Source organism: Rhinolophus ferrumequinum, chromosome 18 (genome assembly GCF_004115265.2).
Source record: "Rhinolophus ferrumequinum isolate MPI-CBG mRhiFer1 chromosome 18, mRhiFer1_v1.p, whole genome shotgun sequence".
In the NCBI taxonomy this organism is placed as follows: Eukaryota; Metazoa; Chordata; class Mammalia; order Chiroptera; family Rhinolophidae; genus Rhinolophus; species Rhinolophus ferrumequinum.
Window position 1 is genome coordinate 55270513 of NC_046301.1, and position 288358 is coordinate 55558870.

The window sequence follows — 288358 nt, forward strand, 5'->3', positions numbered from 1 at the left end:
TTCTGTGTCTTTAGGGCAGGTGACAGGTACCTTCTTGGTTGGGGAAGAGTTCAACTTATCTGAGTGTGAATCAATGAGTAAATGGGATGTGTGTTATTTATCTCACACTTCCCAGCACACGTTATTAGACCTGGCATATAGTTGGTGCTTTCCTATTTTCTTACTTAGAAGGCCATTTGAAAATTAAAACATTCAACTCTTATGAAATATCACTGTGGTATAATAAGATAACTTTCTTTGATACCAAAACGCCTATTCTCATATTTCTTTTCCTTGAAGTTTTGCAATTTGACAGGACTCATGCTTTATCCATTGTTTGGAATTGCCTCTAATATTTTTAAAAGACTTTTTAATAAAACAGAACAGGACTTCAAATAATATTCCATTTCTGGTCATAAAATATAAAGAATACAAAAAATAGAATCCAATTTGAAAAGTTTTCAAGATAAACATTTTCTTGTAAACAGAGCCATTCCTTCAGGGATATTTCTATAACCAGGAGTGCATGAAACCCTGGGGATAATGAAACTATTTCATTTTCCATTTGTTTAGGAAAAGGCCAGAGGCTATTTATGTACTAATAGGTTTATTAATAAAACTGAAAAAAGCAATAACCTCACCTGTATAGTGAGCAGTGAAGCCAGTGATAATGGAAAACCAACTTTATATAAAAGGAAATTTTATACCTCTCGTGACTACCTTTGATTTTTTTTTAAAATAATGATTCTATTTAATAAACCTTGTTTTCTCTTTATATATATATATATCTCTTTATATTTTATTTTAAACTAAATGAAAAATATTTAGATAAATTATTTTTCATTGCTTGAAAATTATCAAATACAAAAAAGTCTCCTGTAAATTAATCAATCTCCTGCACACTAATGCTATGCATTATAATCCTCTTGTAAAGCTATTGGTGACTTTGCTAAGTTACGTCCTCATCAACATATGTTTTTAGACAAGTTTGCAATGACCATTATAATCAATCCTTTCAGAGTAAGTTATGCATTTTAATGAAAAGTCTACAAAAATGATGAACTGGCTGTTTCTAGTACCTGTAACTCTCTGACTGGGTTATAAAAGGAAAAGGGAATAGGGAAGAAGAAATTTTGAAAAATCAATTATGCATGTGTGCAAAAGTGAAATATAGAATCTACAATTATGTTTATATATATAACTGACCATTATGAAAAAAATTCGTTAAAACAACCTATTAATAATACTCAATGTATTTTCAGTAGAAAGATATTGTATACTAAAATCATCATTTGCCAGATGTTTAGTCCTGTTTGAGAGGCAATAGAAATAGTGTATTCTTGGCCTTTTAAAACTAAATATAGATAATTACCATAAAACCTAGATCTCAAATTCTATCCACGTTTAGGCCAAGCATGTCCAAATAAAGATCTACCTACATTGTGTGATCATTTAAATTTGATTGTTTTTAACTAGCAAGTATGATCGATCTGATGAAATATGCCACAGAATGCCTTTCAGTGATCAGGTCATTGTTAATTTGATGATTTTACATATATATAACCTGAGACAATATAATGGCAAAAAAAAGATAAAATATTGAATGTTTAGATTAAAAAAGATTAAAGAAGTAAATATTGAATAATTTGATTTTGATAAAATTTAGATATGTTACAATTAGCAAAAGAAGCAGCTTAGAGATATAATGAATCCAGTAGAGCTGTAAGGCAAAATTGAGCTGAATGATACAAAGGGGCAAATAGCCAGAGTTGGCTAAACAAGAGATGTATGAAGGATGAGACAAAATGGATCTTGTCAGAAAAAAGGTAGACATGAGATCAGTGAAGATAAAAATATCATGAGATACTTTGAATAGTTTTAGTGTTAGAATATGAAATGTGAATGTATATGACATGAAATTTGCACGAACTAGTAAAAGAAATATTTCAAATAAATATTTACAAAATTTATTATTTAAAATTATTTATTAAATTAAAAAATAAAGATGCTTCATCAGTTTTAAAGTTGTCAGTGAATGTATAGAAAATATATTTCTATAGATGGATGTGCTGGACAAAATATCTAACAAGTGCCAAACAATGGCAAAGTAGATAATTAAAAATAAGACAAACCTGCTATGAAGAATGGTAAAATATATAAATTGACTTTTGAAGACAATAGATGTTTGTTAGTAGAATAAGTGATTCTTTACCACAGATAATGTGAGAGAAATTTTTTTTCCATGGTTAAGTAAAAAATTCCATATGCTCTTCACTGGAAAGAAAAAATTCTGAGACTACAAGGAATACCGGATTGTTTTATAAAGAAACATATTAGAAACATTTAATTTCCAAAATGTAAAGAAAAATTATTATTCACTTTTGGGAATCTTTGACTGCAGATTTTCTTGATGTCTATTCCAGATCCATGGTTCCATGATTTTATGAACAAAGAACCTTTAAAAATGTAAGCATGTAAGTACAAAGTGATTTTAAATTCATAAATCAAAAGTGTTCTTTTCCCGTTTTAAAAGTGATTTATTTTTTTCAGTTCCCAGTGGTTTTCAACACTTTTTGAAGACTCATGGATGCCATTTCTGAATTTCATAGCAATATCCATCCTTATGCAGAAATTCCTCTTACGCATTTATTTCTCAGAATATTCTTCAAAATAAGTTCTCGGAAGTCAAGTTAAAAATCACTAATGTAAATTGTCTGTTACTAGGAACAAGATCATGAACAAATGCCATACTAGTTTTGCAAAAGCGTCAAAGCATCCATACAAACCTTCCTTACTACCACACTTGAACCCAAGAAGATCATTTTAGACTGGGTGCACACAGCAAAAAAAAAGAAAGACTCAAGAACTGACCAGTGATTTGGGGTTGTTTGCAGACTACCACTCTATATAATTCACCTCAAGGTATCTATTAGCCCCCTCCCAGTCTTTCCATTCATTTCCCCAAAATTATCTCAATTATTCAGACAAAAAAATAATCACAAATGTGTTTTCCAGAGTCTTAAGCATATTCCTCAGTACTCCAAACAACTGCAGCTAGGATAATTTTTAAATCCTTTATGTTGGAGAATAAAGTAAAATTGTTGTTGTGTTAGCAAGATATCAAAAGCTGAGAAGTGTGCAATCATATGTTACAAAACTAAAGAGAAAATTCAAGCATATTCCTAGATGAGGTTTCATCTGAATAATGTAGATATTTTTCAGCATAATTTTATGTCCCTCAGGTAATGCTTATGACTATATTGCATATAAAATAGCTACAATTCTGGTCAATTCGAAAATAACTAGTAAACACTATTTTAAAGCTGATAAATCTTTTAGTACCATGAAAATCATTTTATTTTTAAAACTTTATATTTTCTGTTTTGCTCTGTACAGTGCACATGTCTTCAACTCAAGCTACAATTAATTGATGACTTTGTTATTATTTCTATTTTATCCAATATGATTTTAAGTGTTAACAGTGTTAACACTTCAGTTTCCTAGTGGTCAAACACCTAAACACAGTTAATATGTAAAAATTTGAGGATTCTGTAAGTTCTACTCAAGGTTGAAAAGTATGTTCTCTTGAGTTTTTATAATGTATTTTTCTCTGTCTAAAAACACCTATTCAACCACATACTTTCAAATAAACCCTTTCAAATAATTAAAAGATGCTTGTACAAATTACATTTGAGTTAAATAGCTTCAGAGCAAGGGTAACATCATAGCATAACTACTTCATGTAGCATTCTTTTTCATTTTGCAATTTCTATGGCTTTTTAGAGCAAAATAAACTTTACTCTGTATGAGAAACTTGGCAGGATGAAAGATCATGTTTCCAAAAGAAAATCACTTTTCCAAAACAAAAAAAAAATCCTATGCAAAATGTATTATTCACACATGTGTGTATCAAAATTCATAAAGATAACTGCCACTGGTGAAATCTATTTCCCATGGGTAAACTGACATTAGTATGAAGCGTTCTTTTTGTTTTGGGTAACTTTTTTTTTTTTTAATTAATTTTTCTCAACTGGGTTTTATGCTAAGCTAAGAATGTTATAGATACTTCGACCAAATGTAACAACTTCTTTTCCTCTGTGAATTTCACCAGGTATTTTAGTTTCCTCTGGTATCCTTAGCATTTATTAATGTTACAAGTATATTCCTGGAACATTAATCTTAAATGTGTTCATTTAGAGATAGTTACTACACGAGTGAGCTCATTAATAAATCAATCATAATTTGCTGAGAAACAGAATTGAAAGTCCAGTGGTGAGCTATACATACAAGACTTACTGTTTTAGTGAGTCAGAAGTGTATATTAGCATCTTTTAGAACCATCCCAGAAACGCCAGATTTAGATCAGAGATAACAGACAGAAACAATTTGCTTTAGAGTATCTGTTTGTTCTCATTCATGAGACTGCAAGAGTCTGAGGACACATGTAGACTACATGTAGTGTTAACAAATAATTATCCAGCAGCACTAATTTAGCAAATACATATTACATGCCTGTTATATACCAGTGGTGGAATGTAGATTCTAGGGGAAGAAACATACAATAAACAAATGAATTAAAAATTAATAAATGAAAATCTGTGGCCAACATGGTGCCATTTCAGAGAATGACAGAGATAAACTTAGCTACTTTAGATAGGAGGGTAGAGAAAGGTCCATCTACAGAAGTAATTTTTAGGCAGATTCCTGATTTTAAGTGAGAAGGTCCTAGGCATATTCAAAGGTGGGGCAAATCATTTCTACACAAAAGCAGACATCCAAAAGAGCATGTAGTACTGACTAGATGGTGCTGTGCTGGACACTATACAAGGTTAATTCAGACTTGCTTTTCACCATTTACATATATATGTGTGTGTGTGTGTGTGTGTGTGTGTGTGTGTGTGTGTGTATGCGTGTGTATATATATACATATATACATATATATATATACACATATGTATATATATGTGGAACATTGGATATAAGTGATTCTGTCTTCACAGCTTTGTAGAGAATATTTTATCCTATCCAAGCCACAAATCCTCTCTTCTTAGCATCATAGACTATCAATTAACTCTAGGTCAGCAACTACAGAGGTTTAAAAAAGCCACATTAATATCCCTGACATTTCTGCTGATGTTAGTTGTACTTCTTTTTGCTCTGGTGCAGTGGTGAATGCATTTTGGAATCTCAGGTCATTAATGACTCTGTTCCGAAATTTATAAGACAGGTAAATGGCATCTGATATTAGAAATTAAATCGTATGCTCTGTAAAAACTATAATTCATACCAATATATATTTTGTTGCATTTATATTGCAGTCACTTTCTATATAAGTATATTCTTTACTTTAATAATCATATGGGAATATCATTAAGGATTAGTAAATCTATCATCTCTTCTACCAATTAATTAAGTCATTACTTCTTGGATTGTATAGTTATAAGAGAAGAGTAAGGTATAGTTATTATGAAATCAGCCAAAATAAGATCTGATACCAGTTCCTCTCTGAGTTCCCATACCATATACACAATACTTTAAACCTCGTTCAACTTACATATTTTTAAGCAAGAAATATAAATGTGTGCTCCCAAACGCAACGACTCTCAATTTTTGGTCATAAGTACTCTGACTTTGATCATTGTTTTTTTCATATCATACTTATGCAAATAACAATGCTGGCGACTTTGAGCTCTGCTGTTGGACAGATAGGAGTTTGAAGCCTGGCTTTGTCATTTGCCATCTGTAATCTCAGGTGAGCTAGTTAACATCCCTAAGTCTGTTTAACTCTGTAAAATGGAGGTACCTGGTTTATAATATTATCATGATTAAGTTGCATAATATATTTGAATAACTTAGTACAGTGTTGGCACATGGTAAAAATTAAAAATTGAAAGTTATTCATTTCCATTATTTCAGATTGAAAATAAAATTGTGTTTCTATAAAGTAGTGAAGTTTTCTTTTACTTTTCAGCACTTTTCGTTGTTTGGAATTATTCAAATCCTTTTGGATCCCTAAAATTGTAAACCTGAGTGATAACTAGGGCCATCTTGCTATATTTCAATTCAACGTGAAATGAGGAATTGGAATTAATTAAGAAGAGCTTAGTTAAGGGGTTCACCCAACCTAAGAATATATGAAAAATAAAAAAATTGGTTACTGCTTTAACATTTCTTTCAAGGAAATGTTAGAAAAAAAATGTTCTCAAAAGCTCAAAGTTGCTCATTTCAATAACATTTTAAATGTTGGACAGGCTTAATCTTCTTTCATAGAGAAAATTCTAATATAATAGAGAAAATTCTAATATAATAAATCATGGAATTTAGTCAAGAAAGCAAATGGGGGCCACATAGGAAATACTTCTGGAAGAAGTTCAACTCTAAGCTATTGTCCAAAAAAAAAAGTTTTTAAAAATATTCCTTTTCAAATAACATAAAATAATTTTAAAACATGCAATCTATTGTTAAACATAACTGCACAATTTGACTTACTTGTATTATCTAGTTGAAGCTGACTTTCATTACAGTGTCCTCCTTTCTGTCATTCCACTCAGGACTTTCACTTTTGCTTTCCTTGACGCTCACCATGGCTGTCCTCAGATCTGTCTCACCCTCCAGAGCTCAGCATGAATTTTGTCTTTTCAGAGATGCCTTCTCAGCCCACCTCATCAAAAGTTCCCACACCAAGAGATAGGCCCCAGCCCAGCAACCCATTTACTTCCTCCCATTTCTGCAAAGTTGTAAGATGGAAGTATTTCATTTGTTATAACTTATAATTTAGCAATCCAGTCTTCTTCATGCAGATAGAGACCATGATTATCTCTTCACTGATACGTTTCTAGTGCCTACAAGAGTGCTAGGCTTATAGTTAAGTACTCAATAAAAATGTTTTAATTAATAAATGGAGAAAGAAGTAGTTTCAGGTGGCTTTTATAATGTTTAGGGAGAGTGCAGGGTAGAAAATACGAGTTAAATTTGAAACAAGAAAAGTTTGAGGTATCTGTAAGACATCCAAGGAGAGACTACTACGTACTGAGCTGGGTGGGTAGGCCTTCAGCAGTGAAAGTGGTACAGCTTGGATATATAAATGTGGGAATCATTATTCGAAAGATAGGCCATGAGTGAGGACAGAATACTCATGTTTCAAGAATGTAAAGTGATAATAGAAAAATAGTGTAAAGAACACAACCTTCAAAGGGTAGTGGAGGAGATGCCTACTTAATAGACTAAAAAGGATCCAATGTGTTAGAAGGAGGGCAAGGAAGAGTGTCAGGGAATCTCAGAGAAAGAATATATCAGGACACAGCGAATGAGTAACTGAGTCAAATGGTGCTCACAGGTCAAAGAAGAAAAGAAACAGAAAATGTCGATTGGATGTGTCATCATGGAAGTTACTAATTACCTTAACAAGAGTAGTTTCAACAGAGAAGGCTGGAGTGAGTATTGGAGGCACTAAAGTAGAAATAGTGTGAAGGGAACTACCTCGGGAAGCTTGAGCAAACTGGAAAGGACAGATCCACAGTACCTCATGTGAAAATTTAGGGTCAGGTGTGTTTTGTAATTCTAATAATTTTTCACACTTAAGAAAGGTAAGGAAAAATCTATTATATATAAGTGACACCCAATGACTTTTTACCATCACCCCAAAATCAATTATATAAAAAGTTTCATTAATTTTTCTGGAGTAAAATACATGAAAGCTCATGCTAAGTTAGATAAGACTATAAACAACCTCTTGTCAGTTAAGTCTGATATAATTTTGATCATCTAAATAAAATTTTTTTAAAAAACTTTTGGTTTTCAAACTCTTTGGATATCTGGATTGTGGTTGAAGACTTATGTAGAAAAATAGGGAGAGGGATCTGTCTATAATAGTGTTGTGTTGTTTTGTTTTTATACTGAGTTACCAAAACATATTTTAAAAGTGATAATGGGGATCCTAATACAGATTGAGGAGAGGTAGGAGATTTCTAATAGAATTCAGGACCCTGAGAAGTCAGTTTGTAAGAAAATCCAGAGGATGTAAAGAGGGTCTGGCATTTCATAGAGAGAGGGCACACTTTAATTTAAACCTAGAGAAAAAGATAGAAAGGGTATACAGGCAGAGAATGTATTCATTTGTAGAGGGTAGATAATGGGATTCATTTTTAATAGCTTTTATTTTCTCTGTGAAATGTGATAAAAAGATATTGCCAGAGAATTTAAAGAGCAGATAAAGAGTTCACTGTTTGAGTGTGAAATATTGTATGAAACAGTCTTTGAGGAATATGGCAGAGCAAAATTACTAGGAAAAAATGCTGGAAGACATGTTATTTTCATCAAATAAGTAAATTTGATAATCTAAGATTAATTCAATCAATCTCTATATAATTATAAGGGTCTATGATGTTACAGATCTGTCCTAGGCATTAAAATAGAAGAGAAGGTAGGACAGAGTCACCCTCCTGTAATTAAATCCTAGTGGGAGAGAAATTTCAATGTATAGTAAAGATATTCAGAAATTAGACCCTCAAAAATAAACTAGTCATATTCCTTAATTCATTTAAGCTAATTGTGCAGTAGTATATGGGAATAATAAATTCTAGGGTCAGGTTCTAAAATATCAAATTATTACAGCCAAATTAGAACAAGATAAATTTATAAAATAATTCATATAAAAACATTTTTGATCTCACATAATCACATGAAGAAAATTTCTGCAGAATTATATATGTTATTTAATTGCAAGGTAAAATCAAAAATGAATGTACTGATATAATGAATAGTTTATTTTTCATAAAATGGTCATCATCTTAAAAGTTACCATAAACTTTTATTACTGTATGCTGATCTGAAAGACTGTTTGAATCATGTGTTATAGGAAACTAGTTTTATTTCACAAATTCATCTTGGGCTAGCCCCTGAATCATATTAGCAATTACAAATCATGCAAAATACATTTCGTCCACTAGCCATGACATGTTCTCTGTGAGAAACATCTTTCATCTCCTCCTGAGAGAACCATATAATAAAATTTTTTTTAAAAAAAAGTAAAAAAATAAAAATCTCACTGAAAGTGTGTATCAAGAATTGTTTCTTGATTACAGTGTCACGCATCATGGTGCAGTAGTTTAAAGTCTTTGTGCTTCCCTTCAAAACACTGGGTTTTGACCATTTCTATATCAGCAACTCCAAATGTAAAGTCCTGAAACCTGGCACTCAAATTGCAAGCTGAGATGAATACTTTTTTACAAGAATTAGTACAACTCAGTCAAGCCATTTCATTTTTTTTATGTAGTTTCTATGACTTTTCTAGCCAGCCACAGATAAAACATGTTCTCAGTACTTTTAAAGATTAATAGTTCAGCACTATGTTGTGCAACAGCAAGATAAAAATTAAATAAAGGCTGACACCAGGAAAACTTACTTTTTTATTCTGAGACATAAAGAACAAAAAAGACTGAATACTGGTCTCAAGTGGCTTTCAACTAGCAATGGGACAGCAACTATTCTCAACATACTACATACAAATCAAATTTATAATCTTTATTTCATATCCTCAAGTTATTTAGGTTTTATTATACTGAGTGCATTAATTTCTATATACACTCAAACATTGCAAAGCAGATCTGACTCAGAGTCAGGTCATCTGTGAGAGGGTGAGTAATGCCTGTGTGAGAGCAGTGCTTTAGGTTCCTCCGTGTTTCCCAGCTATTGATACAGAGGGGGGAAAAAAAGAAAAAAAAAAAAAAAAAAAAAAAATATATAAATATATAAATATAAATAAAAAAATAAAAAAAGAGAGAGAGAGAGAGAGAGAGAGAGAGAGAGAGAGAGAGAGAGAGAGAGAGACTTTGGACTATCATCGTATACTTCCAAACCCTGGATGTGATGTTTTCAAAAACCACAAGTCATCCCATTGGTTCTACTGGTTTGTATCATCTCCTAATGAGGCAATATGCTTCCAAATGAGACTATTTGAGATATCACTTTTTAAATGTATTGTATGGCATGTCAACTCAATTGGGACTTAAACCTGCATAAGGGAGTTGAGTGAATTAAGTGTTAAGTGAATTGTCTTCATTCAAGATTCCAAGTTTGATAAGAATGGATGATCTCAAAGAATCATTAAACAGATCAAATGCCTTTCAAATCTAGGTTACCGACTTTTATCTGTATTACTTAATTACGTTTCTAAATGTCCATCAGTGATTGTTTTTAATCATTATGTTGATGGTTTTAGTCCATTGCCTTCTACATTAGAAAAACACGACACATTGGCATTCTCAAAAAAAACAAATACGATTAGGTAAATAAGAATAAATTATGAAAAAATGTAATTTTTAACACCCTTCATGTGGTGGGGGGGGAAATGCTTTAAAGTGCAATGTTTCACTTATTGATGCAGTTGTGAAAAAAATTAAAATAAATATAAACATCAAATATATATACACATATACATCTATACATATATGAGTGTATATATATATGTATTCATATATATATAGACACACACACACACACACACACACACACACACACACATGAATGAAAAGCTGACTACCTTATTCTTGCTGTCCCTTTTCCATGAATGCAAGCAGTTTACTCTTTAATAATAAAAACATTCACAGTGTACTTACACTGGGCCAATAACTTACAAGCTGGGATTTGAACCCAGGCAGTGCGGCTCTAAAGTACATGAAAGAACCAATAAGTACTTTCACAAATGCTTTTTAAGAATTTCATTAAAATCTGCAACAACTTAACCCCCCATACACACACACCCCCAAAATGAGCAATGACTATAAAGCACTATGGTAGATGCTTTGGGGTCCAACATAAAATGGACTCCAGAAGCTCATGGCCCTTGCAAGGAAAAGGTGTGACGAAATGCAGCTGTAAGTAGTAGAAACTTGGGTATTATTTCTGGATGTTGTAAATAATTCCACCTGGGACTATCCAGAAAGACTTCCCCTGTTCAATTGCCTTGGTTTGTCTGGGCACAATTCTAGTTTTAGTGCTGGAAGATCCATGGTCTGGAAATCTCAGAGTCCCTAACAAACCAGGATGATTGGTCCATAGAGCATGGGTTGGCAAAAGTAGCACTCAACCCAAAAGGACTGAAAACAGGTACTCAAAAACATAATTGTACACCAATGTTCACAACAGTAGTATTCAAAATGACCAAAAATGGAAAGAACCCAAGTGTCTGTAAGTAGGTGACTGAATCAAGAAAACACAGTATATACATAAAATGGAATATTATTTAGCCATAAAAGGAATTAAATGTTAATGTATACTACAACATGGATTAACTTCAAAAATGAACTAAGTGAATGAAGCCAGACACGAAAGGTCACATAATGTCTGACTCTATTTACATGTAACATACAGAATAGATAAACTCATAGAGACAGGAAAAAAAATGTATTGGTGGTTCCCAGGGCCTAGGGAGAGGATGGATAGAGAGCAACTAACTATTTAATGAGCATGAGGTTTTCTTTTAGAATGACATAAAAGTTTCAGAACTCGACAGAAATGGCGGTGGCACAATAATGGGAATGTACCAAATGCCACTGAATGGTTCACTTGCAAATGACTAATTTTAAGTCACGTGAATTTAACATCAATAAAAATGCAGTACTCAAAATTCTAGAGAACAAAAAGAACAATTTTAGACACACACTAATGCATAGTACTCTACAAAAAATTAAAGAACTAGTCTTACAAGGTACATAATTACCATAATTATGTAACTAGAATAATCAATCAAAAGTAAAGGATTAAGTGATATTATTTTAGAATATGCCAGCTTTGTTTTGATATTCATATGTTTCTATAAGAAAGAAAAAAAATCTCAAGTCATATTTTGATAATAGATCCTTAAGATATTCATGAATAGAGGTGAATGAATTATTGGTCTTAATTTTTGACTACTTATTCTACAACTCTGTTACCTATGGACTGTCTACAGTGTTTTGAGAAATATAAGGAGTAATCATCACACTTGCTTAAAAGTATCACTAAAAAAGTACAGGAATAGCCTCTAAACAAAACTGACTGACTTGCTAAAAGTCACAGGGTAATAGCATGTTAGCAAATTCTCTTTAGGAAAATAATTTCACTCTTTTATTTTTAGGATTTAGTGAGAAAAAGAATGTGCAGCTACTATAATTTGCATCAACTGAAGCATTAAATTTTATGATTTACTTGTTCATGGAAGCATATGAAATCAGATGTAATATTCCTACCAAGAAACAATATTCTTATTACCATTTAAAGATTCTTATTCACTAAGCCAATGACAAAACCGAAAATTAACCTCCGTAATTAATCTGTTACTATAAATCTCACCTTCCAGGTTATGACCTTTTTTTTTTCAGTTGAAATGCAGTTTCCAACTGCATCATTGATTTTTCTTACAGCACATCAACTCATCTGTACATGAACTAATAGGCAAATGAAATTCTAGCTCTAAAATTAGATTTGGTGCTCTCGCCTAGGTTTCCAGTGTTCCACTACCATTCCTTCACTGACAATACACACCACTTCAATACTAGAGCACATAATGATTAGAAATCATTACACTAAAATATATTTGTCTTTATTTGGAGAGACTGTTGTGTTTATTACTAAGTACTTATTTTTTGACTGAGCATGTGTTTGTTTGTTTGTGTGTTTTTTCTGGCAACATTTCCTGTGTATCCTCAGTTTATACTAGTCTATCACACATCCTAAATTAAATATAATTATTTATCAGAGCACTTGCAATATTGGAGAGGACATTTTATTATCTACAACTCTGATTGGCTTCTTGGGATTTGCATGGTATACAGCTCTGATGTTCATCCTATCCTCAAGTAAGTAATCCATATAATGGCTTTTTTCAAAATATTTATTTAGCATTCTTGTATTTAATTCAACAATTTTTTGGTCACTTTATTTTCTTGTGACTTTTTTAGCTGGATAATCATTCAATAAGCACTAGATAAAAGTATATAAAATACCAGGGGTGTCAAAAAAAAAAACAAACATATACACATGACTTGTATGCATCTTTTGTTATTGCTATATTTTGAGTATTATAATTTTAATACAGTTTTTTCCTTTCTTAAAGCATCTATACATTTTTTGGCACCCTCTGTATGTATTAGAAATTGTTACTGATCACAGAAGCTTCAACTTATAAGAAATTAACAATTGAGTAGTAATTCACAAAGTAATATATTATGTTCAACATACTGAGAAACTGAGAAAACAGGAAGTGACTTCTAGTTGAGATGAGGAAGAAAACTTTCATGAGAAATTTGAGACGGTGTAAACAAAAGCTCAAATTAGGAAGCTCAGGGGCTGTGTTTGTGTGGCAACAGTAGGACCAGAAACATAGACCAGAGGGAAGAAGAAAAATAAATGTAATAAAAGACAAGACCAAAAAAATAAGTTTCAAGTTATTGCAAAATAGTTTTAAATGACAAAATTTAGAATTTCAAGTTAAATCTGTAGGCAATGATAAATCTTTGAAAGTTTTTCAGTCCCCCTCCCCTCCAAAAAAATAAATCTGATTAATAAAATGAATATGCCAGTGCAAGCATAATCCATTGGGAGTATGAAAAGACTAGAAGCTGCAAAGCCAGTTAGGAGGATATTACTGTATTGTATATTTGAGGTAATGGGGCCCTAAGCAGATGGAGGTAATGCCTTTGGGGATAGAAAAAGTTATTTGCCTTGAAAAAAAACAAGTAATTGGACCTAATAAATTAAATACCGTGGGTATTGGAGTATTGTGTTCCAAGTCACAAGTAGACTGGTGGTGGGGACAATGGTGAATTTTAGGGGGGATGACCATACTCCAGCTTTCCTTGGTTAGTCCAGTTTATATCTGTTGCCCAAATATAATTATCAATAAGGCTTGTTTAAACTATTTTCTTTCTCAAAAATGTCAAGGTTTGGATAATAAATTATATGGAAACCTAATTATACTTAATAGAGAACATCCAAAATAAACTGTAGAGTATGCAATAAGAAAGATAAGAAATTAAAATAAAAATTAAGGTTAGAAAGAAGGGTGTGAGATTCATTTATATAGAGAGGGGCGTTATTCATAGAAATAGACTAATCACTAAATGAGAAGATGAAAAGTAGAGGTTGAAATTGCTTTTAAAGCATGATAAAAGCAAAGGCATTTAAGGATTACAGAAGTTGCCGGTCATAGCAGGAGACAAACCAGAATGGGCAGTGTTGTGGATATCACAAAGGAGATCTGAAATGACATAGGTAGACCCCTGTCAAATTATGCACATATCGAGGAATTAAAGGCCAAAATGAGTTCTCTGATTTTATGACTAAAAAACTGTATATGAGTAAGCCTCTGAAATACGACGTTTATGATATAGTTAGCATCATATCCAACCTAGTATCTACCCCCATGCTTGATAAAAAAAAAAAAGAGCTGAAAAGCCAATTTATTTCCTACTATAAAATAGTAATTTCTCATTACCCAGTCCATCCCAAATGGTACAATAACATTATCTACTAATGGAAACTAGCAGCAACACACACATGCACCATTGCAAAAGTTTCCCATTCTAAAAGTAGTTTCTTGGGATAGGGTTTGTCTTTTATACAGGCAACCGGGTGATATTTGCTTAAAGGACAGTATCTTTTGATTAAGAATTCAGGTTTAAGCTGCTACTGAGTGAGTGGCTAGTCATGAATTGAAAACAGCAATTTTATGCTTTGATTTCACAGTTTGGATTTATCAAGGTTAAAAAGACTTATGCGTGCTTGAAAGAAACATATGTATGAGAGAATAAGTCAACAATAGAGAGAGGCAAACTGGCACTGCTGAATGCATGAGGAGACGGCAGAGAATGGATTCAAAGGCTAGGATGGAGAGTTAATGGAGGGAAGGAAAATGCACAACTCTTTCTCAAAAAGAGAAACAGCATCAATGCATAAAGATACAGGGAAGAAAAATGTGAGATGAGAATGAGAAAACTCATATTTAATGAAATTATGGCTTTTTAAACTAAACTGAAGAGACCTTTTGAAAAACGGAAGCTGTATGTTAAAAAAATCAAAATAAAACAGTATATACCATTTATGCTTGGTGATAACTTTGCATATCCCCAAACACACCAAACATACTTTACATGTAATACCGTTGAGTAGTTGTACTTGGCATTCTCTCTTCATGCCTCTTCATCTTTTCATATGTTGATTATTCCTTACATTTCCTCTCAAGTTTTATGCCCTTCCCTAAATCTATCTTGACTGCTGTAGCATACAGTGATATCTCACTGCCCGAAATACTCAGCATTTGCTCTGAGCCTCACACATTTGAATCTTCACCATCTGCAGCTCTGTATTGCTCTTTCAAATTATAAATCACTTGCTTATGTTTTCAGAATGATTGCAATTTCATATGGGTTAAAGACTATATATGATTTTTTCTTTGTTTACCACCATTAGAGATTCCTCTAATTCTTCTCATGTGAACTAAATAAAAATATAATACTCACATACACACAACCAAATGACTGGGAAATTATATAGAAAAACAAGATTTTTTAAGTGTCCAAATACTGTGAACTAACATAAAGTAAAACAGAAAATACATTTGTATTATTTCAAAGGCAATAATAAATAATTAATAAGACATCCGAAAAATCGCAACTGTTTCGTTTATACCCTGAGTTTTCTTAAAGCTCATGAACATGTTATTGTATTTTATGTAGGCATTACATAATCTTTTACAATGAACATTTAATCGCATGAGATAATATTTGATGCACTGCTTTTGAAAGAAGGTGAACAGATAGAAGAGGGGGGTGAGTTCAGTTTTGTACTTGTTGAGACTGCTGTGCCTGATAAGACATATAAGTGGAGTTGCTCAGAAAGCAGTTGAATAGTTTTAGAGCTTGAGAAAGTGTTGTAAGCTGGTTAAAAACAGTGACAACCTTTACACATGGAGAGAGCATGGAGTGAGAACAGTAAGCAGTTAAGACAAAATCTTGAGAAATACACACATTTAATGAATGGAGAAGAGCAGGAATTCGCACACACAATCACAAAAGAGCAATCTGAGAGGGAAAATCACAGCCAGGAAAAAAGTCTGTCAGAGAATTCAACAGTTTAAACAACTCACGATCTGTAGTGACACATCACCAGTGATGTCCTCATAAATGTTGAACAAGCCACTAGGGACTGGGAGGAGGACCGAGATGTGTAGCTTTTGCTGATTTTTATTATTGTAACTATTTCCAAGATGATTGATTTTCACACTACCAACATGATGTCAAGTGGCTCTCAAACTTCCAGAAATTTTAATAATTGGTGCTATTGAGTGGATAAAAGCTGGTTCCTGCATACCCCACTGCATCACGTTTAACTAACACGGGGTTAAGAATTCATTAGATGACAACCTTGGGTCATTGAGAAACTGTTCTATGTGTACAGGGGAGAGAGGGGAGAGGCAGAGCAAGGAGTGGTGCCTGACTACCATGTTCTTTTGCTTTGCCTAAAGCCTTTTATCCCATATTCTCAACCATGGCGAAAAACTGACCCTGATACAAGTATGTTGATGCCTTATCACACTAAGCAAATCTTCCTTGATCATCCAAATACTTGTAGTTGTATAGATTTCTTTCCTGTCCATTGACTAACCGATGGGCAAGCTTTTAATTCTGTAGATACATAAAAATACAAATATAGGAATGACACTTGTGTTAAAAATAAGAATACAAAAAAAAGTGTGTCTCATCTTAAAGTTCAGTAATAGTATACCATATGTAATGAGTACTTAAAAGAATGAAATAAAAAGTCCTGATGTTTTGCTTGATTTTTATCTGAATCTTTTGCATAATTTGGACCAAGTTACATATTTATATATTAAAAACAAAAACAAACAAAAAACTATAATCTAATAAGTATATATACTCAGATCATGCCTAACCTACAAACATTTTTTTTAGGACAGAAACCCTATCCTCAGTGTCTGAATACCACTAAACAAGTATATACTATAAAGAATTTCTAGTATCAATTAAATATGCATTCCCCATTTAATTCTATTTGATATGTAACAAATTTTTACAGTTTTCTATTAAAGCATTCAACACAATTGCTAAGTGGCTAACTAGAGGAAAAAGGAAACAATAATTTAACAGGACAGAATATTTGTCCAGGAAAATAAATATCCATACAGTTTTGCATATCTTCAAGAATATCGCATGTATATACACGTATGTGTGCCTGTGTGTCTGTGTGTGTATGTGATCATGTTCTATTAAAGCTGAATAACTCCATGTGTCCACGTGTCCATGTTTTCACTTCATTGACTGAATACAATTTAAACAAAACCCAATCTTAGGTTTTTGTTGCAGTCAGACCCACAATATTATGATAATTTATCATTTGGGAAAATGACTAGTTTGACACTATTACTTAATATATACATCACCTACCTGGCTCATTGACCTGGCAGTAGTTCAGAAGGACTCTTGTCATCCAGTTCCTCTTCACATACTTCATCTTTTACCACAGTACCTTATTTTTTTCTTCCTGGAAAGTGGTACAAAATACACTTCAGATAAGCTTGAGTTCTATATATATGATTGCCTTTCTCAAAGCACTAAAATCACTTTCTAGGTACTGTACTGCCTGTGAGTTTGATGAGGGCTTTCATTGTGAACCCAAAAGGCAAGGGGATTTCAATTATTCCTCTTCAGATATCAAAGCCTGTCCTTTAGCTACTATCGGAAAATATCCTTGTCTGTTATTACTGATATTGTCCTTTAGGATTTCCCATCCTTTTAAAAGCCTGCTAAAATTTCAAACACTGAAGTTCTTTTGTTTCGGGATAAGTATTCTTTATATTAATTAACTCATTGAAAATCTCTTTTTGTTATTATTATATGATTTTTCTGCTTTACTTAATGTTAGTTATTTACTTGTTGGTCTTACCTTTGTTGCTTGAGAGATTTCTAAATCTAAGTCAAATAAGAACCTGCTGACTGGTATGCATTCTAAACCATCCTGCATAGAGTTGTCCATGAAAGTGAAGTTTGATCATGAATATGTACAATTCAGAATAACTGACTTTGTGATTTTTCTTTTTGGTTTATGTTCAAAATGATTGTTTATTTTCCTCATTCTAGACTCTTATTCATGTAGCACGTCACTCATGACTGACAGTCACATACATGGTTATGATTACTTATTAGTGGATTTAGAGGTTAGCTGTATCTTTGCCTCCAAAGGTGAATTTCTTGTGCATTTCTTAAGCTCTACTTTTAGACGAGCATAGCTTTCCAAATTTATTGAGCATTTGTTTCCATGCAGATTAACAATCCAAAACTTATTTTCGCTAATTTAGATTAAGAAACCTTGATAACACATGCTTTTTAAAAACTTATTTGAACTAGCAGTAATTACTTTCATGGGTCTAATGCAAAAGAATATTCAAATATCAAGCTAATTTTGTGTTGCAATGTTTTATCTGTTAGCTAATAGTGAGATCGTTTTTAGTGATTGTTCTCTGCAAATAATTTCTATAGTCAGTAAACTCTCTTTGACATTGTCCATAATAATATTTTCATTTGGTTGCAAGTGAACTTTCAAGATTTTTTGATTTTGTCTTCCAAAGATATATCTACCACTATATCAATCTCTCCTATGTTCTGTCACCAAACCAAACTTTGTGAAATGTAAAACAAATATACTGAAAAATGTAACCCAAGAGGTAAACAGCTTTTTAAACTTGAAGTGCTCAAAAAAGAGTCAGTGAGAAAATGATTTAACAGAGCGTCTACTAAGCAAACAGGTAATATATTAATTTGGAGAATTTTCCTGAAAATTTTATCATGTACAAATAGAAAAGATAATTTCTAACATCAGTTAGCATAACCTTGCTCTAAATTGGAATCTTCATATGTAAGGTGCATTGTCATTTGAATACTAGTTCATTGATCAATTTTTTTTTCCAGTCTTCCACACTACTTGATGTTGTCATTGAAAAAAGAGATTACTTTTATCAACTTCTGTTTCCTTGAAATAGAATACTTGTACCACACTGACAAACAGACAATACCAGAGGAGTTATTCACACATTAGTTATCAGATGCTTTGGGAAAAAACAGTTTTCATTGTCAAAGTCAATTATTTATTAGTTTGTTGCCAAAGCTATCATGTACCGCAGTTGTGTGATTTCCTTTGCAGAATATGGTCTATTTCATGATTAAATGGCAAAGCAAACTTTATAGTAGAATAATACACGTGAGCAAATGTAACTCTTGGTAAGAAGTAAAGTTGATGATCAACCTTGTTTGTAATCCTTATTGGAATGTTTTGAAGTGCTTAGCTTTTTTTTTCTTTATTTTTTATAACTGATATAAATACATTTGCTTTTTGAGGTATTTTTATTTCCAGAACTTTATGCCTGGAAAGCCCGAGAACAGAAGTCCGATCACTAAAAACATGATAGGGCATCATAAACTGTGATTGTTAATTGTCCTAGTGTACAATTTTTTTTTTAGTACTCTTATAGTCACCAGAGTTAATATGTTCAAAGTAACAATGCTGGAAATTTTATGTTTACAAATACCTTTTAATCAGATAACTTCTTTCAATTGCAGACGCACTTATATTTTTCAGGAGAAGTTAACATGACTTAAAAAATCCATATACATGTATTTCACATTTTAAAATTCATAAACAGATCCACCATAAGTATACTAGGACTGGAACTGATTCATATATAAACCAAATATGCAAAGTGTTATCCATACTTGTTATTATTTTGTTAATTCTTTGCATAAGCAATGTAAAAGTGGTGGTACAGGAAGGTAAACCCTCTTGTTCAACTGTTTTATAAGGAAGGCGACATACCAAGCAATACATGTTTTACAAGATATGTTAGCATTTCACAGCCTTGTATTAGGAAAACTTTTGTGGATGACAGTCTTCATATTAGAATTACAAATGTGGGGTTTGTCTCAGAAATCAAATATTATTATGTAATATACCATAGACAGGTTTGGGAAGTATATATAGAAACTTAAGCAACACCCAAAATACTGCCTAAAAGAAATAAGTAGACATCAAAATAAATATAACATTGGACTCTTATGAAGACATTATCATTCTAGGAAATAAACCTGCAAATGATGACTAGGTAAACAAGGATGGGAAGGATTGAGATGAGATCATGGTACGAACAACGGAAAGGAAATTACTAATACCACAAAAGTGATAAAACAAGTGTTTACAGGAGAAAAGCACAAAGAGAGAGGAAGTATTGAACAATAATCTCACAATTCTTCTCTGCCTAGAATATAAAAGAACATGAAAGACTTTTACACCTGCTAAAAACAAGATATTACTAGATAAACCAAACTATCATATATTTTTACAGCCATCTAAAAATAGTGGATAAATAATTTTAAAGGAATAAAACTCCACATGAAATTTCCCTTTCCTTTCTTGAATGAGCACACAATGGAAAACGCTTTCATACCAGGGGATTACAACAGAAATTAGGGACAGGACATGCAAAAGAGCATGAATGTTTCTTAGACAAAACAAAACAAAACAAAACAACCTTACTGGAACTAATACACAAATATGGTAAGGTTGTAGATTACAAGAACAATATACAAACATCAACTGTATTTGAATACACGAGCAGTGAACACTCTGAAAATAAAATCAAGAAAATTTGATGTACAATAACATAAAAAAGTAGGAATAAATTGAATAAAAAGAAGGCAAACTTTATATTTTGAAAACTACGAACCACATTTAAAGAATTAAAAGAAGACTTAAATAAATGGCAAGATGTACAACATTCATGATTACAATAGTAAATAATATTGATATGGCAATACTCCCCAAGATGATATATAGATTAAATGCCATCCCTACCAAACCCTACCGGTCTTAATCACAGAAATTGCTAAACTAACCTTAAAATACACATGGAAATGCAATAGACCCAAAATAGCCAAAATAATCTTGATAAAATGAACAAAGTTAGAGCAGGCATGTTTCCCAGTTTCAAAACCTAATTCAAAGCTGCAATAATCAGTATATTGTGGTACTGGTCTAAGGATAGAAATATAGATTGGTGACATGGAATGTAAGTATCCTGAAATAAATTCACATGTTTATGGTACATTGATTTCTTTTCAACAGGGGTGCCAAGGCCATTCAATGGAAATAAAATAGTTTTCAACAAATTGAACTATGACAACTGGATATCCACATTCAAAAGTATGAATTTGAACGTCTGCCTCATAGCATGTAAAAATTAAATCAAAAAAGATCAAACACCGAAATGCAAAAGCCAAAATTATAGAAATGTTAGAAGAAAACATGTAAAATTCTTAAAAATGGATGTAAAATTTAATTACCTAAGATTAGGCAATAGTTTCCTAGATATAACACCAAAAGCACAAGCAATGAAAAAAGAATCAATAAATTGGAATATGTCAAAAGTAAACACTCACAAGTTGAATGTGTTTCAAAGGATACCATTAAGGAATGAAAAGACAGCTTATAGGATGGGAGAAAATCTTTGCAAATTTTAAATCTGAAATTTGACTACAGAATAAATACAGAACACTTACAACTCAATAATAGAAACACAAATAACCAATCAAAAACGTGCAAAGCATCTGAATGGACATTTGTCCAAAGAAGACACACAAATAGTCAATATGCCCATAAAAAGATCCTCAAAATTATTAGTCATCAGAGAGTCAGAAAACAAAACTACAGTGAGATACCATTTCACACTTATTAGGGTGACAATCATTAAAAAGACAATACGACAAACCTATGGAGTAATTCACTGCCAATGGTAATGTCGTATTAACCATGCCACTTATTTTCTATATCTTGATGCTTGGTATATTGGGCCTTGCTGACTTTGGAGGGACTACCCTGTCAAGGTTAGCTAATTTCTAGAGATAACAAATAATTTGCCCGGGAGTGTCACTTTCATATACAAAATCAACCAATTCTGAGCCCAGATGCCCAACTACCCGCTTTATCTGGCTCTCAAACTAGGTGGTGGACCACTCTCCACCTGCCCTACCCACCCTGGGACCAGGTACCAGAACCAAAGACAGCCTGTGTACCCCAGAGCCCACTGAAATGATACAACGAGTCAATCCTGAACCAGCTTATCCTACTTCACCTGTTCCTTCTCATGGAAACTACGAAAAGACTCTTACATACATTTTCCCCTCACTCCTTCCTCTCTGGTTCCTGACCAACCTGGTGCTTCCCCATGTGGCCCCCATGAAGCGGCATCCCCCACTTTGAGATCTGTGAATACAACAAACTATCTCCCGATCTGTTGGCCTTGCCGTGCCTAAATAATAATAAAACATGTTTGAAAACAAATGTAAGATCGTGTAGCTGAACTGCAAAATAGTTTGTCAGTTCCTCAAATGGTTGGACACAGGGTTATCATATGACACAATTCTAAACATACACCTTGCCGAAATGGAAATGTATGTCCACACAACAATTTGTACCTGAATGTTCATAGCAGCATTACTCATAATAGGCCACAAGTTGAAACAACTCAAATATCCATCACCTGATGAATGAAAGAGTGAATAAATGTGGTATATCCATGCAATGGGATAGCACTGTCAATAAAACTAAGTGGAGTTCCAATGCATTCTCCAAATGGATGAATCTTAAGAACATGTAAAGCCAATCAGAAGAGACCGTGTATCATGAAACTCTATTGGCATGAAATGTCCATAAAAGGCAAATCTACGGAGACAGAAAGGAGATTAGGGCTGATGTAGTTGGGACAAATGTCCAATGAGTGTTAATGAGTATGAGGTTTTTGTATGGCATTCTAAAATCGATTGTAATGATGACGGATATGCTAACACCCTTCAACTGTATACTTCAACTGGGTGAATTATAGGATACATAAACTATATCATAAATCTGTTATAAACATACAGGTTACTATAATTCACCACATTAAAAGAATAAAGGAGAAAGACAGTATAATAATCTCAATAGCCCAGGAATAGCATTAGACAAAAGTCAGCATGCATTTATGACTTAACAAACATAGAGAACTCATAGCAACCTAGAAAAAGAATGACAATTCCTCAATTTGAAATAGTATCCACCAAAACGATAGGTTAACACTATATCTAATGGAGCAAGAAAAAGACCTGTATAAGATAATATATAGCAGATTGATTGATGACAGCCAATAACCGTATAGAATACAAATGTCCATTAAAGAGAAAAGAAATGAAATCAATTGTAGTCTCTGCACAAAATGCAATGATACTCAGCAATAAAATGTACAAACTATGTGTACATGTAACAACAAGGATGAATCTTAAAATCTTGTCTAATGAAAGAAGCTGGAAGAAAATGAGTTATATGCTGTAAGATTCCCTTTATGTGAAGTTTCAAAACAGGCAAAACTAAGATACGGTGATATAAATTAGATTAATGGTTCCCTGGTGTGGCAATTGTGATTGCCATGGCATTTTGAGGAGGGCTAGAAATATATTTTGTTTTCAGTGGTCATTACATTGGAATATACATTAGATAAAACTCGTTAAACTGTAGACTTCAACAGTGTTCATCTTCTTGTATGTAAATATACGTAAAGCTGGCCGACAGTAATTACTTCACAATATCAAGGCTGGAGGACAGTGAGAAGGCACAACAATTTGCTAAAATAGGACATTTACGAAGTAAAATTAACTTTGGAGAGATTCCTCATGGTCCAAGTACATAATGGCTGAAAATACAGTCTGATGACATATACAGTTTCAAACTTTTTCCTCAGAATTCAGTCTACAATTCAGTGCCATTTATATTGCTATTCACTTGATAAACGCCAGCTTTAATTTAGTTATAAAAAATATTTTTCCAGTAAGTAAACGTGTATGTTTGGCATTCACTTTTCATAAAATAAAAAAAAAATTCATTATTTCTTTTACCTTATTTCCTAAAAACTGATACAAATATATGGACAACATACTTTAAAATATATTACCTGAGTGCTTCAAATACCTTCCACTTCAGCTTTTGTCATTGAATTTGTTGTTTTAATATAAAATGTGCTTTGATTCCTCTTAGGAAAAACAAAATATGCATCTTAATACTAGTAATAACATCAAAACAACACTCATCTCCACACGTTATTCAATTTTAGTGAAAAGGGATAGACCTGAATAATGTACAGTAAAATGACCAAGAAGCACTTCTCCAGTGTTTTCAAGTGCGAAGACTGTAAATAAGGAGTCAGAAGCATCTTTTGAGGAGGTTTATGCTTAAGCTCAGTTATAATTCTCTGGTGATTAATTATAGTGGCCACACTAGCCTGACAGAAAGAACTCAGGAGATAAAAACATGATTTGTTTGTTCGTTTGTTTTTTCTCTCCCATTCTTATTTTAGACAGAACGCAAGCATAAATAACCACCTATGAACACCCACCAGGCCCTGCTCATTGCGCAGCAGCGATGAGTCAAAGGCCAGCAATTCTATGTAGGAAAAATGGGAACGAGCCGCGGGTCGTCAGTTAGAATCATCAATACACATTTTGCAGATAGATAATGAGCATGCTGAGCAACATCAGCTTTAGGTAAAAAGTACAAAATATATAAAACATGGCACTGGGAACTCTTTTTTATCCTCTTTATTTAGACACCTAGAGCGAAGTCACTCGGAAAGAGAGAAAATTGCGGTTGGCGACTAGGACATTTTGCTTCTGTTTTGAGCTAATGTAAAAGTATTTGGAAAAGCTAAATGTGTTACATATATATAATATATTAATATTAGTGTTCAAATACTTTATTGGTTTTATTATTTGTAAGTACAGACAAGTGAGTAAAAGATTTCATCTCTGTTTAATCAATTAGTATTTGATTTCCCAATAAGGGACGTCTTCAGAGCTATAACGAGGGCTGGCTTGGTGAGTTTTGTAAAATCGGCTTCCTATCTCTGAAAGGAAGAGTTATAATGCTACCATAGCTTTAATATTTCTTCTAACTTCTATTTCTGCTGAGTAATCCACTAATAAGCCATCAATTCCGTGAGCCATACACTAAAAGCCTCGTCTCTTTTTTTTTCCCCATAAAGTATATATTCTGTATTATTTCTGTATTATAAGAGCCCCACATAACTTAAAGGCAGCAAGTCCTTAAAATGGTTTCTTTCTCTGGGAAGTAGGTTGATCAACAATGTGTCATCTATTGTTTAGTCTTCTACTAACTAGGTTGAAACTTGAAACAAGTATCACATCTCACTGATGAGCAATCTTCTTCAAATAATGAATTTTTCCTATCATATTCTATGTGAAAAGAGTGCAAAAAGAAAACATTTTCTCCCAAATTGCTCTGCAAAAGTAATATGAAGTACATACTAATCTTTGTTACTTGGTAGAAGTTAATTTAAGCTACTTAGCTCTTACGATAACAATGATTTGAATTTGACTTTAATGTAGAAAACAACTACAGTACATTTTCCATTTAGAATGAATGTTGTTTAAATGAGGTTTAATTTTGTACATAGTTACAAGGTACCTTCTGTTTAGAAATCCTGCTGTTTGCATGTGATTTTATTTCAGAAAATCGGCAGTTACAAATTCCATTTTCTTCAGAATGCTGCCGTGTGAATGAGACTTTTGAGCAGAGCACTTGCTGTTACCAGCTACCTTCCATTCACAGGACTGCCTTCTGAATGTACTTTCAATTAGGAAATCTCAGTAAGTTCATTTTAAAATCCAAAAGAACTCGATTCAACTCTGCCGCTTTGAATTATCAGGCCATTTTGAAACCCAGTCCCTACTGTTCTTGATATTGGGAGCCAGCCAAATAGGAACAAATGAAAATCGTGTACAAGGAAAGAATTTTTTAAATTATCCATTTTTTAAATGTTTGTGCCAAAAGGACAGATGGTACAGTCAACACACACAGGGTCCTGCATCTTTGGAAATCTAATCACAATATCCACCTCCTATCTTAAATAATTCCATCTGTAAGCATTTGTAACCAACCATGTTGAAAGAAATGAAGTAAGTATAAATCGATGTTTTAATCACTCAGAATACAGAGAAGCCTGAAAAGTTAGCAAATGAAAGAATAAAGAGCAATGAAGTGTCACAAGAATATCATCCGTCCGTTGTAACAATTGAAAAGCACAAGGATTTACAACATAAAAATCTATGCCACTTTCAATTTGTTGTGATTCCTTCTTCATCTAGTTCAAATAAGCCCTGTTTCAGAAAAATCTCTAGTAATCATCATATTGACACTTTATCTAGACTGAGTGCTAATGAGCCAAGATTTTTCTGCCATTATTTTTACCCAAGAGCTCACAGAGTCAGAGCTCATCAAAGAAACAGTGCCAGACACACACACTTTCAACCTAAAAACACTTACCTCTTTCACCAGCTTTGTTTTCAAGTGTGGTGGTTTATTTGTTCCTGAATATCATTTTCCCTACTCCATTTCAATTGTCTGCATGACTTACAATGAAACGAAGCAAGAATAAAAATTTCCCTTCACTATCAATTTGTGTCTTTCTTTATCTTTTCCAAAATCTGATGATTTCCATTTAGACCAAGTACTTTACAAGAAATTCTCCAACAGCAGCCGTGTATATTCCTGATCTTAAATTAAATTACGGAAACTTTCATGGGTAAGGGTGAGAAAAATATTGTGAGTAAAGAGAGACAAATAAAGAACTCGTTAAAAAAATATCCTCGAATGTCTAGAAGCTACTGAGCAAATCTATTTTATATTAATGGTACTTTCTTAGCTATATCTTCCTGATGTTTTTTTCCTTGACTTTATAAAAATAATCACTGCCATACAATTTTTCTGTTTTTGTCTCTTTAAAGCTCTGAAGTTAATTTATAATCCTAGGGGAAAGAGTCAAGTCTTACATTTAAGATGAAGTCTCCTGTTGTTCTTTAATAATGTATTTTCACTATTTACATGATAGAAATCCAAATAAAGAATCACTAAGTTATGTCATCACTACTTCCAGCCCTTCCAAAAAACAAAAACCGTAGTCATCGATCACCCATATCTTAATGAGTTAGTCCACTGCGGTAATGTCAAGCATTTCAATGTGTTGTCTTTTCTAAGTATTTCAGACACTGACTATAGGACCTGCGTCATAAGAGGATTGTGGTGCCTTTATGTACAACTTCTCAAAAGACTTGCTATATTTGCTGCTTATACTTCTCATCTGCCCATTTTCTCTTAAACTTACTCAACGAAACTATCCTTATTAATGTCACATTGCATATTTACTGATCAATTCTCTGAATTCACCTTATTCCACTTAGCAGTGACATTTGATACACTACATTACTTCAGCCTCAAATTACTTTCTTCACTTAGCCTCAGGAACCCACATTCTTTGTTCTCCTCAGTCCTCACTGACATCTCCATTCAGTCTCCTTTGCTGTTTTCATTTCATGCACTTAATCTGTAAACACTGAAATGACCCAGGGTTCAGGACTTGAATGTCTTCTCTTTTTAACGTACACTAACCCCTAGGAAACTAGATGCCTTTTGAAGGCTTTAAATGCCATCTATTCACTGAAGACTCCCCAATTCATTTCTTCATCCCAGATATCTCCCCTGAATTCCAGACCTATATACAGTCAATTGGATTTTTATATTTCCACTTGGATGTGTAACAAGAATTTCAGACTTAACATGAACACAGCAGAGCTGACTTGGTGATTGCCAGAGGTCTGTGCTATTACTTAGGTAGAGAGCTGATAAGAAAGAGGTACTCAGGGAAAGAATTTCCCTGTAGCTCTCTCGTAACCTCATTTCTAGGTTGACTTATGTCACTAAGTCTGGGTGGTAGAATGTAGGTGGAAGCACTGTGATTTCCTTAAAAGTTGACAGTAGGTACAGAATGTGATCTGTTCTGTCTGTTGTTACAGGACAAGAAGGTTATCTTGGAGCCATAAGACGGTAGAACCACGAGACAGAAGCAGCTCAAATCTTAGTCAGCCCTTAAGGGAAGAGTGTCCAAAAGAACTGTCCAACCTGGACGTCTATGGGGGTTTATAGGTGAGATTTACCTACAAGTCCTATTGGAGCGACCATGAAAATAAATCCAGACTCTAAGTGTCTTACCACATCATCACATCTTGTATCAACTACTGTAACATTTTTCTATTCATCTTTGTTGCTTCCATACTTTCCCACCTAAAATATTCTTTGTGTTTAGTGATGTTTCTCATAAGCAAGCCAGATATTTCAGGTCAGGGTCTCAGTGCAGCAGACTTGGCTACCAAGACATGTATGGAGATTTATTAGAAAGTGCCTTGGGCATTGTGACATGTGCAACAGAAAGGAAATAGGACTGGCCAGAGGAAGAAGGTGAGTTGCAATGCAGTCTCACTGAGGACCTCAGCTAATCCCACAGGAGCTCTGAAATTGCATAGTTGTTCCAAGTTTGGGCAGTAAGACTGAGGCTTTCTCACATCAACTAGTCATTGTTGCAGCCTGCCCCAGGAATGAGGCTAGCCTTAACTCTTAGCCCAGCAACTTTCTTCAGTTAAGGCAATTCTAGGAGAGCACTGATGCCTAAGGGTTTTCTGCAGCCAACATTTTCATCTCCTGAGGGAGTATGACCTTCAGTCCTGAAGGGGGATCTGGGAAGAACCTCACAGTGTCCACTACATCAATTCATATCACTTTTATCCTGAAAATCATTCAGTGGCTTCCCATATTACTCAGGATCGACTTCAAAGTCTGTTTCAGGGCTGTTAAGACCCGTTAGTGATCTTTTTATATTCTCTCTCCATACTGGCCTCATTCATTTTACTTCTGCTCCTTGGGACCATTGCTATACCTTGGATATGTCAGTCACCATCGTACTTCAGGACTTGTTCCTTGTTTTCCCCTCTCCCTAAAGTTTTTATCAGTATAGCACATGCCTTGGTCCCTTACTTTAGTTCAGGGATTGGCAATTATTTTTCTGTAAAGGGCTACGTAGTAAATATATTTAAGATTGTGGGCCATATGGTCTTTGCCTCAACTATTCAGTTTGCTTGTAACCTGTAACCCAAAAGCAGCAATAACACATGTATATGAAGTGGGTGTGGTTGTCTTTCTATAAAACTTTACTTACAAGAATAGTTGGCGGCATTTGGACTATTGGCAATAGTTTGCAGACCTCTACGCTAGCCAAACATGGGCTCAGATATGGCCTCCTTTGAAAACAGTTTAGCAAGCCGTTTAAGAAGTTTGGTTAAGAATCTACTTACTTGCTCAGTGTCTCTTCTCGATCAGACAATTATTATATGTGTAACCTTCAGTTTATCTATGCTTTAATTTCCAAAATGGGGACTCAATTATTCCTACATAAGGTTATGCTGTTGGTCAAAGGAGACCGTACATATAAAACAATTGTAACAGTATATACCATTTATTGTATATACAGTATATTTTTCTGACACAAAATAAATGCTTAATGAAAAACACCTACCTATCACTCAGTTTCTTTCTATTGCCTAGCACTTATTGCGTAAAATTTGTTTATTTAGTTATTAAGTTAGTTTTTATTCTGATATTACCTCTTCCCCTTCTCCCACTAGAAACAAGCTCTCCAATAGTGGGGACTGCCTTCTTGACTCACTGCTCAATTGCTTGATCCTCCCAAAGTACCTTACATATAACATATAGCAGACCCTCAATATATCTTTTTTTTTTCTTTAGTTAATAAAGCAATTAAGAGAGTTCTGTACTTTCACGGCTCTGAAATTCGATTTAAGAGACATAAATTCTAATTCCAAATAAATGAGTAGTTTTAGTTTTAGCCAAGTCATTTACCTGAGCCGCACTGCCTTTATTTGACAGTGGAGAAAGAAGACCAAATGCTGAGCAACTTAAAGGAAACATTAGTCCTGTGCCTCAAAACAATCTGCATTTCCTTTTACCCTCAGGTTACACTTAAATGTAAATACACATATTCAACAATGAGCTTCAGTGGGTAGCTATATTGTTGTATATTGTACATGTGATATTTCACTCTTAGGTCATCAACAACCCTGAACTAGAACAACCATGATGACTTTCTGATTCTCCCAGGATCAGACTTACCCGACCATAACCTAAGAAATTTGTTAAACTTAACACAGTCCTACTTTAACTTGTTTGTAAGTCATGAGCCCTATTGTAAGTAATTGAACTTAAAAAAAAAAAAAAAATTACTTGACAACCTCCACTTTATTATCGTTTCAAGGGAAAAAATTAGAATGATTCTTATTTATAACACTCCCTACTGCTCATATTCTAGAAAGCCCTCTCTCTTCTATCTGCATATCAAAATCCTACCCTGCTACTTTTCTACCTCCTTCTCTGCATTACTGCTGAAGTCCATAGTAAACTCCATCCTCTAAAGCAGGGGTGTCCAAACTTTTTTCAACGTTTTTCACCAAGGCCATATGCAGTAAAATACACAAACAGCCGGGCCACTCACTCGAGGTGAAGTACGTATTGCCTCACCTGGTTTATTTAAGTAAACTAAATATACTTTTGGAATTTGCTGCGGGCCAATAAAAAATGGATCGTGGGCCGCAATTGGCCCGCGGGCCGTAGTTTGGACACCCCTGCTCTAAAGGTACCTGGCTCTACCCTAACTACTATGTTTTAAATGCTCTCCCAGCACTCCCAATATTTTCTTTGTTCTTCTTTATTTTTTTTTTCATGAAGAGCTCATCATCTTTTAACATGCTATAATAATGTACTCCTTTCATACAGCTATTGTTCATTGTCTGCCTCTCTAGAATATAAGTTCTACAAGGCAATGATTGGATGTTTGAGTAACTGATGTGTCCTGAATACCTAGAACAGCACCTAGCACATAGGAGGCTCTCGATAAGTATTTGTTAAATATACTGTCATTAACACATTGCCATTTTGCTCATTTTTTGTTTCATTCATTGTTCCACACTAATTAAATATATATGTCATGATTTTATCTCCAAAATTAGATCACAAAATTGAGGAATGCTGAGACTTCGCTCAACAACCACCCCCCCACACACCAGAGGCCAAGAAAAATATGGCACCAATATTAGAAACTCAATAAACATCTGTTGAATGATTGATTGAATAAATGGCTAAATGAATGGTGGCTTGGAGAGGTTAGGTAATATCTCACAATAGTCACAGAGCTAAATCCACAAGTTTTCATTGCTAATCGTTTTTGTATTTAATGTAGTGTAGATGTGAGTTTTTATTAATATGTGTTATTTTATTTAAAGAAATAACAACTTCTAGGCAAGAACAAGTATTTAGCTCCAATGACCCTATGTAAATTATTAACACAAGTGTGTGTTTTCAGAAGCCCTGAGGCATCAGCATTGCTGGACCAAACTAAAGGGTTTGAAGAAAGAAATTATTACTCCAGAACCCTGTTTTCCAACCATTTCTGGAAATCATTCAACAACATAGAATTATATTTAGTCTATGAACTTTTCTAAGAGGTTGACTTTTATTTTCCTTCCCTTCAGGAGAAAACGAAAAGGTAAACTGTATCATTGTTACTGCAAAACTGAACAAAGAAAGTTTGAATAGCATTTGTCTATTAAGGGATTTTTCAGAGGAAAAATTCAACTCAAAATGCATCTAATACCATTTTAATTATAAAAGATGAGACAATTCCAAGATTTCTGAAAATATTGATTTGAAATTATGTATAAATGAATCAAGGTAGATAGTTGTTTATCCTATACACAAGGATTAAAAAAACAAATATTTTATACTTTTTTGTTTGTCTTCAAATTGTAAAGTACCTGGTATATTTTTATTTTACATAAATTTTCTTGCTTCACTGATATATTATTTAACTCTGAGATAGAGAGAGAGATCTAGTAGTCTACAGATAAAACAGCGCTATAACTTTGGTCTTACTAACGTTTCAAAATAATATGCAGCCAAGTCTAAAGGTAGTAACATAGACACAAATTGCAAATATATGAAGTTTCAAACGGTAATTCAAATAATTAATTCTATGACTGTTAACAGATCAATATAAATCTATTTATAGAATGTTAAAATTTTTTTGACACAACAGCTGAGAATGATTTAGGTCATCTATTTTTAAATACACTTTTAAATTATTTTTAAAATGTAGTCTGTATTTTTAAATGACAGAGGGTGCCAAAAAAATGTATGCACATTTTAAGAAAGGAAAAACACTATTAAAATTGTAATACTCAATCTATACTTATAACAAAAGATGAACACAAGTCACATTTGACTTCTGCAATTACAACAGGTGCTCAGAGTGGTTACCATAAACGCCCAGACAATTCTGATTACAGCGAACTACTGCTTGAGCAACGTTGACTAGAGTGTCCACTTGCATACAATTTTTGGGCACCCCTGGTATTACATTTCTAAAGTGGGAGATATGCTTTCTTTCTAAAAAAAATAAATTCCTTCATGAATACAATAAAAATTCAATCAAAAGCACAAATATATTCTAAATGTTTTATTTACGTAAAAACCCCAAAATTCAACACTTAAACCTGACGCTTCCAACATTATGTTCTATAATTCTATCTGTCCATAGTATAAATCTGAATGTTTCTCCAAGGTGACAAGAAGAAACATCCCTTAATGGGATCTTTATATCTTCACTTCAGTTCAAACTTGATATGAACTTCCAGGCAGACTTAATCATGCAAATATAGAATGTCCTCTAGTATTCCACGCAAATAAGCACAGACTATGGACTCCTGACATAACATGCAGAATCTAAGCAGATCTTAAATGTTATAAAACGCATTCATTCTTTCTGCTTAGCACCTCCTTCCTTCTTTACTCTTTGTCATTCTACCCCTCTGTCCCATTTTCCCTCCCTTCCTTTCTTCCTTCTTTCTTTTTTTCTTTTCTGATCTATCAGTTTTATTGTAACCACCTGTGACCCACTTATTCCTTTCAGGTGAAACATTTAAATCCAATATTTAAGCTCTTGAAGGGGTATTTAGTTTTTTGTTATTTATTATAGGTTTCAATGTCTATAAATAGATTCTCTCTAAGTATCATTGTGATATATTTGGAAACAAATGCAATTTTTAACACATTGTGCATCGTATAAATTTTAAAATAAATAATATGCTTAAAAAGTACATATTGAAGAAATACTAGGGTAATTTTCTTATAAATACAGCATATAGCTACTAAACATGCATACAATTCTTATAGAAAGACATTACCTATCTGATACCTGTGTTTGTTAATATTTATAAATCAACAGGCTCATATACTAACGAATGCATCAAATATCAAGTGAAAATTTCTCCTGAGGTTTTTTTATATAAATGTTTACTAAGGGTAAATGACAGAAAATGGCAAACTGATCTCTGGAAGAAATAACAGGCCTATAACTCTCCCTTGCAACACACACACACACACACACACACACACACACACACACGCATGCACGCATGAACACAGAGTAATTTGGATTATACAGGAAAATCCCATGGTAATTAATAAACAGTAAGTTCTTACTCTTGTTAGCCACTATATATAGGAAGATCTATTCATTTATTCTAGTGATAAATCTGAGCTGGTTAGTATGTTTGAATAATCAGTATGTCTGAATTTGAATCTGTCACTCTATCCAGGTAGTTAGTATTCAAGAGTGTTTCTTAAATATGGGCTGATCAATAGGTCTTGAGCGGCTAGTTTCTCTCAAATAGCCAGTTTATCTGAAGTCTTCTGTTTGAATCTTTGGTTTTCAATATACAAGCAATGATCTTTTATTATGAAAATTCAGTTTCATCCCAAACTCCATGATTGGGTACTATACCTTTGCTCTGTTTATATCTCACTTGTCCATTGCTATCCTCAACAATCAGGAAATAACCCACAAGAATAGAGGAGGGCAATCCTGTCAACCTGGTGGAGAAGGTACATGCTGTGCTTACCTCCTCTCACCATCACATTAAAATTACAACTAAACTGCAGAACCACCATCACTGACAATTGCCAGAAGCCCAGCAGAACCGAAGCCCACAGCTAAGGACATACAGAAAAACCACCACGAAACTGGTAGGAGGGGCAGACATGGAACGGGCTGGTTCCACACCCCCATGTACACATTAAAATTCAGGAGGGATATCTAACCTGTGGAGGTTGTCTCGCTGAGGAGTGAGCAGTCCTAGCCCCAGCCTAGGTTTCCCAGCCCAGGTTCCAGGGCTGGGGAGACCGGTCACCATAGCTTCTGGCCGTGAAAACAAGCAGAGATTGTGGCTGAGTGAGAAGGGCAGCTGCAGTCCCAGGTGCTCCTCTTAAAGGGCCTGCGCATCGACTTATTTGCTGACAGACTCACTCACTGCAAGCTCCAGCACTGGGGCAGCAGCTTGAAAGGCACCAGGGACATATGGGGAGGAACTGAATTTTCTTGCCTCAGGGCGAGGGCTAGAAAGGCAGCTATCTCCCAAAGAGAGGAGCTGGCAGAAGCCATGTTTCTTTGTTGAGTCCTCCCACCTCCTGAAATGCAGACGCAGGTGACCATAATATTTGAATCTCCATCAACCTGGTTAACACTGTTTGTTCACCCAGATTCCCTCAGGCCCTGCCCCACCCAACTTCTGGGCCCACCCAACCTGCCTCCAGTGGCTTTTCTGTATAAATGGCTTATCTTGGCTCATGCTGCAGTGTGGGGACAGAGCCCCAAAAAGCAGTTTCCAGGCTCTCGGCCTCACATAGAAAGGTGCTGGCTCAGGTAGTAAATGGCCATCGACTGTGATCAAATGGCCATCAGCTGTGGCTAGTTGGACGTCAGCTGTAACCAGTGAGCCATTAGCCATGAATATAACTGCCGTGGCTGGGCTAGCAGAAAAAGGGGGGTGCTAGCAAGAAGATGGTGGCTGAGTCTGCAAGCGGCACAGTGAGGGTTGAGAATTGTGTTGCTCCTGGTTCCTGTATCTCCAACCCAGCCGCCAATGAGAGTATAGTGGTATGACTCCCCTACCTATGGCTCCGTGGGTGTTCCTTTTTGGCCTAGCCATATCCTGCGTTTTTGTGTGGGGAGTGGGACCAGAGACCCCACCGGATGCCCCGCACGACATGCAGACTGTCCTAAAATCTCTCAAAGGTTCACAAAAGCCAAATAAGCAGAATTTGACTTTGGTATGTCCTGTATCTCTGGCTGCGTAGCCATAAGCCCAGCACTAATAACAGCCAGCATCAGTTCATGGTTTCTCCTCTCAAGGCACCTCCAAACACAGTGCTAGTGATGGCCATCTGCAGATTTCTTTGTGTCTCATGCCAGGTGGTCCCAAGCAGGGCACTGACTGCAGTTGAACTTGGCCTGTGGGGGGTGCCTTCCCAGGAGGCTTCTGGGATGGCATGCCAGGTGGCCAGCTTCAGACTTAGCCAGAGCATCACCCAGCAGCCTCTGAGGATGACACACCCAAAGGGCACACTGGGCAGGCACCAGAGCCCTGCTAAAGTGATTACTGTTCTGTAGGGTCAGCCTCTACACCACAGTTCCTCCACTGTAGTCACAGCCAATACTCACAACAAATCAGTGCAAGGATCAATATTTCCCACTGACATTCAAACTGCAACCAAGGCTCAACTACAACAGGAGGGCACACACAGCCCACACAATGGACACACCTGGAGTACCCAGTTCAGGTAACCAGGAAGACTGCCACTGAGATCCACAGCACACCTACTACATAAGACTACTCTCCTAAGACTAGGAGGCATAGCAGCCCTACCTAATACATAGAAACAGACACAGGGAGGCAGACAAAATCGGAGACAAATAAACATGTCCCAGATGAAAGAACAGAGCAAAGCTCCAGAAAGAGAACTAAACAAAATGGAGACAAAGAATCTAACAGGCACAGAGATTAAAACACTGGTTATGAGGGTGCTCAATGATCTCAGTGAGAATTTCAACAAAGAGATAGGAAACATAAAAAAGAACCAGTCAGATATAAAGAATACAATTACTGAAATGAAGAATACATTAGAGGGAATCAACAGATTAGAAGAAGCAAAGGATGGAATCAGCAATTTTTAAGATAAGGTAGCAGAAAACACCTAAATTCATATTATTGTTAGATGCTTAAATATTATTTAATATTTAAACTGGATTGATCAAGTACAAATCAAGCCAAGCAGAACTTGTGAAAATTAGGTGTAGCTAAATTTCTGGGCATGGTCTAAAAGCATCCAGTGGAACTTCAAAGAACTAAGCATTTTATAAGTGGACTGAAAAGAGTTAGATTCTTTGAGCTGTTCCTCTATTTCAAATTTATTTTACCTATTGCAACAATGTAACCTATCTCAAGATTTTCACTGAGGTAGTAGTAGGATTTCCCTAAATAGTGGTATGATTTTCCTGGTCACCAGTCTTTATCCATGCTCTCAGAACTAGGGCTTTCTTTCACTATACAATCTAGGTCCCATTATTGTCCCTTCCACTAATTCTCCTCAAATTCACTTAAGGAATTATGCAGTGAATCTTTTTCTCGTATGTAGAATCTATTGTAAATTTGTGAGAAGGTGTATTTCCTTCACACCACTTTTCCCTTCCTTCCTCCATTCCAAAATGAGAATTAGAGGAAAGGATATACTCACTGGGAATTTTTAGCAAACATAAGTAAAATAACTAAGCAACACTTCTTAGTTATGAGTAAGTTTTTAATAGTTCCATTACATGATCCCTGTTTAGATAAGAATGTGGTTTATAAAGCTTTGAGAACCAACCAATACAAATAGTTAAATATTCTATATTGATTCAATATTGTAATTAATTTGAATAAAATTCAAGACTTTATCTCACTTACTCATATAAAAAACATTTTGGAAAATTATATTTTATTTCCCACTGTTTTGAAAGAATAACGGTTTTAATATGGGCTTAAAAATTATGAGTTATAACTCAAAGAAGTAAAACATGCAGTGCGTAATTTCATATACTATTATGTAAAATTTATAGTCATAATAACATTGACCAAATTGAAAAATATATTTAATTGAATTTATCAGATTATTATTTAGATCTTATTTTGAATAGCTGATAAACATTTATGAGTCAAACAAATCTATTTTTTGGTATATAATTTATTTTTTAGTAAACAATTGCTGTTTATCTTGCATAAATTTTAAGCAAATTTAGTATTTAGTAAACAATACAATCGTTCATGTTTTTACAACTGTCAGTGAAAAAAATGAACCCAAATTATCTATGTGCTATATACAAATAAAAGTGAATGACAGCCTAACAAATAAATTAAAACAATGCAAAATGTGTTTTTCCAGATTTTGATTTAGCTAATTAGAAATACTGTGTATCAGAAGAGTTATCCAGCAATCAAGGAAAAGGCTTAGTTTTAGAAGCCAAATTATCTTGATATTTAGAAAAGCAGCAGAGCAGTAATTTCACTGCTGTCTCTATGAATGTCTTGCTTAAATTGGGTATTGATGGGTTCAGTCCCCATTGCTAAATGGAAAAAGAAGTCTTTGCTCAGAGCAATTAAAGGGACTGAAGGGATGATAAATAATGAGGTGTCTGTGAAAAAGGAAAGTGGTATCTAACAGGCCTGCCAACTGACTCTACTTCACAATAGCAGCCCTAACTGGAAGATTTGATTATGTCGTAGTGCAACAATGATTACCATTTAGGCATTTAATCACTTGATATTTTTGCTACACCATTTTCTGGAAACCTGTGTAGATCACCACAGCAGTTAAAGAGGTTCCTAAACCATTTGTTTTTATGTTGTCTTTTTATCTCCTCTGTTTACATTTTAATTGGTGAAATAAGTTTTACAGCACTTAGACAACTCTGGTTTTATATAGTGTTTCCAGTTTCCCTGCCAATGCAGTAGTAGGTCTAGTTACCAATTTCATAAAATAGATGCAATCTGGTTTCCCTATTGGACACATGGATGAATAATGTGATGACCAGGAGTAGGAGTTGCTCCTGCCTAAAGATTATGCCCTTGATGCTGCAATCCACCCAGCAAAGCAATCCATGATACACATCGCTCTCTATAATGTTTGTCCATGAGGACTGGCTTTCTATCACCCTCCTCTATCTCCTCTGGGAGAACATTACACCACTATCCAATCTGTCTTTTCAACTCCCTGAGAACAAATTACAGACCTGCAAATTGAGTCTACCCATATACAGTCGTAGCTCAATTCTAAGCTCTGCTAGTCACAGAAAAACTATTTTCCAGTTTTGCCATGTTATTGGTGTGGTTTTCCTAAAGCAGAGCAACACGGGTATATATATATTTTTGTATGCCCTTGAAGAACTTCATCTAGGTGTCCTGCACAAACCCATCTCTCTTAAGTTCACTGAAACTAGTTTGCTTATCTGGGTGTTATCCATTCTCTTGACAACCGCAGTAAAACGAAGCTGAGTTTTTAAGATAAAACTTTCCCTAAGAAGAACTGAGTGTATTATAGTTTATTGTTTTGGAGGATATTTGCCTTCATAACCCTTTCAGTATTAAACATGAGGTCTAAGTGGTGTGATGGACATTTTTTGAGTAAAGGAACACGACAACAGTCTTGTAATGTGAACTAGACTGTCTATAAGCCCATTGGAGGTACTGGCACTGGGTAACACAACCTGGTTCTAACTCCGCACTATACCTGGTGTGAAGGAGAGAAAAGCATTCTCTCAGATTCTCCATTGATCTCTCATTCGTCCAGACAACTGACAATTCAGAAAAAATAAATAAATAATCAGGAAGTGGACCCAGTTACACAACATGGAATATCTTAGAGAATAAAAAGAACTGACTCTGGGTGGTGAACACACAATGCAATATATAGATGATATAGAAATGTACACTTGAAACCTCTATAATTTTACTAACCACCAAATTTATATAAATTTGTCACTCCAACAAATTTAATATTTTTTAAAGAGTCTTTAACATCAAAGAAATCATTACACTACAAAGAAAATTTGGATTAATGAGAAAGTCTTCATATAGGCTAGTTAGTGCAGGCAACTCCTGCTCTTCATACTAGGTCACCAATTAGTATCACAACTAATATGTTACGCTGGTGTTTCTGAGGTAGTAAATCTTCGATAAATTTATTTTCTTGCTTATATTTAAATGCTTAGAACAGAGTCAGAAACATAAGGTGATTGATATATATTTGTGTTGATTCCTCCTAGGGAATGTACTACAGAACAAATTTCAGATAGCAAAAGGACCCAAAAGAAGGAGCAATATAATGACTTGAAAGCAATAAATAAATATTTACTTATGGAACTCAGTGTGAGTTGGAACATAGTATATAATGGCATATGCTCTTACAGTGTAGACACAGTACAACTAGAAAATGATATGCAAAAAAGTTTTAAAATATCTTTGGTTATTTTATTAATGATGGTAGTATTTGTGTTGTGAACTGAGACTATTGTGGATAATGTGCCAAAAGCAACTGAGTAATTATATCAGATTCTAATCGCATCCTCTGTGTCCTCGAGAATGAGGATTCTCAATGTGGAAAAAAGGGACATACAGATGTTAGATGAGGTTAAGTAAAAATATAATATTCCTCAATTTGAATAACAAGTGTCAGTAGGAATTCATGAGCTATTTTATCTAATCAATACAATTCTCTCTCTCTCTTTCTCTCTCTCTCTCTGTCTCTATCCCTCCCTCCCTCTCTCCCTACCCCCATCCATGTATATAATTGCCTTACTTCATTCACTGAAAATCTAGAAATAATGAATGAGAACTCTTAACTTATGTCCAGATTATGTTCTTGAAATACCATTTTCCTCTGCTAGAAACCAGGGCTTCTTGAAAAAATGGGTGATTCCAGGTCTGGGCAGAAAATGTTCAATATGAGCTGAGAATATCTTGTCATACCAGATAGCAAGCAAGCTCTAAAAGTCAAAAGGACTCAGGAGTCCATCTGAGAGCACCCCAATGGCCAAAAAATGGCACAATTTGACCATCAAAAGGATAATAACTACAATGTATTAGAACATATCAAATTGTTCAAATTAGCGGGTTAATAATGATTTTTAAAAATATCTAAATGATCACTTTTAGAGGAGAATAAGGAGACAATCAAATATTTTGAAAACTGGAAAGTAAAGGGAAAAACAAGAAGTTATCCTGCATTCCCTATACAAAATGTATGTACCTCTGTGTAACCAAATAGTAGATGACAAGAAGTTTCTCATTATATTCCAGCTAATGGCAGAATCAGAATATCACCATTTGACAACTACAATGAATGAATAAATTTAAGCTCTAGGTATTAATGGTTGCCAACATAAAAAAAAAAAAAAGATAAATGAACACCATGTGCCTCTTCATACAACAAACTATAAAGTGGTCTTGCCAGAAAAAAAAAAATCAAACCTCAATTTCAGAGTCAGCTACCAATTTACAGGAAATATTAAAGACAGGGACATCACAGGAACGCTACCAACTAAATCCAGACCATAGGAAAATCTTTATGACAAATATACACAGTTTATTCAATAAATAAGCTGCATGAGAAAAACTAAATGATTAGATATTTATGTTGAATAATACCAGCCATGAAGATACCATTCATTGCCCACAGACAGCTTGATACTAGGACCTGCAGGCGTAATTATCTATAAAGCACCTTGTGAAGATGTTTATAGGTTCATAGAAGAGAATCAAAGGAAAACACACACTAGTCCAATAATATATCAAAACTGCCATTATTTTTAAAAGCTGTGAAACTAATATTTATCAAGAGATTGCCATATGCCAGGCACCATTTTAAGCGTTTTACATGTATAAACTCAGTTACACTTCTAATCAACCTAGGAAATATGCAATATCATTATCATATTTGCAAAAAAGAAAACTGAGGCGTAAAGATGGTAAGTAACTTAACTTGCCTCTTTTCCCTCAGCTAGTGTGTGGTAGACAGGATTTGAACCCAGGTAGTCTGACACTATAAGCTCAACATACAGCATGCCCTCTGTTAGAGACTGGGCTATGGTGTGCGGAGTGTAACAACAAAAGAGGTGATGAATCTGGAGATGCGTTCAAGAAGGTGACATTTCAGGAGAACTCAAAAGATAGTCAAAAAATGTTCTAACTTCTCTCCTTACCGACCATTGTTGTAAAATATATAATTAAGCATGTAGTCTCTTACTTATCTCTCCCCCCCAGTTTCATCTTATTCTTATTTCTAAGGCTTCCAATCTGTTTCATCTGTTGACACTGGTTTATGCACACGATCACTTTTCTGGATTGAAAAGTCAGAAATTGACATAAAGAAGATCACTTCAGGAATATGAGACTCTAATATAGCCTCTTCTCTTACAAAGATTTGCTTCAAATTGAGTTTGCAGGTGTCCCTTGACGTCAGAGTAGGAAGATGATCTTTTCATACAAATATTCCATGTGGATCAGATTAAATGTGAATGTAAAATACAACCACACATGGCATTGTGGCATGATGATCCCCAACCTGGGGAAGAAAGAGATTAGGCTTTTCCTGCTCATAATTGAGTGTGCTCATAATTTCCTTTTTACTCTGATGCTAAAATAATCAAACTTCAAGCTTTTTCTAGCTTTGTAAATCCACATTATCTTCTGGTAACAACCTAATTAGCATCAAGAGTGTTTAACTAAAATGCTAATACATTCCTTGTCATATGAAATTTACTTGAGGAGTCAAAGTACTGTTTCTGTTAGACTTTTCAATTGTTATTTTGCACAGTATAACCTCAGACAAATTCTATAATATAGCTAAAGAATCAAAAATTCAGAATATGTGTCTGTTAAATAACTATAATTCAGGCAGTAATAGCAGTGTCTGGATTTTCTTATCTGTAAAATGGTGGGAATTATGTTTACACGAATTGTTATTCAGGGGAGGAAAAGTAAAAAAATAAACAGAGATTGCAGGATAGTGACAGAAAAGTGATAAAAAGCCATATGATGGTGCTTAAGGAGTCAAAATCATGTTTATCTTCTTTGTCCATAAAAGGAGAGTTAAAAAATATGCATTTCATTAGGTGGTATCATTATATAATTATAGATATTAATATATCTATGTAGTGCTATACTAAGACTTGTTTTTCAACTATTACAGTATACCTTAAATTTAAACAAAATAAGTAATTCAATTTTAACTACCTCCTGGTTATTAGATTTTCCCCGAAGACACAAAATGAAGAATTTTATTTCTCTATACACATTACTGTTGACTTTTTAGAATGTGTTTTCTAACAGAATTATCTTCCCAAACTAACATAACAAATTATCTTGCCACTCCACAGAATCAGGATGAATACCCCACACTCAAAATTGGTTCCATGGCAGTTGAAAGTGATGACACTGCATAGTTACCAAGAGTGTATGAAAGGTTTTTTACTCATATCATGAGGCTTTCTGTATAGAGTACAATGCCAGTACAAAATGGAAAGGAGAGAAAATGCAAAGAAGACTGGCTTGGGGATTTTGTGGTGGTTAGGGGTAGGCAGGAGGGAGGATTCCCACATCTGAGCAACAATTTGAACCTTTCACTGGCAGTACAGGAGATATTACATCTTGCTCAGGTGCAGGGTCCAACGGAAAGAGGAAGAGGTGAGGCTTAAAAAGTATCAGCATCCAAACATCAAAAAAAATGAAGTGAGACTCTTTATTATATAAATATAAATAACTCTTGAAGTGAGGCAGGGAGAGTGGTGGAATATGATGTCAGCAGGGGACAAATCATGGAGGCTCTCAGAGGCCATAGGAAGAGTTTGAAATTACCCGTAACTGGACTACTAAGATATAAAATATCACAGAAGAAAATACAAAAAAAAAAAAAACACCAAAGAAATGACATAACGTAATTTACATTTTGAAAACATGCCTTTGGTTGCTTGGTATAGAATGGGCTGTACAGAGGCCATGGCAGTGTCAGGGAGACCAGTTAGGATTGTAATAGTCCAAGTGAGAGGAGACGGTGGCTTGCACCCAAGTGGTAACACCAGAGAGAGGGAAAAAACTAGCAATCCATGTTTGTAGTTAGACCCTAGAGGACTAGTGCAGGAACGGAGGTGAGAGGTGAAGCAAAGAGTGGGCCAGGAAAGAAACTTCCATTTTTAACTATAGCAACCAGGTTTATGGTTGTACAATTTATAGAGATGAAGGTTTCAGAAGAGTAACTATTCTGTGAAAAAATGAAGGACTTGGCTCAAATAAACACTTGCTGAGATAAAAAGGAAAATTAAATATTTACACAGACAGAGATACTCCAAATGTCCCTACTGACACGTATGTTAAGGAACCAAATTTGTAAATTTGCAAATTACTTAGGGAGATTTTTAGGTATGTTAAACTCCTGATTTCTTCATAAGTTTGATAAAGTTCATTGCTTCATAGTTGTTCCCTTAATTTTCTCATCTCTAAAAAAGAAAGAATTGTGATTAATTGACTTTAAAAGCTGCTTTCTACTCGAACTGTATGTCATTCTGATTGTAGGTGTGCAAAGAATGGTTGAGATATGATATGGAAGAAAACAAAAACAAAACAAAAAAGTTAGAAGGGAAGCTTTGATGAATGAGTCCAAAATGCTTTCTTGAGTCCTGATTACTGAGGTGTTTGATATTTCTGCATTGTCAGCTAAGAAGAAAATTCTGTTTTTTACAAACAGTTCTCTAATGATAACAAATGGTCAATTTCAACTTGGCGAAACCCCTTTTTTTCAGAGTTTTCTTTCTGAAGATTGATGACACAGTAGCTTCCCTGTGCCCACCCATTCTACAAAGATATAGCAACATGTAAAATGATGACTTAAAATGAACAGGAAAGCCATGTCTTAAACAAATTTCTTTTCATTTAGCTTACTCACTTTCCAAAGGCCACGGCACTTTACATTACAGTTTAGCTCATTGGACTGCCCCTGTTTATAAGGAAATCAGAAAGAATATTACCTAAGGGACTTCAAAAGCCAAACATCATGGTGATGACCTCTGAACCAGTTTGTCTCCTGTTTGTCCCTGAAAGTGGCATGAATAATAAATAAAACTGTATCACCAGAGGTCTGTCTACACAGGTGCTGTGTAAGCCAAAGAATATAACAACACAGCAAAGCTTGAGTCGGAAAGCTAATAAATCAAGAACTAGTCTATGTAGTAAAACTGCAACAGTACATAGCATGGCTGGTTGATAGCCATGACAGCAACATTGAATTAAATCAGAAAAAAAAAAAAAAAAACACCCACAATTGTAATCCATATTGTTTTATTCCTTTTGAGTCTAATGTAGCAAGTACAAGTATTTGCCATTCTTTTTAAAAAATAGACTTTTCAAAAGATGAATGCATCCACCTATGTTATACATAAAACATATATCACGTTGGCAAGCACTAGATTTCTCTCATGGTTAGAAGTTATATGATTTAAAACTTATTCTTTAAATTCAGCGGTTAAGGTAGGTGACTCATTTCTCTGCCAAAACATGGAGAAATAGAAGTTGTTTTATTGATGCTTCATTCAGTAAACCCATGGTACCTCATTAACTAAAATAGCCATATAAACCAGCAACAATTTTCAGACTATTATGTTAGACTCATTAGGGATTAAGTAAAAGTACTGCAACCCAATTTACGAGGATCGCTAGAAGATAATAAGGTAAAGACCTGTTTTATAAGGCTAATAAGCAATGCATTGATGCACAAGTGGTATTTGCTCGAGTGCTTCTTCCCGTACCATGGTGCATCGAAAATCCGAAAGTTGTAACTGAATCATATTTTGAACTGAGGGGAAATTTTTATAACAAGTTAAAAAAATTGTGAATTAAAATATATAACTGTACAAATAGAAGTCAACAATATGTTATTTTCAGTTTGTATTTAAATAAATCACATTAAATACAGGTAACATAAATAAGTGTTCTTTTTAAAATCTATTATAATATTTTATTGTTATTACAAACAGTAAAGTATTAAGACACAAACTCTGTAGCCAGAATTCCAGTTATGACTGTCTGACTCTCAGCAAGTTATTGAAACTCTTTGTGACCCAGTTACCGCAACTATAAAATACAGTCTAATTAGTAATGGTAGTAACCTCCTAGGATTGTTGGAGGAATTTCATAAATGAAGACAAGTAAAATCCTTTGGTACAGTGCAAACAATGATAAAATATTAGTGCTTTTCATTATATCCACTACCTACCAGCTGTGTGAGCATCAGTAAGTTACTTTATTTCTCTACGCCTCAGTTCAGTGGCCTATAAAATAATAATCAATAATAGCAGGCACATTATGCAGGTTGTAATGAGGATTAAATAGGTAGATAGGTAGGTAGATGATAGATAGATAGATAGATAGATAGATAGATAGATAGATAGATGATAGAATAGTGCCTGCCTTTCCAAAAATGTACTTTTAAATGTTGGATATTACGATTATTAATTTATTCATAAGCTCAGGCACGGAGCAAATAAAGCTTACACAGCTTCAGTTCAGAATATACTAAAATTAATTGTGAAGAACACTGATTCCTCGAGATGACAGAAAGTGTTGGAAAAATGAAGTTTATTCTCACTCTCTCTTAGAGAGTGACAAAGCCCATCAGCTTATTAAAAGCACTGAGAAGTTAATATTTATTTTAACTGTTGTTTCCCCAAACTTAGTTGGTTATATAACCCAATTTTTACTTTTGTTTATAAGATTTGAATGAAAACTATTAATATCCTTGAAATAATATTTCTCCAGTGGATCCAAGGAAAAGGGGCAGAAGTAGCATTGAAGCAAAACTATACTGGGAATAATGTCCACGTGGTTTGTGTGGCAGCATCAGGGGGCAGCCTCATTCTGGAAATAGAAGAGGAGCTGCAGTAAAATCATTAGCCTCAGAAAGGCCCTCTTCTGTGGGGCGAGGGGGGCTGAGGGGGGAAATGGAGTAGAAGATATATTATGAACACTGAAAAGTACTACGTTTTTCCAGGATAAAATGGTTGGTAATAAGGAAGACATTAAGAGACCCATCTTTAAATCTCATTTGGTCAGAACGTACTGTTCTCAATCCATTCTTGTAGTTATCTACAGATTATCTAAGCCAATCTCATTTCTCAGTGATTTTAGTTTCAGAATTAATGAAATTCCCTCCTATATTAGTTATTATTATTATTATTTTGTTATTATTAACATCCACCCAATTAGCACATAATTCTCCTCTCTTTCAATAATATTCTACCCCAGTTTAACCTCTTTCTCTCATTCCCTCAACCATATGCCTGACCCAGTATTAGAAATGACTATACATTACACAATCTCATTTTCCACCATCTCACTCTGCAACTGCTGTCTTTCCTCTCTAAAACTCATGTTCTCTGGTATCCTTACACTAAAATGTTTCAATTACACCAAGATATTTTTCCATTGTTCTTCAACCGATCTTCATGTCCTCAGTTCCCTCCTTACCCAGTAGGGAGTGCATGGCGCACCACTAAAATCACTCCCTGAACAGACCCTCTATTCTCTTACCCTCTTTGTTGTGTCCCCACTTATTCCATTTGCAGGCCAAAATTCTAATCCTGGTGAAACGCAGTGCAATTCATATTTTGTACCTCATCCACTCAGAAGAATATGGATAGAAAAAGACACAACTATGCAAAAACGCCTGCTTTTGGAAAAATCAAAGCTAGCAACCTCAATCAGTTCCTCATTGCTGCCTGGTAATTATACTAATTTCCAAAGACCATTCCCCTCCTACTCTCCCAGTCTATTTCACTACGCTTTCTCTCTTTTCCAACCCATAAAATTTCCATCCCCTTTCTCACTTTCAGCAACTGTCTCTTTTTCTCAATTTTTATTAAAAGAAGTAGTAGTTGCAAGTGAACTTTCGCAAGCTCCGAGTATCTTATTCACCAACTCAGCTGCATCGCTGTTCGTAGCTCAATTGTCTTTGCTCATAGGTAAGCTAAACTTCCACTTGTACACTGAGTTTCCCCAAAGTTTCTGGTCTATATCTTGTCTCTCTTGCAATATCAAATACACTCAGTATGTGACTACCTCTTTTCACTCCCCACCCAACAACTCTAGTAACCCATTATCATTTCTCAATTGACTTCTTGCAATAACTTTCTATCTGAACAATCCCCCTGTGTCTGTCCTTGCCTCTCCTACAATATATTTCAACACAGCAGCCAGGATATGACATCCCTCTGCTCACATTTCTCTAATGCTTTCTGGATCATACAAAGCAAAATCTTTTAATTTCTACAAATAACTAGTGATCTGGCCTGTCTTCATCTCCTATAATATTTTTCTCCCTCTTACTCTAATTTCCTGATTTTCCTTGAACACACCACCTCAGGGTCTTTGCACATGCTTTCCCTCTACTTAAAAAGTTTTTCCCGATACACACATGAATTTCTTGCTCATTTATCAGGCCTTTCTTCAAAGTCACCTTATTATTAAGTCTTCTCTGATTACCCTATTATAAATTGCATCACGCCTGACTAAGGAATTTTTATCCTCCAGCCTTGCTGGATTTTTTTCCTATAACTTTGCCACTCTCTTATTTGTTTGGTTAATATTTGTTTAGTTATTCCTTTGCATAATTAAAAATCATGATAAAAATACCATGACTCTCTGAAGTGCTGCTCAACCTCCAAAACTCTAAAATCTAAGTAGAACTGCTGGAATAGAAAGAGGCACATATGAAAACAATAACCCAAATACAAGTAAACCTACCAGATTATTCTTACCACTACATCCCGTATCATTCCACAGTGGTGATTCTTTGCCCCAATGCTAACCCCATCTCAACTAGTTCCCTTTAGCCCCGTTTTTCACTTTTGTATATGTAAATTTAACAATTAAATGTGAGCTGTAACTGTTTCCTTTTATTCTAGTGTGCTACCATATATGGCTATACCCACTTTTGTACTATTAGGCAATTATCCCAAAATTAAGAACCATAAGCACATTCTCTAAATGCATTAAAACTTATAAAGAATAGTCACTTCAGACAGTTTTCTAAATGCATGCAATGAAGATGAAATGTAGTAATGTGTAAAAGTGTTTTACACAAGTGTTATAAGGATATTCTGAAGCCCATTTTAAAGCAAACATGTAATATAGAGGAATAAAAGTAAGCAATAGCCACTAAAATCTATAAACATTCAAAACATAAATTAGGTGTTGTCATTCCAAGATTTGATCTCTTGTTAAACGAGAATCAGAAAAGGGAGGTGACTCAAACTCCAAAGTCTGCTAGTCAGGCTGCTCTCATGACTCAAAGGAAACATGCATAAATCAACAGTGTGGCAGAGATTTCTACTCACACATTTATCATGGGACTTCCATTCTGACACATCTGACATAGTTCAGTCAAATGCTAAAGACAATACTCCCCTAAATCATGACTACAGCAGATTCATGATGACATTGTAGATAATGAAAAAAAATTTAGAAACACTATGGGAACAATTTATTCACCATAGTAATATGAGTAACAATAATAGCAATTACCAAGTATGGAGTATCTACTGCCTTGGCTTAGGGCCTTTGGTATGCCAGTTTTAATCCACAAAATAGATTTCTAAAGAGTCATTTTTACTTTATATTATAAAAGACAAAACTGAGATTCACAGGAGTTAAATATATGTTTTTGTTCAAAAACTAATAAGTAGTAGAGATAAAATTATGTTTCAGGTCTATCTTATTCCAAAGGCCTATTCCTTAAACTATGCCAAACTTTCTTAAATGGTTATACTTAGTAAAGCCCTTAATAATACTCAGTAAATAAATTTAAAATCTAAAGTAAAGAAACTCTTCATGACAATTATTAATCAAGCTGACATGTGTACCACTCAAAGAAACATTACAAAGGAGGATATCCATGTCACAAACTCTATGAGATTGATAAAACTACTTTTATTTGTATAAACAGGGTTAGAAAACTTCAGTGAACTAAACCTTATGTCTTTAGTTAGTCTTATTGTGGCCAAATACAACATTTAGAAGTATATATAAAGTTAGATAAATGTTTATGTGACTTTAATTCTAATTGTTTGTGTTCTATTACATTATAATAATATCCCAAAATTTGCTAAACTTAATCGTCATAGCATAAGAAAATAAAATCCAAAGGAAACCATATACATTTTTGCATGCAATATATAGAAAACATTTTTGTTCCTTAGCTTATATTGACATTTTTGCATTCCTATTCAGGATTAAAACAGAACACTGATTACAGCAAACCTTTTTAAATGTCAAGGGAGAATACAGCCATGCCCCAAAGCACAAAAAACAACTGAAATATATTGTAATAAGTTCTACAGTGAGGATGAGTTCAAAGAGATTTTGGAGCCCTAAGGAAGGAGTAATGGATTCTGTTCAAGATGTAGGAGTCAGAATGTGTAGCAGAAAGACCTCAGAGAGAAGATACAATTTGAGCTATGACTTGAGGATAAGTGCATTCTATGGGGCTCAAAGGAAGGAAATAATATTTCAGTCAGAGAGACAACATGAGCAAAGGCTCAGAGGAACAAGAGAGCATGATATACTCATTCAAGTGGTAGAATTCTTTGGGGTCTAGAATATAAGGTTCTTGGAAGTGGGGTGGAGAGGAAAGTTACCACAGGCAAGTCTGAAAGAGAGATTAGAACTTTGGATCATTTCTTTAAAAGGTTGGAGTTTGTTATTTAAATAAGGGGAAGCAGTGAGGATTTACATAAAACATAAATTTATCTATATTTCCACAAAATAAGTCTACCAGCATAACTGAGATTGAATTTGAAGATACAACTATTATAATAGTCTAGTTAAGGAAGAAGCAATGAGCGTTTGGATTAGGGATAAGAAGTCATGTCAAGAATATTTCTGAAGCAGAACTAAGAGGACCTAGACTATTTACCTGTGGAGAATAAGAAAGCTTAATAAAGATACTTGTGAGGTTTCTAGCTTGGACAACTATGTGACTGATGCGTACATTAAACCATCAAGAGACATAATGCAGTTGTAAGAGATGTTCACTTTTGAAGAGTACTTTGATTTGTCTGTAAAGCATTTCCAATGAATATTAATAATAAACAGAATATGGGTCAGGAGAAATCTGGGAATTGGAAAGCTATTATCTAATTAGAGAGTAACACAGAGTACTGATTACTAGCTCAGAATCTAGTCTGGCAACTTATATTTGTAACCTGATTCCAACACAGTTAACTTCAGATGATAAGCATAAAACTTACTTTCTTATTTTCCTTATTTGTGATATGGAAACAATAAGAGAAACTATACCATTGGATCTGATGAAAATAGATGAAAGAATGCAAATTTTCCCAGAACCTCTCAACATTTAATAAATGTTACATATTATTGTTCTTGTCAGGGAATAGCTAATAATTTAAGTAATGGAAGCAGGTCAGATAGGCCAGGGAAAAACATAGAGAAAAAAACAGAACCAGGCAGAAATTGACAAAAACAAACAAACAAAAACAAACAAACAAAAAGTTAAGAATACCCAAATCCAAGACTTTTCCAGAGAAATTTGAACAAAATAGCTAGGAAGTGGTATGGTCAAATCCAGAAGGCAGAGTACTAAAATCACAGGTTGTTTAAATTGTCAAACATTGCAGAGAAGTTCACTGTAGAGAAATGAGAAGCAGGCATTGAAATTGGCAATTAGAAGTATTATGTGGGATTTGAAAACTGTATTAAACCTATACCCATCTTTACAAAGCTTACAATCTATTCAGAAACCTGTACATTCTGAAATAGTTCATTTAATTTGATTGATGTCTATTGAAAACTCACTATGTGCTGGACAGTGTGAAAATATAAGGCCAAAATTAAGAATGCAGACAAAAATTGTTACAGTAGTGCAGAGCAATCCTAATGCATGCTGATGCAGCCAGAGAGAACACAGTAAAAAAGCAGTGCAAACTAGAATCAGGAAGAGAGGCATGCAGAAGACATTCCGTGACAGAGGACCATCAGAGACAAATGCCTAAAATGGGAACAATAAGTGAGTTTTCACCTGATTTTAAGGAAACAATTCCACCGCAATTCTTCCTTTTGATACAAATATGTAGAGACAAGAAAAATAGAGAAAAGCAGTTATTTAAAGACATACAATTCAGTAAGCTTTAGTCATATATTCAGAAACAATCCTCTTAGCTTATTCACGAGAATAATACCAAGGAATTGTTCACAGAACAGCATGGGAACTAATGTAGCTGGAAGAGAGGACAACCTACTTTTAATATTTCAGTTAAAAAAAAGTAAATTATAGTTTATTAGCAAAAATAGTTGAGTCATTATCAAATTCGTGCTACAAATAGAAGTGACTCTATTGGTACAAATAAAGTCCAAAAAACAACTTGCTCAGCAACACTGTGAATGTGAAGGTCACCTTTGTGGTGAATTATATGATTTTATTGCCTTGTTAATGTAACCTGTACAATCATGTTATAAATCAGAGTGACTGTAGCCTATAAATTATACAAATAATTCTCAAAATTATAAAATAAAAATGTCCTGTAATTACATAATTCACTTTCCATATGAAGCCATACAACACTTATCTTCAGATGCTAAATTCTAAATAAAATGTTTTCTTCTAAATATCCATTTAAGTTTTAGCTAGTTTGGCTGCCAAATTTCATATTTTATCTTTCTCATACAAGACTTTCAATATATATAACTGCAGAAATATTTGGTGCAAGATTGTTATGTGTTTTTATCCCCTAAGAACTATGTTGACAAGGTATCACAGAAACATGCATAATAGTTAATATTAAAAGTATATAACTGGAATGTTAACAAAGATATTAATGTTTAAAATAGATCAGGGATTAAGTAGCATCTGTAATGTGTTTTATATGACTGACGTTTAAGTGTCTAGACAATTTATATTTAACGGCACTTCATGAGAATTAAAATTTTTTAAAGTCGATAGTGATTAGAAATTTTAATTCATTATTGTATTACCTAAAACTGAAATAACTGGTTGCAATAAGTAGAAAATTTATCTTGGTATTAAGTAGAAAATTTCTTACATACTTAAAAAATACTTTAAAACGTTTTTGTGTTTTTATTCCTAGCCAGAAATTTAGTGAATGCTTTATAGATTGTAGAGATGACTATATGCAAAATGAAGGCAAATAACATAGATTACATATACTTACAGTTTATGGTTATTATAGTAAGCTATTTTGAAGTACAAATTTTGCTGCTTAAAAAAATCAAGCCAGACTTATGGTTTCTGGTTCAACATATAAAAAGCTTCTCAGTCACCACTCAATTCTAACTAACATCAAGTGAAAAGCTGAACTAAAAAGGTTACAACTCTTCTTAGATCCATAAGAGAAGTAAGGTCACTGGGCAAATTGCTTGTCTTAGAGTATTTAGGCTGCTATAACACAACACCACAGACTGGATGGCTTATAAACGAGAAAAATTTATCTCACAGTTTTGGAGTCTAAACGCCCAAGAACAGTGTGCCATTATGGTTGAGTTCCAGTAAAGCCCTGAGCTGCAGGCTGCTGCTGTCTCTCTGTGTCCTAAAGTTGTGGAAGGGGCCGGGGCTCTCTCTTGGGCCTCCTTTATAAGGACATTAATCTCATTCATGAAGGCCTTCATGACATAATCACACCTTCCAAAGGCCACATTGTTTAACAGCCTCACCCTGGGCATTAGATGTTCAATCTTTGAATTTTGGGGAGACACAGCATTTAGACCATAACACTGCAGTATGCAAAATTGGAGAGCCCAAAAGGAGACTCACAACTTACCTGAGTTGAAACTCCAAAGCTGAAACCTCCGTGGGACCAAATTCCAGGGCAGAAAAACCTAAACTATAACTAACAAATTGCTGGAGGCACAATGCGGACAAGACTGAGAGTCAAAAACTCCAGGGGTACCCAGTCACAGGAGGCCCCCACACTTTTGTAAGTTTTCTTCCAAGGGCTTGACCTGGTTCTCAGTGAATATCAGAAAAATCTTCTCATGCTTCCCATAGGAGGAAAAGGACAGGAGCCTTTTTGAAATACAGTAGACATCCTTTTATCCGAGGTTTCACTTCCTGTGGTTTCGTTTTCCATGGCTTCAGTTACCTGCAGTCAACCATGGTCCTAAAGTAATAAATAGATTATTCTAGAAATAAACAATTCATAAGTTGTTCTGAGTATCATGATGAAATCTTGAGAATCCTGCTCTGTCTTGCCTGTGACATGCGTGAACCGTCCCTTTATCCAGCGTCCCCACGCTGTTTGCATCTCCACACTGTTGTTGCTGCCCACCTGTTGGCCACTTAGTAATGGTCTTCGTTACCAAATTGATTGTGGTGGTATCACAGTGTTTCTGTTCAAGTCACCCTAATTTTACTTAATGGTCCCGACGTGCAAAAGGAGTGATGCTGGCAATTCGAGTATTGGCCAAAGAGAAGCCATACCATGCATCTTTAAGTGAAAAGGTGAAAGTTCTTGACTTCAGAAGGAAAGAAAACTTGTAAGCTGAGGTTGCTAAGCTCTACAACAAGAATGAATGATCTATGAGTGAAATTGTGAAGAAGGAAAAAGAAATCTTTACTAAACAAGAAGTTTTGTTGTTGCACCTCAAACTGCAGAAGTTATAGCCACAGGGCATGATAAAGGCTTAGTTAAAATGGAAAAGGCATTAAATTTGTGAGACACGACTTACCTTTTCGTGGTTTGATGATCCCCCTTCTGATAAGTCATCAGAAGGTCAATAGTAGCCTAATGCTCCGTCACAATGCCTATGTCACGTAGGCATTGTATCATCTCATATCAGCACAAGAAGTATAGTACAATAAGATTTTTGAGAGAGGGAGACCACGTTCACATAATTTTTATTATAGTATATTGTTATAATTGTTCTATTTTGTTTTATTATTGTTCTTAATCTCTTATTGTGCCTAATTTACAAATTAAACATTATCATAGATATGCATGTAAAGGAAAAAATAGCATATGTAGGGTTGGGTACTACATATCTGTGGTTTCAGGCATCCACTAGGAGTCTTAGAATGTATTCCCGTGAATAAGAAGAAATACTGTATGCTAGAGCATTTTGTTCTTAACAAGGTCTGACTTCAGAAGAAATTAACTGGAGCCTAACTTGCTGGGATTTTACCAGAGCCTAACCAACCTAGGGAAAGAAAATATCCAACTCTAGTCAGCTCTAGTCTTTCATTTGTGAAAAGTGAAATGCCCTAATCCAGCCCATTTTAGCCATCCTGTCCCACTTAAAAGTTCACAGTCTAGAGGCACAGGCTCACTAAAAGGCAGAGACTGAATCAGTGGACTATGGAATACTTCCCACGCTCCCATACTTTACCAACACACTGTTAAAGTCCTATTTACAGCAGTTTATTTTACCCAGTACATCATATCCAACTATCTAGGAAAAATTACAAGCATAATAAAAGGTAGAAACATATGCAAAAAAAATAAATCTAGACACAGATATGACCTACTTCACAAAAATTAACTCAAAATGAATCATAGGTCTAAATGTGAAACACAAAACTATAAAACTTCAGACTAATATAGGAGATGATAATTCAGATGAATTAGATTTGATAATGACTTTTTAGATACAACACCAAAAGTATAATCCTAAAAAAAAACAAAACAGAACTGCGAATCTGGACTTCAATAAGATTAAATTTTCTGTTCTGTGAAAGACTCAGAAATGGTAAGCTCTGCCTGATCCCACCACCCAGTGGCACAGCCAGTTCTGGAAGTAAAGTCTAGAGACTCCGAATCCAAGCATCTTCCTTGTCACCAGCTGACTGGAGGCCAAGAGGAACAGAAAAAGATGATTTTCAAGATGTGGAACAATTCAAAATTAATACAGATGAGTGTACTTCATAAATTGTAAAACACTAAAAATGCTCCTTATTATTATTATCTTTGCTAAAGAGTGTCTTAGGCATTTTGTTGCCATCAATTGCTACCTTACAGAGTAATTTTGCTTAAAACTCAGTGTGTAACTATTCATTAACTTGTTGAAGAAATGCAACTTTTCTTCTTTTTTTTTTCTTTCTTTCTGATAATGCACTATCCTTAGAAGTGAATGCTAGTGTATGTCACTGATTATATATTTCCAAGATGTTTGGCACAAAACTCATTTTTATAAGTTTGCTAAATACAAAGCACACATGTAGCTTTTATTCACAATGATTCCCCAGTGTTGACATAGATATAAATGAATTGCATAAGATTCAACCTATCAATATTTAAAACTGATTCTTTTGTGTGTAGAGACTAGTTGCTTTCTTAAACTAACTTGAAGTTGAGAAAAAGACAAGTAGTTGACAAAGAAAAGAGACAAATTACCTTTTGTGAAAATTCAAAAGCATATTTTATTTATGAGTTGTATTTGTATTTAGATCCAAAGCTACCAAATCAGAAGATTTCATTATAGGTTGTCTAAGGTCTCCCTCAGCTCTTATGTTTTATGGTTATATTAATACAAATTAAAATCCCACTAATATTAAAGAAACAGCTTTTAATTTTTCACTATCAAGTATGATGTTAGCTGGCTTTTATTACATTGGGTTAATTACCTTCTATTCTTAGCTTGTTTAGAGTATTATAAGAAATGTGTTTAATTCTGTCAAATATTTTTTCTACATCTACTGAGTTGATTGTGTATTATTTTCCTTCACTCTGTTAATGTAGTATATCACATTAATTAATTTTCACATGTTGAAACATACTTGCATTCCAGAGGTAAGTCCCACTTGGTCAAAGTATATGATCCTTTTAATGTGCTGTTAAATTCAGTTTACTACTTTGATGTTGAGGATTTTGCATCTATGTTTATTAGGGATTTCAGCCTGTAGTTTTCTTGTAGTGTCTTAATCCAGCTTTAGAAGCAGGGTAATGTTGTTCTCACAAAATAAATTTGGAAATGTTCCCAGGTTATTTGTGGTTTTTTTTGAAAAGATTAAGAAGGATTGTTGTTAATTCCTCTTTAACTGTTTGGTAGAATTCACCAGTGAAGCCATCTGCTTCTGGACTTTTGAGAATGCCCACTCTGGCAACTCAAAATAGTACTGAAATTCCTAGAAAGAATAATTTTCATATGTTTAAACATTCTTGCATTCCCGAGACCTTGAAAATGCTGTTTCTTTAAGATTAGTGGTATATTAATTTCTATTAGTATAACCACAAAACATAAGAGCTAATGGAGACCTTATACACAAAAAAAATGAAATGAAAAATAAATGAATAAGTAAATAAATAACAAGCATCCAACTCAGAAAAAAAGAAAAGTAAAATTATCTGTAGCTACAGATGACCTGATCTTATATGTAGAAAACCATAAGGACTCCACAAGAAAAAAACAGAACTAACAAACCAACTCAGTAAACTTACAGAACAAAAAATAACATAAAAATCGCTGCATTTCTATACACCAACAACAAACTATAATAAAGAAAATAACCCAACTGAAATAGCAGCAAAAAGAATAAAATTATTAGTAACACATTTAATGAAAGTGGCAAAACATGTACAATAAAAACTACAAAATATTGATGAAAAATATTAAAAGAAATTCATATTTATAAATTGAAAGAGTTACCATTGTTAAAATGTTCATATGAAGCCTTTCAATAAATGGTGCTGGAAGAATTGGAAAGCCACGTGCAAAAGAATGCAACTAGACTGCTATCTTCTGTCACCATGTACCAAAATTAACTCAAAATGGAACAAAGACCTATACATAAGACCTGAAACAGCTCTTTCCCTGTGTCCCACGGCTGATTTCTCCCGCCGGGAGGGCCCTAGCGCAGACAAAGAACATAGCCTCCATACCTGGGCCCCTCCCCCGCCCCGCTCTTCCAATCCTACTCCGCCCTTCCAGAGACTTAAACCGGCCCCTGAACCGAGGAGTGGTCTCTAACGCTCAGGCTTTGGGAAGCCTGACGGGCAGCCCTGACCCAGGCAGACTGGGAAGTGTGCGTGATTTTGGCTGCGCTAGGAGAGAAGAGACGCCTCCACCCCCAGCCACCACCTTTTCTGGCCTGCGAGAAGAGGGCGACACGTGGCTGGGCTGGGAGAGTGAAGACCCCTCCATCCCCAGCCCCCACCCTTCCTGGCTTGCCTAGGGTGGGGTGGGTGCAGCTGCAGAGACACGCCCGGAGATCAGCAGTGAGGCAGGCGCAGCTCTGGGCTTTCAGCAGATCAGAAATCTCCCGCCCGCACTCACACACACACACTGAAGAGGTGCCTTAAGACTCAAGAGTACTGGTCACGTATCTGGTGGTGCCACTCTCAGTGTGCATATGTGCAGGCAAGGGCAGAAACTGCACTGACATTGTAAAAACCATCATCCAGACCCCTCAGGCCCACGCATTTAAGTCTGCAGTCCCAAAGTCTCTCTGGGCACCAGGTGACCGGCTCTGCCTGCGCAATAAGCAGGGGGCTCTTTGGTATAGCAGAGAACAACCTGGACATTGCTTGGTGGGCTTAGGCCGAGACTGTCGCTGCTTTTTGTATTGCTTTGTTTTGTTTTGCTTTGCTTTGTCTTTATATCTTTGATATCTTTGCCTCTGTTGAGTGGGGGTTATCAGGTGGTTTTGCATGTGAACGTATTTGATATTTTTCTTTGTTGTTGTTGTTGCTGTTGTGCTTGGTGATTTGCTTTGTTCTGAAACTGCCCTGCCGGGGCCCAGCTTGTGAGGCACGGTCAGCAGATCAGAAATCTCCTGCCCGCACCCATACACACACACTGAAGAAGTGCCCTAGGACTCTGGAGTTCTGGACAAAGGGCTGGTGGTGCTACTCTCGGTGTGCATACGTGCAGACAAGGGCAGAAGCTGCACTGACTTTGTGGAGACTATCATCCAGACCCCTCAGGCCCACGCATTTAAGTCTGCAGTCCCAAAGTCTCTCTGGGCACCAGGTGACCGGCTCTGCCTGCGCAATAAGCAGGGGGCTCTTTGGTACAGCAGAGGACAACCTGGTCATTGCTTGGTGGGCTCAGGCCGAGACGGTTGCTGCTTTTTGTTTTGCTTTGTTTTGCTTTGCTTGGTTTTGTTTTGCTTTGTCTTGTGTCTTTGATATCTTTGCCTGTGTCGAGCGGGGGTTATCGGCTGTTTTTCTTTTGTTTGTTTGTGTTTTTTTTGCATGTGAATGTACTTGATTTTTTTTTTTCTTTGCTGTTGTTGTTGCTGCTGTGCTTGGTGATTTGCCTTGTTCTGGGACTTCCCTGCCGGGGCCCAGCTTGGGTGGCACGGGACTCGGCATATCCGGGGGCCAACTCCAGACCAAATCGGAGTGCAGCCGGGTTTGACCTGCAGGTCACACACCTAGAGGAGGTTCTCTGCAGGCTCTGGAGCCCACAGAGGCCAAATCACATTGGGGTGGTCAACCCTCACGCAGCAGAGTGCCCTGCGGGGGGCAGAGCCAAGTCTCACGGCAGGTCAGCCCAGGAGTTGACCCCACCTGCTCACTAGCGGGAAGCAATTAAAGATCTTCTTGAACGGGACAGTATACACAACACAAGACTCACCTTTGGAGCACACGCAGAGGAGGACGACGTGGTGCGAGTCAAATATAAAGGACACATACTACATAAGATAACCTAGCAAGAACTAAGAACTCTAGGGGATATACCTAATATATCAAAATAAACACAGTCAGCCAGAATGGGGAAACAAAGATACACGTCCCAAATAAAAGAACAGAAGAAGCCTCCACAACTGGAACCAAATGAAGCAGACGTAACCAACCTCTCAGAGACAGAGTTCAGAACACTGGTGATAAGAATGTTTAAGGAGCTTAGAGAAGACATAAAGAAGGATGTAGAAATCATAACAAACGAGCTTAGAGAAAACATAAAGAAGGATGTAGAAATCATAACGAAAAACCAGTTAGAACTAAAGAACACAATTACCGAAATTAAGAACTCACTTGAAGGAATTACCAGCAGGCTAGATGAAGCAGAGGATCGAATCAGCGACTTAGAAGACAAGGTAGCAGAGATCACCCAAACGGAACAACAGAAAGAAAAAAGAATAAAAAACAATGAGGATGGCCTAAGAGACCTCTGGGATAACATCAAGCGCAACAACATGCGCATCATAGGAATACCAGAAGGTGAAGAGAGCAAGCAAGGGATTGACAACATATTTGAAGTAATAATGTCTGAAAACTTCCCCAACCTGATGAAGGAAACCAACATACAAGTCCAGGAAGTGCAGAGAGTTCCAACCAGGATTAACCCAAACAGGTCCACACCAAGACACATTATAGTTAAAATGGCAAAGCTTAAAGACAAAGAGAGAATCCTAAAAGCAGCAAGAGAAAGACGGAGGGTTACATACAAGGGAACTCCCATAAAACTATCAAATGATTTTTCTACAGAAACATTAAAGGCCAGGAGAGAGTGGCAGGAGATACTCAAAGTGATGGAAAACAAAGGCCTACAACCTAGATTGCTTTATCCAGCAAGGCTATCATTTAAAGTTGATGGAGAGATAAAGAGCTTTCCAGAAAAAAATAAGCTAAAGGAATTTATCACCACCAAGCCAGCATTGCAAGAAATACTAAAAGGACTTCTGTAAATAGAAGAAAGATCAAAACAACCTAACTACAAATTTAAAAATGGCAATATCTATGTACCTATCAATAATCACTTTAAATGTAAATGGATTAAATGCTCCAATCAAGAGACATAGGGTGGCTGAGTGGATAAGAAAGCAAGACCCTTGTATATGCTGTATACAAGAGACTCACCTCAGAACAAAAGACACACACAGGCTGAAAGTGAAGGGTTGGAGTAAGATATTTCATGCAAATGGAAACGAGAAAGAAGCTGGAGTTGCAATACTTATATCTGACAAAATAGACTTTAAAATGAAGAACATACTAAAAGATAAAGATGGGCACTATATAATAATAAAGGGATCGATCCGACAAGAGGACATAACCCTAGTAAACATCTATGCACCCAACATAGGAGCACCTAAATATATAAAACAGGTACTGACTGACATAAAGGCAGAGATCAACAGTAACACTATTATAGTCGGGGACTTCAACACACCTCTGACCACAAGGGACAGGTCTTCCAGACAGAAAATCAATATGGAAACAACAGCCTTAAATGATACATTGGACCACTTGGATTTAATCGATATTTTCAGAACATTTCACCCCAATGCTGCAAAATACACCTTTTTCTCAAGCGCACATGGAACATTTTCCAAGATAGATCATATGTTAGGCAAAACAAGTCTTGATAAGTTTAAGAAAATTGAAATCATACCAATTGTCTTCTCTGATCACAATGCTATGAAATTAGAAATGAACTACAGGAAAAAAAACTGGAAGACACACCAATTCATGGAGGCTGAATAACTTATTACTAAATAATGAATGGGTCAAGCAGGAGATCAAGGAAGAAATCAAAAGATATCTCGAGATAAACGAAAATGAAAACACGACGACCCAAAATCTATGGGATGCCGCGAAAGCAGTCCTAAGAGGGAAATTCATAGCTTTGCAGGCCTACCTAAAGAAACAAGAAACATCACTAATCAACAGTTTATCTTCACATTTCAGGGATTTGGAAAAAGAACAGCAAAATAAGCCCAAAGGGAACACAAGGAAGGAGATAATAAAGATCAGAGCAGAAATAAATGAAATAGAAACCAGAAAAACAATACAAAAGATCAATGAATCCAAGAGTTGGTTCTTAGAGAAGATAAACAAAATTGACAAACCTTTAGCCAGACTCATTAAAAAAAAGAGAGAGAGGACCCAAATTAATAAAATCAGAAATGAAAGAGGAGAAGTGACAACGGACACTGCAGAAATACAAAGAGTTTTAAGAAGTTACTATGAGCAACTATATGCCAACAAATTTGACAATTTGGAAGAAATGGACAATTTTCTAGAGGCGTACAACCTTCCAAGGCTAACTCAAGAAGAAACAGAAAACCTGAATAGACTGATTACCACCACGGAAATTGAATCAGTAATCAACAGTCTCCCAACAAACAAAAGCCCTGGACCAGATGGCTTTACAGGTGAATTTTACAAAGCGTTCAAAAAAGAATTATCACCAAATCTCCTCAAGCTCTTCCAAAAAATCCAGAAGGAGGGAAGACTCCCAAACAATTTTTACGAAGCCACTATCACCCTGATCCCAAAATCAGACAAAGACACCACAAAAAAAGAAAACTACAGGCCGATATCTTTAATGAACATAGATGCAAAAATCCTCAACAAAATATTAGCAAACAGAATTCAGCAATACATTAAAAAGATCATTCACCATGATCAAGTGGGATTCATCCCTGGTATGCAGGGGTGGTTCAACATCCGCAAATCTATTAATGTGATACACCACATTAACAAAATGAAAAATAAAAATCACATGATCATATCAATAGATGCAGAAAAAGCATTTGATAAAATCCAACAGCCATTTATGATAAAAACCCTTAAGAAAGTGGGAATAGAGGGATCTTATCTCAACATAATAAAGGCCATATATGACAAACCAACAGCTAACATCATACTCAATGGGGAAAAGCTAAAACCATTCCCCCTAAGATCAGGAACAAGGCAAGGATGCCCACTATCTCCGCTTCTATTCAACATAGTTCTGGAAGTTCTTGCCACAGCAATCAGACAAGAAAAAGAAATAAAAGGCATCCAGATTGGTAAGGAGGAAGTAAAGTTATCATTGCATGCGGATGATATGATACTATATATAGAGAACCCTAAAGACTCCACCAAGAAGCTATTAGAGCTGATAGATGAATTTAGTAACGTAGCAGGATACAAAATTAATATTCAGAAATCAGTTGCATTTGTATATACCAATAATAAAACATCAGAAGGAGAAATTAAAAAAACAATCCCATTTACAATCGCTCCAAAGACTATAAAATACCTGGGAATAAATTTAACCAAAGAAGTAAAAGATCTATACTCAGAAAATTATAAGACACTGAAGAAGGAATGAAGGAAGATATAAATAGATGGAAACACATATCATGTTCATGGATAGGAAGAATTAATATAGTTAAAATGTCCATACTGCCTAAGGCAATATACATATTCAATGCAATTCCTATCAAACTGCCAACATCGTTTTCACATATAATCCTAAAATTTATATGGGACCATAAAAGACCCCGAATAGCAAAGGCAATCTTGAGAAATAAGAACAAAGTGGGAGGTATAACAATACCTGACTTCAAATTATACTACAAGGCTACAGTAATCAAAACAGCATGGTACTGGCATAAAAACAGACACATAGATCAATGGAACAGAATAGAGAGTCCAGAAATAAATCCACGCCTATATGGCCATTTAATCTACGACAATGGAAGCAAGAATGTACGATGGAGTAATGACAGTCTATTCAATAAATGGTGCTGGGAAACCTGGACAGACACATGCAAAAAAAAGAAGTTGGACCACCTCCTTACACCATATACAAAAATAAATTCAAAATGGCTTAAAGACTTAAATGTAAGATCTGAAACCATAAAATACCTAGAAGAAAATATAGGAAGAAACTTCTCAGACATTACCCGGAGTAAGATTTTTACTGATATATACCCTCGCTCGAGGGAACTAAGAGAAAAAATAAACATGTGGGATTATATCAAACTAAAAAGTTTTTTTCACAGCAAAGGAAACCATCAATAAAACAAGAAGGGATCCTACTGAATGGGAAAAGATATTTGCCAATGATATATCTGATAAGGGATTAATATCACAAATCTATGGAAAACTCACTCAACTCAACTCCAAAAAAACAAACGATCCAATTAAAAAATGGGCAGAGGACTTGAAGAGACATTTTTCTAAAAAGGACATACAGATGGCAAACAGACATATGAAGAAATGCTCAACCTCACTAACCATCAGAGAAATGCAAATAAAAACCACAATGAGATACCACCTCACCCCAGTCAAAATGGCTATCATCAATAAATCAATAAACAACAAGTGCTGGCGCGGATGTGGAGAAAAGGGAACGCTTGTGCACTGTTGGTGGGATTGCAGACTGGTGCAGCTGCTATGGAAAACAGTATGGAAGTATCTCAAAAATCTGAAAATGGAACTACCTTATGATCCAGTAATTCCACTCCTAGGTATCTATCCGGAGAAATCCAAAACTTCAATTCAAAAATCTTTATGCACTCCTATGTTTATTGCAGCACTATACACAATAGCTAAGACATGGAAACAACCAAAATGCCCATCGGTAGATGACTGGATTAAGAAACTGTGGTACATTTATACAATGGAGTATTATGCAGCCATAAAGAAGAAAGAAATCTTACCATTTGCAACAACATGGATGGATCTAGAGAACATTATGTTAAGTGAAATAAGTCAGACAGAGAAAGATAAGTACCATATGATCTCACTTATTTGCGGATTCTAAAGAAAAGAATAAGTGAATGAACTAATCAGAAACAGTTTGGGAGACAATGAGGAAAAACTGAGGGTTGCTAGATGGGCGGGAGGGGTGGGGGTGGGGGAGAGGGTGAGGGGATTGGAGGGCAATCGGTGACCATAGGATGGCCACGGGGTTTGAAAATTAATCTGGGGAACGTAATTTGGTGGTTACCAGAAGGTAAAGGGGTTGGGGGGTGGGGGATGAGGGTGAGGGGGATCAAATGTATGGTGATAGAAGGGGAGCTGACTCTGGGTGGTGAACACACAGTGTGATTTATGGATGATGTGATACAGAATTGCACACCTGAAATCTATGTAATTTTACTAACAATTGTCACCCCAATAAATTAAAAATAAATTAAAAAAAAAAAAAGACCTGAAACAATAAACTGCATAGAAGGAAATATAGGTACTGAATTTAGGAAGTTTGAGTTCAAAGAAGATTTTATGAATTTGACCTCAAAGTCAAGGAAAGTAATAGCAAAAATAAATGAATGGGACTATATCAACTTAAAAGCTTCTATACAACAAAAGAAACAATCAAAACAAAGAAGCAACCAACTGAATGGGAGAAGATATTTGCAAACAATAAGGAGCTAATATTTGCAAACAATCTCAATAAGGGGCTAATATCAAAAACATAAAAAGAATTAAAACAACTCAACAACAACCAAAAAAAAAAAAATCCAATTAAAAATGGGAAGAGGACCTGAACAGACACTTCTCCCAAGAAGACCTACAAACGGCCAACAGATATATGAAAAAATGCTCAGCTTCACTAGCTATTAGAGAAATGCACATCAAAACCACAATGAGATATCACCTCACACCTGTTAGAATGGCTATCATCAACAAGACAAATAGTAACAAGTGTTGAGAATCTGTGGAGCAAAAGGAACCCTCATACACTGCTGGTGGGAAGGTGGATAAGTACAGCTGCTATGGAAAACAGTATGGAGGTTTCTCAAAAAATTAAGAATAGAATTACCATATGACCCAGCAATCCCTCTCTGGGATATACACACAAAAAATCTGAAAAAAAATTATCCATAATGATATATGTATTCTGATAGTCATTGTAGCATTATTTATGGTGGCCACAACATGGAAACAACCAAAATGCCCTCTGATTGGATAAAGATGTGGTATACATACACAATGGAATATTATTCTGCCATAAGTTGAAACACTGCAGTTTGTGACAACGTGGATGGATCTTGAGTCTATCATGTTTGGTGAAATAAGTCAGACAGAAAAAGTTTAAAGCTATATGACTTCACTCATATGTGGAATATAAAACTGAAAGTAACAAAGGAACAACACAAACAAATGAAGAAACAAAAACTCATAGACACAGACAACAGTTTAGTGGTTACCAGAGGGTAAAGTGGGTCAAATATATGATGATGGAAAGATAACTGACCCTGGGTGGTGAACACATAATGCAATGTATAGATGATGTATTATGGAATTGTATACTTGAAACCTATATAATTTTACTAACCAATGTCACCCCAATAAATTTAATAAAAATTAAATATATATATATATATATATGTACAGTATAAAGCCATAGTTATTAAAACACTATGGTACGAGCAAAAAAATAGACATATAAATCAACAGAACCGAAAAGTGCCCCAAAATAAAGTCACACATATATAGTCAATTGATCTTCAACAAGGGTGCCAAAATATACAATGGTGAAAGGATAGTCTCTTCAATAAATGGTGCTGGGAAAACTGAATATCCACAGACAAAAGAATGATACTGGACCTCTATCTTATACCACTCACAAAAATTAACTCAAAATGGCTTAAAGACTTAAATGTAAGGCCTGAAACCATAAAAATCCTAGTAGATAATATAGGAGAAAAACTTCCTGACATTATTTTTGGCAACAAAATGATTAGATTCAATACCAAAAGCACAGGCAACAAGAGCAAAATAAACAAGTGGAATTATATCAAACTAAAAAGCTTCTACCCAGCAATGCAAATACTGAACAGACTGAAAAAAGCAACCTATGGAATGGCAGAAAATATTTATAAGCCATATGTCTGATAAAGTGTTAATATCCAAAATATATAAGGAACTCATTCAACTCAATTACTAAAAATGAACAAAAGAAAAAGAAATTAATAGTGGTTTCTCCAAAGTAGATACACAAACTAACAGATACATGAAAAGATGTTCAACATAAACAATCACGGGAGAAATGCAAATTAAAACTTTAGCAACCAGTGCCATATCAAATGGGAGGTAAGTACCTTGGGAGCCATCTCCCTCTGGGTGTAGTCAATAATGGGGTGTATTTTCTATAAAGAATTTTAAGCAACAGTAAAACTGACTAGAAACCCACCCTGCTTATTATTAAAATGTGCAGGAATTCTAAATAATGTCAAAGATAAAATAGTCCTTCCATTCAGAATGAAATTCTCCTACTGTCTTCCCATCCTCCCTATGCCACTGACAACAAATTAAATTACATCCCCATCAGTATTTGGGTTATGTTAGTTGCAACAATCATTTCAAATAGGTAAATGAGTAAACAGAATATTTTCACAATTGTCCATTTGTGCTCCAATGTCTATCTTCTAAAATAATTATTTTGCTTTTGTTTGAACTACTTTTAACAGAAATTGGCAAACAATTTTATTTCCTTTTTAGGGTACGCTTGGGAATATAATTGTAAAGACAGCATCATCCGTGCAGACAAAGATGCTTGTCTTTCTGTTTACTAGAATATGAGAGTTTTTATGCAATTTATCTAAAGTCTGTTTGAAAATAAAATACAAAGAAGGTGAAATAGAGGTTTCTATTATGTAAACAGAAATGTGACAAAAATTAAAACACATTTTATCAGAATGCCATTTCTATCAACTTGTTTCTTGAAATTGTATGATAAAGATTCTAAAAAAGACTTCAAATTCATGGACTTACACTTAAACTGTACATTGATTTATTTTTAGGTTTTTAAAGTACAGACACACTGATGAAAACCTGTAGAAGTATTAGAGGGCTCCGTGGTCCATTCATTCACCCATTCCTTTGTTTATTCAGTAAATATTTATTAAGTTCTAATAGTGAAGACAGTAACATGTCACACAATAGGCGTTCAGCAGTAAGCATGATGGGTGTGATATCTTCCCTCAAGAAGCAACAATTAGTGATGAGAAGAGAGAATAAAAAAGTAAACCAATAGATATAGAAGATATTTACAAACTTTGCTAAACACAAGAAAGAAAATAAGTAACACAGGAATGGGGTCAGAGAATTGTTCTCTACGTAAGATGTTAAAAGAAAATCTCATTAAGGAGTAATAATTTTATGTATGTCAAAAACCCAATAGAAAATTTTCCATACAGAGAGAAGAGGAAGATAAAGTTCCTAAATCAAGAAAGAGCTGTGCATATTCAAAAATGGGAAAGAAGATACTGTAACTCAGTGTATTGGAAAGGTGGTATTAGGAGTTGTAGTTACTCAGGTCTCTGATCACAAAAGGCATTGCAGAACATTGTAAGGAATTTAATTTTATCTTAAGCACAATAAGAAGATATAGAAGGGTTTTAATCAAGGGAATTTTGTGATATGACTTTTGCTTTTGAAATATATTCTCTCCAGCTATGGAGAATGGCTTACAGAAAGACAGAAATAGAAATTAGAAACCTATTGCAAAAAGTCCAGGTGAAAAAAAAATAATGAAATTAGCTTAAACTAAGATGGCAAACCATGGAGCTAAGTAAACAAATTTGAAATATATTTTAGAGTTAAAATCAACACATCTTCCTCATTGTGTCTGTGTGTGTGTGCGCGCGCACGCGCTCGTGTGTGTGCGTGTCAGTAGGAAGGATGAATGGAAGAAAAAAATCAAGTCTCATAGTATTTTGGGGGTGAGGGAAAGGGTTTTATTTTGTTTTGGCTTTGAGCAACTGGTTCTACCACTTAATGACATATAGAAGACAAAGAAACAAATTTTAAGAGAGGGAAAAGCAAGATTTGTATTAAGTCGAGATGCCTAATTGACATACAGATGGGGATGTAAAACATAGATTTGGCTATAAAGATCTGGAGTTCAGAGAAGGAGTCAAAAAATATTTAAATACAATTCTATTTGAAACCAGCAGTCATAATTTTTGTTCTTGAACCCCATGAGATGAGAGAGAGTAGGAAATGAAGAGAAGAGGGCCCAAGTCTGAGACTTTTGATGTAACATAGATGAGAAAGAGCCAGCAAAGAATGCTGAGAGAGTGAAACCAGACAATCGGAAGAAAACAAGGAAAGTCTGTTGTCATGCATGGCAAGACAAGGGCGTGTTTCATAAAGGAATGAGTGAGCATCTGGGTTAATTTTTACTGAGAGGGCAAATTAGAACATAGAGGTTGCTTTTGAATATGGCACTTTGGAAGTTTCTGTTGTTGACTTGGAGCACAAGACCCATTAGACTATGAGGAGGAATAAATGAGAGGTGAGGAAGTGAAGGTAACAACGCTAAAGGAATTTGGTTTTAAAGATTAGTCAGACAGGACAGTAGCTGGAGGCAGAAGGATGAAAGTAGAATGAAGGGAGTTGGTTTTTATTTTGAGATGTGAGATGCATACTCCATGCCTCCCCACCCTCAAGGTAGGAATAAGCCAATGGAAAGAGACATTTCTCATGCAATAATGAGAATATGCAGAAGTAAAGTCCTTAAGAAAAAAAAAGTGAGAACTGACAGGATCCAGAGTACATATTACCTGTCTAGTATTTGTAATGGCAGTGTTAGGGTATGAAAATATTTTTATACATTTTAGGCTGTTGTGTAGAAAAGAATTGGCCATTTTGTTTTATATGAAATGGTAAAAATATTTTACATTCACATTGTACAAGAGAAAGACTACTATAACTTATAAACAGGTTGCAATTTTGCCTATTTAACAGAAGGAGATTGGTACATTTGTCAGAGGTTCAACCATCTGATGGCTCCTACTTTCCTCTATGTCCTTTTCTTTTTCTTTTTTCCTTTTTTTTTTTTATAATTCTCCCTGACAGCACAGCCCCAATGGAGAACAAGGATTCCAGATCAGCAACAAAACTGACAGTGACCCCAGGCAAGACCTGGGGTCAGATAGAGTCATAAAGGAGCATTTTTATACCCTGAATCAGCTTCAGAATCTCCTGGAAACTTATAAAAACAAAATTGCGGACTCCAGTCCAGAACTATTGAACCTAGCATGCAGGAGACAGATGCTTGGGGAAATGGGTTTTGATAAGCACTCAAGAGTATATACATTGTTATTTTGGCCCTGGCCTGCAGATCAGTATTCAACAAATAGTGTTGAAAGAACATTAGTGTCGTAGTCTGTTCCCGCTGCTATAACAAAATGCCACAGGTGGGCTGGCTTAACAATGACAAACATGTATTTCTCACAGTTGTGAAGGCCAGAGGTTCAAGATCGAGATAGATGTTGGTAGACTTGATGTCTGATGAGAACCTACTTTCTGATTCATAGAGGGTGCCTTTGAGCAAGAACCTAACGTGACAGAAGGTGTGAGTGACATCTGGGGCCTCTTCCATAAGGAAATCAATCCCATTAATGATGGTTACATACTCATGACCTGATCAGGTACCAAAGATCCCACTTCCTAATACCATGAACTTGGGGGTTAAGGTTTCAACACATGAATTTTGAGGGAATACAAACATTCAGTCCATTTCACTTAGATAGCTATAAAGAGGAAGAATAAACTAGATCAACAAATTCCAGCAATAAACAATCATGTAGAAGACATGCTGGAAAGTCCTGAACACACAAAGTAAACACACAATGAAACCCATCAGTATCCAGTGGATAGACAGCCTAACTATCCCTGGAGCTTATTATCCCATCCAAAGAAAAATCACTCCATCAGGCTTAAATGAGAAATAGATGTTTTACTGAAGATTACAGAGAAGAAATGAACAATGAACAACACATTAAATCAATATCCTATGTTTCTTAATTTCTCTTCTCCACTATTATCTGCATTGTTTTATTCTGGCATATTGCCCCTAAACTCCCAGGTTCCCATATAAAGCTCCCTAAATATTTCATCGTGGCCTTCATTTTGTATCTCTTTTGTACGCAGAGAAATTGAACTCCATCTGAGTTACACAATTGTTGCCTTCTCATAAGTGTCCTTTATTATTTTGTTTAAGTTTTTGAAGGCTCAGCACAATGGACTTTATTACAAACATTCCATGTATGTTCATGAAGCGTGGCAGAGAACTATAAACATGCATTTTCTGTCATATTTTTTATACTGGGGGTGTAGTCATTGATATCTTAAATACACTGTGTAATAGGAAAAGTTGACTACAGTTTGTAAAATGAAAAATGTAGCCGAGAACAAGACAAAAGGCAAGTTAGTCATGGATGTTGGTGCAAAGTCAGAGCAGCTCAGATGGTGTTTGTACTCTGCCAGGCAGCCTTTTAACTTCAAGGCCAATTTCCAGGACAAACCTCTCCTTTTTTTTTATGTAATAGACAGATGTTGGGGCAATTCCTTAGTAAGGTACATGCAAACTCTGTAATTGGACTCCAAGGTCATATAGAGGAAAAATGAATAATATTGTTTCCTAGCACAGGATTGCCAACTAAGGAGTAAAAGGCAGGATTTTGGTGGGCCCAAAGTGAAACTCAGGCGATGATGAGATGAAGATGTCTCTAGAAATTGGTTTTAAGATACATTTATCAATTTAAATTAGGACCTGGAATGTGAGAAGACCATTCACTGGCATTTTGACTAATTGAAGGTAGACGCTCAATTAGAAAATGACAGAGCAATTTTAGAACTAATTTTTGAAGTAGGAAGAAGTTAAATCTTTCTCTGTTCACTATGTAAGATTGTTAGTACATGAATACTTCCGGCAATATTTCCACATAATTTATAATTATAATAACAAGTATTATAAAAAAAAACTAAGCATATACTTGAGCATACGGTACTATTTTTAAACATTTTTCTGAATCAACATCCCTTAAATTCGTATTTATAAATGTAGGATGGACCCTATATCTGGTATACAGTCTCTTAGAATGTGCAAGGACCTTTGGAATAATAATAATAATAATAATAATAATAATAATAATAATAAACTTTATAGTTCTTTTAGCCTTGCGTTCAAGAAAGTATTTCAACCAAACTGTGTTACCCTGGAAATACGCGAAAGAAAAATGAGCACTGTGTTCATAACTGAGTTTACTATGCTTTTTTCTAGGGTTGTGTTAAGTTACACAGCCCTGAGATCATTGATGAACTAAAAGGGCTCAAATAAGAATGTGACTAGCATCCAGCCTAGTCTATATGTAGGATTACTCCTGTCTGGAAGTTTGGACGGGAAAGTTCAAATTCTAGAAGGTCTAATAAGAAATCTCTGCAAAGATATTGGCTACATAGGCGGCCGGTTAGCACAGCTGGTCAGAGCACATCGCTACTAACACCAAGGTTGCCAGTTCAATCCCCGCATGGGCCACTTTAAGCTGTGACCTCCATAAAAAAAAAAAAAAAAAAAAAAAGAGAGAGAGAGAGAGAGAGTGACTACAATCTCAGATTGATAATTTTCTTAGCAAAAGTATCTGAAACATCCTACATTATTTTATCAGGTTTTCAGTTTGCCAATAAAAATAACACTAAAAACAAAAACAAGGAAACAATCATCAAAGAATACACTTTTAGAAAGCATAGTAAGTCTTGAAATTTTGGTTGCTTAATAGAGAAAATATATCCCACTGTAATTATTCTGTGAAATAGCCGAACTTTTTCCAGAATTAAAAAATAACAACACAATTTATAATATTTTCTCTATCTGGTCTATATCCCCATTTAATATGTCTATATTTACGGGTAAAAATGTTTTCCAATTTCACTGAGTCCATGGTAGATGTTAATAGATTTTCTTTTTTACAAATTTTATCAGACATAGTCTGAAATTGATCTTTTGGAAAAGCATTTTTATTTCAAAGTGTGCATAAGAGAAAGTCAACCTGTCAATGTTCTCTGTTTCAAAGAACAGTGAATTTAATGAACGTGTCCATAAAATATTTGCCATTTACTCAGTTTACTACACTATCTAAAACGCAAGTTTTTCATTGTGTCTTTAATTATGCAATAAAACGTATTGTGCACCCACACTCTGCCATCTTAATGAGGTGAGAGAGATATTGAATAATCACAAGAATAAAAATAAAATTTCAAAGCACGATAAAGGCCAGAAAGGAAATGGATAATGTAATTGTACTCCATCACAGGGATTATCCTGACCTTGGTGGACAGGGTAGACAGATAGGAGTTAACTAAAGTGTGAAAGCTGCTTCCAAGCAAAGGGAATTGCATATACAGGCCCTGAGGCCAATCAGAGTTCTCTGGAGTGTTTGGAGTCAGAAAGCCCATGGGAGAGAGTTGTGTGAAGAGAGAATAGACAAGCAAAGAGCAGATCATCCAAGGTCTTGTGGCTCATGATGAGAACTTTGAAATGTATCCCAGTAGTTGTGCAAAGTACTTGAAGATTTTAAGGATGTGGAAGGGAGGCAGGAAAATTCAGCGGAAAACTAAATACAGGGATTTTTATTTATATATGATAGTTCTGACGGCAGTGTTTAGTAGAATGCCAGAGTGAATACAAGGATATCAGTTAATAGGACTATTGTAGAGATCAAGTTGTGAAGGAGTGTGAAATCTTATCCTATTGTTGAGAACTACCTTCCAAATATATTTAAAAAATGGAAAAGGTAGGCTTTATGCCTCATACTTCCCACTTCCTATAATGTGCATTCATTATATACCTGTTTCTAATTTTTGTCGTGTTATTCTAAATTAGAGCTGTCATCAAGTTTCTATCTCAGAGTGACTAATCTAATGCATATCTATCATGTTCATGTTGTATCCATGTTTGCTTGATACTTCTGGTACTCAATATGTCTTGTCTTGTAAAATAAATTGAATTGAAATTCTGGATTCTAAATCAATATTGAAGTTCCAGATTTGAACAAAACTTAACCTTTAGACTTCATAGACATTTTTTCCCCAAAATATTAGCTACCCCTAATTATAATGTCATTACAATTTCTTTTCTCTAAACTCCCCTACTCTTAATTTTAAAGTCATTTAAATTATACAGTTGTTCAATTAAAATCATTATTTCCCTCAGGACAGTAAAATTAAAAAACAAACAAACAAACTAAAAGACGCTTCCAAGGCAAATCATTTTTCAAAATTGGCCTTAAACTTTATCAATACTAAGCAACACACATATAGTTAATTAATTGAAATCATCATGCCTTATATATTTAAATGAGAAGACAAAAATCTTTTAGCTCTATCGTTAATGTGGAATTCTTGAGTAACTAGAGTTTGAGATCTATACTATTTATTGAGAATTCTTGTAGTTGTTGATGTTTTTGTTTTTGTTTTTTATTTCCCCAGAGAGAAGGGATCATTGTAATGTGTATATGAAAATCTCAACCTGTTTTTTTTTACTCTTCCGCATTCTTAAGCATGAAAAAGTGTACCAAACACTGCCTCATACTTCACATATTAAAATATAAAGAAGAAACTGGATAGCCAAAGCTAAAAATGTATGTGATATTTCTTTTTGTTCTCTCCTTTGTGTCACAGTCTATCTCCTGCCAGTGACAATGCCTCCTCATCTGAAAAAAAAAAAGTATTAAGATTCCTCTACCCACCTGATGAACAGATTGCCTCAAAGATGGCATCGCAATTCAGTACTCACTGCAGGAATTTGTATGATAAGGTTTCACATAGGCTGGAGTAAAAACACAATATTTCTTGAGGTAAAAGTCTACTTAAAATGTAGCAGAATTCAATTTTGCAATTGTTTTGATATGGCAATGAATAGTGTGACTTCAGACATGAGGAAGGACTAGCTATTCAAGGAAATCCCAACTGAGAGAACATGACAACTCAAGAGTGTGGAGACAAGATTCTAATTAAAATTAATTAAGCAGTTCTTGTTTTTCCAAACTTTAGCCTTTCTCCAAATTTTGAGCACATGATTAAAATATTTAAAATAGGTTTTTAAAACTTAATCCTTTAGGATTCCCTGCCCCCCTCCAGACCAGTGAGACTTAAGCCCATGAAAGAACAATCTTACCTGCAAGGACATATTTTTCTAGGCTAATGCACAATACCATCATCTAGAAGCTTCCCATGCTATCACCCCAGATTACACACTACAAAACTACCACCTACGTAGAGGCCAGCTCACCTTTTTCCTTAAGTGCAAACCTCAGCAATTCTCAGGGATCCCTTACTGTTGCTAAAGCATTGTCACATGAGTAGGGGTGAAGGAAGTATGAGTAGAAACACTCAACTTGTGGCTAGTACCCCTGCAATCTAGCCCAGTATCTCTCCACTGCCTTCTTTTTGATTTCAGATGGATTGCCCTGAGTTCCTGTCAAGCTTTCCACTACTTCATCTCCCAGTAACCTTAGCTCCCCTTTGCTACCAGCAAGTCATATGGTTAAGAACCACACTGCATAATCAATTCCAAGAGTGACACCACCAGCACCTGGATTTTTATACTTTAAAATGGTATAAAATTTTCTTTCTAAGAATCAGTATTAAAAATATATGTGTATATGTAAAGTGCGAGAGACCTGGAGAAAAGAAAATCCTCAATAAGCAAGTATTGCCTTTCTCACTATTATATTAAAGAACAAATCTGAAAGCAGAATTGATGAGAAACTTACCTGGAAGTCAGCTTAACACCATCCTGTTTATAACCAAAGAGCTTTTGTTACAAAAATATTAAAATATACAATCACAACAAAACCATTTGCTGTCATACCTCCTTTAAAATATTTTTGTAATTATGATTCTATCCCATTTTTAAAATTCAACAGGCATGTATTTTGGTGGCTATCTTATATTGTACAGGTATATATACAAAATAGGTCTAAGAAAATATGCCTACTCTTAAAGATTTACTTTATTATTTCTAATAATAGTAACTATAAGTATGATAATGATATAATAACAAATATATGCAATTATATGTAGCTATATAAAATTAATTCTAATACAGAAAATATATGGAAACAGAAACTTTTGTTTTGTTTTTCTAGATCTTTTCATGGTTAGATTTAAGAGATTCCATAACGTACCCTTGTGGATTCTGAGCAAACCATGAAAACAATGGAGAAAAGAGAGGCTAACAGTTTGAATTTTGTGGGTAGTAATCATATAATATCAATAAAGATTTCAGGAAATTGTTTCTGAGAATTTTCTAAAGGAGAGAATTGATCTCATTCTATGATTCTTTCAAGGTCCAGACAGGCTGAAGTCTAATGGATGAATTTATAGTTTAAATGTTAAAGGATAAATTTCAAACAATGGGAGATTACTTATAATAGCATTTTTTAGTATTTATCTGAATATTGAAAGTTTATGAGATAATTTTCTTATGCTTCTATGTATTTACAAATAATGTGAAGTTTTGGTTTGTTTCTGATCACTACTTTTTATAGTGATTTTAGTTAACTGTTGCTTGCCAATAGGTTCTAAATTGTCAATTAGGCTGGAAAGATTTATTGTTCCCAAAAGAATTATTTATGGTATATAATTAAAATGGAAGTAAAATATAAATGTTATAATTAAGTCCTTTTTCAAAATACAGAAAGTAATGTAATGAAACAATTTCTTTGTTTTTGCTGTTATTTACAGCAATTTCAGCTGTAACTTAACTTACAGCACTTTCACATATAAATTGTGCATTATATATTATATATATATATTATATATATTGTGCATATATATATATACTGTTTCTGTAATGCACAATTTATATAGATATATATATATATATATATGTAATTTCACTTTAAGTCAATACAAAAATTATTACTATAAGTAAACATAAGCAACTTTTCCTACTTTGCCAGGAAAGATCATCTTTTATGGACTCCTGTTCTGCCTCTTAAACTGTTTTTCACTGCTTATGTCTCTGAAACTTCCTCTTCATTTTTACCTGTGAACTCATTTAACTTTCATTTTTTGACATGTTTCTTCAATTCTCTTTTCTCGCATGATAACTTAAGACACAGAAAGTAGAGAATAAATTTTCTTCACTTATTTCCCTGAAAAAATACTTAAAGACCTAAGGAAATAATATTGTCCGTGAGAAATGTCTTGCTCTTCCTCTTATTTTAATAGCACCAATAAGCCCAATATGGTGCCTCATCCTCTTCTCATGCTTCATGGATATTATGGACAGCCCAATAGATTTGAATATTATTGCATTCTTCAGTATGAAAAATGTTCTTCAGCCGCCGTGGGAAAGTGTTGTGAAAACCACGCTAATTCAAGAGTATCTTTGGAATTATGAAGTAGGAGATGAAGACAAGCAAGAAAATGTAAGGTCAGCACTACTGGGAAAACATATTTTATAATCCAAGAAGCGATTGCATTTGAGCTATATCCGATGAACTTTTGACAAGTTAATTTGTCATGTTTCTTACACAAACTCTTCAGCTGCTCCAGTCCTCCAGTACACAGAAGCATTATCCATCTGCAGAAGAAACTGGGTCACGATCTGCAACCTTCTAGACATTCAGAACAGTCACCTTTTTGTTTTTAAGATATAGGGGCTGGCCTGGTGGCTCAGGGGGTTAGAGCTCCATGCTCTAACTCCGAAGGCTGCCAGTTTGATTCCCACATGGGCCAGTGGGCTCTCAACCACAAGGTTGCCGGTTCAACTCCTCGAGTCCCGCACGGCACCTTGAGCTGAGCTGCCTCCCAGATGGCTCAGTTGGTTGGAGCCCGTCCTCTCAACCACAAGGTTGCCAGTTCGACTCCTGCAAGGGATGGCGGGCTGCGCCCCCTGCAACTAGAAAACGGCAACTGGACCTGGAGCTGAGCTGCGCCCTCCACAACTAAGACTGAAAGGACAACAACTTGAAGCTGAACGGCACCCTCCACAACTAAGATTGAAAGGACAACAACTTGACTTGGAAAAAAGGCCTGGAAGTACACACTGTTCCCCAATAAAGTCCTGTTCCCCTTCCCCAATAAAATCTTAAAAAAAAAAAAAAAATATATATATATATATATATATATATATATATATATATATATATATATATACAGCCTGAAATGAGGAGAAGCATTTTCCTGGAGCTTGATTGGTCATTGGTCATGATAATACATAGGGCCCTCAAGTACAGGACCCAGAGAGAGGAAGGACCCATTGAACTGGACCTAAGGATGTATGGACTGTCCTGAGCACCGCAGGCTTGAGAAAGCATGTGGTCCAGAAAGTATGTTGCATTAAGAGCTGTGGCAGAAAGCACATATCAGACTCTCAAAATCAGAAGGCCAGGAAGGACCCTTTGTACATCAGTGGAGACTGCAAAGATCAGGATCCAGTGCCAAATATAGAGATTCTCAATCTTGTTTCATAGTAAAATCCCCAGGGTGGCATGAACTTTTAAAAGTGCCTGTGTTCAAACTCAATTGCTCCTCTGCCCACAGAGTAGGATTCGATTCCTGTTGCTGGAATTGAGAAATTTCAATCTAACCAGACACCGTTCCTAATGACCAGGGGATCCTTAAGAACACTTGAGAGTTTAGGTAACTCCTGAGATTAAGGAAAAGAATGAGGAACAATCTGGAATTTACTGCTTTAAACTCACTTAAAATGGGAAAACCAGTTTTTCAGATTTTTTTTTTTTCACTGTAAAGTTATTCTCCTCCCTCTTTCCATTTCTGGAAACAAGTTATTTAGTGCCGCCCACACTCCACGGGCAGGGAAGTTCAAGTTCCTTCCCCTTAAGGGAGAAGTATCTACAAAAATGATTTGGAATTCTTTCCTATGGGATTTGCCTCACCTCCATTTAATTGCTTACTCGACAATTTATACCACAATGGACTCATAGATACATCTGCTAAAATGTGGGTTATAATTTAATACTACATTATTTATATTGTTCCAGTTTTTGCTATTTGGAGCTCTTTCAGGTAAACTACTGGGTCTCTTTGACATGACCCCATTTTTTTAAAGGTTCACCATATAGATTTAGTTCCACAACACTAAAATATCTCCTGTGCTTCCTCTCATCAAATTATTATCTTTCCCAATCTCTGGCAATCAGTAGTCTGTTTTCTGCATTTTCCGGAATGTCATATGAATGAGGTCATATAATATGTAGCATGTTAGTCTGGTTTCTTTCACTGAACAAAATGCATCCAAGACTCACCATGTTGTTACGTGAATGATTAATTCATTCCTTTTTTTGTCCAAATAGTATTCGATTATATGCATAAATCACACTCTGTTTATCCATTCAAGTATTGAAGGGCATCTTAGTTGCTTCCAGCTTTGGAAAATTATGAATAAAAATGCTATAAACTTTCAAGTGAAGGTTTTTATGTAAATATTAGTTTTTAAAGCAATTGGGTAATTGATGGATCATATGATAAGTCTATAGCCAATTCTATAAAAAGCTGCCAAACTAATTTATGCTCTACCATTTTGCATCTCCATCACCAATGAATGAGAATTCACATTACTCCACATCCTCCCCAGCATTCGGTATTATCAGGTCTTTCTGAAATTTAGCCATTCTAGTAATTACGTAGAGGTGAATCATCATTTTAATTTTCATTTCTCCTATGATAAATGATGTTGAGCACTTTGCATTATGATTTATTATTTTTGAGTTTTAAGAATGCTTTGTATATTTTAGAGGCAAATTTTTTATCAGGTATGTGATTTGCAGATATTTTCTTCTACATATGAAATGCAATTTTATTCTCTTAAACTGTCATTCCAGAGCAATATTTTTAATTTCGATGAATATAATTTATCTATTTTTAAAATTTTCATGCATTGAGCTTGTTGTGCTGTATATAAATATTCATTGGTAAACCCAAGGTCATGTAGATTTTTTTCTATAATTTTTCCAGAAACTTTATGGTTTTATATTTATATTTAGGTCAATGATTTTTTTTGAGTAATTTTTGTGAAAGATATAAGGTGCCTTCATCTTTTTGAGCTACTATAACAAAATAGCAGAGACTGGGTCATTTATAAACAACAACAGTTCTGGAGCCTTGAAAGTCCAAGATCAACGCAGCATCATGGTTGCTTTCTGACGAGGGCCTTCTTTCTGGTTCATAGCAGTCACCTTCTCTCTGGGTCCTCACATGATGGAAGGGTAGAGGGATCTCTCTACAGCCTCTAAGTGTGTTAATCCCATTCGTGAGGTCTTTGCTCTCATGACCTAATGACCTCTTAACATTATCTCATTGGACATTAGGATTGAAACATGAATTTTGGAGACACATTCAGTCTATAGCATAAGATTTTGTCTAGATTCAGTTTCTGCATGTGGATGTCCAATAGTTCCAACATCATTTCTTAAAAAGGCTATCCTTTCTCAATTGATTTGCCTTTGTGTTTTTGTTAAAGATTAGTTGATTATATTTGTATAAGTGTATTTCTGGGTTCTCTATTCTGTTCCACTGAATTATACCCACTATACTTTTCATCAAGACTATAATGTCTTGATTTGTGTGTATGTGTGTGTGTGTGTCTGTCTGTCTGTCTGTCTGTGTTTGTGTTAAGAATGCTTAGCATAAGATCTATACTCTTAGCAAGTTTTTAAGTACACAACACTGTGCTACTAACTGAAGGTGCTATTTTGCGTATGTTGGTTACTATTGATTTATAGTAAGTATTGAAGTCAGGTAGTACGAGTCTTCTGATTTTACTTTTTTATCTTCAGTATCATGCTGACTATTATGCCTTTCCACATGAACCTTAGAATCAGTTTGTCAATATCCACAAAATAACTTTCCGTGATTATAATTGGGATTTTGTTGAAACAAAGATTAAATTGGGAAGAATTAACATCTTAACAATATTGAATCTCCTAATCTATTAACATGAAATACCTCTCTATTTATTTATACCTTTTTTGATTTCTTACATCAGTGTTTTATGAATGTCCACATACAGATCTTGCATATACTTTGTTCAGTGCTATTAAATAGTATTTTCTGAATTTCAAATTCCACTTGTTCATTTGAGGTACATAGGAAAACTATTGATTTTGGTTAATTGCTTCATATGAGACGTGTTCAAGAATGTACATAGCAGCTTTTTAAAATAAGAGCTCCAAATTGGAAGCAGCCCATGTCACCATAACCAAGAGAATGGAAAAAAAAAAACAACTGTGGTATACTGCTAGTGATCAAAAGGAACAGGCGTGGATCAATCTCTGAACATATTATGCTGAATGAAAGAAACTTTACACAATGAAGATGATACTGCAAGATTTTACTTATATGGAGTCAACAAAAGGCAAAATTAATCCATTTTTAAATATTAGAACACTGGTTGCTTCTTACTACGGGCATGAGCTAATTTTCTAGAGAGATAGAAGTGTTCTAACTCTTGATAGGGTTTTGGGCGGTGCAGATGTTTGGATTGGTCAACACTCATCAAATAATGGAAGTATGATTTTCCACTTTTAAAAACAAAAGCAAACACAAAACAAACTCTAAATAATTATTTCTGTGGTTAGGTGTTAGGTATGAAGTGTGCTGATGCCTTAACATACATTGAAATGAAAAAAAAAAGTGACATGGATCGATGGGTAGATATAAGGATGTCCAGATTATGAATATATAAGGAAGACTAGATAGCAAAATATTTATTGTAAAAGTTAGGTCAAAAATATATGTATTTGTGCTATTATTGACTGAATTGTGTCCCCCCCCAAATTCACATATTGAATCCCTAATCCCCAAAGTGACTGTATTTGTAGATAGGGCCTTGATGAGGTAATTCAGGTTAAATGAGATTATAATGTGACCTCAGGATGTCTGCTGTCCTTATAAGAAGAAAGAAAGGTACCAGAGATGCACACAAGAAAAGGCTTTGTAACCGTCTTCAAGCTAAGAAAAGAGGCCACAGGAAAACAACAAACCTGCCAACACCTTGATCTTTAACAACAGCCTCTAGAACTATGAGGATTAAGTTTCTGTTGTTTAAGCCACCCAGTCTGTGCTATTTTGTTATGGCAACAATAGCAAACTAATTATATACAGATAGATAGATAGACAGATAGATGATAGATAGATAGATAGATAGATAGATAGATAGATAGATAGATAGATAGATAGATAGATATAATTATATATATATACATATATCTGTATATATATCTGTGTGTTTGAAATATAATAAAGGATTGGGAAAAATAATGAACAATTCTAGGGAAAAGCACATCTTTATATTACTTTTGACAGAGTTTGGAAAAGTTTCCCAACAACTTCTTAGCAGAATTTTCCAATTTATATTTTCACCCATAAAGTATTAATTAGAAACATGATCTCAGTCTATTTTCTTTCCGCAGAAAAAGAAGACAATATGTAAGAGAGTTTTAATGTTTATGATTCTTTAATAGTGTATATATTTTCATATCGGCAATATAAAATCTTGGACTGGATGTTATTTAAAGCAATACATCTTCATCTTTACCACAGTTAATTATCTTGATACAAAGCCTCAAACCAGATGGATATCTAGGAATGCATCCAAAAACAAACTCGGAACATTTCCATACATGATATAATATGGTCCACGAGAGACTAGCAATGGAATCTGTCATCTTTGCTAATAAGACTTCCAGCTGGGCAGCTGTATCCCTTTTTTTTAATTAATAAACTTTTTTAGAGCAGTTTTAGGTTAAAAAAACTTGAGTGGAATATACAGAAAGTGCCCATATAGCCCTCACCCCCATATCTTCTGATTTCCCTCGCAGTTTCCCTATTTTTAACATCTAACATTAGTGTGGTACACTTTTTTAAATTGAGACAGCATCAAAATACTATTACAAACTAAGGTCCATAATTTATGTTAGGACCCACTTTCTGTTGTACATTCTATAGATTTTCACAAACGTATAATGAAACGTATCCACAACTGCGGTATCACACAGAATGGTTTCACCATCATAAAAATCCCCTGTACTCCACATATCCATCCCTCTTTCCTATCCATACAGTAACAATCATTCATCTTTTTACTGTTCCCTACAGTTGTGCCTTTTCAGAATGTCATACAGTTGGAATCTACCATATGTAGCGTTGTCACATTGGCTTCTTTCACTTGGAAATTTGCATTTGAATTTCTCCGTGTCTTTTTGGGATTTGATAGCTCATTTCTTTTTATCACTGAAACTGTGTAGATGTAACATGTAGTATTTACCTATTTACCTATCGAAGAACATCTCAAATGCTTCCAAGTTTTAGCAATTACGAATAAAGCTGCTATAAACATGTGTGTGCAGGTTTTGTTATGGACATGATTGACAACTGATTTGGGTAAGTAACAAGAAGCGTGATTGCTGAGTCATATGGTAAGAGTATGTTTGGTTTTTTAAGAAAGGCCAAACTGCTTTGCAAAGTGGCTGTACCATTTTGTTTCCCCATCAGCGATGAATAAGAGTTTCTGTTCCTCCACAGTCTTAGCAGCACTTGATATTATCAATGTTTTAGATTTCAGCTATTCTATTAGATATGCAACGTTATCTAATTGTTGTTTTAACTTGTGACAGATGATATTAAGCATTTCATTGTATCTTTACTTTTGCATATCTTTTTTGGTACAATGTCTGTTTATATATTTTTCCCATTTTAATTGAGTTGTTTTCTTATTGCTCATAAGAGTTCTTTGCATATTTTGAATACCAGTTCTTTATCAGATATATGTTTTGCAAAGATTCCCTCTCAGTCTGTGACTTGTCTTTTCATTCTCATAACAAGTACCTGTAACAGAACATAACTATTTTTCATTTTAATGATATTCAACTTATCAATTTTTTTCTTTAATGGATTGTGCTTGTGGTGCTGTAACTAAAAACTTATTGCTAAAACCAATATCACCTATATTTTCTCCTGTTATGTATCAGAAGTTTTATAGTATTGCATTTTGCATTTAGGTCTGTGATACATCTTGAGTTAATTTTTGTGAAAGTTGTAAGATCTGTGTCTCTGTGTAAGATCTGTGACTAGATTCTTTGGGTTTATTTGTTTGTTTTGCATAGGGATGTCCAGTTGTTCCAGCACCATTTGTTGAAAAGATATTCTCTTTACATTAAACTGCCTTGACATCTTTGTCAAATATCACTTTGCTATAGTTTTGTGGCTCTCTATTCTTTGCCATTGATCTCTTTTTCTATTCTTATGTAAATACCACACTGTCTTCATTATTATAACTTTATATTAAATATGACGTTAGGTATTATCAGTCCTCTAATTATGATATTCCCCTTTAATATTGTTTTGGCTATTTGGGGTATTTTGCCTTTCGATATAAACTTGAAACTCAGTTTGTTGATCTCCACAAAACAACTTACTAAGATTTTGTTTGGGATTGTGTTAAATATACGGATCAAGTTGACAAGAACTGATATCTTAACAATAATAAGCCTTCCTACCCACGAATATAAAAGTATTACCGATTATTTGGAACTTCTTTGATTTGTTCATCAAAGTTTTATACTTTCCCTCCTATACTTCTTCTGCACAGTTTCTTAGATTTACTCCTATTTCATTTTCTTAGATGTTAATGTAAATAATACTGTATTTTTAAATTAAAATTCCATTTGTTCCTTGTTTGTATATAGGAAAGCAATTAACTTTTATACAAAACCTTTCACTTTGTTGTAATTGTTTCTTTGTTTTAGGAGTTTTTTTGCTATTGTTATTGATTCTTTAGGATTTTTGACATAGATAACAGGTGAACCTGGAGAGTATTATGCTGAGTGGAATTACATCAGACAGAGAAAAGCAGATGCAATGTGATTTCGCTTATATGTGGAATCTAAAGAACAAAATAGAAACAAACTTATAGATGCAGAGAACATTTTGATGGTTGCCAGATTGGGGAGGAGGGGTGAGTGAAAAAGGGGACGGGATTAAGAAGTACAAATTAGTTGTTACACAGTAGTCATGGGGATGCAGGGTATAGCATGTAGGATGTAGGAATATAGCTGATAATATCATAGTAAGTATGTACATGTCAGATGGGTACTAGATATACTGCAATGATAGATGGGAAGAGTTTTAGGGGTCAGGGTGATAAAAGTGAAAGCTTTAAGAAGTATAAATTGGTAGTTACAAAATAGTCATTTGGATGTAAAGCATAGGGAATATAGTCAATGACGTGGCAATAATTATGTACAGTGCCAGATGTACTAGACTGGTCAGGGTATCAGTTCTTAAATCATATAAATGTCTAATCACTATGCTGTACATGTGAAAGCAATATAAAATAATATTGATTATCAAAATAAATAAATAAAATGCAAAAAAAGAAAGATACACATTTTTGAAAATTAACAAAATCTACAGTGATTTTTTTTTAGTTACTATATTGATATATTTTTAAAAGTCAGTCAAGTGAAAAACTAAAAGAGTTTTATCTCCCGCTTTCCTTTTCCCCAGTGTTACACACACACACACACACACACACACACACTCACACACACACTCAAATTGCTGAATTGGCATCCTAACTCACTCTCAATGCAAACCTTTCTCTGATGGCCTCCCTTCTTTCTAGTTTCTGTCATTTCTTACCCTGACTAAAAAGTCTAGTAACTGACACCAATATTTTTACTCCACGATTGAATCTTCAGCTGAGTTCAGAGAAGCTCTTTCCATACACATACTTCCCAGCCATTTGGATTTAATTATGGCTCATTTTCTCAAGACATAAAATCTTCTAGGTTGCCCAACCAAAGTGTTTTCTTTTTTTAAATAATTGACTTACTATAAATTCTAGAGCTTCTTGTATTTATCTCTTTCAAACATACAGAGGGTGCCAAAAAAATGTATACACATTTTAAGAAAGGAAAAAACTGCATTAAAATTATGCTGATAGTAAACACTTTGAGCACCCCTTGTAATTGCAGAAGTCAAACATGACTTGTATTCATCTTTTGTTATCAGTATATATTGAGTATTACAATTTTAATAACAGTTTTTTCCGTTCTTAAAATGTGTACACATTTCTTGGGGCACCCTCTATATTTCTATTAGTACTTGCCTCTTACTGGAGTATCTGGTAAAGTGTTGTGGTATAAATAACAGCCCTTTTTATTTAGCAATTTTGTATTTCCATTGTCCATTATTTTAAAAAGAATGCCTCTTTTTTGAAAGTCATGTGAGAGCAAAGATGTAAATATAAACATATGCATACAAATATTAACAAATTTTCAATTATTTTTAGCTCTTCTTAATACCCACTAATAGACAAATCTAAAGAACAAAACACCTTCAAACAGCTGGAACAATATACTTGTAGGTCATTGATGCTCATTATTTTAAATGTTACTGAAATGTATTACTTGAAAAAAAATTAAGATAGAATAAATAAACCCCAAGGATAAAACTGTTATGTAATTTCTTTCAAATTAGACGTTATTCAAGAACATAGTTGAGATTTATTTTATCGAGTAATGTCATGAAGTAATTAGTTTAGAATCACTCCTAATCTTATTTCAACGTTTAAAATATTTAATATTTTATACTTTCTATCAAGAAGAAAATCAAAAAATAATAGGTTAGCCAGCAAACTAATTGGTTTTGATGGATTTGAAATTTCCCCTTTATTAAATACATGGGAAAGGTCAGTCAGGATTCATTTTATTAAATGATTCATTTTCAATAACATTTTACCTTTATCTTTAATAATTACTTTTAAAGCATGTAGTTTATTTGAATAATTGTGTATTCATTATACATGTGTTTTCTAAATGCTGAAAAAAGATGTAATGCTTCATAACTTATTGTCAAAGGAAATAAACTTACTTTAAAATTACATGTTACACATTAATATATACATAGATTAATTTATAGATATATAAGTTTTATATAAAAAATTATAGGATGAACAAAAGTGGTGAAAGTGGACAATCTTGTCTTGTTCCTGGTCTTAAGGGGGGGGAATGATTTTAACTTTTCCCCATTGAGTATGATGTTAGCTGTGGGTTTATCATATATGGCCCTTATTATGTTGAGATATGATCCCTCTATTCCCACTTTGCTAAGAGTTTTTACCATAAATGGAGGCTGGATTTTGTCAAATGCTTTTTTGCATATGACATACGATTTTTATTTTTCATTTTGTTAATGTGGTATATCACATTAATTGATTTGTGGATATTGAATCAACCTTACATGCCAGGAATGAATCTCACTTGATAGTGGAATATGATCTTTTTAATGTATTACTGGAAAAAAGAATACAGTATATATAGCATATATATATATATACACACACACACATATATATATATATATATATATATGTATATACAAAATAAGTGTTAATCGACTATGTTGTAGGTAAGGTTCTGGTAAACAGTAGACTATTTATTAGTAGCCAATTTTTTGGGGGGAGTCAAAAATTGTATGCAGATTTTCAACTACATGTGGATCATTGTTCAAGGATCAACTATCAATATTTCAAAATTAACAGAGTAAGGAACATATTATCTTTCACCTTCATAATTGGTGTATTTAAGAATTCCTTTCAATAAAAAATAGGATGAATAATTAAAGACTTTCAATTATATAAAAATATTAAATTACATATTTAGTATTACATATGTAGGGTTAAAACAATTATGCTAACATTTTAACCCCATTGTTTTATTATATGAAGAGATTCCATGTAAAATAATTGATTGAAAATTATTTAAATTAACAGGCTATACGTCTGTAGTAGGAGAAGACTGAAAAAGTTCAGGGTTGAAAAGAAAATGTAAAATTCTGAATGTTAATAAGCTGCCATGTTTTTCTTTTAGACATAATGGTGGTATATATCAAATCAATTTAATATTTAGATGCCATTGATTATATTTTAAAAAGTGATGTAACAGTTTTATTTTTAAATGTCAACATTTCTGCTATGCCACAAATTACATCCCGGAAACTATTTTAACATGTAATGAAAAAAAATTAGATGAAAAAAATAAAAATGTTAAAGGGGGAGCATAGATTTCAAAATTATTTCAAATTGAATATATGAGCAAAAATGATTGCTGCTGAGCATATACATTTCTTTCCATTCAGGATTTTATCTATGTAATTCCACAGAAAAAGCTAACTTCCAGGGAAGGCTGTTTCACAATTTTCATCAGAAAATTATTCCTAATGTATTTAGCACTTGGCAGCAAATTATTTTCTGTATCTAATGACTCATGTTAGAATTTAAATCAAATTCTTGTTCTATCTCTAGTAAAGATATATAACTAGTATCAACATTTTTCTACTAAATAACCCAACATACACATGCAAAATCTATTCCTTGCACTTACTTTTTCAACCTTTTAATTCATTTATCTAGTAAAATCAAAATCTTCAAGCATCACTAAGAAATCTATGTAGTAAAATTGAAATTCCATTACTTTCTACTTGAAAGCAGTATATAGGATTTTTGAGCTTTTGTAATGCCAGATAAAGCTTAAATGAGGTTTTAAAACCAGATTACTTTTTATAGGTGAAATCCTGAGCCTCTTTGAACTAAAGCGTACTATCCTCTCTGTGCACATGAAAGTGTATTTAATTCACAAAGGAAAATAGTGGATTTATTAATTAAAATGGTTTTAAAATTCCATGTTAACAGTCAAGTTACAGAAGAAAGGAAGGCTTTTCATGGAATACAGAATAAGTTATTTGAACACAAAACAATGGTGACCTTCTAACACAGTAAGCAAATGAAGTTAGGTATCTTAATTGGCAGAGATCAAACGATAACTGAAAAACCAAAGAACTGATACATCAGAAACATGAGACAAGTTAAATAATTTCTGAAAATAATTTTTTAGTGAATGTAAAGGTGAAAATAAAAACAAGTAACATTTTTAAACTCAGTATGTTTTAGTATATCAGGAGAGTCGAAGATTCTGAAATAGTTTAGCCTGGCAGCATAATAGCACCCTGAATAATCCCCTCCAAAGTTCTTGCTTAGGATGGAAGAAGCATTCAATACATAAACTGATTTTTTCAATATGCAAGATGACAAATAAGTTCCTGAACTGATTTCTCAAATATGATGAATAACCATAACTAAACCATTTTTATTGACTTCTGTAATTACCTGATAGTCTATCATCAAAGGCTCCCTGATACAAAGCAGAATATTTTATTCGAAAATGAAATTGTCAGTAAAATTGAACTGTTGGTGAAAAACAATTAATATGTTTTGCTACTAAACCATATTTAAATTGAGCTCAAGTCTTACATATAACCTAGTGTTCTAGTTACCATTGTTGCATAGCATCTCAAAAACTTAGTGGCTTAAAACAATAGTTATTTCATTATTATTTCTCATGGGCTCACGAGATTGAATGGGCTCAGCTAGGTGGTTCTTGACTTAGAATCCCATGCAGCTATAGTAGGTAGTGGCTCTGGTGTCACCACAGAGGGCTTCTCCCTCGTGTCTGATGGTTAATACTGTCACCAGGGACCTTTTGTGTGGTCATCAGCTAAAAGACTGCATGCAACCGATGCCAACATGGTGAATCCTCCAAACTGGGGACTCAAGCCCTGGGCCAAGAATGTTCTTGGCTTCATGTAGGAGAGAATTCGAATATAAGCCAATATGGAGTTTAAAATGAAAGTAAGTTAATTTAGCAGAGAGTAAGTAAGAGAAGGCCACCCCACAGACAGAGTAGGAGGCTCTATCCACTAGAGGAAAAGAGACCTCCTCCACGCCCTGGGCTAGGGTTTATATGTGTTTGCTTGCTTCTATGGAAAATTTCTGGGTATGAGAAAAGAAAGAAAGAAGAACAATGGTAAATTTATGTTTAACTTCTGTAAGATGCAAGAAGAGTAAGGGCAGGTTTATCTTTAACTTTTATAAGACACAACCTGTGGCTTTTTGTAGTAGACTTAACTACGGGAACAGCCGTAATGAAATCTCTTTGCTCAACAGCCTTTAGATGGTTCGTTCTGTGTGATTGATTAATGTTTGCTTGAGTTCTGTGTCCTGGAACACATACGCTGCAGGTTTGGAATCCAATCTTCCAGTTCCTTCACTTGTAAAAATAGTCCTCATGGACTCTATATTATAACCTCTTCATGTTGGTCGCTTGGCTTCTTTTATAGCATGGTCAACGTATGTGTGCCAAGAAAACCAGAAAGCAAGTGTACTTGTGTTATGTCCCTTCTACCATAGTCACAAATTTACCCAGGTTCAAGAGGAAAGAACAAAAATCCCCACCTCTTGCTAGGAGAAGTATCACAAAACTCAGGGGCTATGTTTAAAATCAGTCATGATTTACACACTAGCATAAAATTATTCACATTCCTCCTATATAAAAAATTGAAGAATACAGACAATGTAAAACTCAATTGTTATCTTCAAAATCAATTCATATATCTGAGGATCCTTCTTTCCAAAGAAAGCATTTTGGTCTTCTGAGAAAGAGGATACAAAATGTGCCAACACAAAGCTTATATAGTGAAATTTTTCAAATGTACTTATATTTGATTGGATTAATTTAAAATTATATCATAAAATAATCACACATCATGTTCTTGTTAAAGACAAGCTGTTGTAAAGTGAATGAAATGTATACTGTTTTTAGACTTTTGCTGCCCGGATTTCCCCAACAAGAATCAAATTTTTTAAATGAGCCAGCTTACACTAAAGGACTATAGCTCAAATGTTTGGATAGCCTTCTGCTTTTCCATTTGCTCATGTTATGTAGCTTATAGTGATTCTCACAGTAACATCCTACACAAGCCCACACGTTAGTCATCAGGTGTGTCCACAGAAGGCAGATGGCAAGCATTGCTCTTCTGACTTAGACCACTTTAACTCCTCTTTTTTCTCTCTTAGAGCTGTTTTAGCTATACTTCCAATGTTAAAATTACTAAATTTTTTAGCACTTCTATTTTTATCTTTGTAGAGGCAGTCTTTGGACTTATAAACACTTTAACATATAATATCTCAGGTGGTAGTCCAAGACTTGGACCATCGATGCCTTATAAGTAATAGGTTGTCTGCTGCAGTTCTTATAATGAGACCTAGATAAAATGAAGAGAAACAGAGATCTTTAAAAATCACCAGGTGATATTGCCAGGTAGCTTCATGCTAATTTGAGGTATTTAAATGTTAAGAAAAGTAAGAAATTATAGTACTATAGATAGTACTGAGATCTATCTGCTGACCTTATATTATAGCAGAGCAATGGGTAACTTCAAGTGGAGGCAGGATCTAATATGTATCAGACAGATGTCTGAGTCAAAACACAGAGAAAGAAACCCAGATATTTCAGAAATATCTAGGAGTTTTAAAAAGTCCTATCAAGAACTTAAAAGAGGTTAGAGAGACTACTCAGGTCTCAAGTAGCAGCAAGGCAGAAAAGAATCCATGTCTAAAAGAAACAGGAAGTAGATATTGGCACCCGTGAGCAAAAATAATAAAATTAACATGGTCCTTTATAACATTTCCTTCTGGGCTCATACATTAAAATAGAGGACTAGGAAGTGATAGTAATTTCTGACATCTTATGAATTTCCAACTTAATCCAGAAAGATGGTCCAGTTCTAATTTCTTCAAACCTGTGGCCTTCCTGACTTTATCAGTCAGCTCTCGTTGTGATAAGCACTGCGTGGTAAACCAATCCTGATACTCAGCGGTTAAAAACAATGCAACACCTATTCTCATGGGTCTCCTGGGTGACTCAGTGCCGATGTGTCCTGGCTGCTCACCAAATACTGCAGATCTGACATTGTCTATCTGTTCTATGTTTCTCTCTCCCTCCTTAGACCAGTGGCCTAGGAAAGATATGCTCTCTGCCAAGTGACTGCAGAGGCACAAAAGGAAGTAGCCAATCATGATGACACATTTAAAGTCCCTACTTGTGTCCCATCACTAGCTTGCCATTGACCAAATCGAGTTATATGGCAGAATCCAAATTCAAAGCATATAATCCACTGTTTGTGGGGTAAACTGCCAATTGGTATAGCAAAGGAACAGATACAGAGAGGAATAAAAAATCGGAGGCCAATAATTAAATCTGCCAGAGTGCGCCTACCTTAGAAGTGAGAGCTTTTTTCCAGTGGAGAGTACTATATGGCTAGTTTTAAATCCATCTTGGGTTTTACCAACCAAGAGGCAGAAGATTAATTTCACCTAAGGCCTACATCCAGATCCTGTGTTGTGAAGAAAGATGCTCACAGAATTTTGTAAAATATTATTTTCTTAGTCCATTCAGACGGTCATAACAAAATACCATGGACTAGGTCGTTTACCCAGCAGACTTATTTCTCCCAATTCTGGTGGCTGGAAGGTGCCAGCATGGTCATATCCTGGTGAAAATCCTATTCTGGATTATACATGGGGACTTTGTGATGTTTTCGCATATAGTGGAAAGCACTGGAAAGATCTATAGGACCTCTTTTACTGATCCATTCACGAGGGCTCCACCCTCAAGAATTAAACACACCCAAAGGCCCCACCTCCTTCTACCATCATCTTCGGGGTTCAAGATTTCAGCATTTGAATTTGGGGGGGACATAAGCATTCAGACCATAGCAATTATTTTGACAAATGTGCCCCAATTTAGAGAACATCTGACAATGTTACCAGTACATTCAAAATTCTCCAGGTGTTCATTCATTCATCTGTCTTTCCACAACACACATGTAGAATACTACAAAAATATATTCACTAATTAAGATTACATAGTCCCAAATCACTTTCTCTAGCATTTCAACTGCTTTCTCTTCATTATAGTCAGGTTCCGTGGTGAAAAACAGTCAGTTAAAAGCAAAGCTATTCGAGAGGCCCAGCGTGGAAATACCACAACTAGATTCCAGTTTTATTGAGCTAGAAATTTTATAAAATTCTTAAATATTTTTAAAAGCACATCTGTTATTTAGTTTTCCTGATTTATTGTCGTCACCTTCTGCCAGAACCATAAGGAAAGCAACTCTTTAATAATCTGTTCCCACTGCCAAGATAAACGAAAACTAATATTTTTTGACCATGTGTACAACGTGCCTACTCTTTTCTGTTATTAAACTTTTGCCCAATTATTAATTCATTTTTTATGAAATAATGCTCAGTCTGTTTATAAATATAAGTTTCCAAACAAGAATCTATATCTCAGTGAGTGTAAATTATTTTAAGCAGACCGATATCATTCTCCCAGAGCCAATGACTGATTCTGTAATCACACTGCTAGTCCACAGGCATCATTTGATTATCTCACAATACCTTGTTACAGTGTTGCTGATCTGTGACTATCATTACTAATAGCATTTCCCCAGAATAAAGCAGATCTACTTCTCTCATTGACAGCATTCCACAGACAGAAAAATCTTGTCAAATGCACTTTACTACAATTAAAAAGAGAATGAGAGACTGTGCATAGAGCAGGTGGTGTCTGCTCAAGGAGAGAATTCTATTTTTATGCCTCTAATATGCATTTCTCCTGTCCTAAATGTGACATTGGAGTTGCAGTAGAATATGAAGTAAAATCCTAAAAGGGAATAAAAAGTATTTCACGTCAAATCAAGAGGTTCCAGGCCCCACATAGCATGCCATCAGTTTATAATAACTATTTCCCAGTTTGCAAGGTTGTCTATTTGCATCTGGCTTTAAGTCAGTGCTTTGATAGTTTATAAATCCCTGTTTGTTTCTGACTCTAGTATTCACAAAGATAGGCATCTTTAAGTACTTCAATTTAGCATCTTCAAGTACTCCCTTATCATCGTTAAGCACTTCAATTAGTCAGGATAGAATAGGCTTTTGCTTGGATAGCAAACAACCCCAAATCTCAGTGGATTACAAAGTTTATTTCTCACCAAAGATCCAAAAAGCTGCCTTCAAGCACTAAAAATGCAGATTGCTTCAATCTTACAGTCCTGCCAGCTCTCTTCCAAGTCACCTGCTGCAAAGGAAGAGAAAGGTGAATAATTCTACAGGGAGTTTCCATTGCTTCAGGCCAGGAGTGTCAAATGTCCTTTAAGCTCACAACTCATTCATCAACATAGTCATATGATCTACTTAACAAGCTAGGAAGTGTGGTTTTCCATGCGGCCCAGCAGAAGCAATATGAAACAGATCAGATGATCATAAAGCATTTTTTTGTTACACTATTCAAAGCACTTTGCTTGACATAATCTCCAATGCAGTGTAGTAAACACAAGAGTCAGTATGTCTGGGTTTAGTGAGGAACTTCATTTCAATTTCCTCCATGTTATGCGGTGTGTTCACAAAATACAGTGAATGTTTAAATTAAAAAAAACAACGTATTACAGTAAAAGACACATTGCTATTAATCCCCCTCAAAACATCGCCCTCACTTCAAACACATTTATCGCATTGTTCTTGCCACTTTCTGAATCAGTTCGAGAAGTCCTCTTTCGTGAGTGTCTTTAGTTGCACTGTTGTAGCTGCCTCAATGTCCTGATTTGATTCAAAATGTTTTCCTTTCGTGGTCATTTTGACTTTGGGGAAGAGCCAGAAGCTGCATGTCGCCAGTTCCAGTGAACAAGGTGGATGAGGACACACCGTAATGTTTTTATTTGACAGAAATTGCCATACCAGAAGCGATATGTGACACAGAGATTTGTCATGATGGAGGATGAAGTAAAGACACTCATAAAAGAGGACTTCCAGAACTGCTTCAGAAAATGGCAAGAACAATGGGATAAGTGTGTTAGAAACAAGGGGGAGTATTTCGAGGGCGATTAATAGTAACGGGTCTTTTACTGTATATTTTTTTAATTTAAACATCCACTGTATCTTTTGATCACACCTCATAAATTTAGATATTGGACTATAAAGACAGAACAAATATGGTGACATGCAGGTTGCTCCTTGATATCTCCCCCTGAAGTTAGTTACAAGCTGAACAGCTATAATTCAACAAAGGATTCTTACACAACACAGAAACATGTCTGAAAAATTGGCACATCTAAACATCTGAAGGTGGGTGAATTGGGCAAACAGGGGAGGAGGAAAGGGGGAGGTGTGGAGATGGGGGCTACAGGATGCAGGCCAGAGCTCACTGTGGTCCTGGGAGAGGGGAAGACTGAGCTGCAGGTACAGTTTCTGTAGCTCCAAAAACGCTGCCTGAGAGATCAGCATATAGTATGGCTGAGTCCAGTGATCTAGGCAGAGACTTTGGGGCAAAGAAGGAGTGCAAAATTGTGACAATCCTCACCGCCCTCACTGCCATGGAGAAAACAAAGCCATGGAGTGTGGCAGCCTCCGCCCAACCTCCCAGAGCTCACCTCCCCTGCACCCTCGCAGGGTTAGTAACAGGCCCCAGAAAGAAATGGTAGCAGTGTCAGATTCAAGAGCAGAATCTCTACAGAGATAAGAGCTAAAGAGATAGTTCCTGATTGGCAGACGCACAGTGCGACTAATTCCAGCAGCAAAGGAGGAGCTATAGGCTTGAGGCAGCTGTGATGTGGCAGTCACCATTACTCAGAAGAGTAGAAAGCCACAAGCACTCTGGTCACCACTCCTAGCCCACCCTTCCCCCACCTTTCCTAGCTGATGGAGGGGGGGGGAGGTTGGGCGGGGGGCACCCAGGCCTGCTGAGACACACAGCTCTACATTTGCCTGCAGGGGCAGCACTGGGATTTCAGAGGCCCAGAACCCCACCACCCACCACATTCTCCCATGGAGGTGATGCCCTGAGATCGAGGAAGCCTGTTCACAGAGAAGAAGCCCAACTTCCTAGGAAATCTCCCACCGCAGAAGCCGGAACAGCAAAGAGAAAATAAAACTCTCTAGTGCAAGACAAAAAATAAAACGCTCAAGCATCACCTACTAGAAAGCAAAGGAGAGACCTCTTCATATCAACTGGCTGCGGAATCCACTCTGCACATGCCCAGGAAGAGAAATAATCCATTAATTGCCATAAATAACCAAGGTAACAAGACAGCTCAGAAAGAAAAAAAATCTCCAGAAAATGAACTTAAAGGCATGGAAACATGAGATATAAATGACAGAGAATTCAATATTGCAATACCGAAAAAACTCAATGAGATGCAAGAAAACACACATAGGTAATTTAATGAACTCAGGAATAAAATCAATGAACAAAATTAGTATTTTACCAAAGAGATTGAAATCCTAATAAAGAACCAAATAGAAATTCTGGAGCTGAAGAACTCAATAACAGAGATGAAGAATGAAATAGCCAGCTTAAGAAATTGAGCTGACCAGATAGAGGAAAGAATTAGTGAAATCTGAAAATGACACAGATGGAAGATGAGACAGACTTGAGAGTTAAAAAAAAAAAAAGTATTTTGTTGATGGTTTCTTTTGCTGTACAGAAGCTTCTTATTTTGATATAGTCCAATTCATTAATTTTAGCTTTTACTTCCCTTGCCTTTGAGGTCAAATTCATAAAATCCTCTTTGAACCCAAGCTCCATAAGTTTTGTACCTATGTTTTCTTCTATGCAGTTTGTTATTTCAGGTCTTTGATCCATTTTCAGTTAATTTTGGTACACGGTGACAGATAGTCTAGTTTCATTCTTTTGCACGTGGCTTTCCAATTCTCCCTGCACCATTTATTGAAGAGGCTTTTTTTTCTCCATTGTATGTTTTTTGCTCCTTTGTCAAAAATAAAGAGCTAACCAACTGAATGGGAGAAGATATTTGCAAATAATGCCTCCGATAAAGGGCTAATATCCAAAGTATACAAAGAACTCATACAACTCAACAACAACAAAAAGTGAACAATACAATTAAAAATGGTCAGAGGACCTGAATAGACATTTCTCCAAAGATGACATACAAATGGCCAATAGACATAAGAAAAGATGTTCAACATCACTAATCATCAGAGAAATGCAAATCAAAACCACAATGAGCTATAACCTCACACCGGTTAGCATGGCAGTGGAACCGCCATACACTGTTGGTGGGAATGCAAATTGGTGCAGCCACTATGGAAGGCAGTGTGGAGGTTCCTCAAAAAATTACGAATAGAATTACCATATGACCCAGCAATTTTTCTTCTGGGTATCTACACAAAAAAATCTGAAAACATTTATCCATAAAGACATATGTGCTCCAATGTTCATTGCAGCTTTATTTATGGTGGCCAAGACATGGAAACAACCAAAGTGTCCATTGATAAATGAATGGATAAAGAAGTTGTGGTATATATACACAGTAGAATGTTATTCAGCGATCAGAAAAGATGAAATAGGACCATTTGCGACAACATGGATGGATCTCGAGATTACTATGGTAAGTGAAATAAGCCAGACAGAAAAAGTAGAGAACCATATGATTTCACTGATATGTGGTATATAAAACTGACAGCAACAGAAGAACAAGACAAACAAATGAAGAAACAAAACTCATAGACAGACAATAGTTCAGTGGTTACCAGAGGGCAATGGGGGTTGGGGTGGTAGATGAGGGTAAAGGGAATCAAATATATGGTGATGGAAAGAGAACTGACTCTGGGTGGTGAACACACAATGTGATATATATATGATGTATTACAGAATTTTACACCTGAAATCTATGTAACTTAACTAACAATTGCCACCCCAATAAATTTGTTTTTAATTAAAAAAACAAAATGAAAACATGAAATACTTCCATTTGTGACAACATGGATGGATCTTGAGATTATCATGCTAAGTGAAATAAGTCAGAAAGAAAAAATAAAGAATCATATAACTTCACTTAGACGTGGGATATAAAACTGAAGCAACAAAGGAACAAGACAAATAACTAAAGAAATAAAACTCATAAACACAGACAATAGTTTAGTGGTTACCATGGGGTAAGGTGGGGAGAGGGGTGGTGGAAGAGGGTAAAGGGGATCAAATATATGGTGATGGAAGGAGAACTGAGTCTGGATGGTGAACACACAATATAATATATTGATGATGTATTATAGAAACGTACAATTAAAGCCTATATAATTTAACTAACTAATGTCACCCCAATAAACTTAATAAATAAATAAATAAGTAAATCAAAAGATAGAAAGTATAATGGTGGTTGCAAGGGGATGGGTGAGGGGAGATGCAAGTTTTTATTTAATGGATAGAGAGTTTCATTTTTACAAGATGAAAAGAGTTATGGGGATGGATGTTGGTGATACCTGCACAATAGTGTGAATAGTACAACAGTACAATACTAAATTGCACACTTAAAATGGTTAAGATGGTAAGTTTTATGTTATGTGTACTGTACACACACACAAAAAGTAAAGAAAATAAATGAGAAAACAACAAAGATATTGTACTAAATAATCTTTTTGGCTTTTCTACGATTACATTTTTACAATTCCCTACTCCTTGGAAAGAAGCTCTTAGTATTTTGTCTTGCACCATAATTGTTAGCTTTTATAAAGATTCGCTATTGCCGTGTATTATAAGAGTGGATTAAGGAATCACCTCAGGGTGGTAATACAATGGCAATAAAATTATTCAATTAAGTATCTTCCCATGTGAACTACATAAGAAATGGAGCATAGACTCATAACCATAGGATTACGGAAAAATTATCTTTTAACACTTATTTTTTTACAAGAGTGTAAACTGATGAATTTTGACTGAAATCATTACCACTCGAGTATAGTTAGGGTGTTTTGTCTCTCTCTTCCTGCTGGTCTATGTGGACACCTGGCAGATGCATGCTAGAGACATCCTGAGGCAGTAGAAAGAACATTGAGTTTGATATTAGGCAAGATTTTGCTTGAATTATAGTGTTCCATTTACCAGTTTGATAATCTGGTGTTTCATACATGATATTGAAATTGATGTGTTTAAAAACTATAGACTAAATGAATTAATAATAGACAGTAAATTGAACATTGCAACATAGGAAATGTATTAGCAAGTTTCTGCCGAATGAAGGGAATCATAATTTATCTCACATTCCAATCAGGAAATTGCTTTTTAGCTCAAAGGAGGTCAAAATTTGCCCCTTTGGCACTGACCAGCATAATGTAGAAACAGATAGAAAAATACAAGTTTACACAGTTGTGCTACAATAGCAAGAAAGCAAGATATCACCAGTTTAAATACAAATCAGGTGGTTGGTATCTAGTAGAGCACACTGGAGGTAGAAAAATAAATCTCTATAATTAATTAATAGAGACAGTTTTAAGAAACTGCAAGTTAATGCATATGTTAAGTAAGAGGAAGAGGCCCTTAAAAGGAAAAAAAAAGTGAAAAAACCTCAACAAGAAAAATGTAGAATAGTTTCCATTAGTTACTAATGAAAAGGAACTGAATATTGATGCAGAGCCCTATTGTATAGTTTGCCAGAATGACAGTCACTGAGGTAAACTAAGTACAATGTATATAATTATAATGTATAGTATAGATCCAATCTTTTTTGACAAATAACTATCTGTTCTTATTCATATTCATCAGATCCAAATTTGAAGAACTCAGTCAGGTATTGTTATGAACAGACGCCTAATCTTAAAATTAAATAAATAATCTTAGGCAATCAGAGGAAAATGAGATGCATAGCAATCTTTACATAATACCATTTCAGCAAAGCTATGTTCTCATAGGTTTATAATATGTTAATTCCTCCTGGATCTTCTGCAACCTTTCACAAGTAGCTATTCTTTCACACGTCCTGTTGGTCTTTCATATTAAATCTAAACTTTTCAGGCTAAGTCCTTGAATCTGTTTTCTTTTCTTTTCCATTGGCTCATTTCCAATCTATAATCTCTCATGTTTCAGCCTTTAAAAGCAATATATATAACTCTCAAATTTATATCTCCTATCTATACCTCTTTTCTTAATTCTGGATCAAATATCTAATGTTTTACCAGATAACTACTTCAATAACTAAAAGCATCTCAAATTTAAAGTGTTCAGAATTGCAATTCTGATTTCCATTCCATCCCCAAATTGTTCTTCCCCCTGTCTTCTACTCTTCAACAAACAGCAACTCAATTCTTCTAGTTTAAAGTGCAAAACAAAACTTGGAATCATACCAGAATCTTCTCTTTTTCTGACAATTCACGCCCAATCCAATTTGGACTTTCAAAACAGCTTCAGAATCTGAATCTTCCTCATGACCACCAGTGCTACTATTTTACTCTAAATCATTCGTATACTTATTCTAAACTAAATGGTTGTAATGGCCCCCTACCATGCACACCCAGCCATGCCTGGTGTAAACATAGTTTTCCTATCTATAATCCATAGCTCTTTTTTTGCTATTTTTATATCTTTATAGATTTCATCTTTGGGCTTTAGTTCTTTGGAATCCCTCACATTAATATTCACAGATCACTGGTCCTTTTAATTAGGCTGTGTGGTAGTTTTATGCATCACTAATTTCATAGCAACATACCAACACTAAAAGAAGTGTGCCAATAATGCTAAAATTATGTATTCGGCATCCGCCTCGCTATAGATTATGTCATATTTGTTTCCTGACAAAAGGTAATGTTAGAAAACACCCAACTGTGTTTTTCATAGATTATAAACAAACCTGCTGCTAAATCATTGACAAACAAATTGTACACTTCATGCATTAATAGTACCATCTGTAAAATGAAAATTGTTTTTAAATCTACCTGAAAAATCAATGAAACTAACAGTAAAAATTGTTATTTGTCAATTTAACTACCTGAAAAACTAGGCAAAATGATATTTCTGGTGTGTCCAAATATAAATTGTAAATCTTTCACTGTCAGGAAAAAAAATTTTTCTGCCTCCAAAATTATCAAGAGTTTTGAGGTTTACCTAAAGGGGCATTAATTTTAAGTCAATACATTTTATGTTAATGTAAAAATTAACATTTCAGATTTTTAATGTGAGGCTTTTATAACTCAACATTGTAAATATCGGAATTAAGAAGGAAATCCTCAATTATTATAAGTGGGTAGATAATCTTTTAGTGACAGAGATAAAGCAGCTGAGTTTTCATTTGTAAAGGGGACATAGGAAGTAAGAATTCTACACATAAAGATACAGAACTTAGAACAACTGACAAAGAATAAAATTCAACATTTATTTAACAGCAACTCTGTACCTGGCCTTAAATCTTAATAAATTATTATCATGATGTCATCCAATTCTTACAACAATATTTGAACACACATCTATTTAACTCCATACCAGTATTTTTAACAACTGTGCTATATTCACTCTACAAATAATGTTAATAATTTAATTTATGAGCACCTATCCCATAAAAAGCTTTTCTCTCATATTATTTTATTTACTCCTCCCAGTACCTCTATAAGTATTTAACCATTTTGAACATAAGGAAACAGACCAATGGAGAGTAAATGAATAGCTTTATGGGCATTCTCTTCTACTCGAGTAATGTTTTTTTCTTTTACTATTTTTAAAATTCTTTCTGCATCTCTGTGTTTAGGTTTTATTATATTGTATCTTGAAGATGATCTTCTTGGCCTGAATCTACTTTGGGACCTATGAGCTTCATGAACGTGAATGTCGCAACCTCTATGAGAGTTAAAGGACAAAAATATTAAAATAATTGTAGCTACAATAATTTGTTAATGGATATACAATATGAAAAGATGTAAATTGTGACATCAAAAACGTAAAATGTGTGGATGAGAGAAAGTAAAAGGGTAGAATTTTATATTTGATACAAGTTATTATCAGGTTACAGTGGACTGCTATAACTTTAAGATGATTTATGTAAGCCTCATAGTAACTACAAATCATAAACCTATAATAGCTAAAAGAAAAGAGAAGGGGCTCAAAGTGTAACATCATGAAAAATCATTATTTATAAAGGAAGACAGCAAAAGATGAAAAAAGGAACAAAGGAATACAAAACAGCCAGAAAACAACCATATTTCCCCGAAAATAAGACATAGCTGAACAATTGGTTCTAATGCATCTTTTGGAGCAAAAATTAATATAAAACCCATTATTGTATTATATTACATTATATTATATTATATTATACCCAGTCTTACATTAAAATGAGACCAGGTATTATATTGTATTATGCTATATTATATTATATTAAAGACCTGGTCTTATGTTATAGTAAAAGAAGACCGGGTCTCATATTAATTTTTGTTCCAAAAGATGCATTAGAGCTGATTGTTCAGTTAGCTCTTATTTTTGGGGAAACATGGAATTAATAAGACGGCATTGGTAAGTCCTTATCTACAAGTAATTACATTAAATGTAATTAGATTAAACTTTCCAGTCAAAAGACACAGAAGAGCAGAATGAATTAAAAAAAAAAAAAAAAAAAAAAAGTACCCGAGAAACTCACTTCAGATTTAAGGACACACAAAGAGTGAAAGTGAAGGGATGATAAAAACCACAGTAAAAAATGAAACTAGACTCATATCTTATACCATACACAACAATCAACACAAAATTGAGACATGAACATACAAACAAAAATCTTAAAACTCCTAGAAGAAAACATAAGGGAAAATTTTTAGACTTCAGCCTTGGAAATCATTTCTTTGGATTTGACATCAACAGCAAAGGCAACAAAAGAAAAAATAAATAAGTAGAACTGCATCAAACTAAAAAGTTTCTGCACAGCAAAAGAAACCCTCAACAAAATGAAACGGTAACCTACAGAATGGGAGAAAATATTTGCAAATCATATATCTAAGGTACTAATGTCCAAAATATATAAAGAATTCATACCACTCAATAGCAAGAAAACAATGAGATTAAAAAATGGGCAAAGGATCTGAATAGACATTTTTCCAAGAAAGACATACAAATGGACAACAGGTACATGAACAGGTGCTCAGTACCACTAATAATGAGGGAGATGTAAATCAAAACCTCAATGAGGTGTCATTTCAGACCTGTCCGAATGGTTATCATCAAAAAGACAAGCGATAGGGCCAGCCCAGTGGCTCAGGTGGTTAGAGCTCCATGCTCCTAACTCCGAAGGCTGCCAGTTCTATTCCCACATGGGCCGGTGGGCTCTCAACCACAAGGATGCCAGTTCAATTCCTCGAGTCCCGCAAGGGATGGTGGGCTGTGTCCCCTGCAACTACAAAATGGCAATTGGACCTGGAGCTGAGCTGCACCCTCCACAACTAAGACTGAAAGGACAACAACTTGAAGCTGAACGGCACCCTCCACAACTAAGATTGAAAAGACAACAACTTGACTTGGAAAAAATTCCTGGAAGTACACACTGTTCCCCAATAAAGTCCTGTTCCCCTTCCCCAATAAAATCTTAAAAAAAAAAAAAAAGACAAGCGATAAAATGTGTTGACGAAGACGTGGAGAAAAACATGATCTCAAAGAGATACCTGCATCCCATGTTCATTGAAGAATTATTCACAATCTAAGTGTCCTTCAGTGAAGGATGGATAAATATAGATATAGATATATTATAATATATATATATATATAATATACATATATATTCTTAAATTTAATGTGTTCCAAAATGCAAGACAGAGAAAGACAAACACTTATGAATACTGTATGATCTCACTTTTATGTAGGACCTAAAAGAAAAGTCAAACTCAAAGAAACAAAGAGTAGAAAGGTGGCTATTAGGGCTGTGGGATAGGGGAGATGAGGAGATGTTGGTTAGAGTATAAGTTTTCAGTTATAAGATAAATAAGTGCTAAGGATGTAGCATACATCATGGTGACTATAGTTAATACTGCAATTGCACACTCGAAATTTGCAAAGAGGGTATTTTGTAAACATCCTAACCATGAGAAGAAAAAAAAAGTTAACTCTATGAGGTGATGGATATGTTAATTAACCTGATTATGATAATCATTTCACAAAGTTTACTTATATCACATCATCATGTTGTATGCTTTAAAAATATACATCTTTATTTGTCGATTTTACTTCAATAAAGTTGGTGAAAATTAAAAGAGAAAGTATGTGAAATAATAATTCTGAAATTCTGGAGTAAAGAGCTGGAGCCTATTATAGCAATCTAGGACAAAATGTATCCTTGTCTCTTAAAAGGTGGAATAAGAAAATATTAACAGTGATCTTTCTTTGAGACATAAATGGTTGATGTCTCAAACAGTGGAAGAGAAAAAGAAAAGTATTTCTGGGAAAGGGACCACAGAATCATAAAAATTCTCTCCTACAAATCATTCAATACACCTATAAGTAATTGTGCCCGGAAGGTGTTACTTATCGCAGTGTATCAGTCAATGTCCAAACATGACAATATAAAACACTCAAACTATATCAGAGTGGATATTTAATTCAGAGTTGTGTTACATAGTTGTTATTAAGACTGAAAAGGCAAACCAGAGGAAGCTGAGGTGTGTCAGGTAGCCCAAGACCACGCTAAGTCCTGATGATTCACTAGAACAATTCACAGAACTCAGAAAAAAATATTATTCTCATGACTACAGTTTATTACAGTCAAAAACTAAAAACTAAGATCAACCAAGGGAAAAGACACACTGGATGAAGTCCAGGGGAAACGAGACACAAGTTTCCAAGAGTCCTCTCCTAGTGAAATCAAAGGAACACACTTCATCTTCCCAGTAATGAAGTGTGACAACACATGCAAAAAATTGTCAATCACAGAAGCTCACCCAAGCTTTGTTATACAAGGTTTTTTGGGGAGTCAGTCATGTAGGCATGCAGTAAATGACCTCAGCTACTCAGACTCCAATACCCCAAAGCAAAAATAGGCGTTCCTCATAAATCACAATGTTAACATAGACTACTACCTAATGAAACTGGTATCTCAGGTCCCAAAGCCGCTGACATACAAAAACAGGTGTTTACCCTAAATCACATTGTTAGCCTAAACTATCTGACCAAACTAGTACATCACCTTCCAAGGCATCAGACACACAAAAACACTCTTATCAGGCAGAATATTCCAAGGGCTCAAAATTGATCTCCCAGGAGGTAGCTGAGGGCCACTGCAAAAGACAGTCCTTGTGAATGCACAGGGTTTGAGCAACCAGGCATGCGGAGTTCATTCTTTTCTGCACATAAGGTAACCACGATATATTGATTACAGGAGGTATTACCTCTAATACTGATGCACAAAGAGTAAGAGCTTAGAGACTCATCCTCTACATAACTGATGCTGAGACGGCTTGGTGGTGGTATAGGGTAGGAGGGTGGGAATGTGGAGCTGGAAGTTGGAACCACTAAAGGAGATTTAACTGCCTGGTCTTGGTCTCGGAGGGGCTGGTGCTAGAAGTGCTGGAAATATCCAGCGAAGGTAGAGCATAAACTGCAACTGTCTTCTCTTGCTGGAAGAATACTACTGTCTTCCTTGCACTTTCTCATTTCCTCTAAGGCCTCCCTTAGGCTTTTCTTGCTCATGCCTTCATGGCCAAAAGAGTGTGAAATTTAGTAAGCAGGACTCCCGGCTAAAGCAGTGACTCAGCAGGTAACTAACCATCATACTCCCCTAAAGAAAACTACTACTTAATGGCAGAATCAAAATAACTTAAAAATATTCTTACTTCTAGACCAATGGTCTTTCCACCATATCTTGACAAGAAAGTCAATGAAAAAAGTGATTAAGTAGACATTATAGTTTGGACCACCAAAGGAGTATAGCCTTCAGTTTCTATAGGAAAGGACCTTTAAAGTTAGAATCCCCTTTAAAATTAAGATAAAATATTAGAAATGTTGGACTCTTTATCAACTCTCTCTATGACCTTAACTCGCAGTTAGCCCTGGTTTCGGTATCCTTGTCTGTGAAACAAATGATAACAAGTGTAAGTCTATTTTCAAATTAAGATCTGAAATAACCTAATTAGCGCTAGGAAACAAGATGTTTTACCCAAACCCAATTTGCTAAATTGGCAATGTATAGTTTACATTACTTTTAACTAGTTGGCTTTGGTTGATCAGTTTTAATTTTTCCTTCATAAGAATATTTTAAGGAAAATTCAATTAGCCTTTGTTCTGTAGGGGGCAGAGAGATCAGGAAAGTACCACCTGCTCAGTTTAACTGATAGATGATTTCTTTTCCTTAAGACTAATGTTTTCAGGTGAAAAGACCATCTGTTGTCCTAAGATGCCCACCATCTATTTGGAGGTGATACATAACTGCTGGCACCAAACATTAAATACACACGTTTCCAAATTCTTTCCTGTAAAATATCTTTATAACATATTTGTATTCGTGTTTGTTCTTTGCTTGGGGAAAAATATAACTTCAATTATTGAATATAGGTAATATATAGCAATATCCAGGGAGAAATTAGACTTAAGATTTCATTCTTTTAACATTCTTTTCACAATATGGAGCAAGAATTTCTGAGCATAGACCTAGAATATGCAGGTTTAGTAAGCATTCTAGGTTGTCCTTATTCACCCTTAAATTGAAGTATAACCAGTCAAAGGGTTTATCTATTGGTTTATACACTTTGGAGTCTATTTATCCAATTTCTATCATATTTATCCCATGGCATGATTATAATTATCTAGGTAAGTTCCAAACATGATTTATTTGCTTTCCATACAGAGGTCTATACGTAACGGAAGAGTTCAAAACTCAAACTTCATAAAAATAGTTTGCTGAAATGATTGGACTCACATCACATTAATAAAACATTATTCAGGTCACAACTCAAGGTTATACAATAATATCTAATACAAATCCCCAATTTCTTCTTACTACGGAATGAATGGTAACTCTTTACCCATGTGGTTAAGTGAAAGTTACCTGTTTCATTTCTAGCTTCGTTGGTGTGGACCGTTGGTGTGTGTGTGTTGGAATCTGGAGTTATTGGTTGTACTAAATTATTCTTGGCAAAAAGAATGACTTCATGATTGACTTAAAAGTTCAATAGATTGTACATTGCACAGGAATTTAATGCTACTTCTTGTGCAATATTAAATGTTCAATCCCTTCCTCCCACTCCAGTAGTAACTCTGAGCTTCTTTGTTTAAACACAGCCTCATATTAAACAGGTTACACATGAACAATTTATTTCTGAATCGCTGATGACAAAAGGGGATCAAATTTTAAAATACTGTCAAAAATATGGTAAACAAAGCAAGTTTATAATCAACCATGTATTTTACTTTTTAAGTCATGTAAAATACTGTTCTTCCAAAGAGCTGGTGTAAATTCTTGTCACTGTACAATTTTCAAGATGTTTTTCATAGTTTAAAAATAATTTGCATAAATTGTTTTGAAGAAAGTTTATGACACATCATTTTAAAACTAAAGGGATTATTTCTAAGACACTATATGATATAACCCAACCATACAACATGTTGTCAGACCATGTTGTTGTTTATTTATCAGATTTTGGACTTTATAGAGAAACGTGTTGAAACATTGTTATATTCAGTACTCAATTCTTTCTTAACTTCAACAAATGCAAACCAGATTAACACTGGATAGTGTTGGTCTTTTTTTTCTTAGTTGATTGATAGAATGAAAGTGATTGACAGATACTTGACCTGGGTGGAATCTGGTTTCTCTCTTGGTTTGTAGTTTGGAGTCTTCCTGAATAAAATATAACTTTAGAAGAGATTTTGTATGTTTTAAAGAGATAAATGATTGGCTTGTAGTTTTAAAGCTAGTTTAATTTTTCATTCTCCATTAGAAATATTTCTTGGACCCTTTTCCTCTGTAAGGATGCTTCCCTTTATCATGTCAATGTTTGAACTTCTATGTAAGTTCTTGAAAAATCAGTGTTTTTATATCCCTAATAACCTAACTATTGTCTCTCTGTCACCCAAGGCTTTCTTGTTTGCTATGAAGCACTTTGAATTTTCCTTCTTTCTAAACAGACTTTGACGTGAAATTTTAATTTGCTGTTAGATAAATATGACTTTTAGATATTAATAATATATAATATTTCAATTATGTTCACTTAGCTCTTTACCCTCTTTGACTATTATACCCATTTGATTGCTCCGTTTTCCTCTTTTCAGTTAATTGCATCTTTCAAATCATTCCTTTTTCTTTGTGCAAATACTCAATTCTTTTAAATTCTTCATGCTTTAAATTATCATAAGGCAATTCTTCATTGCAAAAAATGTTTTATAAAAGAACATAAATCTTATATTATTCTAAACATTGTTTCTTCATGTATTAACTCTTCATTTATTTTTTCAATGTACTCAGAACTTTTTTATTTTCCTAGTTACTTAATGATTCTTGTTTATTGACTTTTTCCTTACTACCCATTAAGGTAATTTTTGTATTTTAAAAAATTCGAAACTATATCTTCTCTTTTTCTTTCTTTCTTTACTACATTCAGGGTTTGAGGCTTATACTTAATTTAAAATTTTGCATTTAAGAATTAAGATAAATAAAAAGAGAGAGTGAGAGACAGAGGGATTCCCTCAGCATTTCAAATTCTGTAGTTTGGGCAGAGAATTTATTTTGTTTCTCAAAATTCAGTGATGTCATTGAAGGGCCACAATTTATTTTCATAAAAGAAGTAATCCATAAATGCATTATTTTGTATATAAATTTAGGTGATGTAATCTGTGCTTCCTTCTCTCAGGAGATTAACATTTTATACATAGTATTTACAACAGTTTTACAAAATTGAACAGATATCATTCCCATTCATTGCAAATGATTTTCTTTTCATTTTCTTTTTTTAGTACAACTACATTAAAACTGTCCTGCTCTACTGTTTGTAACAGCTTTTCATAGTGTGTATCATTACAGTACCTTGTGCCATTTCTCTTTCATGACATAGTGGTCTGAGCTTTTTATAGAGATCCTTTGATTCTATTTCTGATTCACTCACCACCTGACTGAAGATCTCTTACTTAAAATCAATATTGATTTATATTAACCAGTTCTCACTTGACAGATGGAAAACAAGAAAACTATGAATAAGCTCTAGAGTGATTCTGTCCTAATATAAGCCAGAAGATCGTAAAATCAAACAATAGTAAAATCAAAGTTTTTGAAGTAACTTCAAAAGTAATGCAGTTTTAATCAAACTTTTTCTCTGATGCTTTAATGTCCATTACCACACACCCATAAAGAATTTGGTAGATCCCAAGATTGAAGACATCTAGAGAAGGAAAACTTCTAAGGAAGGAAATATTTTGTTTCCTGTCATGCTGATTCTCAGATCTGGCATCCCATACTATGACTTGTGCTTACTGGTGGTGTTGCTAGCTCTTTGAGCTTAATAGAACACTGCTAATCCCTCCTTCGTGTGACAGACACCCTTATAAATATTTGAGGAAAGTCACTGTATCCTCTTTTTATACAATTTTTTTCAAATATGGACAACAAAACATCATGTCTTTAAGTCCACTCATCATTCTACTCCAGTCTTCTGTAATTACACTCTGTGACCATCAGAGCTGAACTAGACATTGCGCCATTAAGAACTTCTGTTTTTCTGTCACTGAAGACTCCTGTCATATTAACGCTACTCGTACCCAACCAATTATATTGCTTCCTTGTCTTGCATCTATTCCACCTAAAACCCCTGTGATAGATAGAATAATGCCCTCTCCCTAAAGATGCCACATCCTAACCCAAGAACCCATGAATTTGTTGCTTTACATGGCAAAGAGCCTTTGGAATGCAACTAAAATAAGAAATATGAGATGGGGAGATTATCCTGGATTATCTACGAGGGCACAATGTAGTCACAGGGTCCTTATTAGAGGGAGGCAGTAGGAGGGGAGCCAGAGAAAGAGATGTGGACAACAGAAGCAGAGATCAGAGTGATGCTTTGCTGGAAGGGAGCCAACAGCCAAGGAATGTAGACAGGCTCTAGAAGCTGGAAAAAGGAAGGAAGACATTCTCTCCCTCAGCATCTCCAGAAGGAACACAGTTTTTGCTGGTGCCTTGATTTTTCTCCTTGGTAAGACCCATTTTTAGACTTTCTGAACCCCAGAGCTGTAAACTAAACTAAATAAATAAATAAATAAATAAATAAATAAATAAATAATCTGTGTTTTTTAAGCCACAAAAGTGGTAGTAATTTGTTAAAGCAATGATAAGAAATGAATGTAATTCCTCAATCATCTTCATCCATATTGCTTCTAAGTTATGAGGTACTTATGCAATTTATTCTTAAGAACTTCATAAAGCAAAGTATATTCATTCTTTTAAAATTTGAGATCATTTGGATTCATCTCATTTCTCTGTTATTTCAATGCAATCTAAATGCTGATTTTGACTGCAATCACTAGCTTTATCACTTTTGTTCCTCCTGAAACTTGGTAAACATAACCTATGCTATGTAACCATGATATTGGAATCGATGTTTATTTTACGTAATCTACCACCTGCATTGATTGGTCTTTGCCTTTGATGAAGGACACAGCTATGAACTATTGCTACACTCTTGCCTTTCTCTATAGCATAAAGGATTCAAATTCTAGCTCATCTCATTCTAACAATATTGGGAGCAATAATAACCATGTTTCCCCGAATATAAGACCTAGCCAGACCATCAGCTCTAATGCGTCTATGGAGCAAAAATTAATATAAGACCCAGTCTTATTTTAATATAATATAAGACTGGGTCTTTAATATAAAATAACATAACATAACATAATATAATGCTGGTTATAATAAAATACCCAGTTATAATATAATATAGTATAATATAATACAATACCAGGTCTTACAATAATTTTTGCTCCAAAAGATGCATTAGAGCTGATGGTCTGGCTAGGTCTTATTTTCGGGGAAACATGGAAGAAGGAAACAGATGTTGACTGTTTTCCATTAGGAATCTAAGAATCCAGAACCACATCAAAAACACAAGGTCACCTCCCAATTTTACCAAAATCCCAACTGCAAATATGACGATTAACAGGGACTGTTTTGTAAATAAAATTACTTAACATATCTCGAATGAAATATAAGGGTTGATGTACAATATGAATACCATAAGTCAGGCACTGTAAGAGGAATTTTTTCATGCATTGTCATGTTTAATCCCCACAAACTCCTCTCTATTTGGTAGATGTTATCTTCATATATGAGATTATGGTCAGAAAACAATTTGCCTAACAATCACATAGATAGCTATAAATGTTGGTGATGAGAATCAAACCCTCTTGATGTTTTAAATTTTATTATTAATATTGTTATTATTACCATAAATTTGTGAAAAACTTGAATACACTGTAAAAACTTGAAAACACTATATAGAAATGCAGTAATATTCAGATTTTTCTAGCAAGAAAGTTGACAGATTGAATTCCAAATAAATTCCAGGATTTTTAATTTAAAATATGCAATAGAACAGAAAATGTTTCTAAAACACCAGCAGAGTAAAATAGAAAAATCAACTATTGCCTAAATGTTATAAGGATGATTCATTAACAAATTGTTGGAAGTGGGTGAGCTATCAATCACATTTTTATTGCTTAGGTTGACCTAAATATCTCAGATGAAAGACATTTTTATTTTAGTCTCATTAATCTGGATTAAAACACTTTTAAATTGTCATGCATATCTAGGAAGAAATAGGTTTTCTGAACAGAACTTTTATCAATATCAATTTAAAAGGATGGAATTTTATCTTTAAAATGTTCAGGTCATTGTAGTTATCTACTTTGATTCTTTAGAAGATAGAATTTAAATTTTAAAAAAGTAGATGGGTCAGGTATTATTAGGCAATTCTCCATAAACAACAATTAGTTGCTATGCAACAACCTTTCAAACAGAAATTGAAAATGTGTTTTTATAAAACAATATTCTTTTATATTCTAGCTGGCCTCAAGCTATGCATATATAAATAAGAAGTGTTCAGTCTTACTCAAATTCTGATCTTATTTGTATCTTATTTATAGCTTTAATGATATCTTGTTCACATGAAGGAAGAGTGCGGTGTTTGACTATAAATCTTATACCGTTATAAGCTTTAAATATGTGTTTGCCTATACAAAGATAGAAGATGACAATAGGAGCACTGGCATTTGGTATTCGTTTATCATCGGTCGCTGAGAAACTCAATAACACTACAAAAATTATCTTCTCTATAAAATAAACACCTTTATTTTAGCGAAAGATAAACCAAATAAACTTTTAAGTATTATCATCAACTCAAAATATTAATTTGCTAATGAAGGACGAAGGAGTAAATAGTTCATGTTCAAATAAGCAACAATTTACTTCCACAGTGTATGAACAAACCCACTACAGAGTGGGGATGTGGTGAAAAATGGAGTATTGATTTTAGTAAGAGGATATCCATAAGATATTTCCGCTTTCTCTGCTCTGAAATCAGATGCTCTATGACTAGCAATCTGAAGGCATGTTCTAGACGGACTTCCGCAACCATTGTGATCAATTTCACACCTACTTATTGTTCAGCATGACTGTAACTTAGAAATGATTGCAATGATAGTTCGCTCCTTTCTCTAATCCACAGTGATTTTTTATTCTGGGGGGGGAAATGAACAAGTCATACAATCTGTATGATTTTATTTCTTCTAAAAAAAATCCATATTATTTGAAATATGTAAGAATGGTCCTATTTTTCCACTGTCCTTATATATGCTATGTGTACGAATGAGTGGGTGGGATTAAAACACACACACACAAATACACATATCAAATTACAGATAATTTCCCCTCAAAGCTGATATAACTTATTGGTTTGGATCTTATAATATTACATTAGTAACATACATAAAATGCAATTGCATAGTTTAAAAGCACTGTGCTTCAACTCAGGAAGCCTGGTTGGTATTTCATCGTTGTCTCTCCAAGTTCTTTGATCTTGGGCAAAATATTTCTTCCCTTTAAGTTTGTTTGATCATCATCTATAAAGTGAGCACATTAATATCTATCAAGTTTGATTTCCACAGTGATTGTTTGAAAAAGATAAAGTGATATAAAATTACTTTATGTATAAATTGCATTTGATGAATCAATAATGATGCAAGTCAGATTGAGTTAGAATTTTATGGCGTATAATCATAGAAGTTCAAAAAGAGCAGAGAGGTCGTTTTGTTTGGTTGGTTGGTTGTTTTGTCAAGATGGTCTTAGGCTTACAAAAACGGGGGATCCTAGCTTATTCTAAAAGGTTAAAATAGAGAGGATGGCCCTATTACGGGAAGTTACAATGAGCAAAAATGTAGAATCACTAAAAAGAAAACCATGCGTGGGAGCAGTGGATAAATAATTCTCCCTAGAATGAAATGTTCATGTATATTAACAGAGGGTGACATGGTTGGAAAGACTGGAAATACTACAGATTGGGCTTGGTAGGGCTTTTATTATGAAGTAAGAATTTCATGATTATTCAGAAGATAACGCAAGGGAAAGAGGGAAGGAAAGAAGGGAGGGAGGGGAGGGACAGTGGGAGGAAGAATATAACAAAAGAAAGAGATAATGAGGGGAGAAAAGGGACAAGAGAAAGCACATGGCATTCACTGAAGTCCTGCTATGTTTTCACATAATGTACATGCTCACGCATAGATACTTTTATTATGCCACTCTATAATTTTTTTAATTAAGAGAAATTACCTAGCATGGGCCTAAGCCAAAAGGGTGAATAAAATAATCAGGTTTGAGATCAGTTCTAACTGGACTTTTTGCTATGGCATATGCTATTTCTCATTTAACAGGCATGGTGGAGGAAGGATTTTGTGAGTGTAGGATAGAATTATCATATAATGAGGTTAAGACAGCTTATCCAACTGTACTGTCCTATCGGCAGATACATGTTTCGTTTTCCTAAACTACTAACATACGTTAGGGAAAAAACATTAAAGAAAACAAAACAAAACCTGTTCCAACTCAGTATGGTCTCATAGTGGATTTAGAAAATCTTTCTCAGAAAGGTATTTAGCATAGGGCCAGAATCCTCAGCGATTTCACAGGACTGATTCAGAAGGACAATTTTTCTTAACCATCTGCTTACATAAATGGAAAGATAAAAATCGACCTGTATTCAGATGCCTTGTTTTTTATATCCAGTGTATTTTATCAATTCAAGACCTTTGGGATTTTCTCAGGGTTCCTTCTAAATTAAGAGACTAGACAACTCTCCTTGATTTTTTTATCTCCATGGTCACCACTTGCTTAAAAATCGTATTTAGAAACGGAGAACAGAAGCAATAAATATAATATAGAAGATAAGAGAGATATTTTAAAATGTGAATTATTTTCCTCCATTTATATCAATATAGGAGGCAAAGTTCTTACTTAATTCTGACCAGGCCAGCAGGGATTCAGAGGACTCTAAGGACAACCCTCACCTGAGATTTGAAGTCACACACAGTCAAGGCTCAGTGGGGTCTTCCACTTTTCTGGTGAAACCAGAGCCGGGTCTACAAATCATGTGTTGCCACAACCTTTACCCCATTTTCTATTACCAACAGCTCATCCCCAAAATGACTAGAACTTATCTCTCCCCCGATTCTTGTCCAAATAAATTTAGTTAAAGAATTCTTATTTTCAAAGGAGTTACCAATTTAGGTTCAACTCTAGGTTATTTCTATTTGCAATGAATTACCTTATTTTTTTTTCTAAGTATCTTTCGTTCACCTAGGTTGATACTGATTAGTACAATCAGAATATAAATGAGGACTCCACAGGTATCATAATTAAGTTGCCGAAGACTTTTTATTTCCTTCTGAATATAGGGACAAAAACAACTTTTATGGAGCTAATATCATATTGCTTTTTAAATATCTCCTTTTTAAAAGGCAAATAATCGTATCAGTCAAGCAAGCAGAACTTCTTTAATTTGTACTTGACCTTTACAAAATATTTAATGTCACTGACTAGTTGCTTCTGAAACTCTTATTTTGACTTTTAAGACATCACTTGTCTCTCTCTGATTACTGTTTCTTGGGGGACTTCGTAGATTTTAGTTATACGTATTCCTTTAAGTGCTTTTTTGTTCCCCGTGGTCTGGCTTAGTCATTATCTCTTCTTTCTAGGCGTATACTTGTATTCCTTGAATGACAAGCCAGCCTCACAGCTTCGCCTACAAACAACTTGTTACTGAATTCAAATCTACATTTCTATTCAAAATCTCTCCTAACTTCCCTCATATATTTCCCTCTTTCTTGCATACCTCACAAGCAATTCAAACTCAACATGTTATACTCAGTTGGAGATGTTTCCATAGTTTGTATGAAGATATCAGATTTATCGCTTGACTTAATAGCTGTCTGCTTATTTTTCCTCCTGACCATTAGAATATCAAGTCTCAAGGAATAAACAGTGTGATTCTCAATTGACATGTATATCAAAAAATAATTTTGGATGTAGAAGAGAGGAAGAGAAGAGTGACACACAATAAGAATAAAAGAGGTAGAGGAAACCTAATTGCATTTAGGAATATCAGCTGTTACCACTAGCATGTCTAGCTCAAGTACCAAATAACATCTAATGATTTATTCCATTGTCACTTTCAACCACCAAAAATAAAAATACAATTTATTACCAAGAATATGAAGAAGAAAATAACCTCTTGATTTCCATTTCAACCACAATCTACTTAACTACAAGAGACAAAAAGAAGGAAAACAACTTAAAATATAGAGGAAGACAGGGGGAAATGCAGTAAGATACAAAGGAAAAGTGTGTGAGAAGTCTTACGTTTATTCAGCATCATATAATGACTGGTAGATTTTCTTACTTATAGCCTAAAATCTAGAGGCTATGGTCCAGCATTCGAATAAGAGGGAAAATAATTGTATTTTTTAAAGCTAAGTATTCAGGTAGAAACCTAGAAACTTCGTGTTATCTCTGAGGAACAGAGAAGCATTAAGGGAGCAATAATGAAACAACAGTCCTAGGGTGTTACAGGTTAATGAATTGCTGGTCTAGGTAGTTCCATCAAAGTAGGCCAATATTGATGTGCCTTTAGAAAGACAGATGGGATATTGCATGTGCCACTCAATGTAATGAATTGTCAGGGAGAAAAAAACTCTAGTATGTGTATAATCATTTATGAGCAGTGGAGGACGAAACTAAATTATAAGAAGATGTATTTCAATTCAGCTAAGAAAAAAGCAAAGACATTTCTGAGTGTACAAAAAGAGTTCTTTTTTAAAGTAATTGGTTATTTTATAGAAATTAGCTATTTTCCAAAGTAACTCTTATATTGAATCTGAATATATAAATATAGTCTGAGGATTTCATTACATGACAGAAAAAAGAAAAAATTCAATTTACTGGTTAAAAAAGGCAGGAGGAGGGCAGAATATCAGATATAGGTAGAATGAGAATCAAATCTCCCAGATAAAACACAGATATCCAGGACTATTTCTTAGTCATCTTGAATGCCTAGCATAAAACACAGTAAATACTCAATATGTGCTTGAATAAATAAATGAGGACTAAACAGAATTCTAAATAAGTACGTAAATAAATAAAGGCTTTTAAGCAAAGTTGTGGTGCCGAGGATTTTCATGTTTATAGTTCATTTATATTTCTCACTTATATTAATCTTCATATCGACCTTGAAAGACTGGTATGATTATGCCCATCTTCGAAAGAGAAAAGTGAGGCTCAGAAAGACTATAGTAGCTTACCAAAGTCAACATAGCTGTAAGTGACAGAACTGGGGAGGAACATATCTCCTATTATCTAAATGGCTTCAAATTATTCTCTCCTCTCCTCTCTCTCTCTCTCTCTCTCTCTCTCTCTCTCTCTCTCTCTCTCTCTCTCTCTCATTAAATCACTATCAAGTTCATTGAAAATTGACAAAAGATGTATGAAAATGCTTCAAAGCAGGCATTTCTAGATCTCTAAGCAGGCCAGTTCTCTTGGTGACATCATCAGATCAAATAACATGGCAAATAAGTACTGATACATAATCAGAAACGTAATGCTTTTCTTTATTTGGGGGTCAGGGTAAATTTAAGGAAGAGATTACTTGGTATTTTCATTGCAATATTTCTTTCCATCTCCTCTACCTACCCTCTGTGGAAATTATATATTTGACTTGATTTCCACATTTAGTAAAATAGCTGTGAAATAGCATTTTATGTCACAGTAGACTAATAAATAGAGACGTTCACTGCATGGAAAGAAATATGCAGTAACAAAGGACAACTACTAGGACTGACAAAAATAGTTGTGACTAGAGAATTATCTAAATCACATATTTTCTGACAGGTGATATCAGCAGTAGAATTCAGTACACTTTGACCCTTACTGTTCCTTTCTCTCAAACTTCGACACAGAGTTTATAATTTTGAATTTGCAAGCACCAACACATAGATACTACCCTCTCAGGAGAACTCTTTGCAGTCTTAACCAGGCTTTTTTTGCCCAGCAAATGGTAGAGTTGAGATTTGTCTGTATGATGTACAAAGTGAATTTCCCTTATTAAAAACTGTTATTAATCATTGCATTTAATTCATTTGGCAGAATTTATTAAGTATCGTGTGCCAGGCACTATTATGGATACAGGCTATACAGAGTAAACAAAATAGACAAAGTCTCTGAGTTCAAGGAGCTTACACTGTAACTGGAGGAGACAAAAATAAAGCAGATAAATAGGATAGGAAAGGATGAAAATGGAACTATAAACGGATACAAGCATGAATAGGTTCGTCAGGGAAGGTCTCAGTGATACGCTGACCTTTGAATAAAGACTTATCAGAAGGGAGGGACTGAGCCCTGCAGAGAGCAAATGAAAAGCATTTCAGCCAGACTGAATAGAAAATGCAGGTCTTGAGGTGAAATTATGTTGACTGTATGTGAGGAAGAGTAAGGAGAAAAGTGTATCTGGACAGAATGATGGAGGATGTGGTAGATGAGTTCAGTTCAGAAAGGTAAGAAAGGTGCTATGCTCTGAATGTTTATGTCCCTTACTCCTAAAAATGACATGTTGAAAACTAAATGCGCAAGATTTTGGTCAGAAGGTGGGGTCTTTAGGGGGCGTTTAGGTCATGAAGGTAGGGCCCTTGTGAATGGGATCATTGTTCTTGCAAAAGAGACCCACGGAGCTCCCTGTCTCCTTCCATCCACCTCGTGAAGATGCAGTGAGAAGTCGGCAGCCGACCACCAGAAAAGGGCCCTCGCCTGACCATGTGGGCACCGGATCTCAGATTTCCAGCCCCCAGAACTATGAAAAACAAATTCTGTTGTTTATAAGCTACCCAGTCTTGGTATTTTGTTAGAGCAGCCCAAACAAACCAAGATAAACATTGTAGACCATGTATGAATTTATCGGCCCATATACAGATGTTAACTTTTACTGTTGTAACTGCACACGTACTTTATTTCTTTAGCATGCCTTCTGCTTTAATCCAACTTAGCTTTGTTTAGCCTGATAGAACGATGACTCACTTGCATTCTTTCCCCCAGGCCCTCGTACCTGTACTGGTCCTGTGTGTCGGCTCCTTTTCATCAATACGCCCTTAGGACATTAGGTTCGGTCTGCGTCAAACCCACTTAAGAATAAAGCTTCAGGTCTATCAACCATGACCAGGATACAATAACCAAACCTCAAATTAGAATAAGATTTTAGTCAAACAAAGATAACACTTTGGCCTCCAGTTATGTTTTAGCTCCAGACTCAGGAAAGCAGAAGGACCCCATGGATCGCATCCCCTGGGAACCAGACAAAACAATGCCATGACTGACAGCAGGACCTGGAGCCATGATCAATCGCTGTCTGCCTTAGCCCCAACCAATCCGTAGGGCCCATGGCTCCAACTCCCATGGAAACCATGATTAATGATCCTTCCCTTATATAACCTAGCTGCTAGAGGCCTGCGGGGAACCAGGTTTGTGCGAGCACTAGCGCACCGGTGTCACCAGGCTTGGCGCCAACTTCTTAAATAAACTTTTCCTTACTTTGCTGCAAACTCCTGCTCCTGCTCCTGTCCTTTCAGGGCTTGGATACGCCCTGTGTAACAGTATAAGTGATGTGAGCAGTCAATAGATTGTTCTGAGGGAAAGGAGTGATATGATCCAACTTCAGTTTTAAAGGATCATCTGGTGCTTTGCAGAAAGTAGGCTTTTGACGGGCAAGGGTAGATTCACATTAAGAACCTCGTGTAATATTCTAGAGAAGAGAGGGTGGTGATTGTAGTGGGAGCTGTGAAAAATTATAGGAGACTGGATACTTTTTGAAAGTAGATACAGGAGATTTGCTGAAAGAAAAAGAAGAGTTGATGTTGATATTGATTATTTTGTGTCTCTCTGGTACTGATCAGTATTTAATCGGAACCCTACGTTGATCCTTATTTTTGCTGCAAACACAGAAAGATGGACCTTCTTCCTGTTCCGGGTGTGTCATACTTTTGTGGTACGCCAGACTGGTTACTTGGTGTTCAGTTTTGAAAAATATTAAATCAAAAAACTCATCTATAAAAAATAAAAGTTTATTTTCTTTTTTTAAAACAAACAAACAAACAAATAAAACTGAGTTAGCAATTAGTTTAAGCAATAAGTAAGGGAAAAGAACTTACTTGGGATCCCAACCATAATTTGGAAATAGGTACACAAGGCAAGAAGAGGTGAATAGGGTAAATAAGGCAGAAAATAAAATTGATCTGGTATTTCTTAGGAGTAGTCAGTTGTTTTGTTAATCAGCCACACATGACGTACCAGCAGAAAGAAGAGCCATGGGAGCATGAGAACTCGTTGAAACTTTTCAATATGGAGACCGAGAGCCAAGCCAGCACCGTGGGTTTATTATGTCTCCCTCAGGCTCTTCATTTCTCTCTTGACACTAGCACGGACAGTTCAGTGGGAGCACTCTCTTTGGAAATAGGAGTTACTCATCAGGTACAGGTACCTCTGGTTTATCTTCCTGGAAATAGGAATTATTCAATGACTTGCTTCTATGGTAACAAGATATAAAGCAAATCAAAATAACTATTAGAACTCTCAGTTTTTAGAAAAGTGTTTCAGAAGCCTTTAAAGATTCATAGCTTTGGTTTGCTGTTTTCTCATACAATTCTTAAACTGTTTTTACAATGCTTTCAGGAATGTAACGAAAAGAAGAAGTTAAAGAATTAAATGGACAAAAAAAAAATCTACTTGCTCCTTTCCAAAGGGAGGAAAAATATCACCCATTAACCTGTGATGAATGAAGTTCCTATTATTGCAGTCTGCTTTGTGTAGGGAATGGCAGGGTGCTCCATTGACTTCGCTAAGAGCAAGTTGTAACCAAGAAACTTGTCATAAAGGAACACAGCACCTAAGACAGATCAATGTAGGAGTGTTCATTAAACTAAGACAAGCAGTATTGATCTGCGGGAGGGGAGAAGAGCCGCAGGGGACTTTTCAACGAGGTGGAGGCAGGAGAAAGAAACAGAGATGAGTGAACTAAACTGTTATTATTCTATTTCCTTTATCAAAAGTAGAGTTTGCAGTGTAACTACTAGAATACACTGAAAAAAAAAAAAGTAGAATACCAGAAAAACAGTGGGACTCTAGCAGTCCATGAAGTAGTGAGGGATGGAAGAAGTGCCCACTAAAACACGCAGGCAGCTGAAGAAGATGTGTTGCTAAGGGTTTGGTCTAAAACGTGAGCGTATTTCCACCAGTGTTTTGGAAGATTTCATTTGGACGGTGTTAGTATTAGGTTGGTGCGAAAGTAATTGTGGTTTTGCAATTATTTTTTTTTTAATTTTATTTTTTAAATTTATTGGGGTGACAATTGTTAGTAAAATTACATAGATTTCAGGTGTGCAATTCTGTATCACATCATCCATAAATCACACTGTGTGTTCACCACCCAGAGTCAGTTCTCCTTCCATCACCATATATTTGATCCCCCTTACCCTCATCTCCCACCCCCCAACCCCCTTACCCTCTGGTAACCACTAAATTACATTCCCCAGATTAATTTTCAAACCCCGTAGCCATCCTGTGGTCACCGACTGCCCTCCAATCCCCTCACCCTCCCCCCCACCCCCCACCCCTCCCGCCCATCTGCAATTATTTTTAACCTTTTAAACCGCAATTACTTTTGCACCAACCTAATACTTAAAGTATATTTCTAATTGCATGGCCATGACATTTAGAAACTAGATCAACACTGTTTATAAATCTCTGAAACTGGGGGAAATAATTCAGCACAATTAGTAAAAGACAAGATGGGAATAATCTATCGGCTAGGAACTCGCTAACATTCATTAGTATTTGTCTTCTAGCAAAAGAAGTTGATTTGTTACTCACTCCCTACCCTTTAATAATACTAATTATAAGCCCTATTAAACTCTGCTTCGCAGAAAACAGAGATAATGGATTAATTGATAGAGAAAAAAGACATAATTCCTTAGAAGTATATCCAACCATTCATTTACTCAAATACACATTGCCTATTGTGTGCTAAACACTCCTCTAAGTTTGGTTTTTAAACTCAAATTCAAATCTTATAAACAAGAATAGGTCCAGTCTGCATGGAATTTGTGCTTAAGTATAGAAAAAATATCATCAAATAATCACAGAAATAAATATATTACAAAAAGTGTGTATATAAAATAAAAATAAAATATCATTAAATTCTATAATAGGAAGAATGTCTTCTATTCTGAAATTTTCCCTAAAGCTAATTAGATCTGCCAACTTACAAGAAAAGTTGAATCTCAGCTTTTCTTGTGTTTTTTTGTTTTGTTTTGTTTTGTTTTTTAATAATAAATAGCTGTTTTCTCCTACCCTCACATGATGGAGAGAGGTGACAGAGCTCTCTGGAGTCTCTCTCAGCAGGATACTAATCCCATTCATGGGCTCCACTCATAGGACCTAATCAGGTCCCAAAGGTCACAACTCCTAATACCATCAGATTTGCATGTAGGACTTTGAAGTATGACTGGGGGGATGGAGAGGGAAGGAGGAAGGACACAAATATTAAGTCCATAGCAAATACCATACTCATACAACTTATTTGGTAGTAGTAGGTGTTAAATAAATATCGGTTAAAACAATACCAAGGAAGAAAGAAAGGAGGCAAGGATGGAAATTAGGACATAGAAATTTCTTAATAAACATTTGGATGGAAAAATGATGGAAGAAAGGAAAAGAAGATGGAAACAGGTAAGGAAGGAGGGAATAAAGAGAAGAAGCATCTTGGCAATTTGGCAGAAAACTGACGGAATCAGGAGAGACTCAATTTCAGATCAAATTTAAAACTTACAGGACCAGGATCTCCTAAATAGTTGAAATGTATACATGTAGATATTACATTCAATTCCTTCAAACTGTCTCTTAGTTTCAGCAATAACACAATTAAATCTATAAGCTTGGCATGCAGGTAGTATTCTATCAACTTTGATAGAGTACACCATTTTACTGGAAAAGCATTGTATAAACCCAGATTGAAAATAAGATACCATACCAAGATGACTTCTCGTGGATAGCAATAACAAACAACTCATCTTTGACTATTCCAATCAGAAATGGATCATTTAAATAATCAAATTGGGATCATCTGAACTGAGTCCAGCGGGCTAATTCTAAGCATACATTTTTTTCCCTACTGTAAAAAAATTAAAAATCAATTTTGAAGAAGCAAATATTAAGAGTCATAAAAATGATACTTGCAATCAAACAAGAATGAGCTTTGTCCATTTTCAAGCAACTCTGTTAAAAATCACTCTGGAAAAGGCAGAACTATGGAGACAATAAAAAGATTTATGGCTGTGAAAGGTGTGGGGAGAGAGAGGGACAACTGATGGAGTACAGAGGATTTTTAGTGTACTGAAATATTCTGTATAATATTGTCATGGTGGATACATATCATTTTACATTTGTAAAAACCCACAGAATGTACAACACAAGGAGTAAATCCTAATGAAAACTATGGACAATGCATCGATATTGGTTCACCACTGTAACAAATGTACTACACTCATGTAAGACACTAATAATAAAAACTTTGGGAGAAGGGAAGGAGTATCAGGGAACTCTGTACTTTCCACTGTTTTTTCTTTTTTTCTTTTCTTTTTTTTTTTTTTTGGAAACTTGAAACTGCTTTAAAACCTAAGTTCTATTAATTAAAAGCAAATCGAAGTCATTACAATCTTTTTTCACATCATAGTAATTATATTTTTGCCAGACAATAGTGAGTCCCAACTAATTAAAGAGCATAGCGAAATAAAAATATTTAAGAGTAAATGAAGTATACATGTGACCATATTGACATCTCGTACAAATTTAGAATTAAAGATGTGGCATTCTATTTTTAGACCAAGAAAACCTGTCCGCTTTGGGAAGATGGCCCACAGAAACAGTGAATGGTTGATCTCATTACTTTAAGGTTCACACAACAAAATATTCCTATATGTACCTTTTTGGCTCCTCACATTGTAAGAATAATACTTTATTAGCAAACAATGTCATTGCTTCTCAATTAAAATATATCATTAGAAGAGAGCTGAACTAAGCAAAGCTTAAAATCTTTATTCTGTAAATCTTTGTTTAGTCATCAAAAGGCACTTAACGTTCAACCACATGCTGTCCGTGACCAACCTGAGAGAGAAAAAGCAAAGCTTTTTAGATGTTAACGCTCTAGAATCGTGGACAGAGATGGGAAGAGAGTGTGCATTACTCCTTTGTGCCCGCCATACAAAAAATGAGATAATTAACTTTTTTGTTTATTTTTGGTATGTTTTGTTTTTACATGACTGATGCATGCACCTGCTTGATGCAGCTGGCATTGAAAGGATGGGACAGAACATTTGAAATGGTTCTAGTTTATTTTGGCCATCTGTAACATATTTATAAATTGTGTTTTCTTTTACAAATTGTACAGACTTTGTTTCTATATAAATCTTCAATCATGCCAAAAATTAAGTGAAAGCCTATCAAACTGGAACATAGGAGTAGGAACAACTCTGCACACCTAGATTATCAGATAAATGTTATTTGCTATCCACGAACAAGAAATGTGACCCTCAATGTTATATGAGTCATCTCACCACAACTAAAGCCTTTGTGCAGGACCTATACGAGATATTACAATGAGGCACCTAAAATTAGGAAAATACTAAGAAGAAAGTAGTGAGAAACATTCAATAGCTACTTTTAAGTATTTTTTATATTCCAGATTCTTCCATACGGGTTAAGGTGTCCTCTATTCATCCAGCAGGTAGTTTTTATGCATCTACATTAAGCCAAGAATAGTTCTAGACATGAGGGAATCAGCAGGAAACCAAAAATCCTGACCTTTTGAGATTTAATGTTCTAGGAAGGAGAAGGAAAGGTAACTGCATTAAAAAAAGAAAAATTGAAGGAGATTTCACCGTGGAAGACATGCTTAAATTAGGTCTACTGAATGGTCCTTCTCTCACCGGAAAGGGCACAGAGATTCATATATGCATCGAGAGAAGTCTGAAAGAGCATGGGTGCATTTGGAAAAGGACAAAGGGTAGGTGATGAGTGTGGTATACAAGAAGAAAGTATGTAAAAAGGTTATCCAAGATTATACCATTTTAAATTTATCATAATTTATAGTCCATTGCATCTTTTTAAGCCAGAAAAAAAAGCATGATTAGTTTTGTTTTAAAATAACATGTAGATTGAATTTTAGAATGTGAAAATCAGAAGTAGTGAGCATTGTTGGGAGGAAAATACAATAGGCCATGTAAAAAATAATGAGGGTACAAGGTAAGGTTCTGGTGGTGAGAATATAGAGAAAAGAATCATTTAAAAACAGAATATAAAATGTACAACTTGGAGCAGATGTCATGGGCCTGGACTGCATGCAACAAAGGCAGCAAGAATGAATCCTGCCAAAAGAGTCAGAAACAAAGCCTGTGTGTGTCACACAGCAACAGGACGAAAAAATTCCCAGAAATGGCAATTGGATTTGGTTTAAGACTTAGAAGGCTATCAGAGTATATACTAGTCACTCAAAATAATAATTAAATAGATAGTGTGTTTTTTATAATCTGAAATATCTCTTACATCTGTCAAACTAACCTGAGACGATCTAATAACATATGTAAGTGTCCTGCAATAGCAGTAAAGGGGGAAAAAATGAAGAAAATAAAAAAAAAGAAACAATGAACAAGTACATGGAAATCTATACAAGTGATTCTTAAATCTCACAGTCATACACTTACATCCTCTCATAATTGTGTCATGTTCTACGTCGTTCTTGACGATCTATACATTTTCCTTGTCTATTTAACTTTCTTAGTCTCCACTCCTAAAACCTCCAACATTTCTTTCCTGTATTTACTTTAAGATGATAACTTAAAAAAAAAAAAGATGATAACTTTGTTTCCTATTTCACTGAAAAAAAAAAAGAAAATGAAGAATAGACTAGTAATTACTTAAGCACCTGGAAATATTCTATTAACTCTCATTTAAAGAGCTTTCTTTTGACTCCATATCCCCTCATAGCTACTCCCCCATTTTCTGCTGCTCTTTTCAGAACAGAAACTTCTCAGAATGTTGTCTGTACCTATTGTCACCAATTTCTCATCTCCCTTTCTCTCTTGAATCCACTTGAGTCAGGCTTTTCTCCCCACCACCACTCCATAGCCGCTATTGTCACAGACACTACTAACCCTGCATTATTAAGCTCAAAGGTCACTTTTCAGTCCTCATCCTGCTCTGCCTGTCAGCTACTTCTGACACAATGGATCACTCTCTCCTTGAAGCACTTCATTCTCTTGGCTGCTAAGAACTACTCCTGTCGATTTCCCTCTGCCTCAGTATTAGCCATAAAACTTCTCAGACTCTTCTCGGCTCCTCTTCTGCCTGGTCTCTTCCTATGGAAGCCTTCTGGACTCAAACCTTGGTCCTATTTTATTTTCTGAACACATTTACTTCTTTGGTAATCTGATATAGTAATAGTTTCTTGGCTTCAAACAGCATCTTCCAGCGTATGATTGCCAAATCTGTATTTCCGTATTGGGCCTCTTGCAAACTCCAGGTTAGAACCTACATCTGTCTATTAACCATTTTTATTCTGATGATAACATATATTGCAAACCGAATGTATCTAAAAGTAGTCTCCCAATTTCCCCTGTTCCTATAGTCTTTCACATCTCCATGAATGTCAACTTCATTCTTTTCGGTGCTCACACCAAAAACCTTGGAGACATTCTCTCTCCCATACAAAAATTTCAATCCAAAAGCAAATCTTCTTGGATCTATATGCAAAACATATCCAGAATCTGACCCTTTTGCAACAACGTTACTGCTCCCACCCTGGTCAAAGCCACCATCATCTCTTCCATGGATTATTGCAACAGCCTCCAAACTGGTCTTCCCTACCTTCCTCTATATCCCTCTATAGCTCTTCTCAAACAACAGACAGAGTGATTATTTTCAAATGGAATTCAGACCACATCATCTTCAGTGGAAAACTTTCCCATGACTCGCAACCTAATTCAAAGGAAATGCCAAAGCCATCTCAGCACACACTTACACGGCCGCATCGCCTACCACCAGCCCCTCACTTATTCTGCAAAACCTCACTGGCCTCCGTGCTGTTCTACAGGCACAACAGGTACTCTCCCAACTCAAAGAATTACCCTTGCTCCATCCTCAGAGATCTCACATCTTCCTTTTTAGAGAGATTTTGCTCAACCATCACTGACTCAGGAAACCTTCCTTGACAACTCTGCTTAAAATTGGAACACATCCCATCAGCACTCCATGTCCCCTTCACTCTCTGATTTTATCTAGAATATTTTTCTTCTACTATACGGTGCAATTTATTGGTCTCATTTATTTTCGCTGACTACTCACCAGGATGCCACCTTACTGAGGGAAGTCGTCGTTGAGTAGTTCACTGCTGAATCTACAGGATGAAGATCCATTTCTAATGCTTAGAAGGCGTTTTATAAATAGCCATTGGTAGATACATTATAAGAAATACTAATATTTTAGTATTTAGTTTAAAATAGCATCAGACTGGGCCGGCCTGGTGGCTCAGGCTGTTAGAGCTCCATGCTCCTAACTCCGAAGGCTGCCGGTTCGATTCCCACATGGGCCAGTGGGCTCTTAACCACAAGGTTGCCAGTTCAATTCCTTGAGTCCCTCAAGGGATGGTGGGCTGTGCCCCCTGCAACTAGAAAACTGGATCTGGAGCTGAGCTGCACCCTCCACAACTAAGACTGAAAGGACAACAACTTGAAGCTGAATGGCACCCTCCACAACTAAGATTGAAAGGACAACAACTTGACTTGGAAAAAAGGTATGGAAGTACACACTGTTCCTCAATAAAGTCCTGTTCCCCTGCCCCAGTAAAACCTTAAAAAAAAAAAAAAGCATCAGACTGACAACTAGAGATTAGGACTAGTAGCAGGGAGCAATGGTAGAGAAGAGGATGCCCCAAATTCCCTGGTAGTTGCAAGCATTGGAAGAGAATCTATGCTGCCGCCTCAGAAGTTTAGCCCCATATCTGGATAATGGAAATATTTCTAGTAAAGTGTTCATTCTGAAAAATTCCATTTGGATCACTTTATTGTATTTTAAATTCATTATCTCATCAGGTTCATACAGGACATGTTGCTTGCCTGCTTTGTACAAATTTTATAGCTTTGCAAGTTAATGCACAAAAAGGTTGAATATCTTATCTAGAATTCCAAAGCAAGTCAATGATTGAGCCAGAAAAATAAATTATGGCTTCCACATATCTAGACACTGTTTTAAATCACTAAATGCTGCTTTATAAGACAATTAGATAGAACATATATAATATTGTGTAGTCACATAGTATTTTCCTCAAAACATAATGGCACAGGGTTTTGACATTATTACTTCTGTACTGTGGCTCACAGCCAGAAAAACACTGATAGCTAAGCCAAGAGAAGAATCTGCTTTCATGCCAAATTATAGCCATTTTCAAGGATGGATTCACATATAACATATGGCCCAAGTCCTATTGATTTTGCTTATGACTATTAAGTTTCTAAAGTGTTAGATGTTAAAACATCTTGTGCATGTTTGTGCTAGCTTAGTTATTCCCATTAACATTAATAGAAGTTCTAGAATGCATTCAGAGAATACGTAGTATTTTATAGAATTTTATTACCAATTATGTTATGGCCACTTATGAGATTTCTAGTCATATTTACTAAGATGTTCCACAAGCATATGTTCCCTGAGAAAAATTTCAAGTGATTATCAAAGCACCTGTGGCGTATTTTAAATAGAATTACTATTGTGAAATGATTAACTTTTTATTTTGAGGGGTTAAAAGCATCATCAGTCATTTCTTTTGCGTTTAGACCAGAATATCATTACTATATATCACCTAAATGAAGGCTAAGAGGCAGCACAATAAGATGTAAATATCCCTCCTTTTATGGCTCACCATCTTTAAAATGTATACCCAAAGGGATGTCTGTCTTCTGGTCTTTAAATTAATTTATTTAACTATTTCAGAGGCTGTCAAATAACCTGGAGATGACAAATACTCCTAGATTTACCAGTCCATTGTTAAGGCTTTTTTTCCCCCCAATAAAACGTACCTTTGTAGTCTTAAAATTAGGCCTGTAGTAGCAGAGGTTCTCTTTGCACTTCTTGTGTACATAATGTATAAATGTTGCATTCTTACAGTCACAGAAGTTAAGAAAACATTACAAATATAAAATAACGAAGCTGGAGGAAACCTAGTAAGTTGCTTTCTTTGTCTGACTTTTCTTCCTGCAGAGTGTAAAAAGGGGGGCTCTCAGGTACATGTAGGTTGTGAAAGTAATTTTCTCTTATTTCCTGCAAAGTTCAAATTAGTTTCTATCCATTCTGCCTTCTCTAGTGTCAAAAGTAGGGGAACATAACCTTCACTTTCTAATTATTTTTATTCTGACTCATACTCTCTACTTTCTATTGGAATCATAATTCACCAGGCTAGTATGTATGTTACTTTTTGACTTTTATATCTTCTTTTTGACTTGTTTCTTAATATTTTCTTTTGTTTTCATTGAGGTCAAAAAGGAAGAATCAATAAAACCTGCAACAAATAGGCCATAAAAAGCATACTGCACTATTTATTGGACTAGTCTTATTTCAACACAGCATATCAGCTGAATGTTAAAAATGTTAAATTGTCTGTAACAGAACAAAGTAGGTTACTAACAGTCTCATTTATGCTGCAAAGAAACTTGAAAGCCTCATGTGTATGTATGTTTACATAGTATCTGTCTCCCAATACATATACTGGTCTACGTGTGTGTATGGAGAGGGAGAGGGAGAGACAGACAGAGACAGAGACAGAGACAGAGACAGAGAGAGTTTAGCCAATGAACTACCAATTTTAAATATTTTAAGTTTTATAAATGCTGATTATTTTAACTAAGACGCATCAGTACCAGCCCTCTTCTTTGTTTTTGAGCCTGTGATTTGACAAAGTTCACTAAACTGAGTAATAAACTAGGAACAATACATGGTTTTCTATCTTTTTCCATTTTCTTTCATTAAAAGTCAGCTGAGATTAAATAAAATCTTTTAGCTTATACTTACTGTCAATAAAACCATTTTATTTCACATATTCCGAACAAAGTTTTCTGTTTCCATAGTGTTGTAGTTTCTGTTTGAGGTTTCCTCCATTCTCCATGATGAAGAAAGAAAACCAAAAATCTTACCTAGTGTTCCTAATATATGAAAAGTTCTCATTTACCTCGAAACCTAAAATGAGCTATTTCCTACCTCATTAATTCATTCATTTTATGCATTCATTTTTTTTTTCTTTAGACATTTATCAAGTGCCTAGGTAAGGCATTAGCCTCGGGCTTACAGTTTAGTGAGAAAAAGTAACACATAAATAAAATTCATTGTGATAAGTGCCATAAGAAAGATATGAGTAGATGTCATGTGAAAACAAAGGAATGAAATAATTCTGTCTGGGGAAATTAAGAAAAGCTATACATGTGGTAACATAAATTGAATTTGAGAGAGAGAGATTTCATAGGCTGCTTTCCCTGTCTCAAACTTGGGGGTAATGTACCTTTATACTTCAAAATTACCTGGAGGCATTCAGTAACATAACTCCTAAGAAAACTGCAAATTGCTCTATGTGGGTGGAATATAAGATAGATAGAAGGATAAGGCAGGAAATAAACCCACTAAGAACTGAGGAAAACAATTACTGAGGAATTTTTATACCATATGAAAAACTGTAGACTTTACTATGCTGGGAATGAGTTGCGAATAAAAGTGGCCTGATTAAATTAGGATTGTTAGAAGAGCAGTGCCTTTGTGGCATTATGCCAGCTGAACCCGTTAGGAGGTCCTCCAGATACCATTTTTTCAGAATGAGGACAATGCTTAACCCAACAGAATGATTTTAACGATGGCATCAGGTTGAGTTATTTTAGAAAGAGACATTCATGGTGACCTAGAAATGTGAATTAAATTGGAGAATCCATAGAGTATTAGAGTTGAGAGGAAATGTATCAATTATTTATTTACACCCTGTCTTATATCCCAAAAGATTGTATAATGGCTTAGAGACATATATACACTTCAATAAGATTGTAAAAGATAAAGAAATCAAAGTGAAGAGTAAAGGACGGTCAAAATATAAGGTAAAATAAGAGAAAATAAATCATATACTCAGGCAATAAAACTAGGCATACTTTCTCAATACATTTTATTTCAACATCAATGAATTCAAATGTTACTGTTCAACTTTTCAGGAAAAAATACTAATAAAAAGAAATTTGTTTAAATCCAATAAATTTAAAAACAAACATATGAAGATCTGGGTAGTAAAATAAATAAGGAGAAGAGAACTTCAGGATATATAACAATGAAATGGAAAGAAAAAATAAGTAAAATATTTATTAAGCACTAATTTGATGCTGGCATTATTAAAGGAACATGCAGACTTGCAGACCTTTCTTACTATCCTTATATAACTTTACTCATCCTCTACATTGTTATCCAGAGCTACATTATAATGCATAATTTTTATCTTATAAATTGTCTGTAATATGTTTATATTAAGTTTCCTAAGCCAATATTTGAATTCACATTAATTATTGTTCATTCTTAATATTAAGTCTCAAACACTAACTTTGGAAGAGATCATAATCATAGTCTCACATAATTTTGTTTCTGAGAAATCAGAATCCCAGTGATGAGAAATGATGCGTGCAAAGCCTTACTGTCAGTGCCAAGGTTACCAAATCTGAAGTTATGGTCAAAGCACTGAGCTAAGTATAAATTGATTACATTTGGATTCCCCTGTCTTCGTAATAAAAGGAGTGATATAGTAGTTTTTGTCCACCATGACTTTTCACTTGAAATTCAAACATATATGAATGGATGATTAGATACTACTTCATCATTATACAGTTTGTGAATATTGAGCATAAGTTGAAAAAGCAGAAACACTAGTTTAGAAATATAAAGATAGAATAAAATAGAAAAGGACAAGACTAAAAGAGTTTTCAACAAAACTTGGGAAAGGTATGGGAAACTAAGGAAACAAACTAAAACCCTTTCCATTTTAGGAAAGAGATTTCTGGAAGGCATGTAAGTTTGTGATATGTGCTTTGACATGACTTATCATAAGCGAGATTAAGGCTATTATTAAACATCAAGGAGAATGCCAGTGTAGCTATAAACAGTACATTATAAACTGTTCAGCATTTTTCTAACTAAAAAGCCCATATTACTGTGAGACCAGTTAACAACAGTCAAATATCAGGAAGACATTGGAAATTTGAATATTGAAACAGTCACCATACCCAAAAAGCCTCTTACTAGGCATTTAAGGTAATCTGCAACAAGGTAAACCAAATGTATAAGAATTTATTAGTGCTGTAATATAGGTCCTGTAAAATTTCTATCAAGGAGAGAATGATGATAAAATATACACTACCTTTCGGTAATATTACAAGATACAAACATGTAAGTGATATATTTTATGAGCCATGTTTGTTGTTTTATTTTTTGTGAAAGCAAAAAATGTGTTTTCAAGATTTCATAGGTACACTAGACACCTGTGCCCATTCAACTCTACCCATTTGCCCATAGTAAAATTCAACACCAAAATTGGTTCTGACCCTGCACACGAACATTATGAAATGAGAACTCAAAACGAATCCTCCATGTTTGGATAGGATGTTAAAGATATAATGAATATTGCTTTCCTTTCAAACCTTACTTATTTCAGGTTTTGTTCTTCATTTAAAATATGCATCTCCTGAATTCTTCTTGCCTTCTGAATAAATAAACAAGTGATTGAGATGAACAATTCTTTGTCTCCCGTCAAATAATAACTGATTATAACTGATTATCATAATTGAGTAAATTCAGGTACCTGTTAAGATAAAGTCAGTATTGGATGATGACACCTTTAGCCGTTTTTTTTTTTGTTGTTGTTGTTGTTTTGTACAGAGTTCTACATTTAAGTTAGAAATATCTACCAGAAAATCAATTAAGACATCAAAAGAGACCATCATAAATGAGTGCTGGGTTATATACATAGACTAAAACTGTTCAGACTAGGACTAAAGAACTTTGGAAAAATGGTAATAAAAGTAACAAAAGAAATTACTGCTATACCAACAATATCACTACTTTATTATAATAGTTTGTAGTTTGTTCTGCCTTCTTGAGCTTTTGCTGATTCTCACATTTTTAGCCACTAGAGAGTAAGGGGAGACAAGAAATTAGTCAGTACACTCACACTCTGAAATCAATTAGTATGATCACACTCCAAACACGTTTCAACTTTGCAGAGGAAAGCATGTCATAGCCCATGTTCCTATGGCGAGCATAAAGTAAAAACAATAGGCCTTTTCTTTACTTGTTCTGAGAATTTCCACTTCTATGATGGCTGTAGAAACTTTAACAGAGTATATGAACGTTAAATTTAAATTCTCTGCAGACTTATTCAATTTCAAAACTGGATGGGACTTGAAAAATCATCTCGTGACTAATTCATCTTCATTTTACAGAAGACAGATTTACACATTTGAATTTCTATTCCCATTTCTCTGAGTATAAAATTAAAGAAACTGGAAACTCTTACTGAGTGATAATTTAAATGATACTTATTTTAGTTTCGAAAGCAGTGCTAGATAACCACTTGTTCATCTTAGAAAAGTTGTAACTATTGAATATTGAAGAGCCCTTTGAATTAGACAGACACTAAAGTAAATAAACAAGTAAGTGATGCTTATGTTTCACTTCTTATAAATAGGATCAAGTAAGAAAATGACATTTTTTCAAATAGATTGTTTAAATCAGTAGTGAATAAGATTTCTACTTTTTAATTTTTTATATAATAAAAGCAGAAAAAGTTCTGTTGACTTTCCTTCTTGGGAATTGATTTTTTGTCCTAAACGTCTACATTTCATATCTTCATTTTATTTCTCTTTACCTTATTGCTAGTGTGTGTAATCAAAGATGTTGCCACGGAATCTCAGAAAATAATTTATTTTCTATTGTTAACAGGGGAGATTTTAGGAATCACAGAACAAATAGCTGAAAATGTTTTCAATTTAAGACAAAATACTGATGTGTGTCATAAAAGTGTGTGTTCTCTTAAGGGTTTAAACTGCAGAAATTAATATCTGCCTAGTACATTTTGTATGTGTTAATAACCCTTTCAAAGGGAACAAGATTTTCATCTCATAGAAAAGATCTCTTAACTTCATAATCTGATTACAACTTGAGTATATTTTATGTAGAATTTTAGTCAGACTTTGAAACTAAGATGAAACAAATTATTAGAAATAATTGGTTAAGTTATAGAGTTTTAAATGAATATTCTGAATATCCTTTGATATAAAAAAGTGATGTGAATCCAATGCCTAATTTTTGTTTCTGATGACGCTGTCCTATAAAAGGAATAAGCATTCCTGGATATTACTGGTTCTAGAATCAGATATTACTGATTCTAGGATTCAGACAAGTAATATACAAGATGAGCCTCAAGCACCTTGCAGTGCCAGAAAGAAAGACAGTCATCAAAAACAAAAGGATAGAAGTATGTCAAAGGGATACAGAGCCAACTGAAAGAGCTTCCCATAGTCAAAGATAGAACAATTGAGTAACAAAATAAAAAGATTAGCATACTGTACTTAACGTATATTTTTTAAATATAAAGATATAAAATTAATACCAATGCTGATATAAATAAGTTATTAAATAAATAAATAAATAAATAAATAAATAAATAAATAAATAAATGGAGAAGAACAGAAAAATCTCCTGTGGAAGAAACTTCCAAATAATTTATGTGTATGTCCTCCTTCAAGGAGATGAAGCATAATTCGTCCCTCCTTAAATGTGGGCTACACAGTGACTTGCTTTCAAAGAACGTAGTATGGAAATGGGGAAAAGCAACTTTACAGTTGAGAAACCTGGCAAACATCACCTCACCCGGTTAACATCAAGGGTGATAATTCATATCGATACGATGTAATCTTGAGATCATGTGATGAAAATGGCACTTCCTCTGTGATCTTTCTAAAAGCTCAAATCCTCACTCTAAGCAAGAAAAAAAAAATCCAATTTGAAGGAAAAAATTCCTGATCAGTACTTCTCAAAACTGTCAAAATCATCAAAAGAAAGGAAAGTCTGTCTTAGCCAAGAAAAGCTTTAAAAGATATGATGAGTAAATGTAATGAGGTATCTTAGATGGGATCATAGAACAGAAAAAAAGAAACAAAAAACAAGTCAGTGAGGAAAAACTAATCAAATCTGAATCACTTATAGGTTTTAGTTAATAATAATTTATCAGCATTAGTACATTAATTGTGACAAATGCAGCAGAGTAATGTATGATGTTAGCAATAGGAGAAACTGGTATCTCTGTAGCTTTTTTTGTAAATGAAAATTATTGTCAAAGAAAAAATCTGATTTTCAGAAGAGACATATGAAATGTTCCTAAACGTGAACACCGGGTAAAATCCGTTTTTATATGGAAGCAATCACTATAAAATTGTTTACAATAGAATATATTTCCTTGACCAGCCATATTTTCTGTTCCTTACAGATAAAGCTAGAGAATATTTGAGAACAATTTATAATGACTCTTTCATTCACCGAGCATTTAAGTACCTAATGTCTTATTTGTCTTAACTATTTCCACGACTGAGCATAATAAGAGTAAGAATATCTGATATTCAGTAAGTAGTAAAGATGAGTGAGGTAAGTGCTATTTTTCATTCATCATACCAATCATGACAACAAAATAAGGTTTTTGCATATGGAAAGCACAATAACACTACAAGACGTGTGTGTGACTCTCAATTTTAGAAGAGGGATAATAGGTCTGACGGAATCAGCTCCTGAGGTGAAATAAAGCTGGAGCCATAATTCCAAGCATGTGGTTTAAGTCCTGGTCTTTTTGCGTCCGTGATTATAGCTGCAGATGCTTTCATTTTAACTGCCAGGAAAGACAAAGAGGTGTGACAGAATCAAGGCTTAAGTCACATAAATTCAAGTTTCTATTGCCTAGTGAGAACTACATGACTTATCTTTGTATCAACAGGACGCATTGCTTTTTAAAGTTTAATTAGATAGGAGTCTGTCCACAATGTTTATGAAACACCTAATTAGAGTTAATGATTATCACCACATGTGAATAAATATAAAGACAGTTTCTCTGAATGTGCTCTCTTCATTTATTCTAAGTCCTAGAAAACTTTTTTAATTGTAAAATACAAAGAGTGGAAAATAACTCTAGCATCAACCCAAGGGACCGTAAAATATGACCATAATTATCGGAGAATACCGTGGAGTGCTCACACAAATTTGAACACCAATACCTGTGCCAACTGTATGGAAATTTGATCAGATTTTTTCTGTTAGAGACTTTTTTTAATGATTTTAAGTTATACAATGATGATAGCAGCTTCATAAGCAAACATCAATTTTAGGCAGATGCCATTGACTTCCTAGTATAAAATACTTTTTGTTTCCCAAGATAGGAGTAAGGAGAAAATCAAATGAGATATCTAAAACCACTGTGTAAGTTGGAAAATACCATACATGCGTATTGGAATTGTATTTTTTTTGTTTTAGATTTATACAAGAAAATGTGCTCCCTTTTTATTTCTATTATTGACAAAGACACATTCACTTCCTAAGTGTGGTAACAAACCAATTATGCATTGATATTTGCAAGGAATACACAAATCTGATTTTCCAACTTATCTGAAGCACTTTAAAAGTTTTTATTCAATTAATTAAAATATATGTACAAAACAGTACACATATCATTCAATCCATAACTTAATGATTTTCTGAAACTAAGTCCACCCATGTGATGAGTCCACCCATACCAACACCACTATGTTACCAAAAATCAGATGTTCCTTTGATACCCCCTGCAGTCACTACCCCCAAAGGTAACCACTATCTTGACTTCTAAAAGCACAGGTTAGTTTTACCTGTCTTGTACTTTATTTGATTGGATTTTTCAATGTACAGTCATTTGTATTTGGCTTTTTTCACTCACCATGTATGGTTGTGAGATTCATAAATATGCTAAGTGCAGTGAAGGATGTTCATTCTCATTTCAGTACATTATTGCACTGTGTGAGTATATTACCCATTCCTGTCTTGACAGGTATTTGGGTAGTTTCCAGCTTGAACTAATACAAATATTGACGTGACCAACATTGAACTCTATGAGTTGTGGTGAATATGCATACACCAACAGGTCTTAGATTATGCATCTGACCTGCTTTAATGGATATGATTATCAGCTTTTGACTAATAGAAATTCACTTTAAAATTACTGAATACTTATATTTTGAAATAAAACACAAATAATCTCTATTCCAAAAGCAAGCAAGCAAATCTTGGTTAGCCTCTGAATTCTGAACTCTTGAGTATCAAGTATGAAACATGACAAAAAAACCCCAATAAAGTATTTTTTAGTTTTTTTTATATTAAAAAATCTTGTTGGAGGCTAGTCTTCAAATGATTAACTTTTAGGAAAGGCATTTTTAATAGTGTAGGTGATGTATTCTAAATTTTGACTGTGAATAATGGAGAGAGTGCTTATTGGGGTATGCAGTGGCTTTCAGAATGCCCTTTCACCATATAATATGTCAGAATAATAGGTGGCATACTCTGTAAAGAAAATTAATTTAAATAAGTTAGGTAAAAACCTACCTTTCTTGAAAGAAAACATATTTTGTATAAGTTCATCTTTTTCATTGCTTATCTGCACAGGTAATGTAGTCAGACGTTTCCAATCTATTCTTTTGGGATAAAACAGATTTTAAATGCTCATCATGAGTGCTACCACTTCTTAAATCTTCCTGCACTTAATGTATTCTTATTATAGTTATCATTTAATTATAGAATTCTGTGTTTCTAATTAACAGAAATTTTCTTTCTTTCTTTCTTTCTTTCTTTCTTTCTTTCTTTCTTTTACTATGGAAATTTTCCATTTTAAGCAATGACAGTAGCCTTAAAAAAATACAGCAATATTCTTTATATGATTCTTCAATAAGTGATATGTTACCTATGTGTGGTACTTCTCTGTCCTAACTATAGATTCATAAATAGAAAAGGTGCTGTTTTGTAAACATTTTATTTTATAAAATTTTATACTATTCAATTATCACAAATATTGAAACATACAGTGCTTCTCCTTACAGAAATAGACCTACAAAAAGAAACTTACCTACATCATGTTAATAAGCACTATACAAACTAGTCAGAATTTATCAACCTTCAAAATACCACATTAGAGACATTATATAAGAACATATCCACCAGTGATTTAAATATATGGAAAGTTACCAATTTTTGAGTTTATATCTATATTTGTATATGTATATAAGTATGTGTATAAAACTATGTTCTTACACATAAATTCTATTGCAAATAGATTATACATGTGCACATAATGGCTCAATAAATATGAATGTGACTAGTCATTAACTCGAGAAATATTTTCAGTTTTCTATTATGTTCAATGCTCTGTGCTAAACTCTTGAAGGATGACAGGATGACTACAACGAATAACATATGACCTAGAAAGGGATGTAATATATGCACACAAGTGAACTTAAGTTACAAAATGTTATTGATAATATGTGATATTTATTTAATGAGATGCACACATAAAACCTTTCCACTTAAAAATGATATGGTCTTCTACTGTAGTAGACAAATATGCTTGAAAAAATAGTGCCATAAAATTGTCTTTTAAGATAGAGATATGATAGAAAGGTACCTGCTTTGATATAACTATGATATAACTATTATATCATAGCTATAATAACTATGATAAAAAGAATACCTTAAACAAAGCATGGAAAATATCTATGTAAAACAAAATTTAAAAGACTAATAAAGAAAAAATTAGCATCACTTCCATCTCATTCTTTTGGTCAAAACAGTCACAAATCAGGAGACTAACTGGAGGCCATACTGTCTTCCTGGGTAAGTACACTCAACATTATAGTAATGTAAATATTTTCTCTGGAAAAAAAAAAGGATTTCTTTTGTGATATTCTGATGGGGGAAAAAATGAAAAATCAATAATTTCTAAGAAAATTCTAGTGAAAAACTGTATTGAGGGGGAATATCCCTTTCAGATGATGTAAGATCACAATATTGTAATAAGGTCAAAAGAACACATGAAAATGTCCAAATGGAACAGATTTAAGGTAATTGATATATGATAAAGGTACAAACTACTGGGATAAAGATAAACTATTCAATAAATGGTATCGGAAACACAGAGTAGCCAGCAAGAAAAAAAAATGGATTCATAAGATAAACTTTAAATAAAAATAAATTACATGTAGTTCAAAGATTTAAACACACAAAAAGAATAATACAGATTTTTTAAAAAAGTAATTTCAGAATGAGCAAGGCATTTCTGAATACAAAACAAAGAACTGTGAAGATATAAATTAGACTTGAAAACAAATTTTTAAAATTTTGTTGAGTACGAAAACACTATGACACCAAAACAATTAGGGAAAATCACTTTCAACTCATCTAACAGGGAAAGGACTAATTTCCTTTATGTATATGGCAGATTAAGTATGGGTGTAAATTTGTTAACACTCCTCCTTCCAGCGGTATAGTCTAGTTCCCCTCTTTTTGATTCTGGACTTACCAGTGACTGCTTTGACCCTAACGTTAAGCAAAAGGGATGCTGTGTCTGTCCCAGGCCTTCCTTTAAAAGTATCCACTGTTTCTGCCTTGGTAATTTTGTGCCCTGACACCACCAAGCACAAGCCAGCCACATTGAGAGACAGCATAGAGAGATACTTGACTAGTTCACTGCTCTTTATGTGAATAAAGAAGCATTCACATGACTCTAGGCCCAATTATTATTTGACTGTCTTCACATGAGAGGCACCAGGCAAAACCACTTAGCTGAAAAAATAATAATAAATTATTGTTTTGTCAATTTGAGTTTTAGGGATGGTTTATGAAGCAATAGACAACCAAGACTATACCAAAAGAGCTCCTACAAAGTAAATAGAAAAATCCAATAACAAAACAGAAAAAAATAGCAACTGTATATGATAGATTATATTTTCCAAAGATGATTACAACGAAAACTCCTATCCCATATGCTCTTCTGTTGCCCCATCAAGGTTTAACTCTCCTCTTAAATCTCGGCTGACCAAATGACTTGCTTAAGCAATACAGTACAGGTGAAATGACATTTAAGACACAGTCATAATGCTCCTTCTCAGTATACAGCTGGCATGACATGAGAAACACAAACATGGACCAGCCAAGTGTAGCTGCACCAGTGAGCAGCCCAAGCTGACCTCCCAGCAAACAACCAGCGTCAACTGTCAGTCACATGTGTGGACTACCTTAGATGTCTACATTAATGGAGAGTTCAGATCATAGATTCTAACTATGACTGCCTGAAAGAACACAAGAAGGAACTGTAGCCATAAAATCCTGAAACTGGTTGTGGAGCTTCTAAGTTTTTATACAGCAATGAAAAACAAGAACTGTGGGTTATTACCTGTTCCCATGCCACATGCTTGTCTGCAAATTGACTACCCCAACAAACGTTGTTGCTGATTTTTTTGCCTTCATTTTTTTAAATCTGGATGGGCTTTATGGCTGTTTCGAGCAATATAGTATGGTAGAAGATATACTACGCTTTGTGCTTTCCTAGTATATTCTTTAAATAGCCTGGCAGCTTCTAGTTCTACTTCCTGTCTCTTTAAAATACTGGTTCTTGGATAATTCCCTATTGGGAGGAAGCTATCATATGCAAAATGTAACAATCATGAGACCACCCTGCCTTGAGAAGAACAAACCATGTAGTGTGGCCCTGGAAAATGAAATGCAATGTGGAGAAAGAGAGGACAAGAAATACCACAGTGGACAAAATAATGCCCCCACCCCCCCATCCACACACACACACACACAAATGTCATTCTCTAATCCCCAGCACCTATGAATATGTTACTTCGCATGAGGAAGGGACTTCACAGATGTGACTAAATAGAAGGATTATTCTAGATTATCTAGGTTGGCTTCATGTAATCAATAGGCCCTTAAAAGTGGAAGAAGAAGGCAGAAAATTGAGTCAGAGAAATGCAATGGATTAAAAATAAATAAATAAAAAGTAGATAGTTAAAACAAGAGAGACCCAATCTATTATGGCTGGTTTTGAAGATGGAAGAAAGGGATCATGAGCCAAGGAATGTGGGCAGCCTATAGATCTAAGAACAGCCCTCAGCAGAGTCAACAAGGACGCAGGAGCTCAGTCCTACAACTGAGGTAAAATCTGAACCTGTAGGGGGTAAATTCTGCCAATAACTTCATTTCAGGCTTGCTCTAATTGGAAAAGTAGGCAACAGGCAAGAACAGATCGATAGCGTATAAAGATAAACTCTAAGAAAGAATCAAAATGAAATACATCTTAATTTTAGCAGTTGCTTTGATTGTAGTTAAGTATTATACTCACACTTGTATCTAAGGTCAAAAGACTGTATCAGCAATAAGAGTTGGAAAATCAATCTATGAGGATTTGCTTTGTTTCTTTTCTGAGAATGCATAACAATGTAATTATTAGATAAAGGTGAAAACTACAGGTTGTGTGTTTTCAGCAGCTCCACCTAGATAGACAAGAAAGATGCTTTTGTGGCAAAGTATTCTGACATATAAGGATATTTAGAGGCATCATAGCCATGGGAGTCAGTACATCCCTGAATATGGAGGGAGAATATAGCTTGATAAGTCAAATGGCCTTAATTTTACAAGAAAACTTTTGTTAAGTTATTATTTAGATCAGATCACGGTAACATAGGAAATAATTTGTTCCATTTGATGCTACTATCATTTTCTATCCAAATAATACCTTCATTTTGTGATTCCCAGGGTATATATTCTAACAATGGAAATTATTAAACAACCCCTAAAGTTAATAGCACCTCTTACAGATATTAAATATGTCTTTGTATGTTGCCATTTTCTTTTTTTTTTAATAGAATCATTCTTTATTTTCCCTTGAGTACTATTATAGATAATTGAAAATGAAAGTTTTATGAGATCATCATAGAGGTAATTTTAGGTAGATGTGGAGCAATCTGAGAATTATTTAATGAACAGAAATCAATACCTTACCATCAGAAGATGGATTAAAGAAATGGTAGTCAATATACCATTAGTAAGTACATTAGAACCTCCATTAGAGCATGTTGAATTTAAGGAAACTAAAACAATTAAAAGTGAATTTTAACAAGTGAGAAATGAAGGGCTAATTTATAACCGAAACTGAATAGTCACCACTTCCGTTCTACCAAAAAGAAATTTTACAAGTCATTATTAACCATATTAACTACTCATTTATTAAACTGTGTACACAGGCAGAGGTAATGTTGTATGACATTTTCTAAAATAAAACCCTTTTCAAGGAAAACCCAGATAGTAGTAGTAAAACATGCTTTTATATCAAGTTAACTATTAAAAAAGTATAAAACTAAGTATTTTTTCTAATAATTTTAGATAAAAATAAGAGCAATCTAAGATTAATGACTCTTGAACCATAAATTTTTGAACGAGAGACAAATTGTACCTACTAGAATTTAATAACTGTGATTACCATAATGAACTCTCAGTTCACGAGAACTAATAAATGTTTCAACTACACTATGTGGAATGAGCGTAGAACTCCAAATGAAGGAACTGGATTGAAGCCAAATTTTTGCACACACTGGCTATCTATCCTTGGGCAAATCATTTAACCTTGTGAAATTCGATAAAGTTTTCATTATTTCTTTAAAAGAGTTACACCTTGCAAATGCATCATGAAAATCAAAGGAACCTTTTTGAATCGGAAAGGCTGAAACTTGTCTTGATAGTTAAGGTGTCTTGTTTATGGTACTAACCTGTTCATTACACTCAGGGTCGGTAAAATGGTCATGATTCTAGCAGTATTACGAGTCCTATTTTAAATTAACTTTGCAATCATAGTCTTGCTTTATTGGTCCCTGTGACAAATAGCCCATTCCCCTTTCAAAAAAATGTCATCTTTGCTCTCTACGTGGAAGAGATGGGAAGCGATGTCCTGCAGGGACCTGGGCGGACCCCTCTGTCAGACCCCACAGACTCTCAGAAATACCGAAAGGGGTAAATGAGACTTCCTGAGGATGTGATCCTGACTGAGCTGGTAAAAGCACTAAAGTCACTGGAATTTAAGTAAGATATAAATGGAACTGTTCAGTCTCACATATTAAGCATCAAGTTTCCTTAAGAGTACCATGTAATCAGAAAGCTGAGCGAGGATCCTTTTCTACTCATATAGCTCATATTACCACACTGGGTGCTTGAATGGAGAGAGCGTAGAATGAGAATCCTAAAGATAAATATGATTATTTACATAATCCTCTTCTGGTTCGAACGAAGGATAGGTTTATTTAGGCAGCATCTGTATAAGAATTTCCCTAAGAATCTCTACTGAAGAACACATTACAATGTGAATTACATCATAGATAATCAGTGCAACAAGGGCTTCTCATGCTCTGGATATCATAACGTGTTTGACTTCCTAGCCTTTAAACCAAAACACTTTGCTTCTTATCCATTAACATTTTTGATACATGATAAATTGGTCTTCAAGGCTTACAGTGGTATGATTAGGAAATGGCCTTTTGAAAAAGCGACTGAGTTACATTGTGCTATTTAAAAATCCACTCAAGTTTTAACACCTATTTTTTAATCCAACGAAAATTAATTCGAGTTAACAGACCTTCTCAATCTATAAATACCCTAGGTAACTTAAGCCTAACGTACTAGACTTATTTATACCTCAATGTGAATTATTACAATCTCCTCATCAGATTACCTAAAATTGGTGTTCTGTAACCATGTATGTTTCTCTCCAAAAGCTTAAGCTCATTGAATAAAGAGTCTCTGTCTTTCTCACCTTTTGTCTCCCTGGTGTTTAGCAGAGTTCCTGGCACATATCTATTTTGTAGAAGACATATATCTTATTTAGGGATGAAAATGGGTTTTGAGTGGATGCCATCTGTACTATGAGACACATTAAAAACGCTATTACCTACGTGATGCCTGTCAAGGCTAGGAAAGGAGAACTAGGGATAGGCTGTGGCTATGGTGAGGGAGAGAGCAAAGAATCAGGGATATACTTGTATATTTACTTGTTAGCTATGTTTCTGAGACCTCTGATAGTGGCACACCCTCTATCTGTTGAAATCAGTTTCTTACTAATTCTAAGGGTTGTTAATACCTAATAAGCTCATATTAGCACATGACAGAAGCTTTTCCAAGAATGCTCCCCAGCAAGGTGGCCTTGGAGAGAGCACGGTATCCTGTTGCAAAACTCCATGGAGACCAGCTGCAGTTAAGCGTTGGGGCGATCAATATTGGTAAAATGTCCAAGTGAAGGATCCGCCCTGGAAGCCTCCCGTTCACCCTGCAACCACAAAGTCCTTCAGTTCCTAGTCATGCCAGGGTAAGAGCTGAGGCTGACTCTTAGCAAAAAGACTTGAGTTTCTCTCCTGAAATCTTATGTATGGACCTTTTAGACCCAAGATATGAGGATAATTCATCATAATGGATGAATAATGTAACCATGCATCAACTACTGCTTCTTTCTCCGTAAGTTTCTCCAGGAAACGCTATAAACACTGTTCCAAGCTTGGTATGTGTCTTGAATTATCTTTTGCCCTTGTTTGTTTGACAAGATGAAACTCAATATTGTGAGCATTGAAATGTATATTTTAACTAAATAGTGTGTGCCAACTGGATCACTCGAAGTTAAAAGCATTTAATAAGATTTAGTCTGTTAAGGTATATGGTTTGAAAAGTCCCCTTAATAATATTTGTACTTAACATCAGCAATATCCTTAAGCAAAATTAAGACGTCAACTTATATTTCAAATAAACAAATATTTAAGTGTCTGCTATGTATTAATTTTCTCTTTTTCTTTTTTCTTTCTTAACAGCAGCTACTTTCAATCAAATAATAAAATTAAGACAAGCTCATTGTGTTTGCACACTAATTGTATTTGATCTGAATTTTATATGACACTTCATAAGAATTCTGATTAGGAAAACTGAATTCATGAGTTTGGGTGTTAGCTGCAAACAGTTACTGAGCAGATTTAACAAGCTGCTATTAGCAATCAGAGCTATGAGGCGTGAATATACTCACTGAGATTTTCTTCTCAATTTAATCAAAAGAACTTAAAGAAAATTGAAAAGGGGAGATTTTTTGGAGAGTGAGTGGGCAATTATCTAAACCATTGTATATTAAGAACCAAAGCTCTATTAGTTGGTTTTCTATAATCTCTAAAACTCACTTTCTGCAAAAAAAAAAAAAGAAAGGTGAAAGAAAATGTAGTATCTTTGCTCCTAATTACAAGTCCTGGTAATAAAATCCCATAATTGGATCATTGTCACACTTTAATACCAAAATATTATCCACATCCTATGCTTACCATAACTTTAAAGCGCAAAGCCAGAAATTATAAATGCTCACTGTTGCATTTAGATGGGTGTGGTAATAACAGAAAGTGAAACGTTACCGAGCCAGTATCATGGCCAATCTTAATTAGGGAAGGTGTCTAATATAAATTATGATTAATAGGATTTAAATTAACCACTTTTTATGAGTCATTGTTTATTCAGTTTTATTTTAGTAACTTATTTATGAACATTATAATAATTCAAATAAGTAAAAAAGTGTGTGAAAGAAAGCAAATAACCCCACAGCTTTCCACTTAAATCTATTTAATATTTAGGTGGGTCCAAACACATGCATTTTTAAATTTAAATAAATATTACTAGATTATTTTCTTTTGAAAATAGGGGAAATTACCTAGGAACATAAGATTCTGCACAAGTAAACGGAAGTAGTAAAATCATTGGAATTTAAGTAAGAAAGTGGGACTTGTTTAGATTCTAAAAGACAAATAGTAACTTAAAACTGCCATGTAAATAAAACATTGACTGAGGATGCTTTATCACCCATATAGGTGTTATTATAGACTAGATGCTTGGAAGGAGAAGAATGTAGAATGGGAATTCTAAAGATAAAATGAAAATTCATATACCCCATTCCAGATTGAAGCAAGTACACATTTAGTTAGGCAGTATCTGTGTGAGAGTGCTACTTTCATCACACACTTGCCAGCATTGGATGTTATCAAATATCTAATTAACAACAATAAAAATGGTGGTCTCCTGTTTTCATCTTTACTTCCTCAGTGATTAGTAGTTTAAGCCTCTGTGTTTTATTTTTGTATTAACCATTTGAAGTTTCTCTTATGACATACTTATTTATTTGAAGTTTCTCTTATTCTCTTATAACATACTTATTTATAGTCTTTGCCATGTTTTTATTCCAATGGTTGTTTTTTTTCTTGTATATACAGAAGGATATTTAGAAACATTAGACCTTTAATAGCCATTTATGTCTCAAATGTTTTATTTCATAAAGGATAATATTAATGTAGTTACATGGTAAAAAAAAAACCCAGACATGAACTATGGGTGTCCAAGTGGGGCATTGTATTTCATCATAACCTACTTTTTTCTTTTTAAGCCACAGCATTGTTCTTCTTACCTTAGTGTTTGCCTTTCTCATTCCCTATCCCTTTGAGGTGAAGATTCATTTTTTTTTTTTGAAATAACAGTGCATAAAATAAGTTCTTTTGGACGATATAAACAAATTCTGCTTAACATCATGTGTGGAGGCCAGAAATAACTATTTTTAAAACGATTAAGTTTACTCTGTCTGTAATACAGGAAATAAATGAGTCCTTTAGGAAACCCTTAAAGCTATTTATTCCCTTGGTATTTGTCTGTCTGTCTGTTTGTCAGTCTCTCTCTTTCAATGTGTGTGTGCCTATGTGTGTGTGTGTAAATATTGTCTTTCCTTATAATGTTCAATCAATCATTCCAGTAATAATTTAATATTTTAAAATATCATTTAGCTTGTGACTTACTAAAGATACTTTTAAAAGCAATAACGCCACTTGACTGGCAAATAAATGTTCAGGGAGTAACAAAGTAATCATTTTTGGTTTATATATTAGAGCCAATATTCATATATTCAAAATTATAAAACCATGAAACATCTTAATACAAATATGTGAAAGTTATACATGTAAATTAGACATGTCTTTCAAGATGGTTACTTGGAATGCCTATATGAATATTTCTGGAATTCTTTACAGAGACACAAAAGTACCTATATTGTAGTCAGACTTCATATTTTAACACCAAATTATACGTTACAGCTTATCTTCTTCTTATTCAACAGGTAATTTTGAGTTAGTATTTTCGCATTGATGAAATTGACTGCCTCCATTGCAGACAGTTTTGGTAGTACGTACACAGTAGCCCTATTCTACAAGCTCATTAAGCATAGAAACTGCTTCTTTCTCATGTCTGAGCACCCTATGCTACATCTCCGTGTAACTGGTACGGCAAATGCTAAATAAACACCTTCTCAATTTTAAGTTGTTCAAGCTGTGAAAGCCATTCTCACAGACTAATTCCAAAATGTTTCAAGTAATGGCAGCATCACTGGAATACATGCAACGCTTCCAGGCTGACTATTTTGGCATGGGCAGCATTCATTTGGATGTCTAAATTCTAGCAGGTTTTTTGGAACCAGAAAGAACTTTCATTACTCTGACATGGTTTTGGCAAAAATCTGTGCAAAAGGAGTCCAATCCAGAAGATGAATCATGGCAATCCACGGCAGGGATGCACTAATATTCCAATTCAAGCAAATATCATTTTGAATCAGGATCCATAACAGTAGTCAGGGGTATGGCATAGGCTAGTGTGCAGAAAAAAAAAAAAAGAAGAAGAAGAAGACTCTGAAGAGCTGAAAATAATGTCTGACCAAGCATTCTGGAGACATTTCATTGCCATTAAGTCTTTCATATTGACTTAAGCACTAAGGCAAATACCCAGGCACATAGTGTGATGTATAAAAAGATCGTTATTTGAAGGTAAGAGATTTATTTAGAATTCATTCCCTAAAAACTGAGTTAATGGCTGAAATTTTAATTCACAGCCTTACTCTGTCGTCAGCCAAGGCTATGGATAATATTTTCTGCTGAGGTCGGGATTAGTTTGGGGATTCAGTGCACAGCCTAGAGCCTGACCAGTGAACACAACTAAGTTGGTCGAGATCACAGAGCTGTCTAATAGAAAGTTCTGTGGTGATGGAAATGTTCTAATGCATCGTCCAGTATGGGACTCACTAACCACATGTAACTATTGAGCACTTGAAATATGGCCAGTATGAGTGAGGAGCTGAATGCTTAATGCTATTTAATGATATTTAACTTAAATAGCCATGTGTCTAAAGGTTACCTGCTAAACATAACAAGTCCATAGCAAGGAGTTAGCGAACTACCACCGTGGGCCAAATCGGGCCCGCTACCAATTTTTTGTTAAACAAAGCTTATTTTTATTTATTTATTCATTTTTTAATTTACAGCCACACTCACTTGTTTATACATTGTCTATGCTCTTTTCACCCTATGTCAGGGCTGAGTAGTTGTCACTGAGACCATATGACCCAGCGAGTCTGAAATATTTGGCTCTTTAAAGAAAGTGTTTGCCAACCTCTGGTCTAGAGAAAGCCAGAGTTATAGCCTTCCTTTGGTTCAGCCTATTAATGAGCTGCAAATGGCCTAATCAAGTCAAGAATTTGATTGTTCAAAGGCCCACTAACCCAATCAAAAAATTAGTGAGCATTTAAAAAATATCCAAATTTAATCTAGCCTTATAATTTCATTAGGCTCCAACTATAATTGTACTATAATTGTATCTGTGTGTTTAGGCTAGCAGAAGAGAGCGAAGTTTCTTGAAGGCAAATTGATGTAGGACTACGAGGTCAAAGGTCAACGGTACTGTCTCATTCAACTTTGCATATTTCACAGTCTTTAACAAAGGGCTAGAAAAATGTATAACAGTCAGTAATTTGCTATTGGGTTCATTTTAATCAAAGTAAAGAGTTATATGCCTGTCTCCAAAAACACTAGACCCAAGTTAGACAGCAAAAATGATAAAAATTGCACTTTTCTTTAAGTGTATAAGGTTTCATATCCTTTTCTTTCAAAATATGTTTTGCTATAAGAGATAACTGAAACTATAGTTTAAACCAGAAGTGAAGTTTTTTTTTAGTTTGTAATGTTTGTTACATTTATAAGTTACAAAGACTAATCACGTTCATTAGATGATTTTGAATTCTAATTAATTTTAGCAACAAGTCAGAGTTTTTTGGAAAAAAAGCCTCTCTTCTCTTAAAAAAGAATTTGGGATTACTCTGTAAAGTTTTGGGGAAAAAGAAAAACTGTTTTACATTGAAGCATAGAGACGATCTGCATGATTATATTTTTTTCAAGAGCCATGTCCATGAGAGGGTAAAGAAGAGACCACTTCCTCAACAGCAGCGTCAGGAAATTCAGTCCTGGGGCCAGTCCAGTGCAAAGGACCACTGTCAAATTACTCTTACACTCATTATGTATGTTCCTGCTTTCAACAGACACAGAAATGTTTATGCGATGTTAAAACTCAAGAAGCTGAATGAAGTAGCCAGGGGGAAAAAAATCCTTCATTTTATTTATCAGAAAACAGATGTTAACAGGCCAAGAGCTGACAAGGCCAAGGGGAGAAATTTGGCCTGCGGTACTGGAATTGTCCTTATGCCAAGAGAAGTGACTAAGTTTAAATGAGGCCCTTAGACTGGGCCCTGATCCAATCTGACTGCTGTCCTTATAAGAAGAGAAAAATCAAACACAGAAAGAGACACCAGGGATGTGTGTGCACGAAAGAAATACCATTTGAGGACGCAGCAAGGAGCCATCTGCAAGCCAAGGAGAGAGACCTCAGAAGAAACCAAACCTACTGGTACTTTGACCTTGGACTTCTCGCCTCTAGACCTGTGAGAAAATAAACTTCTGTTGTTTAAGCCATAAAGTCTATGATATTTTCTTATGATAACCCTAGCAAACTAATTTACTAGTCTATCCTGACTGACGGAGAAATCAGTACCTATATGTTAGGTAACAACAACAAAGTGTAACAAAAACAAAATATGAATGAATGTATTTAATTTTCTAACATCAGCATATTAGTCACTGAATTCAAATTACTTACTTCACGCAGTATTTTTGAAGATACGTTATGATGGTGATAACTGTTACTAATATTTAATTATATCTCTATATATGTTTTTTCTATCTCTGTTCTACCTTTATATCTACCTCCAAGGCTCTCTTAATCCATATGAAATGGATTGCTTTGCTTAATTTTGTTCTCTTTGCATATAAATGATTTCATTGGTGATTTATCAAGTTAAAAAATAATATAACCCACTCTGTTCCAAACAACAAGAATACATTATGTATCTGAAACTCCAAACTAATATAAAATACAGTGTGGTTGTTTGATAACCCTGCAACTAAAAGATAGCAGGAAATATCTGTTAGTTCCTAGGACAAAGACCTTGAAATTGCTTTTCAGTTTGTCTAAACAGGGTAAAATATGCAAAGCAGTTGAATACAGTAGTTGTACTCATAAATATTATGTATTAAGAAAATTATCTTCAAATTATATGATTTTTCTTTCTTTTTTTTTTTTTTTTTTGCTTTGGTGGGCTGCTCTATGACCCCAGTCCCCTTCTGTGTGGGGAAGTCCCAAAGCAAGAATTTGGAGGCTATAACCCACTGCTAGACAACCACTGACTATATCATGTTTTGCCTCAACTCAGGGCATTGAAGTACTCTTCAAAGGGAAACACATTTACATGAATAAATGTATCATTCATATTATATCAAATAAAGCCAATCACATTATTTCTCCAAGGACTCTATTATTCGGGGAACAATTTTGCCTTTTAGCCCTTACTCCTTGATGAACAAGATTTATGTTATTTGCACTACTAACATGAAAGGCAAAGCCCTCTACAGATAAAAGAAAGCCAACTGCCTCCGCGGAACACTTCAGAAGTATACAACCATGGATGGGCTGACAATGTGGCTGGTTTTCCAAGGTCTCTCCAAATGTCAGGGCTGGCGCAGGGTAAGTACCAATTACACTGTCAATTCAAGAACCACTGAGTATGCAGAAGTGTGGTTTCAACAATACACGTTCTTGACTCTTGGTCTTTTGCATTACTAAGATCCTCATGAGCACGTCAGGTTTTCCGTTAGTGGGAGAAGCACTCTAATAACTTGCTTTACAGTTTTCATATCATAACTAGTATTACACAGGTGTTGTAAATGCAGAAGGGATCTGCCCCACCATTGTGTGATTGATGTCCTTTGTTTAAATCTTTAAGGTAAGTAAAAGTGATCAGATGATTCTGCCTCCCCTGGGAGTTTCCGAAAACTCCAAATCTCAAAGACTTTTCACCAAAATGACGGACAGTGTTATTTTGGTCAGACATGTACAGTAGTGCCTCGGTTTTTGAACATCTCCATTGACGAACATTTCAATTTACAAACGTCGTAAATTTTATGGATCTATGGTATCATTAGATAGTAAAATCCATGCTAAATTTGCAGTTTTAGGGGTTGATTTTAAAGGTCTGGAATGGATTCATCCATTTTGCTTTACTTTCTATGGGGAAACTGTGCCTCGGGTTTTGAACGTTTCAGAACACGAACGGTCTTCTGGAACAGATTACGTTTGAAAACCGAGATACCACTGTACTTTTTTAAAGGAAAAGTGAAATCCTCTTGGAAGCAGGAGTTCAGACTCCATCATAATAAGTCACGTGGGTGTCACTATTGATGCCCCCGTGACTGTGTGTCCCTGACTAGGTTTCATGGTGTGGGAATGAAGCGGCCATGCTCTTCAGGGCGGTGAGTCGCAGCTCTGTGGGGGCCTGTGTTGCTCCTGAGACTACTTTAAAAGCTCCCTCGCATGGGGCACTTGCTGTGCTGACTACTTCCACACTGGCCTCCTGTTCTCCACAGTTCTAACTGGTGCCATAGAGCTTAGTACTTTAGTGTTTAAGACATGTTAGTGTAGTGTCCATAGCTGAACTGTAGACTCCTTGAGAGCAGAGACTATGTGTTGCCCTTCTTTGTGTCTCTCACAGCTCCCTCTATCTGCGTGCATGAAGATGAGGATGATGGGGATGGGGATGGTGATGGTGATGGTGATGGTGATGATGATGGTGATGATGATGATGGTGGTGATGATGATGATGGTGATGATGACGATGATGATGGTGGTGATGGTGGTGAGTATGATGGCATATTAGCAACAGTAGTAACAAACATCACTGACTGCCAAAGCTGGTGCTCTTCTCTTTCATAGATCTGACTTCATCCCCACAGGAACCCTTTGAGGTACAGATGAATAAAAAGAGGTTAAGGTGGCCATACTAAGTCACTATACTAGGTTGAATAGTGTCTTCCAAAATCCATGTATCCCTGGAACCTGTGAATTTGACCTTATTTTTAAAGAGGATCTTTGCAGGTTTAATGAATTCAGTTTAGGTTAGGTTGTAGGGAAGGAGAAAATTATTTTCCTTCTGTCCTTCTATGTTCTTGGCTGAAGTACATTTCTTTCCTTCCTTCTTCTGTTTCTCTTGTTTGCTATAGTCCTTGGTAAAGCAAAATGTAGGTGACACCAAGGACCAATGGACTGGGAGCCCCAAGACAAAGACAAACATTCCAGAGTAAGTGTTTGGTCCTTGCCTCTCACACTTGGTGTGCTCTCCTAATCCTTGCTTACTTAGGTGCCGTACCATATGGGTATCTTCATTTTGTGTGGAAAGCAAAGTGAGATGCTTCCACGTTCCATAGAGTCAAAATCATCTGTCAAATAGCTCATATGGTGAAATGATGTTGAATGCGTAAGGCAGTACCTGGCCACAGCATGTTCTACTCAGCAGAAATGCACTGAATCAGATGGCTGGAGCTCTACCTCATTTTTTTTTTTTAACCTTTTGACCCTCTTTACATCTTGTTTCTTTATATGTTAATAAGCTATTGTAACCTTTTTAACATCTCTCTAGCACACATTTCTTTAAGTATGGATGTATTATTCAAACTGGATTACTTCAAATCTTTGAAGTATTCATAATCTCATAAGAGAGGAAACTCATCAAAACAAGTCAAGATATCTATGGTGGCTTATTGGGTAAAGATGCTCAGTTAATACGAAGCTATGTCCTCATGCATACCTCTATTTCTGTCATATTTCTCAGACTAATCAGGCAACATTCTACAAGAACAAAAAAAACAAAAATTAAGAGTTTGCCTGTAAATAAATCTGTTTATTATGAAACTCAAACCAAGGAAATGTTTAAAGAAAAATAAGCTAAACATTGTAAAGTGCTATTAGTTGTGCTGCTCAATATTAATTTTGTGATTAAAATTATTTAGAAGAAGTGGATATATGGACTATGATTTATTAGTCACAAAAATTATTGAAACTTGATTTGAAATTTGATAAAATAATTTAATAGCATGTATATATATAAATATTTTCATTGTTCAGGCATTAAGGAGCTTTATGATTTGTAAATGAAATTTTTACCTGTTCTTGAAAGAGACAAACAGTAAGATATGAAATATATATAAAAAAAAGTGAAATAAAAGCTGTTTTGATTTTAGCACTAACTGTTCTTGAATATATTTAGAGATCTCAGAGGTATTCGATTATTATATATAATCATGTACATTCTAAAAGTCTATATTTATTTTGGAAATTTGTTATTTTTATTTTAGTGTAGAAGCTATTTTTAAGTCCATGGTGAATAGTAAAGATCTCCCTGATGCTTGTCTTTTCCTTGCTTTGTCATTGCTCTATAATTAATACAATAAATAACAATAGTTACTAAATATATATGTGTGTGTGTGTTTGTACTTTTAATCATGTAATCATCAACACCTATTTAAATATATAAAACACAGAAGATCAAAGATGGAGGAGTAGATAAACACTGTGCTTGCTTCCTTCCACGAAAACAGTAAAATTACAACTAAATTATAGAACATTCAACCTGGAGAACCATCTGAAGTCTTGCTGAACACACGTTTTGTAACTAAGGATATAAAGAAGAAGCCATGTCAAGACTGGTAGGAGGGGTGGAGATGCGAAACGAGCTGGCCCTAACCTCCATGTGGTGGTTGAGACACAAGAGGGATATACCAGCCATAGAGGTACCCGTGTTGAGGAAAAAGGGACCTCAACCCTATGCCAGGTTCCCCAGCCTGTAGTACAGATTCTACAGGGGAAAAGCCCCCACAACATCTGGCTATGAAAAACAGTGAGGATTCTGACCTCCAAGGTGGGACAGAAGAATTTGGGCAACCCAAACATCCTCTTAAAGGGCCCAAGCACAGACTCATTCACTCACAGGAACTCACTTTGGGATCCAGAGGAGGGACGGTAACTTAGGGGGCATAGGAAGCATATGGGAAAACAGACTGAGGTATGTTACTTTGGAGCGAAGGCTGGAGGACAGTCACCATTTTCCCTGGGTGGGATTCTCCTGCCTTGCAGCTGGCAAGCGGCACCATCTTTCCTGTGTTGAGCCGTCCCTGATTGGTCTGGGGAGCTCCACTGCTCCACCCTGCTGACTCACTGGGAACCCACCCCACCCAACTCCCCCAATGCCAGAGGCACTTTCTCACCAGCAGCCAGCCCCACCCACATTGCATTCTTTCTTGGAAAACTATCGGAGACTGCAGGCCCCATGTAGGCAGCGAGTGGCCTCAAAATGCTCTAAGACTTTTATTGAGTAGCTCCAGGCTCAATAATGGCACCAAACCAGAAACTACACTAATCTGGTGAACAACACCCTTCCCACTCTAGTGACTCCCTGAGACTCTGTCTCACCCAAATTGCATACTGCACTAGGCTTTATGAGTGGCTGAACCTTAAGGGAGTCAGCAGGTGGCAGCAGGCCTCAGAGTATCCTGGCTTTTTGTGAAGATAACCCAGGCCCAGTACTGGTGATAGCCATCCTTGGTTCACAGCAAGGACTCTGCCATGCAACTCTAGGTTTAACACAAGTTCTGAACAACCATGGATTGCTTTGTAGCTCCTACTAAATAGTCGCCAGCTAGTCATAGGCTGTGGGTGACGTGGGTCTGGACCTGAGCCCCTCCCAAGAGGCTCCAGAACAAACATACTTGAAGGTTGGCTTCAGACCACAGCACAGCACTGCCCAATTAGCCCCACAACTGCCACACAAAAAGGGCATTCTCAACATGCACCAAAGTCACTGGAGCAAATCCCACTCAGTGGGGTAAGGCCCCTGCACAGCAGCCCATAAGCTGTGGACATGGCCAAACTCCACAGCCAAACAGCCTGAGGGTCAATTCCACCTACTGATGTGTCAACAGCAATCAAGGCTCAACTATAACAGGAGGGTACACACAACCCACACAAGGGATACTCCTGGAGCACCTGCCTCAGGAGTATCCCTCATGTGGGTTGTGTGTACCCTTCTGTTGTGACCAGAGAAACTGTGCTACTGGGCCCCACAGGACACCTACTACATAAGACCACCCAGCCAAGACATAGTAAATCTACCTAATACATAGAAACAAACACAGAGAGGCAGTCAAAATAAGGAAACAAAGAAATGTGTCCCAAATGAAAGAAAAAGAGAAAACTCCAGATAAATAAAATGAAGGTAAACAACCTACCAGATACAGAGTTCCAAATAATGGTTATAAGGATGCTCAAGGAACTTAGTGAGAACTTCTACAAAGAGATAGCATGCGTAAAAAGGAACTAGTCAGAAGTGAAGAACACAATGACTGAAATGAAGAATGCACTAGAAGAAATCACCAACGGACTAAATGAAGCAGAGGATAAAATCAGTGATTTAGAAGGCAAGACAGCAGAAAACAGAATGGCAAAAGAAAAAAGAATCCAAAAAAAATGAGGATAGTTCAGGAGACCTGTGGGACAACGCCAAACAAAACAACATTTGCCTCATAGGGTACCAGAAAGAGAAGAGAGAAAGCAAGGGGTTGAGAATCTATTTGAAGAAATAATGACTGAAAACTTCCGGAACTTGGTGAAGGAAATAGACATAAAAGTCCAGGAAGTTCAGAGAATCTCAAACAAGATCAAACCAAACAGGCCCACACCAAGACACATTATAATTAAAATGGCAAAAGTTAAAGACAAAATGAGAATCCTAAAATTCAGCAAGAGAAAGGCAACTAGTAACTTATAAGGGAGCTCCCACTAAGAATGTCAGCTGATTTATTAACAGAAACTTTGAAGGCCGAAAGATAATGGCACAAAATATTTGATGTGATGAAAAGCAAGGACCTAAAACGAAGACTACTGTACCCAGCAAAATTTTAGAAAACGCAAAAAATAAAAATTAAGAATAACAAAAAGGCAATAGCTACATATCTATCAACAATTACTTTCAACATAAGTGGATTAAATGCTCCAACCAAAAGACATAGGAGGGCTGAATGAATAAGAAAGCAAAACTCTTATAAATGCTGCCTACAAGAGACTCACTTCAGTTCAAAAGACATAGATGGAATGTAAATGGATGGAAAAACATATTTCATGAAAGTGGAAACAACAAAAAGGCTGGGGTACAATACTGATGCTAGACAAAATAGACTTTAAAACAAAGGCTATAACAAGAGACAAAGAAGGATCCAATAATCATCCAGTAATCCTACTTCTGGGTATTTATCAAAAAAAAAAAAAAAAAAAAAAAAAACCCAGATACTGCTTTGACAGGAAATATGTTCACTGCAGCATTGTTTACAGAAGCCAAGATGTGGAGGAAGCCTGGGTGCCCATCGATGGAAGAATGGGTAAAGAGGAGGTGGTACATATATAAAATGGAATATTCCTCAGCAAAGGAAGGAATGGGTTCTTGCCACCTGCAGCATGAATTGACCTGGAGGGTATTGTGCTGAGTGGAGTATGTCAGACAGAGAAAGACAGATGCAATGTGAGTTTGCTTATTTGTGGAATCTAAAGAATAAAATAAAAAAAAACAAAACAGAAATGCATAGATACCAAGAACATTTTGATGGTTGTCAGATGGGAAAGGGGTTAGGGATATGGGTGAAAAAGGGGACAGGATTAAGAAGTACAAATTGGTTGTTACCAAGTAGTTATGGGGCGTAGGGTATAGCATAAGGAATATAGTCAGTAATATTGGGGATGTAATGTACAGCATGGGGAATATAGTCAATAATATTGTGATAGCATAGTACAGTGTCAGATGGTTGCTGGACTTATCATGATGATCACTTCCTAAGTATATAAATGTTGAATAACTACGATGTGCACTTGAAACTAATATAATATTGTATGTTAGCTATATTTTAATAGAAACCTTAAAATAAACAAATAAATATATATATAACATAGACATTAGTAATTTTGTAATTGAACCTCTACCATGTTTTTCAACCTTTTTCTTGTTCCATTTATAATATGTAAATAAGAATGAGAATGACTTGTGTCAAGTGATTATTTCTTAATTTAAAATGTAAGCTAATTTGAATATTTCTGAGTATCTCTCACTTAATTACTTCCAAAAACATAAACTATTTCCAAAGAAAGCAGTCACAAATTATACTGTTTGGCTTCAACCTTTAGTTCTGTATAATGAGAACTACAGATAAAAATCTAGTTTTAAATTTTAGAAGTTTCTACACTAAAAAGAAAATTTTGGCTTCACATCTTCCTATAAATTGCTCTGTTCAATATCCCATGGCAAATTTTGTCCCTGCAGCAAAAAGAAAGATAGACTATTTGTGTCTCATTAATTTTTATGTAAAATTATTCTTTGTTCTTTTGGTTGCTCCCTGTCTAAATTGAAAGGGAATAACTAAAGATTTTTTTTTATGAGTTGAATTGTCTAGATTCACACATCTACTACTTGTGATTTTAAAAAATCAATATTATGTAGATCCATGATAAATATACGTAATGTACTCATTTTAGAGCAATGACAGTCAACAAGATGAATAAAATAAAAGAAACAAAGCAAAAATAAAAGAAAAAGACAAGAGTCAAGTAGGTCATGACTGTTCACCATGAACTTCAAGTTTGCTCCTACACTAAAACATAAATAACAAATTTCCAAAATAAATAGACTTTCAAACATATAGGATTATGCTTTAATAACCAAATACTTCTGAAACCTCTGAACACAGTCAAAGACAGCTAGTGCTAAAACTAAGACAACTTGTACTGCATACCTCACTCTCTCTTTCAGTAACATGTCAGCATTTCATTTACAAATCATAAACCTTATTAGCACCTGAAAAATGAATAAACTGAAAAATGAAATTATTTGTATTTCAATAAAAAGTATTACTCTATTAAGTAATTTTCAGTGCCTTAGACAACAGGGAAGTTAAGAAGAATGCTTCCGAGGCTTCTTTCCTCAAATCCTATTAGGGGGAGCCTTTATAGATAAACTGTAGCAGAATTAAAAACACTGTGTTTTGGTTGTTCAGAGAATCATGATTAAGTGGGAGAGAGGGGTGGGACACTACAGAAGATATTAACCACACAGCAGGATTACCACAGAAAACATACATGCACAAACAACAAGGAAAAATGTAAATTTCAACAAGGATATAGATTAGAGACCTGAGGTTGATCTAGAGACAAAGATAAATATACATAAATAGACAAAAGGTATATTATTAACACTCATTCCATTTTATGTGACATCTTAATGATATTTATTAAATTATTCATTAAGCACAGAGGGCTTTTCTTTTTTCCAAACTATACATTCTCTCCATTTTCCTGAATCCACTGAAATTCACGTGTGGTTACAGATCAAAGTTTCCTTGGTTTAAAATTCATGGTTACTAATAAACACTATTAACTTCGTAAATGGAAACATAAATAATGTGTCAAAAAGCATGATCATTGAAATCAGTAAGATGAAGTTCCCTGCCAACTAGTTTTTCAAACTCTCTATCCCTTTTATTCTTATCTAAATAGCAAGAAAAATTCAGTACCTTGATAAGTTGTGGAAAAATAAACAAGGAGGGAGTTCTACGCACATGGTCATTTTCACTAATATTATTTTTTTTATCTTAAAAATTGACATTTTCAGTATTCAAGTACAATACTAGTGAAAAATTGTCCAATAGTTCCGTAATTAAATTCACCAGTTTTCAACATTTTTTTTAAAAAAAACCTAAGGTAATTGTAGCCTACAAAAGAGAGATAGGTTGAAGAGAGCTGAGGCAGATATGCATTTTTTTTCTATGACCCATTATCTTAACTTCCAAAAACAGCCTAGAGGAAATATATAGCAGAAAAAGATATAAAACAATAACTCCAAACCAAGTTTACAGTATTAACAATAGTTTTATATATATATATATGACACTGAAGTACTAAATTAAACCGATATCTATTAAGTTAGATATTTAAGCTATCTAACTATAAGCCAAGAGTTCATAATGACTTCAGATTTCAGTAAGAACTATCTTTGAAAGCCACAGAAATACAAATCAAAAGGAAGAAGACTTCACCAAAACTGAGACATAAACTATCAAAAGTCACTAAAATTTAAGAATAGAGAAAGACTATCCAAGGCAGATTAAAAACATATACACGTCAGTCAATAGGAAAAACTAAGAAAGCAGCTTGGTCTCAGGTCTCCTCTGATTTCATGAAATAAGAGAGCAATGATTCTAGCCAGAGGCAATTTCCGCACGACCACCTCCTGACACCCGCCCCCTCCACCCGGGACAACTGGCAACATCTAAAGACATTTTTGATTGTCACAACTGGGGTAGAGGCTACAAGCATCTAGTGGGCAGAGGTCAGGAATGCTACTAAACATATTATAATGCATAGAGTAGCACCCCTTCCGGTATAGTATTATCCAGACCAAAATGTCAATAGTACTGAGGTTGATAAATCCTGCAGTAGAGTAATAAAAGATGAAGTTCTGAAGAAAAAGGCATATGACCCTAATGTTCTTTATCTACTGAGGCTAACATTTAAGTAAAAAGACAACAGGAAAATAATCTTCAATATTCCAAACTCAACTCAGGAAGTACAGTGTTAGTAAGACCTCCATGAAAAATCTCCCGAAAGAGATAGCAAAATAAAGTGTGAATCAAAATGAAAAACTCATAATTAAAATTTGATCATACAATAACACTGACATTGACATTAAATGAAATTAAACATAGAGTTAAGTATTAAGTATACACGTCTAAACATCATTTACCTGTGATATGCAGCTTGCAAAAGAGGATAAAATGTTTAAAGATCTTAAAAAGAACCAACATACAATGTAAAAAGATACGTCACATCTCAGTAAAAGATATGTGAAGGCCTAAAGATAAAAGGATAGAAGTAAATAGCTTCTAAAGAAACACAGATACCATAAGCAGTGAAGACAGTAATCAACGTGAACATTTATGCACCAAATGATAGAATAATAAATATTTAAAAGAAACTATAGAGCATAAAGAAGAAATCAACAGAAAAGACAATAATAAGAGACTTTAACTTAATAGTCTCAATTTGTGACAAATCATATTGGGGGTTAGAATCGAGAATCACATGATCTGAATAAGAACATTATGTAAGCCTGTTGTTTTTAAGTATATACAAAAATACTATCTAAAAAGTGATTATATCATCTGTTATTCAAGTTCCTATGGGACATATATTTTTTAAATTGGCCACATATTGTTGGCGAGAAAATTAATTAAGTTCTAAACTATGTAAATGAGAGCTACAAACCATTCTCTTACCACAATATAATCAAACAAATTATTTTCATTCTATTTTCTTGTATTCTGAAAAAAAAAATTGAATTTTTTTCTTAAAAAAAAATAAAGACAACATGAGAGGCCAATAAAGATTTTGATAAAAAGTTAGGAAGAAAGTAGGAAAACCTTACTATCCCTTCCTGGAAAGCAAGGCTGCCAATCTTTCTGGAGCACTCTCAACAAACCAGAACAGCTTCCAAAGTCCCCACACCAGGAAAAGGAGCAGACTGAAGCTTTATTTATTCACTCAGCATCATGGACGAAACCTGGCAAAGTGAGACTTTATTGGTGGCCAATGGCTGCAGCCCAAATCTGACAACAAGCAAGTAATGGTAGAAAACGAGCCAAGGGCTGAGAGTGAGATTTGTGTACCAAAAGAGATTAGCAATGCTCCAGAGCCAGAGAACAGAATAGCAAGAGAGTCCCAAAAGAAAGAGCGTGCCAAAGAAGGAGAATATATTCTCTATGCTGTTTCCACTTTAGGAAAAGAGCTGTGGTGATGATATTCGAATTCCTTCAAGGACTAAAGTCTTCGTAGATGGTCAAGGCCAAGGAGTCCCTGTGTCCTAAACCACATTCTGGAGCCATCCAGAGGAACCAGTGCTTTAGGGACTTCCCAAAAGCTAAATGGGGATCTCAGCAGTCTAGACTCTTCAATGAACAAGAAGCCCTTTTCAACAAGAATGTTGCTTGCCCAAGATACGACTAGCCATGCCCTAAAGAGCTAAAGCGAAGATTTGAGGGAGGGCCACGGGCCACTTCAGGGCTATCCCTCTGTTTCCTTGGCTTTGGTCAGCTTATCCTAAAAGTCTTGCAGTGCTGCCCATAGAGTGTGCTTGATAGGGTGATGGCAGCTTCCCAGGGACCATAGGTCCACCTGAAAGACACAGAGAGCAGCATAGGCCATCTATAGCCTAAATTCCCTAAGCTTCAGAGCAAGGCAAATAAGTTAGTCTCAGCTGATGAGGATCTGTGGAGACCCAAAGCATGCATTGCGGAGGAGATGGGACTTCCAAGCTAGAGGATGTTATCCACGCTTATCCACGATGATCAGATCGAGAGAGGAGCAGAGACCCTGAGAAAGAGCCCTGTCACTGAGGGACAGGTTTCTCCAAACAGAAACGGGTGAAAACTTATGTAGCTCTTTTTACAATGACTTTTTCCCAGGAAAAAAGGCAAGAGCAGGAAAATATCCTGCAAAATCTCAGTCACGAATAGCCTCTGAACAGAGATCAAGCTCAGCTGAAAGCAGAGACGACTTCATGAGTCTTGGTCATTACATAAATTAATAAGTGACAACAACAACAACAAATAAAATAAAACAAAACAAAAACTTGAGGCTGGGAGCAGGAAAGCCAGCATAAGGAATTCCGGCCCAGGAATTCCTTCATTGCTTATGGTATCTGTGTTTCTTTAGAAGCTATTTACTTCTATCCTTTTATCTTTAGGCCTTCACATATCTTTTACTGACATGTGACGTATCTTTTTACACGGATAGGTATTTCTGGACTCCAGGGTTCCCTCCTGTCTTGAACAAAGCAAAATGACCGGTGCCACTTCCTGCAACTATCAAACTGGCTGTGAGAGCTCCAGTTGTACCAGGACACAAAGCAGATCAGAGATTATGAAAAATATCACTGGAATTGTAAGATTCATGGCTCAGCAACTGTGTCTGAGACATTCCCACTCTCATCATGCCCAAGGAGCCCGTGTCCTCAGCCAAGCCAAATAGCAAGGGCCAAAGAGCTCAGATACCCCAGGCTGCCCTCACCACGGCCCTGGGCTCTGTCTTTGAGCATGCATCCCTTCTAGTTAACCAAGAAAGGTTTCTCCCCCCCTTTCTAACAGGACACTTTCACTCAAAATGACCAGTCTAGTTAAAAATGCTAACATTCTCTGAAATGGGTTGTCTCCTAACCCATAGCCAAAGATATTTATTCTTTCCAAATACTTTGGTATCTTCTAACAGGAGTGCCATATCTTTTGCCATTATTAGGTATGGAATATAAATTTACAGTATCCCAAGAGTTTGATCTTAAAGGAAGGGGTAGACTGCAGCAATTACTGAGTGCCAGCTTTGGCCTCTAAAAGCTGACCAGGATCATAGAAGAAGGTTGAGTGTCACGCTGCATATCCAACCTTATCTTAATTCCTTCATAGTGTGGAACTGCATATCTAATCTCATCTCGATTTCTTCATTTGCCCCTGCTCAGATGACATATTTTAAAAATATTTTCTAGTTCTAAAATACTGTCATTAAAAGGAAGGAAGGAGGGAGGGAGGGAGAGAAAGAGGGAGGAAAAGAAAAAAGAAGAGAAAAGAAAAGGAAAGGAAAGGAAAGGAAAAAAAGAGAAAAAGAAAAGGAAAAGAAAAGAAAAGAAAGAAAAGAAAAGAAAAGAAAAGAAAAGAAAAGAAAAGAAAAGAAAAGAAAAGAAAAGAAAAGACATCTGTAAAAAAGTTCCAGGGCCTTACTAAAGGAAGAAAGACAATAAAGACCACATTCCCATACCGGAATCACGAATCACCAACTCCCAACGCCAAATCTGAAGTAGGCCCCACTTCCTGAAGGCTCAGAGCACTGCAGAATATTTTAGTGACAGAAGCATTCACAGGACTCAGTTTTGAGCACCACGAAATTGTCTGCAGGCATGTTATCAGACATGACAGTACCACCTTTGGGGGAGATCAGCATAGTATCTTCCTTCCAGCCACACTGATGACCATATGCAGGCCTTTGGTTCATCCGTTGGATGGGCTGCCTTGTGACCTTCCGGCATATGCCTTCACTCTCATCACCCTGAACTCAGGGTCTGTCTCTTCTTCCTTCTATGCAGGGCCCTGGGCAGGAACTGATGTTTATGCAACATTGGGGGTGCATGGCTATGCTTCAGTTTGGGAGAGAATAGACTGACTTCAACTGGATGAGGTGTTCCTTTCCACCTATTTATTCTGCGCCACAGAATTTACATTTGTAACAAGATAATCTATCAAGCTATTAATTATGGTCTCCTACTCTTGCCAGCATCTACTCTTGGAAGGAGGAAAGAATAATTCTGCTTCTTCTCCCCTTAAGAAAGTTCTGGGCTTCTGATCTCAGGGATTATTGATGGCTTTTGTATTTTCTGGCCTAAACGGAATTTGCTAAGCACCAGTTACACGACCCTATCCAGGTTCTTGTATGAGAAGGCTATTTCTGTCAGTGTTTATGAGACAGAGAAGACAGAGTGGTGAGAGGGAGGCATAGGTTGAAAGAAAGGCACTTGCCCAAGGGTAGGAATGTTATCAGGGGCTTGAAAAATAGAATGTGGCGATGGGTTTCATAAATGACACTCTACTGTGTGGAGACAGTGGGAATTCTGATCGGGCGAATGAATGCGTTTGCTGAAAAGAACTCAATCAAGTACAAAAATCTTAATATCTGCAGCAAAAGGCGTCATTGCCCATACATGGCATAGAGACAGTGAAGTCATTTGCCTTTGAATGGGCCAAATAGGCTTGGACGATGAGTATCCTAAATGGAACCACAATGGACTGAACATCAAAGTCTCTTTTCTAAGTATTTGTTAACAAAGGGCATCCTGCTAAACAGGAAAAAGTGGCCCTATGGTAGCTACATTTTTCTCATCCTGTTAAATAGTGGCTTAGAACCAGATTTACGTTGTCAAAAATGTAAGATACTTTTTTCTCCTCCTCGGTGCTATGAAACAAATGTATGATTTTATGTTTATTATCCCATATTCAAACAGCGTATTGTTTATACCGACTGAGGCACGGAAGAGTTAAATTGCCTATGTTTAGTGGGGTAACACAGACGATGGAGATAGTGATAGAGAACATGCTGTGTGTGAGCAATCCTAAGGAAAGTATTGACTCACACAACTAAAATATCTGGGAGCAGGTTAGCTTCAAACAGCAATGTTGATACGGGGCTTCCATGGATATCATCAGGATTTAGTTTTGTTTCTGTATCTTCAATTCCTCTCTTCTGTGCTGGCTCCCTTCTCAGGCTTCAGGTGGTGGCTGGATGGCTGCTATGCAGCAAGTTGGGAGCTACATCCTGCCAGGTTCAAGTACACTGAAACATGTGGTGCTTTCTCACAACATTCCCTGCAGGTGTCACCAGTTGGATCATGTGCACGTCCCTCAAATCGTCACTGTGGCTAGTTGAGTGGAATCCTCATTTTGGCTAGGACTAAATAGACTTATGGGGAAAGACAACCCTACAAGCACGTAGGCAGAGACTGAAAAATGGGATAAGTCTCCTCAGAGGGCAACAGAAGCCCAGTTAATAGAAAGTGAATGAATGAGGGGTGACAAAATAAAACCAAAACAAAGCAGATATTGACTACAGTATTGTGTAATAGCCCAACTTTTGATTTAGGGCCCAAAGTCACCCACTGCCCCTTCAGGCACTGATATTTTCTGTCAAGTCTGAAAGTAGATACCAGTAGAGACTCTGGAAGGTAGGAAAAGTGGTGGGATAGAGACCAGGGCAAGGGTATTGAAGAGAGGGAAGATATCTAGGAGATTTCTGCCTTCCTAGTGATGGGCCATCCAATAAGCAGATTTCTCAAATCTTAGGTCTTCTCATTTCAGATTCCTTTACCTCTATTCCAATATTGCTATGCCCCAAACCTAGACCTTACCACAAGAGAGAGCTCTGCCTTCTGAATAATACAGTGTCACATCCCACTCTCTGACCTCTACTTTTAGCCCTTTAGCTTGTGCCTTCATATGCCAATTCTTCAACCTTGCCAGAACCTCCAATCCTTTAATCCTTCCATCAGCAACTTTTTGCAATCACTTCCTCCTTTTCCACTATATGCTATGGTTGAGATTTATCTTTACTTCATGGGATACTGATTCCAACTTCAACTCTCTATGTGGATCTTCTTTCTCTTGCTCTACTACCTAAAAAGGAATCAAGTTTTATCAATACTTGTGAAAAATAAAGACAAATCGGGTAAGGAAACCCTAGGCCAAGTCCTTAGTATAACGGTTAATTTTACGCATCAACATAGCTAGGCCATGGTACCAAGTTTTTAATCAAACATAAATGTTGTGAAGGTATTTTCAGATGAATTTAACATTTAAATCAGACTTTGAATAAAGTACATCACCCTAGGTACTGTGGGTGGGCCTCATTCAATCAGTTGAAGGCCTTAAGAGAAAAGTCTGAGGTCCCTGAAGAAGGAATTCAGCCTCCGGACTGCTTTTGAACTCAAGACTGAAATATGAACACTTCCCTGGGTCTTTGGCTTGTTGGACTGCCCTAAAAACACCAGACTTACCAGCACCTCTAGATAAAGATATAGACATATGAATAAAGATGTGAGACAGATATAAATACACACACAATGGAATATTATTCAGCCATGAGAAAAAGACAAAATGGATGGACTCTGAGGGCATTATTTTATCCTGTGGTCTAAAAGAAATAGGTAGTTGCCTGTATTGGTGTCCTGCAACAACTTTATTTATCTCTTAAAATTTTTATATTTTTGAGTGCTAGCCATGTATTACATATTGTACTAGACTACGATAGTTATAACATTGAAAAAATTTCCTTTGATGGAAAATAAGAAGAAACACATAGATAATAAAATAAAAATTTAAAAAGCTTTCAGAGCAAATTAATTGCAAAAGCAAGAGAAGAAAAACTAGAATTATTGATAAGAGCATATATATTCAATCCATATTGTGTAGCTTTATAAGTGTATATTTTCAAATCTATTTTATATATTAGGGCCATTATTAAAAGTAATAGCATAAAATACACAAATGTCTAAAACTAAAATATTCTGGAACCTCATTTCAGTCAATACTATATACACAAATATTATCTTTTAACCATATCCATTAACAAAAGAAAATGCAATGTTAATAGACTTTGTGGGATGATTTCTCTTATCAGTATAGTCCTGGGTCACTTAACAAGAGGGATGAGTTCTGAGAAATGAGTTAGGTGATTTCCTCATTGCGCAAACATCACAGAGTGCACACACACAGACCTACGTGGTCTAGCCTACTACCCTCCTAGGCTGCATGGTGTAGCCTATTGCTCTGAGGCTACAAGCCTGCAGAGCATGTTACTGTACTGAAAACTGTAAGCAATTATAACACAATGGTAGTATTTGTAAATCTAAATATAGAAAAGGTAAAAATCTGGTAAAAACCATAAAATCTGGTAAAAGATTTAAAAAATGGTACACCTTTACAGGGCACTTACCATGTATACGAGGTCAGACAATTAAGTTTGCGAACATGTTGCAACGATATTGCTAAACTTTTTTGCTATCAGAGGGATTATTCATTATGAATTTGTTAACCAACTGGACAACCAGTTAACCAAGTTTCCTATTTGGAAGTGCTGCAAAGGCTGCGTGAAAAAGTTAGACGACCTGAACTTTTCACCAACAATTCATGGCTCTTGCATCACAACAATGTACCAGAACACACGACACTGCCTGTGAGGGAGATTTTAGCCAGTAAACAAATAACCATATTAGAACATCCTCCCTACTCACCTGATCTGGCCCCCAATGACTTCTTTTTTTACCTGAACATAAAGGAAATATTGAAAGGAAGACATTTGGATGACATTCAGGACATCAAGGGTAATACGACGACAGCTCTGATGGTCATTCCAGAAAAAGAATTCCAAAATTGCTTTGAAGGGTGGACTACGCGCTGGCATCGGTGCACAGCTTCCCAAGAGGAGTACTTCGAAGGTGACCGTAGTGATATTCAGCAATGAGGTATGTAGCACTTTTTCTAGGATGAGTTCACGAACTTAATTGTCAGACCTCGTAGAGCTCACAGGACTGGAAGTTGCTCTGGGTGAGACAGTGAGTGAGTGGTAAGTGAACGTGAAGGCCTAGGACATTATTGTACACCACTGTAGACTTTCTCAACACTGTACATCACCACAAATACTTGCGTAATGCATTGTGCTACCATGTTACAAGAGCTACAATGTCACTAGGAGATAGGAAGTTTTCAGCTCTATCATAATCTAATGGGAACACGATTGCATATGCAGTCTGTCATTGTCCAAAATGTCATTATGCAGTGCATGACTATATTTAGAAATATTATCCCTAAGCCCCTTGTGCTTATAAGAAAAATTTAGACAAAAAATAGAATGAAACTCAACTGCTATTCTTTTGAGAGTCACAAAAGTATTAACTTATAGCATGAGCATTTCTATCTCCAATAAAAGACTGGAGTTCTAATTTCATTCTGAAATTGAACTTTCTTTTTCCAACTGGTAGGGAAGACATATTACAGGAAAACAACAAAGCTAGTTCCTGTTCTTGCTACTGCCATTTGACAGTAATGAGGATGAATATAAAATTGCAAATGTGGTATAAATATTAGATGGGAAATAGTGATGTTACCATAATTCAAATGATCTTTCATTATTTCCAGCTCACTAATTTTTTATAGTTCATGCTTGAAACAGCATTATGCAATCTACAATATACACTAATTGAAACTGTGTCAGCAGTTAGCATTCTATTAACTAGTCTAACTTTCATGGGGTTTAATTTTAGTTACCAAAGTTCTATTGTATCAATACTTTTCCTATGACTTCTTAATTGTGTATGCAGTGCAGATGATAGTTCCATTATTCTTATTTTGAGAGGTCAGAGAGCAGAAAAAGGAGGAAGATTGTGCTTGTTTGATATTTGTTTTCTGTTACCAATATTTGACATCATTACACTGTTTTGCAGTGAGCTGAAGCTAAGGATAAAAAGTTACTTTAACACAATTTTAAAATTAATTCCTTTTACTTTCTTGATAGATTACTTTGTCCTAAGTGGCCTTGAATTTACTAGAAATATTACCATAAGTTTAGGGTGGACTTGCCTTCCATAAATCTCTGTTTTTCTTGCTTTCTCTTCTGTCATTGCTCTAAGAATGAAAATTAAACGCAAATCAACTAAATGCTACTCAATGAGATACCTAGTCACCTACCTAATAAGTTACACAAATCAAAGACAGAAGTACTTCTAAGATAACTCAAAAGAAGTATTTTCTTAGGTGAACATTTTTCCCAGTCTCTTTTTGTTTGTGCCCAGAATTATATACATATGTATAATATATATGGAATTATATATATTATATATACATATTATATATATTATATACATATATTATATATAAAATTATATATATTTATACATGTAATATATGTATATAATTATATTATATATATATATAGTCAAAATACTTCAAAAACATGTAGAACACTTTTGTGTCACACTACAAAGTAAAAGAACCAATATCCTATCAAAAATAATAGCACGTGTTATCTTCTAATCTTCACAAACTGTGGGAGAATCCAACCCATTCCATAATCAAAATGTTAGCCCTTTCTCAAATGATCAACATCCCCTATATTGGGTCAGGACATATTTTAATATCCCTCGACTAATAACTTCATGATTTCATATCTAATGAGTGTTACCTGTGATTATAACAACACCTCATCTCTTGTTATTATGCCCCCTTATTCTTGAAGTATTATTTCCTTACCCCCAGAATCATTGATATTAGCTATTCAGATACTTTAGATTGCTGCTTTTTTCCGACCAGATCTTTTATTTATTAATCCAATTTGTTCTTCTGTTTCCCAAATTTTACATTGTTTCTATTCCTTTTATTTTACATACACATACCACTTTCCTAATTTGATAACTCCCATTTTAGGGAAAATGGCCCACAGAGGCACATAAAGAGCAAGTGAGTTATCCATACAGGAAGCTCCTCTGAGCAACAAAAGGTAATCTCATTTTAAAGATATCTCTGTGGTTATCTGAGAGCAACATGATCTACTAGAGGTATTTCCATCATCAGTTGAATGTCTCTTATGATCACTCCTAAAGTACAAGCTACTGCATTTTGGGGAGGAAGACAAGTTAACCTGAACCCTTTTATTCTGATTATTGCCCAGGAAGTGGCTGAGAAGAGATAAATCCTTTCTGAGGACAGTCACATTGAGTGGCCAAACCACCTTATTAAGAAGAAAGTAGAGTTAGAAATCTTTTTGGGTCCATTTTTAAGGAGGTTATTCCAACAATTAACCGTAATACATGATAGGGAGTATTGGAAATTCATCGAATACTTTGGTAATCCGTTGCCAGATTGCAAAGGTCCATAAATCTGAAAGCACGACACAGATTAGTTTCAAGAGCCACAGTGGTATGTCCAGAGTCAGCTGGATCAGACTAGAAGGGCAACATTGTAAATTAAAAAAAAAAATGTAAAAATAGTGGTGAGCAACCATGGGTAACGAAGAAGGGGGATTAAAGATTCATGTAATCAAACTGTCAGGAGTGAGCGGGGACAATGCCATGTGCCATATGGCCTCCTTCAATGAAAGGCAAACAGATCAAATTTATGCAGGACTCACGAGTATGCCGTCAGTGGTAACCTCTGCATCAGAAACATGGAGTCTTTTACGTGCCCATTCTATTATGGCTACAGATGGATGGACATGTCCAGTATGATAACGGGTGCACGTAGCAACAGTGGCAATCTTGGTAACACAAGCTCAGTCAGCAAATTGACTCCAGTCAGTTTCATCAGAAAGCAGGCCCTTATCATGCGGGTTTACATGAGTAATCCAGTTAATCAGCCATCATTACTTGTTTCCCCAGTTCATGGGCCCAAAATGGGTGTCTTTTATCCACTACTCTCTACTTTTCCAAGCTTCAGACAAACAGCTAGAATCATTCAAAATACAACAAGGTTTTTTAAGGAGAGCATTAGTCAGAACTGTGACAATGACTTTCAGTAGTGCTCACGAAATGGAGTAGCCATGACCATTTTTGGTTCTGAATAATCAGCTCTGTTGCTGAGTAGCTACCCAACCCAGAAGACACCATCTGCTTCCAGCCTCGCTACACCATCAGCCTGTACATGTAGGAGAACCTCTGTGACTGAGACAGCAGCTTTGCTTAACCAGCAATGTGAAGAGATAGCTGTCATATTTTCATGTATAGCTGAGATAGGGCTCGGGCCAGACCAGCTGCATTGTAGAATATGCCATTGCCACTTGACAAGAAAGGCTTTTTAGACTCTTCTCACCTTATTAGTCATTAAGTTGACCACACAAAAATGTGTTATCAGACCAGAGAGTGATAAGGTCTTCCTGGACATTCGATTTTAACAAGAGCCTCAAAGTGAGGTAACAGCTAAGTTTTATCAGGGAAGCAATAGGTCCAAAACTCCAAAGAGCATCTCCAGGTGGAGGTTGCTTTCCTTTGCCAGAAGCTGCAACTAGAAAAATCATCAGTCTCAGAGGCTTGTGGTTCAAAGGTGGCACTGGAGCCAGAGACCCCCAAGGGTACTAGTACTTTTCTATATTCAGGTCTTCCCAATTGGGAGAATCCATTTCAGCACTTACAGGACAGGGAAGTACACATACAACATTTCATTTCTTATTATATATTCAGATGCAGAAACATCAGTACGCTGAATCAGTACAAAGAGCTGTACTCACAAGGTCACATTACCTTCCCTTCTCACTTCCTCACCACTTCCTTCCTGCCCAAATGCCATCAGTGGCTTTTGGCACACCTGCCTTTCATTGACCTGGATAGGATGGTGACTTGGTTATGCATGTGCTGGATAACAGAGTTGCACACCTGCATATCCCTGAAATGCCCCAGTATACTCAAGTAGATGCATATGGATTTCACTCCCCTTTAAGAATAACAAGACATCAGGTAACGAAGGATGATTAATGAAGGGGGACTAACCACCCTTAATCATCTTTCTCCCAGCAGCTTAAGTCAAGGTAGAGGAATGAATTCGAGGTGGGAAATGGGAACAGCATTTTTGGGAACTCTTTCAAACTGTCTGACGGTGAAAGCGAAGAGAGGTAGGGTAGACCACTGATAGGATATGGAGCCAAGATGTTTAGGATGGAAAGGACATTAGCATGTTTAGAAGATGTTGTAATGAGACTTATAAATACAAGGTTTATTCCACTGTTAATAATAGCACACTGGGGAATTTGGCATAGAGTATGTTGTAGATTCAAAGAACAATACATAAATAACAATCAAATTATTACACATGCATTATCTATTTATATAACACCAAAAATATGCAGTCTCTAGTAGAATTCCATTTGTATTATTATTTATTTTAAAATAGAAAGCTGCAACATGATTTTGACTAACCAGACAGCTGCTCTAAAGCACCTGAATTTAAGCACGAATTTATATCTAGATATACCTTTACTAGAACAACTGCTTAACAACTGGCTAATATTAATGCCCATTTAAATGATCTACAGGTAGATCACAAAAGTCCCTAAATAAATCTCTCCCTGACCACCCCTGAAAAAAAAAAGAAGTGAGGGGTTGAGGGAAGGACAGTGGAAGCAAGGACAGAAAGAAGGAAGGAAGGAAAGGAACAGAGGGAGGGAGGGATGGAAGTCAAGAAAGGAAAAAGGAAGGAAGGAAGTAGATTTATGAAAACTTATTTAACTTAAAACATTCTCATCTGCAATAATTTCATTTATGCATATCGACTCCGAAAGGTAAGCAAACTGAATGAAGATTAAAATACAAAGAAAGAGGAAGCACAAAATATGGACTGATTGATTGATTGATCTATTTATTTATAGTACTTGTTTTAGAGTAAGAGAAAGAGCATGAATCTAAAAGATAGTAAAGTCCTGCTATTATGTCTACCACTGTGGCAAAATTCATGTGACAGAAGAGAACAAAGAAAAGATTGGGTACATAGTATGAATTTTGGCTTTATGAATAAAAGTCTATTACGCTATGTCGGAAATAGCTGTATTCAAGAGAACTGAACCATGTTTACATAAAAAGAAATGGTGGTTTTCTAAATGTGAAACCATGCAGAACCCTGCTTTGCAATACCAGGAAATCTGCAAGGGGAGAGCCGAGATCAATGTCATTATCCAGAAGGCATTACTGAAATAGATTTTAAATCCTTTGATGTAATTGCTTGCTGAGTTTGCCATTACAGCAGCTCCATCCTTTTGACTGATTGAGGGCCTTTAACAGCTCAAGTTTTACTAAGACTGCCAACATCCATTGGAATCTTAAAGTTAGACAGATGTTTGATGTTTAATTTAACTAATATGGCACACCATGAGTCAACAAAACACATTCTGTGTTAATGCCAAAAAAGAGGGAAAAAAAAGGTGAGGGACAGAAATGCATGCAGAGTTAATCTTTCTGTTTCAGCAGACAAGTCTTTGCTCATAGACTTATTAACACGAATTCTGATTTGAAAAATCCCATGGCATTTTTCCTGTCCCTTGAGAAAAGCAGTCTTGATTCTACTAGAGCATTTAGAACCAGAACTCAATGAATAAATTAACAGTGCATAAAATCCTCAAGTAAAGTATAAGGAGCAATGAGGTGAATTTTTATTTTTTTAGAGTCCCTATGTTTCATGATTTCTTGAATAATTTTTATTCTTTGCGATAGACCTGCTTTTCTTTTTCCACAACTACCTCGACAAACAGACAATAATGCATTTGATTATCTTGTCTTTGGATTTTCTCTCTTGCTGAAGAAAGACTGATTTGACCAAAAACAAAGAATTTCATTCATGGTATTTTCAGCATCGATGGTGCCTCATACGGAAAAATAAATAAATATTTAATACCACTTAGTGAAAGATATTTTTCCTTAAAAAAAATGTTGGCTCTACATTCTGTTCAAGAAATATGGCTAACACTATTAGCTTCTCCAATTAACATCATTTTCTTAACATTACTTTGACAAAAAAACACAAACAAAAAAACCTGGAGATCCCTTCTTCAGTGTGGTTTTTGCTAAAGTAACCAACTCAACGACTTTGGCCTCTTTGCCTTAAGTTTTACAGGTAAGAAGAATAATAGCATTGAGGTTGTACTGGTGACGGTGGTAATAGTGGTTAAATAACTAAAAGAAGGAATTCAGAAACCATGAAAATGGCGTTGATAAACATAGAGTAAAGTATGGAAAATTTCAGTGTACTTGTACTAGTACTATATTTTGACTTTCACAACAACTTTATGAGATAAATAGAGGAATTATTATTATTTTCATTGGATGAAGAGGATACAAAGGCCCATGAAATTTTGGTGACTTTTGAAAACAACATTTGACTATTAAGTTAGTCAAACCTAAGTCATCTGACTACAAATTTAATCATATGCCTGCTACATTTATGAGTTTTCACTGGTCAGAAATAATAATTAACAATTCCTAATGATAGATTAATTTTATTAATTGTATCTTCATACCAATATCAGTAAGCTGGTTGTGCTGGTTTAAATTTCAATTCAAATGGAATTTCATCCTGTTTTCTGTATACTTTTTTTAAACTTTATTTACTATTCTTAAAATTTAACCTGTTTAAACTAGCTGGTTTATATGTGCATTGATCTATTCAAACCTGTAACAAAGCATACGCTACTTAAGACTTAAGGATGAATATGCATTCATCCTTCTTCATATAACTGACGTGGACTCATTCCTCATCTCAGTAGATTTCAGGGCTTTGGCATTCCTAACTGCAGTCAGGGTTCCCCAAGACAAGGGTAATGCTCCTCTAACAGGACTCACAGCAGTTGGGAAAGCTGCTATAGTCATCGTGAAAGGATAAATATTAAAATCAGCAAAGACAAAAGGCATACAGAACAGACTCTAGAAAAGCCCAACCACAGTTTACACTTGGCTTCTCCAGCTGGAGCCGTATGGACAGCACTTAAGCCTCCCCGCAACAATGTATGACAACTTGCATGAAGTGTTACCAGCCAGAGAAGCTCTCTAGAGCCTTTGTGTCCAGAGATTTTATTGGGCACTGGTCATGTAGGTCTGGAGAACCTCCATAATGGACCTCAATCTCTCAGTCTCCAGCTCCTTCAGTAGTCAAATTGATACCATGTAGCTCAAGGCCCCCTTCATAAATCACATTGTTAGCATAAACTGTCTGCCGTGACCCAAGGACCCAGGTACACAAAGACACTTTTATCAGGCAGGAAATTCCAAGGACTTCCAGGTTATCTCCCAGGGAGATGGTCAAGGCCCAAAATTTTTGTCAGAATGTATAGGGTTTAGATAACCCAGATGTGCCAAGTTAATCCTCCTACCAAATTAGCACTCATTACGCTTCCAATTATGTTTCCAAGATCTATTTTCCATTCTAATTATAAATGCCACAGTGTCAGAAATTATAAAAATTTCTCCATCTTTGCTTGACGAAAGTGCATAGAAGTTTAAGCACTGTCAAATTAGTGATTGAAGGATGGAATATGAAAAATAATTTGAACAAAATAAAGGAAATAAAGAAAAGGGTCGTTACTTAAGTGCTTTTTGGTTGGGATTCTTTGGGGATAATAAATAAACATAAAATCTAGGTTTTATGTTTAAACATAGATTTTCTAATTCTCCTAATTCCATTACATTTTTGTAAATTCTGCTTGAATCCTGAATATTTTCTTTTTTGGTCATTTCTCTATATTTATATCTTATGCATGATGAAAAGAAAAAATTTGACACTTTCAACATTCTGCCTGGAAATCTCCTAAACCAAATCTACCATTTTAACAGGTACATTTCCCTTTTCCAACATTACAACAGTTTTACCAAACTTTCAGCCACCACAAAATATGGACACCCTTTTCTCCAGCGTCTACTTATAAAATCTCGCTGTCTGCCGTCCTTTACTAAGAGTTTCCTTCAGATACTCGCACCTTCTGCTCTCTTTCGTATCCCCAAACAATGCCAGATATTATAGTTTTTGTTTTGTAAGCACTTCAATTTCTGGTGCCAATTTCTGTTTGAATTAGATTTTGCTGCGTAACCCGCCAGCCGAAGACTTGGTGGTCCAAAATGACAAGTTAGTATCTCTCATGGTTCTGTGCCTTGACAGCAGGTGGTTGAGTGGTTCAAACTTGGAATTTCTTAGGAGACTGTAATAAGACAGCAGGTGGGGCTGCAGTCATCTGAAGTCTGACTAGGCTCAAAGTCTAAGATTGCTTATTCATATAACTGGCAGTTAAGGTTGGCTATAAGGGTGGAAAGTAATTTATGGCTGTGTTATGGGATGTTTGTGTTCCCTAAAATTCACTTGCTGAAGTCCTAAACTCTAATTTGATGGTATTTGGAGATGTGGCTTTTGATAGTAATTACAGTTAAATGAGGTCATGAGAAAAGGACCCTGGTCTGATAGGATTGGTGCCTTCCTAGGGAGGTCTCGGTCTCTCTCTCTCTCTCTCTCTCTCTCTCTCTCTCTCTCTCTCTCTCTCTCTCTCCCCCATATGAGGACACAGTGAGAAGTTGGCTGTTTGCAAGCCAAGAAGAGGTCCTTCACCAGAACCCAACAGTGTTGGCATGCTGAACTTGAACTTCCAGCTTCCAGAACAGTGAGAAAATAAGTTTTTGTTTGTTTGTTTCTTTAATCCGTCCAGTATTGGTGTTTTGTTATGGCAGCACGAGCAGACTAATATACACAGTCTCTGGAATATCTACACATGAACTATACACATGACTTGAACTCGTTATAGTTTCTGGGCTCCCCAAGGTAGCATCCCAAGAGCAAGTATTCCAAAAGGCTCAGGAAGAAACATAAGGCTTCTATGACCTAGTCACAGAAGTCCCATCCCAGATTTGTGAAAGGAAGTGGGAATTGAGGAGTAGCATGTGCTTAGAGGAAAGAAATTGTTAGGTGCCATCTTGAAAACTATCTACCACACTTGGCATTTGAGCTGTGAGAATCCATTTTTCTTTCTTCCTGGTCTTGGCTGACCTAATTCAGACAAGTACGGATAACTTTGATAGCAGATAGATGAGGTTTATGCAGTGGTATCCTTGTGAGATCGGGCAAAAGAAAATCTTGGTTAAGAGTAGAGTCAGAGTAGGCAGACTTTCTTTCCAAATGATATATCAAAAAACAAATAATTTTTAAAATCATGTGTCATGTTCATTACCTAGGTTAAGTTGTAAGGCATTTTAACTAATATTATCAATGAACTTGGTTTAAATACTGTCAGAGTGCCAGAGGATGTCTCAGTGCTCCCTCATGTTGTAATTTTATTTTTATTTTGGAGCACTCATCTCTAAATATTAATTCTAATAATAACAGCTTAAAAAAAAACTAAACCAATAAACAAACAGAAAAAACGTTTACTCTTAAAAAGGTTCTATTGACCATTTAATTGTTATTCTAAAATGTAAATTATATTTTCTTTAATAATTTTCAAGAAAAGGATTAAGCTGCAATATAATCTCTCATATTACTGGTGGGATTATAGGAGGATATGTCCACAAACTGAATTTTATTTGCTAAAGGGAGGGTGCTCATTTGTCTATGGAAAGCTCATCTGTCTAGGACATTTTATGGTAAACAAACCAAGAATCTACAGATAACAGTTTCCTGGCAAATGTTCTGTGTGCATTGTAACTATCTGCGTATAAAATGGAGAGGCTTCATGACTGAAAAGTCTCTCTTTTGTGTAAATAGTGTAGCCATGTAGTACTTAGAGACATAACATGTCAACCTCAGCCAGAAAACATCTTTAAGGAAAGAGAGGAACTAAGAATCATTCTCAACAGTCAAGTGTTTCTCCCTTTTTCACCTGTGTTTCGTGATTATGTCCTTGAAAGCTAATATCAGGCAAGAGCTTTGATTTCTGTTAAGTCCAACTTAAATATATGATCCTTTGCATTATTTCAATGTTATTAACTAGCATTTATTGACTGACAGGTTGCTAATATATTCATTTAGTTCAATCTGTTAATAATGATGAAAAACTTAATATCAAAACAAAAAAAGACAAAGAAATTATTAGCATATTAAGAAAAGGTTAGGCTGGTGAGGTACAGGTACAGTCATTTTTGAGCAGAGCAGAGTGCTGATCTTACACCGGGTTTCTGCGAAGCATTACGGGCAGGACTGGTCAAGATTTTAAAGGCTTAAGAGAGCTGACAACCAATGTTGAAGCTGGTTGCTCAATTGAAATACTTGTTGATTGGTTGCTATCGGAGATATGTTTATGGAAGTGAGTGTGGTCCTGACTGGCTTTCCAAAGTATAGGGCTATCACAGATTTGTTGGCTTTCAGAGAGGTGTGTTTACTAAGAAGAAGTGCTATTGATCAACTGAATGATTTGACAGTGTTTCTAGTGGCCATCATTATATTAGCAGAGCTCCACAGCAGCTTGTCCTTTAGAGTGTGGGATCATTTTTTTAAGTCTCCAATCAAAAACAAAAGAATGAACAAAAGGAAGGAAAGGAAAAAAGGGAGAAAGGAAAGGAAAAGAAAGGAAAGGGAAGGGAAGGAAGGAAAGGAAAGGAGAACGGAAGGAAGGAAGGAAGGAAGGAAGGAAGGAAGGAAGGAAGGAAGGAAGGAAGGAAGAAAACATAGGAAGAAAGGAAGGAAGGCATGGAGAAGGAGGAAAGGAGGAAAGAAAGAGGCACATTCAATGCAATGTTTGGGATTCTGTACCATGTATGGATGCATATGTAGTCTTCTTTCTGAGACCTACACATTCACCCACCACTGCTATAACAGGGCTTCAATGGTATACCTCCAACATTTTAGAGATGTGCCTCCACATATTAAACAATGTGTAAAACATACATTTTATACAACTCATGACACAAATTACCATGTCAATGACCTTTCCCCACCCAAAGAACTCTGAGCTGAATATATGGAACACTGAAGTGTATAAAAGGGTACAATTGATGAAAAAGATGATAGACATAAGTGAAATTCAACCTGCCACCAAAGAAGAATCACTGGGTCTTACAAGAAACACAAGAGAACTTAAGAGAACTTTGGCAAATTAACAGTGGTACTCAAATTATTTTTTTAGTGCAAAAGCTATATTGAGTGATGAGTGTGACAGCCATACACAGAAGTTAATTTTTTCAGGTGTACCATCACAAATTCTAGTTATTTAAAATGTTTCTCAAAGGAAAAAATAAAGACAAAGAATCATTGCTGTGTACTCCTGCTAGCGGGTAGAAAAAAAATTCCTCTACCATACTGATCCTTTGAGGAAGCATTTATATTCCTGAAATGTGAAAATGACATAAGAGAAAAGGATCTATATTTTATGATACCTCCTTTAACCCACTGACTTTCGTAATTACAGAATGATTTAATAATACCTGCTATTATCTAATTGTATACCCTCAAATTCATCTATCGAAGCCCTAACGAACCCCAGTACCTCAGAATATGACCTTGGAAAAAGAGTTGCAAAGGTAATAAGATGAGGTCCTCAAGGTGAGCCCTAATCCAATACGACTGGTGTCATTATAAGAAGGGGAAATTTGAACACAGAGGCAGATACACACACAAGGGAAATGCCAGGTGAAGATAAGGCAAGCATGAACATAATTTTGCTACAAGCCAAAAAAATGCCAGAGACGGGCAATAAACCACTAGAATCTAGGAGAGAACCATGGAATACATTCTTCCTTATGGCCCTCTGAAGGAACCAACAATGCTGACACCACGATTTCAGACTTATGGTCTCCAGAACTGTGAGACAATAAATTTTGGTTGTTTAAATCACCCTAGTACTTTGTTATGGCAGCCGTAGCAAACTGATAGAGATAGCTAAATTGCTAGACAGACAGACAGATAGAAACAGAAAAAGAATTATTCCTCACAACGTTCAAGTATTATTATCTCCAATACCATTTTTAAATATGTTACAGCTGAGGATTTAAATGTTGTTGCCAGAAGTCACAAAGCTAGAAAAGCAACAGGAGCAGGATTCAAGTCTGTGTCTGCCTGACTTCAAATCTCCTTTTCTTTCATTTATTCCGTTGTGCCTTCACTCTACTACGCCTCATGTTAGCTGAAAACAAGCCTTGATGAGCTGAAGCTGCCTATAAAACTGATTTCTTTTGGTGATTCAAGTTTCTTTAACTCCATATTTTGAGTCATTGATTTTGAATTGCTTTTATTACATTTTAATTATTAAAATTTCCCTCACCTCTTCAATAACTACCTCCTTACCTGAGTTCTAGAAATTCTAGCTTCTTATCTTCCTAGAAATTAAGATATTCTAATCATCCCCCACTTACTTCTATCCATCAGGCAGAAATGAATTTCAGACATTCTTATTCTTCCCAACTCTTCCTACTCATTCTTTTAGATGTTCAGGTTTCTAGCTTTCTAGCTTTGTGACTGCAAACAGTAGTACAAGTCCTATGAGAAGAAGTAGCTAACTGATGAGGTTGTATGAATTCAGAGAACCAACCACAAAAAAGTCTTCCTCTGACTGTTTAATGAAAATGAAATCTCACTCTAGGAATTTCATTCATTTAAATCAATAACAAAATCACTCTTTCTAAACCAATGCCTGAGAATGAAAATAATTCAAGTTATTATAATTCATTTATACAGTCAAAGAAAGGAATTTCACTTTCTTTCATATGAACAACTTTTTTTTTTCTATTATTAAACCCAGAAAGGCCAAGTTTACTCCTGGTGGTCCATTGCAAAACCACATTCACATTAATTCCACAAAGCTTACTTAATAAAGTCTCATGTTCAAGCCAATAGACCGAAGCTTTTAGTATAGTACGCCACCAAGGTTTTTTTGTTTTTCTTTTTGTTTTCTTCTCTAAGCTTGAATCCAATCTTGTAAAAGGAGAAACCTTGGAGGCCACATGAGAGGCTTTCAATCAAACTTTCCACGCCAGTGCTTGATTGCATAATCTATCAATTGACTTTCAAGTATAAGTCAAACATTTGACTAAATTATGACAAAGATTCGATTTATAAGCATAGCATTCCATTTCCCAATATGGCCACCATCACTTTCTTTATTCTATGCCCACATCATAGTGCTGCAAAAAGAGGAGGGATCTAAGTTCTCTCCCCTTGACTCTTGACTGGCCTTCCTGATTTGCTTGATCTGTGTAATGGGAAAAGTGATGTTCTAAGAACCTTAGGAAGTGATGTTCTGGAAATCCTTGGCAGCTTCTGACTGGATTTCTTAGAACAGCTTGGCAGCGACACTCCCTCTGGGAACCCAGCTTCCCTATTCTGAAAAACTCAGTAACATTGAAAGGCCTCAAGCCAACACAGGAGATCCAGGCAACAGCTCTAGCTGAGCTTGCAATCAACAGCCATCATCAACTGCCTGCCATGTGAGTGAGCCATCTCGGATGACCAGCCCAGTCCAGCCTCCATGTGACTACAATGTGACCGTAGCCACAAAAGACACCAAGTGAGAATGTCCCTACTGATCCCAGATAGCGCATAGTATTATACTATGCGAGATGATAGTATTGTTTTAAGTGCCTATGTTTTGGAATTGTTTGTTACACACCAACAGATAATGGAACAATGAGATTGGTTTATGAATGATTCTATGCTCAGTCCTATTTCTATAAATTCTGGGTATTAGTGCCAGATATCTAAAAGCAAAGCACTGTCATTAGTGTATTCTTTATAGAATTTTGACTCTTTCTGACGGGTGAAAGAACCTATTTGGTTAACTGGCCCAAGAAGTACAACTTTGGAAACTAGTTAATTTTTAGAGGAACCATGTTTTTAAAATAAGCAATTAAGTATTATTTTATTTAACAAGTGATTTATCTTTAACATCTATAGCTAACTATACCCAGTGTAGTTTCAAATTATGGTCTTTGCCATAAGTGGGTAATGGCTGCTTTATAGAATCAGAATTTGAATCTCTGCCAAGCCACTTCACAGTCTGCGTGACCTGGAGGATTAAACTTTAACCTTGTTTTCTCATCTCATTTAAAATGAGTATTTTGATAGCCCATTACTCCTAGGGTTTTAGTGAATCTTAAATGAGAGCATATATATAAAGCACGCGGCGTGTCGTTTAGCATATGATAAGCATGTATTAAATATTATTTATTGTTAGTCTACAGAGAAATAAAACATAATTAAAGGACCTTTCAATGTATAAATACAAGACGTAAAACAGGGTTCACTGGTGTCTATCTGTTAGAATATTTATCAATGATCTCTGGGAGTTGATAAATTATTGTTCGTCACTGTGTGTGTGTGTGTGTGTGTTGTCAGGGAAAGGAAGATTGCTTCTCTTATGCACAGAGTTTTACCAAAGCCCTTTTATCAAACCTATTACCATAAAGTGTTAAGGTTCTTCAACCTGCTGACACAGAATAGAATTGATTGTTGGCACCCACATTATAGTCACAGGTAAGTTTATGAGTACTTACAACTTAATTCATCGAAATAGAGATTTAAGATCCAATTATTTGCCAGAATTAGGGGTAGACAAATTTTCTAGACTAGTGCTCTTATGACTAAATTATTTTATTTAGAGTAAGAAATGTGTTGACTAACTGTAAGAGACTCGTTTTTAAATTTAACTGTCCAGAAAATATTTATTTTATATCAGTATTAGAAAATATTATATTGTCATTTAAACATAATTGAAGGACTTTTTCCTAAATACAAAAATATGTGTTTTAACATTTCTTGGGCTAGAAAACTTTATATTATTTAAAGTGTGCCTTCCATTCACATTTACATCCACTGAAATTTTAAAAATTTGAATTATTAAGATTAATTAATACTAGATACAAACTGTTTACTTCCATGTGTATGACGTAAGCCAAGTCATAAAATCTTCAATATATTTCTGTACTTTACTTATAATGACACTTTATATTTGCTTTTATTTTTCCTTGCTCTGAACTGAGCAGAGGAATAGTACTCTAGATAAAAAGGTACAGAAATTGGACAATAGCAAATATTGGGAAGGCTGTTATTGCAATAACCTCCTAACTGGTCTCTCTGCTTCCATTCTTGGCTCTTCAAACAATTCTCAACACAACAGTCAGAGTGATCTTATAAAAACAAAAGTGAGGTCTTGCCATTAATATGACCCATCCAAATAGCTTTTCATCTCTCTCAAAGTAGAAGCCAAAGTTATAATGGCCTAAAGCCCTACTTTAGCTGCCACCCACCTCCTACGCCATTACTTTTCTATTTTCATCTACTACTGTTTTCCAAACTCACTCTGCTATAGCTACATTTGCCTTTTAGTTTTTCATTTAATTTACCAGATATGCTCTTACTTCACTGCTTTTACACTTGGTGTTTCCTCTTCCTGAAATGCTTTTCCTCAGCCACTCATTCAATTTCTCATTTAATTATGTTTATTTATCACTTTTTTTTTATATGAGATAAGCCCTTTCTAGAAGCTGGTAATAAAACAGCGAACAAAACATTCAAAAATCACTGTCTTCATGAAGCTTATATCGTAATAGGGTCAGTAAACAAGATAAATATGTATTTCTATCTAGAGAACTGTAATTACTAAGGAAAGAAAATCAAAATAGGGATGGAAAACAGAAAACACAGGGGAGGAGGACATAGAGAAATGTTAGAGTGATCAACTTCTACAAGTGATTCAAATGTTATAATTTCAATGACGCCTTCTGTAACTACACTATTTAATATCGCAATACTCCCCCAACAAATACTGTTAATGCCTCTTCCCTTAATTTTTGTTGTTATGTTAACTATTAATATCTAACATATTTGATATTTTAGTTGTTTATTTTGTTCATTTTCTGTCTCTAGTTACTAAAACATAAACTCTATATGGAAGGAGTTTTGACTATTTTTTTTGTACTGTTGTATTCCTATAATGCAGAACAATGCCCACCACATAGTAGTCACTCAATAAATACAGAGGGTGCTAAAAATATATATATACAAATTTTAAGAAAGGAAAAAAACTGTATTAAAATTGCAATACTCAATATATACTGATAACAAAAGATGAATACAAGTCACGCGTATACACATTTTTGTAGCACCCCTGATATTTCTTGGCAGATTCAAATTAAGGAAATATTATGATAATGATTAAGGAGCAGAATGGTCGCACCGCACCACGTAGGCCAGCACGGTTGAGGGTAGTATGTGAAAAATAATTAATAGGGAAAGTTGACACAATGGACGATGCGGTCATAGAGAGTCCAACCCAGATTATCAGAGGAAAATCTATGATGGCTCTCTATGCATGAACTATCCTCTCCTTTTTCACACTGTGCTTTGAAGTTTTATCCCCCCATGATATTTCAGGAATACCATAGTAAACAAACACTACAGTGACTTAAAATATTAAAGAGCCATTTGCACCTAAGATTACCTTTGACCCACTTAGAAAAGTCATAATTGACATACAGCCATGACAATTAGGATGCATGAAAGACAGTCTGATCTCTCCTGAAGTCCTCCTACTTCAGATTACAGATGCCATGTGCCCGACCATTGAAAGAGATAGCCAGTGGGTAGCATTTTTAATGGATATTGAATCTTCATATTTTTCTTTTTAAATTAAAATTTTTGGGGGGTCACAATTCATATGTTTTCAAAAAATGATATATGTCAAATATATCAAATCAGGGATCAAAATTTAGATTTTTCTACCTTTTAAGTACATACACACTTTTTATTCCATCGGTTCCTTGGATTTAATTTAGAGTGCTATACAACCAGAGTATTTTCATACATGTAGGTAATCTTAAAACATTTTAGATTAATTTAAAGTCATAGACACATGGAGAGTTTAACTTAAAATTTTAAGTGTCTGCTCTGGAGACTATTATAGCTATTTTAACGATTGATAGAAATATTATTTTTCTATGTGAAAAATAATTCAGATATTCTCAAACATAGTTAAATTGTGCAGTAGTGTTCACTCAGAAGAGATTCATTAAGCATTTTAAATGTTTACAGAACCAAAACAATGTACATTCAGAATTCTCTAAAACAAACATAATTTTCAAAGATTTTCCCATTTTTGAGATGTGTGGGTTTTTGTATGGTTTTCCCTATACAGCCCGGAGAGGAAGCCAGGTACTACATTTCTCAGAATCCTCTTCTTTGTATGCTTCCAGATTAGAGTTTATCAAGTAGAGACATGGGATTTGGAAAAAGTAAGAGTAGGAGAAGCCATTATTCTCCAGGGGAAGTTGCTGGCAGATGAGTGTGCAGACATGATATACGGAGCAATCTCAGCTGAACTTCTTGAAAAACTCACATCAGACCAGCACACTGAAACACTCTTCACTGACCTTCATATGCCCCAGTTCTTTCAATGGTGATGTAAGCCTACCATTTCTATATTAAGACCTTCAGACTTAAGTACATAGAGTGTCTTTGTTTCTCAGGCTGAATTATAGCTAAAATCTGTATGTTTATAAACCTATACATAATTCTAAGGAAAAAAAACTAGCACTAAGTTCTGTGTTTACCTGTCATGATGTCACATACCAGTAACAATTTACATAGAAACAGAATATTTATTAATGCTTTATTAACAAAAAATGTCATTAAGCCTGAAGCTCCAATTGATATAATGAAGTTAAATATATAAAAATTCCACAGAAATGAAATTAAAAGGGCCAGGATTAAACTTTCCTTCCTTTTCTAAATAAGCATAAAACTGGAGAAAAAACATGAGACAAGTGTTTTACGGACAGCAAACTACAAACAGAATAAAAATATATTCTTTTCAGCAATGACAACTTTGACATATCTGTCAAAAATCATTTTACTGCATATATATATATATATATATATATATACACACATACATACACACACACACACACGTATGTATATGTATATATTTATTTATTTCTGGATTCCTTGCTGTATTTGCCTTTCCTTATGCCATATCTCACCTCCTTGAAAACAATAGCATTATCATTAAGTTGCGAAATTATACTGTACAAGTCTTCAACTTAGTCTTACATTTTCAAGATTGCCTTGGCTATTCTTGTTGCTGGCATTTCTGTACACATTTTAGAATGAGCTTGTCAATTTCAAAATAATGATAATAATAATTATTTTTTAAAATCCTGATAAGATCCTGATTGGGTTTTTTTTTAATTTATAGATCAATTTGGGAAAAATTCACATCTTACCAATATTGAGTTTTCTAATCCATAAGTGTGGTATATCTCCCCATTTATTTAGGTCTCGCTTATTTTCTCTCAGCAGTGCTTTGTAGTTTCCAGTGTAAAAGACTTACACAATTTTTGTTAACTTTATTTCTTAGTATTTTATGTTTTATGGTGGTATTGTAAATTTTTATTGCAATTATTAGCTGCTAGTATACAGAAATACAAATAATTAAATGTAAGCCCAAGTGGAGGATGAGGGTAAAAGGGATCAACTATATGGTGATGGCAGGAGAACTGACTCTGGATGGATGTGATATATAAATGATGTATTACAGAATTGTACACCTGAAACCTATGTAATTTTACTAACAATTGTCACCCCGATAACCTTTAATTTAAAACAAAAAGTGAAAAAAAAAACGATTAATCTTCAAAAAAAAATGTAAGCCCAGTTGTACTCTATATTAAAAATATAATTGATCTAAACATATCAATTGATGGTTTATATAGTAGAATGTATATATCTAAGTCATTAATTAATAAATTAGACTATCAGGTATAAAATCTTATTGAAAATATCATCAAACATATACTATTATATATTTTTAAACAGCAAAGTGGTATAAAATATAGAATTAACATGTCAACATTTTTATGTAACTATATAATCAAGAGAAAAACAGAAGAAAATAAGTGGTGAAAAGTAATGTAAGATAAATATTGTTAAGTTAAAGTAGTTTATAGAAAGCTAAACAAAATTTTTTATACCTACACTTAAATAAAATCCATAAAGTGAGAAAATTAAAGACAATGAGAAATTTCTACAAGTTTCCAGAGAAATAAACAAAGGAAAAATATTAAGATTTTTATAAAATTTTTCAGCAGTAACTCTGAATGTAGGAAGAAAACAAAGTCATATTTAAGTAGTTAAAAGATCATGAATTTTAACCTGTAACTTTATATCTATCTCACCAAACGAACATATGAATGCAAAGACAAACTAAATTTTTCTATATGAATATAAGTGTCGGTTCGTGTTATGATACACTCATTGAGATTAGTCTTGAAAAATTTACAACAGCAAGAAAGAGAAGTAACACACATGAGCAATTACATAATATTTAGAGGCAAATATTACCATAATTATGGTCTTAATAATTAGAATTTGCCACCAGTAAAAAATGAATATAAAACTTTTGAAGTGGGAGGAGCTGGGAAAGAAAAAAACAAAAATAAATATGATTATATTGAATATAAAATTTGAAATGACAAAAATGGCAAAAATAGCCCTAACAAGTGTAAACATGTAAAATATAAATTAATTAAATGCTCCAGTCCAAAGAAAAAAGGTTCTCAAATTGAATTTAAAAAAATAAATTCAGCAATGTGTTGTGTATAATAGGTGTACTTAAAAGAAACAGAAAACAAAAAGCAAATTTTTTCTGTGTGTGGCTATGTCAAAATGAAGGATTTCTGATCATTAACACGTAATAAATAAATGGCAGACTGGGAACTGATATTTACTGCATATGAAATCAAGGAATAAACACTTTGTAGTCAAAGAAATGCACATTAATACAAGGAAGCCTTATCTCTTTACATGAGTAAATTTGGCAGAAATTAGAATTGCATGTAATACCAAACTTGTCAGGCTATGAGGGTTACAGAACTTTCGTGGACTAATAATGGGAATGGAAACTGTTACATAAATGACAACCATGTGTAAATTAAAGTAAAATGTCGCAATATAATTTGTGCAAATTAAAGCATAATGAAACAATACAAACATTACTGTGTATTTTATAAGATTACAGATGTACACACACACACACACACACACACTGAGGTTATCAATCAAATTATAAACATGAGAACCTATAGGAGAAAGGAGAAAAGAAGTGGAAGCAGATGATTAAGAGGAAAATAAAAATAAAATAAAACCAAGAGCTAGCCCTTGCAATGGTAATGATGAGAACGTATTATAAACTGACTAGTATAATGCTTCTTAAAACTATGATGTCTCTGACATAAAAAAGAAAATAATAGAAAAAAATTTCAATGTATAGCCTATTCAAACACACAAATACTTTTATCAACTTGTAATTATCTGTTAGCTCTCTATAGGTCAGTTTCAAATTTTTATCACTTTAAAAATATCAATTTCAGATGTACGTTGGTCTGGAGAGTATGTATTCTACAGTATCTTTTTTGTTTATTGTGATTATGGGAAATTTCAGTACGATTTTGTCATCAGTTCTTTCTCTCCTTGTAAAAATAATAAAATATTACTTATACAGTTATCAAACAATTTAAGAACACCAAGATGTAATTTCCAATCAATAATAAGAATATTTTAAAATTCTACTAAACACCAGAAGCTATACAGTGTTTCTAAATTAAATCATATAAATCATCAGCTGCAACATTTAAAATTATACAAATGTTGGTAGTAATACCACTTATGGTGTTAACTGCCATGACTTTGAACTGTCATTTGCAGAAATTTACAATACAAATTAAACACAATAATCCATACAAGAAGAGCTTTTTTTTATTTAATAGAGCCCTTCAATTCCAAAGAGCAAAGAACTCAACAATGTCAATGCAGTCTTATAAGCAATTGGGATATGTATCTTGTAGAAGCTGGTAACTTCACAGCGGTTTCCTGTTTGTCTCTGACAAATAACTACTATGGTATAAATGAACTCCTTGATCATGCTAAGTGGTAGTTGTTTTCCTCTAAAAATATTAGATTTCTTATTACAGCCTTTTTCATTTTGACCAGTGTATTCTTTTTACTCTTTGTCTTGAAAACTGTATTATGTGACTTCAGAAATGTTCCAAGCTATTTAGATCAGACTTACACAATGCTACAGAAGATTTAGTAATAAAGGAGTTTTGTTGGTTGCAAAATTGACTATTCTCTCTTAGTCTAAATAGTTTACTTATTGATGGAGAAATAGCCACAATGAGCTGTAATCATTTCCTCCATGGCCACAGCTATCTTTAAATCTCTCTTCACTTTTATGCTTAGTTGGGCTCTTCACAAGTATGTATTTATTATCAATAACAATGATTAAGCACTTTTTTAAAAATTCAGCTTTTTTCCTTTTCTACACTGTGGATTTTCTTTTCTTTCTTACGTTCACTCTCTACTTTGATGCTTAGGTTTAAATGGTACTATCAAATGATAATATTCACTACTCATTTTTCTAAATTTTCCCCATTTTCCAGAATTATATTTTGTTAAAATCATACTTTGCTACAGAATGAAAAACTCAACAATTTAAGTCTTCTACAACTACTTAATTTAGGATTTCAAAAGCTTGATTTATAAAGAACTCTTTACACATAGAAAAAGCTCTGACTGGTTTATAATAGTATTTCAGCAGGAAGTTATAAACATTTATTAAGTTACGAAACACCTGGACCCAGTCTTTTACTACCCAATACTTCATCAAAGAAAAGATAAAAGCTGAAGAGTGAATTATATAGTATGTGTCCAAGAGAGCTGATGGACTATTGAGAGCTGTACTGCTTGATCTTAGCTGTTTCAAGACCACTTACAGCCAAGATCTGCCTGACAGGTCAAGCTGTTGAAAACGTGAAGGGTTAAAGAAAGTAGACAGGGTAAGAAATAGAACTTTTTATAAAAACTGACACTTTATTAACAGATCATTAGACCTTACAAGAATCAAGATTAAAAAGAGAACCAACCAAGAAGAGTTAGCAGATAAGAACTTGGGTGTAGATCAAAAGCAAAATACAACTATTGTTTTTCATCTTTTCATTGAAATACTTTTATAATTTAAAACTATTATTATTGAATAACGTCTGTACATCATGACAATAAGAAATACTGAACAATAAGGTTTGTTTTGCTGATACATGATAAAATGCTTCATGACTGAATACTCACTAAAAATTGCTTTATTGAATCTTTGTATCTATCTTATCCTCAACAAGCTTTTTGTGAATTCATTTCTGAAATGTCCAATATCAACGCAAACTGCAGTATTCACAATTATAAAACAGTAATAACATGGACTTCAAATCAAATACTATATGTATTCTAACACAGTGTGCGTTCATCCAAAGATATTGATTTGGCTGTTTATTAGAACAAGGATGCATCCAAATGTGTCTTGCATTTTAACTTCATATAGTATGCCTCTCCCAATCATGTATAATAATTCTAAATATTTATTATTTTTGGTTATTTTTATTTATACCTAACATGTTTCATGTTTCAAAAAATTACATTACACTCATTTATTTAAAGTTGACCTTTTTTAAAAGCACACTGAACACAGATGAGAAGACTTGAGGCTTGCATATAACATGATGGATTCCATGATGTGTTTATTTCTGTTCTATCTCAAAAATTCACTGATAATACAGTGAAGGAATAAAAGAGATGTAAATCTGCAAAAACAAAGGTGAGAGTCCAAGACACGACAGTAGAAAAAGATATCAGCAAAAATTTGAGAGCTCAAAAGTGGATGTAAAAGTGGTAACAGACCTATCTGACTAAAAAAGCTGACCCCTAAATATCTCTGAAGGAAGGCTTCTCGGTGCTACTAGGAGCTAGAGGATTGTTTGAAAGTCTTTATAGGTAGTGGTTAGATGCCCAAGAAACCATCCTCCGTCCAATACAGGCAGGCAGTTCTCACTTCTCACCACCATAACAGAGGACTACAGCTCTACTCTCCAGAGAACTTGAAGTAGACAGACTAGACTCTGCGACTAAAGGTACAATGAAGGGGATGGTGTGAGATGGGATGCTCTACTCCAAAGCATGGCATTAAGTGAAAATGGACCTACTGGAGAGTGAAACCCACAGTCAACCTTAACAAATTGACTTGGAAAATGCTGGGAGCCACAGTCACAACTGCACAGGCAGGAAACTGGAAGAATCCTCTCTAAGAAAGCTGCCCTGCCTCAAAAAAAAGATCCACAGATACTCACTCACATTTGGGAGTACCCCATCACACTGGCAGGTTCCCTATGCTAACACTATAATAAAGCCCATAGGACCACAAATCACCTGCATAAACAGAATTCCCAAACAGCATTTCAGGGTAAGTATAAAAAGAAATGAGGATCACACAGATTTATAAAAAGGGTTGTCATTCTAGAAAGAGACCAAAATAACATAAAGGAACTCACAGGAAACAGAAACCATATAGGAAGCAATAGAAAAATAACTAAGATCTTCAAATAAGAGAAGATACTTTATATCTAAGACAAAAGCACCGGTTGCTTTTTTGTTTTGTTTTAAATAAGAGACATCAGAAAGTACTAAAAGTGATTGCCTCTAGGAATAGAAATCAGGCCTCAGAAGAAACAGGGATAAAGATTGCTGTTTTTCATTAGGCAATTTTGTTATTATAAATATTATTAAAATGCAACACATAATACTATATTATATAACATTCTCTGTCTTTTAAAACTATGTACAAATATTAACCTGATAAAGATAAAAGAGACCTAGAAAATAGACTTTTTAAAAGCATAGAACGGTCTGAATCCCAAGGAGCTAGATGAAGCTCCATACTTCCATCCTACATTTGTAGTAAAGCAGCAGAGGAACACGCAGCAACTGTGACTAATGTTCTACGAGACAGCAGACACTCAAATCCTGGCAAAAACACCAAATAGTGACAGGATCTTAGGCAAGTCACCCCCTCAGCGGAATTCAGATTCAGCATTTGCAAAAAGAGAGTGTTGTCTCAGGATTTTTTTCAGTTCTAATATGTAAAACGTTTATGCTTATTCTGCAGTGGTGTGTGTTGCTAATAGACTAATGCCGACCTTGCCTCTCTACCTCTTTATCCTCCTTCATTTTTCCTCATAAAACAGCATTATCTGAAGTATTTTATATATATATGTGTGTGTGTATATGTATAATTAGTATGTTTATTGTCTGCCTCACTCCCAATGTAGGATCTATGAGGACATGGAATATTTATCACTTGTTTATCACTGTACTGTGTATCTTATTTATCACAATATTGTAAGGAAATAGAATAGTGCCTAACACACAGTGGGCATTCAAAAAATATTGGTCGAATAAATAAATGTTGTCAATTTCAAAACTGTGTGACAATCCCACCACCCAGCATTCAATCTTCTTTGTTTGAAACATTGATAACAATGCAAGAAGATATAAGATTATTTGTGACTGAAGCTTTGTAAGTACACAGGCTAGAAAAGGTAACGTATGCAAGTCTGAATCCCATTTATTGTAGCCCTGTAACATAATGTCAATAATTTAATTTGATTGCAAAATATATTTCTTTCCTTGACGTAACTCAGTCCTGTGTGCAGTAGTCTTACTAAACAGTATTCAGTTTACACTATGGTTTTTGTGTTTTAGCTTCTCTTCCTTTGCATTCAGCTCCTCAGTGCCACTGAAGAATTCGATAAGCAATTCTGCTAAATGGTCAAAAGGTGGGCACTTCAGCTATTAGCTTTTACTTCCATTTCATATCATTTATTAGACAACAGAGGAGACAATGTTAATTGCATTATGTTCTATTAATTGGGAATCAAATAAAAATGCTCTGCGTATCTTTGACGTTCTGTAAAAGAATCTCATATTTCTGAGTGATTACAACTCAAAAAGTCAAAAGTCTGTATTCTGGATAGTTAACATTAATACTTGAATATCAATTTAAACAAAACTGACCACATCATAATATATTAAGCATAATCCAAGATATGCCAGCTATTTATCCATAGAGTTTTACGCTCTGATCAAATCCTAAAGGGAAAATCATAATTTGGAGATAATCTGCATGAGTTCTCTGATCATTTCACATGACATTGGCTTTCATTATTAATCAAAAACTTTAATCTTGGTCTTTAGGAAGATTTTTTTTTTGAAATGTTATACATTTAGTTTGACTGGATTAAAGCCATTCAAAGAAAAGGTGAAAATAAAGGCTTCTGTACCAACAAAAGAATTTATCCATTAAAATATGTAGATACTTTTCCTTTCCTCCTTCTTCCAACTCTTGATTTCTTTGTTTCTGCCTTCTTTGGATAATTTAGTCAAAAAGCCATTGGAGACTTTTCCGTTCTATTCTTCTTCTCTTTGTCATTCCCCTTCTCCAATACTTGTTGGCAGCAGCCAAGGGAGTTTAGGCATCCTTGCAAAATGACAGCCAGGCAAGGTTTAGGGCAGCAGCTCTAAGTAAGGGGTTATTTAGATGGATAGATTTCAGAGGTACTGAAAAGTAATCAATTAGAAGTCAGATTTCCCACTACCAGAAAAGAGAACTAGAAAGGAATAAAGCTGGAATGAATTCTGGAATGTGGATTAGAATTGGAGCTATTGGGGTGAATTTAAGGTATTGGTGTGAATTTAAGGTGAGAGAGAGAGAAACATTAATGTAAATGTGTGTACATATGTGTATGTACATATACACACACATAGACGGCATATACATTAGTTTTTTTCCAGGTTTACTTAATTAGCCAACTGAATGGGGTTAGAAATTGTGGCTCAAGTGTCAGTAAGTACATCCAGCTCATTATTTTTAGGTTTCTACAGACTATTCACCACTAATAGGAATCAGGGCTCATTAGAGAAATGGCTTATTCAGGCAAGGGGACAGGAAAAATACAAATAAGCTTAGAACTTATTGGGGTGCCAGAAAATAAGGGAGTCCTCAAAGAATGATGAGGCAATGTCAAAAATGACACAGGCAATGTCAAAAATGTAGGTTAAAGTTATTCCACTGTTACACTGATCTGCAGCAGTTTGAGCATCAAGAATGACGTTGTTAGTTGGAATTTTACATAAAGAATAATGGAATTAGAAAACCACCATTTGGCAAAAATTATATTAATACCTCTTTCAGGCAAAAGTCCTCAATGAATACTAAAGGTTTGTGTGAAGAGTTGATAAGAAAAGCTAAATTTAAATACTTTTAAAGTGTCTTCCCACAAAATGGAAAGTAATTATCCATTCCAAAACAACAAGAGTACCTAGGAGATATCACTTTAATCAAGTGATCAGAGTTAAAATAACCAGTAATAAGAATAGGAATATTGACATTGTAACAACCTATTGGATGAAGTATAATAATAAGAACAAATCCTCACTTAAGTGATATTCCTGCCAGATGCATATAGCTAGGTGGGAAGGTAGGTGGATAGGTAGGTAGTGAATAAAATGAAACAAATGCAGTTAAGTGTTCTCAGCTGTGCAATCTGGATTATGGGTATTCATCCTTCATAATACCTTTGCAACTTTGTTGTAAGTTGGAAATTCTATTAAAATAAAAAATTAAGAAAAAAAGTATAGCTAAAAATTCATTGGAAAATTACAAAATAGTTTTACATAAAGGAAATCAGCTAATGACAGTTGCTTGGTAATACTATGTTGGTGAGCACGATACAACTTTGGGTTGTTATTTCATTGTGTTTCTAGAGAAAGTAGCAAAGTTTACAGGAGCTTTTCTAAAATTGGGTTCTTGGGTGAAGTCCTGGCCAAATAGAGAAAATTAGTAGAATGTTCACCGTCAGCAGGCCTGCTGGGAATATCATCTATGCCTGTGCATTAATTCTTTACTCACTGCTATAACATGCCCTGCTTTGATGAGGGTTACAGATAGGACTGCATTCTGGAACATTACCTTATGGTTAGATTTTCCTCGGAAACTAGGAGTTCAGGTACCTTCAGAAGTATAGATAGACATAATTTTTATATATTCCTGCCAACTATTTGAAAAACACAACTGAAAAAAACCCTTCACCCACCCCCACGCCTTGTCAATAGACGAACTGGAGTGCTGTACTAGGTTTCCCTTTTTGCATATGAAAAAAGTAATGCAATACAGAATTGAGTATACAACATACGCGTACACAGATTTTTTTTACCATGTAAGCATTTTATGACAATATATAAAATAGTATTCTGAGAGATTTTTGCCATAAATCATTGTAAGAGAGTGACATCATCAAGATGGCAACATAGGTTGTTCCTAATTTCACCACCCTTCACAAGAACAACTAACAACTATTCAACAATTAGACACCAGTTAGAGAATCCTAGAACATGGGGGTGAGGCTGAAACACCCCCCACACACACACACACACCACAGAGACCAAGACAGACTGCTTTAGAAGGGTCAGAGAAGTAGCTATATATTGACTACATAGCCCCTCCCCCAGCCCAGTAAAGCACCATGTAGAGACGTCTCCCCTGAATCTCCAGTTCCTCCAATGAGAAGAGAACCCGAGAGGGACAACCCGTGTCCCCCAGCATTGTGGGTTACTTTGCAGGAGCCCCTACTCTATTCTTGAAGGGATTGCAGGAGAATCTGTGGGGCTCGAACCTGGAAATCAGAATGGAACAGAGAAGCTGGAAGGAGCTCGCACCCACCAGCACATACATCTTACAAGTTCATACCTGCAGTGCCCAAGTAGTAATTCCAACCAATGACTTTACTCATCGGAAGAACTAAGTCCGGGGTGCACTCTGACCAGGAAACATGGCAGGCTGCAGATCTGCCTGATTGGATCCTCAAGCAAATAGTTTTGCCAGCCCTAGAGTCCAGTTTGCATAAGCCCAAGCCAGGAGCTGAATCACAGCCCCACCTGCTATGGAGAGTGTCTTCTGCCCCATCTGAACAAAAGGGCTAGATACAACTCCTGGAAGCTGTGTGATCCAAAGACACTCTAGCCTAGAGACAGGCTAGCGGAGCCAATAATTTGCACAAAAAAGCCAGGGGCCCTGTTCTGTCAAGCAACTTGGGATGTGGCTCAGCTTGAGTTAAGACAACAGATTTTTACCAGCTTTAGAGTTGCTTTCCCTGCTATACTAAAGGCAGGGAATCTAATTCATAGCCTCACTTAATGCTGAATACAGCCTTCAGCCTGTGTGACCAGTAAACCTAACCAGAGTACATGGAAAGCTACATAGCCCATTCTATAGCCCTATATATGGTGACACTTGAACAGAGAGCACATGACTTCCCCCATCTGCGGAGCAAAACTGGTGATTTCACCCGACCAAGGAATTCAGTGCATACTCTGCCCTGATTCAGATCCCCAAACAATGAGCGGTACAGGCCCTTGATCCCATCCTGCGGCTCCCCCCACCCCAGGTCAGGGAAGCTAATTCACAGCCCTAAATACAACTAAACATAGTGCCCAGTCCCAACCATCTAAGCCTGACCAGAGAATCCAGGCAATTTTGGAGCCCATTCTACATCCTTATGTGACTAAGGAACCAAGCCAGCCATCCTAGGCAACTGTCCTCAGCCAGTGGTATACCTCCCATCCCCATCCTCTGAGCTCAAACAGTTGCCTCACCCAAAATAAAGATGAGAGCAGAAATAAATGAAATAGAGGACAGAAAGGCAATAAAAAAGATTAACCAAACTAAGTCTTGGTTCTTTGAAAAGATAAATAAAACTGACAAACCCTTAGCTAGATGAACCAAGGAAAAAAGAGAAAGGACCTAACTCAACAATATTATAAATGGAAAAGAAGATATTATAACAGATACCACAGAAATTCAAAGGGTCATAAAAAGCCACTGTGAACAACTATCCATCAATAAACTAGACAATTTAGAAGAAATGAAAAAATTCTTAGAAACATACAACTTACCAAGACTGAATCAGGAAGAGATAGAAAATTGGAATAGATCAATTTCAGTAAAAAAAAAAAAAAAAAAAAAAAAAAAAACCTCTCAATGAGGAAAAGCCAAGTATCAGACGCCTTCAATGGTGAATTTTACCAACACTTACTAAAAGAATTAATACCAATTTTTCTCAAACTCTTCCAAATAATTGAAGAGAGAACATTCCCAAACTCATCTTATGAGACCAGCATTATCTTGATACCAAAACAAAAAAAAAGGTCTCTATTAGAAAAGGAAACTACAGGCCAATATCCCTGATGAATAGAGAGGCAAAACTTCTCAATAAAACATTAAAAAACCAAATTCAGCAGCACATTAAAAGGACTGTTCACCATGAAAAAGTGGGATTTATTCCTGGGATACAAGGATGATTCAATATTCGCAAAGCAATCAATGTAATACATCACATTAATAGAATAAAAGAGAAGAATAATATAATTATCTTAATAGATGCAGAAAAAGTATTTAACAGAATTTAACATCTATTTATGATAAAAACTCTTAAGTTAATCATAGAAGAAATGTATCTCAACATAATAAATATCATACATGATAAACCACTAACATCCTACTCAAGGGCAAAATGTTGAAAGATTTTCCTCTAAGATCAGGAAAATGATTAGAGTTCCCACTCCTATTCAACATAGTACTAGAAGTCGCAGCTCGGGCAATCAGACAAGAAAAAGAAATTAAAAGGTATCGGAACTGGAAAGAAGTAAAATTATCTCTATTTCCAGATGACAAAGTTATATATATAGAAAACCCTGAAGACCCAACCAAAATGCTGTGAGACCTCATCAATAACATTGCAGGATACACAATTAAATTACGAAAATCAGTAGTATTTCTATACACTAACAAAATTTCTGAAAAATAAATATAGAAACCAATCACATTTACAATAGCATAAAAACAATAAAATACTTAGGAATAAATTTAACTAAGTAGGTAAAAGATCTGTACTCTGGAAACTATAAGACATTGATGACAGAAATCAAAGAAGATACAAATAAATGGAAAGATATCCTGTATTCAGGGATTAGAAAAAATAATATTATTAAAATATCAGTATTACCTAAAGCCATCTATAGATGCAATGCAATCTCTATCAGGATTCCAATGGCATTTTTTACAGAAGTAGAAAAAACACTCCTAAAATTTGTGTGGAACCACAAAAGGCTTTGAATAGCCAAAGCAATCCAGTAAAAGAAGAACAAAGCAGGAGGCATCACACTTCCTGATTTCAAGCTATACTATAAAGCTATAGCCATTAAAATAGTATGGTACTGGCATAAAAACAGATAAATCGATCCATGGAACATAATTGAGAGTCCAGAAATAAACCCAAGTATATACAGCCAACTAATATTTGACAAGGGAGCCAAGAATACTCAAAGGCAAAAAGACAGTCTCAACAATAAATTGTGCTGGGGTAATTGGATATGCACATGTAAAAGAATGAAACTGGATCCATATCTTAAATCATTCACAAAAATTAACTCAAATGGATTAAAGACTTAAATGTAAGACCTGAAACCATAAAACTCCTGGAAGAAGACATAGAAATAAAGCTCCTTTACATAATCTTGGTAATTATTTTTGGACTATCACAGCTAAATCACAATTAAAAAAAAAAAAGTGAAACTACTCCAACTCTTCTTCATACCAAAAGGAACATCAATGAAGTGAAAAGACAACCTACAAAATGGTGGAAACAAATATTTGTAAACCATATATCTCAACAGTAGTTAATATCCAAAATATATAAACTCATAAACTCAACAGCAATAAACCAAATAGCCCAATTACAAAATGGACAAAGGACATCAATAGACAGCTCTCCAAAGAAAACATGCAAAAGGCCAACAGGTACATCAAAGATGCTCAAATTAAAACCACAATGAGATATCACCTTATCTGATGGTCTGTTAGAATGACCATCATCAAAAAGATAAGAGATAACAAATGCTGGTGAGGATGTGGAGAAAAGGGAACCCTTGTGCATTGTTAGTGGGATTATAAATTGACACAGCCACTATGGAAAACAGCATGGAGGATTCTTAAAAAATTAAAAATACAACTACCATATGATCTAGCAATTCCACTTCTGGGAATATACCCAAATGTAACAAAAACATGTGAAAAGATACCTGTACTCCCATGTCCATAGCAGCATTATTTACAATAGCCAAGATATGGAAACAACTTCAGCATTCATAGATGGATCAATGGATAAAAACAAGTTATATATATGGAGTAGATGTATATGGAATATTATTCAACAATAAAAAAAAAAATCTTACCATTTGCAACAACATGAATAGACCCTGAAGGCATTATGCAAGTGAAGTCAGACAGAGAAAGACAAATACTATGTGATCTCACTTATATGTGGAATCTTTAAAAAAAGAGAGAGAAAGAGATCAGACTTGTGATTACGAGATGCAGAGGGTGGGGGGCGGGGGAATTAGAGGAAGGTGGTTTGAAGGCACAAATTTTCAGTTATAAGATAAATAAGTAGTAGGAATGTAATGTATAGTATGATAATTATAGCTAATACTGCTGTATGATATACAGGAAAGTTGTTAAGAGAATAAATACAAAGAGTTCTCATCGTAAGGAAAACATACTTTTCCTCTTTTTCTCTCTTTTTATTGTATCTATAAGAGAAGAGGGATGTTAGCTGAATCTATTGTGGTAATCATTTTACAAGATATTAAATCAAGCCATCATGCCGTACACCTTAAACTTATACTTTATACTATACTGATACGTATACTTTATACTATACTTATACTTTATAGTAAAATATGTCAATTTTTTTCTCAATAAAACTAAAAAGAAATCATTGTAGCATTGATTATAATAGTCAAGATTAAGAAATAATTTAAAATGCATACCTGGTCAAATTATTGTTATATATCTATATAGAATTCTTTACAGTGATTAAATTCATGTTTTAGAAGACATATTAGTGATTTTTTAAATAGCTCTCTATATATGACAAGGGAAAAAAGCAAAACATATTAGATAAATATAGTCAGTACGATCCCTTAAGTACACAAACCTATATATACAACTCTAAATGGTGTTTTCTTTGAGTGATGGAATTTTGAGTGATTCTTATTTTCTCATTTGAAATTTTTGCATTTTTTAAAATTTTCTATTATGACTTTGTCTTGCTGTCAAAATCAGGGTAGCATGCTAATTTCATTTTGCAAATTAAACATATTTTTTTCTTTTTTAATTAAAATTTATTGGGCTAACAATGATTAGTAAAGTTACATAGGTCTCAAGTGTACAATTCTGAAATACATCATCTATATATCACATCGTGTGTTCACCACGCAGAGTCAGTCTTCTTTCCATCACCACAATGAGATATCACCTCACACCAGTTAGAATGATTATCATTAACAAGACAAATAATAAGTGCTGTGGAGAAAAAGGAACCCTCATACACTGTTGGTGGGAATGCAGATTGGTGTAGCCGCTACGGAAGGTAGTGTGGAGTTTCCTCAAAAAATTAAGAATAGAATTACCATATGACCCAGCAATCCCAAAAAATCTGAAAATGTTTATCCTCAAGGATATATGTGAAACATAATGTGTTTCCTTTATGTTAGCCCAGGTATCATCACATTTCTTAGAAGCTTTTATAAGCTGAAGTTTTATTTACTCTCAGAAGTAAAATCGACTAATTTTAGTTCCTATATTTGTAACCTGGCATGAGTGCCAGAAGAGATTAATGTGTGATTCTTTATCTATGGTTTTCCAGGACTGCCTCATTTTAGAAGCAAAGAGTTGTGTGAAGCATATTTTCATTTCATGACCCTGTTCCACCAAAAACATCTAACTTAAAAAAAAGAAAAAAAAAACTATCTTATTGTGCCTTTCTTCACAAATATTCTCCATCAAATATTAGATTGACAATTAGCTTCTTCTGGCAGCACCAACTTCTATCTGAAGTTAGATAAGTTAAAAGAAAGACCTTAAGTTAAAATGACTTGCCTGTGAAGTTCTTATTTAAATACCTGAATTGATAGAGAACATAATAGTATCTGAGATTTTAAATCATTATTTCAGCATCCCAAAATTTGTCTTAAATATGAAATACCACATCTAAATAGTTAAAACTTGTTACTTGAATTCCTATGATAATTCGATCAATTAAAACCTGGACAATCATAAGAGGTGCAAATGAAATTTCACTGTTTCATAATATAAAATGTAATCATGATATCTTGAATCTTTCGTTTATCTAACAAATTCTTATGGAATGGCTACCTTGTACATATTATTATATTTCTCGCAAGGAGTACAATGAGATACTAGGGGAAAATTTTAAAAGAATTTTTTTTTTTGCTGGTTAAATTTGTGTGAAAGCAAAAATAGAGAAATAATTACTTCTAAATTAAAGTGATATCCTTCTTCAAAAGTAAACATACAAGGGGCAGCCAGATGGCTCAGTTGGTTAGAGCGCAAGCTCTTAACAACAAGGTTGCCAGTTCAATGCCCGCATGAGATGGTGGGCTGAGCCCCCTGCAACTAAAGATGAAAATGGCGACTAGACTTGGAGCTGAGCTGCGCCCTCCACAACTAGACTGAAGTACTTGGAGCCTGGAGCTGACAGGCCCTGGAAAAACACACTGTTCCCCAACATTCCCCAATAAAAATGTTAAAAATTTACAAAAAAAGTAAACATAAAAATTAAATAGCACAATAGTGCAATGATACTGTTTTTCATATGCAGTGATATTCATTGTTCAGGGTTGATACTCATTCCTCCAGAGACACAGGGACCTGCAGATTATCACAAAGTTAATCTTGATGAGGAACTGATAAAATGAAAAAGCATTGTGTGTGCTTGTTTTACTGGTGGTGGTTTATATACTCACTGCAAATGTAATCATATTTTCATAGCCTCCTATGTCCTAGAAGCATTCTGTGGTCTACAATCCAAATAGGTGAAGTTAATGAGTTGTGTCTTGGAACAATAAATAGAAAAATAAAGAAAGGAAGAATTGTTAGTACATCACCATGATGAACCGATTAGTAAAATGGAGAGCCTGAATTAACTATAAGGTGACCTTAGCAATATATCCATTTCCTTCCAGGAGCATAATATAAAGATTACACTTCCATGTCATTATCGTAATGTTGCTTTGACATTATTACAGAGAATCTGGATCATTTTTCAATCATCAGTGGAAGATGGGGTTAAAATGGGAGAGAAAAGACTCTCAGAAATATTCAAGGAAAAATTCTTTTCGCTTCAAGGAATGTAAATGTTTGTTAAGGGTTCCGCTAATAATGCAAGAGGTTTCATAGCCCCACCTAGTGGTCAGGAAGTATTCACTGCAAGAATCACCTACATAGTACTCTAGTTTTAAGATAGGTATGATTTCAGCAGTCGTGGAGTATCATTGTGTTCCTAGCTTGTAGGCTACAAGATAAGCATGCCATGTTAAGCAGAAGTTGAATATTAAGTCCCTGTCCATTTACTAATTCTTAAACTAATGGAAACATTAATCTCCAAAACTAAATTTGTTTAGAAGTTACTTTGTCTATTTTAGAACTGACCTCTTGTTTAACAATTATTTCTAGTATTTACATAAATCTTAAGTGGCACTCAGTAAAAAGTCTGATAAGAGAATCATACAAAAAGTTCCTGATGTTTGAGATAACATTAACATTACCTTAGTCTTTAAAGAAAAATAAAATTTCAAAGGATCTTTATAACTAATTCTGTGTCTTGGTCAAATTGGAATATTTATGGTTACAATCCTTCTAGAATTTTGAGATTCAAATAAAATAGATTGACTATATCTCCAAACTTAATCCATGCATGGCTGTCCTCACCACAGCCCAAATATTCAAGGATTCAAATTTTTAAGTTACTCATACACTATGTCAACTATGAAAATGTCCTTCAAAAACTTGTTTACAGTCAGAAAATATTTTTTAAAAACCACTGGATTACAAAAGAAAAAAATACCAGTGAGTACATAAAGTTACTATGAGTTTCTACTTAGGCAGCAAAGGGAGCTGAAGCATCTAAAGATGGAAAAGTAAATCCGTCAAGAACTGCTTGTCCTTCAGGAGGTTGCCAGGTACCGTGTCACTGGTACAGCATCATGTCGTGTAGGAAGCAGAAGTGCTGCATAACATACTAACCAGCTGTGAGGCTTCCCCTACTTAAAGATGCTGCATCTGGCTTCTTAAGCAGTTTCACAGACATCATCAATAAACCATAATCAGCCTGTAATGGTCCAACAAGATCACCAACAAGAAGAGCCTGGAAGCCAGCCAGTCTATCAGCACTGACAATTCACTGCAATTTAGTCCTCCTGAGCTGGACATGTTTAGAAATAGATGAGAACAAGGAGTACAAAGAGCAACTACAGGGGAGACAAAAGGGACGAGAGACCAGCAAGAAATGGAGGTGATATGCCCGAATGGTGAACTGAACCCCTGAAACAAGGCTGGAGCAGCCAGCCAGACTGCAGGTCTGGGCAATTCAATAAGTAGTTGTTTCGAGTCCGTGCAGAGCAGATATATATCAATATGTAAAAAAGTCTCACGGTTCACACATCAGTGATCAATGATCATTTGCAGAATTTAAGTATACAACTAAAAATGACAGCTAAAATATTTATTCATTAGTCTATTTAGGATTCAAGGAAGCAAAGCATTCCCTAAGTTTTCAATATTAATAATCATTATTAATTTCCACTATATGCACCTTCCTAGAATATTTCCATGAGTTTTAATCAACCATGAATTGAGACTCTTAACTCTCTTGTTACCAAGGAACAAATGTGAATTTATGAATATCAAAAAGTCTGTACCAATTATGCTAAAAAGTAGAATTCCAAAGGTCAAAAGCAGAAAATAACTGGATTCTTTCTGCACCCTGTCCCTGTGGAGATGATCTAGGTAAAACTGGGGTGCATCCCATGATTTCTAGTTTCTCTTTAACAACAAAAATTCTTTTGATCACTTTTAGTCACAAGAGAATCATCACCCAGTATCTCTCAATCTGTCAATTATAATCATAACTGAAACACTTCTCTTTCCTTAGTTTAGACCTGTGAATCCATTGGAGGAGGTGAAGAGCTGGGTTACTAGGAGAACATAAAGTGCCTTGACTGCTTTGGGTCTCTCCAGGTGTTAAGTGGGAATTAGCTGGGGAACAGAATTCAGAAAAATCCTCTCAGTGGTATTGATCTAATCTCACAGTACTTCCTCCTGGCCCTGCCATATTTAAATCTGACTCTTTCTCTCCAGTTTACTTGGGAACTTTGAAGATCACTCCACCCCCCTCCTTTTCTCTCTTCTTCTCCTCCCAACCCCTCTGCATCTCTGGACACCTGTCACCTGCAAGGACAACTTTCCTCTTACCATCAATTTATAACTTTGTAGCTCTCTTCTTCTGCCATATGTGCTGAAGCCTCCTTAAGTTTGCTATATTCACCATTCTGCTCTCAGGCAAAGTCTCTTACCAGAGTTCCCGTCCAGCTTACTCTTCCACGTGATGCTGTGAGCCATAGAAAAATCAACATCTTTTGCCCCCTGAAATTCTGGGAGTGAGTGGAGCCCAATCTTAAGGCAGACACATCTCATTTATCCATCAGAGCAGCTAACAAGCCACAGTTTAGCTTCTGTGCCTCCACAGACTCCACTGGAAATGTGAAGCTCCTTATATGTCTCATTGAAACCCTAATCATCAGCCTCGAGTCAAGGGAAGAACAACTCATCCCTCCACCATGATTGGTTTCAACACAACAAACCACAACTTTCTCCAAAGATATTCTCCTTTTTCACAAGTCCACTTTGGGTCCCCTCCATCCCTTTTAGAGTCTGGTAACGAACAATCATAAATTGTTCTTAGCCACTTCCTCTGCAAGTCTTTCTTACATGATCTAGTAAACCATTTGAAATGTGTTGGCACCTCTTATATTGGGGCCTCTCTTAATTCCCTCCAGCTATGACAAGCATCTGAGGGCACATAAAGCATATTTTATTTGGGAGGTAATCCCAGAAATACCAGTGGGGAGCCCAGAAGTGTGCCTTTGAGAAATAAAGGAAGCTGATAAAGCAGGTTTCTGCCAAGGCACCTGGAGTCTAACCCTACAGGGGAGCTCTGGGTGTCAGCGTAGAAATGGGCCTCAGATTTATCCCCACCAAGGACCAAGGAAGTCAGCATGTTCATACAACCATGTTCATCGGTCACTGGTTGAAGGTCTGTTCTCAGAGGAGCAGAGTCAGGATAAATTTTCAGCTATTTTGGCACAGAATACATATGTGAGAGGAGAGCAGGCTCTGGCCACAGAGAAAATGCTCAGAGATACAAGTGCTTTCATTTGGAATTGGGACTGGTGGTTCTGAAACGGTAAAGGCTGAATACATATGGACCAAAAAGCGGCTGCTACAGAGCCCAGTGACCTAAGACAGAACAGCTTGTTTTAACATAGTTAAACTGACAAATGATAATATTAAAATAGAAATCAGGTTCTTTAAAGAGGATTGTCTAACTCCATTTTGTTCCTTTGGTGATGTACGGGGTGTCTACGAGACCTGTAAACACTGAGCGGTACCAACATTCTCTTTGAAACTCGAGCAGAGTTTCGGATCTAAAATCCTTATAGGCTTCTTCTAACCAGCATGTGCTCGAAAAATGAAGTATCAGCATTCACCTGGGTATCTTGAGGCCAGGAAACCACAATGGAAATCTCTTTTCATTCCCTCTCTCAAATTCTGCTCCAATGAAATCCCTGAAGAAAATTTTCTGGGTCTCACACATTATCCTGTTATATCATCAATCTTTTCTTCACAGTTCTGTCTCAAATTCCGTACCATACTGAAATCTGGCCTTCTCCCAGGGAGAAGACACCCTCGGTTGCCCTAGTTGGTATTCTGCTCTCGTCAGAATTCTCCAGATCACTGTTACCTCCCCATTTCATTTAAAAGTCCTTCCTCATCCTTTACCACTTATTGTTGCTGTCAATTTGGACATGTCCCAACATTTATTTAGAACGCTAGCATATTTAGAATATTTCAGCTTTATTGAGGTATGACTAATAAAAATTGTATAGGAGGTCAGACAATTAAGTTCACGAACATGTTGCAACAATGTTCCTAACCTTTTTTGATATCAGAGGGATTATTCATTATGAATTTCTACCAACTGGACAAACAGTTAACCAAGTTTACTATTTGGAAGTGCTGAAAAGGCTGAGTGAAAAACTTAGACGACCTGACCTTTCTGCCAACAATTCATGGCTCTTACATCACGACAATGCATCAGCTCACCAGGCACCGTCTGTGAGGGAGTTTTTACCCAGTAAACAAATAACTGTATTGGAACACCCTCCCTACTCACCTGACTTAGCCCCCAATGACTTCTTTCTTTACCTGAAGATAAAGGAAATATTGAAAGGAAGACATTTGGATGACATTTAAGACGTCAAGGGTAATACCACGACATCTCTGATGGCCATTCTAGAAAGAGTTCCAAAACTGCTTTGAAGGGTGGACTAGGCACAGGAACAAGAGTTTCTTGTTCCTATATCACAGCACTTGTCATACTTTGTAATTGCCTATATAATTATCTACTTACCCTAACACTAAATTTTAAGTCCCTTGAGGGCAGCAACTGCATATTTTACCTCCATTTTTATCCTTAGCAGCAATTAACACGAGTTTGTGTCACTTATAGGAAAGTATTACCCCATATTAGTCTTCTCTTCCAACATATTAGCCACTCAATCAAATTTCAGCTAAATCCCTAACAGATATATGTAAAATTTAGTGCTCTGGATTTAGATCTCTCTACTTCTTGTTCCCCAGACTCAAGTCTTTCACTCTGACTACTTCTTAACAATGTTTTAAACTATGAATGATCATAATTCCTATTCAATTCACTGAAACTGAAATACCTTCCTGGTCTTTGTTATTTTTAATATCAAGATCCACCAACCGAAAGCAACCCAGCAATGCATCTATCGTTAAATAAAAGTTATATTTATTGAGCAACAAGACAAGGGAGAACACACCCCAGAAGAATCATGGAGAATTTCAATGAAAGAAAGTCGAGAGGGACTTCTTAAATGGCTTGTGCTAGACAACGCTATAGGTAAAGTAATGGGAGGTCAAGTCTAGATTGGAGGCTCTCAGAGACAATGGTAATTTGGTGGTTGACTGAATACATTTTATCTAGAAAAATAATAGGTTTAAAGGCAACATATGATCACCGTTGGTTAATTGTCTCTCTCTTCTTCCAAATGTGGTCATGGAGTGGTACTGGCTATGCCTTATTTTGAGCACTGTTTATCCCTTTGGGAACATTATGACTCTACAGTCATGGATAGTTGTCATGTATCCATATCCATTTTTTTTTTTTTTTACTTTCTCAGTAATAACATTGTCTGATTTGAAATGTAATTGTATGACATTTTTCTTATACTCAAAAAGAATATTTCCTCCCCCTTTGGGTCTATATATTCATTTATTTTTATATAATAAACCTTATGTTTAATCAAAATATAGCATACATAGAGAAATGTGTACAGATTATGTCTGTACAACTTGATGAAATTTGCCGTTGAAAACAGCCATGTAACCACCACCCAGAGCGAGAAAAATATTATCAGCATCACATCAACCTCCTCATGCTTCTCCCAAGCCATCACTCCCTCTGTCACCCAAAGATAATGCCTACCTTTTCTTCTTTTTTTTCAGCTTTTTTGAGGTATAATTGACAAATAAAATTGTAAGATATTAAAAGTGTACAATGTGATGATTTGGAATAGCTATCAAAAGAATATTTTTAACTTCAGCCTTCCAATGTTGTAGAATAACATTGGATTCATTTCACACCAATCTCTCTGTTGGACATTGTCTAGGATACTTAATGATTCATCCAACACTTAACATTTCTCCGCAAACTAGTGCCTCCATTTCTTTGGCCCTTAATTATTTATTATCTTACCTTTTACCTGACTGCTTTTGATGTGCATGTCTTATTTCAGGAGTCAGATTGAAAATAAGGAAGACATCGTATACTTGAATATTCTTATTAGTGCCTAATGCAGTACAAATTTTCCACTCTTATTTAGGTTATTTTCTCTCAGCATACACTTTGCTTACAGATTGTAAAGAAAAAGTTCTCTTCTCCAAATTGTTACAATTGTGAGTTTCTTGTATTTGAAAGAAATGACTGCAAAGCAATTTTCTTGCATAAATGAATACAGTCAACCATAAAACTTAAATTAACATATGCACCCTATTTTCTTACTGTCGACACACGACGCATCATAATTCCTTGTGGAGTTATCAGGATGTAGCGCTTTGACAAGAGCCACAGACCAAAATCATAGTAAATATTTCAGCCTCTATACATCAGCCATATTTAAGTAAACTTAAATTCTCAAACTTTAGGATCCAGATCTCTTGTATTTTGTTTTCACTTAGTATTAATTTAGTAGTTAGAGAAGTAACATAATTTAGACTCTTACATTTTGTTTGAATCAGAAATGAAATTTTAGAGGCAAATGTCTAGGGCAAAAGTACAAGTTGGTGGTAATAAAGACCTAATCTATTGTGAATATAGCATCAAAATACAGGTACAGTTGCATTAAATACTTGCGGGAAACGATTAGTGATGGGCTGAATATGGAATATGAAAGAAAAGAACTTCAAAGTTAAGTTTTAAGAATTTTGAGCCAAAAAGAATGATACAATTATCATTGTAGCATTAATAGAAATAGGAACGATGCAAATCAGATTCTTTGTATGGGGAAGAATAAATCTAGTTTTAAATTCATTAAGTTCAAAGTAGTAATATAACATGTTACAGGAGATCTATAAGGAAATAGGAAATAGGGACCAAAGCTTTCTTGGCAAATCAAAGCCAACTATTATACAGATCATACGTCAGGCCATATAAAGACAATGGCAGAAATAAAAATTTTTACCATTGCAAAGCAGACATTTTTTTCGACTATGAACTATTGAATATTCCTAGGAAAACAAAAGGCATTCACTGAACTCATTTAGGAAAGGGTATGTAAAAGAGTATTCATTTGATGTTTTTAGTAACTTTACTGAAGAACCTGGGCTCTTCTTATTTATACTGACTGTAAAGCCCTCTGCCCCACCCCACTCACCAAGATACGGGCCTAAATAAAAACATGATGTATTTTTCTAATATAATGAAGTTATATTATTATAGATATATACGAATATATATCTATATCTATAATATAAGATATTCATATAATATTATATATTCGTATTATAATATTATATATTAACATAATATAATATATATAATATTATATATTATACGAATATCTTCAGCATAAAGACAAAAGTTGCAATCGTGGAACAGAAAAAGTGGGTAGAGAGAAGGAAGACACACATACTTCATTATACTAGAGGAATACATCATGTTTTTATTTAGGCCGATATCTGAGTGGGTGAGTGGGGTGAGGCAGAGGGCTTTACAGTCAGTATAAATAAGAAGAGCCCCAGGTTCGTGAGTAAAGTTACTAAAAACATCAAATGAATACTCTTTACACACCCTTCTGAGATGAGTTCAGTGAATGCCTTTTGTATCCCTAGGAATATTCAATAGTTCATAGTCAAGAAAAATGTCTGCTTTGCAATGGTAAAAATTTTTATTTCTGCCATTGTCTTTTTATGGCCTGACATATGCTCTGCTCTGCTCATTGACTTAATCATTCTTTGCCTACCTAACTGACTCTGTTCTTCCTTCCTTCTCTTGATGGATTAAAATGTATCATGCACAAAGAGCCTGATCTCACAATAATGGGAAAAGATGGGAAAACCTGTGAAAAGCTCAGGCAAAGGATCAAAGTGGAGCTAACACCGTGAGTGCCACGAGGGAGCATATCAGACAGGGGAAAAGAAACCAACATTTTCAGTACCTGTCACAGATGGTACAACATCCTCATTTCTACTTGTGCTGCTGTTTACCTGACAGCCCCTAAGAGCTCTTTGGGAGCCACTGTGATTTTTCAAATAAATATGTATTTCAGTTTGCGGGCTCATTTTGAGAACTCATTTTAATTACCCAGTAGACATTAACAACGTCTTCCCAGGTGTTACTTCCTATTATGTCCTGTAAATGAGCCTGTGGCTCTTTTTGAAAATGTATCTTTGACCTAATGAGGGTACTCAAGCAGTCGTGACACTAGGCAGTATAAATTCTCCTCCGTTGGAATGAAATAGGCAGCTTTCCTAAAAAGAACCCTGGTCTATGACTTCCACACATGAACACACATTGTGTTTAGTATTTTCATAAATTATACCCTCAAAGTATGTGAAATAAAATCCATGTATTTCTTGATGAGAATCCCTCTGGACACATACTTTGAATCTAATACAGGAAAACGCTCATGACTTAACTAATCCTTCAGGTCACTAAAAAGAACAAGAATGAACAAAAATTATCCATAAACTACTTTTCTGCTTAATGCTTCACATCATGCTGTTTGTCCCGTTGGCTATAGAGAGCACAGTCTTATTGAATAAAACCAAGTTTATTCCTCTATGATTTCAAAGATTTAATGATTAATTTGGCTCATCAAATTTGTTAAAGGTATCTGTCAATATATGAATAAACACAAGTCGACAACAAATTACACTGTGATATAGTAACATGTATAGCTAAAAAGATGACTTTCTTCTAATTTAGTTGCTTTAACAAACCTTTTCCTGAGACCCCTTAAAAAAACATGGAACTGGTTTGTTCCTTTCTGCCAAATCATGTTGTCTTGAGAAACCACAAAAAGAATTTTAAGAAAACTCTGATTATGCTGTGACTTTTTTTCCCTTCCAAGATTGTATTTCTAAAACACAGAAGTCCATCTCAGAATACTTTTTTTTCATTTTGTAGCAAATAGAAATTTATCCTACAAGTCCCTACAGAAACCTGAGAGAAAAATCAATGATTACTTTGACAAGAACAATGCCACTTTCTTTTCAATGGGTCACCTAGCTCCTAGTAACCTATTCCCCCAGGACAGTTTATTTAGAAAATCAGATCAATCACCCTTGAGCTTGCTCATTACTCTGGTTACCAATCACACACAGTATATTAAAAAAATCCTTAAACTTCACAACGACTGGGAACTATTTTTTAGTGCACCTATTTCATGAGTAAGAATCATTATATTCGTCTGGTACAAAGAGCAGCAGCTGCTGTAACCATTCCCGTTTAGATTTGTCTGTTAAGTCTGAATCAGTAAATGGAGTGAGACACATTATCTTCTTTTAGATGAGTCATTATAGGATATTATTTGAAAACCTGGTCTTTTAAGCCAGACTATTGTGGTGTGGAATCCTGATTCCACCACTTACCGACTTTGTATCTTTGTATTCTTGGACATGTTACTTAAATATCTGAACTTCAATTTCACCATTGGAAAAATGCAGATAATAATAACAAAAAAGATGGTTCTGTTCGTTTATTTAAATGATGCTTACAAAAGCTTACATGGGTGTCCTCAGGAACACTGAATTTGTTCTGTTGCTATTGTTATAGTAATCCGCTTCATTTATAGAAAGAACCTATATATTTATATTCAAAAATCTTCAAGAGTAGTGTGAAAACCTGAATGCATCATGACTATGATGTTGCCCTTATTTTTACATTTTAAAATGAATAGATCTACAGCTTAAATCTATGGCTCTAAGAGACCTTTGAAGTTTTGATTGACTTAAAAGGGAAAAAGAGGCACTATCTGAGATCTGGGATCAAAGCATACAGTTTCAGGAAGGGTAAAGCCGAGGGTGGGATTACCTTCTCCACCTGTATTGATGTCTGTGATGGTTCATTCCAGTGCCAAAGCGACCTCCTTAGGAACCCACCTGGTGTACTACTGGTACTTAATCCTCAGCAGAAACTCCATTTCTGACAGTAGGAAAGAGTATGCATCGATCTGAGTCCTCTCCTTTTTCTCTCTCTCAAAGGTATTTCCAGTTCTAATACATAGCTTGTGGATTGGCTGCTTCTTAGTAAATCTGTGTCATTACAGCAATCGGTAATAAATAGGCAGGTAGTTATAAGAGAGGAAGAGGAATTACCCCGTGCTAGTACTGCTCTAAGTGCTTGTCGTGTAATGATTCTCATAATCCTCATGACAACCCTGTGAGATAGATACTATTGGTACCCCTACTTTATAGAGGAGGGCACACAGGCACAGGGATTTTAAGCAACTCGCCCCAGGTAATGGCTCATAAATGACAAACTCAGGCAGCATGTCTCCAAGGCAGTGATATAGAACACTACACTGCGTCAGTGAGAAAGCTACAGATGACAACTAATTTAGTATAGCACTGATTTTTAAAATTTTATCCTACATAGTAAATCCATGGAATAAATGAGATCATTGAAAACAGATAAATGAAATGAACTATCTAAGACTTCATAGTTCTTTAGAGAAGGAGGTTGGATGAAAACCCAGGTTTTCTTTCTATGAAGGTTCTCCTTGTTCTTCTGTACCACAGCTCAGTCACAAGATGGAGTGGTAATTAGTCTGCAAACCACTTTTGGTAACTATGTTTTACCCAGAATGAAGGTATTTTGTGAACTTCTGTAAATGAATAAAATCTTGAAACGCTATCATTAAAACCTCAATAATAGGCAGACCTTTAAATAAAAACTATAGATATTATGATTGCTTAAATAACATTTAAACAAATTCATTGAATTTGGATAAAAAAAAACAAGATAAAAATCAGTTAGGAATATACATTTTGAAACAACTATTTACAAGGGCAACTTAGCAAGGTGGGGAAAAAAAAGTTGTCTAATTTGCTTTGGTCTTACAGAATTATACCTATTGTAACTTTAAAATATACTATGAGATAAAGTAATATTTTTCAAGCATATATTAGGTATAGAACAAGATGGTTAAATAATCTGAACTATGTATCATTATTGGTTAACTTAAATTCTGTTTCATAGATTCAAAATTGGTAAGCAATGTTACCCCAACATTTTATTAGATAAAAGAAAAAGGAAAGAGAATAAGCTATTAGTGTGCTGTGTATGATACAAAGTTTATTAAGAAACATAAATCTAGTTTCTCTGATGGGGCTCAGATGAGGGATAAGATAAGTATATAAAAGTTGGATCTTCCCTGTTTACAGCAAAGCACCAACTGGCTTGATTCAATGGCCAGGCCTTTAATTATAGTTCATGAGTCCAGAAGGTACACAGTCTTCAACATTCCCACCAAAACCACCCTGGCCGCGGCAGTTCCTGCCAGGGCTTGGGGACAAAGGCTGGCAGGAGTGCACATTGATAATAATCAATACCATTGATACATTGAATACTGGGGGTAAATCAATGGGGTCCAAAGGGACACATCCACAGTCAGACTTGGGCAAAGAACCCAGTGGTGATGGCCTCGGACCCAAAACCAAACAGCATTTTCCACTTGTCTTGGTGCCAGGGGTTGCATAGACCCCAGTCACTTGTCCCCTCAAGTCTGGAAGGCCCAAGAATTGCCACTCTCCCCTACCTACTTCTTAATATTTAGAAAAATCTGATTTATACCTTGAATTTTACAAATGATTGCATAATTCCTCATTTTTGCCATATTCACAACAACTTTAAACCAGATGCTCATCTGAATATGAAAATGGCACTAGAAAAGGATTGTGGAGCATTATGACAGCATGCTTACAAAGTAACGAAAGAGATTTACTGTTTAGTTGGTGAAAAGATGATTATGATGGATGATAGACAGCCAGACAGACATATACATGTCTAGACATATACATATATATATGCACACACATTATATACAATGTTCGGTATACCGTGCCTGACATCAGCCCAGACATTTACCAACGACATAAAATTGATTTGAGAAGGAACTAAAAGGAGAGAAGAATTGTTTTGACAATCTAGTTATATTTTACATTACTTTTCTCTAACATAGAACTTCACTTTCTAGAATTAGTCAACTACTCTGATCAACCAGAGATGACTTACTTGGGTGGCCCCATTCTGGGATTACATACCTTTCCTCCTCTTACTAATGCCAAGATTTTCTTTGCCTCTTACTTAGTTCAAAGTCATCAAAATTTTATAATTTTTTTAATGTTACAATACCTGCCTGAATTTGTTCAGTTTTCTTCTTTCTCAGTTATGTTTTGTTTTTTGTTTTTTTTCTGTAAAGTATGCTTGCCTCTTGTGGCACTGCTAATCCTGTTTACCTTAAACATATATACCAGCACTTATACTTCGTGTTATAAGCTACCTGAGGGCAGAGATCTTGCCTTATTTATTTTGTATCTCCAAAAACTAGGTCAAAAACATTTGTGAAAAAATGAATGGAGGATTAAAATATTGAAGACATACCAGGAGTTTTAGATTCTTGGCTCAAGATACTGCTTCCGTATCTTAAAAGTTGAATTATTTTTTTTGTTAAAATGTAAAATGTAACTCTCCTCTTGCATTTTGCAACTTGGTCATAACTCTGGAATATAGAATACAAAATTTATTTCTTAATTCTAAAATTTATATACAGATACCAGAATTAGATTAACTACAGCTGAAAAATGTTATCAATAAAAATAAATAAATGTAAGAGATGCTTTGATATGTTTTTCTTTAAAAAAAGAGAAGTGAAAAATTGTGGCCATTATATTTTTAAGAGTGATGAGAATTTAGATACTCTAAGAAAAGCATGGCAATATGTCTTAGACAGTTCCTTCCGATTTCTGAAATGAATTTCATGCTTACATTCCAGGCATTAAAACTATAACAAACTGAAGTTGAGCCTGCCTAAACAGAACAAAATGGTATCAATAGTTCCCCTACCAAAAAATGTTTAAATTTTTCTTTCACATTCACATTTATTAATGTTCCTGTAAAATGTATTCTCAACCTTTGTTATTGATGTTTCATTTACTTATGTATAAATATTCAAACACTAAGAGAAGGCTCATGGGATTTGGAAGTGTGGAATTACAGGCTTGGCTTTACCATGGAGAAAATGAAACTTTCTTCCTACAGCATTTCATAGTAGTTAACCATAAAATAAAATTGACAGATTGCCAACACTGTAAAAATCCTAAACAAATCTAGGTCATGGTATTCAACCCCCAGTTAAGTCTCTTGATAGCAGTATTTCTGAGCATTCAATTGGTTTAAACTCGGTTTTGGAATGTCAGCCTGGGTTCACAGACGCTTAGAACAACAGTCTCACATAGAAAGTCAGAGCTTAGTAAGACTACTCAGAAAACAACGTATCACAAGGGGCTCATTATTGCACAAATATGTAAGTATCAATTCCTCATAGAAGCCCTTCCCTGATACGGTTTTGAACAATTTCCTGAGGAGGGCAGGGCAATAAAAGACTCTGAGTGATATGTTTCTAATGAAAGCTTCCCATGTGACAGTAAAATGATCCCATTTATCATTTGGTCTGCTTGACACCTACTTAGTATACACTATTTCAGACATTCTTAGCTCTGACTACAAGACACCGATTCTATACTCTATCATGATGAATGGCTCACCCTAGACTCTCCAAGCTCTCCTGTCTTGGATCAGAATCACATGCACAGTCGCTGCCAAATGAATTTCAATCCATCCACTGAGAGGGAAAAAATATTCTTAGTTGATTCGAAAAAAAGAAAGGTCAATTAAGCAAGAATTTTCAGCATCATTTAAGTGCTTATCTCCATGTAAGGCAATGCTGAGGGAGGAAAAAAAAATGTCTTAGATATAACCCCTGCCCTCCCAAAGCTTATAACTTAACTAGGTAGAAGATTTAAAAAACAATAAATAAATAAACAAGTTAAATGCTAAACTATATGATACACAAATAAGAGTTAAGCAAATAGAAGAACAATAAACTATTAGACAAATAATTCCCAGAGCAACAAGGTTCCCTATAATTCCATCTCCTTTCCATTTTCCTAGATTCTGTAGTATGCAGCATCCTAAGACATTTGTTTTAGAGAACATCTGGTGGTTTCACATCTACTTACTGCTATTATTTCTTATATCCTCAAATCTGAAAATAAACAGACTTGCATTTGTCTAATTACCTTCCGATAAATTGTAGGTGTAGAATTTAACTTTTTTTCTTTACATGTTTTTTTAATTCAGGAAAAAATAAATAAAATGTAGTTTTTATTCAATAAACTGAAGCACCTTTGGAGGTAATCCTAGGAAGAACGAAGGTGGCAAAAATGTGCTGGCTATCTGGAGACAATGCATATTAACTGACACCAGAAACTAATAAAAAAGAGCATCTCATCTGACATAGATCGGGATGGATTCAAACTGATTGAAGACATATTACACTCATTCAAAAACGTTGAAAAGAAAACTCAGGCCACAAATACCTGGAGGGCCTTATAAATCCTGCTTCAAGCTTAAAAGGAACTGTGACTCAAACATGATTTATAATATAGGTATGTACATACAACTTTTCACAATGATGTCTGTAAAAGAAGACAGAGACACTGATTCTAAGAACTCATGTTCAGCATTACAGAGACATAGTTACATAACTACAATGACGCAAGGTCATTCTTCCCATTAGGATTTGATATTTAATGGAGACACTCAAATGCCTAAAGATGTCCCTGGATCTGAGTTCGTTATAGTCAAAAGGATGGGCTATTCACTAAGTTAGCTAGCAGTTCTTTATAAGTGTATGAATGTATTTATACATGCGTGTGTGTGTGTGTGTGTGTGTGTTTGTGTAAACTTTCAATCATTCTGAAACTCCACTGACAATAATTCAACAATGAGATTTTGTTGTAAATAATGACTGACACTCAGTTAATGATGCTTTTTAAAAACACTCTAAAATTTTCAAAAAAAAAGTACTCAGCATTACTACATGTACAAGATGGATTCTACAACAGCATCACAATTTCACTGATCTCTTATGAGGAAGATAAAAAGAACATTCAAAAAAAATTTACATAGAATTAATATCATCATTATTATTATATTATTTTGATCCACTAATGTAGAGTGTGGCTGGAATTCCTATAGTAAATTGTTGCTATCTTCAAAGGGGAAGAATGAAAGACTTCTGCACAAATTTTAAGCCTATGGATAGCTTGAGAGGACCATCAGTACAACAAAAAGCTACAGAAAGTGATGAGACGATCCAGTGCCATTTAAGGCAATGATGTTTTGAGAACAAAATATTCCAAAACTTTCCTAGAAACTTACAATGTCCCAAGAGTTAAGGAAGGGTCTTCAAATTTGCCTGCATAATTTTTTTTTTTTTTTTCTGGAAGGAAGTTGAAGTTAGGGAAGTAACATTTGATAGAAGGAAACAAGAGCAAAGTTGAGGCTGGAAGGACTAGTTCAAACTTGAAGACCTGGGATTAGTACAGACTCGGACTGTTGAGATTATATTATTACTGTTAAGCAAGACCTCAGGGACTAGGGTAAACAGGTAGGTCCCCATATCCCCTAAGTATTCCTACCCCCTGCTACACTTGGCTCAGGTCAGTTACTACATATATCCTATTTTTTCTATGGTATGGGATAGCCAGAATGTCTGTGACTCAATAGAAATTAAACCCTGTTAGCAAAAATATCTCCATTCCGTTTGGGGGAGCAAAATCCAAAGGCTTCTGTGAAGCGATAGTCTTTCTATTTTAATTTGTGAAATTCACCTATAGTAAATCCCTACCCTAATTATCCAGAAAGTGAAGTTGGAGGGGAAAAGTCAGGGAGGGACCCCTCTTAAAAGAGAAATAAGGCCAGATGGAGGGGATGAGTAGGCCAGGCATATCTCAAGTAAATGTTATCCTTGTGTTGGAAGATTACAAACATGGTAGTAAGCACTGTTTCTGAGATTAGGGAATACATGGCAGGAGATATAGACTGTAGTTTCTGCCTACTTGTTAGGTCTTCTTTAAATCTTCTCAAAGAGGGCTACATTTCTAAGCCAACTAAGGCTTTTGAGAACCTTCCAGAGACAGAGCAGGACCTCTAACTGAGGTGCGTGGACTAAAGTTTGCTTGATGGGACGAATTTACCAGTGGGGTAGTGGTCAAGAAACTCTTTCCAAGACTGGCCTTAGAGCTGAACTAAAAGTGGGGTCTCAGGGAGTCACTCCACAGCCTTCAAAACAGAAGACTTAGGAACTAACTCAAACGAGACTTGAAATATTCTGGTTTGCCTGGGACTCACCAGTTTTGGCCCTGAAATTCCTGTATCTCAGGAAATTCTTCAGTCCTGGCTAAACTGGGATGGTTCACTATGCACATATAATTTACAGAATTCAATTTTGGGCCTTGAGCCATCTCACCTATGACTTAAGCGTATTTGTAAAACTTCTGGGAGTAAGTATGTAAAACTTTTTTTTTTTTTTTTTTTTGCTATGAAATGATGCGGAGAAAGCAGTATTGCCTAAATAACTATTACTAGAATTATTCACAGGAGAAAGGACATATTATTATAAGAAAAAATACATTAGTTTTTTGTATGTGGGAATGATAGAAGAGAAGCCTTGCCCCAGGCTCTACCTCAGTTTTAGGGGCTATCAGTGAGGGAGCTTCTAGCTTTAGATGAGGGAAAGATTCTTCACTTCCTAAAGGGAGAAGAATTTAGAGAAGAGTGGAAGTGGTGAGTGGAACAGACAGCCAGCTAAAGATTACAAAGCTGTATGATGTGACCCCTCTTCGTGAACACCTATCTATCTTCAGTAAAGTCAATTGAAATTCAGTTGACTGGTGTATTTTTTGTCTCTGTGAAACTCAAGAAGTGGCCGAGTATGAAAAACGACCCAGATCTGTGGGAGTCTAGATTCAAAAGACAGAGAAAACCTGGGCAAGGTAAATTAACACCTAGGGATTAGAGTGGGCTTCCATGGCCCAGTGAATTTGGGTCACTTCGAGAAGGTTTCTGCTCAAAATGTCACCTTTCAGAGAGGTATCTCCTAGTAACCTTACACAAAATAGCCACCATCTATTCCCATCAATGTCTGTCCTTTTACCCAGATTTTATTATTCTTCATGCACTTTCTTCAACCTGACATATTATGTGATGGAATGTTAGGGAGTTTAAATGTGATATCCATTTCTTATCTTCCCCTGTTTAGACCAAATGGAGAACTAAACCACAGGAAAGAGACAAATGAATTTCAAAGTGTCAACTTCATTGCTGATGAAGCCAATACTGGCGTCCTCTGCTCTCTCCTCCCCCGCTTGACAAGGCAGTTTGGTTTGGATCTGTTGGGAGGTTGTACCTACCCACGGTGGCTGCTTCGCAGAGCTCTGATGTACAGGAAGAAAAAGAGCAAGTCTCCATTGCAGAGAAAGAGGCCAGAAGAGTTACATTAGCTTAAATTCATTCATGGAAATACGGGAACAGGGAATAGGAGGTTACCACCTTGTAACACAGTGTATATTTGATTACGTGTTTAAAATGTAAGTTCCATTAGGGCAGACACAGTTCCATGAGGTCCAGCATTTGTTAGGTGCTCAATAAATTTTAATGAGGGTAAAGGGGATCAAATATATGGTGATGGAAGGAGAACTGACTCTGGGTGGTGAACACACAATGGGATTTATAGATGATGTAATACAGAATTGTACACCTAAAATCTATGTAATTTTACTAATAATTGTCACCCCCAACAAACTTAAAAAATAAATAAATAAAAATAAATAAATTTTAGTTGATTTAGTAAGTTCACTGGGGAGATTTAAATTAATTTCAAACAAGGAGCAGTGAAGAACTCATAAGACACCAGGAATGTGTGAACTGCAGTAGGAAACATTCAGGAGGGATGGTTGACACGGTGATATGCCACCAAGATCTCCTTCAAGGAAAGACTTGCTGCCCAGGGAACCTTGCTAGCAGACAGCCTCCAGCCATTACTTCCTTCAGGGTCTGGGTCAGCGGTCAAGACATCCAGGATCACGTTCTTCCCAGCACGGCTTACATCTAATCACTGACCACAGCGGGACTCTAAGAGCATGGCCATTCTGAGCCAGGGCAGGGCTCTGACAGTCAACAACTGCCCATAGGGTCGGCTGAGACTGTCAGGCTGCACTGTAGTCCAACATTTCTCTGTGCACAAAACTTTCTTCTTCTCCCTTCCTCTTATAAGTGTTGATGCTTAATAATCATCGTATACGCCTAATTCTGTTCTCTGCATCTGCTTCTGGAAAACACAACCTGTGACAGAGGGTATGCTGCAGAGAAATAGACACGTAAACGTGGAATATGAGGAGAAATTCATTGGTGTGGCGATACCAATTTGAGAGGACCACCGTAGACATAGACAGTGAAACCCTAGGAATCCATGATACCATCTAGGGGGGAAAGAGCTGTAGGAAGGGAGAACAGGAGCAAGAAATCGCAAGAGAGAATCCAAAGGAATACGAATATTTAAGGGATGGAAAGAGAATCCACAATGTAGCGGAATGATCCAGGAAGGATGGAAAAATTTCCACCATATTTGCATAGATTTCAATTGCTGCATTGTGAACTGAGTGAAGAAGAAATAGAGGCAGTTAAAGACAGCATTTAAACTCACAAACTTTAGAGGAAAAAAAGATGGTTGCTAAGATGGGAAGAAATAAGTAACAAAAGGGATATAAAGAAGAAAAATAACAGCAAAAGGCAGACATATCAGGAAGCAGAGATAGCAATAGAGATTAAAAACAGCAACAGGGAAGCAAGTGACAGTCAATGCCAAAAGTGGCATGTAAGAGAAGAGCAGAATGCCAGTTGTAAGAATTTAGAAGACAAACAAAAAAGCACTCTGCAAAGTAGATATAATCACTTACAACCTAATAACCCCTTCAGGAAAGATGCACTGTTCTGTTCTAGAAACATATCTAGGGGATATTTTTTTTTTTACCCAAATGAGAAAAACAAACAAACAAACAAACAAAAGCCAAGGAGCTATTCAAACAGGGCATCGCCAAGTCAAGAGAACTGTAATAAGCTGTTATCCTACTGGTGCAGATCCCAAGTCGAACAGAAAGGTGATAATTCTGTGGAGAGCTCAGAATATGCTGGAAAAGGCATGTAGGCCTCAGCTATCAATGACAGAACGGGCATCTGCTCCTTCATTTTTTTCCTTTCTTTTTTCTTCTTTTTATTTTCTGCCTACAAAATTTGTTTTATTTTTATTCATATTTATACGTAGAGTAATACACAGCTTAAAGTTTTAATGTTTGGAGGTTTTTCAAGATAGCATTTTAGGCTGATCGAATCACGTGATTAAATATGTAATACTTCAAAATGCCCAGCTTCTTTTACTAGGTGTGGAAATGTTAATCAAGTAAAGTAAGATTTTGTATACCACCAGATATGTAATTAACGTTAGTAGAGGGTGGATGTTTAGAAGAGGGAGAGGGACATATTTTAAATTTGTGAGGTGAGTTGTTTTCTTTCCAGTCCCTGTAGTTATAGAAGAATATAAAATTATGTTTTCTTCCAAAATTTGGATTCTTTTCAAAGACTTCCTTGTACGTTCCCTCTGTTGCCTTAATACAACTGAAACAGCTGATGTCTGAGAGTGAATTCAAAAGATGTCTCCCAAGACTCCAGTCCCCTGGTTATTCAATTAAAACTAATTTAGGTCCTGCTGTGAATTGAAAGGGATTTGCAGATAGAATTGAGGTTACTGATCAGCTAAATATAAAAACAGAGAAATTAATCTGGATTAGCTGAGCCTTTAGGAGCATAAAATAAAGGCAGAAGAGTCACTCAGACAACTACCATAGAAGAAGAACAAAGAGATGAGGCAAAGAGGAGTCAGAGAGATTGGAAGGGAGGGAAAGACTTAGCTCGTCAGTTCCAGCTTTAAAGATGGAGTGGACCGCAAGCTAAGCAGTACAGGAAACCTCTATAAACTGAGAATGAACCCCACCGAAAACCAGAAAGAGACCAGGGACCTCAGTGCTACCATTACAAGGAACTAAATGAACTTGGGAGAGAATTCTTCTCTGGAGGCTCCAGAAAAGAATGCTACCTCGCTGGCTGAAACCTTGATTTCGGCCTCGTGAGGCCAAGCTGGGAACCAGCAGAGCCACACTGTGACAGGTTTCGGAGCTATGGAAACTGCAAGATAATGAATGGGTGCTGTGTTAGGATGCTAAGTTTTGGGTAATTTGTTAGAGCAGCAATAGAAAACTAGCAGAACTAATGATCAATTAAATAACATTACAGTATTTACTCCCAAATAAGTCTTCCCTGTCTAATGTAGGCGGAGTTTGAATTCGATAATTCTGGAGTTCAATCCCAATTTGTCTCTAAATCTTATTATGTATCATGCATAACACATTTAAATATAAAAATTTTATTTTGTTTTCAATTACAGTTGACATTCAGTATTATATTAGTCTCAGATATACAGCATAGTGTTAGACATCTACATAATTTACAAAGTTATCCCCAAATAAGTTTAGTACCCACCTGACACCATACATAGTTATTACAATACTACTGGCTATATTCCCTATGCTGTACTTTACATCCCTGTGACTATTTTGTAACTTGCCAATTTGTGCTTCTTAATCCCTTAACCTTTTCCACTCAGCTCCCTAACCCCACTCCCTTCTGACAACGATGAGTTTGTTCTCTGTATCTGAGTCTGTTTCTGTTTTGTTTGTTCATTTCTTTTATGTTTTAGATTCTACATATAAGTGAAATCATATGGTATTTATCTTTCTCTGACTTATTTCAGTTAGCATAATACCCTCTAGGCCCATCCATATTGTCACAAATGTGAAGTAATAGACAAGTTATATTCCATTTATACATGTACCACGTCTTCTTTCTCCAATTACCTATCAACGGATAGTTAGGTCGGCTCCATATCTTGGCTATTGAAAATAATGCTGCAATGAATATAGTGATGCATATATCTTTTCAAATTACTGTTTTGGATTTCTTTGGATAAATATCCAGAAGTGGGATTGCTGGGTTATATGGTAGTTTTCAGTTTTATAAAGAACCTCCATGTTGTTTTTCCATAGTGGCCGCTTCAATTTCATAATGCATTTAAATTGATAAGTGTTGTCACACCCTTCAAAACATAAGAAAAACACTATCAGTGCTGTGCAAAATAATGTTACTATCATCGATGCCGTTGAAAGGACAATGATTTAAACTAAGTCTAAAACAAAACTTGTAAAAATGACAGAACTTGATAATGAGAGCATAACATTTATTATTTAGGCAAAACTTTAATTTTTAAGGTTTTAAACACTTAGAAACACTAAGTATTCATCTCCCCTATTGACAACCAAGGTGAAAACATTTTTCATGAACACATTGGAACAGAAGCATTACAGCTTGGCAATCATCTGTGTGATACATTCTGAACGCACTAAGATTATTCTAATGTGCTTAGGTTCATTCCTGGGTTTCCTATCTACGTTTCGTTTTTTGTTAATCTTCTGATTTCTGATTCTAAATTCAGAATGTTCCTAAGCACGATAATCTTTTAAACATATTTCATTAATGCACTTATGGCCACTCGGGGAGGAAAATGTTTATTTATTAGCCATCTTGAAAGAAGAGAACAAATGATGTCAGACTCCATCTATGTAGAACGTATTAACTGTCTTCTCAGCCATCCGATCTTTAAATGTAGTTCACCTTGGGTCGATTGGCAATTAATTACATGATTTAGTCTATAATTGTCCTCATCCCCCATATTGCCATATTCTTATATTTTGTTCCAATATAATAACTTGCCTCAGCTATATCTTTTCACTGACTGAAAAGGCATGGCCCATTGTTATTTTTCCAGAATACCCAACTCTTTGGCCGTGAGTAAATGTTAGTCACGCCAACTAGAGAGCATAATGGCAGTGCTTAGTGCAACTGCAAATCAACTGCATCTTCTTTGAGTTGTCACAAAAATATATAACATGTTTCTTTCATTTGGGGCAGCAAGGTAGACACCTGATTAAAACAGACATTCCTAATGAGCTTCAGATGAGCTGCCAGTTGAAGCACAGGATCCTATTAAAAGATATTATATCTTATTTGGATAGGATGTAAATTTTCTTGAGGGAAGGACAATAAGGACATAATGAGAGCTGACATTGGCAAGGATTCAATTATTAAAACACCTGACTTTTTAACTGTATATTGAGTAATAGGATTCTGCCAATATATTGAACCATAAAAAAATCAGCTTGTCCATGCTTGGTCTTTATGTAGGAATTATAGGGCAACGAAGCCATATGGATAATGGTTAAGAACTTGGGCTGGGAAGTCAGTTACAGCTGGGTTTGAATCTGTGTTTCACGACTCTTATGAGCGCTATGACAGTCTTCATGCTCCTCAATCCCTCTGAGCCTCAGTTTTCTTCTACTTAAGTGAAGACAACACTTAACTGCTTAGGACTGTTAAGAGGACTACAGGATGTGGTATATAATCCACATAACACTGTCCTTGGTACATAGTGCCTGGGAAACAGTATTTGTCAATCAATCATTCTTACTAATATCATGATGTTGTGCTGAGTCACCTCTGATATGCCGTGGGGCAAGTCATGTAGCCACTGGAATATATCTCTTCATCCCTAAAAATAATAAAAGCTCAAAGTCATCTGTGCAACTTAAGTGACATAATGTAAGAGATGCTCAATTAATGTGTTTCCTTTTCTCCTTTTGGCTTCTTTGAGTAGGGTCCATCACTGATACTAACCGTGGTAGTTGGTGATGCAGTTTCCCTCCTCAGCGATGTGTTTGCATTTTCACAACAGAAATCTTGGGAAATTCTTAACCAAGCAATGGTAATGCTAGCAACTTCTACTACTGTGGCAGATTTTGTGACAGCTATATTTGGGATTTCATTCCTTTCAGGAATCCCTCCACGTTGCTTTCATGAATTTACCTCCAGGTTATTTACAAACTTCCTCCCAAGAATTTTTGCCATTGGGTTATAGTCTTCTCCACTTATTCAACTTCTCCTACGTTGCTAGTCGATTTAAACAATCGTGTAGAAAAGCCACTTAGGATCCTAACCCTGCAATCGCGTCACCTGTTTAATTCCAATGACTTTTGATCTCCATTACACACACACACACACACACACACACACACACACACAATTCATTTGGTCTGAACCTAACTCCTCAGTTTTCTTTCCAAACCTATCCTTCCTGCTACATTTCCCTTCTCCGTTAATGTTCCCACCTAGTTGCCTAAGCCAGGAACCTGGTCACCCTCAATTCCTTCACCACTGTTCTTCCCGTATAAATCAATGACTGGACTTTGTCAGGCATTCAAAAAAATTAGCTCCCAAGTCTGTTGCCTCCCCTCTATCACCTTTGTCACTGTCTTAGATTCAGTTTTATTATTTATTATTCATTTTTTAAACCTGAACAACATTCAAATTGAACTCACTACCTCAATTATTAGACTCCTAATAACCATCCTTCACATAATCAGAGAGTCTACCTTTGGAGCTTAAAATTCCTCAGCAAATGCCTATCACCTTGAAGATAAAATCCAAACACTGCACATATTGCACAGGATACAAGGGCTTCCTGTCACTTCACTAACCCTCCAGCTTTCTCTCTCTGCCGTCTCTCAGGAATATCCTCTGTTCTTATCATACAGAACCATTTGCTTATCTCAAACATCATTGCACTTAAAGCATTACATGACAACATGTATAGTCTCTCCCTAGAGCATATTTTCAGCTATTTAAAACAAAAACTATCTCCGTGCCTCTCTCGCTTTCACCCTCAGCTTAATATCGACAGTGCCTTGAAACATTCATATAAAATAGTTTGTAGAATAAACAAATGAGTTACTAAATGAAGATACCCACACTATAAACAACTGTCAGTAAGGTGATGAGCCGAACTCTATGGGAATATACAATAATAAAAGGACAAGGTCCCCTGCTCTTTAGGAGCATATTGTTTTAGGGATTAGTAAGGAACGTACATTAACAATTATTATAAAAGATGGAAAGCAATAAGCTCTAAATGATAAGTATAGATTAATTGTCAAAGCTTGAACAGAAAAGAAAGACGACATCCTCTCTTTTCCTGCAAGATAAAAGGACAGGAGCAGAAAAGATTTGAGAACGAGATAATATTCGAGAAGTACCTTGAATGGTACATTCTGAAAGAAAAAAAAAAAAGGAATGAGTTTTTCTAGCATGCCTGTCTTCCTTCTCACACTTCCCTAACTGAAGGGGGTGGGGAGGCTTGAGAACAGTGGGTACTCTGATGAGTAAATTAATTATTGAATTTGTAAAGAAGAGAAGTGAAAAGTGAGGCAGGTTGTGTTTAGATTGTGGATTCCATTAAATTTTATGCTGAGGAATTTGAACACCTTCAGATAGGCCGCTAAAATACCTTTATTCCTCATTCTGACAAACATGTCAGTTTCTTTAGAGGAATAAATTAAATGACATAGTAAAAAATGTACAATTTCACACTAATCGATAGCCTACCATTCTATAATAAACATTTTGTCACTTGAAATTCATCTTACTGCTTTTCTTTGACAGGTAGGGGCTGTTTCAGGTATCTCTTCCCGCACAGACTTTACAGGGACTTTTCTTCATTTAAATTATATGGGTGTCAAGGAATTTACCCCAGTAAGATTTCTTTAAATTTCATATGCATTTTTATTCCAAATACATTAACATCAAAACCACCATCCAGCTTTGTTTGGGATTTTAAAAGTCTAAATGATTGTGTTAAAAAACAGAAAAATATTTCTTCACGCCCTAATTAAGCCACCACCTTTCCACGAGCTGGATGAATTCAAGCAGCCTTTTAAACAACACTGCCATCTCCCTGACCTAAATATAATTCCTTTTCAGCATGTCAGCGACATGTCTTAGACGAACCTGTAGTGATTAAAGTTTAATGTGTGCTCTGTCATTTTATTCATGTCTTCTTCCTCTTTAATCAGTCTGTTACATTTTGACGTTGAGTAGGTGAAGAAGAAGCAGCTTTATTAATATTTCCCAGTTCATCAAGCATTCTAAGCGCAAAATGAGTCCCAGCTTGCAAATCTAAGAAGAAATACAAGACGGACTAACTGTGGGAAATGGCAGGGGGAGGCTTTTTAACTTACATTCTGCTACATCCAGGATCACTGGAACTTATATTTCCAAAAAGCTCAAAGTGTATTAATAATAGGAACTAACATTGATTAATTTGTATGTGCCTGAAAGTGGTTAAGTTCTTTAAAATGATCATCTTTTTAACACTCTCATTAATTCCATGATGCAAGTACTATTTTACAGACTAGCAGCCAAGGTTTAATGACTATAGACGGATTTTTCTCAAGGATGACTATGCTCTATCTATATTTATATCTCCCTATAAAGTTGAGGCTCCCAAGACCTTGTGGAAACCAAGTTCAAATGTACAAGATACCTGCTTCTTATATCTCTTGCCTTTCTAGCCTTGACTTTGAACCAAGCTGCAAAAGGCTACAAAATACATTGTGAGAAAGGGGATGATTTTTCAACAGATATCATGCAGCCTACAAGGCAAAGCTACCCAAACAATGACGGTTGCAAATTGTAGCTTTAGCTATTATGTGGAAGAAATTCCAAATGTTATCAGTTTGGAAATAAGATTAGTACTTCCTTACTAGGTTGAACTACACATGAAAACTTGAACGCAAAACCGTACATTATATTAAAATACAAGAAGTAAGGACAGTAAGAGGATGAATGACAGACAAAGAGGCCCCATCAACCTTCAATATAACCCCAGCAGGCTGAAAGGAACTGAGAGTCTTGAACTTACAATATACTCTCCAGCCAGAAACTGGCATCTCTTCTTTTCAGCACTCCCTTTCCTCAGCTGTCTCCCCTACATAGCACACTTGGCAGACATATGAGATGAAACACAGAGAGGGGCTAAGCCAGTTTCTGAAGATCATACCTCATGATGGGTTTCTGGATTGTGAAGACCACTCACTACTGAAGACTTGGGTGTTGAGATACAGTAACAGTACAGAAAGGAATTATTAAAATAAGGTAAGTCCAATGTTGTTTTCTGCCCTGTGATCCAAAGAAGATTATTAAGTTCAATTAGGCATGTGAATGATAGTTGTAGGATACTGATCTATGTGAATAAAAAATAAAAATATATTTATCAGTTAACTATCTGGAAACAAACACCACATACCCAGATATGGAGGTGGAAGTCTTGCAAATTAGGACAATGATGCCAAGATTTTTTTTTTTTTCATTGTAAAGACATTTGCGTCTCCAACAGCATCCTAATAATTTTTTATCTGGCACTTTTACATGCAGAGATGCTGAAAACTGCATTACACTTCAGAAAAGAAGCAGGTATAAATTAGAAGCAGTTCAACAAGAGAGTCCAATTCAAGCTCTAAGCAATCTTTTGGATCACTTTTATTTCTATGTTAAGCTCATTTTTCCTAGTTAGAGACCATCATTCACATAGATTAACTCACTGATGAACCTGCAGTGTCACCAACTTCAATATAACCAAGTGTTAGAAGAGTTCCTTCTGTGAAGTTTACCACTCAATGAAATATTTACATATTCAATTACCTATGTGATGGGCTTAATTAAATCTTGCAGAACAACTAGAGTATCTTATTTTATTTTTTTACTTTTTTAGTACTATTCATGGAAGTTATTAAAATATATTATACCCCAGAAATGTCCCATAAAGACTTTACAGATATTCAAGTTAAAATGGTCGTAATAATGTGATTTACTTTCAAAACCACCAATATTAAAGTTAAGCAATTACATAGGCCTTTTTAATACCTTTCTGTCTTGGATAAATTTAATTTTGCCTTGTCTCAAAGAAAAATGTTTTACTAAATTAAATATATTTATGAAAAATGAAAGCAAGAACATAATTTAGTTACATGTCTCAATTTTTAACTCATGCATCGGGTGTATTTTCTTCTAATAGAAGTTATCACTATAATAAGAAAAATATACCATTAAGTATTCAATTTTATCTTATATATTTTTTAAAATATCTAAATGTACAAGCCTATTGAAACCATAAGCTGCTGATGCATATCTTAAAGCAGCTTTTATATTCTAAATCACTGATGACCTACTATACATCCTCTTGTGTATTGTTTGAATCATTCATCTTTCCAAGTGAAAAGAAGCAAAGAAAAGAGAAACAGTGAGTGATAATGGATGGTGGAAGATTTGGAGATTACAAAGCTTGAAATTTGTCTTGCTGGAACAATTTTGAAATCCTGTCTCTCGATTACTTTTTTAGAAAGTAGGGAATATAGTCATTCTGAAACTAATATTGTAAAAACTCAGGCAAGACATTTATAAAGTGATTCTTTCTAAAGATACTTTCATTTACTGGAGCCAAAAACCTTTGTCAGATTATTTTTATTGATGCCTCTCTATAGGCCTTATGATTAAATTGTGAGGTCTCTGCCTGTGGATTATGTTATACAAGAATTACAAGGAATCCTTGTGGTACTTCCAGTAACTTTACATGTGGAAATGATTCAAAATATATCTGAGCTACAGAGCTATAAATTCCTAAACCCTTGAGCGCAGTGTTTTTCCTCATTGAATTCTAGAGCCTACGGTCTCAATAAATTGCTATTGGTTTTGCTATTGTTATACATAATCACAACCATTAAGTTCCAAGCACTAAAGAAGATTTTGTGTGTGTGCTTTATTTTAACCCAGGACCTCTCTAATACTGACAATACATTGCAAAGTAGGTATTATTATCCCCAGTTTACTGATGTTGACACCAAAGCTCAAACAAAATAAATACATCGCCCAAGTCACAAAGTCTCTAGGCAGCAGGATACAAGGCAGCCTGACTCCATACTATGCTCTTTCTGGTACATCTTATTGAGTTGACATAATTTCCACATCAGTAATGCTCTGATGTAGATGGAACAAAAATAGATTTGCTTGTAATTCTGCTTAAATATAAAAAAGGAAATGTTTGATAAAAATCACCAGTACGCCCTTAAAGCTATCCCTTGGTGCATCAAAGACATCCATTCTCTAGTAGACATGAGTCCAGTTAAGGTCCAAGGAGCACACAGTCTAAATCATACCCTGTGGCTCTAGCAGAACTAACAGAAATCATGGGCGATAAAGGATAATATACTCAAGTAAGGACAAGATATGCTATTGATTATTTTTAGTGATGGATCTTTTCTAGAATCTATAGCTAAGGGTTGAAGGGAAGAAGTGATGTCTGAGTAAGTTAAACACTCCTCTTTGAATGTAGCACCACTGCATGTCAGCCAAGGTTGAGTTTAAAATTGATTCCAGTTTGTCTCCCAATCTGTTGAAAGCTATTGTCACCCCACGAAAAGCCACACACCGATCACTTCCCAAATTTGGTTTCACACATGCACCCTCTAATTGATGATCTGTCAGCAACATCGAACTTACTCTGATAAGATCTGTGACTTTTATAAGAGCAGTCAGAGATTTGTTTATTTTTCCAAAGAGACCAGCCAGCCTCAACTCTGCTGATAGTGGGTTTTTTTGTTGTTGTTTTTGTTTTGTTTTGTTTTTTAAATGAGCAGACAGGCTGCTGGAATCATCCTGAAATCCACGCCACCTAACAGCTCCAGCATGTTAGGCTCACAATGCCTATAATCTAGCAGGTTTAACTTTATTCTCATCTTAGGCAAGTAACAAACAACTGCAGAAACAGCAGAGACAAGGGTGGGGGAGCTGTAGGCAAAGGACATCGTAAAAATAAGAAAAATCCTACATACTGAATGAGGATTTTGAGGTAATATTAGGTTGAAAAGAAAACAGATAGAGAGGGAAATTGTATAATATATGCCTGTGACAGGTCTAAGGGTTACAGAAAAGAAGCCAGATTTTAAAAGATAATTTCCTTGAAGAAAGCAATTCAGAAAATCACATTTTAAGGATTCTGTCCAAAGAAGAAAGGAAACAAGATTTTAGGACTGATTTTGTGGTCAAGCAACAGAGCCTCAGAATCCTTCTGAGTATTTCATTCCTGGAAACCACTATGAATTGATCATGGGTAGCGCTCACAGTGCTCACTGCCACATTTTTCTCTCTCCTACCAGGTTTGCTCCTGACTGAAGCAGATCCACGTTGTGTTCCCACTCCACCTAACTAAAATTTACTTATGTGTGCACAGTTGTGAGACCTTAGCCATCAGCATTCAAGAGCAAGACTATAAAAGGTCAGATGTCAAATTATCTGTGTCCTGAGGCGTGACTTTCTGACTGCCGATGGTGCAGTTTTTCACTACTCAATCTTGCAGAACTCTCCTTGCTGTTCATTTGACAACATGACATTTGTATACAGTCTAAGGGATACCAAAATGAATATTCAAGGAAGTCATGAAGGACATAAGCAATCAGAAAATGATACTGTGAAATCTGAGGGTGTGTGCACACATATTTCCAAAATAAACGAGTGACCCCATCAACCTCCATTGTAGCTCAGTAATGGTGGGAATTTTTGTGAACTGTTTTACGTGTATCAATTTCAGACATTTTTAGACAATACATACAGGGATCCTTTCTTTGCTATTGACTATTGATTCCCATAATCTTTCATCTTCATCCTCTCCCCAGCCCTTCCCTCATTCCAGCAGCGATTATAGCTGAACTACTTTGAAACAGTCCATTATCTTCTTTGCACTGGACTTTCCTCCTTTAAAAAATGAAATATTTGAGCTAAATGTTCTGTTACGTCCTGTTCAGACCTGAGGTTCTATTTAAAACAGGGAATTAGCAAAATATGCTTTCTATATTTCAATGTGATATTTCAAGATATTTATGCATAGGCGAGACCTGACAGAGCCTAAGTTGGGTGTTTAGAAAATTTGCACTTCTTGGCCAAAACCTTAATCAAATATTCTAAGCAACAGATTACAGCTGGATGATTGGTGTAGTCCATCTAACCCAGATGAGGTATTTTTCTTTTGACCATAAATAAATTGGTTTCTTAAATTGAGGACTTTAGAAATTAAGCAGTTTTGTTTCAGGAAGAATAAAAGTATTTAGGCTGCAGCACATAAAATTATTTTGGCATATTGAAAAATATTTGCATTTATAAAGTTTATATAGATTAACCTAACAAGTTCGACATTGCTTGCTTTTCTAAACTATTATTTTAGGCATACGTAAGTCAAAATGAGTAAAGCCCAGATAGAATGAAGTGAGAACTACAAGCTACAATTTAAACAGAAAACAACAATATTCTTAAAAATTAATTTTTAAAAATTGTGGCATTTTTTTCTTTCCCACAACTTTCCTCTCTTCCCTAGATATGAGAAAAAGGGGGAAATGGTGATATCTGAGACAAATCCCCTCTAAACTCAAACCTAGTCATTTGTGAAACTGCTGGGACAGAGTCCTATACTCTCCTTTAGGGACTTCTATTTAAATAGAAAAGCATGAGAGTTTGCATTTTGAACTTTTAAAAATGGTGGGATGTTTTGTGCAAAAATCCATGGAAGGAGAGAGAATAAGAATAGAAGATTCCAGACTCTGCCTCCACCCCCACAAAGGAAATGTTTTCTAAGTCTTAAAAAAGTGAAGAGTTTGAAGTAGAGATTAAGGAATCTGTTTCCCATGGAATTCTATGGAGGCTGAAAGGAAAATACTGGGGGTGGGGGGGGGGACAAAAAAATGTACACAAGTGGACTCTTTGGTCAACGTTGCTCAAGCAGTAGTTTGCCATAATCAGAAGTGTCTGGACGCTGATGGGAACCACTTGAGCAACTCTTGTAATTGCAGAAGTCACAGGTGACTTGTATTCAATCATCTTTTGTTATCAGTATATATTATTACAATTTTAATACAGTTTTTCTTTCTTAAAATGTGTATACATTTTTTTTGGCACCCTCTGTAGTTACATTTTGGAAAGAATTTTAGTTTTGGGGTCATTTCAACCTTAAGATATGCTGGAAGAAAGCATCATGGGCAAGCCACAACCAAAAAGATGGGCATGGCATCTGCCAGGCAAATGTTTCAGTGGTCCTGCCTGTAGGCAGAACACCAGAGCTGGGGACTAATTTAACATAAGCAGCAGACCGCAGGATGAGTAATGGTAATAATAGGGTGGGGTGTATTGCAGAAGGTTACAGTTCCTGAAAGAGTATATAAGGACATGACTCAGGGAAATTTGTGCTAGGCTGAAACTTCATCTAAACTGCTGCTATTCTGGAAAACATTTAAAATTCCTGTCAGCGTTTAAAAATCTTTTAATTCATTTTTGCACTCTACGTACTGGTCTCAATTACACTTGTTACTGTTTCCAAACCCATCATACTTTATCCCAAACAAGTTAGATATTAATAAATCTTCTAATAAAGATTTTTTTTTAAATGCCAACTTGATTTAAAATGAAAATCAATACGGAGAATACCACCCCCAGCACCTGGGTTTTGAAAGTAGTTTGCAGAGATTGATTTAATACCACAGCTGTAGAGAGCAAGATTGTTCTGCCTCCCTGTCCCATTTTGCTTGTGGGCAAGATAAGGCACAGAGGAATTATGTGATTAGCCCACAGACACACAGCCAATCGGTGTCAGCGCTGAGATGGCCCATGTTTAGCCCATAGGGCTGTTCTCGCTCCCGTTCTCATTATTTACTGCAGTTTTCATCTCCTGGTTTGCCGTCCTAAATAGCCCCGCTGTTCCACAGCAAAATGGCTAAGGTCTTGGTCAACAAGCATCTGGTACTGCTATAGATATTGCTCTGTGAACCTGTTCTCTTTAACACTCTAGGGAGAAGAGGAAGTTTTCATTACTATTGATTGGCTCCTTTGCTGGATGATGTGTTGTCAAGTGAAGAGAAAGGCAAGACCAGGAGTAAGGACTGAATCATTTTAATCCCACGTCTATCTGTAGCTTTGAGCCACGGCCTTCCTTCATCTTACAACACTTGAGATGTACAAGGAAACTCAGAATGCCCATTTCTGCCGGTTTTGAAAGAAACCCAGGTATTTTGTAATAATAAATTGGAAAGGATTTATCAAGCTTGTGTGATTTCCAATCATCAATTTTATCATTAGTCTTCTGAGGCTTTAATACCATATTGACTAGACAACAATGATTTGAATTATTCAAAGAATTTCAAGTTATTGAAATACCAACTGCCTGGGGAGTCACCTAATCATCCTCCTCTTTTTTCCTTAAGAAATGGGACATTCTTATAAAGCTCCAAAGAAAGGCATTTGCTTCAGTTGGTAAGAAAGAATTTTGCTACTAATATGCCAACAAAGAATATACGACAGAAGTAGCCAAACTTTTAGAAGTAGCCAAAATTTATTACCCCCCACAAAAAAAATTTGGTTTTGGTATTTTCATTTTCACATATGAGTCAAAGTGCTTTTCAGCTTTCTAAATCAGAAATGCTAATAAAAGATGCAAAATCCCCACTTTTATGACTGTGACAGCACTTGAACGAAATACTCCTCAATGCTTACTGAAGTGAAAATTCTTCTCCTCAAGTCTCTCAATGTGGTTTTAGATCTCTGCGATTATTTGCAGATGTGGTTTTGTGTTCATTTATTTTTTATAATTCATAAAAAATGTATAAAAGCATAAAACCCCTACATGCAATTCTTCCATCTAAATGGACCCCTTTACTGCCTGCTCAGTCTGTGAAAATCTGCTCCCTTGGCCGGGCACCTGCAGTGAGTGAATATTCACAAAGCTGCAGTTTGCCAGATCAATGGGAAATGGGCCGTATGCAGGATTCCACTGCAAAATAAGCCTTGACTCCCCACTGCCTAACTGTCAGAGCAAAATAAATAAAAAATAGCGAGCACTTTCAGGTGCAGTGACAGGACAACAAGAAAAGAGAACCACAGATGGTAGAAGGAGAATTCTTGAAGAATAACTGGATCTAGAGAGTGGGATCCACTCCTGATGTCTATTTTAGATTCTCCTTTTGTCAAGAATACAAATATTCGTGTCCTTCCTACTACCTCAATGCCATTCTCCTATTTCTTTCTTCTTTTATCTGTATTTTCCAAGAATAGGATAATAGAAAGTAAAGAAAAAGGGTTACTGTGTTGTTCTCTTTTTAAAAAAAAAAAAAAAAAAAAAAAAGAAGAAGAAGAAGAAAGAAGTCCTTTTACCTCTACCTCCTCTTCCCAATATCAATTAGTGCAATTGCAATACTCATGATTTACTCACTGGAGTGAGTGAATTTATAGCTACAGCAAATGTACTTTCCTTCTTGTGCTTTTCTGGAGCAACCGTTATCAAATGAGCACGGTGCTATCAACAAGACAGATAAGTGCCTTCCATTTCCCAATTACATGTGAGTAGGCAGAAAGCAGAGAGCCAGCAGACTGGATGACAATCTTAAAGGAGGATTTAGAGTTAGGTCACATTGCAGAGGGCTCTGGAGTCATTTGTAATTGGACTTGCTACCAGGTAGCCATAATGGTTTTTCATTTTCCATCAGATATTTCAGGGCAGATTGCAAAAGAAGTGATGTCTTTTAGTGGCATATTTCCACCTGACAGATAAATGGTGAATATAGTAACACTCAGATGGTGGTTTAATCAAATCAGTAAAACTCTTTTCATACTCAACTTTCCAACTTCAGTGATTTTCCTAGTCTACCCCTAACCAACTTCAATGTGTAAGGAGATTTTAAAATTCTAAGACCAACCCACTCAGAATTGGGAGTCTTTTTCATTCTGATCTATGCCAAAGTATTATTTAATGCACCAATTGGAACAAAGCTATCGCAAAAGTAATAAGATCAAACTAGGAAAGTAGATACATAACCGGTCATCTTATTTTGTGTGTGTGTGTGTGTGTGTGTGTGTGTGTGTCTATATATGTTCATATATGTGCATAGCCACACACATTTATACTTATACATTATATATATATATATGATGTGTATATAGATATAGATCTATAGGTAGATATATCTATACACACACACACACACACACACGTACATATACATTTACATATTCTTCCCCATAGCGGTATATCTCTTTCTTCACATGGAAAGCAAGCAACATCAATTCTAACACTTCACCATTCTACACAAAGTGTCCCTTATTTCACTTCCTCAACCTTTGCATTGAGGGAGAGGTTCAATTCATTATCTCGTCTTCATCTGTCATGTTAATAATACATAACCAAAAGGCATGCTTGATCTGTTTTATTCTTTCATGTTCATTCCTGGGATACTGTTTTTCTTCTGTTTTGTAAAACGCCAGATTTTCTTTTTATCTATTTTCCCGCTCAGGAGAGACTGAAACTTTTTACAGAAGCTCAAAACCAACCAAATCATCAATATAGAACTGGGGAAGGGGTGTGTATGGGATTGCTGGAGTTTTTGAACACAAAGGAATTTTAAGTTTTTGTAAGGGCCCACTGCTCAATAACATTTTCTACTTTTTTTCATAACAAAATGTATATATTATTTCAATATATACAATTGAATTATTTCAGCTTCTATTACTAGTCATGACAATGGCTGGCATATGCAAAGTCAGAAAGACTTTGCTGTCCCAGAAGGCACTTCACCTCTTATGGATGATGATAGTTTTATGTGGACCAAGCAGGCGTATTTTTGTAGCATTATCTATTGGGAAGAGAGCAGGCATGGCAGGCTGCAGGTAGTCCAGATTTCACTCCAACCAGTATATACATCTAATACATCCAAAAAGCACAAATTAGCAGAAGGTGGTCCATCATTTATGCTCAGCATTCCAGAAATTCATTGAGAATGTGTCTTTTGTTTGAATGGGCTTTAGGCAATGAATGGTTCAAGGCAAACTGAAGTCGTGAGGGTCCCTACTGCATAAATTATACTGAGTCAGAGAAATATCGGCTTCCACAGGGTGTCCTCAAGCCACCATAGCAGAGTAATGGACAACATTTACAATAGTTGAGATCATTTGATTTGATTCTGAAAACAAGAAGAGCATGGGGATACAAAGTTGTTTATGCTTCCACAAAGTTTTTCCAATGTTACACATCAACTTCATGTACCAAATCTCACCTCAGTTAACAGATATATTTGTATGTCTGGCACTAGCAAGTCGAGCTTAGAGGAAAAGCTACAATGTAGAGGGGAATTCATCAAAATTGGTTAAGAGTGTGAGTTTTGAAATAAGATATGTATTTGAACACTAACTTTGTAGTTTCTTTTTTTTTATTTTTTTATTTTTATTTTTTTTTAATTTATTGGGGTGACAATTGTTAGTAAAATTACATAGATTTCAGGTGTGCAATTCTGTATCACATCATCCATAAATCACACTGTGTGTTCACCACCCAGAGTCAGCTCCCCTTCCATCACCATACATTTGATCCCCCTCACCCTCATCCCCCCACCCCCTAACCCCCTTACCCTCTGGTAACCACCAAATTACGTTCCCCAGATTAATTTTCAAACCCGTGGCCATCCTGTGGTCACCGACTGCCCTCCAATCCCCTCACCCTCCCCCCCACCCCCCACCCCTCCCGCCCATCTAGCAACCCTCAGTTGGAACATTATGTTAAGTGAAATAAGTCAGACAGAGAAAGATAAGTACCATATGATCTCACTTATTTGCGGATTCTAAAGAAAAGAATAAGTGAATGAACCAATCAGAAACAGTTTTGGAGACAAAGAGGAAAAACTGTAGTTTCTAAATGACTTTAATCGTGTTTTTAATTTGCCTATAAAGAACATACCAAAATATGAGGCATAATAAACACTCAATAAATGGCAGCTCTTATGATACTATTTTAATGGGTCTGTTTTAAATACCCGTAATTCAGATATAGCTACAATACCAAGAAAATGCAAATCAGAACAGTGAGACTTTAAGACCTCATTAAAGACTGTCCAATCTTAGGGGAGGACTGCATCTTATCAGGACTTCTTTGTTCCATTTTATAAGGAATAATACCTTTCTATAAAGAAAAGCATAATTTTGTTGATCATCACCATCTTATTTTTTCTTCATCATTGCCCTCTACCGAATGCTCAGTAAGTGCTATATACACTACTTTCTTTAATCCTTACAAGAAGAGGATAAAGCAGGTATTTTTATTCATTTTATACATAAGAAAATTGACACTTGGAGAAGTTAGCTAACTTGCTTAGGAACACACAGTTATTAGGAAAGAGAAGAAAGATTTCAAACCAAGCATTTCTCAAACCAAACACCAAAAATCTTAATTATATAATATGCTTTATCCCGTGGTACGTTACATATCATGGGAGACCAGAAAGTAACTTAGTGAACATAACTTCAGAGCTTTCTTCCTTTAAAGATGATGCTTCTACCATTTTTTCCAAGGTTTTTACTATCAATAATCCATGATTTCTTCAAACAGTGTTGTACGGGATACATGTATTAAGAGAAAAAAATATAAGAGCAGCATTCTTTTCCCAGCATAATTCTTTTCTTTCAGTAACTGTACAGTGTTAACCAGCTATCTAGTCATAAAAATAACTGTGTTCTAAAGCACTGGCATTTTGCGGTAGCCTAAAGCTATGACAGCCCTAAAATTAAGCATCAAATCTGAAAAGTCACTTGTTTTTATTTTTGTTTCCTCCTCATCTAGATAAGTCACAGTGGGAGACAGAGGAGCTGTTCAGTTTCACTATGTCAAGACTGATAAGACGGAACAGCTCTTGGCTTACTCCTGAGTTCTAGTACATTATCTTTAGTCAAGGAAAGGTAATGTCCTCCTTTTTGCCAGTTTTCACTGCAATATCAAGCATAAGGCAAACAATTCTAATTAGGCTCTTTGTCATTGGTACACCAGTAATTCTTCTTTATAGGCAACAGAAATGCTGTGCTTTCAAAATCAGGTAGCTTTCCTTTCTGTCAGAGACAAGCAAAATCTATACTATCTTATCGATTTGCCCAACCAATTAATCCACTGATTTTTTTCCCCATCTATAAAAACAACAGCAATAAAAAAGCATACATATACAATGGGGGAAAATGATAGAAATTAAAAGTCAGCTATGAATAAAAATCATTAATAAAAAAAAAATACCTACAGATGTGTGCATTTTCTCAGTAGCTTGCTTTTCATGTTTTTTTCCAAGAGAATAGTTCACAGTATGTTGTCAAAACATAACAAAATCCATGAAAATGATGTAAGAAACTCCCTAGTAAGAGATGAAACTACAGAAGAAATAAGAGAGCTTGCATTTGTGTACATTTGGCTCCTAGTTCAAAAGTTTATGCCTTTCTTTTCACATTCAGTTGACATACTACTATATCCCAGGCTGAAAGATCTGAACTATCCACACTCATGAATTGTGAAGGCCAAGACATTTGGGACATCCACTGGATTTATGACCTTGAAAAGCAAAAATAGAGCAGGAAAGGGATGGAAATAGAAAGCATATTTGAATCTATCTTGTAAGAAAAAAGAATGAGCCAAAAAAGTTAGAAGATTCTAGAAGTTAAAAATTTATGTCAGGCAATAGTGACTGACCAAGTGGGTTAGGTGAATGACTGTATATATATATACAATATTTATATATATATACAATATATATATATATATTTGTAGTTTTGCTTAAGAACAATGGTGCTCCCATGAGTTTAAAAAAATTATTTAAATTTAAGTCTGAATCATACATGTAAATTATAAGAGAAAGATCACATTATAAGAAAAAGACGTCTCTTATTCTAGGAAGCTGTATCATTTTAGTGATCCTTAACTACTAAATATCTCACTAAGCAGTCTGAAATGTTTAAGCCGAAATAACCCTGAAGACATATATGTCAATTGTGTAATAATTATTCACCTGTGTAGGAAACCTTACATTATATGAAACATCAAAAGGTAGACAGAATTTTAATTGTCAAATCAAAGAGATATTCTACTGAGTTACCTTGAAATTATAAATTAGGAAATAACCAGCCCACATAGAATGTAATTGATATGAACCCAGTACCCACTGATTAGAAAGATTTGAAGTCATTAGCATGGAATCAATATTTAAACCATACAAGTGGATAAAATTGACCAGAGACAATACATAGAGTGAGAAGAGAACAGACTAAGCACAAAACAATACCACCAAAATAAATAAATAAATAAATAAATAAATAAATAAATAAACAAAACAAACAAACAAACAAAAAAACCCCACCTGGAGAACAGCAACATTTAAGAAAACAACATTAAAGGAAGACTTTTTAAAAAAGGTAAACCAAAGAAGGAAACAAGAGAGTAATAGTGAGGGGGCAGGGGTTAAGAAGATAACCAGACCGAGGATTAATTCAAAGAAAAAGAAAAAGTCTGGAAAATAATTTAATAATGATGGTAATCTGCTAGGGCTACTATTACAAAATACCACAACAGAATTTAGTTTCTCACAGCTCTAGAGGCTGGATGTCCAAGATCAAAGTGTAGACAGATTTCATTTTTCCTGAGGCCTCTCTCCTTAGCTTGCAGATCATGCTCACGTGGTCCTTTCCTTGCACACGAAAATCCCCGGTGTCTCTTCTTCTTCTAAGGACACCAGTCATATTAGATCAAGGCCCTTTCTCTGACCACATTTTACCTAACTATCTCTTAATTACAGTTAAAGGCCCTCTCTCCAAATACAATCACAGTGGGAGCCGCAACTTTTTGGGGAGAACACAATTCAGCCACAACAGTAGTCAAACATTTATTGAACATTAAATACCGAATGTTTGTGTCCCACCAAAATTCATATGCTGAAATCTAATCCCCAGTGTCATGGTACTTGGAGGTGAGGCTTTGGGGAGGTGATTAAACCGTGAGGACAGAGCCCTTATGAATGAAATTAGTGACCTTATCAAAGAGGCCCCAGAGAGCACCCTCTCCCCTCCCACCATGTGAGGTTATAGGGAGAAGACAAGATGCCTATGAACCAGGAAGCTGGCTCTCACCAAACGCTAAATCTGCCAACACCTTGATCTTGGACTCCCCAGCCTCCAGAACAATAGAAATAAATTTCTGTTGTTGATAAGCCACCCAGCCTATGGTATTCTGTTATAGCAGCCCAAACGGACTAAAACATTGACTATTCACTGTACGTAAAATAAAATCCAAATTCCTTAGCATGAAATAAAGATCCTTTGCAATTTGGTCTCAGTCCACCTTCCAGTCCCATATCCTGTCACTTTCCCTACTTTATATCCCATATGTTAATTACTCTGGCGAAATTTGCTCTCTCCTGATTATGCCTTGTTTTTATGCTTCTGTCCTTTTTAGAGTGATCTTGATGAGAAAATTCCCTTTGAAAAGCTCCCTCAAATATCATTCTTTTCAAAAGACTTCCCTTATCCTTCCTAGCAAGAAATACTTCCTTACTCTATGCTACCTCAGCATTTCGTCCCTATGCCACAAAGTATATATTAAATTTATTATAATTACCTCTGCTAGAGTGTGACAACCTATATCTTATTCTCCTTTTATAAATGTGTCCTCTAGTAGCATTTCAGGCACATACCAAATGTTTATCAAATGTAAGACCGTAAATAAATGAATGTATAAAAAAAATAAGTAAATTAATGAGCTGCTACACTTTACATAATGAGTTATTTTTCTAATAAAGATACTATTAAACACAAAAATGCTCTCTTCAAATTTTTATGTCAGATTAGTGTTCAACTGTTCTAGATAGTCACAGTTTATCACATACCCAGAGTGCAAAGCAAAACAAACAAAACACTATAATAGAAGTGGTAGAAAATTTTAGATTTTATAAACAGAATAAAACAAAACCTATCTGAACCTTAGCAAGTTTATATATTATGGGAGAAGTAAGTCAAATTGCATGCAGGAAAAAAGCAGAGTATCAAATTACACTCTTTCAGAACCTACTTGTTACAAGTTTAGTTTATCCTGGTCTGTTATCCTGACAGTGAATATTAAATTTGATATATTTTAGACACAAAAGATTTGCCTGGTTGGATAGTACACTACAGTTCTCTTCAAGTTTTTCAATATAAGAATGTAATTAACAATTTATTATCATCCAGGTTAGCAGGAAACAACCTTTGTCTCCCTACCTTAAAACAGTTATAAAGCTTATAATATATATAGAGTACCCTATTAATTAACAATGGAATTACTTACCCTTCCAGAATAGGCAATATTAATGTTTCCATATTGCTGAGACAATAACTAAAAGATTTAACAGTAAGGAAACAGCTAAGGTAGAGGATCCAAAAAGCTTTCCTCACTCAAGTCTCTGAATTGGGACTGGGGGACTCCATTTTCCTAGTTCCCAAGTCACTGCCTGTCAATAAATGTTCCTGAAGATACATGAATTTTCTCAAGGCACAAGGGCACAATTGCTTTTCATACCAGCTGATTTCTAATCCAGTCCATTAGCTCTCATAGCATTCCCTTAGAACAACTGAAACAAGACTAAAATCATTAGTCATTTTCTCCAATAATCCTCCCTGCTTCTTTGATTACTTTAATGACAGAGCATTGAGGTTCAGCCCATAGACTTTGTTAAAAACATCCTACTAAAGAATGTCAGGACTTCTCCATTGTCATTTTTAACACAGTCTCTGTTCACATCATTCTGAACTCCAAATAAAATGCTACATATCAGTGTCTTGTTTCACCCAAAGCTGAGAAATTTGTCAATAGCGATTTTCTTCACAGCTGCCAGAGGAATGCTTTAAAAACATAAAACAGACCATTTATTCTCCTGTTCAAAACATTCCCACCATATTGCATCTCAACTCCATGTGGCCTAGAAAGCACTACATGCTCTTCTCTGCCTACCTTTTCTACTTTTCTACTCCTTCCAATTTTTTCCTCCCCTACTGTGATCTAGGTTCATTGGAGCAGTTCCTCTAAGATGTCATGCTTTTCTAACTTATTCATCTTAATCTGCTTTTATCTTCTAAGCACTAATCACCAAATGCAATCATATTACACACGCAGTTACTTGTTTTATATCTGTCTCTTATTCTAGAAAGTAAGACCTTAAAAGAGCAGTGCCTAATGCGTGGTAGACACTCAATATTTTTTCTGAAAATAATGCAATAGTTAGAGAAAGACTTGTGCTTCAAGATAAAGAGCTCCTAGAAATTTGTCTAGACATCATACTTCTTAAAAAGAAACATCAGAAATATATACAACGTTCTGTGGAATTTGATGTTTTCCAAAGGAGAAGAAAGAGAACATTACTAGCCAGGAAAAGCTAGTGTCCTCTTTTGAAACAAAGAGTGAGAAATCAGCATCAACAAAACCGAGGCAAAGATTCTTCCAGGAGACAAAGGAATCTAACTGTATTACAAATATATGATATAACTTCACTGAAGAAGATGGAGGAAAGGTTCTGATGTAAGGAACTTTGGAAATAAGTGAAGACTGTAAGACTATAGAAAGAAAGGAACTGTATGTTATCACTCTACTCTCATAGAGAAGATTGTTTCTTAAGCCGTACAGGTTACCCATCCTAATACCACAATAGATGCATATTGGAAATGAACAAATAAATAAATGGCAGATGGTGGAGCCAGCTGTCTCACTGTTGGAGTGGGAGTTTACAGATAAGCAAGAGGAGAAAACTAGAAGGACCTCTGTGGTTTGGAGCTGGTGCTATCAGTATGAATTCATGTTTGACTTAATATAAATACAGATGGAGAGATTCGGAAGAACGTATAGATTTGTGTGCATACACAGGTTAGTAGGACACATATATTTGCAAACGCTGTTGACTGGAAGGGCTTAGATGCAATGAGCAGGCCCAGAACCCAGATCTTAGTTTCTAATACCATTCTCCAATTATGATTCCTTGGGGGGAAAAAATGGCTACTTCTAGGCCTGAGAAATGGAATATACAATATAAGAACTGCCATACTACACACACACACACACACACACACGTGCACGCACGTAATGGTGGGGGCATGTCAAAGGGAAACAGGAGCCAACTGAAAAAACTCCCAACAGCTAAAGCTAGAATAATTTTAGCAACAAAACGAATGACATATTGTGGATTATACATCAAACCATAAAATAAATGTCATGAGTCCATGCTGAACTAACTGACGAATAAATAAATAAATAAATAAATAAATAAACAGGCAAGAAGAGACAAATATTCAACATAGAAGAATTCCAAATAATTTATGTAGATACTGCCCCTCAAGATGGTGAAGCATAATTTCCTAATCTTTAAGTGTGGACCATGCAGAGGGACTTCCTTACAGTGAATACAGTGTGGGGTAAAAAGGGGGCAAAACGAATAACTAGAGTAGAAAAACTTGACAAACACTGCCGCAGCCAGGTGATCAAGTTTAACATCAACAGTGATTAGTCATGTTGAGAGTATGCATCCTTGGTATGATTTGATGAAATGTCACTTTATCTCTGTGACCTTTCTCTCAAAACACACATAACTCCAGTCTATTCATGAAAAAAGGAAAAGACAAACCAAATTGAAAGGCATTCTACAAACAACTGACCAGTATGCCTCAAAATTGTCAAGGTCATTCAAAACAAGGAAGTCTGAGAAAATATCACAGCCAAAAGCATCCCATAGAAACAGAACTACTGAATATTAATATGGTATCCTGGATTGGATCCTGGGTCAGTAAAAGAAAAGTACTAAAGAATTCAAAAGTATGTTCTTAGGTTAATAATAATCTATCAATATTGGTTTACTAATTATGACAAATGTTTCATAGTAATGTAAAATGCTAACAATAAGGGGAACAGAGCGCAGGATATATAACAGAATTCTCTGCACTGTCTTGGTAAATTTTTAAAAAATCTAAAAATCTTCTAATATAAATAAGGTTATTTAAAAATAGTTGCCCTGTTGGTATTCTTAAAAGTTACGCACAAATTCAAACTCAACAGATTTATACCTTCAATTCTCTAGGCACCAATCATTCCCATTCTCATTTCCAAGTGAATTATTAAACACAACAACTTAGAAGAGAGGTATAAAAAGCTTTACTTGAGACGTCTCTGTCGTTTTAATCAGGAAACTCAAATATTCATACAGTGTTACAGATTGTGTACCCTTTTTTAAATTATTGTAACAGGTGCGTCCAAGAAAAAAAACACAGGAAAATCAAAATCGTATTTACTGTGAAGAAAAGTCCTGATCTGAAGAGCTCTCTCAGAGATGTTTTTGACACAGAGATATTTTGTACTGGGTTGGATACGGTCCCGCCAAACTTTGTGTCTACTAGGAACCTCAGAATGTGACCATTTTTGGAAATAAAGTGCCTGAAGATGTCATTAATTGAATTAAGATGGGGCCATACTGGAACAGAGTGAGCCTAATCCAATGACTGGTGTTCTTATAAAAAGAGAAAACAGACACATGGGCGTAGGGGGCAGTAGGAGGAAGAGAGAGAACATCACTTGACATTGGAGGCACAAATTGGAACGCTGCAGCTACAAGCCAAGGAGAAGCAACTGGCAGCCACCAGAAGAAATGATCCTCCCCTAGAAGCATTGGCGATTAGCATGGCCCTGACAACCTCTCGATTTCAGACTTCTGACCCCCAGAACTGTGAGCGAACAAATTTCTGTTGTGTTAAGCAACCTACTTCCTGGTATTTGTTATGGCAGCCCTAGCAAACTAATGCATACGGATTTGCAGGGTGGGGTATGTACTAGGGTAAAAATGATGCTTAGGTCTTACTCAAAGCTAATTATTTCTGTTGTATTTCTTTTTTCCCAGTAGTGTCAGTCTGCTCCAAGTGCTAAAACAAACACTTTGATTCTTAATTTCATAACAACTTTACATTATCATCATCTTCTCTTTCCAGGTCTATCTCTGCCTCTTATCTCTGATTAGCAAATTGTGCCATTGGGATGAAGACCCTTCCATTTAATTAAAAATTATTTTCATAAGTGAATTATTTTATTTCAAAGCCCCAGAGCCTAATTTTAGCTTATTAACCTCATTATGTCCGTGAGATCACGTTGGTGCGATTCTAAAGCTTCTCTCATTTACTTTCTCGATTAAAAGTAAAAATACACACCAGACCAGCATATTAAAGATTCTCCTCTAATTAAATCTTTTCTCTAAAGTTAATATGGCTGAGAAGGGGAAGCTTTTTACTTTTCCTGAAGTGTATAAAGGGCCTTTCTTTGATCTCAGTCTTCCTGACATGATCTTTTATTTTTCAAGTCTATAACATGCTCTAGCTATTCTATGATACTCTGCTAGAAAAAGGTCAAGCATAATTTTCCAGTCCTCAGAAAAGAAGGCCTTGAGAAAAACACTACTTTCCCTCGCATTCATTCCTATTCCCTAGCCTAAGGAACTATAAGATATATTAAGATAAATAGGAAAGAAATGAGTTTTTAACTGTGAGAAAAAGAGTGAGTCTTTCAGCAAGTTACTTGAGTTCATACAGTAGAAAAGTGATTTCACAGCTGTGTTCAGGCAGAATCACTGGAAAGTAAATTTTACATATATAGATAAAGTAATACTATATACATATAAAGTAAATACTATATATAATATATATATAAGTATACATATATTATATATATATAGAGAGAGAGAGACAGAGACAGAGACAGAGAGACGGGGGGTGGGGGTGGGGAACTTTATACTAAAATAAATGTTTGCAAGGTCCAGAGCAGGGTTTAATTGCTTGTGAACCAGAATTATGGAAGGTAAATAACAAGGTGACATTAAGATTCCCAGTAACACAGGTCATTATTTTTACAGAAAACTAATTGCAATAACCTCTTAGCATTTTCCTCCCAATATTGTTAAAAAGAAAAAATAGATTGGCACTAACAAAATAAGACCTGACAAATGAATGATACACTCAGCAGCTCCAAACTTCTTCGATGACAACCCTACCTTTGCCATCCATAACTTTTCTGAATTGCTTATATTCATGACAAGCCATAAAACAATTTATTTTTTATATAATCCATGAGTCAACATTTATTTGGTATGTGTAGACAATAGAATTCAAAGTCAGCTACACGTGTTCAATATTAGAACACAGGTAGGATATGCATCAGTAAACATTAACAATTATACATGGGTGAAAACTAAGCATCAGAACTCATTTCTGTGTATGCTTTGAATAAATAAACACAAGTAACAGCAACTACCACCTACTACACTTGTGTAGAATCTGATAAGAGTAATTATTCCCACCTTTGTCAATACAGTAGTTCACTCCCAAGTTATTTCCGTGTTAGTTAGGGTTCCCAGGAAACAAATGTTTAGAAGGAAAATTGCTTACAGGAGGTATACCAGGTATGCTCTTGGGAGAAAAATAAAAACATGCCAAAAAGCAGTGAGGCAAGCAGGATTGGGCACAGGGAGGCATTGAGCTGTGATGCAGTCCAATGGTGGTCTTGGCCGTTCTCACAGTGAGCCCTGAAGAAGGTCTAGCCCTTCAAAGATGCCCCAAAATGCAGTTAAGAGGTCAGGCCTTTCTAACCCTGTATTGACAAGTCACTGGAAGTGTACTCTGTGTTGGTACATGGCTTACCACTAGGCAAGATGGCTTCCTTTCCAAAGCAATTGCCAGAAAGGGACTGTGCTGTGGGCTATCAGCCAGCAACACTCCCGGCAGCTGGGGGTGAGGGTCACAGTCCTGAAGGGGTACTGGGCAGAGCACCTGTGCATCTACCAGAGCTTCCCATTTGTCCCCAGCTTTGTGTTTTTCTCTCTGTGTGCTGATTTATGCCACTACCATATCCCACTCAACTGCCCTTTTCTCCTAAATCGTCTCACTTTTTTTTTTTTTTTTTTTTAACTTTTGGTCCTGATGGCTTACTGACTGACTAAGTCCCTAAATACTGCTGACTATTCCAGTGCTGGCTTGGGAATCTCAATTGAATCCAGCTGAATGTAGCCAAGAAGGTACCTGGTGCACACCTAGAATCAGGGAAAGGGGGAGTTCTGTTACCGTAGCAGATACGATTGGTGTCCCCCCATAATCCCACATTCCCATTTCACTTCACATTGGCTGAATTCCAACTGCCAGCACTGTATTTCTTTGCCTTATGGCTTTCTCTGTTTTCCGAGAGCCCATTTTGCCCATTTGTATGCACACCAGAGAGGTCTGGGAGAATCTAAACGAATGACGAAAATTGGATTATAAACCACATCAGTTTCCGTACTCATCAGCTGATACATGTGTTCTGCACTAGCTGCCAGAGTCCTAGGTGGGATCAAGCTCCAATTAACCATGGTGGTGACTTGATGGATTACAAACTCTTTATTGGAGGGCTTTCCTTCCCCGTCTCACTTCTACGCTTCCAGATGAAGTTTTCGGGCATCACCTCCTAAATAAACTACTTAAAAGCAAATCCTTGTATACAGTCTGCTTGTTGAATAGCCCAATCTAAGATATTTACATCAGTCCAAATTCCCACAGAAGGACAAATTTTAGGTGGTGACAGAAAGGGAGAACAACAGAAAAAATAAGCAGAAGATGAATTTATAAATGAATTTAATCTAAAGGGAAGATTAAAAGAATTAAGTCAGGATACAAAATTATATGTCAGAAGAGAAAAGTACCAATATTTCAGAAGATTGATAATTGATACATATTTTTTTTCCAATTGCATAGTTTGGTTTAGAGCCAGCATACTGTTCAAGTATCCATGATAATGAGATGTATTGTCATCACACACAAAATTAAGTAATAGTACATATGCCAGTTGAGTGTATCTCAGGAACAAAAAACAAGAAGATAGATCTGTGCTGTAAACATTTGTTGTTTATTAATTGTGCAGCCGCAAACCCTCTCTGCTACTAGTACCATTCTCTCTCTTTGGAGAATCCCTTTTTGTGTATCATCTTGTGAGGGGGCACCCATCTCTCAATGTGGAGATGGTGGAAGCCAGCAATAGTTTTCTTTTTCTACTCTGTGCTCTGGCATAATCATTGAACAGGCTCATCAGATGCTCTCTTCCTAGACTCTGAACCTTGAATCATCAGTCTCCGCATTTAGATCAAAATGTTTCCATAGAGCGACCATGACCGTGAATCCTTCAGGGTGGCTTTCCCAAGCTTCCTCCCTATTTTCCCAACATGCCTTTCAGCCTCCAACCAATTCCATGAACCATTAATATCCTTTCAATTAATGATATTTTTGTTTAGGGAGGGAGATTAATGCAGCTATACCATGAGTATGTAGCAGTCAGGAGCCCCTTAGGGAAACATAGGAAATTTGGGATAGGTTCCCTAACCGTGATGGAGCAGTCGTCCATGGGACTCCTATTAATATTCTTCGGAGACCATTTAGAGCTCCCTGACACTTGTCATTGCAAGCCACGATCACATATCTTTCCAATGCATTCCCTTTAAGGGCTGATTTTGTTTTCAATCAAAGAAATCTAATACATATGTATTTAAGTTATAAATTCATGTGAATTTGGTAATTTATGTAGATTTGAGTCCACATGAAATTCTTTTTTATAATTCTAAATTGGATATTTGTGTCAACCTGACCTAAAGTTCAAATGTATACTTCGTAATTGTATATTTCTAAATCTGACCAACATCACACATTAAAAATAAATACATGTCCCCATTAACAGTTTATTTGAATTTGGATCAAATGACGAGCAAACGAAAAGGTATGCAGAAGAAATTGCTAAATTCACTAACAAAGTACTATGAGAAAATAATGAGAAAATGAGTTTAAGCTGCATATTTAAGGATCAAACTGAAGACATTGTCCTTCGGTACAAGTATTCAAAATAATGATTTTCAAATACGTTCTCATTTTTAAAATCCAATTTCCTATGGCCTATTTTTTACATTTAAAATTGGAGACTCTTTCTGTCAAAAATTAGTTAAGAGAAAAATGAAGGCGAAGCCACAGAAAAGCATCTGTGTATTCAGCATGTAAGTGTAGTCAACTGTACCATGTTAATTGATCCAAGACATCTTCCACTCTGTTTTGATTATCTGCATGGCTTATCAGGAAATGGAGTGGGAAAGCAAAGATTATGTGTGGGGTTTATATTTATCTTAGTTTTTAAACTGTTTAGTTTTATTTGTCCAAAAGAAATACCTCTGTATTTCTTTGGAGACTTAGATTAATTAATTTAAATCCGGACATGAATCTCTCCCGAGTTAAAGAGGTAGCAGTAGAGACATGAATATATAGGATCTAGCTAGGGTCTTGGTCCATACAATGATTAAACCTAAAAAAAGTTTAATTAATGGGGAAGATCTGATTAATGCTCCAGGAAGCAAATTAATATCATTATTTATTTGTTGAGAAATAAAACCATTCTTTTTTTTATATCTTGACCTCATAATAGAGGGGAAAGAGTGGATTTTATGATTATACATCGCTTAGCACATGGTCTCCATTGACCGTCATGATTATCTACCAAATAATGAATGAACTACCAAAAGCTGAAGTAGCTTTACTTTGGAGATCTGACGTATTATTTCCCAAGGTACATACTTTAAAGACCTCTTTGACAAATCAGATGAAGAGTAGAAATTTTAAACTTTACTTCCCATAACCTACAGAAAAAATAAAACTCTTTAACACGTCGTACAAGATTTTCAGGATCTGGATGTTCTAAGCTTATTGCTTCTCCACCTCCATATAAACCATTGATTCTTGCAATACTGAACTTTCTGAAGTATCTTAAATGTGTAAGTTTATGCCTTTTATATGCTTCTACTTAACCTGCTCTTTCTCTATTTTCTCATTAAAGGCTTATCTCAGATATCATTTCCCTCCTTCCCCTAACTTTTGCCTGTCCTCTACTGCCATCTGGCATCTTTTTCATAATCCTATGGATGCCCTGATGACCTAGTTCAATAATCTTTAAGGAAACTGTCAGCATCTTGGTGGCAGGTGCCATGATTTACTCTCTGTGTCTCAGACAACCAATACAGGAACTGACATACACTGGGTCTTGATATATTTTTATTTTATAAATGAATGAACAAACGTCCCATTGCTCTATAAGATGGATGCCTTGAAATATGCCATCCGATTATTAGAAGAGTTGCAATGACAAAAGATGAGAAAGTATCTCTGGCATACAAAATATAGATATTTAAAATTAAAAGTATTGTTCTCATAAATCATTCCCATCTACTTAGAATGCCTTTTTTTTTTAAGTGTTTTAAATATACCAAACATATTTTAGAACTTGCTTACAATAGCTGGAATGGTAGGTTTATCCACTTCTGGTATAGACCCCGTGTGTAGATGTGCGATCTAATGATTTTAAGAGCATATAATATATTAAAACATAAACCCTATCTAATGCAAGAAAAAGATACCGTATTGTGCAAACAGTAGTAGGGGGCTAAAAGCTCTTTATTTTACTTTGCTCTGACTGTCAGGTGGTAAAGGCAAACTCTCTATAGAATATGTTTTTATTGTTTTAGCTGCATTTACACTTTCTCATTATTCTTTTATTTTCTATCACTTGTTTCTCTTTTTTCTTCCTTCCTTTATCATTAATTTTGCAACTCTGGGGCATTTCTAGTCTTTTTTATTATCTATCCCAATGACTCAACCTTTTGATAAGCCCAGGAAAGGATGTTAGTGATTATAATTAGAGGGTAAGAAATCACTAAAATGTAACAAGGCACAGAACACTGCCCTAGAGGAATGGACTGACATTTACAGCCTGTGCTGACTTCCTTTCACCACTCGATAGATGTATTTCTATATAACTTAGGACAAAGCCAGATTATTGCAAGGCAACCAATAATTTGTCTAATTTCCTTTATGAAAAAGGTTATTAAGGGCATATTTTTCCCTGGAAGCATAAAAAACGTTTTGTCTCCATTGCATTGTTTTCATTATCATCAAAAAAAAAAAAAAAACACGTAAATATTTATGGCTGCATGGCCCCAAAAGGTAGGTTTGAAGGTTTGGCCCTTCAAACCTGTATGCCCCATATAGTAACGACAGTGCTCAGGAATAAAAAAGTAAGTGACTTATCTTGTTTAAAGAATGTAATTAACATCCTAATAGTAGAAAGGGCAGGTCCACAGACAGGAGTAATATGAGGTTTGGATCAGAATGGAGTCAAAGGGATTTTACCGCCACACAGGGAGAGTGTATTAAAGGATATTTAATTTAAATGACTAAAAATTTAGCAGGGATTTCCAAAACTTGAAGAAGAAAAAAAAAGAAAGCAATGTAATGGAAGACTCAGGTAGTGAATAAAGAATTGGTGGGTGTAAAGTACCTGCAAGACTGGTCTGTCCAATACAGTAGCCATTAGCCACGTGTGGCTATCTTAAAATGTTCCAGGACTTCATTTCTTAGAGCAGTTTTAAGTTCACAGCAAAGCAAAAAAGAAAGTACAGGGATTTGCCATGTACATCTTGCTGTCACACATGTACAGCCTCCACCATTGTCAACGTCACTCACCAGAGTGGTATGTTTGTTGTAACTGATTAACCGACATTAGTAACCATGATTACCAAAAGTCCAGAGTTTACATCAGAGTTTACACTCTTGATGTTGTACATTCTATGGATCTGGGCAAATGTAAAATGAATGACATGTATCCATGATTATATCATAAAGAGTATTTTTACGTCCCCCAAAATCCTCTGTATTCTGCCTGTTCATCTCCCTTCTCCAACTCCTGGCACCTGCTGAACTTTTTACTATCTCAATGGTTTTTCCTTTTCCAGACTGTCACATAGTTGGAATCATACAGTATATAGCCTTTTCAGATTGGCTTCTTTCACTTTGTAACATGCATGTAAGCTTCCCCCATGTCTTTTCCTGGTGTGAAAGCTCATTTCTTTTTAGCAGTAAGTAATATTCTATTGTCTGTATGTCCCACAGTTTATTTATACATTCACCTACTGAAAACTTAGTTGCTTCCAAGTTTTGGCAATTATGAATAAAGCTACTGTAATTATTCATACGTAGGTTTTTGTGTGGACATCAGTTTTCAAATCCTTTGGGTAAATACCAAGGAGCATGACTGATGTCCTGTGTCATAAGAGTATGTTTAGTTTTGTAAGGAACCGCCAAACTGTCTTCCAAAGCATCCCATTTTTCATTCCCAATATAATGTAAGACACGTAAGCATGTAAGAAAGTTCCTATTGCTTCCATGTCCTTGCCACCGTTTGCTGTTGTCAGTGTTCCATATTTGGCCATTCTAAGAGTATATAGTGGTATCACATAGTGTTGTTTTAATTTGCACTTCCCTGATGACATAGCATGTGGAGCATCTTTTCATATGCTTATGTGCCATCATACATCTTTGTGTCTGTTAAGGTCTTTGGCCCTTTTTAAATCAGGTTGTTGGTTTTCTTATTGTAGAGTTTTAAATGTTCTTTTTATATTATTCATGTAGATGTCCAGTTGTTCCAGAACCATTTGTTGAAGAAATTGTCTATGCTCCATTGTAGTGCCTTACTCCTTTATCAAAGATAAGTTTGTCTATGTTAATGCAGGTCTACTTCTGGACTCTCTGTTCAGTTCCTTTGACACCTTTGTTTGTTCACCAATATCACATCATCTTAATCACTACAGCTTTATAGTAAGTTTTGAAGTCAGCATCAATCCTCTAACTTTGTTCTTCAAGATTCCATCGGCTATCTGAGTCTTTTTCCTGTCCATATATATTTTAGAACCAGTTTGTCATAATCCACAAATAACTTCCTGGGATTCTGACTGGGATTGCATTGAATCTATAAATCAAATTGGGAAGAATTAACAACTTGACAATATTGTGTCTTCCTATCCACGAACATGGAATTTCTCTTCATTTACTTCTGCATTCTGTTCTTCTTTGATTTTTGTTCATCTATTGTTTTCCTCATATAGATATTGCAATGTAAATGTGTTTATAATTTCAAATTCCACTTGGTCATTGCTGGTTTATAGAAAAACATGTGACTTTTGTATATTAACCTTGATCCTGAAACCTTGCTATAATGGCTTATTAGTTTTAGGAAATTTTTTTGTTGATTCTTTTCTATTCCTAGATAGATGATCATGTCCTCTGTAAACAGAGACAGTTTTATTTCTTCCTTCCCAATATTCAGACCTTTTATTTTCTTTCCTTGTCTTCTTGCATTACCAAGAACTTCCAACTGAAAAGGAGTGGTGAGAGGAAACATCTTTGCAGTGTACCTAATCTTAGTGGAAAAGCTTTGAGTTGTGATATTAGTCGTAGGTTTTTTTGTAGATGATTTTTTTTTATCAAATTGAGAAAGTTCCCTTCTATTTCTAGTCTACTGAGAGTTTTTATTACCACTATGTGGTGGATTTTGTCAAATGCTTTTCTGCATCTATTGATATGATCGTGTGACTTGTCTTTTAAGTTGTTGATGGATTACAGTAATTGATTTTTTAATGTTGAACCAGCTTTGCATATCTGGTATAAACCCCACTTAATTGTGATGTATAATTCTTTTTATATAGTATCGGATACTACTTGCTCATATTTTGTTGAGGATTTCTGCATTTTTGTTCATAAAAATGTTCATAAAAATATTGGACTATACTTTTCTTATGTCTTTGGTCTGGTTTGGTTAAGGTGGTGCTGGCCTCATATAATGAGTTAGGAGGCAGTCTTTCTGCTGCTATCCTCCAAAGAGATCGTAGAGATTGGTATAATTGCTTTCTTAAATGTTTGGTAGAATTCATCAGTGAATTCTGGGCCTGGGCCTTTCTTTTTTGGCATCCAAAATTCATCACTGTCTAGATTTAGAAGCCTGTTAAACACTTGCTGAATTAACTAATGAGGTTTTAGAAATAAATCCCAGCATCCCTTCCATCATTCTAGTTAGAAAAGAGGCAAAAACAGTTCCATCCTACAGCACAATGCTATTACAAAAGTACCTTACTCGGGCCAAGGGAGGTTTCCCAGAGGAGGTCACATCTGAGTGAACTTTGCAATGAGTATTACCTACCCAATTGAAGAAGAGCATTAAGGAAGAGAATTTAGCAGGATAACAGACTCCTTGCTCTGCTGGAGGAATGGAAGTATCTGTGTGACTGGAGACATATATGCAAGCCAGAGCACAGTTGAAAAAAATGAGTTGAAAAAAATAATGCTATGGCCTTTTGTGAATGATTGTGACGTGGGACCTTGTAACATTGAAACACTTAAGTGGGACAGTGAGATTTTCAAAGCTGTTCCTCAGAAGTCATTCTGGTAGCAATCTAGAAGTTATGTTGGGGTTGAAGTGAAAGAGGCAGTTATCTCAGAGGCAGTGACAGCTCAGGTCAAAAAATGACCAGTCCATGAACCACCAGTATCAGAATCAAAAAGATGGGACACAGAGAGGGGTCATTCCAAGGCAGACAAAAATGTTGATCGTTTGTTGCTTTCAGTTTTATATCCCACATATCAGTGAAATCATATGGGTCTCGATTTTTTTCTGTCTGACTTATTTTGCTTAGCATAATAATCTCAAGATAAACTTAATTAAAAAATTCCGATCAGTAATTAGCCACGAAAAGTGAGCAAATGTGAGTCAAAGATTTACCGTAAAGTATCATTTTCTCCAATATCATTCAACATCCTGCAGGTGAGATTTCTTGGTTTTTTTATCTTATTAACCTTCCAATACAATTAAATTCTACCATCTACACCTACTCATATATAAAAAAAAAGTCAACTCTCACTTTACTGATTCATTAACTCATTAGCTATTATTATTACAAGATTAGCTCAGTAATTCTTAAAATGAGATTTAGATGCACCTAATAAGAATAACAACTGTAGATTTTCCACTGGGAAAAATGTTGTCCTTATCATAAATCAGTCTTGGGCAAAATTCATTACTTAGTCATAAGATTAACACACAGTATTGTCTATAGGGTTACTGCTAAATTAGGTGTTGCAAGGGATCCCTCAGAAAATCACCACATTTGATTAATTTATCAAAGACAATGATACATGAGATAAGCTTAGGGCATTCTTTGTGCTCCATAATTCTATCGTCTGTTAATCAGTATCCGAATTGACAAACTATGAATCGGGCCAAATATATGTGCCTTCCTCCCCCACCCACGCTTCAGCTGACCAACCTTACTAGGAGTCCAGTCTTCTTTACCTTGGCCACACTCCCTAACTACATAGAACCTCAGTGAGGGTGGCCCTTCTCTTAAAGATTCTCACTTCTTGTCCTCTACACTATTTCCTAGAATATTAAGAGGCAGAAAACATAGATCCCAATTTCAGAGCTACCATAATTAATTGTGTGATTTTTTATAAGTTGCTTAACATTCAATCTCTTTTCTTATTTGAACTTAGAGATAATATCTGTATGCTTCATGGGCTTGTTATAAAGTTTCAATAAATTTGCACATGTCTAACAGCTTGCATAATGCCAGACATCTTGTAACTTTTCAAAAAAATAATGGTTATTAGTATAATAATTACTATCTCCGTTCCATTAGGATACTGTCTTCTAGAAAATGAGAGGCCCTGTAATCTGAAAATTAATTCATAATGACATAGTCTTCTGTTAATACTGTAAACTTAGTGTTAACTACCAAGTACATATTTGTAATTAAAGAGCTCCCGTCTGCTGCTAATACTTATCTCAGTGTTTTTTTATATTTGTGTCTCTGGTTTTCAGTAGGTATTATAATATTACTCCCCAAAATGACATTCTATGACCAAACAAATTTGGGAAATGCTGGGTTAAACAAAATTGAAAAGTATTCCTTCCTGTGGTATCTCCTAATTCTTTAACATGCTCATATACATTGTGAGTATTTGAATAGGAATCTTAAGAAACCAACTGGTCCATCTGAGCAATTTCCAGACCTTGGGTTCCATGATACATACTAGGGAAACCGTGATACCCAAAAGGGTCTTAATGGTAAGAAGAACATGCAACCAGCAGCAGGGTCTAGTCCTTCTGATACATGTCCTTTCATACATGTGTATCAGTCCCCAAATTAGTTATTCAATGTATAGCTTATAAACCACAAATATCTGCATCAGGATTTCCTAAACTATCTAGTCAAATTCTTGGTCATAAGATTCGCATTTCCAAAAGATCACTGAACCATACCACCTTCCTTTGGTTTTCACTGAAAAGTACTTGAAATGTAGGACTTACTTAGAAAGTGTTTCTATCTATTCCTGTCTCTATTCATCTCTTCATACGATATCTCACTCAGTGTCTGCTGTAAGATGGTAATTCTCATGTCATTTCCTCTGCAATGAGCTTCTAATTATATCTAGATAATCAAGACCAATGCCTGTGCATGCTTTCTCTAAGAACTGCATATAAAGAATTCAAATAATGGAAATGCTTGGCTTAGAATCTACGTGTTTATGTAGTAAGTACTTTTCCAAAATAAAAGTGGTAGCCAGTACCTCAGTGCCATTTAATGTACATGATGCTTTCCAGCTGAGTACAAAAATGTGATTACTTACAACAAACAAACATGGGAGAAGAGCGGGAGGACTCACAATTATAGGCAATCACCACACTGCATTTGTTGCTTTGCTTTCTGGGAGCTCTGCAGACAAAGATTATCATGTGACAATCAAAAGCAGCCCCAAGAAGGCCTCAGCTCAGGTGGAAAAAGCACTTAATATGGAGCCACAGGAACAGGGCTGAGGCAAACAAAACAACAACAAAAAAAATGGGAGGGAGGATATTACCAAATTAAGGTAGTTCTACATTATCTCAGAAAATGTATTACTATATTATTAGTCTTATTAGTTATTATTAGATTAATTAAAAAGAATTAAAGCTTCAAATAAGCATTTCTTAGTAACTGTTTTAAGAATAAATATATTTTTTCTTCTTTCTCCTTTCATTTTAGATATAACCTGGAAGTGTGAAGAGCTTGTATTGAAATACAAATAATTTTCTTAAATAAGCAATTACCCATATGGCAAAAGTCACATTTTAGGGTATACATATTTATATACATTGTCTCATTTACAGAAAGAGAGATTTCTATAATTTTATAGACTGAAGCAAAGATAGAATAGCACTTTCCAAGACCACAAAAGAGCAAATGCCGGAGCCAGGATTCAAACCCAGATCGATCTCAGGCCCAAAGTCTTAACTGGCTAAACCATTATGCCACTGTCCTCTTTTGCATGAATCATGAGCAAATAGACTTCACAATCTTTTTCATGGGCCTAAGACCATTCTAACAGTCAAGCTTGTCTCTGTGTGAGTTCACAACATATTCCTGGAAAACTCATTTCTATATTTTCTGAAAGGCATAGCGTATATTTGGAAGTCTACTGTAATATCTTTTCTTGGCACAACTGCCTTACCTTTGACCATCTGCATTTCTTACTGTCAGCCCTTTCCTTGTACTTAGTGGATTTGACCTAAAACTTTGAGGGACACTGTTTGATGATCTAGCACGTGAAGGTGGCCTGACCTGGTCTGTGAAATTGTCAAATCCATCACAGAATTTTACCTCCATGTAACATATCTGTTAGAGACTATTTTTAAAACAGAATGATATGAGATTGGAAACTAGGTCAGTCTATTTTGCCCATTTTATATTAAAGACTTCACATAGAGCATCTCCTTCTTAATTCTTGAATTTGTATCAAGGAATATTAGAAATTAAAATTACTTTATGAAACATCTAGTCAAGCCTTTCACTTTATAGACAAGAAAAACAAGGTCAAGAGGAGATTGGTCTCCTGGGATAGTGTTTCCCATTCAAAATACAATTTCATTTGTTTATATCCTCGTCCAGAATTATTTTTGAGCAATTAAATATTCTTTATTTGTATGTACATAGTTTTAGTATGCATGAGACTTTATAATACTACCTAATCAACAAAGAAAGCATCAATAAGATTTTGCATGTAAATTACAAGAAAATATTTTTAGTTCTCTTTAGTGTCAGATGTTCTTCCCTTGTGATAGGCAGATTTTCATTCCATTTACTTCATTTTTCAATCTTTGAGGATACCCTTTAATGTAATGTTAGGTCTATCTTAGTTTACTCCTTTACCATTTTATCAATGTGATTCTGAGTCCCCAAGCAGGTTATCTTTGTACTACCTCCTCTGAAATTTTGCAAGGTCCAACTGGTAAAGGAAACAAGATTCATTCCAGTAACTTAATTCAACTACCTATAACTCTGTTGTATCGTTTTTTCCTACTGAAATCTATAAGCTTGATTTAAAAATCTACTTTTATTTTCAAAGAAAGAGAAATAGTGGAGAGTATTTGGGAGAAAATAATCCAAAAAAAAAGGGCTAAGAATCCAAAATGTACGGTACCGCGTTTCCCCGAAAATAAGACCTAGCCGGACTATCAGCTCTAATGCATCTTTTGGAGCAAAAATTAATATAAAACCCAGTCTTATTTTAGTATAATATAAGACCGTGTATAATATGATATAATATAATATAATATAATATAATATAATATAATATAATATAATATAATATAATATAATATAATATAATACCTGGTCTTATTTTACTATAAGACCCGGTCTTACGTTAAGACTTACATAAGTCTTAACGTAAGACCGGGTCTTATATTAATTTTTGCTCCAAAAGACGCATTAGAGCTGATGGTCCAGCTAGGTCTTATTTTCAGGGAAACATGGTATTCTTAGTATGATGTGATTCCAACCAAATCACTTTAACTTTTTAAATTTTGGCATGTTTATCAATAACCTAGTGCTAATAATACTTGTGTTGCTTACTTTACAGGGTTTATTTGAGATTAAAGGTGATAATAAGTGTGAGACTGCTTTGTTAGTTGTTAATCACTACCAATTAAGTTATTCCTTTCTTCATGTATTCATTTATTCAGTATTTTAAAGCTCTTCCCCTCTGCCAGACTCTCTGCTAGGCACGAACACACAGTAATGGCCCAAAAGATACAGACCCTGCCCCTGTGGCTCTTACTGTTAAATGGGAGACACAGACATTAACCAAAAAACACAGAAATAAGTATATAATCAAATTGTGAAAAGTTGAAGGAAAAGACTAGGGTACTGTGAAAAAGAGTGAGAATGGAAACCTACTTTAGATTTGGGGAAAATCTCTAAGTTAATAGCATTTAAACAAGCATGAGCAGGAGATGGAGGTGAACAGCACTCAAGTGTAGAGCGCAATGCATACAGATACCTTAAAAGAGAAATAATTGTAAGTTTTCCAGGAATAACAGCAGGTAGAAGAGAATGGTGTAAGATAATGTTGGAGAGATAGGCAGGGACCAGGTCGCACAGGACATTATATTTCGTGTGAAGAATTTTGGATTCTATTCTAAGTCCAATGGAAACCATTAAAGTGTATTAAGCAAATGCATTGACATAATATGAACAATGTTTCTAAACACTTCAATGTTTGTGTAGAGTGTATTTGAGATCTACTTATGATTTAAAAAAAAAGGAAAAGAAAGGATGGTGAATTCAAAATTGAGACAGTGAGGGAGAAGAAAATGTCAACAGGAATAATGTTTCATTCCTTGCTGAGGATTAGCTGGATGGAAATGCTAGACAGATAGCAGATTTGAAGGAGTGTCAGGAGTTAAGGGTTCATTTGGCAACTTGCTAAGATTGGAAACGTATGTTGCCATAATGTAAAAAAGTACACAGATGAACCTGGGGTCAAAAATTCTGAAATAATTTGATAGTCCATTATGTCACTAAATATCCTTTTTTGTCTGAGTTGGATTACTCCAAATCTGTACCGTTTGGGCACAAGTGAAAACTTTCTCTCAGTATGTTTCACTTTAGTACAGCTTGCTTAGGACTATAAGGTTCACTATCTCTTATGTGAAATTCCAAAATATAAAAATTATAAAATCTAAGTGTGGTTTTATAACTCATTTATGAGCAAAAGTTGACAGAACCTAACCAAATTTGGCAACCAAACCCACCTTGAATTTATGGGAGGCTATTATAGGCTATTTCATCCCACTTAGCTTGACTATTTGCATATTTTACAGAAATATAAACATATTTGATTACAAGGTGTCACTCCAGACCCTGCTGGCAATGTTATGTAATATACAACATATGCACTTTATTGCCTTTCTAAAATCTTAAAAATTCTGAATCCAGATGCATATCTGGCCCCAAGGAGTTCCAGTAAGGGAACGTGGGCCTGTGACAATATACACCTTTTTTTGAATCACTGAATATTTTTCAACCAATAAGTTGATTGGCAAAAGATAATTACTGGTTCTATTCTAATTGCATTTTGCAGATAGATTTGGGAGCAGGCTATCCTAACAAGTAGTTATTTATTTGTTAGGATAAGTATGTATTTGTTAGGATAAGATAAGTAGGTGACTTATCTTAACAAATAAGTCACCTACCCTCCTCCCAACAAAGAAAACGGGATTTGGACCAATTCCAAAACTTGGTTTGTTTATTTTGTTTTGTTTGTTTGATAATTAAAAGAATCCAAAATACTAGTCAAGTGATGAGAAAAGGAAAAGGATTAATTATTGATTCTTCCCTATTGATCTTCATTTAGTTTGTTTCTGGTTTGTAAAGAGGAAGAAGCAACCGCATAGGAATTGCAGCTTAAATGTAGCCGAGGAACCCACGTAACCTAACCTACTGATAGTGAGAGGAACTTAGCAACTTAGGCCTGTTTTTCTGCTTTGAAAGAGGTAAGGACTGCTACTGGATTCTCAGAGAAAAAAATTCTAACCACGTCCTTGCAGCAAGGGAATCAGACTCTCCTACCAACTTTACTTTTGAGAGATCTTAGGTCTGTGTACCCAACACAGATCTCAAATCCTTCATCAAAAGTTAGAGTGCATCAAACAAGAGAATACTGCCATGATGCACATGCACCCAGAGACCAGAAAGTAGGAAAATAAGAAACCACCTTCCGAGAAGATGATGAGGTAAAGCTCTGCTGCTTTATCCAACCAGATGCATCTGTCTGCCCATTTAATCAGAGAAAGGGCAATATCTAGAAACTAGATACAACTACCAGGGGCCTATTGTTAGTTCCAGCCCTAGATAAATGTAGCAAGGATACAAGACAGGTAATAATAAGGGCAATTACTTTAATATTAATAATTAGCCTTACATTTTTTGAGTACCTACAAGTATCAGGCATGAAACTAAATATTTAACATGCATGATCTTGCGAAAATTTACAACGAACTTGCAAAATAGACATTGATTTCCATTTATACATGCAGAACCGGATGCCCAGAGAGATTAAATAATCTGCCAAGGTCCTACGACTTAGAAGCAGTGAAAGAATTCCAGCTCTCCAGAACTCACATGGTGGTCTAGAATTTAAAACAAGGTCTGTTCTCAAAATAATCACAACTAACATTTGTGTGGCATTTGACAGTGTAAAGTGCATTAACTTTTCTGATTCTAAAAACAACATTTAGAAGGCCCTTTTTTAGATGACAAAATGGAGATCCAGAGAGAATGAATGATTTCCCTTAAACTGTCTAACTAAAGGGTTGTGGACCCAACCAACACCACGAAGAAGGGCTTTGGCCCTAAGCTGAGCCCTCTTGTTATTCCATGTGCACCTCAAGTTCAAAGGTTTAGAACTGAAAATCAGAACTCTACTGTCTTTTTGTTGTTAACCTGAGAGTTGGAGTCTTATAGAAGATAAGGAACAGAAACATAGCCTGTGTAACAAAATGGTCACTTGTTTGTTTGTTTGTTTGTTTAAATGAATCCCAACTTGATTTACTATGGGTTCATGTGACATTTGTGGTTCTTAACCAGCTGCTTTAGTTCAACTCGGTATATCCTCTTGCAAAATCTCAAGGCACTCAAATATATAGGAATTATTGGTTAGCATCTGCCTTCATCTGGTCTGCATTATTTCCCTCTTAGAGGAGTTTTGTAGTTACACAATATAATAAATGGACATGCCTAGAAATAAGCAAGTAGCCAAATTAGACTTCCAAAGAAGTGGGGAAACAATGCATCCCATCCAAACCAAGATAGACAGACAGACAGACAGACAGACAAACAGTCAGACAGACAGACAGACAGATCTATCTATCTATCTATCTATCTATCTATCTATCTATCTATCTATCTATCTATCTATCTATCAAGAGAGGAACAAATAGTAGCTCACATTGTGTCAGACATGGTCAACAACCTCTCCCACACTCCCCCAAACCCCAAATCAAGACCTAGAACTGATGTGCAGAGAGGAAGCTTGAACTGGAGACAGTTGTAAGAATCCTCTAGGACTTACATTTCTTGAGTCTTTACTCTCTAGTTTGGGCTAAGAAGTCCTCTGCCTTAGAAAATATTCATTATAGCAACTGGATGGTTCAGTTGGTTAGAGCACAAGCTCTGAACAACAGGGATGCCGGTTCGATTCCCACATGGGCCAGTGAACTGCGCCCTCCACAACTGGATTGAAGACAACGAGCTGCCACTGACCTTCCAGAGAGGTGGCCGGATGGTTCAGTTGGTTAGAGTGTGAGCTCTCAACAACAAGGTTGCCAGTTCAATACCCACATGGGATGGTGGGCTTCACCCCCTGCAACTAAAGATTGAAAAACTGCCTGTGGATTTGGAACTGAGCTGTGCCCTCCACAACTAGATTGAAGGACAACGACTTGACTTGGAGCTGACAGGCCCTGGAGAAACACACTGTTCCCCAATATTCCCCAATAAAATCTTTAAAAATAATAATAAAGTATTTATTCTGTAAATTTAGAGAAGTGAGAGGTGAGTGCAGAGGGAAGGAAGCAAAGAGCAGAGAGGTGTACCCTTTGGAGACTCAAAGGCACAAATAACCTTTGCAAATAACTCATGTCAAGTTCTTTGGCTTCACTCAGTTCACTAGATGGAACAAAAAAGAGCAGCACATTTAGGCAAACACTCTCTCTAAAAAAACAGAGCATAATGCTGCATGTGCTGTTCCTTCTGCTCAGAACACTAGGTCCAGCTCAGACCAACTCCTCTCTCAAGACTCAACTTACATTGCATCTGTCTGAAAATTTTTCTCTCAATGCCTCTTTATCTTGGTTAAATGACCGTCGCAAGTATTCCTATGATAACCTAGTTAATATCAATCTCTAAAAATATACAGTGTGACAGACTTAACACCTTGAGGATAGGCACTGCATCATGTCGTTTGTTTCTCCAAGGTCTCATGTGATCACGAATGGTGAAACATTTTTGTGACACAACTGTTTTCTTTTCCTATCTCACTTTAAACAGCCTCAATTAGGGAAAAATTTCCTCTGAATTGAAACCCTGGTAGGACTTATATGAATTTTCTGCATACTTTTAGACTCCCTTCAACAAGAATTATTTTAGTTTATTAATTAAAATATCCCATCCAGTGCAATAATAAAGACTTTGAATGTGACTTTCAGTTAAATCTATTCTCCTCTGTCAGTGAGCTCTAGATTCAGGCAAGTTCCTGCCTTTTGAGTATAATCCACTTTTTTTCTCTTTCTCTGTGCTTTCTCATCCACCTTGCAGTCTACACCTTCTATATCCTCTACGATTTGAGTACAGGGAGAGAAAAACATATATCCATTCCAGGAAGTTCAACTTGACTGGCTTTCTAGTCTCAGGGCATAGTATTGTTTAGAGATGACTTTTTCTCTCACAGGTGATTTCTTGGTGCCTGGACCCTGTCCTTTAGGGTCCCTCTCAGCGGGCTGCTCCCCCTCCAGCTCTCTTCTTCTTCAACTTCTGGTTTTTTGGTGGTGTTAAAAAACAAAAATTCAATCAAGTAAATTTGAAGATCTTACTGGCTTTATTGAGTAATTCATGAATCGGGCAGCATCCCATCTAGTAAATAGAGAGGTGCTCCAAGGGGCTGTACAAAAATGGAAGGATTTTATGGGCAGAAGGAGGATGGAGAAAGGAAATTATTGACGAAAGAAAGAAAAGGATTGCTTCCGGCCAGGACATCAGGAGAAGACACTGGTAAAGGGTCTCACCAGGCAGAGCATCTCCCTAATGCTCATCAGGAAATTTCAGATTGACAGCTGAAAGATCACATTCCTGGGAGAGGCTGGACCTGCAATTAAGCCTTGTCTGGCAGTTGTGTGGGCAGATGGCTCCATTTGGGGCCTTTTGTTTCTTTTGAACAGTGGTCATTGCAAAGAGTGACTTTTCGTTAGGATCTTTGCACCTCCTGGGGAAAGTTAGGAGCAGAATGCCTTTTATGTTGACAGGGAGCTGGTCTAGCATAGGGTCCCCACTGGAAGAGAGTGGAGTTACTTCAAGTACAGCACCAACTCCCTGCCGCTCTCTGCTGTTCTACTTTAGATGCTAGTGGCAGCCTCCAGCCTTCAGATTACTCCACCATGTGTCTGATGCCTGTCCATTCTATCCCCCATAACACCTAGAGACACATATTTAGCTCTCCATGAGAGCGCAGACTTAGAAATTAACCACCATACCACCACCCCTACTCCAAAAAATATCTTTAATTTTCAAAAGCTCTTTAATTTAACATTCACTCTTGATAATTTACTGGCCTCAAAGTACGTCAGAGATTGCAAGTGTTAGGAAATTGCATTTTGCTATTATTACCTTTAAAAAGTCTCATTTGCACCTAGATCTTCACCTAGGAATTTAAATATTCCATCCTGGTGTGTCTCAGTCAAATGCCCAATTTATTCTGCCCACCAGCAGAGGACATGGCATGTAGTATGCACTACTCATTTTTGAATGAAAAGGTGCCAATTTTACAACACTCTTTAGAGCACATAAATTACTTCTTTTATGTTTTCCAGAGTGGACCTTCCTTACAGAATTAATACTTTTTACTGAGTTAATTAACAAGATCCATATCCTATTATAATAAACCTCTTGGCAAAGGCATGTAACAATCACTATCTTATTTTAATAACTGCAATCTTTTCTTATAGCTTATCTACCAGGCAGGCCAATGCTACAAACTTTTGCCTCTTTTTCGAAGTGCTGACGGAGCCACTTCTTTACATATGTGTAGACCTTGCTTTTCACTAAATCAGACAAAATCAGGAACAAGAAATGGAATGTGATTAGGATATGCAGAGGAGAATTTGAAGTTGAGAAGATTGAGCAGACAACAACTTTTGAATTGAATTAAATGTTGCCCATCAAAACAGGCTGTACTGTGTACTCATGGCACACTCATGGTAAGCCTCTTGAACTTCAGAAAATAAAATTACCTGCTAACCCAGCATAACTTAGATATGATGAGCGGTATACATAGGCATATTGAAATTCTCTTTTAAGATCTCTGGGGTTTTTTCCACTTTTTTCTCTTGGTCTTATGAGTAACTTAACACCTGCACACAATTGCTTTCTCCTGTTCCTCCTAATTTTAGTGTTCAATGTAAGCACCTAGTATAAAGAAGGATATATTTAGGTAGTTATGCATGTACTTATCTCTTTTGTCTTTAAGAGTACCTTTATGAGGAGAGCTTTACCTATCCAGCCAAAAGCATCCATTTGCCTAGGAAATAAGATGAGAACTGTTTAAAGAGAGAGTAAAAAGGGATGGAAGAAGCGTTGTTAATATTTGCCTGTTAAACAAAATAGAATTTTGCAGAAAGAAAATTCCTTACAAACCAGGTTGCTGGCTTGCTGCTTTCAGAAAATAGTTCTCAGATGCTCTTATTTCCTCCCCCTTAGCAGTACAGTAAAAATTAGCCGGAAGCAAATTATGCAAAGCATCCCATACTCCCACAAAGTAAAGAAAATATCCTTTTTTCTTTGGAAAACAAGACCACGTGTTTGTTACCCTAGAAAGTAGGGTAACTAAAATAAAAGTATGCCCCCTTTTGACACAGGAGGTTATTAGGGAGAGAGAAAGAAGAATAACAGAGAAGAAAACAAATGGTTGAATGTCTGCATCCAGATAGCTTTCATGTCAATAAAGGGAAATGTCCTCAATGGTTTGGGAGGTATTCGTGCGCTGCTACATGTTACAACCTATTATCTAAGAAAGGGAAAAGAGACTTCCTCTCAAACTGCTCTAAACCAACCCAAGGTCAGTTATTCGATTCTTCTTTGGATGGATAAAATCCAGAAGTATCAGATTAAGGAGGCAGACATGCAGTCTATCTTAGAAAACTAAAGTCCTTCATAACAAGAGCTGCGTAAGAGAAACCTACAACCCTACCCAGGCTTGGACTGAACAGAAATAACATCAAAAGTTCAGAGTAGTCCATGGTTGAGGTGAGATGGAGCTTTGCCCAAAATGAAAGTGACCACCAGATCACAAGTTGCACTATCCTCAGAACTGCATTATAAATGCCAGCAGGATAAACATCAGCCACGTGGCTTATTCTACAGCAGGCCACCTCTCCTACCCGCCACTAGGAAACATAAACCACAACCTCTCCACAGATTATCTAATCATCATTCTTAGATAGAAAAACAAATGCTGTTAATCTGGAACTTAAAAAAAAAAAAAAAAAAGTGTGTCTAAGATACTATTTCTCCCATGATTCTTTTATTTTTGTTAACTTCTTTCTGAATATATACACTCAAAGAATTTTAATAATTACAACTGACCTGGATGGTCAATTATATTTATAATTAATTAAAAATCGACCTATTAAATAAATAAAAAAGACTGTAGTCAATTCACATATTTGAAAACCACTGACCTTCCTATTATAACACCATTATTTTATAATTACCATTCAAATGTTCTTGACAAGAAAATATGAAAGGAAAATATATAAGAAAAATATATAGTTCATCAAAAAACTATAAAGAGTAAAACAAAAAAAAGGAGGAGAAGGAGAAAAAGAAGGAGGAGAAGGAGAAAAGAAAGAGCATCAGAGTCAATTTATTGTTTTAACATGGTTCTTTATACTCTCTTATCCTATAATCTCAACCAGGAATTGAGATATGAACATAAATTACTATAGCTAACATTTATTTAGCATTTGATATAAATAGGACACTGTGTATTGGGCTTTCCACACATCTTCTCATTAAATATATTCATTCAGGATATATTGTATCAATGCTAACTATGCACCAGGAACTGTGCTAGTTACTGAGTAGAGAATCCAGACTACATTGTCTCCAGACAGATACTTTTTCTGTCCTCACTTGGCTTAGCTTCCATGGCAAATACACACAAGAAAGCAAATAGATACATAATAAAATAATTTCAATCATAAGCATGATCATAGAAACACATGGTAAAGATCACACACAGGGATCTTCAGTTAGGACAGTCAGGGAAGACCTTTGAGGAAGACATGTTTAAACTGACGTCTAAAGTGACAAAACCACACAGAGAGTTAGGACGAAGTGTGAGGAAACGGATGGGAGGAAAACATACCATGCAAAGGGCACCCCTTATACCAAATGGCCAAGGTCAGAAAGAGTTTGGTGTGGTCAGGATTTAAGGAAAAAGAGTTTGGCTTGTGTATGGTAAGCTTGAAGGTGTATAACACACCATAAATTTGGCTAGATACGTACTAAACAAATAGGAAGAGCCTTATGAGCCATGGTAAAAATACGTGTTATGTTAAATTCATGTGAAACCCTTATGGAATGCAAAGCAGAAAAATTCTGCGATCCACTTTCAGTGCAAAAGATATGAAAGGGTTCAGAACAGGTCTCCCCAAGATATGCTTCTTTGTGGATTATTTTGAGCTGAAGGCAACTAAGAGCCTGTGGGCTCAAGAGAAAAATTTACTTCTCTGTTTAAGAATTTAAATTGAAGCCTGGCGTATAAGAGTTACTACCAGAAATAACCCTTGACCTATCTAAACGGCAGGACAAACTTCTAATTACTGAACATCTGTTCTTCTTGTAGTCATTCAAATGACTTTTCTCCACTCTGGAGCCTCAGGCATCTTACTGAATGCTTAGCTCAAAATGTCATATTTACCTCATTTTACCTGTCTGTCTCTGAACCTGTCGTGTGTGGGGTTCCCATATGTAGGTATGCAACTAAATTTGGTTATTTCTTCTTGCTAATCTGTTGTATGTAGATTTAATTATTAGACCAGCTAGAAGAACATAGAGGGCAAAAAAAAAATTTTTCCTCCCCCATAGTATTATAGCTGCAACAATGTGGTGACTGGCTAGGAGGGACACAAGAATGGGAAAACAACAAAAAACAACACAGATTGTAGACACAAGCAATCTAGGCAGAATATCACTGTAGTTTGACTAAGGAGGTGGCATTGGAGATGGAAGGATAGTGAAGGGGATCAGAAGTTGTCACCCCAAAATATGCCACTTTGGTATAAGGAGTATATCAAGCTAAGGTAATCAAAACCCAACAGATACAGGAAAAGCTCTTTACCTCCTTCTCCACTGCCAAAATTTACATTGGAAAGGGGGCCTGTACCAGGAGGAAAGATATTATCAAAGATAACTTTTTACCTAAGAAATGTATCTGCATATCAGGGCAACCTTGTTTTCCAAACATCTCCTCTTGTTTTCCTGTGAAAGGCCTTCCTTCCGTTTGTATCCCCAGACACCTACTCCTTTTCTTAGCTCAGGATGTTACATAAGCCTCGGTCACCATGGAGATTTCATGTCTGCTGTGCTCCCACACATACAAGATTAAATTTGTTTTTCTCCTGTTAATTTGTCTTATGTCAATTTGATTATTAGACCAGCCAAAGAATCCGGAAGGGCAGAAGGTAAATGTTTCTGCCCCTTCAATAGAATAAAATTATATTTTGAAAATAGAATCAAGCTATTAATGGCTTCAATGCTAGGATATGAAGGGAGGTAAGAATAGAACATAATTTCTTTGGGTGAAAACAAAGGATTATTTGAGTAAACTGTATGATTATTATGGTAAACTGTAGATATCTGTAAGAAATCAAGTTAAAAATCAAGTTATGTTAAAAAGTTAGGAATGCAAGTCTAAAGCACAAAGGAGAGACATGTATTGGAGACATCATTATTATCTTAAAAATGGAATTAAAATCCATAATAATTGATGAGATCCCCAGGGGAGGGTAAATGGTAAAAGTAAGAAAATAAAAATGTTGCACAAATACCACTCAATCCTTTGAGATAGGTATTGTTTTATTATTCCTATATTAAAAGATGAAGACACTAAAACTTAGTAAAGGTTATTTAAGTTGCCCAAAGGTTATACAGCTATTAAGAGACCCAAGGGACAAAGGTAAAGCCTAAGCTCTGATTCAAAGTAGTTCCAACCTAAACTTCCACTGAACAAATATACAAACAAGCAAAAAACCAGTCAAACCCCATTCATTGGCCTCCTGATTTCACGTTTCTTACATAATTTTATTACAATTTACCTAAAATTTCTTGAGCGTGACAGATTACATACTTATCATACTTCCTAAGTTTAAATCTCTCTATACATTATGAAAGATGGAATTATTTGATTTCTCACATTCATCTGTGGATAAACCCTGTTTATTGATTTGTTACAAAACGTAGAAGTTGGTTTCCCATAGAGCCACCATATGTAACCCTCTAGGCATCACTTACTACAACTGCTACTGTACTAACCATGAAATTAATTGCCTTGCTTATTTTTTACCATAATTTAGCATATACAGAGTGATTTTATTTGTTTGTGTTTTGTGGAAGATTGAATAACCTGTTATTAACATTTTAAATCAATCTAATTTATGTTGATGGGATACACATAATTTGTATTTATTTCTCAAATAAAATTTTCAGCAAACATGAAAAAGGCCTGCTGTGTTGGGGTTTTTTGTTTTGTTTTTGTTTTTTGTTCTTTGTTTTTTTAATTCACAGACGTTAATAAGATTCAGAAAAGTTGTAAAAAGGTTAATCATGATTCTAATTTAAAGATTTCATCCCCATCCCATTCCAAAACCCAATTTCTTATAAATGTAGTTTTGCAGACAAAAACTTTTTGAATAAGAATGTAAAGAAGTTCTGGAAAAATAGTCTTCGCTTTTCTAAGGAGATTTGCTGTCATCATATTACTAACAGCTTTCAAAAACGTAAAAACAGGCCACCTCAGGGATAAAAGAAGATATAAAGACACATACCACCTTGAGATTTCGGTGATTGAACAGAATGGCATTCATAGGACTTCTTGAATATACACTGATGACTAGACTAGGTTATAAAATCGATTTCCCATATTATCAAAACTTTATAAATTTGAAATATTCACATTCAGAGTTGTGTGTGTATTATAAAATCTCCAGAAACTAAAAATCTGGTTTTTGGTCCAGTAATTTTCATATGGTTCAATGAATTGCAACTACTACAATAAAATATGAGCATTTGGGCCCCCAAAAGGAAGACTAGAATGTATAACTAAGTCTGAATAGATCATATGTCTATATCCAGTGAACTATTTCACAAAGTTGACATATTTTCAAATGCAATCCAGTGGATTCAATCTAAACTCTATAAAATGCATATGGATAGGAACAAATGTATCACACTTGAAGCACAATACATTATTCACAAACATACCCCAAGCATTTCTTACAGATTTATAGAGTAATTTTATGGAAAAATATATACATCTCAGCATTTCCATTCCAACTACCTCAATTAAACTCATACCATTTTAACCAATGTACTCTAAAAGAAAACCTAAAAAACAAAGTAGTATCTGTATGGCTTATTTTTAAAAAATGTTTTCAAAAAGATGAACTCAAAACTATTTACATAGACAAATATTTTTAATATGACATAGTTACCAAGATAAATCTTTTTTATGAAATGATATTTGCAAATATTGAACTTAGTACTTATAATTTTCACTATTTCCCAAAACAGAAAAATGTATTTATTTGTGTCTAAGAAATATTATTGTTAAGCTTAAGTAGGCCAAAACAATAAAAGAAGATTAAGTTCCTCTGACTCAAGGTAATGAAACTGGCTTTAAAAGCTAGTGAATAAGCTTAATTTTGTTTTTGCAGCAAAAATGATGGCTTTCAGGGAATTTCAACCTTTAACAAGAATAATACACTTCACAAAAAGAATATATTTACATCTCCTCACCTGAAATTTCTCTACATACCATTTGGCTCTCTATTTGAAACACTTTTTATTTTATAGTTTTATAATCATTGTATGTAGAATTTAAACCTTATATGTTTCCAAAGCTTTATTTTCTTATCTTTAGAGAAAATATCAAGAAAGAAAGAAGATGAAATGAGTTAAAGATCTATTAAGATGAGTTAGAGAAACTATCAAGAAAAAGAAAAAAAAGATGAAATGAGTTAAAGATTTGTCTGCTGAGAATTGTATATATTGTTGCCTCATAATTCAGATTAAATGTAAAGAAATGTTTCCTGATACAGATTTCTTTGATTAAAAAAAAAAAACTGTTCTTAAAACGATGTAGAGAATTTCTTGCTCTGAAGCCTTCTTAATATAGTATTTTTCTTTGTTTGTGACTGTGTATAAATGGCCTTGTCAATAGACAAGGAAATTACTAGATCTGGCTCTAAAGTAATAAGAAAATTCCATAGACCAATTGCCACAAACTACGCTACAACTCTATAGTAAAAAGTGACTCTAAATGATCTTTCATGGTTTTGTTCGAGCTAATTCATTGCAAAAAAGGAAATGATAACTCAATTATTATGGATGTTTCTGTTTTAAAAGCTGTCTACTACTAATAGACACTGCAAAGACCAAGGGTTCATGTCTTTTGTTTGTTTGTTTTCTTCTCATAATTATATATATATATATATATGTAGCATGAGATCAAACCTGAATATTTTTATCCCCTCTGCCGCTAAAAAAATACACACATACTAGATTTGATTAGAAGTGTATCTATCTGTTTGGAGTAAAAATAACCATTCTCATGGTTAACCATGTGAATAAAAATGAAGTGAGTGGGAGGGCCAGAATTACTCTAATTTTGAAATGTAATATCCATATCTACACATCATACATACAGCCTCCATACTGAGGTTTATTATTCAATTTGTTCAGAGTTCATTGTTCTGTGGAGGAAAAGAATGTAGTAATGAGATTCATATATTTATAGCACCATTTTGGTGTACACGACTTGAACAAACGGGATTTGAATCAAATTTGAATCAAATAGGGGATAATACAAATCCCTTGCCATCTTAGGAACAAGGAAGTAGTAATTCCATGGATAGAAGATGGTTAACCCTACTAAGGGCTATTGGGAACATCAGGGCTGAGAGGATATTTAGTCAACTCCAGTATTTTACCAGTGCCAATAACTTCTGATGTAGCCTACAAAAAAGAGAAGGGTCAAAAACAAGGCATTTTGCTTGATGAAAATACAGAGTTTTCTATTTGAATAAAAGTGGATTCTGCTACCTCGTTATCGAGGATGAATAGAAGGAAAGGGGTACCTTATGGCTGAACTACCCAGAAAAAAGATTTTCAAGTTTTGAGTGGAAACTCTAACTCTAGGAATCAAGAATACCCTTAGTGTTTGTGTTGTGAGCATGACCAAATCGAGAGTTAAACCTGAGCATTGTAATTTAAGTGACATTGGAAAGGCCCTCACCCAAACTATTTTCGAGAAACCTGCTCCTAATATTTCAAATTCTAGCAACGCAAATCCATTCCCTGCTACTCACTTGTGTGACCTTGGGCAAGTGATCTAACTTCTTTAACCCAAATGACGTTAAGATGAAATGAAATACTGCATTTGAAGCACTCATGAGTGCCTGGCACATATTAAGTATTTTAATAAGTGTATTAATAATGAGAACTGTAATTAAGAGCTTCTTTCTGCAGAATGACTCTCAGAAGCCATCAATTTTGAAGGAGACAAGGGCAGAGTGAGAGAGAGAATTCATAGACCAAGGCAAGAAGGACAACCCCAGAGGCAGGCAGGCAAGGGGGAATTATCAGAGTGGAGAAAGCCAGAACAGACAGAGGTATAAGAGGAAATGAAGAGACTAAGGAGATGAAAAGAAAAAATAAATAAAAAGCAGAAGAAGATGATTAAACATGCCAGAGGATTAAACATGCAGGAGAGCACATGAAAAGGGAGACAGAAAACAAAAACTATTAGATTTGATCACATTAAAATTAAAGGCTTTCTCTGGAAATTATGTCATAAACAAAGTTAAAAGATAAATCCAAAATTGTTAAAAAAAAAAAAAAATCAGCCCCAAAAAGTGCTTTCTTCCTAGCTTTATTAAAGAGGGTTGTTTTTTTTCTTTTTAGTCACTAATAAAAATATGTGCTCCTGAATAGAAAAAAAAAATGGTTAACTTCATAAATTCATAATTCAAAAAGAAAGAAAAAATGTTCCATATACATGTTAAAAATGCTCAACTTCACTAGTAATGAAAGAATTGCTATTTAAAGCAACAATGAGAAATCTTTCATTTTTTATTTTAAGACCAGAAAATTTTTTTTAAATGTGCCTATTGCGGTCGAGGTAAAACAAGTTTTTTTTTTTTTTTTACACTGTTATTTTGTGTGCAAACTGGATAAAATACTTCTTAGGATAATTTGCAAGAAAGTTAAACATGCTTAGAACTGTGATCTTGAGATTAACACAAGGTAGCTGAGCACACACCTAAATTGCTTTCCCAGTAATGTGGTGTCATCCAGCTATAACTAACTCCTACCAATGGAGTATGAGTAGAATTGAGGCCACCACCAGGCTTGACTCATATAAACCTTCTATGCAATACCCTTGCTTCTCTTCCTCAATCGGTTGGTTAGACGTCATCTCCCAGGGTGAACCACTGAAGCCATGTGTTGACAAGACTAGAGCCTGCCACCATTAGCCTAGGACTGAATAATACCTTTTGCACCACCCCAACCACCAAAACCATACCTCACTCTGACTGACGTTTATGTAAGCGAAAAGTACATGCAGCTAAGCACTGATTTCTTGGAGCTTAATTGTTGCAGCAGCTAGTACAACTAAGATAGACTCATAATTCTACTTCTAGAAATGTATCCTTATTATGTTTAAGAATATATATCAACATACTAACTATAATACTAGGCAAAACTGAGAATCACCTATCTAACAAAATAAATTATAAAATGAAATACAGAATATTCATTTAAACGGAATATCCTGCCACAATTAAAACTCATGTCTAATTATATGGGGAAACGTATACAGAATACCGTTTTCTGTTTTTTGGGTTTTTTAATAAAACAGCTTACAAAATTGTATATGACAGATGATCATAATTTACACACACACACAGTCCAACCACACTTACTTAGAGGTTTTGGAATTATGGGTAATTTTATGTTGTTATTTACATTTTTTATTATCCAAACATTTTAGAATAAATGTTTATTAATTATATTCAAGAAAACATTCTCGTGAATACTATAATAAAAGATGAGGGGGAAGAGAAGGAAAGAAGAGAAGAAGGAAGAGAAAAAAACCCAAAGTTTACATTCCTAGTAATGCACTAAATGATTTTGCCAAGGCTGCCCTTTATGCACAGAGAGCTTCCCGAGGGGTGTGCTGTGAGGTACAGGTGTGTGGATGTATTTCTCCTCTCACGGGGCAAGGCCCAGGGCTAGCCAAACCTCCAGGTGGTTGCTTCAAGGTCATCAGCAACCTTGTTATTGACCTTCGTGTGCTGTACAAATACCACCATTTTCTACTAGGTTGGTACAAAAGTAATTGCGGTTTTTGCAATTATTTTTAACCTTTTAAACCGCAATTACTTTCGCACCAACTTAATATATGTGACATGACATAAATAATGTTAGGAATTATCAGTATAACATCCTTTTTGAGAAAAAAAAAAAGTAGATTTCAAACATGCCCATTTCCTTTTAACCGAAGAACACAATGTGCTCAATAAGTAGAATGTTTAGGAAAAAATATTTTAAGATGTACAGCATTCATGAAATCATATAATCTAGATTAAATTATTCTTAATGAAAGAAAAAAAAACTCTACCAATAGTACAAATAATGAATCTAGTAATACTATTTTTCATTGTAGTTAAAGTGCTAATTTTTGTTTTTCTCTGACAAACTTACTACCAAAACCTGGGAAATTTTATTTAACATTTAGATGTTATACATTTCTCTTCATTTCAATCAAATGTAACTGGTGTGTTTCATATACACACTCAAAGAAAGAATTAATAAAACACTTTTAAATTGTACTATATTCATACAAATGCTACAATACCTTATCAGTCAGAAAATGACCAGAAAGTGAGCCAGATTTTTTTTTATTATTATTTAACTGTGTTTTGATGAGCATGAGTGAAGCATCTGAAGATAGAATAAAAAGAGTTCTAGGACACATACTGAAACTTGACAGAACATTAGCATGTGAATGACAAAGAACAGAAAAAAAATTAATTTAAAAGAGTTTCTTATCAGGGCTTACCACTATGTGATATTAAATGAGTTCCAAAGAATACATTAGTCCCATTGAAATTTGCTTCATGGAAATAAAATTATATACTAAATGCTTTGCCAAAAATAAAAGAAACTGCACCAACATTATCATTTACACCTGCCAGAGATGATTAAGCAAGCCAAAAAAAAAAAAAAAGCATTGAAATGTATGTCTTAGAAAGAATTGTGAGACGCTCTTTCTCCTTACGTGTTGAACCAAAAAAAAAAACAAAACAAAAAAGTGAATTAGTCTTAAGTTTTCGTCTTAGTTTTCAGACATTATGCTTAATATGTTATATTTCAAAGGAAAACAAGAAGATAAATTTAGATTCTCCTCTAAAATTTTCTGGTGGTAAATTAGAAACTGAAATGCTTTAAAGAACCAATTTTCTGCTTTAAAAATACGCATGTTTTTTAAAAGACCTCAAACCCAGAAACGACTAGAATTCGTGGAGATGCCCAATTCTCTTTTAAAGAGAGAATTGTGCTAAGAAGCAGCATTACTGGGCCCAGGAAGTTAAGAATTTCTCTGCCCCTCCCCTACAAAAAACTTCTGACCAGAACAACCAGCCAACTATAGACCAATGTAGTCTGGGTGGATCCTAAATGGAGAAGTTGGGTGCCCCTGCTTGGCCTGTCCAGCACCCTGGCCTCCCCTCTCATGACACTTGGCACCCTGCACTGCGTTACAATTGCCTGTACACTGATCTGTATATGCCTCCTGCATGGGAAGGACCAATGTCTCCTATATCCATCACTGTATCCTCAGTGACTAATGCTGTGCTGGTACATACTGGACACTCATAAAGTATGTGTGAATAAATGGGTTCGTTCATTCATTCATACAATCTACACACAGTTACTCAATAGTTATTATTTGCCAGATACTCTCACCAGCACTGGGATAAAGTGATGAATAAGCTACATAGCATTTTATAGCTAAATACAAGCCCATCAGCAGAGAGAAACACTATTTCTAAGGAAGGCAGCAGCAGGAATAGCAAGCGACATCCCTCAGTGTCTCTATGGTCTCAGACAGTAAACAAACCACAGGCCCCATGAAATCTTGGTACAGGGCTGGGGGATTTTGAGTAGGAAGCCAAAATGCTACAGTTATTTGGTGAGGTCCACAAGCAAAAGAATTGTGGGTATAAATAGTAATACAAAATAATCAGTAATCATAGAATGGTGAAACCTGAGGACATTAATGTTATATAAGAATTGATCATAAACCAAATCGCATATGCTTTGAAAATCCTTAATCATGGAATCATTGGAAAGAAATATCTCCAATATATAAGATATTTCCTTTTTCGTTGTTCCTATACACATTTAGTGGAAGTGATACCTGGAGCAATTTTTTCAGTTAGTATTTGAATGGTTTTTATGCTTTAAAAAGTTACCAAAAAATTCAAGTCACGAATAATTTAAGAATATCACTTTGCAAAAGGGAAATGCATTTAGCACAGAGGAAATGCTGCTTCTTCCACAAAAGCATGCCATCTATGTGATTTTTTTTCATAATAAAATCAAACATACAGTTACGTAGATAGATAAGAAAAATAAAAAGAAAGGGAAAACAAAAGACTAACCTTAAAGCGTGTGTTTGTATGATTTGTTTTAAAATGAGCATTAAACACAAGTTGCTCAATTCAGAAGGCAGATAATGCCAAACTTTGAAGCACAAAGGGAGAGATGGGAAGTTCTCCCAGCCCAGACTGAATCACTATGTATACATGTATCACATGTCTAGTATGTGGATACAGATACAGATTTATTTACAGATATAGATATAGGTTAGATACAGTCTATGACCCACTGAAATTTTGTATATCGAATACATGGACTGAAAGTGTTTCCAGGATTCAAGACTTTCAATGCTAAAACCAGCAAAATCCCTGCAAACCGGATGAATTGGTCACTGTATTTGAACATTCTCATCTCTGCAAAAGGATTTGCTTTCACAGATCTCTATTATTGGCTTTCACCCTATTCCTTATAGCAAACTGTTTTTAAAAGGGTCTTAAGGGTGTGGGAAGTTCAATCCTTAAAAATTTCATGCAGCAAAAATAAAATAATTTCAAATTGATCGAATATAAAATTAACGTATATATATAAAATTTTATACAACTAATCACAAGGTTGAAAAGAAATTATTTATTCATTACTTAAATTATCTAGACACGGTTACATGACATAATGATAAAGTTTATCATATTTTGTGTGATAAAATATAAGATGTGGTCCCTTGTCCAAGTTTTCTTCACAGCATAGAAAGTTGAGGGATCGAACAAATGTAAGAGTAGAAAAGACCAATCCCATACTACCAGATAGGTAATATTTTATTAGTCACAAACTGTACACTTCCTATTGAAGACAATATACAGACATGTTTTGTTTACTTCTTCATAGAAAAATAGCTTAATAATATATCATAACTGTTTTTACTACCCAAAATTTCATCTGAAAGATATGGAATTATTTTTTGTTCAATTATTATTTTTCTTTTCCTTCTCAAAACAAAAGTCTCCACTGGCCTCTTGGAGGCCATTACTCTTTTATAACTTATAAAATTGTATGGCTGATTTCCACGACCACAGCAAATTTTGCTTACCAATAAAATAAACTGCAATATTTGATTTCCTTCAAAAGGAAGTGTTAGTGTCTGCATGAATGAATGTGGTTTCTTGCTCCTTTCATAAAATTTGAATCTATAGCAAACATAATTTGCTCTCTTTTTTATTCTTATAAACATCCACACAGGTGAGAGGCCATTCCAGAAATCACCTGATTCATCATAAACCTTTACAAATATAATGCAAGAGTCATTTTTACTTTTGAAAGCTATCCAAGGAGGAGCAATAAAACTTATAATGTAAGAATTTAAAAACTAAAGGTTGGAAACATTGCTTAGAAACATTGTATATTTACTTAGTTTTGGCCTAATATTTTTTTCTTCCAGATTTTGTCTTTGGTAGCGCAAGAAAATAATGAGTTTGAGTTTAATCTTCCTCAAAGAAAATAAATAAAATACAGATTTTTTTTTTCCTTTTCATATTTCCCTTAAGGGTAGAAAGCAAGTGCAGCACTACATCCATAAGCAAACCTGAAGACGCAATTGCCAGGTAGGGCCACATCAATGGCTCATTATAGCCAAACTCACTAGCCAACAACATGACAGCTAAATTCTATCAAAAGGATTTTGATACAACAAAACCTTTGTAACCACAAAACCTTCAAAAATGCTTCAGAAAATTAACCAAGGAGAAACAAATCAAAGGCCACTGAACATCTTGAAAACTTGAGAAGATAACTAGCTATATGCATGTTTCGACTGCACCATAACATTTTCATGATATTTTAGATCAGCCATAGTATCCTGTGTCCAAACAGAAGGCAGATGCACATCTTAAAGAGACTCTAATAAAGCCTCGTCCAGGAAAGTCTTCAGCAAACCAGAGCACAGCATGTGGTGACTTGGGATTGCCAGAGAGAGGAGGTTTATTTTGGTCTAGGATGGCAATGTTTGCTCTGATAAGTCATGAACCGTCACAAGAAAGTCAAACCTCCAAAATCCCTCCCCCTGAGAAAACACTTCCTCCTTCACTCAACCTTTCCCAAAAAAATACTTGAGGAGTCTATACCTAAAAATTTTCCTCATGTACTTGCTCTATAATTTATCCAGAGCTTCCCTCGTTCGTAAACTTCCCTATGTGCCTGATCAAGAGGAAGTTTAAATAATTTTGACCTGCATTTCACCCTGGTGACTTTTGTTGTTTTTAGCTTTCTTGAAGAACTGGACTATGTATTTTGACCTTTTTTCTGCTAATCACATATACTTCAATTATTTATTTTTTCCTGTTATTCGTTATATGCTTTAGGTTCTAATAGGTTTTCAGGTGGTTTAAATCAATGGAAATCATTCATTTTCCATCAGGTGAGTTAGATTTCTAAATGAGTAAATGTTGTGCTATCCTTTTAAATTAGAGTTACCTTTCAACTTGTCTGTGCCTACACAATTTAAACATTTGATGAAAGACTACATTTTATATAGTCAGTTTGGAAAACCTAGATGATAACTGATATGTTTTTATTTCAACAAAATCAGCAATAAAGTTAGTTAATAATACATAGAATTCACTCATGTAGCAAAAATATTTTTTTACAATTATTTTTTTTAAAAAGCAAGATTATAAAAATAAATTTCCAATATTTTTAATCTCTGAATCCATTAATGGAAATATTTTTAGCAAACATTTACTATAGTCGCAGAATTATCAAAGGATAGATATGTTATTTTATTTTATTGAGAGTAAAGCTGAGCTACGTCATTCTTTGATTATCTTTTCAAAAACTTAGTTTGCCTCATTTATTAAGATCCTAAAACGTAGGCTTCCACGGTACTTTCCAAACAGGAACACTTAGAAACTTTGTAATACACTGAACAATCAAGTTTCTTGTGCAGAAACTTATACATAATATATGTAGAGCAATCCTTTAATAGAAAAAGCATACTTTAAAGTCAAAATGCTTTAAATTAGAACATTTTAAAAGACACTTATTATTTCATTTACTATCTTCAATAGACCATTTATTTTCAGAGAAATAGTGTTCTAGGGTACTTTATTTTCTCCTTGCAGTGATACTGTAAGTATGGAAAGGAATAGAGGTACCTTTTATATATGCCCTTGGTATAGCCTTTACTCTACCAAGTTGTTTGTACTTCTTTAAGGTCAAGTTTTGCTCCATCACCACTAGCCAACTAAACAATAGGGTACATGTACCTTTAAATTTACTCATCTATTCTAAAGCCAAAACAAAAACAAAACAAAAACCCACTAGTGACCACTATGTTTAAAGGATTTCCAGATTTGGCTCTAATATTTAAAAAGAAAAAAAGTTAAGAAATAGATTCGGCTAATAGGCTAATGGGAGAGAAAAGGAAAGACTGAGGAATATATTTCCCTAACTAATGCCTAAAAGAACACCTGGTATATATTAGGCTGTCAATGTATATTGTTATATTAATGAACAAACAAATGCAGTCATTAATAACTAAGAAAGGACAGAGACTCAAAATAAACACTGTACCTGCTTCCTTCCATGAACACATTAAAATTATAACTAAATTATAGAGCAATTGACCTGGTGAACAATCTGATGTCTAACTGAACAGAAGTTTTATAACTAAGCATATAAAGAAGAAGCCACATCCAGACTGATAGGAGGGCCAGAGATGCAAAATGGGCCGGCCCCCAACCTCCGTGTGGAGGTTGAGAATCAGGAGGGATCTCTCAGCCATGGAGGTCCCCACAGAAGGAGCCAGAGAACCCAGGCACACCACGCTCGCCAGCCTGTAGCCCTGGTGCCAGGAAGAGGAGCCCCCACGACATTTGGCTATGAAAAAGAGTGGGGATTCCAACCACCCAGGTGGAATGGAAGGCTTCCGGGAAACACAAATGTCCTTTTAAAGGGCCCACACACAGACCAACTGGCTCACAGACACTCACCCTGGGCTCTGGCGTAGGGACAGTGACTCAGGAGGCATCGGAGGCATAGAGGAGAGCAGGCTGAGGTCTATTGCTTTGATTCAGAGCGCGGCCGGAGGACAGGTGCCATTTTCCCTGTGTGGGGGCTCTCCTGCCGTGCAGCCAGTGGGCAGCCACCATCTTTACTGTGTTAAGCCCGCCCCCAAACAGCCAAATCTGAATCTGATTGGCCCGGGGAGCTCCGCTGCTCCATCCTGCTGACTCACTGGGACCCAGCCCCACAGCTGAGGTACTTTCTCTGTGAGCAATCAGCCCCACCCACATTGCACTCTTTCTTAGAAAACTATCAGCGTCTTCAGGCCCCACGCAGGCAGCAGCTGGGTACAGTGTGCTCTGAGAATTTTGCTGAGTAGCTTTAGGGTCAGCAATAGCACCACACGAGAATACACGTTAACCTGGTAAACAAAGCCCTTCACACTCTAGTGACTCCCTGAGACCCTGGTTCACCCAATTTGCATACTGTACTAGGATTTGTCACTAGCTGAACCTTAAGGGAGTTGGCAGGTGGCAGCAGCCTTTGGGGTATCCTGGCTTTTTGCAGAGCTACCCCAGGCCTAGTACTGGTGGCAACTCTCTTCGGGTTCCAGTGTGGCCTCTCCCACGTGTCTCCAGGTTTAGCACAGGCTGTGTACAACCTCAGATCACTTTGTAGCTCCTACCAGGTAGTCCTTGGCTAGTCACAGGCAGTGGGTACTTGGACCTTCACTGGAGCCCCTCCCAAGTGTCCCCATAACCAACATACTTGGAGGCTGGCTTCAGACCACAGCAGAGCACACACAACTAGCCCCACAAGTAGCACACCCATAGGGCAGTCTCAACAGGCACCAGAGCCTGCTGGGGTGAATCCCACTCAGTGCAGTAAGCCCCTGCATAGCAACCCATAAGCTGTGGACCTGACCAAACCCCACAGCCAATAACCATGAAGGCCAATCCAACTGATGTGCCACCCTCTGATGTGCCAATACCAATCAAGACTCAACTATAACAGGAGGGCACACAAAACCCACACTGGAACAACGAGACTCCTGGAACAACGAGAGCAGGTGGCCAGGGAGACTGCCACTGGGCCCCACAGCACCCCACTACATAAGGCCACCCAGCCAAGACTGAGAGAAATAGCAGATCTACCTAATGCATAGAAACAAACACAGAGAGGCAGCCAGAATGAGGAAAGAAAGAAATGTATCCCAAGTGAAAGAACAACAGAAAACTTCAGCAAAAGAACAAACAAAATGAAGGCAAGCAACTTACCACATACAGAGTTCAAAATAATGGTTATAGGATACTCAAGGAACTTAGTGAGAACTTCAACAAAAAAATAGCAAGCAAATAAAAATAAAGTACATAGAAACAATAAAAAAGAACCGGTTAGAAGTAAACGATACAATAACTGAAACGAAAAATGCATTCGATGGAATCACCAGCAAACTAAATGAAGCAGAGGATTGAATCAGTTATTTGGAGGACAAGGTAGCAAAAAATATCCAAACAGAACAGCAAAAAGAAAAAAGAATTCACAAAAATGAGGACAGTTTAAGAACCTCTGGACCAATATCCAGCGTAACAAACACTTGCATCATAGGATAATCAGAAGAAGGACGCAGTAATCCCACTTCTGGGCATGTATCCAAGAAGCCCAAAATGCTACTTTGAAGGAACATGCACATCCATATGTTCATTGCAGCATTATTTACAATGGCCAAAATGCGGAGGCAGCCTGGGTGCCTGTCAATGGAAGAATGGATACAGAGGAGGTGGTACATATATACAATGGAATATTGCTCGGCCACAGAAGGGAATGGGCTCTTGCCATCTGCAGTATGGATGGACCTGGAGGGCACTGTGTTGAGTGAAGTATGTCAAACACAGAAAGACAGATGCAATGTGATTTTGCTTATTTGTGGAATCTAAAGAACAAAATAAACAAACAAACAAAACAGAAATAAACTCATAGATACAGGGAACATTTTGATGGTTGCCAGATGAGAGTGGGTTTGGGGGTGTGGGTGAAAAAAGGGGAAGGGATTACGAAGTACAAACTTGTTACAAAGTAGTTATAGGGATGCAGGGTACACCATAAGGAATCTGGTCAATAATTGTAATGACTATGGTGTCAGATGGGTACTAGATTTGTTGGGGTGATAGATGTGTGGGAGTTGGGGGCAAGGTGAGAAAGGTGAAGGGATAAAGAAGTACAAATTGGTAGTTACAAAACAGTCATAGGCATGTAAAGTACAGCATAGAGAATAGAATCAGTAATATGATAACAACTATGTATAGTGCCAGGTGGGTACTAGACTAGTCAGGGGGATCCCTTCTTAAATTATATAAATGTCTAACCACTATGGTGTACCCCTGAAATTAATATAAAATAATATTGAATGTCAGCTGTAATTGAAAAATTAAAAAAGCAGAAAACGTGAAGGGAAATAAGAGGTTCAAATTTCCAGGTATAAAACAAATAAGTCATGGGGAGGTAACATACAGTATAAGGAATATAGTCAATAATATTGTGATAGCATTGTACAGTGTCAGATGGTTGCTGGACTTATGGTGATCACTTCTTTAGGTACACAAATGTTGAATAACTACTGTGTACACCCAAAACTAATATAATATTGTATGTTAGCTATATTTTTAATAAAAATCTTAAAATAAAAAAAGTATGAAATATGTAACATCACAAAAAAAAAAAAAGAATTAACAAAGAGAAGCAAGAAAGAGATCACAAAAAAGGCTCTGAGAAAAACCCCAAGTGAAACAGCAAAGCAAAGTAACATGAGCTCCAAAGTTTGGTAAAATAATCAGAAAGGGAAAAAACACACTCCACTGACACTAATAATAGGTATCTAAACGCATTCATTCAAAAAATACTTACTTAGCTTTTACTGTGTGCATGCAATATTCCAGACAATAAGGATCCAGCATTAAACAAAGCAGGCAAATTTTAAAGTCTCATGATGCATTTATTCATTCCAGAGAATGACACACAAGATAAAGCACGGCAGACTTCTGCTTCAGCCCATGAAGTATTCTGCTCCAGGAATTGCCCTCTTGGCAAAAAAACAAAAACAACAACAACAACAACAAATACAGGACAAACATATGAAACAATTGTTTTCAGACATTGGACATCAGATAGCACAAGACTGTGAGATCTCTGAGAAGGGAGGGAAACAAACAAGGTTAGTCTCAGAATTGCCCCAGCTTCCTGCCTGGAGGCAGTTTCCACGATGCAGCAGAGTTTGGCAGTTCTCTGAATGGAAAGACCGGTAAAAAATGTTCAGGAGATTCTGGAATTTGCAGGGCAGAGTACACCACAGACAGGGAGCTATACAAGGAAAGAGCTCATGGTCTCAGCAGAGTCCTCTCAAGTTTTTGGCAGAGTACTGTTCTGAGCCAATGTGGTGTGAACTTCAGGAGACTGAGGAGGCAACCAGGTGAAGAAAGTAGGTCTCACAATTCCTACAACTTGCACAGACCTGCAAAGTGACACTAATAAAAACAGCATAATATTGACAGAAAAACAGACACACAGACCAATGGAATAGAATTGAGAACCCAGAAACAAATCCACATATATATGGGCAGATAATTTTTGAGAAAGGAGCCAAAAACATACAATGGAGAAAAGACAGCCTCTTCAATAAATGGTGCTGGGAAAATTGGACAGCCATGTGCAAATAATGAAACTAGACTGCTGTCTATCACCATACAACAAAATTAACTCAAAATTGATCAAACACCTAAATATAAGACTTGAAACAATAAATTGCATAGAAGAAAGCATAGGTACTAAACTTATGGACATGGATTTAAAGAGGATTTTTTGAATTTGATCTCAAAGGTAAGGGAAGTGAAAGCAAAAATAAATGAATGGGGCTATAACAAATTAAAAAGTTTCTGCACAGCAAAAGACACCATCAACAAAACAATGAGGCAACCAACCAAATGAGAGAAGATATTTGCAAATAACACCTCTGATAAGAAGCTAATATCCAAAATACATAAGGAACTCATACAACTCAGCAACAACAACAAAAAACAAACAATCCAATTAAAAAATGGGCAGAGCATATTACCCAAAGCAATATACAGATTTAATGCAATCCCCATCAAAATCCCAATGGCATTTTTTAAAGAAATACAACAAAAAATCATCATATTTGTTTGGAACCACAAAAGACCCCAAATAGCCAAAGCAATCTTTAGAAAAAAGAACAATACTGGAGGTATCACACTCCCTGACTTTAGCTTGTACTACAGGGCTACAATAATCAAAACAGCATGGTATTGGCAGAAAAACAGACACATAGACCAACGGAATAGAATTGAGAACCCAGAAATAAAACCACATAAATAGGGACAGATAATTTTTGACAAAGAAGCTAAAAACATACAATGGAGAAAAGACAGCCTCTTCAATAAATGGTGCTGGGAGAATTGGATAGCCACGTGCAAAAGAATGAAACTGGACTGCTATCTGTCACCATGTACCAAAATTAATTCAAAATGGATCAAAGACTTAAGTATAAGACCTGAAACAATAAACTGCATAGAAGAAAACATAGGTACTAAACTTATGGACCATGGGTTCAAAGAGCATTTTATGAATTTGACTCCAAAGGCAAGGGAAGTAAAAGCTAAAATAAACGAATGGGACTATATGAAACTTAAAAGCTTCTGCACAGCAAAAGAAACCATCGACAAATTAAAGAGGCAACCAACTGAATGGGAGAAGATTTTTGCAAACAGTGCCTCCAATAAGGGGCTAATATCCAAAATATACAAGTAACTCATGCAACTCAACAACAAAAAAACAAACAACCCAACTGGAAAATGGGCAGAGGACCCGAAAAGACATTTCTCCAAAGAGGACATACAAATGGCAAATAGACATATGAAAAAATGCTCAACATCACTAATCATCAGAGAAATGCAAATAATAACCACAATGAGATATCACCTCACCCCAGTCAGAATGGCTATCATCAACAAGACAAATAGTAACAAGTGTTGGAAAGGCTGTGGAGAAAAAGGAACCCTCATACACTGTTGGTGGGAATGCAGACTGGTGCAGCCGTTACGGAAGGCAGTGTGGAGGTTCCTGAAAAATTACGAATAGAATTACCATATGACCCAGCAACCCCTCTCCTGGGTATCTACCCAAAAAATCTGAAAACATTTATACATAATGACACGTGTGCTCCAATGTTCATTGCAGCTTTGTTTACGGTGGCCAAGACAGGAAACAACCAAAATGTATTTAGCGGTAAGAAAAGATGATATAGGAACATTTGTGACAACATGGATGGATCTTGAGAGTATAATGCTAAGCGAAATAAGTCAGACAGAAAAAGCGGAGAACCATATGATTTCACTGACATGTGGCATATAAAACAAAAACAACAAAAGAACAAGACAAACAAATGAGAAACAAAAACTCATAGACACAGACAATAGTTTAGTGGTTACCAGAGGGTAGGGGGGTGGGTTGGGAGATGAGGGTAAGGGGGATCAAATATATGGTGATGGAAGGAGAACTGACTCTGGGTGGTGAACACACAATGGGATTTATAGATGATGTAATACAGAATTGTACACCTGAAATCTATGTAATTTTACTAACAATTGTCACCCCAATAAATTTGAAAAAAAAAAAAATAGGCAGAGGACATAAACAGACACTTCTCCCAAGAAGACTTGCAAAAATGGCAGCCAACAGATTTATGTAAAGATGCTCAACTTCACTATCTCTTAAGGAAATGCAAATCAAAACCACAATGAGATACCACCTCACACCTGTTAGAATGGCTGTTATCAATAAGACAAGTAATAACAAGTGTTGGAGAGGCTGTGGAGAAAAAGGAACCCTGATACACTGTTAGGGGGAATGTGAATTGGTGCTGCCACTTTGGAAAACAGTATGGAGGTTCCTCAAAAAATTAAGAAAAGAATTACCTTCTGGGTATCTACCCCAAAAATCTGAAAACACTTATTCATAAAGCTATTATGTACCCCTATGTTCATTGCAGCATTATTCACAGTGGCTAAGACATGGAACAACAGAAGTGTGCTTCGATAGATAACTGGGTAAAGTAAATGCAGAACATATACACATATACTTGGACAGAAGAAAAGATGAAATATGCCTTGGAACAACATGGATGGATCTTCCGCTAAGCAAAATAATTCAGACAGAAAAAGTCAAGAACCATATGATTTCATTCATATGTGGGATAATGTGGGATATAAAACAGGAAGCAATAAACATATGCACAAGACAAACAAAAACTCATAGATACAGACAACAGTTTAATGGTTACCAGAGGGTAAAGGGGGAGGGGAGTGGTAGATGAGGGTAAAGGGGATCAAATACAGGGTGCCAAAAAAAATGTATACAAGTGAAAACTGGTCAATGATGCTCAAGCAGTAGTTCACCATAATCAGAAGTGTCTGGACGCTGATGGTCACCACTTTGAGCACCTCTTGTAATTAAAGAAGTCAAAAGTGACTTGTATTCATCTTTTTTTATTGGTGTATATTGAGTATTACAATTTTAATATAGTTTTTCTTTCCTAAAATGTGTATACATATTTTTGGCATCCTCTGTATATGAGTGTTGTGGTGGAAGGAGAATTGACTTTAGGTGATGAACACACAATGCAATATATAGATGATGTGTTATAGAATTGTACATTTGAAAGCTATATAATTTTACTTACCAATGCCACCCCAATAAATTTTATTAAAAAAATAAATAAAACCATGAATCACAAAAAAAATAGATAAATAAAATAAATTAAAACTCCTTTTTTGCAAGCTTTAAACAATTAAGAAAAATTTACTTAAGGCTTTTTGTTTTTGTTTTTGTTTTTAAGAATGAAGATGGGAGAATTTTTATAGGCAATACCATCATTTTCAAAACAGGCCAAAAAAATCACAGAAGAATAAAAACATTTGGATAATTGGATGAACGATACTTGTGATTGACCCAATAACTAATAGTCTCCCCTCCCTATCATTCTTTCTTCCTTTTTCTGCTATTCTTTCTGTATTTATTTGCTTCTCTTCCCCCTCACTTTCTCTCTCATGCTTAGGCCATAGACTGTCTGGAATACTGATGGTTTCTACAATCCAGTTGGTGTTGGAACAGCTACTGCCATCCAGGTCTGGAGAGGAGAATGACTAATGTTCTCCTCCAGGATCTTGCAGTTTGTCCAAGGACCGTAGCAACAATCAAAGCATGAAGATAGCCTGAAACTAAGTGCAGATTTTTTTTTTTTTTAAGTCTGAAAAGGAGTGAGGCCCAATAAAAGCCCCCAAAACAAAAAGCCAAACTCTTGGGATGAAAGTTAGACTTTAAACAGACTTTACAGTGTAATAAAAATTTGTAGACACTAATCGATCCTATACATAGCTGCCAAATTAATCTTCCTAAAGTATAACATAGATATTATTACTCCAGGCTCCCACCAAGAACGATGTGTTCTGTCCTGGGCGTCAGCCATTAAGAAGAATCTGATGACTGGATTTAAAACAAATGGGAGTGAATTCTGGAGGGAGAACCTTGCAGAAAAGTCTTACCATGCTAAGGACAAGGGACAATTCTATAATCCAGGAGATGGAGATAATTTAAAGAGTATTTTTTATCAAAGTGAGAGGAGTGGCATAGTACTATTAAATCTGTATTTTATAAAGAAAATTGCCCAGCAAAAATAGCAAACTCTTTCAGTCAAAATTTGATTTTATTTTATCATTTAACATATGGTTTGGATTTAAATTTGTTTTCAGAGAACCAAAAGCATAATGTTTGTATGTTTTCCCCAGTGGTATAAAATTTTAATGTGGCAAAGCTAACCTGAGAAATCTACTTATTTGTGCCTTCGTATCGTTTGTCTTCTAAAATTCCAAACAAATACAAGTAGTCTTTAATTACTATTTTCCTTCCTAAAAGCCCACAATGATGAGGGCTTTAATTTTGCCCCCATCAAAATCTTTACTGTCTGCTTTTAGTTCTACCAATTACAGTTTTCCTTCTGTTATGCCTATTCACTGCGTCTGGGTTTTTTTTTCTTGTTGTTTTTTTTTTCTTTTTTAATTAGTTGTTTTAAGGTAAGACAGAGGTGAACCAGTCTTTTGATGATGACATCATGAACAGAACAGGTCACCAAGCAAAAGCCTAGAAACACCACAAAAATAAGTAGAGGCAACATACTCAAGCCAAGTTAAAAAAAATATTGATCTGCTGTGTACCTGCCCTTCATCTTCTCCTTTAGTTTGTTTTTTATTATTTTTTTATTTTTGTCAGAAAACTCAGCTCAAATTTTTTTTCTTGCTTTCCTGCCTTCCTTTGACCATTTCTTCCTCTATTTCCCATGTTGTAATCTATTACCCTATTAGAGTCAGTCATTTTTTCACATCTAGGCACTTTGGTTCTGCCTTCAAACATGATTTCCCTCACATTTTCTCCTTAATTTCTATCCATTGTTGTAATTATCACTCAATCTTCTTTCTGCCTCTGTTTCAATGTCCTTTGAGTTCACTACCTGTTCATTTTTCTCTCAAATTTTTCTCATTCCTTGCTTTCACAAGAAGAATAAAGGAAAGTCGGGTTTGATTGTTGTTATTTTTAACAGAAAATCAGCTGTTAGGAGGATTTGGCATTCCCCTTTGATGGACAGCCGGGTAGAGTGCCCTATTAAAACTGGATATTTTTCCATATAAAGGTCTACACAAAGCTTTCTTATAAAGCCAATCAGAATCTATTATACTGTAGCATTTTAAAAACCAAAAGAGACACTGACGGCCATCTAGTTCAATCGTTGTTTTATAGATGAAGGCAAATGGAAGCTAGCAGTTACCAATCCCTTTCATGTGTAAAGCTTTGTATTTTGTGTTGCTATTGTTATTGGTTTATACTTGTTAACAAATATATTCTCATACTCATCCCAAGAGTTAAAGATTCAATTTAACACCAGAAATATTTACTAAGCACCTCCTCAGTCCACTATCCTAGGGAAAAAAGTTTTTTTAAAACCACCATGCAAGGAGCACCTTTGATTTTCCAAGTATTTAATACCCCAGCTCATTGAATCATCGCATTTTGACACAAACATTCTCATCTCCATTTTTCAAAAAGTGAGCCTCAAAAATGAGGATCACAAAGTTATGAAGAGGCACGCTGAGTATCTCAAATCAGGTCTGTCTCAATCCAATGTCTGTTTTTATTTGTTTGTTGACTGTTTCCTTTTACCATTCAGAGTTGTCTATTCAGAATAAGCACAACCATGTCAGTTTCTAAACCAGAGATTGGTGGGTCCAGAGTTCCCAAACCAAATAACAATCGCCCTTCTAAAGCTTTGGCCTTTGTTTACTTTATATGGGCCATCGTACCCATGCCACGGCAGCCTGGGCAGCCCCTTTGTGTGAGTATGGTAGATGTTTAATAAATGCCTCAGTGATGTTACCAAGGAGATAGAATGGAAACAGAGGCACCAGATTTGGGTAACTAATTTTAAGGAATCCCCTTTTAAAATTAATAACAATCAACGCTATTTTAAAAAATATAGCTTAATATTTATTCCACTAAACAAAAGGCTCTCCCACTCTTTTGTAATTTTACTTTTGGTGATTTTAGTTACTTTTATCATTTTTTCCTTCC